The following is a 288,358-nucleotide window of genomic DNA, read 5'->3' as shown; positions in this document are numbered from 1 at the left end:
GCTGCCGGGCCCAATCCTCAGCTCCTTCCCTCAGAGCACAGCCGTGGGATCCACCGCGTCGGCTGCCGTGGGGAGCTCTCTCAGCGCTGGCAGTGTGCCCATCGCTTCTGGGGGCTCCCTGGCTCTGGGGGGCTTTGGGTGGTCCGGTCTGGGCCGTGGGCTCTGCGGGCCCCTGGCACGGGGCAATCTCTTATGCTGAAGCCCGTGGATTGCCTGCCCATGGTCAAGCATCAGGAGCCTCGAGGAAAGCCCTGGAGCCAGCCCTGAGAGCGCGGCCATGCTCTGCCGAGGAGCCGAGCGCGCACGCCTCTGCCTGGAGGAAGGGCCCGGCGCTGGCCTTCCGTCTCTTCCCAAGGGAGCCTCTCTCTTTCCCCCTCTTGCTCTGCTTTACCTTGCGCTCCCCATGAAATACGTCCTCTTTCCTTCTGCAGCAACAGGTCTAGGTGATACGTGGTTGCCAGAGCCTTGAAGAGGAATCGGAAAGGAAGCATCCCTGGCGTGGGGACTTTCCTTCAGATGGCAGCACTTCTCTGAGCTTTGCTCAGCCTCCAAACTGCATTGCTTAAGCTCTCGTCTTTTCCATTTTCCTTTGATTGTCTCATTAAAGGCATTGGGCACCAGCTTTGCCAGAGAGTCGTCTTTCATTCTCCCCTCTTCTCCAATACCAACCACCTGAGTATCCAAAAGCATCAGCACGGGGAACATGCTGATACACAAAATATCAGCCTGGGGAACAAACAAGAGGAGCTAGAGACGCGAGCACGCCTGCAGGGCTATAATTTATTGGCATCACAGAGACGTGGTGGGATGGCTTCTGTGAGTGGTGTGTTGGAATGGAAGGATACAGGCTCTTCAGGAAGGACAGGGAGGGGAGACGAGAAGGGGTTGTCCCCCGCTATGCCAATGACCAGCTGGATTGCATGGAGCTCCACCTGGGGAGGGATGAGGAGCCGACCAAGAGCTTATGGGTGATGTTATAGTGGGGGTCTGCTCCAGGCCATCCATTCGGGCAGACCAAGGCCCTCTGTAGACACGTTCACTAGCCCTGGTCCTCATGGGGAACTTCACCCAGCCCGATATCTGTTGGGGGGACAACACAGCAGGGCATAAGCAATCCAGGAGATTCCTGGAATGCCTTGATGATATTTTCCTTCTCCAAGTGATGGAGGAGCCAACAAGGAGAGGTGCCATGCTGGACCTTGTTCTCACCAACAAGGAGGGGCTGGTGGGGAGGGAATGTGAAGCTCAAGGGCAGCCTTGGCTGCAGTGGCCGTGAGGTGGTGGTGGTGGAGATCCTTAGGGCAGCGAGGAGGGTGCACAGTGAGCTCGCTACCCCGGGCTTTGTGAGAGCAGACTTTGGCCTGTTCAGGGATCTGCCTGGTAGAGCACTGTGGGATAAAGCCCCGGAGGGAAGAAGGGCCCCAGAAAGCTGGGTAATATTCAAGGATCACCTCCTCCAAGCTCAGGAGCGATGCATCCCAACAAAGAGGAAGTTGAGCAAAAACATCGGGAGGCCTACATGGATGAACAAGGAGCTCCTGGACAATCTCAAACAGAAAAAGGAAGCCTACAGAGGGTGGCAGCAAGGACAGGTAGCCTGGGAGGAAAACATAGAAATCGTCCGAGCAGCCAGGGATCAGGTTAGGAAAGCTAAAGGCCAGACAGAGTTCAACCTGGCCAGCCAGGGACATCCAGGGCAACAAGAAAGGCTTCTATAGGAATGTCGGTGACAAAAGGAAGACTAGGGAAAATGTGGTCCCTCTCCGGAAGGAAACAGGAGACCTGGTCACCCAGGATATGGGCAAGGCTGAGGTAATCAGTGACTTTCTTGCCTTCACTTGCCAGTGCCCTAGCCAAACTGCCCAAGTCGCAGAAGGCAAGGGCAGGCGCTGGGAGAGTGAGGAACCACCCGCTGTAAGGAGAAGACTGGGTTTGAGTCCACGTGAGAACCTGAAGGTGCACAAGTCCATGGGACCTCATGAGATACATCCGCGGGTCCTGAGGCAACTAGTGGACGAAGTTGCCAAGCCACTATCCATCATGTTTGAGCAGTCGTGGCAGTCCAGTGAAGTTCCTGCTGACTGGAAAAGGGGAAACATAACCCCCATTTTTAAAAAGGGGAAAAAAGGAAGACGCGGGGAACTACAGGCCCGTCAGTCTCACCTCTGTGGCCGGCAAGATCATGGGGCAGATCCCCCTGGAAACCGTGCTAAGGCAAATGGAATTGAGGAGGTGATCGGTGACAGGCAACGTGGCTTCACTAAGGGCAAATCGTGCCTGACAAATGTGGTGGCCTTCTACAACGGTAGAAGACTGGTGCTGTTTAACGTCTTTGTTGGCAACATGGACAGTGGGTTTGAGTGCACCCTCGGTAATGCTGCTGATGACACCAAGCTGTGTGGTGCAGTGAAGGGATGCCAACCAGAGGGGCCTTGACAGGCTTGAGAGCTGGGCCCGCCTGAACCTCGTGGAAGTCATCAAGGCCACATACAAGGTCCTGCACATGGCAATCCTAAGCACAAATACAGGCTGGGCGGAGAATGGATTGAGAGCAGCCCTGAGGAGCACTTGGGGGTGTTGGTTGTTGTTGAGAAGCTCAACATGAGGCAGCATGCCCCACAAGATGGGGAGGGCTGTTTTATCAGGGAGTGTAGCGATAGGACGAGGGGTAATGGTTTTAAACTTTTCAGTTTAAATCTACCCTCTTTTCAGAGGGTAGATTCAGATTAGACTTTAGGAAGAAACTCTTTACTGTGAGGGTGGTGTGACTCTAGGACAGGTTGCCCAAAGAAGTTGTGGATGGCCCATCCCGGGAGATGTTCAAGGCCAGGTTGGACGGGGCTTTGAGCAACCTGGTCTTGTGGGACATGTCCCTGTCCATGGCAGAGGGGTTGTAACGAGATGATCTTTAAGGTCCCTTCCAAGCCAAACCATTCTATGATTCTACGAAAGGTATCCGGAGCTCAGCCCAGCTGTTGAGAGAGTGGACCAGTCCCAAAAGGCAAAAGCCGGAGGCTGGCTCCTTCTCTCCGCTGCCAAGCAGTACACAAAGGTGTAGGCGTCAGGAGCAGGAGCAGGAGCTGGAGCTGGAGCTGGAGCCGGAACAGGAGAAGCAGCATCAGGAGGTGGAGAAGCAGCATCACTCAGGAGCAGTGGGAGCAGTGGCAGGAGCCACAGTCACATGCTGACAAGGTGGCCGAGTGGTGAAGGCGATGGACTGCTAATCCATTGTGCTCTGCACGCATGGGTTCGAATCCCATCCTTGTCGACCAGCTCCAACAATGTTGCTTTCAGTTGCCAGCATCTGGATGTGTGCCCTCAAAGTAGCCTTTATTTTGGGATGGAACTTGCAAGTGTTTGAAGTGGCTCAGGACGCACCTTGACTGCTTCTGTCTCCACACAGGCAAGAGGAACCAGAAGGGAGGGATCAGGCCAATCAGCCTCTCCTCAGTCCCTGGGAAGATGATGGAGCAAAACCTCCTGGAAGCAGTTTCCCAACACGGGTAGCGAGGAAGGTGGGCTGGGCTGGCTTGGGAGTAGTAAGCATGGATTGACAGAGGAGAAGTCATGCTTCACCAAGCTGGTAGCCTCCTACAGTGAGGTGACTAGCTTGGTGAAGAAGGGAAGAGCAGTGGATGTTGTCTACCTTGACTTCAGTAAGGCTCAAGCAGCCACAGGAACAAAAAGCAAAATACGTGTAAACCACTTTCTGCCACAGAACATTTCAAGTAACGTCTTTTTTTATGGGAGACATCGCCCTTCTCAGTTCATAGAGTCTCAGAATCGTTGGAGTTGGAAGGGACCTCTTGAGATCCTGTAGTCCAAGCCAATGGCTCCAGCAGGCTCAACAAGGGGTTTCTGGCCTTGAAATGGAATTTCGTGTTTCCATTTCGTGAAATGGAATTTGTGCCCATTGCCTCTTGCGCTGCCAGTTGGTACAACAGAGAAGAGTCGTGCTCCCTCTTCATTCCCTTCCACCAGGTATGGGAAAAATCCCAGCTATCACAGCCTCCCCTCATATTTCAGACACACCAAGCCCTTAACTAGTTTTGTGACAAAGCGGGGATCTGCAGGGAAGACCTGTGTGGAGGCAGGAGTAGCCAGCAGCCAGCCATGCCACAAAGGGATGTGCTGTCCCGGGTGGTCAGGAGCGACTTGGCAGGGGTCAGAGGGACAGGGACGATCCAGCGGGGTGGCTGGAGCCTCTTCGTGCCCACACGATCTCCCTGCTCTTACACACACTTGCACTTCTACTTCTCTGGCCACCCGCCTCCCTCTACCAGTCCCTGGACAGTTCCTTGGGATATCTCTTCCTTGGGATATGCTCTCCCCTGGGCGTGCTCCACTCGCTGCATCATCTGGCTTGATACTCGACAGCAATTATACACACTCGCTTTCTCACACTCCACAAGCTGGCACATTGTTTCCACTCGCCCTGGTCTGTCCAGGTGCCGGCACCCCAGACAAACAGTCCCTATGACCTCTGGTCCCACTCCAGTGACTGTCACCAAGGAGACAGGAACCACGTCGACCTGTGGTGTGACTCCAGTTGCTGCCCCATAGACTTCCATACACACACGTGCACGCAGAATAGGGAGCCCCTCCCCAGGGCAAATAGTTCAGAACAGAACTTAAGACAAAGACCAGACAGGATGCACTGATCAGAAGCAGGCCATGGCCAGGCAAGCATCCTGAACAGCAACCAGTTCTTGAGGGACAAACACGTTATGACATCTCCCTCTAGTTTTCTCATGTTTTTTCCTGCCAGTACCACCCCGAGCCTTCCCTTCCCCCACCTCTAGTTCCTCCCCCAAAACATCCCATGCTGAGTCTCGTGCTGTCCCGTGATGCTCTTCCCCTGCACTCATCACAGCAGTTTACCAGATCAGCCATGAAGGTATTATACAAAACAGGCCCCAATACTGGGCCGTGGGGAACACAGCTGGTGTTCTGGTGGTGGTGGTGGTGGTGGACCGGCCACCAACTGGATGTAAGTCCATTCACCACAACCCTTTGAGCCCAGCCGTCCGGCCAGGTCTTTTACCCAGTGAAGAGTAGACCCGTCCAAGCCATGAGCAGCCAGTTTCTCCAGGAGAATGCTGTGGGAAACAGCGCCAAAGGCTGCACTGGAAAACTGTGATGAGCCCTCCCTGCCCAAGCTTTCTCTTCACAACAAAAACACCGAAGTCCCTCCGCCTTTCCTTACAGGGCAGGTTCTCCAGCCCCTTGATCATCTCTGTGGCCCTCTTTTGGACCTCCTCCAGTCTGCCTGCGTCTTTCTCAAATTGTGGGGGCCAGAACCGGACATAGTTCTCCACATGTGGCCTGACAAGCGCTGAGTGGAATGGGGTGATCATTTCTCTACCTCTGGTAGTAATGGACCTTCAGATGCAGACCAGGATCTGATTTGCCTTTGCTCCTGCAGCGGTGCAACGCTGACGTACGTTCAGGCTGTTGTCCACCAGGACCCCCAGGTACCTTTCAGCAAGGCAGCTCCTCAGCCACATACAACCTAGCCTGTACCAGGCCCTTTGGTTATGTCTTTGTTAAACTTCATACAGCTCTCGTGCTGTCCTGTGATGCTCTTCCCCTGCCCTCATCACAGTTTTCCAGGGCTGAAAAGCCACTACAAAGAGGACAGAAGTTCTTCACAAAGAACCGTGTGGAGAGAACAAAGAGCAACCGGGAGAGGATTTACCTTTACGTAGGAAAGACATTTTTTAGAGTGAGAACGATCATGCGCTGCGTCAGTCTCCCCAGGGATATGGTAGAGTCCCTATGGCTAGAGGTGTCCAAGATGCAATTGGGCACGGTGCTAGGTAATCTCGTCTAGGCTCCCTTGCCCACGGAACACTGGACCAAATGCTCTTTTGCGGTCCCTTCCAATAGGGGTGATTCTATGATTCTATGAATATTCAGGAGGAACCTCTAGTTCTACCGAGGGAGGAACTCTTTTGGATACTCAGGTGGTTGGTATTGGAGAAGAGGGGAGAATGAAAGACGACTCTCTGGCAAAGCTGGTGCCCAATGCCTTTAATGAGACAATCAAAGGAAAATGGAAAAGACGAGAGCTTAAGCAATGCAGTTTGGAGGCTGAGCAAAGCTCAGAGAAGTGCTGCCATCTGAAGGAAAGTCCCCACGCCAGGGATGCTTCCTTTCCGATTCCTCTTCAAGGCTCTGGCAACCACGTATCACCTAGACCTATCGCTGCAGAAGGAAAGAGGACGTATTTCATGGGGAGCGCAAGGTAAAGCAGAGCAAGAGGGGGAAAGAGAGAGGCTCCCTTGGGAAGAGACGGAAGGCCAGCGCCGGGCCCTTCCTCCAGGCAGAGGCGTGCGCGCTCGGCTCCTCGGCAGAGCATGGCCGCGCTCTCAGGGCTGGCTCCAGGGCTTTCCTCGAGGCTCCTGATGCTTGACCATGGGCAGGCAGTCCACGGGCTTCAGCATAAGAGATTGCCCCGTGCCAGGGGCCCGCAGAGCCCACGGCCCAGACCGGACCACCCAAAGCCCCCCAGAGCCAGGGAGCCCCCAGAAGCGATGGGCACACTGCCAGCGCTGAGAGAGCTCCCCACGGCAGCCGACGCGGTGGATCCCACGGCTGTGCTCTGAGGGAAGGAGCTGAGGATTGGGCCTGGCAGCGTCACCACGACTGGCGAGGGCTGGATCGCAACGCTGGAGTCAGCGCACCGGGTGACGCAGGGCTCGTTGCAGCTGTTGGCAAGCGGGGTGGGGCCGCAGGCAGCTGGCAGACATGGGCCGTAGCACGACATGTCTCACGGAGGGAGGCGACCCTGCAAGAGCAAGAGCGGGCAGAGGGCATTAGCTGTCGGGCCCCTTCAGAGCCCGGCTCGGCTTCTCCTACGACGGGCAGCGGCTGGGAGTTCAGTGGAGAGAGACTGGAGTTGGGGCACGAGTCAAGAAAGCCGTGTTCAGCTGGAGGGCCCGCAATGGTGCCCTCCTCTGATTTTGGCCAAACTCCACAATGCACACCCTCCTCTCCACCACCTGAGCCTCCCTGCTGCCTGGTCACACCCTGCTGTATCTGAAGACATCTTCTCTCACCCACCTGGGATGTGACAGGCACAGGGACCTGGGCTAACCTGGCCAGAGCTACTTGCAATAGCCCCACAAAATGCAAGGGTCCCACTCGGTAAACGTTGTCAAAGGCAGAAGCAATGGCACGGCCCAAGAGTTGATGGACCTGCAGTGTCTGCAGAGAGGGGGTTTCTGGGCATTTTGGTGGGCCTGCGGTGCTGTATTGGTTTGTAATTGCAGGGTGACCCAAGAGGGTGCGTCCAAACGCAGGGAAGCTGCCCCTGTCCAAGTCAACATCTTTTGCAGCCTATACCTCAGCTGGCCTTGCCACTCCCAGGCATGGAGGCCCCATGGAGGCGCTCTGCTGCCTCCGGTTGCTGCATTACCAATGCCCTGTTTCACATCCTAGACCGTTCCATGAGGACAAGGGAGGCACAATATATGCAGCCCTCTCCACAAAAACTGTCCTGCCAACCAAGGAGACAAGAGGCAAAATGAACTGAGACTTACCAACTCCGCAGAGCAGAGGAAGGCACAAGGAGAGGATAGAAGAGCTGGGAGTTGGGCACACTTTTAAACGGCGGCCCAGAGCCCCAGGGGAGCTGAAAAATGACACAAACATGAAGCGTGTTGAGAAACAGCAATCTTGGCTCCTCAAAGCCCTGACGGTAGATGAAAGACCTTCTTTGATGATGCCTCCTTTGCCTGAAATGCTTGGCTCCCTTTTCATCCTGGGTAGCACTGAAGGGATTTTATTGATAGCAATTACGTTTCTTCCCCAGACCAATGCTCGTTTGAGGTCTCATTCCAGTTGCTGGTGAAGCCTCCCAGCAGATTCAGGCCACGAGTAGGTGTTGTGCGCATTCTGCCGCTCCTGGGGAAGGTGGCCGCCGCTTACCTAGGACTTTGCCTGTGGGGCACGCGTGAAGGCCACTCAGAAGGGTCTCTCTTTGACGGGCTGAGGCCGACCCTGAGCAACAGCAGTGCCTGCAGGCTATGGAGCTGCGCAGAGACCAGCCCAGCCAAGCCTCTGCAGAATGGCTGTTCCACTGAGGGACAGAGAATGGAGGAGACTCAGATCCCCAGGGTGATTGGAAGGTGATGGTCAAACAAGGTCCTCCTGCTGTCTGGGGAGAAACCCTGTTGTGTTCAGGGATGGGGACACGGAGGCCATCGCTGGAGTGGATCAGGCTGCTCGGTGGCCGATCTCTGCTCCCCTTGCGCCTCAGTGATGCACACGCTTTCCAGGCATGCAAAACGAGCCCAGCAGTTCAGCTGTTGCCTTCAGTCGGGGAAGGCCAGAGCGTTTTCTTTGGGAACTGCGCAGCCCTTGCCTTGCCTGCCAGGACTTTGCTCGTTACTCTGCCAAGGAGAATCAATGGCTCAGCGTGGCCCTGCAGAGCGATGAAGGAGCCTGCTGACTCATGCCTGAAAGAGAGCCATGACCAAGTGGACCAGTTTGCTTTGGCGCAGTCTTCCCAAACAACACTCGTCTTTGCATCGTTGCCGGGGGCTCGTTCAGGTCACTGACCCAGAGGGTCTGGCTTCTTTTCCCTGGCTCAGGGACGAATTGGCACATTCAGGGCCCTTTAATTACAAGGTGTCACCAGCAGACCACCTTGGAGTCACCTGTGAGTCACCAGAAAGTGCTGAGGCACTATGAGAGACCTCATTGACACCGCGGTGCGAATCATCCATGCACTGGCATCAGGGGCTCTGGGGGAAATGGCTTCAGATGTGCAGAGGACCCTAGGCACAACTTCATGTCCGCATTCCTGCAGAAATGCAGCTTTATGTACAGCGTTGTCATGGCTGTTAGCATCTTGCCCAACCACTTAGTGACTCCTTGAAATCCTGTCATGCTCCTTGGTGAAACAGCAGCCAAAGGAGGACAGCAGGGACGTGCCCTGACGTTCCCACTCCCAGACGTTTCTGGAGCACAGACCAAATTGAGGAAGGTTGCCACCTCTATGTGCGCAGGTCCTGGGGAGCCTGCTTTTTTGATGGACTGGTGTGACAGACCACCGGACGTAGGCGGCAGCAACTGGTGCTGCCCTATGAGACACAGAGGAGACTGCCGGTCTGGAAAGGTTTGGGGGCAGCTCAAAGGCCAGCCGCCTGTGACCAGCACTGAGAACCGCCACTGACTGCCCAGGCTGCTTGGGAAGATGGGCCCCACTTTCACCCGGGTGGCCGTGCTGTTTGCGGGGAAGGGTCTTGGAAGGGGGATGTTGTCTTCTCCTGCAAGGGATCGATGGCTCTGCCTCTACTTCTGCCATCGTTTCCAGCAGGGCCATGCTCTGGGGCTGTTGTGCCATCCTGCCGGGAAGGTCGACCCAGTGCCACGGCTCACAGCAGAAACATGCTCGCTCCGTACAGGCAGAAACAGGTCCCAGGCATCAGTATGGTGCCAGGTGGGAGGCAGCCACCCATGCCTCTTTTCCAGGTGGAACTGGAAGTGCACTCACCGACAAAGCAGCCAGTGATGCTCCCTCCTGAAAGGCTCTGAGGCTCTGTGAGGAACCTGCGAGGCCCTCGACCCTCAGCATGTCCTCAACTGAAGGGCAGGGAAGTGGCTGCCTCTGTCTTCCAACCCCCAAAGCCCCGAGATGTGGCCCTTTGAGACGTGGCCCAGCTCCGCAGAAGAGGCACGGGTTGCCCACAGCAATGTCTGCGCGGGAAGCTGCCAGCAGGAACCAGCCTCAAAGGGGAACTCCCCAAATGGGACGACCTGCCCTATGGCTGCCCTGTTCCCAGCCTGTGCTCTATGAGGGATGAGCGCTCTAACTACTCATGTGCACCAGCAAATGCCAAAGGCCACCGTGGGTAAGGAGAGAGGTTGAGTACAGCCTTGCTGCTCCTCCCTCTCTGCTCTCCCTTCTGGCAACTGAGGGGTGGTGCAAAGAGGAGCAGACGCCAGGACAGACACCCTGCTCCTCACGTAGCCTCCTTTGCCACCAGACAGGAGCAAGACACAGCCCCTCACAGCTCTGCTACAGCAGGCAGTGAGTAGCGTGGCTGGGTTGCTCTCCTCCTTGGCCTGCCATCCTGCCCCGCTGATGGATGTGGGAAGGCTGTGGAGGCATTCCTCTGGTGCACGAGGAGCCAGGCATTTGCTGTGCCTGAGCAAAGCTGAGGCAGGCCACATGCATCCGCCTGCCTCAGCAGGCGTGTGGTAACACCAGAGGGCAGGAAGGCTCTGCTTTGAACTGTAGCCACAAGAGGACATGTCCTTCCCAGGGCTGGCAAGGCAACCAAAAGGGAAAAGCTCCCTCAGCCAAATGCCTACGAGTTTACTCGTCCGCCACTTTGACCTTGCACCCTTGGGGCTGACTACCCGCCTTAAGAATGAGAATTGAAAGATTTCCATAGAACAAGACCCTTTTTTTTTCCCCCTTCCCCTTTTTACCTTTGTTTTGGGGCCACCTCGGAGCTACCTGGCACCTCTAGGAATGGTCCCGGTGCCCCCATCCCTTGACACCGAGGCGCTTCTCTCCATCTCACAGAGAGTCCTTCTTTGGCCTTTGCCTTCCAACCAGCTCCGGGGATCCGAGTCCCTTCCTTTTTGGTGTCCCTTGGCTGGACAGGCATCCAGCCGGGGCTGGGCTGATTACTGAGCCCTTCCACGGCCCTGCGGGGCCTTGTGTTTCTCAGGGTCAGCCTCAGCCATTCAGCAGGAGACCTGCTTGAGTGGCCTTCATCAGGAGTGCTCCGCAGATGCAGGGCTGACTGAGAGTGGTAGTCACGTTCCGCACCAAGGATGGGCACAACCCACACACAGGGCCTGAAGCCCGAAGCTACTGAAACCTTTTCCTGGGAACTGGCATGGCACCGCAGATGACTGTTGCTTTGAGGAGCCAGCACGTGAGGCATCACTGTGCTCTCAACCCAGTAGGGAAATGCAAGCCAGACCTCTCGGATGAGAGAGACAAGTTCTTCGTCTGTTGGCTGTGCTTTGCAAGCCTCAAATTGCTGTTTGTTAACGCGCTTCACAAAGAAGGCGTGTTCCAGGCCTCCTGAGGCGCTGGATCAGCATATAAAAAGCCCGTGCCACTCCAGGCCCTTCCATCCACAGCTCTTCCCTTGCTCTGCACGGTGAACTTGGTAAGTCTGAACTCCACTCCTCTTCCTGCCGGTAGGATTGCTGTCAGGGGGACCGCTTGCCTTCTGATACGTGGTTCAGGCTTGAAAATACACTGGGCTCCCCTCTTCTGGGAGGTGAGTTGGTGAGAGAAGAGGGAAGGCTTTTTTCCTTTCCGAGAGGGACTCAGTTGGGCTCTTCTATAGCAGTGGCTCTGCTGAAGTCTGAGGCTGGACCACCCGTACCAACTAACTGGTTCAACAGGTGCTTCGTCCGACTTCCATGGTGCAACGCCCTGCCTTGGTCACTCCTGGCACATAAAGAAAATTTGCAGGGAGATCTGGCCCTAACCAGGCGCTGCCCGTTGTAGGAGAAGCTGAGCCGGGCTCTGAAGGGGCCCGACAGCTAATGCCCTCTGCCCGCTCTTGCTCTTGCAGGGTCGCCTCCCTCCGTGAGACATGTCGTGCTACGGCCCATGTCTGCCAGCTGCCTGCGGCCCCACCCCGCTTGCCAACAGCTGCAACGAGCCCTGCGTCACCCGGTGCGCTGACTCCAGCGTTGCGATCCAGCCCTCGCCAGTCGTGGTGACGCTGCCGGGCCCAATCCTCAGCTCCTTCCCTCAGAGCACAGCCGTGGGATCCACCGCGTCGGCTGCCGTGGGGAGCTCTCTCAGCGCTGGCAGTGTGCCCATCGCTTCTGGGGGCTCCCTGGCTCTGGGGGGCTTTGGGTGGTCCGGTCTGGGCCGTGGGCTCTGCGGGCCCCTGGCACGGGGCAATCTCTTATGCTGAAGCCCGTGGACTGCCTGCCCATGGTCAAGCACCAGGAGCCTCGAGGAAAGCCCTGGAGCCAGCCCTGAGAGCGCGGCCATGCTCTGCCGAGGAGCCGAGCGCGCACGCCTCTGCCTGGAGGAAGGGCCCGGCGCTGGCCTTCCGTCTCTTCCCAAGGGAGCCTCTCTCTTTCCCCCTCTTGCTCTGCTTTACCTTGCGCTCCCCATGAAATACGTCCTCTTTCCTTCTGCAGCGATAGGTCTAGGTGATACGTGGTTGCCAGAGCCTTGAAGAGGAATCGGAAAGGAAGCATCCCTGGCGTGGGGACTTTCCTTCAGATGGCAGCACTTCTCTGAGCTTTGCTCAGCCTCCAAACTGCATTGCTTAAGCTCTCGTCTTTTCCATTTTCCTTTGATTGTCTCATTAAAGGCATTGGGCACCAGCTTTGCCAGAGAGTCGTCTTTCATTCTCCCCTCTTCTCCAATACCAACCACCTGAGTATCCAAAAGAGTTCCTCCCTCGGTAGAACTAGAGGTTCCTCCTGAATATTCATAGAATCATAGAATCACCCCTATTGGAAGGGACCGCAAAAGAGCATTTGGTCCAGTGTTCCGTGGGCAAGGGAGCCTAGACGAGATTACCTAGCACCGTGCCCAATTGCATCTTGGACACCTCTAGCCATAGGGACTCTACCATATCCCTGGGGAGACTGACGCAGCGCATGATCGTTCTCACTCTAAAAAATGTCTTTCCTACGTAAAGGTAAATCCTCTCCCGGTTGCTCTTTGTTCTCTCCACACGGTTCTTTGTGAAGAACTTCTGTCCTCTTTGTAGTGGCTTTTCAGTCCTGGAAAACTGTGATGAGGGCAGGGGAAGAGCATCACAGGACAGCACGAGAGCTGTATGAAGTTTAACAAAGACATAACCAAAGGGCCTGGTACAGGCTAGGTTGTATGTGGCTGAGGAGCTGCCTTGCTGAAAGGTACCTGGGGGTCCTGGTGGACAACAGCCTGAACGTACGTCAGCGTTGCACCGCTGCAGGAGCAAAGGCAAATCAGATCCTGGTCTGCATCTGAAGGTCCATTACTACCAGAGGTAGAGAAATGATCACCCCATTCCACTCAGCGCTTGTCAGGCCACATGTGGAGAACTGTGTCCGGTTCTGGCCCCCACAATTTGAGAAAGACGCAGGCAGACTGGAGGAGGTCCAAAAGAGGGCCACAGAGATGATCAAGGGGCTGGAGAACCTGCCCTGTAAGGAAAGGCGGAGGGACTTCGGTGTTTTTGTTGTGAAGAGAAAGCTTGGGCAGGGAGGGCTCATCACAGTTTTCCAGTGCAGCCTTTGGCGCTGTTTCCCACAGCATTCTCCTGGAGAAACTGGCTGCTCATGGCTTGGACGGGTCTACTCTTCACTGGGTAAAAGACCTGGCCGGACGGCTGGGCTCAAAGGGTTGTGGTGAATGGACTTACATCCAGTTGGTGGCCGGTCCACCACCACCACCACCACCAGAACACCAGCTGTGTTCCCCACGGCCCAGTATTGGGGCCTGTTTTGTATAATACCTTCATGGCTGATCTGGTAAACTGCTGTGATGAGTGCAGGGGAAGAGCATCACAGGACAGCACGAGACTCAGCATGGGATGTTTTGGGGGAGGAACTAGAGGTGGGGGAAGGGAAGGCTCGGGGTGGTACTGGCAGGAAAAAACATGAGAAAACTAGAGGGAGATGTCATAACGTGTTTGTCCCTCAAGAACTGGTTGCTGTTCAGGATGCTTGCCTGGCCATGGCCTGCTTCTGATCAGTGCATCCTGTCTGGTCTTTGTCTTAAGTTCTGTTCTGAACTATTTGCCCTGGGGAGGGGCTCCCTATTCTGCGTGCACGTGTGTGTATGGAAGTCTATGGGGCAGCAACTGGAGTCACACCACAGGTCGACGTGGTTCCTGTCTCCTTGGTGACAGTCACTGGAGTGGGACCAGAGGTCATAGGGACTGTTTGTCTGGGGTGCCGGCACCTGGACAGACCAGGGCGAGTGGAAACAATGTGCCAGCTTGTGGAGTGTGAGAAAGCGAGTGTGTATAATTGCTGTCGAGTATCAAGCCAGATGATGCAGCGAGTGGAGCACGCCCAGGGGAGAGCATATCCCAAGGAAGAGATATCCCAAGGAACTGTCCAGGGACTGGTAGAGGGAGGCGGGTGGCCAGAGAAGTAGAAGTGCAAGTGTGTGTAAGAGCAGGGAGATCGTGTGGGCACGAAGAGGCTCCAGCCACCCCGCTGGATCGTCCCTGTCCCTCTGACCCCTGCCAAGTCGCTCCTGACCACCCGGGACAGCACATCCCTTTGTGGCATGGCTGGCTGCTGGCTACTCCTGCCTCCACACAGGTCTTCCCTGCAGATCCCCGCTTTGTCACAAAACTAGTTAAGGGCTTGGTGTGTCTGAAATATGAGGGGAGGCTGTGATAGCTGGGATTTTTCCCATACCTGGTGGAAGGGAATGAAGAGGGAGCACGACTCTTCTCTGTTGTACCAACTGGCAGCGCAAGAGGCAATGGGCACAAATTCCATTTCACGAAATGGAAACACGAAATTCCATTTCAAGGCCAGAAACCCCTTGTTGAGCCTGCTGGAGCCATTGGCTTGGACTACAGGATCTCAAGAGGTCCCTTCCAACTCCAACGATTCTGAGACTCTATGAACTGAGAAGGGCGATGTCTCCCATAAAAAAAGACGTTACTTGAAATGTTCTGTGGCAGAAAGTGGTTTACACGTATTTTGCTTTTTGTTCCTGTGGCTGCTTGAGCCTTACTGAAGTCAAGGTAGACAACATCCACTGCTCTTCCCTTCTTCACCAAGCTAGTCACCTCACTGTAGGAGGCTACCAGCTTGGTGAAGCATGACTTCTCCTCTGTCAATCCATGCTTACTACTCCCAAGCCAGCCCAGCCCACCTTCCTCGCTACCCGTGTTGGGAAACTGCTTCCAGGAGGTTTTGCTCCATCATCTTCCCAGGGACTGAGGAGAGGCTGATTGGCCTGATCCCTCCCTTCTGGTTCCTCTTGCCTGTGTGGAGACAGAAGCAGTCAAGGTGCGTCCTGAGCCACTTCAAACACTTGCAAGTTCCATCCCAAAATAAAGGCTACTTTGAGGGCACACATCCAGATGCTGGCAACTGAAAGCAACATTGTTGGAGCTGGTCGACAAGGATGGGATTCGAACCCATGCGTGCAGAGCACAATGGATTAGCAGTCCATCGCCTTCACCACTCGGCCACCTTGTCAGCATGTGACTGTGGCTCCTGCCACTGCTCCCACTGCTCCTGAGTGATGCTGCTTCTCCACCTCCTGATGCTGCTTCTCCTGTTCCGGCTCCAGCTCCAGCTCCAGCTCCTGCTCCTGCTCCTGACGCCTACACCTTTGTGTACTGCTTGGCAGCGGAGAGAAGGAGCCAGCCTCCGGCTTTTGCCTTTTGGGACTGGTCCACTCTCTCAACAGCTGGGCTGAGCTCCGGATACCTTTCGTAGAATCATAGAATGGTTTGGCTTGGAAGGGACCTTAAAGATCATCTCGTTACAACCCCTCTGCCATGGACAGGGACATGTCCCACAAGACCAGGTTGCTCAAAGCCCCGTCCAACCTGGCCTTGAACATCTCCCGGGATGGGCCATCCACAACTTCTTTGGGCAACCTGTCCTAGAGTCACACCACCCTCACAGTAAAGAGTTTCTTCCTAAAGTCTAATCTGAATCTACCCTCTGAAAAGAGGGTAGATTTAAACTGAAAAGTTTAAAACCATTACCCCTCGTCCTATCGCTACACTCCCTGATAAAACAGCCCTCCCCATCTTGTGGGGCATGCTGCCTCATGTTGAGCTTCTCAACAACAACCAACACCCCCAAGTGCTCCTCAGGGCTGCTCTCAATCCATTCTCCGCCCAGCCTGTATTTGTGCTTAGGATTGCCATGTGCAGGACCTTGTATGTGGCCTTGATGACTTCCACGAGGTTCAGGCGGGCCCAGCTCTCAAGCCTGTCAAGGCCCCTCTGGTTGGCATCCCTTCACTGCACCACACAGCTTGGTGTCATCAGCAGCATTACCGAGGGTGCACTCAAACCCACTGTCCATGTTGCCAACAAAGACGTTAAACAGCACCAGTCTTCTACCGTTGTAGAAGGCCACCACATTTGTCAGGCACGATTTGCCCTTAGTGAAGCCACGTTGCCTGTCACCGATCACCTCCTCAATTCCATTTGCCTTAGCACGGTTTCCAGGGGGATCTGCCCCATGATCTTGCCGGCCACAGAGGTGAGACTGACGGGCCTGTAGTTCCCCGCGTCTTCCTTTTTTCCCCTTTTTAAAAATGGGGGTTATGTTTCCCCTTTTCCAGTCAGCAGGAACTTCACTGGACTGCCACGACTGCTCAAACATGATGGATAGTGGCTTGGCAACTTCGTCCACTAGTTGCCTCAGGACCCGCGGATGTATCTCATGAGGTCCCATGGACTTGTGCACCTTCAGGTTCTCACGTGGACTCAAACCCAGTCTTCTCCTTACAGCGGGTGGTTCCTCACTCTCCCAGCGCCTGCCCTTGCCTTCTGCGACTTGGGCAGTTTGGCTAGGGCACTGGCAAGTGAAGGCAAGAAAGTCACTGATTACCTCAGCCTTGCCCATATCCTGGGTGACCAGGTCTCCTGTTTCCTTCCGGAGAGGGCCCACATTTTCCCTAGTCTTCCTTTTGTCACCGACATTCCTATAGAAGCCTTTCTTGTTGCCCTGGATGTCCCTGGCTGGCCAGGTTGAACTCTGTCTGGCCTTTAGCTTTCCTAACCTGATCCCTGGCTGCTCGGACGATTTCTGTGTTTTCCTCCCAGGCTACCTGTCCTTGCTGCCACCCTCTGTAGGCTTCCTTTTTCTGTTTGAGATTGTCCAGGAGCTCCTTGTTCATCCATGTAGGCCTCCCGATGTTTTTGCTCAACTTCCTCTTTGTTGGGATGCATCGCTCCTGAGCTTGGAGGAGGTGATCCTTGAATATTACCCAGCTTTCTGGGGCCCTTCTTCCCTCCGGGGCTTTATCCCACAGTACTCTACCAGGCAGATCCCTGAACAGGCCAAAGTCTGCTCTCACAAAGCCCGGGGTAGCGAGCTCACTGTGCACCCTCCTCGCTGCCCTAAGGATCTCCACCACCACCACCTCACGGCCACTGCAGCCAAGGCTGCCCTTGAGCTTCACATTCCCTCCCCACCAGCCCCTCCTTGTTGGTGAGAACAAGGTCCAGCATGGCACCTCTCCTTGTTGGCTCCTCCATCACTTGGAGAAGGAAAATATCATCAAGGCATTCCAGGAATCTCCTGGATTGCTTATGCCCTGCTGTGTTGTCCCCCCAACAGATATCGGGCTGGGTGAAGTTCCCCATGAGGACCAGGGCTAGTGAACGTGTCTACAGAGGGCCTTGGTCTGCCCGAATGGATGGCCTGGAGCAGACCCCCACTATAACATCACCCATAAGCTCTTGGTCGGCTCCTCATCCCTCCCCAGGTGGAGCTCCATGCAATCCAGCTGGTCATTGGCATAGCGGGGGACAACCCCTTCTCGTCTCCCCTCCCTGTCCTTCCTGAAGAGCCTGTATCCTTCCATTCCAACACACCACTCACAGAAGCCATCCCACCACGTCTCTGTGATGCCAATAAATTATAGCCCTGCAGGCGTGCTCGCGTCTCTAGCTCCTCTTGTTTGTTCCCCAGGCTGATATTTTGTGTATCAGCATGTTCCCCGTGCTGATGCTTTTGGATACTCAGGTGGTTGGTATTGGAGAAGAGGGGAGAATGAAAGACGACTCTCTGGCAAAGCTGGTGCCCAATGCCTTTAATGAGACAATCAAAGGAAAATGGAAAAGACGAGAGCTTAAGCAATGCAGTTTGGAGGCTGAGCAAAGCTCAGAGAAGTGCTGCCATCTGAAGGAAAGTCCCCACGCCAGGGATGCTTCCTTTCCGATTCCTCTTCAAGGCTCTGGCAACCACGTATCACCTAGACCTGTTGCTGCAGAAGGAAAGAGGACGTATTTCATGGGGAGCGCAAGGTAAAGCAGAGCAAGAGGGGGAAAGAGAGAGGCTCCCTTGGGAAGAGACGGAAGGCCAGCGCCGGGCCCTTCCTCCAGGCAGAGGCGTGCGCGCTCGGCTCCTCGGCAGAGCATGGCCGCGCTCTCAGGGCTGGCTCCAGGGCTTTCCTCGAGGCTCCTGGTGCTTGACCATGGGCAGGCAGTCCACGGGCTTCAGCATAAGAGATTGCCCCGTGCCAGGGGCCCGCAGAGCCCACGGCCCAGACCGGACCACCCAAAGCCCCCCAGAGCCAGGGAGCCCCCAGAAGCGATGGGCACACTGCCAGCGCTGAGAGAGCTCCCCACGGCAGCCGACGCGGTGGATCCCACGGCTGTGCTCTGAGGGAAGGAGCTGAGGATTGGGCCCGGCAGCGTCACCACGACTGGCGAGGGCTGGATCGCCAGATGACTCTCTGGCAAAGCTGATGCCCAATGCCTTTAATGAGACAGTTAATGGAAAATGGAAAAGACGAGAACTTGCCATCTTTTAATAAACCATATGATGGTAAAAAAATAACACTAGCACTAACTTCCAATATCATGTATAGTGGATAAGGCTCATGTATACTGGTTCCTACACTTATTTGATACAATGTGGAGCTGAATTGAACAGCCCCTTGATACAGCATTGAAAGCACAGTGTGACACATGTCCAATCTGAAGCATAGTAGCAAGGACTACTTCCTGATCTTCTAACCAAGACAGAAAAGGTTTATAAAAGACATGGAAGAGAAAGGAAGAGGAGGTCAAGATGATCTTTTTTCATAGAGTTTGGCGAAAAAGAAAAAAAAATGGAGAGGTGCAGAGCACTGAAAACCTGAAAGAATGGAGACTTGGTTATACCATAGAAAAACACTATACTGCTAATCTACAGGTTTTCCATAGGTGCTGGCAGGTTATGAGAGAGACTAGAATTTGAAAGCCATGAAAAAATTTTCAAGTCTCCTGCTGATAATAGTAGACAAAAAATACAATCTGACTGGTTATGACAAACTCTGCAGAGTGAGAAATTCTATTTCCTTAAATCCATGAGAGGGACTCTGTGAGCAAAAAATCCTTCATGGACACCAGGCCTTATAACCAGCCAAAGTCTGTGCAGGGAACCATGACAGTGACTGAGACAATTCCAGGGCAAGGATGCTGTCTGGTCATATTAGAGTGTGAGAAACATAGTGTCTTGCTCTAGTGTGCAGATTTCTGCAGATAGGATATAAGACTCCTTGTGCTCAGCTGCAACTAGGCAGAGGAATGAAGGTTAAAGTACAATGATTATTTTCAAGGAGCGTAAAACATAATTGATATGCAACTGTTATAAATGGGATAATTGTTGGGTAATTTTGAGGTGCAGAGTCTTGGTAGTGCACTCACTAATCATATCAGTAACACCTTATCAAGCTGAGATTGCCTAGGTAACCATCTCAGAACCACATAATTTGGATATGGATGTGACAGAACTGGGACCAATGAGCAAATTATGGATTGTTTCTTTGGAAGGAGTTTGGGAAGAGAAAGGGAGATAGAATGGCTACAGAAAGGTCTATTCAGAAGTAGAAAAAAAATGGAGAATAGCGTATGAAATCAGGTAAAGAGAAAAGATGAGACCTTCCAACAGCAGGAGTGCAGAAGTCTATGAATAGTAATGAAGCAGCCTGCAGATCCAAGACCACCAGGAAACCAGAGGGAAACCCATTGGTCAAACCGATAGAGTCTCCCTCAGGAGAAAGGAGGATAGATTGACCATATGCTTGTACGTCGCTATTACTGAGGTGAACCCCAACTTCCCTTCTAGTTTTTTATCAGGATGGTTACCTCTAAGAGTACGTAGGAGGAAACATACCTGTATACTGTGGCACACCACTGCTGTGGATGTGTGAGAAGAGAACACAAAATAAATAATTGCATGGACTGAGGAGTGTTTTTGACCTTTAGCAGGCAGCGTGTTTGACCTGAACTAGATGTTCTGTTGACACTGTGTTTCTGGTTCATAGATTTCTGGTTCTTGCTTTGTGGTCCCAGGACTTTCCAAAGACCAGTTTTTTTAATCTGGAATTGTTAAGATTAACTTTTTTTTTACATTGAGAGTGGAAACTCTGCTTCTCCCTGGACCAAACACTGTGTTAACTGCTTTTTCAGGCTAGAATTCCTGTGCTTTCCAAGGCTTGAAAATATTCAGAGTAGTATTACGAATATATGATGGGCTAATCATGCAAGTCAACAACAGGTCTATGAATAGTGGGGACCATTCACAGATGCTTGTGACATAGGTATAAACACAGGAACTCTAGCAAATGCCAAAAGTATCTTTAAGTAGAAACTGTACTGTCGGTATGCTCAGTGATATCAAAGCTACCAAAAGAAAATACAAGGAGAATCAATAAAATAAGAATGGAATGAAAAAGTAATAATGTCTGAGGAAAAAAAAGAAAAAGGTAAAATCCATCTAACTGAAAATAATGCAGTCATAGTAAATTCCCTACAATTTGACATGGCTGAGACAAATGGTGAAACACAGGACTCGCCACAGCCTATGTGTTCCTTTATCAGGAGCATAAGAAGTACAGAATTAAAACACTTCACCTGGCTACTGCTAGTATTAAAAATTTCTCTGAGTTTGAGTGCTAGAGACACATACCCTCTCAAAGTATGTGAAAATCCATATCCCTTTCCACTTCTACTCAAAGGGAGAATTGTTTTCCTAGATGTTAGGCAGCCGCTGGTTAAAATAAAGAGCTATGCTGTGGATGAGAATATGCCCATGCTTAGGGACTTCACAACCCACAGAAATGATAGCTGTAAAGCTAGAATCATCTTTTGGGGGCAGACATGGATTTGAAATCTTGGTTACTTCTTCCTGCCCCTATCATTGTTTCTCCGTTAAACTCTGTTAAACCCTTGTTTCCTCCGAGAAACAAAGAAAACTGAACAAAGCCACAAACTAAACACCCACCCACCCAATGCTATGTCCAGCACTTCTGAACGATGTGAAATGTAAGTAACGTAGATGTATGTAAATGCATGTTCATGCTCTCAAACAGCATTTCTGTGAATTAAGCCCTAGATCTCTGTCAAGTTTCAGGTTAGGACACACACTGTTCAGCTCTGGTGTCATCTGGGACAGGTCCTGGAGCTCAGCTCTGGACACAAGGGTTGGGAATGTAGAGACTTTCAGAGCTAGCTGAGGGAGAGCGAGGGCCTCACTTTTGCTCAAGTTTCCCTGTAGATGACTTACCATTTTTATGGGATCTAACCTCTGAAACAATTTATATTTTTTCTTGTTTCTCTGGTGTTTACAATGGTGCTCTGCAGGTGGCAGTGGATAATACACTCCTCTGGTACTTAATCTGACTGAGAGACTTGTGTGTTTGGAAAAATTTGGGTGTTTTGGTTATTGCAGTCACTGTATGTCTGTACTTTCCTGGACGACTCAAGCAGTCTTCTTTTACAATTGTTCTTTGTTAATAATAGACATATTAGCATTTTATCTTTACAATCTTGCATATTGTTCCTTGTGTGGTTCTTTCAATTGACTTTTTCCTATTCTTGCTCTTACATTACTTGTACCATTGCTCTAGCTTATTTGGGAACAAAGCAAACAAATCACTTGGAACTCCTATAAATCCTCTCTCTTTAGTGTGTGCTTTTTTTTTTCATGTTTCACCTTCACAGAAAAATGTTTCTGGAACCCTGAATAAATTGAATGAACAACATTTCCTGTTCCATAAAAGGAAGAAACCAACTTAATTCCTGATAGGGAAATGCATATCTGTTTATTTAAAGCTGATGCTTTGAAAGTAAGCAAAGATAGATGGGGCTTTAGGGGTGATGGAAAATCAGATTTCTTCTTTGCTTCTGCAGGTGGCTTGGCATGACTTCCCAGCTCATTTGACTTCATGTTTTTACATTCTCATGTGGAAACTGATGTAAATTTCAGGACACCTTGTCCATTTTGTATTGGCAAACAAGATTTTTTCCGTATCTGTCATTGACTATGAAATCTTTTTAGCTAGAAGTGCACACACAGTGTTTCAAACATTGGCACATTATACAATTCCGTGGTCTGGAAATCTTAAATCATGGTTCTTTGGCAGGCAACTTCAACTTTCACAGGGAGCAATATGCATCTTGATTCCCAGTGTCATTAGCTTCTAGAGCAAGTTAGATTTACAAACTATGTCTAAGAGCCTCCTCCCACTCCCTCTTGAATAACCTTCTGTCCTTTCCCGCTCATTGAAAGCTAACACTGTCCTGGTACCTGCAGACCTAACCATGAAATCTTTGTTCCTTGTTACAACACTCCAGTATCAATGACTTTCTATCATTTGTAGACTTACCATTCTCTCATTGGAGATTAAAATTAGAACGTAGAATTTAGATTACCAGGACGAACAGTACCAGATTCAACAACCTGAATCTGGTTGTCAAAACTTAAAATTTTAAGACTGTGATACAATTTATGGAAACAGCAAAACAGGAGTGATTTGTCGTGAACCATTATTTTCCCTAGGACCCCAAAGGGCAATGCATAACTGTGATTGTTAGGTTAACAGATAATGTCTCTCTGCAGGCAATCTAAAAGTTAGATCACCTACCTAAAGTTGGTCCTGAAAGTGCTGGGAAAAAGGCACATCTGCCTTGCAGATACCAAAAGTGGAAAGCACCCTGCGGCACCTGAAAGCGCAGTACGCCAAGCTGGTCTGTGTTCCAGCACTCAGCTGCCCACAGCAGCTCTGTGTGATGCACTGGCTCCCAAGCCAACTTGCGCAAAGACCTTTTCCTGACACATACATACATCATTTGTATTGCTGAACAGTGATTATTTCAAGCAGCAACTTCTTTATGGTACGTTTTGCTTGTTTACGAATACCTATTGTTGTCATGGAGTTTGTACGATTTTTTTTACGTGTGAAGTTAATTGAAGGCCAATGACAAGAAATTGAGACAGTCCAATGAATAACTGCAACCCCAGGCAAGACAGAAAGATAGATGTTTCTTTGTACTGTTGAATTGATACTGTACTAGGAACTTTTACATGACTGTCCAGACTGTTGGACTAGATAGGTCAGGCATGCAAATCACAGTGTAGATGCTATATTTACTTTTAGAGTATCTCTGTCACATGGCTATACATAGCCATTCCCATTCACGGCAAGCAGCATCAACAACTGCAATGCTCTATGGATTTGCTAAAGGACTTTATTTAAACCTGTAATACAAAAATTTACAAAAATACAAACGAATGCTTTAACTGTGCCTGGAATCTTCAAAGCCATAGTAAGTGATTATATTTTCTCTGTCTTTTAGAACAGAAAACACTTCCATTATGTGTTTTATCTGAAATTAAGATTAGAAGTTTTATATCTCTTTTTCTATGTTTTGCTTTAAGAAAATATTTGTACCAAAATTCTAGTATGTTTTTGCCAACATTGAGTAATTTTGAATAAAAGGAATCCAGATTTGGTTAGACCATGCAATGATGAGGAAAACAGACAAAAACCCAATTATTACCCTATTAATTAAATAATAATAATGTTTAGCCATTGACTGGAAAACAAGCTTCCCACAGCTTCAAGCCTTGGCATGCTGATTACAGCATTTTCTATACATGAAAACACTGCTTTTTTAGATATGAATAATCTGAAAAATAATGCATATTATGATTACTGTTACTCTCGTGGTCTTTTGTTTCCTGCAGAGATGGGCATTCTTGCTGTACTTGCTCTACCATTGCTTCTCTTAGGGATCAGTGGAATTATGTATATTTACCAGTCAGTCAGGTGGCTATTGTCCAAGTCGGCTGTGCAAAACAAGGTGGTGGTGATCACGGATGCCATCTCTGGACTGGGCAAAGGTGTGTTGACTCATTTCTTCTCAGTGTCAGAGAATAGAAACAGCCAGAGAACCACCCTCTAAGTGATAAAATGTGCATACATTACCTTGTATATATTCATATCTGGCTGGATGTTTTAAAAAATCCTATGGTTTTTATATGTATATTTTTAGTCTTATCCACAGGAACTGCTGGAAAAAGTTTAGGAACTGCAGAGCTTTGTATGTATTTAATTCAACAGAATAAGAGTTTTTGTAAGCACGTTAAGGGTGCTATTTTTAGCATGTTGCTACTATGAGATCTTATTACATAGGCTGTCACTGCAGGGTAGCAGCAAATCAGTATAAACAGGTGTCACCTTACTCTCTACATGTTCCTTTTCAGCCCTTAAAGACTTCAACATTTCTTACTCTCTTTAAACAACAGTTCTCACCCCTCTCTCCCTGTTCATATCTCTGCCCCCTCTATCACCCATGTTGCTCCTCTTCACTTAACATCTTCCAGTACCTCCAATGGCCTGGCTATCTGTAAAGGTAGGTTCAGTGGGTGGAAGGAAAGAGTATGTGGTAATTTATCTGTTTACATAAGCTGATTGCCTTGGCCAGCCAGTTAGTATATACTTCTTCTTAGGTCATATTTGCTACCTACATGGTGATGCTGAATTAAAGGTATTGGGTCATATATTGCTCATGTACAGTTGTGCTCGGCATTACTTGAGAGGCAGTAGACGCAAGTGCCTCATAAGGCAAACATAGCTTGAGGCTACATTTTGGTGTTTTCAGTGAAGACTTGCTGTCTGTCAGAAACCTTGCAATGCCAAGGGGATTGCTCTTGCAGAATTATTTCTTAGCAGAACAGAGCAGAGACCTGCAACAAAAATACACACTACGCTGGCAAGGAATGCTCTTTATCAGAGCCTGTTAGGACAAAGTATGAAATAACTCTGACCTTTCCCTGACACACTTCAGTTTCAGTTGAAGATAATGTTAGCATGCATTTTCTGTAATTGATTATATTTTAGTGTTTTTGTTTGGAGGGGTATGATTTAGAGCTCTCCAGCTGAGATTAGGTGTCTCAAAGAATCATAGAATGCCTGGAGGTTTCTAGACAAAAGTCTTGTTTGGAGCAGGAACATCACCAGTGCTAGATCTGGTTGGGTGTGGCTTCAAGCCAAATCTTGGAAACCTCCAGGAATAAAGGACATTTATTGAACATTTTGAACATTTCTCAAAATTTCTCCAGGTATCTTACTCCAGCACTCCATGACCCTGGGGAAGATATTCTTAAGTTCAGTTTCCTTATTAACTTTTTTTTTATTATTATTTTTCTCTTTTTCTTTTTTTTTTTTATGACTAGCTTCTGCCTGTCTCTTGAAGCTACAAAAGCAGTTGCATCCCGTGCCATCACACACAGCACCTTTTTCACACAGATGGAAAAGGAAGTAACTCAAAGCAATTTTATTTTATTACCTTAAATATGTCTACTGCCAGTATCCCACAGGGTGATACCCAGAAGTTATTTGCATGAATGATTCCAAATAGTGCAGAATTTACTGTGCAGACCACTCATGCATATGCAAAGGCCATTCACTTTAAAATACCAGCTGTCTGGACAGCTGCTGCATATTTGAGCTCTTAGGCAGCAGCCAAATTCCTTTTCCCACATGCCAGAATTTCCAGACTGAAGACGACATTCATCCAAGTTAAAAAAGAGAAACAAAAACTATGATGATTGAAGATATTTGCAATGGTTTATGTCTGTTATTTAAACCTGATTCCTGTTTCTTCTCAGTGCTATAACTCAGAAAAGTCCAGGATAGTTCTGGAGGAGGAGATCATTGGTTTCCCTTATTCCCTTTTACTGCTGTTAACACATTATTCCTTTTATTGCTGTTCACACATTTTATTCACAAGGTTGCCCCAACTCTTATGTTTATAGGAAAAATACTGGTGTAATTGTCCTAGAATTGGCAAATAAACTTTTGAGCTCTAAATCAAAAAATCTTTCTATGCTAGAAAAAAGAAAATGAAAGTTATTCATAAAATTACTGTTGCAAATAATGAAAAAGATTACATAAATGAAACTCTCCAGCTGCACACACTTACAAACATAGACATTAACATGGGCATTTAAGCAATTTAAGACGGGCATATAAGCATAACTGGATTTGCTTGTGGGTATTGAAGAAAATGCTTTTTGGAGGACAGACAGCTATAGCACTAGGGTTGTACTGTTGCCCATTCAACAAATGCTGTAGGAGCTAGGACAAATTAAACAGTCTGGAAAGGCGTAAGACTAATTGTAAGAGCATATTCCTGTTCTTCCCATGCTGAATATGTAACTGTCATACAGATTTGATTTAGGGACTAAATATGAGGGCTCCAAGGCTGAGAGCCTTTTGGAAGACCTAATCAGGAAAAAAAAACCAAACCAAAACCATGAGGGGAAAAATAACTTTTGATTTCCAGTCCTATCAGCACACATAACCCACTGTCAACTAATTGTCTGGCTGCACAATGGGCACATCATCAGTCATGTCCTCAGGCCAATCTGCCTGAGGAATTATCTATTCCAAGGAAGAAAAGGCAGGCAATTGTGTACTTTTTCTGGTGAGGATAAAAATCTCGACAGATTCCTGGACTAAGAGCTACAGTTTCAGTTCAGCTGAGCTAGAACATGTGCCCTGTAGCAGCATATAACAGCCAGAGAGATATAACTGACAATAAAATCCATGTTTTTGAATACATTTCTTTGGCTAAACTGACAGGACAGTGAGGAATATATTCTCCCTCAACACCACCTTGAGAAGTAAATAGACCAGATACATGCTGTCAAGATGCTCCAGCCTGGTATTTCATAATCTGTATTCAGTTGATCACATGCTCCCATGAAGACCTAAGAGTTGGCTGCAGTCTCTTAGCCAGTCCTGAGATGGGATGATTGGTAACACTGACTGGCAGTTCCTCTTGTTGTGTGAGTTGCCACTTTCAGAAAAGCACAATCGTAGTTCACTTGCATAAGGGAGAAGAATCCTCCCCAGAGACCTAGCTTAAACTGGGGTGAACCCCTAGCTCGTATTATCCCTGAATATATGGAGAAAAAGCAGTACCAGCCCAGGATACCTAGAAAATTCTCAGTGACCTTCTCAGGAAGGCTTCAGGGAATGTAGCTGAACAAGAAGTAGTTCAAGCTGGTCCCTGATGCCTCTGCTGACTACACGGAAGGTCTAATAGTCAGGAGATAAAGGTCTTGGGATAGATTGAATAGGGAGGGAAAGGTCTGTAGAAGAAAGACCTCTCTCATTGGTGCTCCATCTGTGGGCCAGTGGGTGATAAGTGTCTTTATATTGCTGTTTCTCAAAGTTGTAGACAAGTTCCTTGTTGCCAAGAGTTTCATGAAGGTAGCAGAGAGACCCAATTTTACTATTTACTGGAGTTGGTTGGTGCATTATACCATTACATTCAATTTTAATTTATTACTCACATATATATTATTGCCGTTTAGTGCTTTCTCTTTATCTCCTCATATATTTATTCTTTCAAAATTAATGAATTTTAAAGCATAAGTTCAACATCATTAGTAAAACCAGCATCCAATTTCAAACAAAATAAACAAAATAAAATTATTATTATTGTTATTATTTCTTTTGAATGTATTTCTCTCCTAGAATGTTCTCGGGTGTTTCACACAGGAGGCGCAAGGCTTGTGCTGTGTGGCAGGACATGGGAAAAGTTGGAAGCCTTGTATGATGCTTTAATTAGTGTGGCAGACCCCAGTACGGTAAGTGTTTACTCACTGTGCTTTGAAAATTCACATCTTGAGGTAACTTCTTCAGGTACACAAAAGGTTTTGAAATCCAGTATAACAGGATACATGAAACACGATTCACTGTTAATGGTGATTTTGGTCACCCAGGTAACACACCCAACACAGTCCAGAGAGAGAGAGAGAGAGAAACACCTCTGAAGGTCTTCAGAGCATGATGCAAAAAGTGTAAGTCAGAAATCCTGCTCTCTTGAGCTAATTCAAGGTGATTACTGTAAAGCAACTGAGTGGTCTCGCATTTTGAACAGATCACCTAACTAGAAATACTTGGCAGAGTAATTTGCCTGTTAGTTTGGATGAAAGGGATCCAATGTGTTCCATTTAATCACAGGAACTATCACCCACTTTTCACATAATTGGAGTGTTCAGCCAGTGGGAGATGGGTGTAAAGACTGAATTTTGAGTTTCTCCACTACTCTGGGAGACGTCCCACCTAGAAGGGCATGGGAGCAGATGAATAAGAACGCCCTTTCCTCTCTACTGGGTCACCATGCAAATAGACATTCAAGGCTGCCCCTTATGCCAGTTCTTTGAAAGATGTTTCTTTGATGCTTATGGGAACACTTTCCTTCTGTGACCAACAGATAGCTGACTCATTTCAGGGCACAGGTGTTCCTCAAGGCATCTCACAAATTCTACAGCCATTGCTCACTGGACCAACAAATATTTGCATTCGACCCTTTTTATTTGCAGAGAGCTTCATTCAGATGCATAAATAACCATAAAATTACTGTATTCATGTTAGTCTGTCCAGGCTGAACTAGGAAAAAAATAGTAAGTATGACTAAGAGATCTGCAATACATTGTTGCAATAATATTGTAAGAAAAGGTACTCAGAGTTCATTCCTCTGTCCTGAGCTGATAAATTCTATAATTTTGCAGAAATCATACAAATGTAAACACTATTTGGATAACCTATAGCTGAACAAACCATTCCTACCTTCCAACTGCCCCTCATCTATATGTAAATTATCTGTATATACTATATCCTAGACTCTGTGGTCAGCAAAGTTCTTCAGAGGGCTGCTTACAGGAAGACCGTAAGGTAGGAGTGACCTTTTTGTCTATTGTCTGTCTCCACTGATTACAAGAGAGACAGAACTCAATAGGGTAGAGCTAGTCCAGCTTACCTTTCCTATGGTTCATCTGAGTTTCAGAATCTATAAATATCCATTGCTGAACTACCTTCTTTCTAGAATGGGTTAAAAGAACAAATCAAAGTTTTTGTGAGATGATAAAAGTACTTCCTTTGGATACCAAGGTAAATTAATTTACAAGACAAGCAAATAGAAATACATTTTTATGTAACACGTATCCTTGAAATAAGCCTTTTTTTATTAGACATATGCACCAAAGCTCATACTTCTGGATATCTCAAACATAAACTGCATTCAAGACGTAGCTAAGGAAATCCTGAATTGCTATGGCTGCGTGGATATACTGATCAACAATGCAAGTATGAAAGTGAAAGGAGCAGTGCAGAGCATTTCATTGGAACTTGATAAAAAGATAATGGAAGCCAACTATTTTGGACCTATAACACTAACCAAAGGTATTTTAATTTTTTTTCCTGTTTTGATGTTGCCACTTAAAGCTTGAGATCCAAGTCATTATCATTACAGTTTCATTTGCACTTATTTTTGCCTTCTTCACTATAATCAAAAACAATTCCTTGAAAATCAGTGGACTGAAATTGAGGTGAAGAAGATCAAAATCAGAGTGCCTAGGTTTGGAAACAGATTGGTCAAGAAATATATAAACAGGTATTTGGAAGACCAGCATTTTTTTTAACATCTGCTTATCGTATTTTGCATATGGTGACTCCTTTATTTACGTGCCTTTGTTACACAGACAACCCTTGCAAGGGTACAGACAGGCTGACAATTAAATGTGATAATACTGCACCCAAATCTACATGTAGAATCCAAGCGAAATCTAGCAATTTCCAGCTACTGGATTTTATGTTACTTTTGATTGCAGTACTGTTGCAACCTTCATTGTGCTATCTACACTTCAGCTGTCACTTCTTTTCACTGTATACATTGAGCTCTTTTACTTATGTGGCTCGTTCTTCTATTTCTTTTTTTTCAGCCATTCTTCCCAACATGATCTCAAGAAGAACTGGCCAAATAGTTCTAATTAATAGTATCCAAGGAAAAATAGGAATCCCATTTCGTGCAGCTTGTAAGTTACACAGAGCAAAAATGTACATTCTAATGCATAAATTTCGAGTATTCTGTGGCACTGATAATAGGTTATTAAAAGTGCTAATTTGCATCCTAATTCAGTAAACTATTAATGCAGTATTTGGCTGAAAGATTTTAAGAAGTGGAACTCAAGAAGAAATAATTAAAATATTATCTATGAAGTATAACTACTGGCTAAGTCACTTGAGGACAAGAGGATATCAAATGTGATTACAATTTTTTTTTTATGATCTTAGGAGACATTCAGGAAACACCAAACTTGTACGTCTAACATCTGTACTGTAGTATTACTAGAAAGCATAGTGAAGAATGAAGTAGCTTATAAATGTAAGACACTAGTAGATACTAGCTACTGCCTTTTAAAGGGGGACTCATGCACTTAATGGATTTATGTGTGGGAGTTCAAAAGGAGGTTTTATAACTGTATTCTGCTTGGATTTCCAGAAAATTTTCAAGAAGGTCTTTCATCTAAAGCTTCTAATGAAACTTATCTATCCTGAATTATAATGAAATGTCTTTGCATTAATAAAATGCAAAGTTAGTGGACAGAAAATATTAGATAAATGTAAATAGACATTTTTAATTGTGACAGGAGGTCAGAGTGGATGAAGGGCTCTGAATTAAAAGGTCTGCGAGACCTCAGGACTGTGATTTATAGTTCTATGAAAGCAAAATACAGTTACAGAAACTGTAAGGAAAGCGGTAGAGTAAAAAGGAATTAAATCATAGAATGGTTTGGGTTGGAAGCGACCTTAAAGATCATCTAGTTCCAACCCCCTGCCCTGGGCAGGGACACCTCCAACTAGACCAGGCTGCTCAAAGTCCCATCCAGCCTGGCCTTGAACACTTGCAGGGATGGGGCATCCACAAATACCCTGGGCAACCTCTTCCAGTGCCCCACCACCTTCATAGTGAAAAATTTATTCCTGTTATGTAATCTAAATCTACCCTCTTCCAGTTTGAAGACATTACTCCTCATCTTATCATTACACTCCCTGATCCAGAGTTCCTCCCCACCTTTCCTGTAGGCCCCCTTCAGGTACTGGAAGGGGCTATAATGTCTCCCTAGAGCCTTCTCTTCTCCAGGTTGAACAACCCCAACTCTCTCAGCCTGTCCTCATAGCAGAGGGGCTCCAGCCCTCTCAGCATCTTCGTGGCCCTCCTCTGGGCTTGCTCCAACAGGTCCATGTTCTTGTGCTGAGGACTCCAGAGCTGGGCACAGTACTGCAGCTGGGGTCTTACCAGAGCAGAGTAGAGGGGCAGAATCACCTCCCTTGACCTGCTGGCCACGCTTCTTTTGATGCAGACCAGGATGTGGTTGGCTTTCTGGGCTGCAAGCGCGCATTGCTGGCTCATGTTGAGCTTCTCGTCCAGCAGCACCCCCAAGTCCTCCTCAGGGCTGCTCTCAAGCCATTCTCCGCCCAACCTGTATTTGTGCCTGGGATTGCCACGACCCAGGTGCAGGCCCTTGCACTTGGCCTGGTTGAACTTCATGAGGTTCTCATGGGTCCACCTCTCCAGCCTGTCCAGGTCCCTCTGGATGGCATCCCTTCCCTTCAGCGTGTCGACCGTGCCACGCAGCTTGGTGTCATCATATTTGACAAGATGGATGAGTGCTTTGCAGGTCTGCTGCACTTAAAACATAGTTCTGGGTTTGGGTCAAGTTTCACATACTGTCATCCTTGTTTAATACCATTCTCAATAATAAAACACTAAGAGCAGTTAAAAAATTCTTAATGTTCAGTTACTTTAAAAGTAGCATTAATATTAAAAGCATCCTGGATTGCTGTTGCAGGGCAAAGGCCTAATTAGTTTACAAACCACTAGTACGCCTGCATTCCAGAAATGAACGTCTATTTCACCGTATCTTATTGATGTGTTACAAACTGCAGCAACAGATTTTGTGGATACTCATCTCAGGGACATCCACCAAAGACATTTTTAACTGTAGAGATGATAGATGTATTATTCCTTAACCCAGGATTTAATATTTCTGATTGCGAAATGCAGATGCGTGGTCTGTGACGTGTATAAGGAGACCAACTGCATATCTCATGCATAATTGTCCTGTACAAATAATTTTCTTCTGTTTGTTTTAAATATGTCATATGATAATTTCACTGGGTGAAATAATTCACTGCTCTTTTGCCTGTTCCATGCTCAGTTTTCCATAAAACATTCATGTTTTCCATAAGAAAAGCATTCATGTTTTATGGAGCTCTATCATACATCTATATCCATACATTCATATACTCAAACATACATATGTGGTGTTTTTTTTCTTTCAGATGCTGCTTCTAAGCATGCTGCTGTAGGCTTTTTTGATTGTCTTAGAGCTGAAATGGAAGAATTTGATATTTCTGTCAGCACTGTGAATCCAACTTTCATCTGTTCATACCATCGTCAACCAGCACCTGGCAACTGGGAGGCATCTATTTGGAAATGTAAGGTCTGATGTATCAAGAGAGATGGTAGATGAGGCCCATATAGCAGTATGGAGGCTTTTCCCAGTGAGAAGAAAGGACCATAGGGAGAAGAATGGAAATGAGAGAAAGGATGAACAGCTTAAGGGAGGAAAGGAAAAGATAGACTGGAGAGATCAGACGAGCATGGTGAAAAGAGAAGAAACATGGAAAAAGACACCATTATGTGAGAAAATAAATACAGCAGGGGATAGGGAATGCAGGTAAAACAGATCATGAAAGATCCCAAGGGAGAAGTTCCACTGCACTCAAGTTGCTCCTTCTCTTAGGGACTGTGAGGATTTTACTTCAAAACTGTAAAAAGATCCTAGGGACATACTGATGAAGAGAAGGGAAAGGATAAGGGATTGAAAGTGTGCAGGAATTTAACTAATTTGATTGATGCAGTAGCTGTGTATCTTTTCACCACCTTTCTCTCAGATGTGTCTGGCTGGCTGTCTGGCTGTCTGTTTGTAGCTCTCACTCCTCTCTGATTTACAGTCTTTTTCAGAAAGGTGGCATATGGTGTGCACCCAGTGGAGGTGGCAGAGGAAGTCTTGCGCACAGTGAGCAGTAAGAAGCAAGAGGTACTTATGGCCAACCCTATACCCAGAGCAGCAGTTTATATTCGCACCTTCTTCCCAGAGCTGTTTTTTGCCATTGTTGCCTCAGGGATCAGGGAAAAGCTGAAGACAGAAGAGGAAAATTGAATTTGTTTGGTTCTTTTCCCTGCTTTTGACCTGAAAAAAAGGTTATGTTTCAAATGTCAATGATTTATGCTTCTCAGTATGGGTAGAATAAAGCAGGACGCTTTGATAAACATGAATCAGCCAATGTCACACTTAGTGATTTGCTACCATTGACACACATTTGTCTGTGGGTGGGACTTCTGCTCTTTTGGATTTCTCTGCTTGCTGCAGAGCGGTTGGACTGGATGACCTTTCAAGGTCTCTTCCAACCCAACGCATTCTATGATTCTATGATTTACTGAATATGACAAGATGTCATTATTTGTGTTACAACAATATGGAAAAAACCTCTACCAGGAACTCTATCACTGTTACAAGAGAGTGATTCCCAATCTAAATAGGTAGATTAAAGTTTGGGGACCTGCAGCAACTTATCAGAATAGCCTGTCTGTGCTAGGACTGATGGGAATTTATAGGAACAAAGGGATGGGGAAGAAGGGAGATGTGAGAAACAGAGGACTAAATATGGGATTAGAGGCTGGATCAGAGTGTTCCTCAGAAGTGCTTTTTGGAATTACTTGTAGGATATCATAGAATCATAAAATGATTTAGGTTGGAAGGGATCTTGAAGATCATTTAGTTCCGCCCCCCCTGCCCTGGGCAGGGACACCTCCAACTAGACCAGGCTGCTCAAAGTCCCATCCAGCCTGGCCTTGAACACTTGCAGGGATGGGGCATCCACAAGTACCCTGGGCAACCTCTTCCAGTGCCTCACCACCTTCATAGTGAAAAAACTATGGCATGGGCCCACCTCTCAAGCCTGTCCAGATCCATATGCAAATGGTGAGACCAAATAATGGCTTATCTAGTTCAGTATCTCATCCGCAACAGGACCCTGGTGTACACGCTTAAAAGGTGGCTTATAAGAATGAGACAATAATACAGAGAGACTCCTTGTATTATAGTCTTCCAGGTTCTGGTAATATGCTACACAGTTTGAAACAGAATCTCTCTCTGCGTTCTTCTTAAACTATCAATTTTTCACACAAATTTTGCAAATTTTTATTTGAAACATTCCATCCCTGGGGAAAGGAACTAATCATGTATAAAGAAAGACTTCCTTACGCTTAAACCTCCTTTCAGATAGTATTCTCTCTTATGTTTTACTTCTTTTACTGTGAGAGACAAAAAATAATAGTACTCAATTCATTCACTCACAGTCATCCCTGCCCATCACACTTTCCATGCAGTTATCTGTTTTCCAAGTTGGAGAACCCTGATATCTGTTCACTCCCTCTTTGTGAGAAGTCCGGATTATTCTTCTTGTTCTTTATATCTTTTCTTGATTTACTTATTTTTTTATATTTTTTTTGTACAATGGACAGGCCACAGCTGCATGCAGCACTCAAGATAGATAAACAATCTGGATTCACAGACAGCCATATAGATGCTTCCTGGGTTTTTCACTTTTCTTCTTTTGTGTGTCTTATGCAAATTACTGGGTTTGAGATATTTTTCTGACCGCTACTGAGCATTGAGTTCCCTTTTCCTCTCTACTACATGTGGTAACTAATCATCATGTCCATCACGACTGTGGCCATTACTCATGTCAATTGTTTAAATTCCATATATTCCCCAAATTCTCTCACTCCTAGTCATTCTAGGATTCTTTTCCCTATCATGTTTTCCCAGTTCATGCTGAGGACTTACCCCCTTTTTGTCTCATCCAGTGAGTTGAACCAGAATATAAAAAAACTAATGCAAGGGTGTCCTGATCTTCAGTTTTACATCTAAGAGCTTAAATCCTGTCTCCCAAGCCCTTCCCTGGCCTTTCTTGTGACATCAGTACTCATAGAGATGATGACCACCTGCTTTTTTGCAGACACCATCAAAATGCCTTGTTTGCAGGATACCTACAAAGGACATACCTACTCACAAAGTGTGCAACCAAACTCCTCTTGCTGCTACAAGTCCCATTGCTTATACAACTGTCAACACCAGCTGCACTTATTTACCTCTTTCTATCAGTAAGAATCACCAAATATGAAAAGAATTCTCAGTGCAAAGAAAAACATGGTTATCAACTTGCATGGGCATTAACCTTTTCCAACTCCATTGGTTTGGCTTCAAGAAACATGCATGCATCTACCTCACTCAGGGAAGTAGTTCTCAACTAGTGAGAAGTAGCCAGTTCCTGCAGTACCTTCTGGATCTCCACCTATTTTCTGTTGTAGCTTTGGGCTTTTATTGCTATTTGAATGGCTATACCTTAACTGCAAAGTCAAACATCCACTTTGTTCAAAATCTTCTTGCGCCTCATCAGAACTCCCTCAAACAAATGGGCTTTCGCAGTGTTCTCAGCTGTACTTTTGTCTGTACCTCAGCAACAGACCATTCCTTTGCAGCTCCACAAAAACAAGATGAGGAATAACTGGGTAATTTAATCAGAAAAAGACCAGAGAAGCATAGGAAGTCACAGCTAAACATCAATCAACATTGTCTTGCTTTGTTGTAAAAACAAGTGGATTGCATGCTCAAATAAGCTGAATAATCCTTCTGCTCCATTTTGCACTTTCTAGATATCAGGAGAAATTCTTCATTGGTTTTGAACATATTACTTTTAAAATGTGGAACAGTTTAAGAAACCACAGTGAAAAGCAGTGAGAGTGACAAAGGTAAAATAGCACCTGCAGTCTCTCAAGAAATTTTTAAAGAATGGATGTATTTTAATCTAGAAGAAAGTTATACTTAAACAATTTTCAAATACCTAAAATGTACTGCCAAGAGGATAGAACTAAACTGTTCTCCATTTCTGCTGTAGTAGGACAATGTGCTAAAAATACTGCAAAGGGGATTTACAGGGAAAGAATTTTCTGTTAAGAATAGTTAAGTACAAAGGATAAATTGCCACAGAAATTTTAGAATGCCTGTCTTTGGAAGCTTTAGAGAAGAGATTTATAAACATCTGTAAAAAAGCAATGTAGCTTTAGTTTATCCTGCCCAAAAGAAAAGAAGGATTAGGTGACCTTTTAAATGGGTCACACTTTTCTATAATTCTGTGTTTTTTTCTCATATTGAGAATGAGGTTTCTCCACTGGTATTTCTGAAGTAATATCTTTCCTCCAGGGAAATCTATTATTTAATCTGAAGTTTTCTCTTTCATTTGTCCATCTTTGCCTCACTGTCTAAATACCTGTAGATATATGTTGCATATAAAAAATATTATGATAATAAGAAATAATACGAGATGAGTTCATTAAGAGATTTTTTCTGTGAGCCTCACTCAGCCACATTTTAATCTATGTAGATTCCTTAATAATGCTAACTTTTATAAATGAGGACAAAACTAGGCCTGCAGATTTAGTTGTAGAAGTCAAAGGAGAAAGATATTAATCTACAGCTCCTTTAATTTTTTTAAGCTTCTCACATGTCTAAAGGGCACATATTTTTCTTTTGATGTGAGCTGCATTTTTTGTGCTGAAATCAACTATTTCTTGGTGTTGGCCAAGAAAATTGACATTGCTGGACGCAAGGGTCCTTGAAGTAAGGAAGAATTTAAAAAAATGCTACGACTGGGAAGTCTGAGAAGTGAGGACACTCTTGTCTAATTTTAGACATGTCTCCTAGATATAGCTTACCCAAAGCTAACCTTCCAGATCCCCTTCTTAAGCAGTGGAAAGAAACAGGTGCCTATAACTTGTGATTTATCTGACTAGTTTAGGATAACATGAATTGTATCCTAGAAGAGCTCATTTCTCTCATTTCACTGGACTCCAGGCAACCAGCACAACTGTAGACCTGTATATCTGTGCCACAGGCATCTGAAGTTTACTGAGATGGCACATTCATCAAGATAGATTGGGTCAAATGAACTGGAATAAAAATGACACATTATTTGATGAGGTTTTTGTTGTTTTTTTTTTTTCCCCCCGGCTTTCAAATAATGTGGTTCCAGGACTTACCCCAGAATTATTGATGTCTACAAACTGGGAGTTAAAAATTAAAATAAGGGACAGAATATGAAATCATGGGTTGCAAATGGTGAGAAGTTTTGCACTTCATCAGCTGAATTTGTTTATTAGACATCCAGCAGAAGACATAATTTCTTGAATGGTTAGAGCTTGTTAGAAAAGCAGACCACTTGAGATTTAAGAATTGATCAGGATGGGAGCCCTATTGCACAATTATTTAAAAGCTCTTGTCTGCTACACCACTTTATACAAGTGCAAACAAGTGTGAGAAACAATCCTGAGGAAAGGGCATATGGTAGAGACTACCAGTCTGCATTTATAAACTGCAGGCTAAGAAAAAAACTGAGGCACTTGAATTAGATCTTTTCAAAATCTTGTAGGCGCCAACCAAGTATGTTCCCGGATGAGGTGGAAATTCATCAGTGACACCCGTGAACAACATGAGATAGGCAAAAATCTATTGCAAAGAGACTACAGTTACTATAAAGGAAGCAAAGCAGAAAGTCAGATGGAATCAGAAATATTTTTTTTATCAGTGAAGATGTTAGAAACATCTCTGTCACAAAGAAATATGTGAAACAAGTAGAAGGAATCAAGATTTTGTGTTCTGGTCAAGGGACTGAGACTACTTCTACCAGAGTGGACACCAAACTCTCCAGCAACTGCTTTTTTCAACTGCAGAACTGAGGGTGGCAGTGTCAGAATACTGTGTATGCTATAATGAATAAAGACATATACTTTTCTAAAGATGAAAGGGGAAATCTTTTTGCTATCTACAGCTACCTTGCGGGGTGGTGTAGAGAAGATGGAGCCAGACTCTTCTTATGAGTGCGCAGTGGAAGAAAAAAAGGTAATGGACGCAAATCAGAACACATGAAATTTTGATTGGATATTAAGAACTCTTCCCCCCCCCCCAACAATTACAGTAATCAAGCATTGGGACAGGTTGCCAATGAGGTCAGGAAATCTCACTTCTTGAATATGATCAAAATCCAACTCCTTAAGGCTCCAAGCAACTTCATCTAATTGGTCTGGCTTTGAGAGGGGAGGTTAGACCAGAAATCTCCAGAGGCACATTCTAACTTAAATTATTCTATAATTCTGTGTGAGACTATAGGTATATGTTAGTCTTACATTTGGTCTCCAGCCAAGATAATTTAGATATTCCCCCAGACAGAGAATGTGATTTTGTCAGTTTTCCCATTGGTTGGAAAAATTTGGATAAATACAAAATGCTGAAAATGTTGAAAATTAATGAAACCGCAGACAAGTTAGGCAGACTAAAACATATAATCAAACAAACCCTGCTGAAGATACCAGATGACTTTGGGTATAAATACCTGACTGACATCCTTTGGCGAGTCCCACAGTGCTCTGTGCAATAAGGTGTCTGCTGGAAGGACACAGTCTACCCCAGTCACTATTCAAAGATGCCACTTTACATTTGTTTGGTTTTTTGTTTGTTTGTAAATTGTTCATGAGTGTTTAGAAGCTGGGAATAGGCTAAATGCTAAATTAGTAAGAAGAATACTATGTTAATTGCTCTTTCTAAAGTTCATATGAATGAAGTGATGGTGCACAACGACCATAAATTAATCAATTATAAAGCTAGTGGACTGCATATAACATCTTATCTTCACAGGACATGCAAAGCATGAAGAAATTCTGATGCTAATTTTAAATTGTACACAGTCAGATGCTGTTATAGGACAGGATTGAACAGCTGATTGTAGGAAAATATAGGATGACGAGAAGGAATTTCTGCTACTAGGTAGACCATCAAAACTTGAACTTTGAAAATAAAGGCTCATTTAGTCTTTGAAGTATACAGAAAGAAACAAACAGTACTAAAAAGAACAGAAAAAAAATATTTCAAAATATGAGATTCAATTTTCAGGAGGCAGCACGGGAAGGATTGTAGGATAACTCAAGTGGGAAGGTACCTCAGGAGGTCCATTCTCCTATCAGCTATGAGGTAAGACCAGGTTGTTCAGGTCTTTACCTAGTCAGGTCTTGAAAACCTCCAAGCAGGAAGACTGTACAGCCTCTTCTGGGCAGCCTGTTTCACTGCTTGACAGTCCTCGTGATGGGAAAGTTTCTCATATCCAGTACAAGCCTTTCTTATCTGAACCTGTGCCCAGTGCCTCTTATTTTCCTGCCATCCACACGTGAAAAGTCTGGCTTCATGTAATAAATAAAGTTCTTGTAGAAACTGGAAGACTGCTAGACATTGTAGATATCGAGGGTCTTTAGGTCCCTCTGAAGTCTCCTCTGCAGGCAGAAAAAGCCTCAACCTTTTCTAATATCACATGTGCTCCAGCCCCCTCTCTATCTTAGTGGCTGTCTGCTGAAGTTAATCCACTTTGTTCCTCTGTTTCCTGTGTTGTGGAGCCCAAAACCGGACACAGTATGTGTCATCTAATGCGTGCTAAGCAGCGAGGAATAATCACGTCCCTGGATCTACTGGGTATGTTCTGTTAATACAGCCTAAGATGCTGTTGGCTTTCTTTCAGTCAGACACATTTTCAGCTTGCTGTGGTCTGAGTTCAAGAAGATCCCCAAGTCCTTCTCCACAGAGTTAATATTCAGCAATCACAGCAGCCCAATTGTGCAACCACATCTCTTATTCCAATGATATTGCAGATCATCGACTGCATGCTGAGATCTAGTTCCTCACACTTTTTTCCTAGGCTGTCTGTTTGTGTACAGACACTTTATGTGGGTTTTTCTTGACCTTGTTTTATCATTCCTGAGGTCTCATTTTTTCCTGTCACCTTGCTCCTTTTGCTTTGCATCACTGTTGACTTCTACCTCACGACAAAAATGTCACTCCTCCATTATTCTTAGTTTAAAGTATTTCTTGACAGGTTGGCCACGAAGGTGCTTTTGTCCAGCTTTGCCAAGTAGACCCTGTTTCTTCCCAGCAGTTCCTGATCCTCTGAGAGAGACCTATGGTTGTCCAAGCCCTGTGACCACGACCAGCTGTGCACAGTTGACCCACAGGATCCATGCCCTACTCCCAAGCCTTGTTCTTGCAGGATTAATGAGAACACCACCTGGGCCCTCATGAACACACCTTCCCCCCGCCCCCCAGAGTCATACAGTCACTCTTGACATACTCCGAGTCTTCTGGATAGTATCCTTGGTGTGTACATTGACAATCAACATGGAATCACAGTCTGAGGGCTGGACAGGCTTCAGCAGTCTCCCTGAAACACCTCAGATCTAAGCCCACAACAAACATCAAACCTTCCTGGATAGCAAGTCAGGTCACCAGATAGTGGCATCCAGACCCTGCAGGACATAGCCTCCCACTACTGTCACTTGCTGTGCTCCCCTGATTCTGCTCATGCTTCAGGCTCAGCTGGCTCTGAACGCTCCCCAGCCAGAGCTTGCTGGCTCTTGCCTGCTGCCAGAGACCAAAAATATTCTGCAGTGTTGGATCTGGCAGTGGAGAAAGAGTTGTCCTCCTCTTGCTGGAAGCCACAACATCCAATGTTCCTGGACCTGTGAGTCTCCAGTGAGCACAGTCTCTGGCTGCTCTTCTTTCTGTGCATTACAGGGGTTCAGGCTCTCATCTTTGCAGTGCCTCTGTGAAGATCTTGTCAATCTCTTTTTCGTCATCCCTTGTGCTATGCAGCCTTCTCACCTCCTACCACAGCTCCTAAACTCCAATAGAGCTTCTCAGTCACAACACACCTTCTACAGGTAAGGATGCTGCCTTCACCTGCTCCCGCTTCAGCAAGTGGGCCCAGGCACTACCTGTAGCCCCAGACCCAGAGAGTTGTATCCTTCCTTGGGAGCCCAGCATGGGCCAAGACCTCTGCTGTGCCTGTGACAGCTGCTCCAGGTGGTGGCAGGGCCAATGCCCACTGACATGTCACCACCAATGCTAAGTGCTCACACACCACCTTCAGCAGAGTTTCTGCTGCTTTGCTCTGGGCCCTAGGCTTGCAGGCCAGTGCTCATATAGCTCTCTCTCTAGCACTCGTTGCGCAAGTGCTTGAAAGTCCCTGACTGGCAGTCAGCTTTTCCCACCTGCAACCTGGATCTGAGGAGCCTTGAACTTGCTCCAAGAAGAACTAGAAGCAGAGCCCAGAACTGTTGCACAAATTGCAAGTACCAACGGCCAGCAACAGTCCAAGTAGCGTCTGAGGCCCCTGCCTGCATTCTGACCACAAACTGCCTGTCCTGAGCTAATGGAACTCCCAAGGACTAGTTACCTAGCAGGTGGAGGCTGGGCACAGGTGCCTGCCACCCCTTGGTGGGCTTTCCACCACTCACCACCTCTTTTCTGAGGAGATCAGCTTATATGTTGCTTTGCTATCTCACCTTATTGTCTCTCAGTTTCCCTCTCTTGCCACTAATGGCCCATGGTTTCCTTCTGAGTGTATTGTTTTCAGTTGTGCTACTCTATTATCAGCTCCACCTTATCACTAGTCATAAACTGATCTACTATGGATCCTGCTGGCATAACAAGTTCAGCCTATATTTATGTTAGGATTGTTTTGCTTGAAAAAAAGTGTTGTGATTTTTCTAAAGTCCAGAGCTGCTCGGTATACTGTGTAAGGCCTCTGCCACCCAGCGTTCACAAGTATGTTTCCTAGTGGGCTCATTAGCGGGAGGAGTCATAAAACAATGAAGAAAAACTGGTGTCCAACAGAGTCGGCACACATGGCTCAGTTCCATGGGGAAGTTCCACGTTGATCCTCAGAGTGGAGCAGCTGCATATTCCTGATCTATGAAGATCATAATGATTTCTGCTTTCCAATCTTTAACATTATTGTAGATTATTCTTCCTGTATAACAATCACAAATTAAATTTTGATTCTTTATGACACTGCTGTCAGAATGATACATACAGAATTTCATAGGTGAGTTGTGTGCTGTCTATAACCATGTAGACGTGATTCCAGATTTCTGTTTGCCTTCCTAGCCATTTTTAAATGAGCAGTATTTACATTGAAAGTCTCTTCCCTCTATTAGCCTTTCTTTCACAGGAAATCTTACCACTATGCATATGGTGAAACTCTTGAATAATAACCTGTAGTACACACATTTTCTTGGAGAGATTATACCTTTACTAGCAAACAAATCATTCAAGCCACGCACCATGTATGGGATGCCTTATTTGCTGCTCTGCTCTTTTTGGGTTTTGGTTTTGGGATGGGATTTTTTAGTCTTCTCAATAAAGAATTAGGGTGGAAATCCATAATGATCTGAAATTCTAACAAACTCACATGCTTTATATTAGCATTACAGACTGCTTAAAAATCAGAGCAGTGGAGGGCCTGTGTCACTGTCTTTTTCTGAACTGAGACACCCAGATCTACTTTTCCAATACTAAGACCTCCTTGAAACATCCATGGAAATATCATTTCTTTATTAAGAAAATTAAGTAATGCTACACAAATATACATTTTTATTAATTAATACTGCTTCATTTTGATCTATCATTATGATTTACAGGATGCTTTGAGATACAGTTCAGATTTACAGAACTGAAATAGTAGCCAGGTGACACAAGCCTTTTATTGGGTGTACAGGATCCTCTGTACAGTTGTGAAAAGAGTTCACATACACATTGCAAGCTTTCTCTGGAGCTGTATGAGCAGGAAACTTGTATTTAATCTTTAAACTCCTTTCCAGCATTTTTCTTTTGTGCTTGAATTCCAAAATAGTTTTTGTATATTTGTTAACAGTGGTGACAGATGCAGCCATACAGCAAGCGAAGGAGGCCCATGCGAGGCTATAAACAAAAAGGTTTATCAGAAATTAGAAGAACATTCTCATATCCAAGTCCTTCAATTTTATTTTTGAAAATACTACATACATGTAATCGCATTGGTGTATATTAGGGAAATAGGAGCATGGTGGGGGAGGAAGAAAGATTTTTGGTTAATGACCATCCACATACCTGACTTACGTAGTTGACCTCTACATATTGGTTATAACATTCACATTTAAAATTCCTGTTTAATGAAACCCTACCTCCAATTCCTCTGTTTATGCTACTACTTAAAGCTTAATATCAGAAAGAGAAACTATAAAAAAATGAAGATGCATAAAAAATAAAAGTTGCAGTTATTGAGACTACAGGTCTCACAGGTGACACTGAGAAAAATGTATGCCAGCTATCTAAAAAGGGTTAAAAATAAAAGAGAAGGCACAATTAAATAGCTGACTAAAGCAGGCTTAGAGCACTGAAATGCATTCCTGAGAAAATACAGGTCATGACTAAACAGAGAGAAAAGAATATGAACCCTGAAACGTTAAAAGTATAAACATAAGAAGACAGAACTAAAAAATTATGTTGAGGTACAATTTACTAAAAATGTGTGACTCTTCCAGACTACTGAGTGGGCAATGTAAAAGTAGCATGTAAAAATATGGCCACAGTGGAATGAATTGGCATTCACAGTGGAGACCTTACTCATCAGAGCCTTTCTTAATGTGGCAAAGTCATGATTATCTAACAAAACATGTACTTTGGTGGAGAAATCAGTTTAAGAATCTCCTGCTTATCTCTCCACTCCCTCAGAGCTGTTTGTTCCCGCGTCTTTGCTGTACTTCAACAAACTCATTTAGGTTTTTAAATAACTCCTTTTTGGTTTGGTTTTTGTTTAGCAATATTTTTAGCCAGGATTGGTTTCCAGGGTGATCAGACAACGAGATGTGTTGACAGAATTTGAGGGTATTCTTGATATATTGAGAACTTCCTAGAAGCAGGAAGAAGAGGAGTAGCTTAAGCTATCTTTGCTCCCAAAGTCAGTCAAACTACACCCTGACTAACTCTCAAATGTGGGGAGATGCAGAAGAGCTCTTATAACAAAGAGATAGCAAGAATAGGGGAAAATCACCAGAAGCAGACAGATTTACCTCCCCATGTGAATGGAGCAAGAATGGGACAGCAGGCCTACCTATGGTGGTATATAACCTATGGATTAAGCCAACCAAGGTAGAGAAGTGGTGTCAGGTCTGCAGTAGTCCTGACTCACATAGTAGGCATTTTTGGCTGAATAACTGAAGCACAGTAGCATTAGTAGATGAATTGGTAGCATTAGTAGATGAATTGATAGAACTGATATTATGAAGCACAGCTTTTGCTGAGGATGCTTTTTCTAATCCATCTGTTGAAGCCTGTTTGACGGACTCAATAATGTAAGAGAAAGAAACTGATTTCAAGAAAGTTTCTATAAAGGCCTCTTAGCAAAGACTGAAAGAAATTAATCTCTTTTGAGCAGATTCTCTTGTGGACCAATAACGTCTTAAAAGAGAAAAAACAAAGGACAGAAATAAATGTTTTCCTTTGACAGTACAAGAAGGATGTCAGTGTGATTCTTCAAAGTTTTTGACAGAAATTTTGCTTTTCCATAAAAAATTTGGAAAAAATGAGGAGTCACCCACCTGAGTAGAGAGAACTGATGAAGGAAGTGAGCAAAGTCGTGTCACCGAGAGAGCCAGAGAGTAAAGGGCAGTTAGACTGCCATGGAAATTCAGCTTCAAGAAGGAGACCATTAAATTTGAATTCTGCCCAGAGACAAAAGACAAGAGGGAAATCAAAGAGGTCAACTCAACAGGGAAGCAAACTAAAGCCATCAGTCATTCATCTGCCTAAGGGAAATGCCAATAGAAGCTCGGCTGGAATATGGGTTTTCCTTTTACTGCATGGAGTATCCCATATGAGGTGTGTTATGGGAATTTAGTACAGGGCACGTCTTTAGAGAGAAAGTGCTGTCTCTTGATGTGAAGATGCTTCAATCTGAGAAACACAGGGAGAGTGAGAGAATGACCAATGACAGAAATATCTTTCAACCTCCAGGAAAGCTGCTGAAGATGAGAAAAGAGAAATATGGAGGGATTTATTGAAGAGATGTTCAGGGATACCACAGAGTGAGTCTACCCATCATTAGCAATTACAGCACTGCAAAGGAAGAAGAAAGGTGTTCACGCTTCCTGGGCTGGGTGGAAAAAAACCCTATTCACAGCAGCTGGATGTGAGGAAGTAGGGGAACTTTGGTAGGTAGAAGATGCGTGATAGAGGCTCAGAAGTTCTTGCAGGAATAGCTGCTCTACTAGGTCTGGTGATTGTGATGAAAAGCCACTGCTGTGAGTCCAATTCTTTGTTTTCTTTGGCTACTAAGGAGATGATTGTAAGTTCCAATGAAAAAGTAACAAAGTCTTTGCCTGTGCCTCTGCCTGCCCATGCCCCTTTCATGGTCTTGGTGACACTGTTGGCCACAATTGGGTGCTGAGGTAATTAGAAAGGGAGTGTCAGTTATAATCATTAATGCCCCTTTTTTTGGCATCTGTTCTCTTTCCTCTTGTAAAAGACAAATAGCTTCAGCATCCTTCCTCTCTTACAACCAGATGAGATTCTCACATGCATTCAATGAGAGCAGCTAAGGGAGGCTAAAGATGAGGGCTCATACAACAGGAAGGGAGGTGCAAATGTAGGCTATCAGAAGTGAGACAACTTTATTATTATATATGAAAGGAGATGAGAGGAAAGGAACCAACAGAGACAGCTGGGAGGAGCGAGTGAGGCACCTGTATGTATGGCTTGCTTTATTTTTAGATTACTATCAAACAGGGTGATGTAGGTGCCATTTATGCTGAGAAAAGGAAAGAAGGAAGTGAATCTTGATAGAAAGATAGAGCATGCAATTGATTAGAAAAAAGGCACCACACGCACCATTCTCCTCAATGTCTTCCTGTATGCAGGTACTGATGGCTTGGAAAGTCTTATGTTGGTAGAAGCATTTCTTTGGGCATTCAGTGGTCCAGGCTGCACTGAGTCATTAAAGGACAGCCATGAAATCCTCAGTTCCTGAGTGCATGCCACATGATGAAAGTCCAGGTGCTCAGGAGGAGGCTGGCTGTAGTGACAGCAGTGATGACATCAGTGTTGAACATGACCATGGTGGCAATAGTGGCATCAATGGAATTGTGCCAGTAACAGCAACAGTGACAGTGATTTGAGTGTTTTTCTTCTCCTCCCAGTGGGATGGAAAGGAAGGAACAGGGTCCTCAATACCAGTCTGTAGTTTTCTGTTTCCACTCCCATAAGAAGGGGGAAGTAACAAAGGAAACAAACTCTTCCTCTTTCCACTGTTCACTGTTCTGACTGATATTAGAGTAAAACAGGGCTAATCCCATTCATGAAAGAAATGGAGAGGCCTCCCAGAAAAGAGACCAGAGCCCCAAACCAGGAAAACCAAATTAATACTGTAAGAACAAAAACATGAATGAACAGAAGCAGCGAGAGTCAAAGAAGCAAAAAGTATTTAAGTCTGAAGGGAGGAAAGAAGGCACTATTTGAGGATGCTGCACAGCTCCTATGATACCTGTTGAGGGTATCCAAGCAGCCCTTGGACAGTAGCAACTAAGTAGTAACCTGGGTATTGCCCGGGGTGTTGTCTGGGTACTTGGTATTGGGCCTTCTCAGACCAGTTCTTTTTGACAGAAGGGGGAACACCCTTTCCACTTTGAGCAAGTAGGTGACATGTCGGTGCTGGGACACCTCATCTGCTGGACAAACAGGATAAAATACATAATTTGTCGTGATCTGGCTAATCTCCAGTTTGGAAGTACTGACCCGGCCCACTGTTCAGTGCTCCAAAAGCACTGGACAAACATCTCCACGTATACACATGTAACAATAGCTTCAAACTGTTGCTGCCTGGGAAATAGACCCCTGAAAAGATGCAGATTTCTGGAAGGAGCAATGTACGGTGATGTTCAAATGAGATCTGTTATTAGGAAGGTGAAAAGTAACAGCACAAAAGATAAAAGAAACCCTTATTTCACCGCAAAAATCCCTAGTGAGTCTTCATGATAAAGACTGTGTGCAGCTATAAGCTCTGGTTCAATAATGGTACAATAAAAGTAGAAAGAGCAACAAGAATGAGTGACAATGAGCTGTGATCTTGGCTGTCCGAGCACGTATGGAGGAAACAATCAGTCTGAGCTCTGCTCTACTGACTCAAAATATTGACTTTTGATTTAACTTAATACGGTTGTTCCTATTCGTTTTCTCATTCACAGTTGGGGAAATAGCAATTTCCAGCACTTAAACATTCAAATGCTTGTATTGATCAGAATTGATGGATTTTCAAAAAATCATCTGAACAGCACTTTTAATGAATTTGCAGATCTCCTTAGAGGATATGTTGCAACTATATACAGGGCAAAAATAATGTGTTTTTACCTAAGTCTGTTTTCAAAAATTTGAACCATCTTTTATGAAATTCCAGATACAACAATATGAAACATATCTCTGATAAGGAAAAATTTGACCTAAATGGCTAAAGCTGTCAGAGATTTAAACAACTTACACAAGGCAGTTATCCCGGAAGAGGAGGGTACTAAATCTGTGTCTGATGTGTGTGGAGAAGAACCTCTGCTTGGTGCAGAGCAGTTGGAGGTCTCTGTACTGTCTAAAGGATGGCAGATGCAAAACTCACAAGCTTATACATCCTATGCTAAGAAAACTGAATTTGGAGAAAAACAGCTGGTTACTAAACTGCATCCCCAGGAGGGAAATAACGTAGACCTATTCCTGATAAATTAGGTATACATTAATTGAACATAAGGTGAAGTGACGGAAATGTAATAGAGGAAGCAAATATAAACAAATAGGTACCAATAGGACCAGCCATAATCCCATGTGTGAGGTCTCCAGTCTTCAGGACCAAGATTTACAGTCATTTGAAATACAGTTGTGTACATCATGTGAGCAACCATGCCCAGAAGACCTAAAAAATATAATAAGAACATTAGAAAATGTAAATTGAGGACATTCTTTGTCAACTTTTTGCATTTATCCCTTGAGCTCCTGAAGATTATTTTATGAACTATCTGAATCATATAAATCACACTAAAATACTAGACTTCATAATCTGAGTGTATTTATGTGTTGTGTATTTGCCAATGCAATGACTAAAACAGTTCCTTGACACCTACTCTGTATGCTAGAGGAATCTAAGGGAACAACGGGACATGCAGCCCATAGATTTTAAAAGGCAACAAGTTGGCTGGCTCTCATCCTCTGAAAACTTCTTAGTAATTCAACCCTAAGCAGGGATCAGACATTACAACAAAGTACCGCGCAGTTGCATTGCACAGGACATGTTTCCCACTGTTACCTTTTCCCAATATTACCTATTGGAAAGATTTTTCGAAGGCATGCCCTTTCCCAATGCCTTAAATGCAGACAGATTCATCAGTGTTATGTAGGTGAATGAAAATGTGAATAAACACTTAATGGTCATTAAAAAGCAGATTAAAAATCCAGATTTTGAAGAAGGATTATATTAAATAATCTAATTTTCAGAAGTGCTACTAGGCTGCTGCCTAATCCTAAGAGTACCTGTTTTCCCTAGGCATTTTGTCTTCCAGTAGTGAACTTCCCTGTGAACATCTTTTTTTTTTTGTTTCCAGCTTCATTTACAAATCCACAAATGACCTTTCAGTATCAACTGATATCCCAACTGTCTAAAACACATCAGCTTCTCAGAATAGATGGTCCACCACCAAACTTACAAGACCCAATTTGTCAGGTGTTCCTGAAGTAGGTCTGTTTCATGAATTCTTACAAAACTAGCTAGCTAGCACACAGTATCTCTCAATCTAGGACATGTCCTCAGGGTTAACAATGACCTGGCTTCAGTAATCACTGGGAAATGGACTTCCCTGAAATACTGGTATTGCCTGAACCATCATCAACAGGCTATTAGGAGAGCCCTCCTATGTAGCACAGAGCCAAGAGGCTTCATGCTGTGAAACACAGCCTTTGGTAGTTAGCTGGCACCCTGGCAGCACATTCCTTAATAAACTGTTTGGAGAAAATTGTTTGACTATGCATGTGGCTATTAGAGAATGGAGGCCAATTGTCCATCTCTCATGGTATGTCGTAGCCATTTTTGAATCCTCTAGTCTGGGTGCCTAGAAATGCATAAAACTGGAGTGTGAATTTGAGCTCCTGTGCTGGAGCTCTCCTCTTTGCTCTTGTACAAGGATTAAATTCTGAGTCAGGCTCAACATTTTGGCAGTAGCATCGGGGCAGTTTGGTGCCTGAGAAATGGTGAAAATGTTGCTAATATAGATATAAAAGGCAAGCGTAATCATATATGGGTGTTTGCCAATGTTCATTTTCATTAAAGCCCACTGAGAGCAACAGGATAGTGGTATCAAGAAGGTGTATTTTGTAGCAGTGTGGTTAACTAGCAATGAACATGTATTTAAGAGGAAACACAAATTGAGTAATAATGTCTGTAGAGTCAAGAGATGCATTATATATTATAACACGTTATAAACCTACATAGCTATAGTCAGAAAACTTCATACTGTGATTCTTTTAAGTCACCATGTTCTGCACAAATTAGAACATACATTTTAGGATTTTATTAGGTCTGAGCTAAAGACTGAGGGAACTGAGAAATAAAACACTAGCTTTAATGTGGTGGGGTTTTTTTTTCCAGAGGTTAAATACCGTAACTGGTTTTTTTAATTGTGTGTTTTCAATATAGCTAGAATTATGCAGCTACTGTTTCCAGTAGCTGAATTTTGATTTGCATTTGTCTGCTAGAATTGAGAGCATGTTTGTACGAGAAATTGCAGCTTCATTACAGATTAGGGCAACTAGATTTAGTTTATATCTATAAAGGATTTAGACATAAGTTTAACAGCTAAGAGAGATACTCTTCGACTTTTTAGTATTTCAAGAAATTTTACTAGCAGCAGTAAACAGAATGTCCAGGAAAAGTTTGTTGCTTGCAGTGTAAGCCTCTGTAATACTGCACATGCCAAAATAAAAAAGAATATTAATAAAAGTGAATATTTATGATTACTGGGAGAGGGAAAAGTTGCTAAGAGTGGGCAAAACTGTCTAAAGAGTTGAATAAAGGTCCGTACTCTTTCTTTGGAAATAGGCATGACAGTGGATCATGAAGTTTGGTAAGGTACAGGACAAATGTGGCTTTTTTTTGAGCAATCAGTAGAACTGGTGGTAATAGAGATTTTTAACTAGTTGGACACCTTTTAGTGTCCATTCAGAAGAAAGGAGATATTCCAGAAGGTTCTCAGAGCTCATAGGTAGAAAAGTTTGGGGACTGCTCTCTGGACTACAGGGAGCTGAGATACCAGCCTTCAAATGTGTGAAAGCTAACTGGAAAGAGGAAGGAATCATCTGCTCTCTGTTGCAGATGGTTATCATAAAAGAAATCCTGTACAAAATTGCAGCAGATGGGACTTTAGATTAGACATTAAGAGAATCTTTAGAATGGTATGCATTGGATTACATCTCCTAAGATGGTGGGAAGCATTGATTATTTTCTTGGTGGTGGTTACCTTTTGGGCTTGGGGATCTTTTTTAAAGTGGGGCTAGACAAATATCTGTCAGGAAAGGCTTAGGAGAGATGGGCTTAATTCAGAGTGGAGTGATGGGTCCCTAGAAGTTTTAGACTTCCACAAAACTAAGCAAAACTAGAGTGTTTCAGCAGTCACCATCTGGAATATAAAATGTGTTTGTTAAAGTCCTTGGAGGTTTGTCCCAGTGTCCATATTTAGCATTGCCCTCTAGGAAAAACTGGGCTAGAGAAAGACTAGAACACCAAGAGTGATGAGAAGTCTTAGAAATACATGTGAAGTTATATGACATGTTTCTCCATCATTTATTTTGGATAAGATGAAGGAGAGACATGATAGCTGTCTTCACTATGCAAAGGCTTCTGCAGAAAGGAAGAAAATTATTTCTTCCCCATTATCACATTCAGACATTTAATACCCTTGATTTATTTATCAAACAAAAATGAAATTGACAAATAAAATAAATGTGTGATTATGTTTAAGAGGAAAAAGTGCAATAAAAAATCTTTAATTCATAAGGAAAGGCACAACAATCACAAATGCATGAACACTAAATCAAGAAACATTAGGATTAGGATCAAAGCCCAAAATTTTGACAAAGATAGACAATCTTGAGATTAATTCTTTGCCATCTGCCAGGTGTTTGACATGCAATTAGATGCTATTCTAAAAGATATACTTTCACCAAGTATAAATCACTTCGGACTAGAAACAATCCCTACCATATGAAGCACAGTGGCATGTGTTCCATAAGAAATTATTATAAATAAACAGTATGATTGCTTCTGGCTCTAAAATTAGTAACTCTATGAAACATTGTTCATGTTATCCACAATTGCTGGTTTTACTGCAACATTCCTCAGTAACAATTCTATAATATAGACAGAATCACGGAGTACTTCAGGCTATAAGACAGCTTCAGAAGTCTCTGGTCCAGCCTCCTCCTGCTCAACACACAGTCAACACTGAATTCAGAAAAGATTCCTCAGATTGGACTAGGGGCCCTCTGAAATTTCTTCCAAACTGAATTTGCCCAGGATCCTATGATTAAATAGCCCTGGATTAAGAAGTAATGTGCAGAAAATTAAAGACAATTTTAACAACGATCCTCTACTAACAATTATTGCATTTTATTCCCTCTTAAAAGTGCTATTCTAATTTCTCTATTACTAATTTTATTCTTAACATGTTGTAAATAAAAAAAAAATCAAGTTATTTGGAAGAGCATGTTACTTTTTTATCTTTGACAACCAACCTGACAATGAAATTAAAAATTATAAAATGAAAATAATGAAGTTAAAATAGTAAAAACTATAAATATAAGATATAAAAAATAATCCTACTAAGATTGATTTAAATATTAATTATATATTAATTATATATATAATATTAATTGAAAATAATATTTAAATTATATATTAATTGTATATATAATATTAATTGAAAATAATATTTCTCATAAAATTTTGCTGCATCTTGTATTTTCACTGTCTCCATAGGTATTGTAATGGTTTTGAAACTTGGACACTGTTATTAATTTTCAGGTGGAAGTCTATCAATGTTGCATTTTCTGGATGCAATAAATCAAGACCCTTAACTGTACCTGCTAATACGGTGACTACTGCAGAAAAGGCGTTGATCTTTAGCCCATCAATGACAGAACTGTAGTAGCACATTTCTACTGACATAAGAATGGCTCCAGTCAGAAGCAAAATGATGTACAGAAGCTCTGCTACAATAGATAGCCATAAAACCCCTGGAAAAGCAAATCAACAACACTGGTATTATAAGCAGTCAGTCCTTTAAGATCATCAAGTCCAACCATTAACCTACCCCAACAAAAACCACTTCTAAACCATGTCCCTAAGTACCACATCTACCCTTTTTTTAAACACCTCCAGGGATGGTGAATCCACCACCTCCCTGGGCAGCCTATTCCAATGTTTAATAACCCTTTCAGTGAAAAAATGTTTCCTAATATCCAATCTAAACCTCCCCTGACATAGCTTGAACCCGTTTCCTCTTGTCCTATCACTTGTCACCAGGGAGAAGAGGTCAGCCCCCATCTCTCTACAACCTCCTTTCAGGTAGTTGTAGAGGGTGATGAGGTCTCCCCTCAGCCTCCTCTCCTCCAGGCTAAACAACCCCAGCTCCCTCAGTCGTTCCTCATAAGGTTTGTCCTCCAGACCCCTCACCAGCTTTGTAGCCCCTCTCTGGACACGCTCCAATACCTCAATGTCCTTCTTGTCGTGAGGGGCCCAAAACCGAACGCAGTGCTTGAGGTGGGGCCTCAGCAGTGCCCAGTACAGGGGGATGATCACTTCCCTAGTCCGGCTCACCACACTATTCCTGACACAGGCCAGGATGCTGTTGGCCTTCTTGGCCACCTGGGCACACTGCTGGCTCATATTCAGCCGGCTGTCCACCAACACCCCCAGGTCCTTTTCTGCCGGGCAGCTTTCGAGCCACTCTGCCCCAATCCTGTAGCGCTGCATGGGGTTGTTGTGACCCAAGTGGAGGACCCAGCACTTGGCCTTGTTGAACCTCATACAGTTGGCCTCAGCCCATCAGTCCAGCCTGTCCAGATCCCTCTGCAGAGCCAACCTACCCTCAAGCAGATCAACACGCCCGCCTAGTTTAGTGTCATCTGCGAACTTACTGAGGGTGTATTCGATCCCTTCAACCAGATCATTGATAAAGATATTAAAGAGAACCGGCCCCAGCACCGAGCCCTGGGCGACACCACTTGTGACCGGACACCAGCTGGATTTAACTCCATTTACCACCACTCTCTGGGCACGGCCGTCCAGCCAGATTTTTACCCAGCGAAGAGTACACCTGTCCAGGCCATGAGCAGCCAGTTTCTCCAGGAGAATGCTGTGGGAAACAGTGTCAAAAGCTTTGCAAATCCCTGTATATGATCCCAAATTTGGGAGGGGTGAGCCTGATGTGTCCTGAGTTTTGTGCATACGGGAGTCATACGCACATGCAGAACATAAACTCGCTCTTCTGTGTGGGGCAGGAGTCAGTTTCTCCACAGGATTTCATTACCCAGGGACAGCTGCTCAGTGTGGTTACCACTTACCTAGGTGCTCACCAAGGTGTCTTGATCTGACCCTGCAACCTCCTGTGGCATTTGCCGATGCTGTTCACAGAGTTAGTTTCACTATGTCCACCAGTGGTTTCAAGTGTGAGGAGCTCTCAGGGCAGGGCCCATAATCCACCCCTCCCTTCTGAGGTCTGTGTCTGTGTGACTAGGAACCACATCTCATTTTTTTCTTATACCATAAAAATCTTGAATTATTTGTGCACAGTGACAAACTGCAATAGAGGGACTCAGATACTGAGTCTTTCTTCTTCCCCAAGGAGCTGAAATTGCGTATCCAGGAAAGTACTCCAGTCTCAGTATCATGGACAGGCAATTTCAAAACTCTGGGGAAGAAGGAAGACTTTTTTTTCTGGATCAGCCACTTGCAAAGTGATTGGTCTAACCACATCGGTGATGGGGTTTATATTGGATGGGTGGACTCTTAACAGCATCTGCAGACATATTTTATAGGAACACGAACCGTTCTTCGAAAGAAAGAGGGCGACTCTGCTTTTAGGACAATGGAAATGACTCCTTACAGCTCTGTGTAAGGTACAGGGAGGGGATTCAGACCACAATCCAGATTGGTTTGATTTACAACACGTCTCTTCTGAGTCTTCTCAGCATACTGCCTGACCTTGTTCACACATTGCCTGTCCCTCTGCCCTCTCCGGGCCACATGGTACAAGCCACAAAACTCCTGATGGTGAATAAGGAGGTATGAGGAGAGAGGGGACACAAACTTACAAACCTTGACTTTCAGTACCCATATTCAAAGTAATTCAAAAAAACATTTGCATTCAAAAGGACAGTTTTCAAAAGACATAGATTCATATTTTAAGTCATGTGGGCTTCATTTTGAAGTTGAAAAACTAAATAAAGGACCAAAACCTGTGTGGGATTAAAGTATTATTTTTTATATCGAAATACAGAATATTTATATTGGCTAATGCGATCAGGAAAGCTTTATTCACATTAAAAAAAAATGCATATCTACCTCGATCAGCAGCTGGAGTCAAACTGATGAAGCTTCTACATTTCTCACCTACAAAAAAAAAAACAATTCAACATAATTTTGTATTCTGTAATGATATGAAGAAAAAGATTAATAAAAAGCAGGAAATGCAAAATCTGTCATAAAAGCACAAACTGAAATGATCAGGAGAAACTGTTTCTGATGTATGTTTGTACAAAGTCCCTGGTACACCGACCTACTACTGCGACTTAGCTAGAGAATCCTTCCAGACTTTTTCAAGGCAGAGTCAGAGTCTGGGAGCCTTAGAGAAAGGCTATGAATTGAGCTGTGAAAGACAGAATGGGAAAACGATCAATTCCTTTGGAAGACTGGCAGCCTGCATACCATCTGCCCTGTGAAGGAAGACCTGCTCTCCTTACAGCAACAAGGCTGCTGCTCACACAAATTTCCTCTAAGCTTGATTTCAATTTCTTTCTGTAAGCTTTGATTTTCAAACCCTTATGACCTCCTGACCCCCACACAGATGCTGTGAACAAAGCTCTTGGAATTAATTCTGCTCTGCTCCGAAAATACATGGGGAGTTTTTCAGCTACTAACTGCACTGAGTTGGAAAACAGGAACCGCCATAGCAGATGCACAAATCAAACAGCCCCGGTATCCACAGCAATCACCACCTGAAAGACATCTTTTGGAGATATGTTTTGCTCCAGTCTTCGACACTAACCCCTAAAAATGGCATAACTTACAAGACCTTCTGGTAGAACTGGACTTTCAGGACAGGTGACTGCAAAAATATTTGCATTTTATAGCACAGATGACAGATGATTTGACTTCTCTGAAGTTTTGTTCTAGTTTTCATTTGTAAACTGATCAGGACAATAAGGGGAAAAACTTAGTGTTGATCTGGATTTACAATAAATGCCCTATTTCTTGAACCAGCTAAGCAACTCCCTTCTACAAAGATCCAGAATTAACTAGAAGCCTTCTTTAATGGCAAACTAATTTAATTCTACTGACACTTACGTACACAGAGTGAAACTCAATTAAATGCCACCACTTGTGACTAGTAAGTGTCCAAATTATGTTTTAGCAGGGTGCAAGTACTCCTGCTTTGATCTATGAAAAGTGAGATCACAGTAAGACGGTAGAAATATCTGTGCTTAAGAGGAAATCCATGAAATAACTTAGATCTCACAGATTTAACTGCTCAAATGATTTTTAAAATAATAAAAAAAATCATACTATGCTTTTATGTTCCCATAGGGGACCATAAGCAATCATTTAAGGCAAGTATGTTCATTTTTGCCTAAAGGCCTAAAAACATCAGAAAAATAAAGCACTTTCCTGTTAAAGTAAATTAACCTGCTGCTCTGGATAGAAGAAATAGAAGAATAAAACAAAAATCTTCATCTATACTACAACCTGTCCCTCTGAAGTTCTTTACAGAATTTATTAAGAGTTTTTTAGGAATCGATTAGGTAGTACCCTCTAAGAGTCTCTTCTGAGAGAAAAGCAACTTTTTAAAGATACTTTTTCCTTTAAAATGCATGCACAATGTTGCAGCAGAGAGGAAGGTGACACCAAATAAGCAGGAAGAACTCTGATTACTTTCTGAAGTAAATTTACATGGTGTTACTCACCTTCTTCATTTATAATTTCTTCACAGGAATACCAAATCCCAGCATGAAACTTTCGGTCAACGAACTTGTCATCTCCTGTCTCCCAAATGTATTGCACAGCATTGCTGTTGTTGGCATCAGGGCTATTAAAGCGGATGCAGTGATCCCCTTTGCTCTGTCCTGTACAGAAAGGTTTGGCAACTTTTCTTGTCCCTTCACACCAGTAACTGCTACTGAATGCTGTAATAGAGAAGGCTAAAGAGAGAAAACTGAGAGAAAACGCTGCTGAGGCTCTCTGCCGTCTGTCTGCAGCTGGGACCGAATCTGGCATCCTCCAGGACTACACTAGCAATTATTCCAGAAAAATCTTTTACAAAGCTATGTATGCATCTGCCTGGTGAAACGCCTGCCTGTATTTACCATCTCATTCTTCATTCCTCTCAGAAAATTGTACCAGCTTAGTAGTTAAGACAGACAGCAGAGATATGGGCATGACCAGCAATCATGTGGCCGGAGAGATTAAGGAGAGATATAGGACAGTGTTGTTTGGCAGTAGCGTCTTTTGCAAGAAATATGAGGAGGTGGGACAATAAATTATAGTTTGCACCATGAATCACAGGAACAAAGATACACAGAACACAGAAGCATTGGAAGTACCCCAGTATGCAATGAGAAAAGTTTTATTTATGCAAAAACATTTGCATATTTACCTTGATCAGCAGGTGGAGTCAGAGCGATCGGATGTCTTCATTTCTCAGCTAAGAAATAAATAAATTCTGGCAGTTCCAAATGATCCTGTTACACTGAACGCTGATTAAATCGAATATAGTTGTGAATCTTACTATAAAGAAATTCTTAAGGAGATAAAACCAGTTGCTAAATTAGAGTATTTCACAGGATTACAGCACTTCCCAAGACCACTGGGAAGGTGACTGCATCTGTTCAAAGCTCCACCAGTGACAAATGAAAATCTTGTTACAAGACTTTGCTATTGATGGGCATCTGGGCATTGTCCAGTCTGCCTCCATGAACACATAACAGAAATCTTGCCCAAGTTAGGTGCAATAGTAGAGAAAAAGCTGAATTATCCTCAATTTGTCTATCCATCTGTTCTCTCTGTGAAATAACATTTTTTTCCTTCATCTAAGAAACATTTCTCAGCTTGACATGTTATATATGTTGCTTTTTCTGCCTGTTTGATAATGCAAATAAGTGATGCAAAGAACCAGAAGGAGCAAGAGTGTTAGCAAATGATTGTTTAATTTTACAACTTTGAGGTCAAAACACATGCCCTAAGGGAGTGTGATACTGCAGGACAGACACTGAAGTCACATATGTATCTTTTAATGAAAATTGTTCTGATTTTTAAGACAATTCTCTACCCAGAAGATGTCAGGGTTGGAGAAGCATGGGGCTAGACAAGTCACAGCATGAAAATCAACAGGGTAAATGCCTGCTTTAGACTGTTATGAAGATCTCAACTTGAAAAGGTGGCCAGCAGCAGAGTGAAAGACCAAGCAGGTGTCTGGACTAAGAAGGCAGAGCAAAGCTCACAACCCGAAAAGCAGACTGTAGATTGAGCAAGATTTCTTTTTTCCTACAGCTTTGTGTTGCTGTAGTTTCAGAAGGATGTAGCACTCGCGAACTCCACTTGAAGCCTCTATGCATTGACGCTCCTTCTGGACAGTATTATTAACTGCCCAGCAAGTCTGAGAAAAGGATCAGCAGGAGGGAAGAAGGGAGAGAAGCCCTTTTAAGGATTAAACACTTGTCTGTGTTCCTATTCCCTGGAATATTGTGCATATGGCTGTATTCAAATGTATTTTGAGTCCTGTGAAACCACTGATTCAAGGCAGTTGAGTTCACCTGGGAATAACAGTGACACCTCTTCAATATGTACAAACTTTAAAGCTTTATGCCCATTATAAAATTCAACCAGCATAAATGTTATAGCACAGAAAAAGCTCTGTCAGTTGATATCTTCTGGTTGACAACTGCGGTCTGAGATTTTTTCATTGAGACAGCTTTCTGCTTATGCCCTATCAATGACGGTACCACAAATTTTTAAATCAATTTGCCATGTAAGAATGCTCTATATAACAGGAGAAATGTATTGCATGAGCATTTATTGGTTAGATCTGTCATATTGTGAAAAAAGAAAGAAAATAAAAGAGGAGCAAATAGATTATCTGGACCTTCCTTCAAACAAAGTGTTATATTCAGTGATATTTGCTGGAATAAAGTTGAGAGTGAATGAGGGTGGGCAGCTGTGGTTAGTGTTCAGCTAGCCTGATCTACATTGTTCTAGTAAAAACTCTGAACGGCAACTCAGAAATTCAAACTTCAGCCCTGCATTCTGTCTTTATCAGCTAGTGCCACAATTTATTAGTGTAATTACAATATGGGGATACTTTAATGTGAGTCTCCTGCACTGACCAAGTCCTGGGTAGCGTTAACTGTAGCGAGGGACCACAGAGCTTGTTCAAGTATAAACTAACAACTTGTAGAAGTCAAAAACTGAAAACGGAGACTCAGCTGCTGGGTTCTAGCTGTCAGTGGTGAAGATGAGAGGACTTGCATGCAACTAAGCAGTAGTGAGGATGTACTGCAGGAGACACTGTGGATCTGTTCATGTAGGGTCTAGGGTTTATTGAGCACTAGAACATTTCATATGGCAATCTCAAACCAGATCCAATGCCAGAGCACTAACCAGGTTCCCTGGTTTTACCCTGCTATAGAGCTGTTCTTACTCATATGACCATTAGAAAATGTGTTTTTATCCCTTGTAGCAATACACAGACAAGCAGCTGCTACAGGGACTTTGAAGTGTTTCTCTCTCTAGAGTTGCCCTTAGGTGTGACAGAGAGGATTCTGTACACTGACACATCCACCCAGGAGGCACAGTAGTGCAGAGCTGCTGGTGCCCTTACTGCCAGGCCTCTAGAGTGGACTGGATGCATTTCCACCCTGAAATACTTATCCCCAGAGCACTTCCATACCCCATGTCCAAGTACTCTTTTTTGCCACCTCCAGAATAATGTAAAGAGGAGACATGGGTATACATCATGCCCTTCCACCTGGCAATTGGAGTAGATGATCTGAAAGGTCCCTTCCAACCTCGGCAATTCTACGATTCTAGGAAAATTGCAAACAATTTTTTCAAAATTAAAGCTGAAATTCATTGGCATTCTCTTCAGCCTCACAGCTGAAGCTGTGAAAAAATAATGAATGTCACAAGAATTGTAATGAAACGTTATCTGCTGGTAACATCATTTTTTGTACATTCAGATTCTCTGCAATCCTGCACTGACTGTGTGTATTTGACAAAACATGACCAGAAAGCATAAAACCAGCTATTAATGAGCTGCTTCCTAACAGCCGGATACATTCAGCAAGCTTGCTACACAAAGTTTTTCTGTGTTCTAGGGCACTTTTAATGGTTTCATGAGGTGTGTATAAATATATATATGTATTTATGGAGCTGGACTGCATTCTTGCAAAACCACTGGCAAAAGTCCCATGGAGTTTCAAGGGAACACGATCAGGCCTTTAATGTTTTAATAGTTTTCTGACTTCTTATTGGCTAAACGACAAGATACAGTAAGCAGACTTTCTGTGAAGTTTGAAGTAAATTCTCTCTGCCTTTAATCAGAAAAAACAAAACATAGTTGGAGTCTAGGAAGCCTAGACGCTTTAGTAGACTTTCTCTCTTATTTGCAAGAAGATTCATGAAACAGTTGCGCTCATAAAAGAAGATATTTTTACTTTTTTTTCCTCAGCACAGGGTGATATAACTGATCTATAGTGGAGCGAAATAGCAGCATATTGGGGACAAATTTATTAGAATGGGCATGGTGACACTTTTTGGTCTCCATTCCAGCATGGGACTCTGGTCCAGAATATCTCCCGCACCTGCCAGCTCTGTCATGATACTGTTTCTAGTGAAACAGGTAAGCTAATTCAATAATTAATAATGGACAGTATAAAAGTGGATTCCTATCACATAACATTTTAACCTTCACAAACAGCATGTTTGTTTCAAAAATGGTTCTGATATTATAATTTATATATATTAAAAATTAGTCATGAGAAATGTTCACTGAGAAGCTGTAGAGTTTTGTAGTAGAACTCACTGGCTAGGGTCACTTAATGTGAATAAATTGTGAGTGAATAAATTGTGTTTACATCCATTTATACAATCTCTTTTCATACCAATATTGATCAGTATTGAATAATATTATTTTTTTTATTTTCCTACCAGATATCAATACTATTGGGAATCATGTTTATTTTCTAATGGTTTTCCCCTGTTCTAAAAACAGCTTTGCTTTGTTGCCAGCATTATCTTTTAGCCGTTGACTTGTATGAGGGGTGAACATTGAATCTCACATTTCTGAAATCTGGTATTATTGGTTTCATTCTGTACCTCAGCTTCTTACAGGAGGCTAGTAAATTTTTATGTGATTACTACTTTTACTTCTTGTAGAGATCTACTAAACTATTCACTTATTTTTTTAAAATCTATAAAGAAATATGAAATCTTACTTCTTGGTCTATATTGTCTTATAATTTGGAAGAGTTTGATTGTGTAATTCATTTCAAGGAAATGTTCGTTTATGTTTCTAATCATCATTATTAATTATTAATATCAACCTTGATTTTGATGAATTTAAAAAAATACTAAGATATAGTAAATTTCAATTCATCTGAATAAAATTCACATATAGATTTCATTTCACTTACATATAATTTATTCATTTACATATACATTATACATATTCATTTACATATACATTATTGCATACACATTTATTTACATTTCAATTCACATATAGATTTCATTTCATTTCTATGAAATAAGTGTACATGAGAATAAGTGTAATTGACAGGCTTACTTTAAACTGAAAGTAATAAGGTATTTCTATCCAGTCATCCTTCATTAGCTGGGTTACTAAGGAAGTGGGTTTGCATGTGTATGTGCCGTAGAGACCATAACTGTGTTACTAGCTTTTTTATGAAGAAAAAGTTACCAGGAGACACATGCTCAGTTGGGTTTTTTTTAATTGAAAATATTCCTAATGCTTTTGTATAATTCAAATCTACAGATTCTCTCACATAAAAGAACTGAAAGAACTCCCAGGTTTGTGAGACACCTTAAATCTATAGGACACCTTAACCAAAGCACTGGTTCCGTCAATGCTAACAGACAATCTCCTGTTACTTCCATGAGATCAAAACTTTACAGGACTCTAAATCACAGTGAACTACTTTGTCATAGTGATTCCTGTAACTTGTTTAAAGAAATATGTGTTATATTTCTTTTTATTTTATTTAACAAGAAAAAATTTAAAGAAAAAACAATCATAAATCATTATATCCATATTTCATAGCAAACACCTATATGAAAAATATCAATCAGAATAAACCAGGATCATGACTGAAAGAATAAGTAAATCCTTAATTATTATTTCTAGTTTGTACCTAAATTGACTTTTTTTTCTGTCCATAATAGCATAGTATGAATAAACAGAAATAATTCATTTCATCGCTAGCTTAGAATAAGAAATAAAAAGGGTTAAATCCTGATTATACTGCCATCAGTTATGAAAAAAATAAATTTAAATGGGTCCATTCAGAGCCTTGAAGGTTTATTATTATAATCCACTTCCTAAGCAAGAGCTTTAGGCAGTGTTTTCTGCTGCATCCAATGTATTTTTAAACAGTGGTGTCATCTTGGAGCAGTTTGGGGGCGCTGAGCAAACCAAATTAATTGAAAAATTGTTCCAGGGAAGTCTGATTAAATTTCAGTACGGGTGAACTTTGGTGCAAGCAGGGTGCCAGGCTCGCAGACTGAGGTGGTTCATTTGCCACCAGTGAAACTTCACATAGCTTGAAGTGAAGAAATGTCCAGTGTAGGGCAAAAGGTCGTGGATTTTCTGACCTTTTGTCTTACATGTTGGAGTTCAATTTCTTCTGAGTCCCAAGTCCTGTTTAAATGCAACTGAAACATAAAACTGATATCAAGTGCCATGATGAGCTGCATGTTGCCACTCTTTGAGATCACAGTAAATTTACAGGAAAGCTTGTACTTCTACCACTGAGCATGTGTTGTATACAAATTTTGCTAGCACTCAGTAGTCCAAAGGAACCTCACTGGGATCTGCAATCACAGACCCATGTCAGATGCAGAGACCAACTTGGCAGCTCTTTTCAGAACACGCCCGCAGGACTGGGCTTTCTCCCAGACGTGGTAAAAGGAGGAAAAGCCCTCGTGATCTCAGCAGTGATTGCTGTGCCCCTCATATTGGCCCAGACCACAGACCCTCCTCTTTCTGAGAGAACCTGCGCCCCTCTCTGAAGAATAATAAGCAATGTTGATGTAACATACAGAATAAGCAATATTGATGTAAGATACAGAGGCAAACTGATTTTTTCATTGAATCCTTTCCACTTAGTTAAACAGACACACACCACCAAGGTGTCCCCAATTCATTAATTTCCCCTTCCCTCTTAAGGCTAGTGCCTTATTCCCAGCCCACAGTTTGCCTTCTCACTGGACAGTGAATAGCTCTCTAGTGCACTCAATGCGGAAGAGCCTTAACAGGATGTCCCACTGCCGAAAACACTGAAGTCTTCTGTCTGGGGTACCTGCATCAATCCCTTTCAAACCAAGAAGTGAAAGAAAGTGGATTTTCCTCATGCTAAGGCACTGAAAGTATTCTTCTGCCTTTCTCCATACATATGTCATAGATTTTCCCCAGAGAAAGTGGAGACCACTGCACACTGAATAGTCAAGTAAAACAGCAAGCCTGCTTTTTTTAGCTTCTTTTGGTAGTCCCTAAGTAGCTTATGATCAATTCACAAGTTGCTGCCATTCAAGTCATCATGGTTTGCTGTTGAATATCTATTTAACATTTCATTGATAAGATAAATCTATAGGGATTTCCTAGACTTTTAGTTTGATCATTAAGGCCACTCCAGCACTTTTCTTACGGCTTGCAAATTTGTCGTCATCTCTTTTGAGGGGTGACCATCGGAGTTAGTCATACTATCCAGGCAGAGTTGCACCAAGGACAAATAATACACATTAATACTGTCTTTTACTCCTTTTCAACATCTGCCCTTGTATGTACAACTCAAGAAAAGTCAAAAATCTCCTGTACTGCAACATTGTCTTAAGGTGGCTCTTTATTTCTACAACTAAATATCAGTTCTCAAAAAGTGAGACATGCATTCTCCAGCTGTGGCTTCTAGGAGTAAAATGTTGCTTTAGGTCTCTCACAGTACATGCTCTGCAGAGGGGTTCATGGTTCTTTTCCCCAGGAGACTGCTGGAGTGCATTGAGGATAATGTCTTAAGCCAGGTAATAGACAGACCTACCAGAAGGGATGTGACATTGGACCTGCTGGTCACCAATGCAAGTGAGCTAATCAGTGACATTGATATTGGAGGCAGCCTGGGCTGCAGTGATCATGCACTGGTGGGATTTGCAGTCCTGAGGGATATGGGTCAGGCAAGGAGTAAAGTCAGGACGCTGAATTTCAGGAAAGCAAACTTCCAGCTCTTCAAGGAGTTAATAGGATCCCCAGGGAAACTGCCCTCAGGGACAAGGGAGCAGAACAAAGCTGGTAGATTTTTAAGGACGCTTTCCATAAAGTGCAAAAGCTCTCAATCCCCAAGTGTAAGAAATCAGGAAAGGAAGGCAAGAGACCTGCATGGCTGAGTCGAGACCTGCTGTCCAAACTAAAAAGCAAGATGGAAATGCACAGGCAGTGGAAGCAGGGACTGGTATCCTGGGAAGGGTATAAGGATGTTGCCTGGTTGTGTAGGGATGGGGTCAGGAAGGCCAAGGCACAGCTGGAGCCGAACTTAGTGAGGGATGCAAAGACTAATAAGAAGGGCTTCTACAGGTATGTCAGCCAGAAAAGGAAGTTCAAAGAAAGCACACCCCCCCTAACGAGCAAGTCTGGCAAACTGGTAACAACAAAGAGAAGACTGAGGCACTCCACAGCTTTTTTGCCTCCGTCTTCACTGGTAATCTCAATTTCCCACACCTCTCGTGTGGATGGACTGCAAGGCAGGGACTTGGGGAGCAAAGTCCCTCCCACTATAATAGAAGACAAGGTCCGTGACCACCTGAGGAATCACAATATACAGAAGCCTGTGGGACCTGATGAGATGCACCCCAGAGTCCTGAGGGAATTGGCTGATGTAGTTGCCAAGCCACTCTCCATGATATTTGAACAGTCACGGCAGTCAGGTGAAGTCCCCAGTGATTGGAAACAGGGAAACATCGCACCCATTTTTAAAAAGGGTAGAAAGGAGGACCCTGGGAACTACCGCCCTGTCAGCCTCACCTCTGTGCCTGGGAAGATCAGGAAGCAGATCCTCCTAGAAGCTATGCTAAGGCACATGGAGGACAGGGGGGTGATTCGAGACAGCCAGCATGGCTTCACTAAAAGCAAGTCCTGCCTCACCAACCTAGTGGCTTTCTATAATGCAGTGACTATATCAGTGCACAAGGGGAGAGCTACAGATGTCATCTGTCTAGACTTCTGTAAGGCCTTTGACAGGGTCCTCCACAACATCCTTCTCTCTAAGTTGGAGAGATATGGATTTGATGGGTGGACTGTTCAGTGGATGAGGAATTGGTTGAATGGTCACATCCAGAGGGTAAATGGCTCAACATCCAGATGGGGACCAGTTACAAGTGGTGTCCCTCAGGGGTCTGTATTGGGACCAGGATTATGAATGACATGTAGAAGTTAAATAATAGAGAGAGGGATTGAGGACACCTTAAGCAAGTTTGCAGATGACACCAAGCTGAGTGGTGCCATTGACATACCTGAGAGTGCCATCCAGAGGGACCTGGACATGCTTGAGAAGTGGGCCCATATGAATCTCAGGAGGTTCAACAAGGCCAAGTGCAGGGTCCTGCACCAGGGTCGGGGAAGCTCTCGGTATCAATACAGGCTAGGGGATGAAGGGATGGAGAGCAGCCCTGAGGAGAAGGACCTGGGGGTACTGATGGATGAAAAGCTGGACATGAGCTGGCAATGTGCGCTCGCAGCCAGCCTGTGAGCTGTATTCAAAGAATCCTGGGCGGCATCAAAAGAAGAGTGGCCAGCAGGTCAAGGGAGGTGATTCTGCCCCTCTACTCTGCTCTGGTGAGACCCCAGATGCAGTACTGCATCGGGTTCTGGGGCCTCCAACATACGAAGGATGTGGACCTGTTGGACTGGGTCCATGGGAGGCCACAAAAATTATCAGAGGGATTGGGCACCTCTGCTATGAGGACAGGCTGAGAGTTGGGGTTGTCAGCCTGGAGAAGACAAGGCTTTGGGAAGACCTTATATCAGCCTTCCAGTACCTAAAGGGGCTACAGGAAAGGTGCGGAGGGACTCTTTATCAGGGAGTGTAGCAACAGGATGAGGGGCAATGGTTTTAAACTGAAAGAGGGTAAATTTAGATTAGAAATTAGGAAGAAAATCTTTACTGTGAGTGTGGTGAGACACTGTGACAGATTGCCCAGCGAGGTGGTATGTGTCCCATCCCTGGAGACATTCAAGGTCAGGTTAAACGAGGTTCTGAGCAACTTGATCTAGTCAAAGATGTCTCTGCTCATTGAGGGGGGGCTGAGCTAGATGATCTTTAAAGGTCCCTTCCAACCCAAACCGTCCTGTGATTCTATGATTGTATCTAAATGTCCTTTATTAACTGGTCATTGTCTGCTCCCCTGTTAATTTCCAATGTTCTCCACTTTTTTTGATTAATAATTTATTTTATATATTCTTTTAACTATAATTCAAATTAACTTTTGAGGTCAGATGACAGCTCTTAATTTTTTTGTCAGGTGCAGCTCATATAGACTTGATTTGTTTTTTTCACCAGAAAATCTTATAGCAGAAAATCAAGCATCGCACGGATATTTACACCAATAGTGACCTTGTATCGACTCTGCCTGCAGCTTTGCAGAAACAGGCAATTACATAAGGAAGTGATGTGAAACTGTAATTTATGCCTAAACTGATCCTCATTCTTGTTGAGTGAGCTTCTTCATGACTGTATATCAGCCTCGTCTTCAGGAATGGAACCAAACACACAGCCAGGTAGCTGCTGTGAGGCATCCTTTCTATTTCCTTGGCTGTTTAATGCATTTGTTTATTAAAAACTGAAGTGTTATCTCTTAAATCAAGCAGTCTTTTTTACAAATGCGTCATCTCCATGTCTTAGCCTCTTTAAATAAGGTTCACTGACCCGGGAGTGTCTGAAGACTCTCCCCTGTCTCCCATCATTTTGAGGCCTACATGAGGGAAATGTCAAGATGTTTTTTATTTTGGAAACATGCATTCCTTTCTCATGACTGCTGTAAATATTCTCTCCTTATCTTGCAAGCCCATCAGAAGAAGAATAATGATAGTCTTTTGCTCCCTGGAATTTAAAGTAGAGTGTCTGGAAATTAGTTGAGAGACTAAAAGCAGACTATCAGGCAGGCAACATTTTACACAGCAAAAATTAATGATCTTATATAACAGTAGTCTCCATTGTTCTTGTTTTGAAAGTAAATAAATTTGATTTTCTTTATTTTTCCAACAAACATAGTGTCAATGAAAAAGATACAGGTGAAGTTCATAGCCATACATGGTCCTGGTTATTTAACTCTCTTGACACAACACCAAGCACAGACAAGCTCAGGGTGACCACACGTGTGAAAGGCAGTTTCCAAAAAGGGTCTAGTCCAGACAGAAGGGAATTTAGTTTCCCTGGAGAGATGAAATCATTCTTTGGTATAAGGATTGTTGCTTTTTAGAAAAATTTATATTTAGCCTTCTCTCCAAAATTTGGTCTTTACATTTTCAACCAGTAGTGAATTTTTCATTTTTGGTGACAATGTTTTTTGACCACTTGCCTGCCTCTCAAAGCCCTGGTTTCAGGAGACCAGCTGGCATATTACACAGTGACTGCTTAGGCTGATGTTCTTTTCATAGAATCACAGAATCATAGCATGGTTCGGGTTAGAAGAAACCTTAAAGATCATCTAGTTCCAACCCCCCTGCCATGGGCAGGGACATCTCCCACTAGACCAGGTTGCTCAAAGCCTCACCCAGCCTGGCCTTGAACACCTCCAGGGATGGGGCATCGACAACTTCCTTGGGCAACCTGGCCAGCAGCTCACCACCCTCACAGCAAAGAATTTCTTCCTAATGTCTAATCTAAATCTACCCTCTTTCAGTTTAAAACCATTGCCCCTCATCCTATCGCTACACTCCCTGATAAAGAGTCCCTCCCCACCTTTCCTATAGCCCCCTTCAGGTACAGGAACACTGCTATAAGGTCTCCACGGAGCCTTCTCCAGGCTGAACAACTCCAACTCTCTCAGCCTGTTCTCACAGCAGAGGTACTTCAGCCCGCGGATCATCTTTGTGGCCTCCTCTGGACCCGTTCCAACAGGTCCATGTCTGTCTTGTGCTGAGGACTCCAGAGCTGCACGCAGTACTGCATCTGGGGTCTTACCAGAGCAGAGTAAAGGGGCAGAATCACCTCCCTTGACCTGCTGGCCACGCTTCTTTTGATGCAGACCAGGATGTGGTTGGCTTTCTGGGCTGCAAGCGCACATTGCTGGCTCATGTTGAGCTTCTCGTCCAGCAGCACCCCCAAGTCCTCCTCAGGGCTGCTCTCATGCCATTCTCCGCCCAACCTGTATTTGTGCCTGGGATTGCCACGACCCAGGTGCAGGCCCTTGCACTTGGCCTGGCTGAACTTCATGAAATTCTCATGGGCCCACCTCTCCAGCCTGTCCAGGTCCCTCTGGATGGCATCCCTTCCCTTCAGCGTGTTGACTGCTCCACACAGCTTCATGTCGTCGGCAAAGTTGCTGAGGGTGCACTCAATCCCACTGTCCATGTCTCCAATAAAGATGTTAAACAGCACTGGTCCCAGTACCAATCCTTGAGGGACGCCACTCGTCATGGGTTTCCTTGGACATTGAGCCATTGACCACAACCCTTTGAGTGTGGATATCCAGCCAGTTCCTGTCTCCTTCCTGAGAGGGCCCACATCTTCCCTAGTTTTGCCTTTACCCCTGACATACTTATAGAAGTTTTCCTTGTTATCCTTGATGTCTCTAGACAGATTTAATTCTACCTGGGCTTCAGCTTGCCTAATCTGGTTCCTTACCACTTGGACAGTTTCTCTGTATTCCACCCAGTCAACCCGTCCTTGATTTCACCCTCTGTAGGCCTCCTTTTTGCTTCTGAGCTTGTCCAGGAGCTCTTTGTTAATCCATGCAGGCCTCCTGGAATTTTTGCCTGACTTTTTCTTTCTTGGGATGCACTGCTCCTGAGCTTGGAGGAGGTGATCCTTGAATACTAACCAGCTCTCTTGGGCCCCTCTTCCCTCCAGTACTTTTTCCCACGTTACCCTGCCTAGCAGGTCCCTCAAGAGGCCAAAGTCTGCTCTCTTGAAGTCCAGGGTAGTGAGCTTGCTGCATGCTCTCCTCACTGCCCGAAGGATCTTGAATCCTACCATTTCATGATAATTCTTGAATTCTACCATTTCATCCATTTTCCCTGGATAAATAATCACAGAATGGTAGGGGTTGGAAGGGATCTCTGGAGATCACCTAATCCAACCCCCCTGCCAGAGCAGGGTCACCTAGAGCAGATGATCACACTGATACTGAACTGCTTTACTCCTAATTGAACATTTCTTCAACAGCCCAAATCTAACACTTCACCAAGCAATTTTGCATTTAACTCTTCTATTTTTAGCCATTCCTTTCCTAAACAGTAATTACCAACTAAGGCCCTCTTAAAGGCCTCTCTAGTCAGAGTGTTGTGCGATAAAGATGTCTCAGAAAGGTGGATATTTACAGAGAGGAAGTTAAAATATGAGAGTCCCCTCAGGACAATTGCAGCCCTTACATTGATAAGGCGTATGCCACAGATGTCCACCATATCCTAAGCACATCAGTCACTATATATAAAACCATTATTAAAATCTGTCTATAGCTGGGAATTTATTTATTTATTTATTTTTAACAGCAAAGCAGATTTTATATTAGGAGTAATTTTACCAGTGGAGATAAATTTAATTCTCTCTTCTGTGCTAGTAACTGTTGATCTACATCCCTGATCTCACCCTTTCGTCTAGGTCTCTTTCCTTTCTGCTTATCTGCTTCCTAGTGCCAAGGGAGGGACTCAAGGTCAGCAGGTCCAAGCAGGGCTCCTAAACCTCTTCTCTCATTCCCTTTTCCAACACCACTGACAACTCCCTCAACCTCTGTGTTTCTTCTGTGTGTTTCTGCGGACGCAGTGCCATCCATGTCTCATATAGCAATCCTCCCCCATACAACCTGACAGAATCTGTCCATCACAGCAAGTGCCTGTTTAGACACCGACACATTTTTTTTTGCTTCATTTGCATTTTCAGCCTACCTTCACCTGGAAAAGAAAAGAGTGGGTGATAAATTTGGTAGGACCCTGTGGGCTGAGGGTGGATTGTTCTTGCTTTTAGGAGCAGCTAAATGTGTTTGTGGACAGAAGCTTCCAGAACACAGCACAGGGTGAGCAGGCAAAGAGAAAGAGTCAGAGCAAGGGGCCAGGACCTGCAGCATAGGACCAGCCAAGAGGAGCAGGCAGCTCTTGCAACCATGAGATGGTTGATTTACAGACACCAGAGGGGACTCTGCAGAATTTGCTGTCATTAATCTGACTAAATTCAGAGCCGAGACTGTCTTCAAGGCTATGCTAATAAATGGGAGATTGTTCTTGAAGTGCTTTTATTTCTATTGTCTCTAAACAGATCACATCAATGCAATTGTTCCAGATCATATTCTCTCCAGAAATCTAACTTTTCAGAATTTAAAGAAATTCTTGATCTCCTCTGGGGTTGTCTGTATAACAGGAAGGCCCAGGCAAAACCAGCTTTGAAAATATCTTAAAAAAAAAAAAAAAGGAATAAAAAAGAAAATAAATGTACCTACAAAAGCTCAGGACATAAAAATCCATTTGTGTGAGATGTTTTATATGGAGAAAATTTTGGCATGGATAAAAATAATGCTCCATTTCACCACGTGAGAAATCTTGAGGGCAAAGATTCTTCTCCCATATGGGCACAAGAGGACAGCAAAACTTTGCCCTCTCCAGGCAAAAAGGACAATATAGTTGGTGCAGAAGGGCAAGTACAACTAAGATTTACAATTGTGTTTTCTCCACAAAAATGAGGGAAAGAAAGATGTCTATGGCACGGTTGCAGCTGTTGGAGAAAGAAGTGGTCTTTGAACTACTGGGCGGGAGTACAGAATGAACTGGAGAAAAGGCGTTAGTAGATAAATAGTATTGTTTATTCGTTACCCTTTTATTCGATTTTTCACTGTACTACTCAGACAGGTGTGTTTGATTATCTTTAAAAACACTCTAAAAATAAACATCCCTCAAAATTATCCATCAGATTCCTAAACTGATCTAGCAGAAACTTAAATACATGAGAAGTATTAGCTAACCTTGGCATAAATTGACTATAAAAAAGCCTGGAATGACTGTAAAATTTCTGAAGATAAGCACCCTTTTTCTACAGTGGAGGAATGAAATTGCAGTGGTTTTGGTGCACCCTCACAGGTCCTAGTGATTAAATATCTGCGTTGATTTTTTAAAAGGGACTTCACACAAGTTGAATAGATTTCTGTGGTAATATAGCACCATGGCAATACATTTCTTGCTCAGGCAAAGACAGCAACTGGAAAAATTTCACTAACAGTTTCCTGGAGAAGGAAGGGATCTGTCTTCACCTGCATGCTTACCTACCATTCCTCTATTCTGTCCTCTCCTCTCCTATTAAATTTCCTATAATGGAAAGAAACTTGCCACTAAAAGACCATAAGGTTCTAACCGATTTTCCTCATTTTCAGTATTTTCACTCACAGGCCAAAGGTTCTCTGCTGAAAAAAACCACTACTGGATGGAACAAATATAAACAGGAATGCTTGAAAATGCTGCAGGAATCAACTATAGATACTGGTAAGGAAACAAACAGCACAATAAATCAACGTGTTAAGTAGCATTGATGAATATGCAACTATTCCTTTACCTGCTTTGCAGAAGTGTGTGCCTGTTTGTAAGTTCTAAATGTAGAACAATCATCTTTTACAAGACATGCAAACACACAATCACAAAGTTAATGGCTCTCTCTGTCCTGAAACATGTTAGGTTCCTATATATAAAATTAGATCATATACAGAAATGAACCATTGAACAGCTGGTGCTGAGCTACTACTATGGTGCAGCACTGAGAGCCTGGTCAAGAGGTAGCTGCTACCCATTATTGGTAAGTACCAGTTTTCACTTCCCTTTTCAGCCTGAAGGAAGTCAAACACAAATTCCTGGAAATCGAGCTAACCTCAGGAGAACAGACCACCCAGGGAAAACAAGATATCTCCCATTTCTATACTTTAGAAACTGAGCCATGGCAGACAAGAACCCAAAACACACGAGGCAAGACAGAGTCTGGTTTTTGCCTAGTCAGGGCAGCTGGGGAGCTGCTCTCTTCTCACACGACTGCTTACACATTTTGTGATACAGTCGTTAGGTTAAAAAGCTAAGACACAGAGACCAGGTTGCCCCAGGTTCACCTGGCTTAAGGAACCTTATTTATTCTCCATGGCTGTTGGATTCTTGGCTGAAGAAAGCACAGCTTTAGAGGACACTGTCTTCTCCTGAAAAGTGTCAGGGGGAGGAACTGTGTCCACACCTCCTACCTCTGGTTAAGTGCTGTAAGTTTTATGCTGTTTGGCAAAAGGGGAGCTTATAATCTGTGATGGTTTCATTCTTAAAAGTATGAACTCTGCTCAGCTAGAGGTCTGTCTTCAGGAAAGGATGACAAAGGCGGCTTGGTTTGAATAGTTGGGGAAGTTCAAGAAGTAGCTGGGAGAGAGGTGATTGCAGTCACCAAGGAAAGAATAAGAGTGAAACTGTGCTATATATTTTGTACTCACTGGCTATAGGTATGTCTCCGGTCCCGTGTGCAAGTGGTGCACTCATGGTCATCTTGCTTGGTTGCTATGAGCTCTGACTCACTTTGCCAGTGGCAGAAAGCTGCATTTATGACTTTGTAGTGTGTAATTTTGTTGGCCAGAACATGTGGTCTGATTAATACATGTATTTTTCATTATTCAAAATGCATTTAGAAGTTGGAAATCAATCCAAAGCACTGGTCTGGGAATTTAGAACAGCGGGGGGGGGGGAGGGGGCGGGGGGATAAAAAGAGGTTTTCAAGTCTAAATTATATAATATGTTATGTTTTAATGTTCTTTAAATTTTTCCCAAAATATTGAAATCTCTAACTTTCACAGGCCTTTGAAAAGCAAAAAGGAAGATATCCCCTGTGAGTCAAGGAAACTTTTTAGTTATCACACTCAATACCAGGCTTTCTCTTCTTTCAACTGAATTAGGCATTGCTGAAAATGGGCAGTTCTTCTTGGGCATGGCAACATGCTAAAGGAATGAATCCTCATGCTCTCCAGCCTTCACCACTGACCTGCTCCAGACACAGCTGCAGCTCCTGGCAGCTGCAACAGCATGAGCTATTTGCCTTAGCTTATGCTGTGCAGCTGTTAACAGATGGGGAAACAAAGCAAGATCCCATTCTCGTTTCTAACTCCCATCTCCATGAAGAACTTGCTTCAGCTTTCATAGTATACCTGGGGCAGGAACTGCCCACTCATTCTCCTGAGCTTTTGGGTGTGCTTAAAAGCAAAAAATAAACATACCAGCTATGCAAAGGTGGCCAAATACCCATTGAGGACTACCAGAGCCTTGCTATGGCATGCAGAGATGCAGTCAGGAGCTAAGGTTCATCTAGAACTGAAATTGTCCAAAGATGTCAAGATCAATAACATATGTGAGCAGATGCACAGAGAAGACATAGGCTCACTGCTAAACAGGGAAGGGAAACTGGCCACTAATAAAGGAGGACTCAGGAAACTACAGGCCCATTAGTCTTACTTCAATTGCTTGGAATGTAATGTAATGAGTCCTCCTAGAAACTGTTACTAACAGAATGAAGCAGGTGATTGGGAAAAGCCAGCACAGATTTACCAAAAGCAAATCATGCCTGAATAACCTGATCACCTTCTACAACAAGGTAATATCTGCTGTTGACATGGGGAGAGTAGTGGACGTTGTTTCCCTGGACTGCAGCAAAGCATTTGACACTGCTTCCCACAGCCACTTTCTGGACAAGGTAGCAAGGTACAGATTGGATGGAGGGTTGCAAGATGCGTAGCAAACTGACTAACAGGCCACACTCAAACAGTGATGGAAAATGGTTTTGACTCAGACTGGCAGCCTGCCACAAGTGGGGTCGCCCACGCTGTTCGACATCTTCGCAAATGATCTGGGCACAATGGCATTGAAAGCACCCTCACCAAGTTTGCCGCTAAGGCCAAATTGGGTGGTGAGGTGGACATGTCAGAAGGCAGAGCCATCTTACAGAGACACCTGAACAGGCTGGAAGAATGGGCTAGCAAGAACTGTATGAAGTTTAACCAAGACATAAACAAAGATCTCAGAACAGGTTAGGGTGTCCACTGGGGGCCCTGGTGGACAACAAGCTGAACATACATCAGCAGTGCACTGCAGCCTCAGCAAAAGCAAATCAGATCCTGGGCTACATCCCGGACTCAGCTTCCCTTCCCTTCCCTTCCCTTCCCTTCCCTTCCCTTCCCTTCCCTTCCCTTCCCTTCCCTTCCCTTCCCTTCCCTTCCCTTCCCTTCCCTTCCCTTCCCTTCCCTTCCCTTCCCTTCCCTTCCCTTCCCCTGCCATAAATTACAAACTATGTGACTACACTCAGAGAGGCAAGAAGACAGAGTGATGAAGATTGGAGAGGTATCAAAAGTTTTTCTGGGGAGGAAGGGAAGTAAAGCACAGATCAGCCCAGCCAGTACACCTGCAGGATAAAGTAAAGCTGATAAGAAAGGGAAATAGTAGTGAGAAACGAGAGATCAATGACCTGTGGTGAAAACCTGATGTGCAAAAACCCTTGGCACAATGGAAAAGCAGAGGGTATTATGGTGGGAAGGCAGAGAATGGTGGCTTTTGGTGGCAATTAGAATTAAGCCAGATGACCCAGGAGGCCAAAAGCAGTGAAACATGTCAAGATATTAGAGGGCAGTTTGTAGCAGGAGATACGGAGAATTACAGAGACTCAGAACTGCAGTTTTCATGAAATGGAGAAAAAACCTGTTTTCCTCCTGGCCACCTACCCAATCCACACTTGAACAAACATTGATAAGATATTGGGGAAAGGAACAATAAAAATCCATCTATGAGTGTTAACAACTCCACGAGTCATAAGGCAGAAGTGGCCACAGATGTTCAGCCTCAAAGGTACAAGGGAATTACTAAGAATGCACATACTGTGCACTGTATTTTAGCAAAAGCACCCCAAATAGATGCCAATGAGATAGAATGCTGCTGTCTTTGCTGCTTCTTGTACTCTTCTTCCCACGCAAGTTTCTCAAAATATTTCTAAGTATCATGGTGTCCTGGTTCCGGTGGGGACAGGGCTAATTCTCCCCAGGCTCCGGCAGGGACACAGGTATTCCATCCCAGGTGAGCCGTGCCCAGGCTGTAGCCAGGAGCTGCCGGGGGAGTGGGCGGGAAGTCACCGCTGGGAGCGGGCTGGGGGTCCCTGTCCCATTGGTGAGTGGTGGTTCCGTAACTGTGTTTGTACATTCCCCTATCCGTGTTATTGCTGTAGTTTTCCTGTTCCCTTTTGCTCTTCTGTTAAACTGCCCTTGTCTCAACCCACGAGTTTTGCCTTTTTCTTCTGATTGTCCCCCAGGGGCTGGGGACTGAGAGAGTGTTCGTGTCGTTCTTTCTTGCTGACTGAGAATAAACCATGACATACGGAAAACAAAGCAGGATATATTTTTTTGGCTTTGAATGGGCAAAAGCATTAAAGTTAAGAGAGGAGGTTTTCAGCTTATCCTAGAAGACAGAAACTAACCAAAAGACTAGTGCAGCCAATGTTGCATTTTATTTTATCTTACTGTAACCTGATGGTGCCATTTAACTTCTGCATTATTTTGTCTTAACCTTAAGTCCTGAGAGTGATGTGATACCTGTGAAGCTTAAAACTGAGTTAGTCTGAGATATTACCGTCTCCCTGATCTCTCTTGCCCAAAGACTAAGAGGAGTTACTATCCAAGAAGCTGGCAGTGATCTGAGCTGAGAACCGGTGTCACAGGGGTCATGAGAGGTGGAATATCTTCCCTTTACTGGCAAAAAGTCTGTGGCATGTACCAAAAACAGTGAGTGAGAGCACAGCTGCAACCTGTCTGCTACATTTGGACATCAGAGGTCTCAGGATGATTTTGAGAAATACTCTTATCTCATAATGAAGTATGTAAAACCTGCTGCTCTTGTGTAGATCTAAGGAAGAAGGGTAGCAGCCACAGTGAACGCAGAAGGTTTATCTGCTACATCTTGTAAATACACTGGAGTAGCTCGCAAGTTACCTAGACAGCATACGATGATTTTCATTATTGTCCATGGTCTGAACAACTTTGTGTAAAATGTTTATTTGCTTCTCTCCCCAGGAATACATTGTAACGGGACATTTGATCAATTTGTTTGCTGGCCTTACTCACCCCCAGGAAACGTCTCTGTTCCTTGTCCTTCGTATTTGCCGTGGATGGAAAACGGTAATGTGAAAGTGGTCACTTCAAGTTTATGCTGTGAATCCAGCTAAAGGACAGATGGTGCCGGTCTCTCTTGTCCCAGCGTACTCTGAAGTGTCAGGGCTTTCTTGTCTCACCTCATTTCACCTCTTTTCTGATTTGTGGAACAAAATTGTTGTTGATGTTTAATTATTTACTCTTTTTCTCCATGTGTGCTTGTTACAGCTCCATACCGTCTGCTACAAAGCAACATTTCCAAGATCATGTAACCTTTATTGGCAGTAGCAGACTGGGGGTTCAGCTTCTGAGGTTCATGTCTGGGGTCCCCACCGGCGCCAGACGTGAAGCTCTGTCCCAGAAAACTGGAATAGCCAAACAAAGCAGCAGTCCAAGCCGTCAGCCCTCCAGTAGGTCATACCGCTGTACCAGCAAGTGGCGTGGTGAAAAAACAAGCTTTCTGAGAAGCCTTTTCTCAGAGGGATTGGAGCAGGGAGGCTCTCAGGAAGGGAAAAAGAATGACATCTGCAGGAGCGAAACTGTCCGAAAGCAAACAACATTCCCTTTCTCCTAAACAAACGAAAGGACATTCCTATCACTGCGGCTTGGCATTTCTGAGTCCTGCTACACAACCTTTCTTAGCTGCATGTGGCTCTCTTAGCTACATTTCTAATAATACTTAGAAGGACCAATTGTGCCCGAGTCCTTTAGTTTATGGGAGAATAGTATGGGCTGCTTATCCTAGCTTTCTATAGCCCACCTCAAACATGGTTTGTTCTGTAGCATCATCATTTGTGCTTTTTTGTGCTGCTAAATGTACAGAGACATGGCTGCTATCTAGTCTCACAAATAACTGCTTCTGCCAACCCTTTAGAACAAATTCAGCTCTTCATCATAAACATAAAAGCATCTTCCTTCCCTGCATGCAATGGAAATTCTTTTTTTTTTCTCTTTTTCTGACTAAATTTCTATAAAAGCAGGATGTAAGACATTGTAACAGGTTATGAAGCTTCTAATTGTGTCAGCAGTAGGGAACACCGTGGGCCTGCTGTGTTGCAGGATCGTCTGGCATTCTCATCCATGCCACAGCACCTTAGGAGAGGAGTCAGTAGAGGCAGCCCAACTGTCTGTTTGTCCTAGAGAGTTTGCAGGACTGGGCTTAGGGTTGCTTGTGGTCCCCATTTCCATGGCTGGTCCCATTTCCAAGGCACAAGTGTCTCTGTTCTGGGACACCAATGGACTGGGACCAGAAATGCTTGGACGCTTGGGGTAAATTTATTGTGTTTTGTCATCATTGCCAAGCCTGAGCACTGAAAAATTAGGGTAGTCTAGAATCCTGATCACATTTCATAGATGCGCTCTGATTTTCTTTTTCAGTGTCCAGTCTCCACACAGAGTTCTTGCTCTATCACAGCAAACTGTGTTCCCAAAGCAGTTCTCTCAGTTCCAGTTATTCTGAGCAAAACAAGATACTCTGTTTGTTGCTGCAACCCTTAAACACTTTCTAATTCAAACACAAATGAAAAAGCTCAGGTCTGATTAGAAATAAATGGAAGGCAGCTGTTGAGGACAACACCAAACAAACATCAGCCAGAGTCCCCATGTCATTCTTCTGATGTTATGAGCGAATTCTTAATTAGTATAAACTAGGACAATGCAGTGAAAGCCAAGAAAGCTTCACCGGTTCACAGCACCTGCTGATCGGACCTCAAAGCACATAAATAAGACACCAGACACAGCTGTTTCAGAGAAAGATCATTCCAGAATCAAACCATACTCTTCCTCCTACAACTTTGACTACACCACCTGGGCAATGTGGTACCAATACTTGATGGAACCTTTGAGCCTAATGAGGAAAAAGTAATAAAGTGAGATGTAGGCTTTTCTTTTGGATGTAGTAACTATGTATTTTTTGTAAATACCAGGTACATTCTGGGAGTTTATTTCTGCTAGATTACATTCCTACTTAGTCCTATGTAAATACAAAAAATATATTATCAAAGACAAAAGTGGTTTTTATTTCTTTTTTTGAGTGAGGGTGAAGTAGTGTCTATTGCTGTGGTGTAAGGGAGAAATCTTTAAAACGTGTATGAAAAACGAAATCTTTATTTTGACCTTTCAGACTAAACCTCTGTTTACTTTCAGGAAGTGTAGGGTATGTATACAGAGTCTGCTTGGATGACGGGACTTGGCAAACAAAGGAAAACTCCACAGACATTTGGCGTGATAGTTCAGAATGTTCTGAGAAAAATCATTTCAAAAAAAAAGTAAGTATGTTCTATATTACGATTTAATACTTTAATCTTCTTGAGCCCTTCTTAAGTAACCGATAAAACATTTCCAGTGAACACCAGCAAAAGATGTTCAGATTTTACTTAGATTACCAAATGGAAACCTGTTATTTTATTTAGAAGAAGCAGAAGAAAGATTAAGGAGGGGAATTCCTGCTTTAGATGCCACAAATTAGTTTCTGTTCAGAGTCCAGTGTTCACGTGTTGAATTTCTCCGAACGAAATTGAAAAAGACTGCAACTTGACCAGCAAATAACTTAAATTCAAAGCACCCCATCATCTGCCCCAAATCGCTGCGGTCTACCAAGGCCAGGCAACTTCATTCCCTGACGCTTCCTGTGCCTTTTAGCATTTAATGAGCCGTTAACCGGCCCTTTCAAATTTAATTAGTTACAGACTGAAGGATTCATCACAATGCAAACGCCATCTGCCCGGGTCTGACACAGCAGGCAGCCGGGGTGCTGGGTTTGTCAGCGGCGGGGAACGGCTCTCCCGAGCCGCACGAAGAGCGAACTACACGCTCCCGCCTCGGCAGCGCTCGGCCCTTTCTACCGGGGGGGAACTGGAGACAACCGCTGCTCAGCGCCGGGCCGCGGGGCTGGGAATGGCGCTCTCGCAGCTGGGTGCGGTCCCCGCCCGGCAGCCGCGGGTGGCCCCGGCCCGGGGCGGTGCGGGCGAGGACGGCCCGAGGGGGGCTCCGGGCGCGCTGCCGGCTCGGCTGGGCACGGGCTTGCGAGGACCGCGGCGGAGTTTGAGGTAACGGCAAAGTGTGTGGCTTATCGGGTTTCAGCTTCTTGTAACTTCTGTTGTCATGGAGTTCAGCTCTGCCGATGTCAAAATGAAGTCTCTTAGGTAAGCAGTACTACCGTCGATTATTTTTTTCCTTTTTAGTACTTTGTTGGGTGAGCACTCTTTATTGGGTAACATTATTGATTCCTTTATTCAACGCTATTAGTTCAGGATCCCCATGTGCTATTAAGTTTTTACTAAACTCTTTATATAGTGAGTACATGAACTTCCAAACTTACAGTTTATTTATACAAGTGTGATAAATATTCATAAGTACTGAGAGTTTTCCATGGTTTGTTGACCATTCTGGATCGCAAAGTTGTGGGTGGGAGACACATTAATTCATCTTGTGTGACAGCAGGCAATGTCTCTGAAAGCTTTAACCAGCTTTCTTACCACCACAAATGTGGTTTTGTACCTGTTTGTTGTATTTAGTGGAAAACACCAAGATGTTAGAAATAACCCAGAGCCAGTATCTGCATACACCGGAGGAATCAGCTTGATTTCATTTGCTATGGTGTTGCAAAATTGTCACAGCCAAGATGATAACTCATGCTTTTTATTATGTTCATGCCTGTTTGAATGTTTTCATGGGGCAGAGTGACTAATGGCTGTGCTATGGGATCCTCATACACACACGCTGCTCTACCTGGGCACTTTCACCCTCTCCAAGAGTTTCTACTACCAGGGACAGCCCACTCGTACTGTCCAGATAGTACTCATTAGCATAAAATGATTAGAGACCCTCCTGGCTGGAAGACAGGGCTAAAATCCCTGGTGCTGAGAAGTAAGACAATTCACAAAGAAAATGGCAAAATCACTGAGGAAAAGACACAGGTTCCAATAAAATCTTTGCAGGGCAAAAATGGATTATGAAAGTACCTCTAAGTCATATACCCTGTATCTCTATGTCCCCTCTGCAGAGAAGCTTTTACTGAGCTAGAAAAGCAATATGAAGAGATGAGAGGTAGACGTAAGCAGCTAAATGGAAAAACTTAGCAAGACAAAATGTTAAATGAAGCAAAGTGGAAAGAAAGTGTGGGTGCCCCTCTTCCTCCTCTGAGGTCTTATTCGTCATTTGAAGACATTCTAGACAGCTCTAATTTTAGGTTTTTTTCTTTGAACTCATGGCAGAAGTCAGTCTATTCCAATGACTAGACAGAGCTGACTCTCAAAATTGTACAGATACAACTGGTCTGTAACTGTGTCCCCAGGCCACGCACACGGTAATGGCACTTGTGTGTACGGGTTGAGTGCAATGATCTCTGCAGTTATTAAACGACCAGGATCCATTTGGTGCATATAATCATGGCAACGATTGGCTGTAAGTCAGACTACAAACGGTGTTTGTGTAGGAGCAATCTGGAACGAGATCGGGAGTGCCTTCAAATTTAAAAAGAAACTAAGGCTGTCTGCACAAGTCTCTGTCACGCAGTGATTTCATGAGGCGATGGAGGGAGCGGGCACCAGGAACCTCCGCTGGTTATGTTGCAATGCAAAGAAGTTGGCCTCAGAAGTTTCTGAGCTGCATTCGTGCTCTGCCTGCATGTGTAACACACTTTTCTTCTTTGTTCCTAGGAAGAAGAACATAAATTACTTACCACGTTACAGTTGTTGTACACTATAGGATATTATTTTTCTCTCATCTCACTTGTATTAGCTCTCCTTATACTTTCTTTCCTCAGGTTAGTACAACTTTACATGTGTTTAAAAGTACAGACCCCAGTACGCACACTCTTCTTTTCATGTAATTTAATTTATTGCTTAGCTTCTGAGGTGAATAACTTGTATTTTCCTAATAAGCATTATAAAGGCAATTCCCAAGCAAGATCCACTGATAGCAACAATGTGAATACAACAGTATTTTTTTCATTTCTGCAAATTAAATATATTCCAGAGGATTCATACATATATTTTTTTTCTCCCACAGAAAACTTCACTGCACAAGAAACTACATCCATATGAATTTATTTGCATCTTTTATCCTGCGTGCCACAGCAGTTCTTATAAAAGATACTGTATACTACAATATTTACTCCAAAAGACCGAATGATGAAACTGGATGGATATTATACCTCAGTCCTGAGGTAACTTGTTAGTTCCTTGCTAACAGTAAATGTGAGCTGCTAGTGGCTATAATAGTTACAGTTTTGGAAGTTTGCCATATAGCAGACAGTTTTGAGGTGTTAGTTGAGCTTTGAATGCTGAAATTTTGCTGACAAAGCTTGGGTTAATCAAGAAAAAAAATCTGTTTTGATAAATTTTAATAGATTGGTTTTAATGAAGCCTTGTATTAAAAAAACAAATTAGTCAATAGTTATATTTAGAAGCATCTAACTAAGCAAAACAACTTAAACCTGTATTTTTTTGGAAGAAAACTACATATTTATTTGGCACTTCTATAACACTATATTTATTCACTCTTGATATGCATAGGACAATGCAATGCACACAAATCTTGCTTTTAACACAATGTTATCAAACATTTGTTAATGTTTGATAACACAATGTTAAGCGGTTATTTGCTGTGAAAGAAGATGAAAAGAGAAAAAATATAGTTTAAAGGCTTTTCTATATTAAGAATATGTGCTAATTTTCTTACACTTGTTTAGATAATGGAATAACAACATCTCTCATTTGCAACCACTGTGGAGAAATTACACTTGTATGATGCTGTATGAATATAGTTTGCCCGTATCAACAAGCAAAATTACCTGCAAGATGTTAACAGTGACTATTATTTTAATAGCTCATTGGTAAAAATTCTGAATAAGCAGATCATGACAAAGAACACATATCCCAGCCTACACTGTCATTGTCTCTTCCTACTTGGTACCTCCTCTCAAACTCCGACAATGTAGGAGCCTTTAAATCGTCTCACTCCCCTGCAGCCTCTCCCAAGCAGCAAGGAGAATCTTGTGAGATATGTGACCGAATCGCAGTTGTATCACAACCACGTGCTAGTTTTAAAACGGCTGCTAAAGTAACAAGAGAAAATCAGGATTTGTCAGAGCTTTTATATATTAACAATGATTCCCGGTCTCTCATTTCTACAGATTGTAACAATTTGCAGGACTGCCCAGTTTTTCATGCATTACTTTGTTGGGGCAAATTATTTTTGGCTATTAGTAGAAGGAATTTATCTCCATACATTATTGATAACTGTTGTACTCTCTGAAAGACGACTGCTACAGACGTATATTGTGATAGGATGGGGTAAGTACATAACAATTTCCAGGTTTTTGATTCTGTGCTATTTATTGAGTCAGTGGTGGACACTTTGTAATTAAGAAAGAAAAAATCTGAACTCTCTTTTATTTTTTTGTTTTGAAGTCAACAATTCTCAATAAGGTATACCAGCAGTGATACCGTTCATTGCAGTTCAGGTTGATCTGCAGGTACAGGAAGTGAGTGAATTGTTTCATAAGAGAACTGTAGCCTAGTAGACAGAACAAGATGAAATTTTACTATATTTGTCGGTATTTTCCATCATCACTGAATATTATGATACTATCAGCAACTTCATTTTCTTCCTTTGTAATAGAGTATCTACATAGCAAAGATTAACATTAACAATTTTCTTTTATATGTTCACCTTAAGTTCTAAAGTGTACTTTAAGTTAGAGGACAATCTTTGGAATAGAATAGAGTAGAATAGAATAGCCTAGCCTAGCCTAGGTTGGAAGGGACCTTTCAGATCATCTACTCCAAGCATCAGCCTAACACTGACAAAAACCATCACTAAACCATATCGCTAACCACTACGTATACCTGTCTTTTAAATACCCCCAGGGATGACGATTCCACCACTTCCCTGGGCAGCCTGTTACAATACTTAATAACACTTTCAGTGTAAAAAATTTTCCTAATATCCATCTAAACCTCCCCTGGTGCAACTTGAGGCCGTTTCCTCTTGTCCTATCGCCTGTTCCTTGGGAGAAAAACACCAACTCCCACCTACCCCCTCCTTTCAGGGAGCTGCAGAGAACCAGAAGGTTTCCCCTCAGCCCCCTTTTCTCCAGGCTGAACACCCCCAGCTCCCTCAGCTGCTCCTCACAGGACTTGTGCTCCAGACCCCTCAGCAGCTCCATTGCCCTTCTCTGGACACCCTCCAGCACCTCAATGTCTTTTTTGTGGTGACGGGCCCAAAACTGGACACAGCCCGCGAGGTGGGACCTCACCAGTGCTCGGTACCGGGGGATGGTCACTTCCCTAGTCCTACTCACCACGCTGTTCCTGGTACAGGTCAGGATGCTGTTGGCCTTCTTGGCCACCTGGGCATACTGCTGGCTCACATGCAGCTGGCAGTCGACCAACACCCCCAGGTCTTTTTCTGCTGGGCAGCTCTCCAGACACTCCTCCCCAGGCTTGTAACGCTGCATGGGGTTGTTGTGACCCAAGTGCAGGATGTGGCACTTGCCCTTGTTGAACCTCATAGCATTGGCCTTGGCCCATCGATGCAGCCTGTCCAGAACCTCTGCAAAGCCTTTCTACCCTCAAGCAAGTTGACACTCCCACTTAACTTGGTGCCATCTGCAAACTTATTGTGGGTGCACTCAGTCCCCTCGTCCAGACCATTGATAAAGATATTAAAGAGAACTGGCCCCAGTACTTAAGTCCTGGGGAACACCACTCATGACCGGCCACCATCCATTCACCACCACTCTCTGGGCCCAGCTCTCCAGCTAGTTTTTAACCCAGTGAAGAGCACTCCTGTCCAAGCCATGCGCAGCCAGTTTCTCCATGAGAATGCTGTGGGAAGCCATATCAAAGGCTTTACCTTTCCCTCATCCGCCAAGCAGGTCACTTTGTCATAGAAGGAGATCAGGTTTGTCAAGCAGGACCTGCCTTTCATGAACTCATGCTGACTGGGCCTGATCACCAGTTGTCCTTCATGTGACGCATAACGGCACTCAGGATGATCTCTTCCATGACCCTTCCAGGCACTGAGGTCAGACTGACAGGTCTGTAGTTCCTCAGATCATCCTTCCGGCCCTTCTTGTGGATGAGCATCACATTTGCTAGACGTCGGTCAACTGGGACCTCCCCAGGTGGGGATGTCTTGGATGGAAAGTGTCTTGCTGAGCACTTCTGCCAGCTCCCTCAGCACCCTCGGGTGGATCCCATCAGGCCCATAGACTTGTGTATGTCTAGGTGATGGAACAGGTCCCTCACCATCTCCCTTTGGATTACGGGTGCTTCATTCTGCTCCCCACCCCTATCTACTATCTCAGGGGTCTAGTACTCGGGGAATAATCGATACTACTACTAAAGACTGAGGCAAAGAAGGCATTAAGTACCTCGGCCTTCTCCTGATCCTTTGTCACCATTTTACCGCCTTCATCTGATAAAGGATGGAGGTTATTCTTAGTCCTCCTTTTATTTCTAATGTATTTATAGAAAGGTTTTTTATTGTTCTTAGCATCCAAAGCTGAGTGAGGTTCTAGTTGGGCTTTGGCCCTCCTAATTTTCTCCCTGCACAGCCTTACAACATCTTTGTGGTCTTCCTGAGTGGTCTGCCCCTTCTTTCAAAGGCCATCAACTCTCCTTTTTTCCTTCAGTTGTAACCATATCTGGTTAGGTATCGTGTACATACTGAAATGGATCGAGCTCTCCCCTGGGGTGGATGAAGAGAGAGTTGAGAGCTTGTGGGTAAGGATTAAGGGTCAGGCTAATACGAGAGACACTGTTGTGGGTATTTACTACAGGCCACCTGATCAGGATGGGGAAGATGAGGAGGTCTTCTACAGAGAGCTGAAAGTATCCTTGCAATCACAGGCCTTGGTTCTCATGGGGGACTTCAATCACCCCGATATCTGCTGGGAAGGCTACACAGCCAGGCATGTACAGTCACAGAATCACAGAATGGTGGGGGTTGGAAGGGACCTCTGGAGATCATCTAGTCCAACCCCCCTGCCAGAACAGGGTCACCCAGAGCAGGTGGCACAGGAACGTGCCCAGGTGGGTTTGGAATGTCTCCAGAGATGGAGACTCCACCACCTCTCTGGGCAGCCTGTTCCAGTGCTCTGCCACTCACAAAGGAAAGAAGTTCCTTTTTATGTTTAGGTGCAACTTCCTATGCTCAAGTTTGTGCCCGTTACCCCTTGTCCTGTCCCCAGGCACCACTGAAAAGAGCCTGGCCCCATCTTCCTGACACTCATCCTTTCAGTATTTATAAGTGTTGATAAGATCCCCCCTCAGTTGTCTTTTTTCCAGACTGAAGAGACCCAAGTCCTTTAGCCTTTCTTCATAAGTGAGGTGTTCCAATCTCCTCATCATCTTTGTAGCCCTTTGCTGTCCCCTCTCCAGCAGTTCCCTGTCCTTTTTGAACCGGGGAGCCCGGAACTGGACACAGTACTCCAGATGCGGCCTCAACAAGTCCAGGAGGTTCCTCCAGCGTGTTGATGACAGCTTTTTGACTCAGGAGCCAATAAGAAGTGTACTACTGGACCTAGTACTGACAAACAAAGAGGGACTGGTGGAGGTTGTTAAGGTTGGGGGCAGCCTTGGCTGTAGTGATCATGAGAAGATAGAGTTCAGGATCATGGGTAGTATGCACAAAACAACAAGTAGGATTGCAACCTTGGACTTCAGGAGGGCTAACTTTGACCTCTTCAAGAAACTGCTTGGAGAAATCCCATGGGCTAGGGCTCTGGAAGGCAGGGGGGCTCAAGAGAGATGGTTGGTATTCAAATACCACTTTCTCCAAGCTCAGGATCGGTGTGTCCCTAAGAGCAAGAAATCAGACAAGGGAAGCAGGCGACCTGCATGGTTGAGCAGGGAGCTTCTGAAAAAGCTCAAGTGGAACAAGGAAGTTTACAGCACGTGGAAGAAGGGACTGACCACTTAGGAAGATTGCAAGAATGCCATCAGAGTATGCAGGGATGAAACAAGGAAAGCCAAGGCCTCCTTGGAATTAAGCCTGGCAAGGGAAGTTAAGGTCAACAGGAAGGGTTTCGTCAAGTATATTGGAGGCAAAAGGAAAACTAGAGAAAATGTGGGCCCGCTGTTGAATGAGACAGGTGCCATGGTGACAGAGGATGCAGGAAAGGCAGAGTTACTGAATGCCTTCTTTGCTTCAGTTTTTACTGCTCAGGCCGACCCTCAGGAGTCCCAGACTTTGGAGGTAACAGAGAAAGTCTGGACGAAGGAAGACTTCCCTTTGGTTGAGGAGGGTCAAGTTAGAGTTCAGTTAAGTAAACTGGATATCCACAAGTCCATGAGTCCTGATGGGATGCACCCACGAGTGCTGAGGGAGCTGCAGATGTCATTGCTGAGTCACTCTCCATCATCTTTGAAAGGTCCTGGGGAACAGGCGAGGTGCCTGGGGACTGGAGGAAAGCCAGTGGCACTCCAGTCTTCAAAAAGGTCAAGAAGGAAGACCCAGTAAACTACAGGCCAGTCAGCCTCACTTCCATCCCTGGAAAGATGATGGAACAGCTCGTTCTGGGCGTCATCTCAAAGCATATGGAGGAAAAGAAAGCTATCAGAAGTACTCAACATGGATTCACCAAGGGGAAATCATGTCTGACTAATCTGATAGCTGCCTACAATGGCATGACTGGATGGGTAGATGAGGGGAGGGCAGTGGATGTTGTCTACCTTGACTTCAGCAAGGCTTTTCACATGGCCTCCCGCAGCATCCTCATAGGGAAGCTTAGGAATTGTGGGTTAGATGAACAGACAGTGGAGTGGATTGAAAACTGGTTGAAAGATAGAGCTCAGAGGGTCGTGATTAGGGCCACAGAGTCTAGTTGGAGGTCAGTGATGAGTGGTGTTCCCCAGGGGTCAGTACTGGGTCTAGTCCTGTTCAGTATATTCATTGATGACCTGGATGAAGGAGTGCACCCTCCGCAAGTTCACCGATGACACAAAGCTGGGGGGGGTGGCTGACACGCCAGAAGGCTTTGCCGCCATACAGTGAGATCTGGACAGGCTGGAGAGTTGGGTGGAGAGGAACCTTATGAAATTCAACAAGGGCAAGTGTAGGGTGCTGCACCTGGGGAGGAATAACCCCCTGCACCAGGACAGGTTGGGGGTGACCTGCTGGAGAGCAGCTCAGTTGAAAGAGACCTGGGAGTCCTGGTGGACAACAGGATGCCCATGAGCCAGCAATGTGCCCTTGTGGCCAAGAAGACCAATGGCATCCTGGGGTGCATCAAGAAGAGTGTGGCCAGCAGGTGGAGGGAGGTCATCCTCCCCCTCTACTCTGCCCTGGGGAGGCCGCACCTGGAGTACTGTGTCCAGTTCTGGGCTCCCCGGTTCAAGGAGGACAGGGAACTGCTGGAGAGGGTGCAGCAGAGAGCTACCAAGATGATTAGGGGACTGGAACACCTCTCTTATTAGGAAAGCCTGAGTGACTTGGGTCTTTTTAGTCTGTAAAAAAGAAGACTGAGGGTGGGTCTTATCAATGTTTATAAATACTTAAAGGGTGGGTGTCAGGAGGATGGGGCCAGTCTTTTTTCAGTGGGGCCCAGTGACAAGAGGCAACATGCACAAACTTGAACACAGGAAATTCCATCTCAACATGAGAAGGAACAACTTTCCTGTGAGGGTGGCAGAGTCCTGGCACAGGCTGCTCAGAGAGGTGGTGGATTCTCCATCTCTGGAGACATTCCAAACCCACCTGGACGCGTTTCTGTGCCACCTGCTCTGGGTGACCCTGTTCTGGCAGGGGGGTTGGACTAGATGATCTCCAGAGGTCCCTTCCAACCCCCACCATTCTGTGATTGTGTGATCTCTCTGTTCATCTAGGCTGGTCTTTTTCCCTGATGCTGGTTTTCTGGCACGTGGGGATGGCCTGCTCCTGCACCTCTAAGACTTCCTTCTTGAAAAATGTCCAGCCTTCCTGGACTCCTTCTCCCTTCAGGACTGCTTCCGAAGGGACTCTCTCAAGCAGATTCCTGAGAAACTAAAGTCTGCCCTCTGGAAATCCAAGGTGGCAGTTCTGCTGACCCCCCTCCTTGCTTTTCTAAGAATGGAAAACTCTATCATTTTGTGATGACTATGCCCAGGACAGCCTCCAACCATCACATTCACCACAAGTCCTTCTCTCTTCACAAACAACAGGTCCAGCAGGCCTCCTTCCCTAGTTGTCTCCCTCACCAGCTGTGTCAGGAAGTTATCCTCAACACATTCCAGGAACCACCTAGACCATTCCCTCTGAGCTGTATTGTATTCCCAGCAGATATCTGGTGGGTTGAAGTCTCCCACGAGAGGAGACAAGGGTTAGCGATCTTGAGACTTCTCACATCTGCTTGTAGACTATTTCATCTACCTCTACATTCTGGTTGGGCCATCTGAAACAGACTCCCACCATACCTGCCTTGTTGGCCCTCCCCCTGATTCTTACACATAAACACTTGACCCTATTGTCACCATCATTAAGTTCTTGACATTCATAAGACTCCCTAACATACGGAGCCACCCCACCTCCTCTCCTTCCTTGCCTGTCCCTTCTGAAGAGTTTGTAGCCATCTAATGCAACACTCCAGTCATGCCAGTCATTCCACCACGTTTCCATGATGGCAACTGCATCACAGTTTTCCTGCTGCACAGTGGCTTCTAGGTCCTCCTGTATGTTGCCCGTGCTGCGTGCATTAGCTTCAGTTGGGCTAATGGTCCTGCCACCTTTTTGCTGGAGAAGCCTTAACTCCTACCTGTCCATTCTCAGGCTCAGCCATAGTTTCTGACCCATCAATGACCCTCACGTCTCCGCTGCTGCATGAATCTCCATCCCTTGCCTTCACTGAGTCTGCAGACCAAGCAACCTCATTAGCATCCTGTCCCACAGACATTGGCACACCACCCCCAGGTCTACCTCTAAAGAGCCTGGTTTCATCCCCTTCCCCCTTCAAATATAGTTTAAAGCCCATTTGATGAGCCCTGCCAGCTCCTGTGCCAAGATCCTTTTCCCGGTGAGAGACAGGCATACTCCATCCATCTCTGAAACACTGCATGATTCAGGTCTTATATTTCAGGCATTTTTCAAGGAATAAAGACAATGTAAAGTTAGTTACAAGCATTTGAACAACTTTGTGTAAATTATGTCATGTAATCTGACAATTACATTTCTTGCTTACTCAAAGAGCACAATTCTGTATCTTGCCTGCACAAAGGAGAAAATCAAGGTTTCCCGATTCCCAATGATCATCTAAAATCTACCTGTACAACTTTCAGGCCTTTGAAGGCTTTAAATGAAGACAAAAAATGTACTCTTAGACAATGTGTAAGTTTGTTGCAAGATTTATTGATTCAAATCTGGTGGCCTGAGCTAAGGAGGAGGATAGAATGGGTGGCCATAAGAATGGTTTTACAAGCTGGTTCACTATCACCACGTCTATGTCTGGTGAACTGTATTGTCAGATGCAAAATTGTGTATCCAGGACTGTGGGACTATAGTGTATAGCCCATTTAAAAAAAAAGGAGCAGTGAGTTTTAGAAGGATTTTATTATGGTGGATGATGATATAGTTGTAAATAAATTATTCCGTATTTTCTGTGCTGTACTGCTTGCTAATATCTACCAAAGATAAACATTTTAAAGAGGTGTTTAAACTCAAAAATAAATAACTGAAGCAAATGGCAGTTAAAACTGAAATTATAATTATTATAGTTGGAATGCTGCAACATTTACACGTTTAAAGGAAATTTTTTATTATTGTTATCAAGGCTATGATAAACTCCCTGTCAGTTTTACAGTAATTCATGTCATTCAGTTTTAGTTATCTAAAAGTAGTCCTAGGCTCTCTCTGTACCAATCACTGGGAACGAAAACAGTTCACTTTAATTCTCTTTGACATCTACCTTACCTCTTGAATTGTGAAATGGGAATTGAATAGCATGTAAAAAAATAGTCTACTGGAAAAATTCCTAGAATTACCTGAATATCAGACAGGGCCATTTTTCATGCTCTTTTAATAAGACTGTATTAATTTATAAACAAAGAACGATTGCTGTAGAAAAATGCCAACACTTAAAGCAAGATCCAAAACAGGACTTCAGCATCTAAAATGCCACACAAGGGGAAACCTGGGCAAAAAAGTTTCAAAGGCATGATGTAAAACCCTGTTGAAGTACACAACATAATTTAGGGCAAAACTATCTGGTCTGAGAGAATAAAGATCCACTGAAGAACCCAGAAAACTTAACTCTCTTTTATAGAAATGGCTTGTGTTTACGACTACTGACAAGATTAAAAGATATCTGACTTTTGTCTCTTATAGCGTTTGAACCAGGTTTTGAATTTGTATGAGCTAGTGTTGTAGGCATTGTTCTGAAGATGTGAGTACAGCAGATTGCTTCACTTTGTGCATTGTGTAATCTTGTTATCAGAGATCAATAAAAATGTACTCAGACCCAGTAATTTTAGCAGTGGTACATTTAATTTTGGAGGATTAGATCAGTTAGTTACAAGTGAATGTAAAGCTCATAGTTCACGTTGTGCCAATTTTTTTCCTTTTGTTAAGAATAAGAACAGCTATTTTCTTTTCTTCTTGTTTTACAGTTTCAAATCCAAAATAAGATTTTATTTAGCTTCCTGTAACAATAGAAGAATTCCATAGGAGGTTCCAAGGTAGATGTGAAATTCCACATATGAAATCTTTTTTCACCAAATCCACTCACACATTTAAGCTGAGAAGAACACGTACATATATGCCAGTATATTACAGCTCAGATTTGGTGACCTAAATCTAGGTACATATTGCAACATCTCTATGGAGGATGATGTTTTGTCAGGACAAATACTAAACAGGAACTGTTTCAAATTCAAATATTGCATTTTGGTACTTGGATAGAAATTCACTGGTTAGAATTGTCTCAGGTCTTGTCCCAAAACAAGTCTAGTTTCTCAGGGTAAAGGATTTTGTTAAAAAAAGGAGATAAAATACATTCCTATACCCTTCTCTGCACAGTCAGTGGTGTGTTGCAAGTATTTTGGACCAGCTTCCTTATGTTTACAGGGAAATAAAGCAGTTAATATTAAGAAAATTAAAGCTTTACTGATTATCTAGCTATGAAGTCAAGCTCCATGTGATTAAAACAGAATTCCTAATTTTGTCATCCTCATGCCACCTCCCAACTTCTGTCGTTCATCTGATCCCCCAGTATGATTTATGCTGTGTTCACAGAGTGCTGAGTGCTGTTTTCGTATCAGACTTCCTGTGGGCTCTTAGAATCAGGTAGTGCTTAAATCTTTAGTTCAGTCTACCTCATGGAGGAGGCGATTCATTTTATCAAACGAGGTTAAATTTAGATAACTTGTATCGAGACTCTCTCTAGAACCAAAGGAAGAAGACAAGTAACTTTGAAGAGTGAGATATTACAATGTTCAAGAGAAGTGGGATATTACATTAATCCTTTCATGCATCTCTAGATATAGTCATATTGGAACTTTCTTATTTCCTACAGCATCCATTTCTCTGGCCTTACTTGTATTCATCCACTATGGTGCTGTGAAGATCACTTTTCAAGCTTGCCATTTTGAACATGCTGTCTCATTTTTGGCATCCCTCCTTTTCCTCTTTTACTTCTTCCTTATCAGACATTAGCTAATTTCCTTCATTTCCACACTCATTTCTGTTTTCCTCATCTACTAAAAGTTTCTGTCAAAGCATAACACCACATTTAATTGTTCATTGCCAAGCCTCTGGACTTTCTCCTCTGCTGCCCCTGACACTTTAGAGGGTCCTTCTCACCATCCATGCCTTGATTTCTCTGTTCCCTCTCACTTTCCTCTTTAAAGATCCTTTGTGCTGCATTAGCATATGGGCTGCTGACACATCAAGACCACTGTCTTTCACACTGGTTAGTGTTGTCTCACTGCTTCCTCACTCTTCCCACCTCTCTAAATCCATTTGTTGCTTTGATCAGCAGCTCACCGTAGCAGGGTCTAATCATCTTATTCCTTGTTCAAACAGGGTAAGTTAATTAAGAAATTTGCTCACTTCTGTAAGAGTATAAATAACAATGATCATCTCCTTGTTGGTTCCACTCCATTGCTCTCATACCTGTATCACGTTACTGATTTCCTAAAGACTTTTTCCCACTAATTAGCTTAATTTCTTATTTATATTTATTAGAATTACTACTAAGATGGGACATCTGGAACCTATTGTAGACATGTGTAGTGCTGCTGCTGCTGAGCCAGCAGGGGCACACCATGCTTACACTTACTGAGACACACTTCCTCAGCTACTGCCCAGGAATTGCACTGGATGACATCACCTCATCCTCCCAGCTACCATCTTTGCCCACAGGACAACCTCATACTCCCCTGGACATGTACCTCCCTTCCCAAGTGGTCCATACCCTGGTTGTTCTCTCAGACCCACTTGTTGCACCAATGCCACCCCCCACCCAAGTGAGACCCTTTCTATGTCTTTCCTCATTTTACCCACTCAGAAGTCTATTATCCCTGAGAGAATTTTGCTTTTGGCTCTTTCTCTGCATTGCCACACTCCAGGTCTCCCCATGACCTTAGCTAGTGTACCAGAATCCCGAATAGATCCTGTTCTGGCCCCTGTGACCCACATTTCCTTTTTTTTCTACCACATCCACCAGAAAACCTCCTGTGCGTTATTGGGCTGAGAATCCAGTCGAACACCTGCCTTTTGTATCTCATGTGCCTTGTGCTTGTGATTGAAGCTTGCACCTGCACATTTGTAGACTGATGGAATGATGTAGTAATCCTTTGTATCAGTTTTTTTTTCTGTCTGCGGTCTATGATCAGCAGGAGGAGGGGCAACAATAGGGGAATGGGGACTATGGATTATCTTTAAGGGGTCTGGGAAAAGTAAGCCAGGAAAAAAAGCCTTTGTCAGTTGTTTTAATTAACTAACTAGACAGAGTTCCATGCTTCCACTGAAAATTCTTTAAGGTTCAACAAATAAAAATGTTAACAATTGGGGCCTTAGGTCATCTGTGAGGCCCCAAGTGCCAATTATTTTGAATTCTCAGGTTCAGGAATCTAGAAAATTTGGACAGGTCATCAGTGTATGGGTGGGTGTGTATATATGTATGTATCAATTTGAAAATGCAAGATTCAACTGTACAATGAAATTTAATTTTGTATTTGAACTACAAATGGAGAAAGCTGGGATCAGGCTGATTTTTGTACAATTCTAAATAGAAGAGTGAAAAGCATATGCCTTTATACCATGCACTACTGTAACGTATCTGTGTTTTGTACAAACCATTCTGCAAGCTTGGCTGTCATTGACTCCTTTTTTTTTTTCAGTTGTTCCTATCCTCTTTGTGGGCCCTTGGGGAATAAGCCGATCAAAACTGGAGAACACAGGGTAGGTTACTAAATAAAATGTGCCATAGAATACAGGTTTTCTGTTTGCTTAATTTTTCTGGAAGCCCTTGACAGTAATTGACACAAGTATTGACTATGGGATTATATTAAGATTATACAGCACTTATTAATACTTGTTACATTTTCTAGGTTCATTTTAGTGCTTTTTAGTAAAACTATTTCTAGAAATTCTCAGATGCATAAATCAAGAAGTAGAACGAACATTCATTGTTCCTGAAATAAAAGCTATTGCATCCAATGTTCGTCCACTTACAGGAAGCAAATTGTCAGCAGAAACATCTTCACGGAGAGCATCTTGTTAGTAAGCAAAGGAGACCAGTGCTTTCCTTGGAGACAATCTACACCTTGAGTTTAATTAGTATTCACTGCCTTTTTTTAAAAAAAATATTATGGAAGATAATGACAAAAACTGATATTCACTAAAAGCTGATATTAAATGAATGTGTTCAGTATTCAGTGAATGAATCAATAAGAGTAACTTGCACTAGTAAGCATCAGTTTTCCAGTCTTCTGGTCTTTGATGATTGCATAGACTTTGTTGTTTATGTATGGTTTCTATTGTTCCCCTTTTTTATTCATGGTTCCTAGAGAGTTTTGTTTGGAACACCAATATAGTTACTAAGCAACAACTGCTTGAGCAGCCCTGTGGAAAAGGACTTGGGGGTACTGACGGGTGAAAAGCTGGACATGAGCCAACAATGTGCACTCACAGCCCAGGCAGCCAATCGCATCCTGGGCTGCATCAGAAGAACCATGGCCAGCAGATCCAGAGAGGGGATTCTGCCCCTCAACTCTGCTCTGGTGAGACCCCACCTGGAGTACTGTGTCCAGCTCTGGAGCCCTCAGCACAAGAAGGACATGGACCTGTTGGAGAGGGGACAAAGGAGGCCACGAAGATAACCAGAGGGCTGGAGCCCCTCTGCAGTGAGGACAGGCTGAGAGAGTTGGGGGTGTTCAGCCTGGAGAAGAGAAGGCTCCGAGGAAACCTTAAAGCCCCTTCCAGTCTCTGAAGGGGGCCTACAGGAAAGCTGGGGAAGGGCTGTTTGCAAGGACATGTAGTGATAGGACGAGGGGCAATGGTTTAAAGTAGAGCAACGCGGGTTTAGATCAGACATTAGGAAGAAGTTCTTTACACTGAGGGTGATGAGACACTAGCCAGGTTGCCCAGAGAGGTGGTGGAGGCCCCATCCCTGGAGACATTCAAGGCCAGGCTGGATGAGGCTCTGAGCAACCTGATCTAGTTGAAGATGTCCCTGCTGACTGCAGGGGTGTTGGACTAGATGGCCTTTAAAGGGCCCTTCCAACCCAACACATTCTATGATTCTATGATCAGGAGCAAAATCACAATTATAGTCTTATAGGATTAGGTGTTATATAGACTGTAAATGACAAGCCAGGATTCTACAGGCTAATTTCAGGCTAATTAACACGAAGGAACATGTACATAGGAAAAATTAGAAAGTCAGAGCAGGAGAAAAGGAGACAGCTTCAAGGAAACAGTATCCATACTTTTTAGCAGGTCAAGAACCATGATAGAAATTCATAATTTTACCATTTCCAGTTTCAGATAGATAAATCTGAGTAGGATGAGTTCATTATGAAGGTTTGGTGCCATGTACAGTTGTTGTGTGGATCCAAAGACTGAGTTTGCCAGATAGTTCTGAAGTTTGCGGTCTAGGAAAACATCTCTCAACATTCTGATGGAAAGATCTTCCGAATAAATACAATTACAGCTGTTGGTGAGACTCTTCCTAGTTTTATTTCATTTCTCCTGAGTGCCACCTTTCAGATGAACTTTGTCAGCTTCCTTGTGAAATACATCCATTATGTAAGCTTTCTGGTTTTCTTTTTCTATGAAAATAATGTAATTATACTTTAAATTATTCTTCAGGTGCTGGGGAACAAATGAACACATGGGAATTTGGTGGATCATCCGAGGACCAATGTTGTTTTCCATTGCAGTAAGAATTATTTCATCTGTTCATAATGTCAAGCAGAACTGTGATTTTCTTTTGTGACCCTTTCTCCAAGTGTAATCCAATTTTTGGATTAGAAAAGATGAGACAGAAAAAATTATACATGAAGTTTTTTACTGTGGGTGGATGGGCTTAACATCCTTTTTGTCCATCTACAAACAACAGGGATTTCAGTGTCAGCCTCTCAACACACTGCTGTTTATCTGTGCCATGAATTCTGCACAGCTCCATCTATATCAAAGGTGGAGCCCTTTGCTTCTTACATTTTTTACTTCTTATATTTTTACTCTTATTTTCTCAATGATCAGATTACTTAGGAGAGTGCTACCATGTAGTGAGCACCACTAGAAAACTCCAAATTCTCTATAGAGATCTTTTGATAACAAGGATGCAGAGAAGTAGCAGCAGAAGTACTGAGGGTCATGGGGAGAAAGGATTCACCTCATGAAACAAAATGAATCATAGACTGACTTATGAATTTTTTTCTTAAATAAATGCAAAAAAGCATACACCTGAAATGCAGTGATAATGAGGAGATGGAAATAACATGATCAAAACAACTCATGAGGACATGATTACACAGAATTTTGGTAGGTGGAACTATGGTGTGTGTCCATAATACTTTATATTCTCACGCAGTCAGCAAGGAATAAGAGGATTAGTGGAATAAGTGATTTGATTAGCTAGACAGATGGCAAAGGTTGTAGAGAAGAGACGTACCTTAGTCATGTAAATGTGCATGGGGAGTAAAAGAAGGATTGCTCAAACTGTAATATTAAGGAATTGGTGCATTCAATGCATTAATTGGAAAGGAGGGCACTGGTTTCTGTCCCACTGGAGAAAAGATATAGAAATGAAAACTTCAGAGAAGAAACAATGGACTTTGTTTTGCTGCTGCTGAGTTGGAGACAACTGTGTGAAAGAGAAAGTGGGCATTGTTGGGACTGAGCTGTAAAATGCAGAAACATGCTCAGTAGCCATCAAACCCAGTAAATAATTAGAAGGACAATGGAAAATTATAAAAAAAAAAAAAATTGCTGTGGAGAGGAGTCAGAAAAGAAAGCAAAAAGGCGTGAGAGGAGGCAAAAGCCAAAAGTGACTGAAACTGTCCCAAAACTGAGGGGAAGGCAAAGATGGATGAAGTCCAGATCTGAGGAAATCTGAACTAATTTCTTCCTGGACGTGTATAATTATGAAAGAAGACTCAATCACTGGTTTACTTTTTGAGGGCCTGAGCAGAAAATACACAGCTAGTGGAATACGACCAGCAGAAACAAATAATAGTATTTCTGTTACATCAAAGAGATCAAGTGTTTTGCTTTTGTTGCAAGAACATTAAGTTCACTGATGTTAATATGCTCAACCCAGAGCACGTCCCCTGAATAATAGGAAATTAAACAGACTTAAGAGGCAGGAATGCATTCCAAAGTAACTTGAAGACTAGCACCTGGATGGAGACAATCAGTAATTTAAAAATACCTTTTAATTAAGCTATTTCTGCACAATGTCCTTTTAGCCAGTGACACATTAGGGCATAATCTTCGCTGATGTAAATCAGTGCAAAGAACTGAGGATGTGAACCGCTGTTTTTAGCAAGAGAAGTAATGTCAAGATTGCATGTTACATCCAGAACACAGCATGTTGGAGGAAGTGATTATTCCTCTCTATTCAGCACTTGTGAGAGTCCATCTGGAATACTATATCCATTTTAAGACATTAACATACTGGAGACAGTCCAACAGAGGCCATCAAGGCTATTGGGGCCTGGAGCTCATGATGTACAAGAAGAGGATGAGAGAACTGGGTTTCTTCAGAATTAAGAAGAGAAGGCTAAGAGAGGATCCAGTTGCTGTCTTCAGTAGCAGTAACAATGGGGGCATATGAGGCCAGGAGGGTGCACCAAAAGGATGGTAGAAAATAGACAAGAGCCATAACATACAAAGTTCTGACTAGATACAAAGAAATTTCTGAAGATAGCTTTCTAACCTTAATTCAGATATTAATTCACAGAAAAATCAAGGTGGACATAAAGTGACAGAAGGGATATGAGGTCACCTTAGATTTACATGTAAATAGATAAATACACATGTATGTTATTCCTCTGACATAATTTTTAATCCCTGATTTTTTACATTACATTTTGGGATCTTCTGCCTTGGTGCTATTTCCCAGATTCAGATAGCCCCAGCAGTTTAATTTATTCTGAGCATGTAGCCTCTGATCATTACGATAAGCTTTCTGAATAAATGCCACTAGGACATCCTGTTGCTGTTAGGTTGCAGGACATTCTGTCTGTGATTGTTCCTCAGAATCACACTGAGTGACCCTTACTTGGAAATTGCATCTAAGGCAAACAGGAAATACAGAATCCGGTTTGCCAGTGTACATGATGGTGGCCAGCAGCGGAGCTGAACGTGGGCAGATTCCTTCTGTGGCTAGGTCAGTGTCAAGGTCACTTCGTCACTGATACCATGGGAGCGGCAGGGAAGGAGTTGATGAGAACTGAAATGGAAAGGTTAAGCAAAACAGATGATATCAGATTGCAGGAGAATGGAACATCGAATGTGACTAGAAATGGGAAATCAGAAGTAGCAAAGAGTGGTGAAGAGGAATTACGAGGATGCTCAGCAAGATAAATTGGATAGAGGGACAGACACAGTATGGATGCAAGAGAAATACATAGTTGGCAGAAATGAAGGGGTTAGAAACCCAGAGATGGGTAATGTAATAACCAGACAGGATCTTCTTGATATCCTGTTCTTGGATATAATTCAACAAACTTATCTAAAATCCCCTGGCAAAATGTGTGTCACCACTACCTAATGATGGTTGTGCATGGATTACAACAGCCAAGTACTGCAGCTGGACCCTGTCCTCATAGGGCATAAGTTGGTGTAGAGGCCAAAAGCTGAGGAGGTACAACCCCAGGCACCAGTATATGCTGTGGTCTACCCAGGTGGAAGGAGGCTTTGTAGAAAAGGACCTGGGGATCCAGGTGGACACCGACTTGACTATGAGCCAACCATGTGCCTTATGGGGCAAAGAAGGCAAATGGTATCCTGAGCTGCCTCAGGCAAAGCATTGCCAGCACGGCAAGGGAGGTGATCCTTCCCTTCTGCTCAGCACTCAGCTCTAGGCCACACCTGGAGTGCAGTGTCCAGTTCTGGGCTCCCCAGTACAAGAGACATACTGAGGAGAGACCAGCAAAGGGACACAAGGATGACTAAGGGACTGAGCACCTCTCCCATGAGGAAAGGCTGAGAGAGCTGGGAGTGTTCAGCCTGGAGAAGAGAAGGCTTAGGGGGATCTCATCAATGTATGTAAATACCTGAAGGAAAGGTGCGAAGAGGACAGAGCCAGGCTCATTTCAGTAGTGCTCAGAGACAGGACCAGAGGCAATGGGCACAAAATGAAACAAGAGGTTTCCTCTGAATATCATGAAATGCTTTTTAACTGTAAGGGTGACAAAGAAGTGGCACAGGTTGCTGGAGAGGTTATGGAATATCCATCCTTGGAGGTATACACAAGCCACCTGGACTTCCCTGGGAAACCTGCTCTAGGTGGTCCTGCTTGAGCAGGACAGTTGGACAAGGTGACTTCCAGAGGTCCTTGCCAACTGTAACTATTCTATGATTTTGTGATTTTGTCTCCATGTTCTAGTGAAAATTCTGTCTTTTCTATGAAACATGGAGAGTAAAAATATTTCTATCTTATGGCAGTCATTTTCAATGAAGTTTCAGTGTTTTCTTTGAAAAGCAGAAGTTCATAATGGAAAATCATTTTTAGAATAAACCAGATTTTCCAGGCAAAAGTAAGTTTGGATGGAAAATGCTCGCAAGCTCTACGTTTGAAGAACCTTAGAGCGTTCACTATGATGAGTTCTTTGTATTTGTGAAAAGAAAACATTACAGTGAAAGGAGAAGTCAAATTCTAAAACTTAGCAAAGATCAGAAGTGGAGTTATCCATCTAAAGGTAACTCACCCCCTCTTGTACATGTGCACATCTATCTCTCCCTAACTTGTCTAAAGAGCCGGCAAGATGAACTCTTGCTACTTAATAAAACAGGATAACGCAGTCTGCAAGACATGCTCTTCGGTAACAGAGATATGTGAATGACAAGAGGATGCTTCATGAGGAAAAAGAATGATCCTGAGCTTATGGTAGTTCAATGCTGCCTCAGGGAACTGCTTTCTAACTCTGTCTCTGTCCCGAAGTTCATACATAATGCCAGGCAAAACTGGCTACTAACTTCTGGTTTTTGCTTTTGAATGTCCAGACAGACGATGGGGTAAGGGTTGAACACTTCCAGTTGCAGCTAAAGTAACAAGTGTGAGACTCTCAGTAACATGATGTTGATGCTAATTGCTCTGCAAAACCAAACCAAAGCACCTTTAACTGGTGAGATCTTGCACTTTGGATCTCCATCTATCTTATCTATTTATGCTTTTGTTGTCTTTTTTTTTTTTTTTAAAGGGTATATTATCCACTTATCACCCTGCAATGTTTTAAAGTTACATCTGTGCGTATCTGGGGAGAACAGCATGAAAAGTGGCCAATTCTTTACACCGTACAAGAACTAGGGCTCCAGCAATAATACCTACGCATCAAAAGAAGACAAGAAAAGTAGTCCTGAATAATTGTCCATTCCCAAAATAAGGAAGTTCTGTGTTAAAATTAAAATGTAATTTTGTACTGAAAGATCGTGTATCATAACTTTTATGTAAATCAGACTGAATAAGGCAGTGCTAAGTTTCTCAACTTTGCAATCTTAATAACTTTTTTTGCATAGGGCTTTTGGTTTGTGCAAGTGAAATAGTTAACGCCTCATAGGTGTTTGAAGGTGTCATTTGAAAAGAAATATTTGCAGATTGGTCTTGGCCAAGTCAGTACAATTTAATTAAGAAAGGAGTGAATTACTCATAAAAGAATGCCCAGGGCTTCCTTCTCTGGCTGTCTAGAGCCTCTTTGAAGAATTGCAGTCACTGATGTTTTTTACCACATCCTGCTTACCTGTCATGGTTTGGTGAAGAGTTGTGTGACCTAAAGGTGTATAAACTCTGTTAACTGCCTCATTTGAAGACAGTTGATACCAGCAGAGTCTGTCACTGCTGCTCTGTGCTCTCTGCTGGACCTGTGGAAATAACCTGCTTCTGCTCCGACCTGATCACAAGTGCATTCTGGTTATTTGATAACAGGTTTTACAAGTGTTTAATATCAATTTTATCTTTCTTTAATAGCTATATGAGTAGTGTCGTAGCATTTATTGTAAGTAACCCATATGCATTTTCTTTCAAGGTTAACTTTGGCATCTTCTTAAAAATTCTCAGGATGCTGATTTCCAAACTAAAAGCTCAGCAAATGACCTTTCATGACTACAAATACAGGTATGTAACAAATAATAATGAAGTCCTAGCCCTTTTTTTTCTCACATCATCAGAAGGTTGCCAGTTTGCCCTTGTAGATCATACATTTACCTACCGCCACCAGGTGTAACAGGTATTCAGAGTATGATATAGGGAAGCCATCTGGGGAAACACGATCCACAAACATTTTCTTATCTGCGAGGTAAAGGCAGGTCAGCACCTGTGTGCTGAGTGTTACAGGCATTTTTTCAAGGACTTTGCAATGCGATAAGATCTCTGCTCTCGGGTGTCCTCGCTGTACACCTGTGGCCTCTACTGCTGTGGCACATTTTTTCCCTGGAGTGTGACAAAAGGTCCTCAAAAGAAAAGGAGGTGTAGAAGATTTATGGGACATCCCTAAGTGACATTAGCATTTCTGATCTACCATTTTTCTCAGATGCAGACACTGTTGACTCAGGAATGTCCCTGGTCTTCTTGCAAACCCAAATGAGAACATTATTCTTAGCCTAAACTCTTGCAGGCCCTCGTTTGGGCTCTCTTGGCCAGAGTCTCAATGTTACAACCTGTCTTACATAGACACCTGAAGTTCACTTATACACAAACATCTTCCTACTTTGTGAGAATAGCAAGGTCAGGCTGCTCTGCAAGGAGATAAGGGTACAGTGAAAACTGCACTTAAATCAGTGGAAACCTGAGGATTTGTTAACTGCTTTCCACATCCCAGTTATTTCCAGTTCTTGGTATCTTTAAACAAAGCATTATGAATCCCTGTCTGCTACTACAGTGCTGCTTTACTAAGATTAATTATTTTATTGTCTATGAGGACTGGGCAGGGGGAGGGGGAATGGAAACTCCACTACTAACTTCCCATTAAATTCCAGTAGTAGATCACTGTCAAGAAGTATATTTCCATTTTCCTTCAACATTCAAGGTCCAAAAGACCTTAGCTATATTCTCCAGATTGCTACATGAAGATTTTTGAGGATAGTCACAGACAGCAGTGCCTGTATTTAACATTGCCTGATGTTTTGCTTTGTATTTTCTTTTCTACTGCTTATAGTTTTGCTAAACTTTCAAAGATTCAAGCCATTCCTCACATTGCAAGCCTTCCTCAGAACTCGCTTTCTTTTGAGATCTCTTCTTTCATCTATGCAAACACGCTTCCAGACTTGTTAAAGAAGATTCTTTCCCATAACCACTATGCTGGTGCATTTTTTTAAAAGTATGCGACTTCTCATAGTACTGCAGAAACTTTCAATGCAGCTCGATGCAGTTTTCAACAGTGATAGGAAGGTCTAAGAACCCTGTTAACAGATAACTCATATTTAGCTATGTCAATATTTTTCTGTTACCTCGCAGCATAAGTTTGATGATAGTGGCCTTCCTGTTCAGTTTCTTGTTACTAACTTTTCACCTTAAACCCAAAGCCAGGATTGCCTCCTCTACACACTTTTCTGATGGTGTGCTTCAAAATTCATATCTAGGAATTTGTCCTCAAGCTCACAAAATTACTAATACTGTTACAGAGTCAGAATATTGAGTGACTATTTCTGGAATCGTTTCTTTGTAGCTGAATTTTTTGGTTTTGTTCCAAGGATGTTGAAAAAATACTATAATTAAACATTTTCTTTTTAAGGTTGGCAAGGTCTACACTTGTGCTGATTCCGTTGTTGGGGATCCATGAATTTGTATTTACCTTCATCACTGATGAACAGGTGGAAGGACTTTCCAGACATATAAGACTTTTCATCCAGCTGACAATGAGCTCATTTCATGTAAGTACTGTTTTGAAAGTACTGTTTTTAGGGGTCATAGATCCACGTATATATGTTGCTTACCAATACATGCCACAGATATACAGTATTCTTATTTAATATTATGCTCCAACCTATCATGTCTCTAAATACTCTATTGTAGTGACAAGATAAAAAATTCACAAGCTGCATATTCAAAATATGTAGTCCCAAAGACCCGAAAAGGAGTCTGGCATCTTCAGAAACAGTGTGTCCTGTGTTCTCTGGTAATGGGTAACAGTTCATCACATATCCCTGTTCTGAAAACAGGATTAAAGTGGTCTATTTAAAATATGTGTTTCATGTAATTCCTAAAAAACATTGGATAGCTTTTTTTAACAAGATTTTCAGGTGATCTGTTGACTTTGCAGTCACACTGAGGAGCTCGTTGATACCATTTACATTAAATAACATTTTTTTACACACATAGATTAAAATAGATTTAAAAAGGTAAGAGTAAATTAAAGTAAGCAGAGAAGCAAGGAGCAGAACATCTTAGCACTTGCCTTACTCATCCTTTACTTCTACTCATAGCCTCGTGAGACACAGCAGTAGTCGACATTAACCTTACTTGGTTGAAGAGAAGGTGCAGATATGCCTCTGCCCATAGGGTGGTAACTGGGTGACTAAGCCAGGGCTTGGCTGTGCCTGTGGTGAGGCACTGGGTATTTCTCATACTTCCAGGTTACTGAGCAAGATATGGGTTATATCACAACAGCCATCTTCTCCTCCTTTGAAGAAAAACGCATCGACCCGGTGCCTATAGATGGATCCTTAACAGAGGTGCCTAAGTCCATTCAAGGAATAATGGAAGCAATTGCATTTTCTGCATTGTCATTTTTTTCTTGGTTGCTTTGCATCCCAGCTTCCACTTACTGGGCTATTGTGAGTCCCAGTCTAGGTGTCCAGTGCCCCATCCTCCACCCCATTCAGTATATAAAGGAGCTTAGCACTTATGAGAAAAATTGCATTTATGTAGGCCTGAGTTTCAACATTGGATCACAGCATTTAACTCCCTACTTAATATAGTTTCCTAACCCTTAAATGCTTGTATTTGCCATGTTCCTACTGGTTGAAGGACTTTTGGTATTTTCTCCCAGAAATAAAAAGCTCACCTCTACATTTTCCTCCCATTGTTCCCAAGATTTTTATCTGGCAAGGTCAACACCTGTAAACCTGTGTCTCATATCTGCTCCTGTATCTCCATAGGAAGGTGTTTTTCCTCCTGGTAATCATTTCAGCTTAACCAACAGGAGAACTCTTCCCATTTTGCTTACAAATAACTATAAAAGGAGACTACAAGTCCTTATGGGATGCCATTCATAAATTCTAACTAAGATTTTAAGAGAGTCTCTTTTTAATGGAGTTGCCATATACCCAGTTAAATCCAGGTAAATCAAGCAGCAATTTAACTTTCCTGAGCAGAGAAAGAACTTGCTGTCTTCTGAAATAACTAGGCAGTTCAAGAAGTATGAACAATTCTTCAGGTGAAGGAATAACAAATGAGGTTCATTCCTGCAACACTCCATTTGAAATGTCTGTTTATCAAACTTTTCAACCCCAAAAAATCATAACAGTGAGAATGTCTGTCCTCCTCCTTGGAGGCTCCATTTCCCTGAAGGATGTGTTCATTCAACGTATCTGCAAAGTGACACTATGCCCTCCTGTATGTAGACTCCCAAAAAGTACTGTACTCATGAACAAATTTCTAGAGCTAAGAAAAAAATCTGTCAGAGCACTTATGTGGGTGGAACAGATAGACGGACTAGTGTCTGCAGGCGGAGAAGAAGTTGCTCACCTATACAGTCATCAGGGTATTTTAGAGATGTTTATGCACTCGTCTGCCCTTCAATCACCCTGTCTTAGTTGTGTATAAGTACGCAGAATCTTGAGGTAGCGAAGGAGTGAGAGTGCAGCTCTGTCAGTATCTTGGCTGTAAGCATGAAGGTGTGAAGGAGCCACACTCCGTTACAATGGTCAATCCTAAATACTCCAAATCCACAGCAAGCTGTTACTGAAGCTCAGTGGTGGTTCTCAGATAGCCACTTATGCACAAGAATAAATACGTTTCTCTGTAACTTTCCAGTTTACAAAGGCTAGGAACTCCATGTGCCAGTCATTCTGCAGGCACAACGCACTGCTGTCTGCTTCAATCTGTGTTCTGCAGAGTTGATGAAAACAGAGTTTTCCAGGTAGTAGTCCTGTTAAACTACCTACTTAGCAAAGCTGTCCTTTACCCCTATCTTCCTGCCTTGACCTTCTTGGTGAGACAGGACAGCAGTTTCCAGATTCTTTTCCTTAATGAGGTACGCAGCAATATCTCTGACTGCAAGTCCTCGCTACTCACTACTCAGACAGACTTCTGCCCTCTTCGACAGTCTGAGACATGAAGTCATCAAAGCATTGTTGCACTTTTCCCACAATTTATGGTGATTCTTGTTTTTAACCTCTATGTATGCATCAGTGCTTTGACCCTGTTATTGAGGCTCTAATGACAATTTCCACTACAGCTTGAGGGGAGACGTGTCCAGGCGGGCAGAAGGGAGCTCATGGAGAGCCACCACCTTAAGGGGGCCTGCTGACATGGTGTATGTGGTCCTCCGTTAGACATATCCTTACTTGGAGAGGTTGCAGTGACTAGATGTTATTTTAAGAAACACAGAATCATTTTAAGTGAAAATTTTATTTACTGGCTTGTACACAGAAATCTGATATAGAAGATAGCTTATTTGTGCCTGCTGGAAAACACAAACTTTGTTCCTTTTAGAGAAACGTGCACACGCTTGGCTACATGGCACGCTTTAGAAGAAAAACTTCTTTTCAAAATACCCAAAGATCTTAGCCAATGTTTATTGCAGATTCTTTTTTTTTTTTTAGCTACAGCATTATTTGTGAAGGGATTAGCAAAAGAGCACATAAACTGTACACAATTACATTTGTTTAGTCTGTAAATCTTCTCAGTAGTTTTAAAAAGCAGTTAAATTGTTTTGCTAAAGAAAACCAATTACCTCTGGGATCACATCTGGAGGTTTTAACTCAAACATTTTCAAGAAGCACAAAATTAAATTCTAAATATGAGTTCTGCTGTAGATATGATGGTTCTTTGCTTTAGAAAGTGGAGCAATCTAAACATGTTGGCTCATTGGTGCATGTGAACTGTTAGCCACTGGAAAAAATACTGGTTTCTGGTGGATAAAACCCAGTTATTTAATGAGTAATTTATCATGTTGCCTTTGTCCGTAGAACTGAAGAACAATTGTGAGGCTTAGACATGCATCTATCATTTCCTATTGGTTATTATGATAACGAACATTTCTCCTGAATTTCTGATTTTTCTTTCTCCGTCACACAATTTTAAAAATGTGTGCCTTAGAAGTCATGGCATATGGGAAAGATTTCTAAGTATGAAGTGCCAGGTATTGCCAAAAAAAAAATTAATACGAGGAAGCATTAAAGAAATCAGGATATAAAATGAACATCAAACATGAATAATCAACTGAATTTTCCACCTTCTGGTATGATTTTACAGTGCTTCTGCCTGTTACTGCACGTTCTGGTCTTGCAGCAGCAATGAACTAAATTCACATAGGGATTTACAAACTTACATTCAACGCAGAGGCACCACTAGTATTCACAAAGTTCTCTCCTGATCTGGTGAGTTCCTACATCTCTGGCAGTGGGTATCATCAGGCTTAGCAACCACAGGACTTAACAGCACCGTGTAGTTTAGGTCCTATTTCTGCTTGTGGTGCCTGTGAGGCCAAATTTAGAGCTCAAACTGAGAACACAAAAAACCCCACCCAGTGGAGACATTTTCATGGACTTTCTATCCAAAAAAGAGAACTATCTCCAGTTGCAGAAGCAGTTCTGCATAAAAAGCTCCTTTTTAAGGTATTAAATTTGTATTTATCCTTCAGAACCTCTCTCCATGACTTCCGAGTCTTCTGTAACTACTATTCTAAAATTCATCCCCATAGTAAAATATCATCTATTATAAACTCTAATGACCACAACATTTTATTATCTTTTTTTGCATATTTCTTTGGAATAATTCAGATGCAGAGGATTATTTAAAAGTTATATTAATAAATGACACATCAAAATTACTTATATTTTGCTACTGTAACCCAGGTGAAGCATGAAATAAAGTAGACATAAAATACATGGAAAAAGCAATTATGGTTGCTATTTCTCCTGCCCCGGTTTCCACTCCTGTGGCAGATAAACTGTTCTTTTTCATACTTACTGCACATATGCTTAAGGAATTAATGGCTCCAAACCTTTCAGGATTGATGGAAAATTAACAGTAGGCTCAACATGCTATTGGTTAATGCTAGATATGCTAAAAAATATTGAAGCTGCTGTGCATGTGAATATTTTTTTTAAGATTTTGTCTGAGAAAATCAGAAATATTTCTGGAAAAGTATGAGTGTGAAAACAATTGAATGATGTCAGCTGTATTATATATGGTTATCACACCTTTTACTTGTGATATGAACATTGCCTTGGTACTGATAGTCAACTGCATTTATTCTCTTCATCAGAACTTGTGTCATAGATGTGTTTAGACACACCAAGAGAAGTGCATTTCCTGAAGCAATGGTAATAAATCTGCATATCTGTGCCAGACTGATAGTCTGAGATGCATGCGTATAAGTTGTTTTGATCTGAGATAAAATACAGACAGAGAGGAGGAAAATGGAAAGAGTCATTTTGGGGTTAGTTTAAAACAACTTTTATCTCTAGGATTTAATTTATTTTTTTAAAATATAGAATCATAGAATCATAGAATTGCTGAGGTTGGAAGGGACCTTTAAGATCATCAAGTCCAACCTTTAACCTACCCTGACAAAAGCCACTTCTAAACCATGTCCCTAAGTGCCCCATCTACCCTTTTTTTAAACACCTCCAGGGATGGTGAATCCACCACCTCCCTGGGCAGCCTATTCCAATGTTTAATAACCCTTTCAGTGAAAAAATGTTTCCTAATATCCAATCTAAACTTCCCCTGACATAACTTGAACCTGTTTCCTCTTGTCCTATCACTTGTCACCAGGGAGAAGAGGTCAGCCCCCATCTCTCTACAACCTCCTTTCAGGTAGTTGTAGAGGGTGATGAGGTCTCCCCTCAGCCTCCACTTCTCCAGGCAAATGTTTATTTGAGTCAATTTCAAAGGAAAAATGGCAATTCAAAATAGCTGTAACAATACAGATGAGCCTTAAACTAGCACTAATCCCTTGATATATCATTAATTTTTAAAAAGGACCCAAATGAGATCGCTTTCAGTAATCTCGTTGACAAATTCAAACAAGAACATGGACAATATCAGTGCATTTTTTGTTTTACCATGTTTAGAAATAGCAGCAGTCACAGTATGACAACAGTAGTTTGAAAAAAAAAAAAGTGGCAGCAGAATGAAGGTAACATGGAAGATCAAACTGGGTTGTATAGCCTCTGTTCTTCAGCGTCTGCATCAAACTTGCCCTACATTTGCTAAGGCACCGTATGAGAACAAGTTAATGGGTACTTCAATAATAAGTACATACAGGCAATGAGTTTCCTTTTTGAAAATTAAGAAGCATTGTTTACCCTTATGGCTTTAACGCCGATGTCATCTTTAAACTGAAACTTCAGGTTTTTCCTGTTCACTCTAACTTTTTCCACTTACTGTCTTTCTCTTACAGGGTTTTTTCGTAGCGGTTTTATATTGCTTTGCTAATGGAGAGGTAAGAGACAATGCTATGAGAAAAGTTTTAGTTGATTAGTTAAGTATATTAATGACACCAAGAAGGATAAACACACTAACTAGTTCTGCTTATTTGAGAGCATGGGTGCATTCTTTGGAACTGGTGTAATTGTTTTGTACAAAGAGAACAGCAAGACCTCTCGCAGGTTTGGGATTCAAATGCAAGATATCTCCACTGAAGCCTGAGTGGCTGTAGCACTGTGGAGGTACAGATACCCTGGGGTCTCTGAAATACCAGCAGACATTTATGGTCAGCCACCTAAACCCCACTTTAATCAGCTGGAATCACAGCCTTCATGTTGACCAGGCTGAACCCTCTCTTATTTTACCCCAAAGTCCATGTGAAGTGACTAAATCTGGAGTGCTTTAATATCTTACATAGCAACGTGTTGAAAAAATAATTTCATACATGCACTGCTCAGGACATCCCTAAACTCAATGTGAGGGGATTCCTTGTCTGGAAGTTGTATCCTGCTAGGCCTCACGGGACAGCTGGGGGTTCAACCTGCTCCATGCCTGGATTTAGGCAGATCAGTGATGGCTCTTATGCAAGGAGGTGACAGCAGAGAAAGCTAACCTCCTGCCAATGCAGGGTGAAGCCTGAATTCAGACCAGATTGCTTGGGTTTTTTGTCTAGCTGAGCTTTGAATCCCCACCAAGGACAGAGGTTCCACCACCTCTCTGGTCCTTTGTTCCAGTGCTTCACTGTACTCAGGAGGAAACAGCTTTTCCATATATCCTGTTAGAACTTCCCTTATTTATTTCAATTTATGATCACTGTCTCTTGTGTCCCTACCAAGCACTTCTGTAGAGTGCCTGACTCCATCTCCTCTACGATCACCTCATAGGCAGTATTTAGGCCTTCAGCATGAACGAGCCCCATTCATGTAGCCTCTCCTCATACGGCAAGTGCTCCAGCCCTGATCTCTGCTGATAAATTCAAGCTCATCAGCATAATTCTTGTACTGGTGGCCCAAAATTAAATGCAGTATTCAGAGGCAGTCTAACAGTTACTGAGTAAAGGAGAACAATCACTTCCCTTGATCTACTGGCTTTGCTCCTGACCATACAACCCAGTGCCTCCATCACCATCACAGCTGCATGCTGTCTTTGCCTCGTCAGGCTGACTTGCTATAAGCTACCTCAGAAAATAATGCTATGTAGGCTGTGGAATTAATCTCACTTAATTTTAAATGTTTTCTAAGTTGAGCCTCACTGTCTGTACTACCCTCATATTTGGTCTGGGTGCACACCTCCACTGCTTGCAATAAACAGGCATGTACCCGGTGTCAGTAGCACTTAAGAGCATGTCACAGCCAGCCGGCGTGGGACACACTACACTGACACAGGTACATGAATTTGGACACCTTCTTAAAGGCACTAGTGAGACAAATGAGATGGGCTCTATACAAAACATATGTTAGGAACGTATATTCCTAGTATTTAACAAGGAAACCTGGACCAGTTTTGGAACTACTTAAATAAAAACGAGAGCTGGCCCTTGTCTGCAATGCAGGAGTACTTGTCTAACATTTATGAAGGGCACAGAACTGCTAGCATATCTCTCAAAAGAGCAGTTAGAAATTGCTCTTTTGGCCTTCTACCTCCTGGTCCAGCTGAGCTCTCAGGCCAAAGGTCCTACAGGTTAGAGTGAGGGCACGTCCCGCTCCTCTGCGCAGGCCTGGAGCCCTCCCTCCGTCCACAGCACCGGTGCAGGTGGTGTAGGCAGCGGGACACTCAGTGCTGAGGATTTAAGGCAGGCTGCCAGATAAAAAGCTTTAACAAAACAAACCAGATAGCCAAGCACAACACTACAGCAAGCTGCGTGGTCCTTATTTCCACAGCCCTTGGTCTCTCCTCCTCACTTCATCGGACTGTAAACATGAAAGTCACTTGAGCTCTCCCCCACACACGCGTTAGGATCACGGTGTACTCAGGGCCCAGGAAAAACTTTCCTGAATTAGACTGAAGAGAGTGGACTTGTAAGATTGACTTAGCAAACAAGTCTGGTTCTACCCTACAAGGAACTTGCCAGGTGCAAGTAGTACCCCAAGGGGTCAGGAAGCTCAGCACTTCCACAGTCCCTCTCATTTTACACCTAGCCTTTGGGTTCATGGACTGCAGGGTGGTCACAGGGCACCACCGTGGACAAACTGCTTTCTTCTTACCCCAGGTGAAAGCAGAGCTCCAGAAGCAGTGGTCCCGCTTCCTGCTGGCAGATCCCTTCGGCTGTAAACTCTGCTTTCTTGGGGAAAACATAAAATACCTCAGGAAATGTTCACAGAAACAAAAAAAACAGCACCTTGGCAACAAACACCACTTGTGCCTGGAGGCAAGAGAGCCCTGGGGCATGCAGTTCCAGCAGGTGCTAGTGAAACAGAGGACACATCTCAGCCCAGAGCCAGGCTGTGCTCTCCCACCTCGTCCACGGGCAAGCATGTCAGACAGCAGTGAAGGGGAAGTCACCACGGGAGAGACAACTGAGGAAGTCCTTGAAGAAAGCGAGATTTAGAAAGCTGTTCACTAGGACAACACCTTCCAACTACCACAGTATTTTGAAAGATCTTCTTGCACCTTAGAATCATAGAATCATAGAATTGCCCAGGTTGGAAGGGAACTTTCAGATCATCTACTCCAACCACCAACCTAACTCTGACAAAAACCATCACTAAACCATATCTCTAAGCACTGTGTCTACTCAGCTTTTAAATACCTCCAGGGATGGAGCCTCAACCCCTTCCCTGGGCAGCCTGTTCCAATGCTTAATAACCTTTCAGTGTAAAAATTGTTCCTAATATCCATCTAAACCTCCCCTGGTGCAACTTGAGGCCTGTTTTCTCTTGTCCTATCGCCTGTTCCTTGGGAGAAAAACACCAACTCCCACCTACCCCCTCCTTTCAGGGAGCTGCAGAGAGCCAGAAGGTCTCCCCTCAGCCCCCTTTTCTCCAGGCTGAACACCCCCAGCTCCCTCAGCCGCTCCTCACAAGACTTGTGCCCCAGACCCCTCAGCAGCTCCGTTGCCCTTCTCTGGACATGCTCCAGCCCCTCAGTGTCTTTTTTGTGGTGCCGGGCCCAAAACTGGACAAAGCCCTCGAGGTGGGGCCTCACCAGTGCCCAGTACCGGGGAATGGTCACTTCCCTAGTCCTACTCACCACACTGTTCCTGACACAGGCCAGGATGCTGTTGGCCTTCTTGGCCACCTGGGCACACTGCTGGCTCACATGCAGCTGGCAGTCGACCAACACCCCCAGGTCCTTTTCTGCTGGGTAGCTCTCCAGACACTCCTCCCCAGGCTTGTAACGCTGCATGGGGTTGTTGTGACCCAAGTGCAGGATGTGGCACTTGCCCTTGTTGAACCTCATAGCATTGGCCTTGGCCCATCGATGCAGCCTGTCCAGAACCTCTGCAAAGCCTTTCTACCCTCAAGCAGGTCGACACTCCCACTTAACTTGGTGCCATCTGCAAACTTATTGTGGGTGCACTCAATCCCCTCGTCCAGATCATTGATAAAGATATTAAAGAGAACTGGACCCAGTACCGAGCCCTGGGGAACACCACTCGTGACCAGCCACCAACTGGATTGAACTCCATTCACCACCACTCTCTGGGCCCAGCCCTCCAGCCAGATTTTAAGCCAGCGAAGAGTACTCCTGTCCAAGCCATGAGCAGCCAGTTTCTCCATGAGAATGCTGTCAGAAACCATATCAAAGACCTTAATAAAATCCAGATAAACAACATCCACAGCCTTTCCCTCATCCACCAAGTGAGGCGCTTGCGGGTCACCTTCAGACTGTACGGATCTCTGGGATGTACAATGCAAGGAGGAAGCACTTAATACCGCAATTGTTCCATGTTTTTTAACCTGAGAAAAATGTTAATCGGGTTGCTGCTAACCTGTATGGCTGGCGTAGAAGAGGTTTACTGGATTGAAAAATGCTTTTGAGTTGAGCAGTCTGGAAGATAACTGATGCTGAAAGAGATGTACACAGGTAAGCAAGATTTATTCTGGAAATGGGTAGACTCCGTACATACACAATGTGTCCCAGCAGCTTCATCCATGCTTGACTGCCATTCTACTCACATAATAGAGATGTTTGTTTTCTTTTCCATAGGTGTGTTTCATAAATAGAGATATGTGTGTAGAAGACTTCTCTCCACAGACTGAAATCATCCCGCATCTCAAAAAAAGTTTCAGGCCAAACCAGACACATCTTGTTTAAGCAAAATTAAAGGATTTATATATATTTAAAAAGAATAAATGCTTGGGAAGAAACAAAGTTTTACTTGCACTTTTGAGCATCTTCTCTTAAAGTTTAGTGATGGAAACTTCATTATGAAATGAAAGACCAAAATGTTTTCTTTTGAAAGTGCCCAAATGAAATCTTTTGATACAATTTTTGTTTGCTCATTTATGTTTTCACTGTTTTTTTGACACAAGCCACACATTTTGATGCATCTGCAAGTTTGCCCTACCTGTGGCCCAAATGACAAAGTAGATCAGTGCTGCTTCTACCTTCCTCCCAGGGGACCGAAGTAGATAACGACATGGGATTGTGACAGCACCAGAAGAATCTTGTGAAATACTTCTTCCAGCATTTAGCAAGAACCATGCTGAAATTTTAATTGTCACATAGGGCTCACCCAGCAACCTATGAAATCCAATTAAGATTGTTAATATTCTATGAGCCAGTTTCCAAACTTGCAAATGTGAGCCAATTGGCATACTGAAAGGAAAAAAAAACCAACAGAAGTATTAGCGGGCAATGTTTATCTACAGTATAAACATATACCCCAGGCACACACATGTGTAACTGTCATGCCTGCAGCTAGTTACATAGCACTTGTTATGAGTTTTTCCTGTACATTACTGGCAAGCACTCTATTTTAACCTAAATGTCTTCAAATGTAATAAAACATACCCTGGGCAGCTGGCTCTAGGTGGCCTTGCCTTCGCAGGTCCCTTCCAACCTCAACCACATTTCAGTGAAAACACTGTATGTCAGATAAATAATTTTCAGGGCTGCTCATGGGCATCTTCTCTCCACCAGGCGCCAACAATGTGCCTGCCCTTCTGGCCTTCCCTGCTTCTACATCTCCCCATGGAGTGGCTTTGTCCTTAGACTGCTGGTGGCAGCTTTACAACTGCAAATGCCACTTTTTTTAAGAGAGGTTGCCTGTAGCTTCAATGTGTTGCTTGAGCAGACTAAGTTTATGCAGCTTATATAACTTAACAATGCTTTTAAAAATTATTTTTCAGTCTACAAATGTTTAGACATGTAAACTTTACCAGTTATATATACTGTTTTCTTGCAAAGAACATACAAGTTCATTGACTAGCACTAGGTCAAGAACACATTTGAGCTATCACATTTCTGGTGTTTTTCAAAAAGTCTTTCTTTTACAGTTCTATCAGTGTTAAGAAGTTAACCTATTTAATCAATACAAGGTTGTATATTTCAGTAAAATATTAATACAATGCAAATTTTTAATCTGTTTTAAAATATATCTGCAGTTTTACAAAGCTTTTTACCAGAACATGCACTCTGCTTATGTAGCATTTTATTGCGGTGGATTTCTCAATCACCTATTACAAACACCAGACACTACATGTATATTGACCAAGTCTTCTCCAATTTAAAAAAGACTAATTTCTTCTAGAGCTATTAAAAAGCCTGAAGTGGTTTAGAATGCATTTTACTTGGGTGCTAAAAATGTGAAAATTGTAAGGTTTTGCTGTTTCTCCGTAAAATAGTTTACTTTTTAATTGCATTTTAAAGTATTTCAAATGCTCAAGAAACCAGTTTTCTGTGCTTTCAACAGCAGTCACTGCTATGTGCTTTTCCCCTCTCTGTTATGCGTATGGTCTTTTTGCCTCTTTCGGTTTATAAAAACTTTTTTTTATATAATTTCTTTTTATATGAGCAGACCCTGGAGGCCTGATAAAAATAATCGCCACATGGATTCCTTCAGAAAGCATGTTTGTAAGTAGATAAATGAGCAAGTTTCATCATAAAAATATAACATTATTTATTACATTACTGAAGTACAGTTGTTAATTCTGGATGGCCACACATACGATGTATCTTTACGGAAATATTACAAGCTCCTCAGTTCTAAATAAAATATTAAGCAGTCTAGAAGACAGCAGCAGACTCAACGATTCAAACATATTAGTGGAGTCAGTGACAATGGATGCAAAAAGAGTCAGCGAAAACAGCTGACTTTCCTCCTAGGAAGGTGAAGGTCTGCAGCCAGGTGTCCTCCCGGGATTTGCCCTCCACCCCCTGTGGAGCCCCAGGCTGGAAGGAGGGATGCTGCAGCCGGACAAGCTGATAAGAAAAGCTGCAGCAGTTCCCTGGGAGGTGAGACAGAGGCCAGATGACACATGCACAGACTGGAGAGACAGAAACACCTTGGAGAAAACGGGCAAGAAATATGATCTTGCTCTGATGAAACACGAGGTGGAGGAGACAGATTGACCCATTTTGGTGTTTGTGTGTAAGTGATATTTTATGTAAATTACTTACCCAATTTGCACATAGATTAATTATCAGACAACAAAAACCTAGTTTTTGGTTTTATGCTTGTGTAGACCTAATAATAGGATTTTTCTCTTTATCAATCAATTGCTCACCTTTATTCCCCAGATTTCCGCTGCCTTTCCCGTATAAGAAAGACTGGTGTGAGCTAAAGGCTTCTTCCCTCTCGATAAGAGAGCCCGTCCTCCTGTGGTCCCAGCGAGTTTGTTCTCTGCTGAGTCAGTCCATTAAGCAAGACAAGGTGGGATGTTCACGCTCAGGACGTTAGAGACAACACATGCTAAAACCTGACTCCCACAGGTTTAAAGTTGTCTTTGCTAAGGATTTTGCTTTCCATCAAAACTGGTATGACAAAAAATTGAATTTCGAGCCCAAAACAGATTGTGGTGTTTAATAGTTTTCCTGTTAGATCTAGTGTGATAACTGATCTGATGTGTACAGATAAAGTTTACGCAATCTTAATAATCTGCTGTGAGACATGCTCTAAATTTTTATGTTTTACATAAAACACAACCTTCCAGACACAATGCCTCCTTCTATGGCCAGAGATGTCAACTATATGCTAATTATAAATGTACTTACATTCTTTGTTTAAATATATTGCCTCTACATACCAAAGTCTGTGTCTCAAAGGCTCAAGTAGTAAAGTACAAACACTCCAGTCTGGAGAGCTCTCTGTCAGTTGTATCTTGCAATCAATAATACTAGTTTGTATTTTTTAAAATACAGAATAAACCTGGTAGATTAAGAGAGGTCGTGTTTGACATGCTCACTTCCCAAGGCACCAAATAGAAGAGAAGTAAGGCGAAGAGTCCCACATGTGCCACCTCACTGAATCCTATGAAAAAGACACGTTACAGAAGGTTGGATGCCTGGGAGACACTCCAGCGCTAATGTTCTATTTTATTCCAGTGCAAACATGAATTAATATAACAACCACTTTTTTTTTAAAAGAGAGAAAAGACAATTTTAATAGTACAGATAAACAAAGTATCCTGTGACAACCTGTTCTTAAACTACAGTCATCTTCCCTCTAGGGTGTTGAGATTGGGATGGGAGGAGGTCTATTTTAGCTACTGGCCAAAGTATACCATAGTAATGGCATCCCTACAGGAGATGGAAAGATGCTGCTGTGCGTCTGGGTCTATTTGGATGGCCCGTACACCTATGGCTCATACCAGAACTGGAGGAAGGGAAGTCCTACCAGCAGGCATGTACCTTTTTCAGCAGTCTTGATCTTTGTGACTGCTTAGTCTTTGGTGAAAACTGAAGACAACCTGGAGTGTGTGGGACAGCAGAGGACGAGAAATGCCAAACCATGACCTCCTCAAGAAGCTGAAGGCCATAACTTTCTGGGCATAATCCCCTCACCCCCGGCCAGTGTCAGCTTCTTCACTTGCATGGTAGAGCAAACCGCTTCCACTTGACTACATCTGTGTTTTGCAACGTGTTGTCTCTTGGTCCACACCTCTGATATCCCTCTAGTTCCAGCATCTGATGTTGCTGGCAGTCCCCATTGCAACAGTCAAAGCTTTTCTACTAGCACTTCCACAACAGACTGATGACGGAACCTGCATTTAGGGACTTGCGGTGTCACCATCTGTGGGTCTTGCATAGCACTTCTCACTTTCCTAGCCACTCTTGCATTCCCATCTGCCATTGCTATATTGGCTTATGATTTGGCCAGGGTACCAGGTTGTTAAGTAGGCTGCAATACATGCCTCAACTTTGTAGGAACTATCCTTCCTTTCAGGACACAGCTTCTTCCTTTCATTTGCTTCAGAAATTTTCTTACTTTTTTCCATCAATCTCAGCTTCCAATAGAGGAACTCTGTGATCTGTAAAACACTTCCTGACATTACTGCTTTTTTTTTTTTTTAAATCAAGACTATTTTACTGACATCATCTATTTCAGCTTTCATAGCAACCACAATTCTGGATTTTTAATTATTTCATAGAATGTGTTGGGTCAGAAGGGACCTCTGAAGGCCATCTAGTCCAACCCCCCCTGCAGTCAGCAGGGACATCTTCAACTAGATCAGGTTGCTCAGAGCCTCATCCAGCCTGGCCTTGAATGCCTCCAGGGATGGGGCCTCCACCACCTCTCTGGGCAACCTGGGCCACTGTCTCACCACCCTCAGTGCAAAGAACTTCTGCCTAATGTCTCATCTACACCTGCCCTGCTCTACTTTAAACCATTGCCCCTCGTCCTATCACTCCATGTCCTTGCAAACAGCCCCTCCCCAGCTGTCCTGTAGGCCCCCTTCAGGTACTGGAAGGCCGCTATAAGGTCTCCCTGGAGCCTTCTCTTCTCCAGGCTCAACAACCCCAGCTCTCTCAGCCTGTCTTCATAGTCCTCTGGCCCCGCTCCAACAGGTCCCTGTCCTTCTTGTGCTGAGGGCTCCAGAGCTGGACACAGAGCTTTTCAGCCTGCCAATTCAAGTCTCACAAGCCATCTGCTGTGCTAAATGTCATGTTGTGTTTAGGTATCTTTGCAATGATTCCTGGAGCCGCACAGAACTACAGTGAGAAGCAGCTGCTTGTAAACTATGTCATTGCAATTAGCTCCGGGAAATTAAATTGGAGCTGCCACAGAACCAGGCCTCGAAGTTTCCTTGTGCATCATCTTCATCACTTTGTAATGATTATTTTGTCCCATCACAGCCAAATTCTCACTGTTCTCCCTGTTTGCTGTTCAGTTTGTTTCTCTGCCTTCTCTGGAGTCAGCTCTGATTTTAAGCCCAGCAGCATGTCTGCAGACATTGCCAAACAGCAGTCCTGGGCTGCTCACCCTCTCTGGGGCTGACTGAGAGTCCTGTCTACCCACGATGCCATGTCTGTCTACCCAGATGCCAAAATCTTGTTTGATTTTACCATGTTCCACATGGGTCCTTTCCTCACAGTGCCATAGTCTCCCTGCCTGGAGGGCCGTATGATTGCCAGAAAAATGGCACAATTTGCAGGAAACTGGGGCCTGTTTGAATGTGGAGAGCAGACTCTACGTGACGTGTACCCCTAACCCCAGAAACCATGTGGTCCACATCAACAGCAGAGATGATGAGGCTGACCAAGTGCTCCTGGCTCCCTCTCTGCCTCTGTGTTTAAGGGCTGGTGTTTAAGTCTGGCTCTGTGTAATGCTTTGGGAATAGCAGTCTGCCCTACTGCAGAGCCCTCTCTTCAGGCAGACAGTGAAGCTTAGCAAAGAGTGTGCTAAACGCCACGGAGAAGAACTAAGGAAAGCAACTAAAAAAATTACACTAGAGCTAATTCTTCAGCTTTTTTCTGCCTCCTTTGTCTTACACCACCATCTCTGTCAGGCAGATAGTGTTTAGGGGTGAGAGGAGGCAAATGACATTTCCACTTAAAGCGGTCGGTATGTGGTTTAAGCACACTCACATTTTAATTTCATGGGCACAATGAGCAGAGGACTGGGACTCGGGATGTCTAAATTTTACACAAGATAACGTCTACCTCGCTGGGTAGCTTTGCAAAAGTCATGACAGCTCCATGTACTTCAGTTTCTACTTTGTGAAACTAAGGTGACAGTAATGACTGCTTCTTCAAAGCAACGGAGTAATGGGGTCATCACTATTATTTATTACTTAGAACCAAAATGTTGAAGATTCAGACAATAAATATAAAAGTCCAAAGATGGGCTAAAATATAATTATTTTTTTTTTCTCTAAATTGTTCTTTCCAGACCAATCCCCTCCTTTAGGTGGTTTGATGCATTTGTGTTAGCATTCTTCCAGTAGCATCCTTAAAGTCAGGAAAGGGGAGGGGGGTTGGTAATGGCTCAGGGTTACAGCTATGCAGAGCGGTAAGGCAGCAGGAAAGACACAGCATAAGTCTTCTTATTTGTACCTTATAAGGAATAAATAATGCACCTAAAGCCTTAAGCTTTGACGCTTTGGGGAGGCAGACAAAATCTGAGAGGTGTTTCTGCAGATCTATTGGCACCTGCTTGCTCTGAACGCTGCAAAGCAGGACCCTTAGCTCTGATCCCCAGGACAGCTGAATAGGATGGGAAGGAGCACCAAGGAGTTTGTGTGGCCTAAATGATTTTCCCCTTTTCAGACATTTGAGTATCACTGAACTCAAAATTCCACAACCGAAAAAAATCAGAGAGTAACCGCCTTAATTCTCTTCTTAGTCAACATATTAAGTTGCTTTGTAGTTGTTTTGAAAATCAGTCAGAGGTGTTGCTTCCAGCCTCCCCCTCTCTACAGTCCAAGGGCAAACTTGTGCACTGGAAGGGCACTCTATGCTTTGAAGCCCAGCTGGGTGAAGCCACCTTCTATACCATGCTGCAAGTTAAGAACTGCTCAGGCACATCCTGTGCCTCGTGCCAGAATTCCGTTGGCTGGCTCCAGGTCAGTGTTTGGAAGCAGTGCATGAACCTGCAGAGGCGTGCAGACTCTTGAAAGACTCTTCAGGAGAGCACTAGGTGTATCGAGGATGGAATCCACCTGAGGGTACTGAGGAAGCTGGCAGAAGTGCTCACCAAGCCACTTTCCATCATTCCTCAGCAGTCCTGGCTAACCAGGGAGGTCCCAGTTGACTGGAGGTTAGCAAATGTGATGCCCATCTACAAGAATGGCTGAAGGGAGAATCCAGGCAACTACAAGCCTGTCAGTCTGACCTCAGTGCCTGGGAAGGTTATGGAGCAGATCATCTTGAGTGCCATCACATGGCACATACAGGACAACCAGGTGATCAGGCCCAGTCAGCATGGGTTTATGAAAGGCAGGTCCTGCTCGACAAACCTGATCTCCTTCTATGAGAAAGTGACCTGCTTGGCGGATGACGGAAAGGCTGTGGATGTTGTTTACCTGGATTTTATTAAGGTCTTTGATATGGTTTCTGACAGCATTCTCATGGAGAAACTGGCTGCTCATGGCTTGGACAGGAGTACTCTTCGCTGGCTTAAAATCTGGCTGGAGGGCTGGGCCCAGAGAGTGGTGGTGAATGGAGTTCAATCCAGTTGGTGGCTGGTCACGAGTGGTGTTCCCCAGGGCTCAGTATTGTGGCCAGTTCTCTTTAGTATCTTTATCAATGATCTGGACAAGGGGATTGAGTGCACCCACAGTAAGTTTGCAGATGACACCAAGTTGGGTGGAGTGTTGTTCTGCTTGAGGGTAGGATGGCTGTACAGAGGGATCTGGCCCAAGGACAACAGTATGAGGTTTAAAAAGGCCAAGTGCCAGGTCCTGCACTTGCATCACAACAACCCCATGCAGTGCTACAGGCTTGGGGAAGACTGGCTGGAGGGCTGCCCGGCAGAAAAGGACTTGGGAGTATTGGCTGAATATGAGCCAGCAGTGTGCCCAGGTGGTCAAGAAGGCCAAGAAAGCATCCTGGCTTTTATCAGACATAGTGTGGCCAGCAGCACTAGGGCAGTGATCGTCCACGCCTCGAATAGTGAGTTCAGTTTTGGGCCCCTCACTGCAAGGAAGATGGTCCTGGAAGGTCCTGGACTGCCTCAAAAGAGCGGCAATGAAGCTGGTAAGGGGTCTGAAGGACAAGTCTTAGGAGGAGCAGCTGAGCAAACTGTTCACCCTGGAGAAAAAGATGTTGAGGGGAGACCTTATTGCTCTCTACAACTACCTGAAATGAGGTGGCTGTCAGTCTCTTCTCCCAAGTAATAGATGATAAGACAAGAGGAAATGGCCTCAAGTTGTGCCAGGGGAGGTTTAGATTGGATATTAGTAAAAACTTCTTCATTGAAACAGTTATCAAACATTGGAACAGGCTGCCCAGGGAAGTGGGTGAATCACAATCCCTGGAGGTGTATTTAAAAGATGTGTAGACATGGAGTTTAGGGACATAGTTTAGTGTTGGACTTGGGAGTGTTAGGTTTACGGTTGGACTCCAAGATCTTCAGGGTCCAACCTAAATGATACTGTGACTCTAAAGAGATGCATGGCCATACATCAGTCATCCCAACTCCCCACACACTTAGGCAGAAAGAAGACCTTGTCTCTGAGTTGAAAGGGAAACATCCTCCAGCCAATACTCCAGTCTGAGGTCTGGAGGGGCCTAGAGACCCCAGTCAGGAGGGGCCTGAACGCCAAGGACCTTAGGATGTACCACAGCACAGTGACCCCCTCAGTACTGAGGCCGCCTTTGTAAACTTTGGGAGGCTCCTTCTTGTCGCCTTTTGCAGTACAGGGAGCCTTGCAACCTGAAACAGAATCTCTTGATTGCCCTCCTGGTGCAATGAGGTGCATGGGGCAAGCAGTGAGAAGCTCAGACGTAGTCCACTGCCCTTGCAAACCACAGAGCAACCTACTGAGCTGTACAAATACAGGAAGGATAGATGAAAGTCTTGGGTGAACGGGATAAGGAATGAGAAGTGTGCAAGGACAGTGTAGTGAGTAGTTGTGTGGGTCTAGAAGGGAAAGCTACATCATTGAGACTTTTCTGTATTAATGTGATGGTGAATTATGCAAGAGGTTGCCTAATAACAGACCAACAGAGGAAAGAGATAGGGAATGAGCCATCAATGAAATGCAGTATTGAGACAGTCTGAGCAAAAGAAATAGTAGAAAGAGGGAGATAAGGGGGAAGAGGACCCTGTGAAGGCTGACAGAGGAAAACAGAGATACAACAGATGAGAGAGACTAAATGTAAGGCAATGATCAGAGAGAGTAAAGTGCCACAAGAGACCAGGACCAGTTGTGATCAAGAAACAGGCAGTCAGCAGCTTCCAGATAGTAAAGTAGCAAAAAAAGCAAAGATGAGATCCAGGTAAGATCCATGGGAGAGGCAGAGGTCTGGGAGTGAGCAGGATTCTGGTATTCACAACCAGATTCTGATATTGGTAATTGTCATGTTTTAGTTTATGGCTGGAAGAAAGAGGCTGGAGCTCTGAAGTCTTCTAGGAACAAGAACGGATGTCGCAGGATAACAAAGTAGATGTAGTGTTTAGAGAGAAAGAGTGCAGGGTGGAGAGGGAGACAGCAGCTGAAGGAACTCAGGAAATAACTGTCATGAATTGCATCAGCGAGTCAGGTGGGAGAAGAGGTGGCTGGATGAGGAGATGCCATTGGATGACATACAAAGTGATGTACAGTGGGAGAGAAAGCAGGAAGAAATAGGGAGGTCAAAAGGAGAATTGTTTACTGGTGACAGAGTTGTGGGAAGTGAAGGGGTTGACTCTGAAAGGAGACAATGAGATAGAATGGTTGAGGCAGGAACTGAGGGGCCTGAAGAAAGGGTAAAGAAATGATTGCCTGTGGCCACAGGTAGCTCAGAGGGTAAGGTGGAGCGGTGTCTTTGCTGGGTGAGAAACAGGTAGGTGTGATGGTTAAAAAAAGTACAGAGCAAAACCAGCAGAGGCAGTATCTGTGCAAGGAGAGCATTTACTCTGACAAGAGCATCATTGTGCTGGAGCCATTGCCTAGAGTCAACACTTCAGTGGTTACTTCTCTGACAGCTTCACACATGGATGGTAGCAAGGATTTAGTATCTTACTTCAGTGTTGTAACCATCTCACTTTTACTACTAGCTTGTGCCAAAACTGCTTCTCTAGGCCTTCTTTCCGGTACCAAGTCAGTATGGTACTGGGAAGGTTATGTTTGTTTTCTTTTAAGATTTTCGAAGATACAGATCTTTCTCTGGATTTCAATGTTATTGTGTGAGCTAACAGCATCTATAAGCGTCACAGAAAAAAATTATATGCAACAAGTTCAAAAGATTGTTTTCTTATAGTTGTTGGCTAAAGTTCCTATTAACTCAGAGACAAGGTGTTGCAAAGTCCAGGAACTGTCAGGAGAAAAAGCAACATAAATAAAAAAGTGCTATGGTTTATTAGGAAAGAAATAGCCACTCAGCATTATATTATCCTCAGTGAGCCTACATCTTCAATACCTTGTGTAGTTCTGATTGTCCCACCTGGAGAAGACAGAGCAGAGCTAGGTCAGGCACATAGCAGGAGGATTTTGGGATCAGAACTGCTCATCCCGAACCACAAATGATTGGGGCAGGAGGGAAGGAACATGATAGTGAGCTGTCAGACCATGAGCTGACTACAGAAGGCAGGTAACTGCCTCTTCTTCCGCAAGAACTAAGACAACAAATTAACCTGGAGAGGTACAGACCAGTAGGAAGCAGAAGGAGACGCTTCATGTCTTCATCACTGTGCTGTGCAGCTGTTTTCTGCATGCTATGGGAAGTTTAGATGAGTTCCAAAATCAGCTCATGAGAGAAAAAAAATCTGTGAAGGGCTGTTTAAATACAACACTGACACTGTTGGGGAAGACAGTCCCTGAGCAGGGATCACCAGGGGCTCAAAGTGTAATCTAGGGACCAATCACAACGTATTTCATTACAAAGCTTTCTTCTCCCACCCTCCCCAAGCAACTGGTACTCACTGGTCACTGTAAGGATACTGGACTATATCGACCTTGGACCTAACCCAAATTTTTATTTTTCATAGACTTGGGAGGAAAGAGACGAACTTGTTTTAGCAGCAGAGAAGACTGAGGAAAAGCACCGAGCAATAAAGGACAAAAAAGGCACTGACTACACATCTTCCTTCAACATATGTAACACCACAGCAACCAGGCAGCTAATGACACTCTTAAGCATACAACTGTAACACATTTGCGGGCATTTTAATCATAACGTGAGCCAACATGAAAGATTCCTGAGAATTGTGAGCAGTGCTAAGAGGGTTTCCTGACTTGACTCCCACTTTCCACTTTAACCACACCACCATCCAGCAACCTTTGTCCCTTTTAAATAGACTTGCCAGAAAGTGAAAGGGCAGAGAGAAGAGCTCCCGAAGCCTGGATCTGTGAGCAGAGAGCGACGTTGGAGAAGTCGGATTAAAGACATCTAAGCACCTGATGATAGAAAAAGAGAGTCTTGGTCTCTTTGAGCAAACAAGCAGAGAAAAATGACACAGTCTTAATACATTTGCTAAGTCTACAAAAAAAAAAAATTCATAGCGCTGTAAATAAAAAGGCTATAATTTATGCTGCAGCTCCAGGAGACTGTTTGATTTTCTACTTTATAAAACAGGAAGTCAAAATAAAATTGGAACTAGATGTTCTCATCTTCTACTTTCAGGGACTTATGAAAAAAACAGTGCAAACAGAGCATGCAGCATTAACCAGCGAGGCTGGACTGTTTGTCCCCACAATAAATACTTCACCAGTGCATGTTTGTAATTTTTTTTCATTTGTATAAGGACTGAGACAGCAATTTATACAAGCAAAATTCTTTGAGTAAGAAATGTGACATTAGTATTTCTGTGGTTTGAGTCAAGATAGAAGATCCTGACCAGACCCTGTCACCCACCTGGCACGTGGAGGTGCTGGGTGCTTTGGTGCTTCCAAGATTGTAGTCCTCCGCGATACGAAGGTTCAGCATCACTTCTTTCTAGATTCAAGTTATGTCCTCCTCCTTGAGCAAGGCATCTTGTGCTGTACCACCAGCGTTCTGCCCTAGAAGGATGCTTTAAGCGCAATTCTTTTCCATGAAATCCTATCTAAATTTTCAGATTAGGATTAAGCAGTAATGCTTGAGGTAAGGTGTGCAATGTGGATACAGATCTGGTGGCGTCCTCTGCTGACTGTACATCAAGGTCATATAAAAAGAAAATGATGTAGTTATAAATGTGTCACATGGGACATCACAGGACATGGCCTGTTATTTCCTCTTCCCTTGCACTGTTCCAAATTGGGATACATCAAGGGACTGTAGACTGACACTGAGCAAGAATGAGTCAATTATGGCAATAAAGCCAGATTTTAAAATGCAAGCGGCTTTCATGTTTGAGGCCTGGGTGATGGATTTCCATGCTGTTGGGTCTGTGCCTGCACATGGTCCATCGCCAGTCCTAGTAACACACCTTGCAATCTTCAAGCGACACGGCTGCAAGTCTATGAAGACATGCCTTTCTGAAGCCCTCCAAGGCAAAAAGGGAGACACACTGACATCTGGTGTTGAAGACTGAAACATGCACTCCAAAAACTGCATTGTAAGATGCAGAAATGGTTTTGAACTGCAGGACGGTGAAAGCGCACTGGCAAATAATCCTCAGGTTTCTGGTCAGGCAGCAAGTCGCTTAAAAAGAAATATATGTTGAAAAGCTATGCCTAACGTAACATCATCTCCTGTATTTAAAATATAGACACCTAGAAGCAGTTCAGGAGAATTTGTAGATTCATTTTCAGTGCTATTTTTAGCAATCTTTTTAGTGTGATAAATAGATTTAATTACGCTACTAATTAGATTGCTTGTTTTTCTGTTTGTCTCAATGACTGGTCTTTTAACTACGCTTTTGTCATGCTCTTAGTGTGTTTCTTGTCTGTAACCAGAACAGAGCTGGAGCCTCTCAGTCTGAACTCTTCGGATCTCCAGTGTAAACGAAATGAGCTCAGGTCAGGTATAAATGCACGTGCTCTTAACGAGACCGATGAGTTCACCCATGGCGCAAAAGCAGAGGACTGCAGGGGCTTGCTGGGGCGCGTCCTGTTTTAACCACAAACTTGAGCAAATCTGAGCCTATGATGACCTTTGACACATTCTTGAAACTCACATTTTTTGCTGCTTTGTGTTCCGTCTCCAGTGGTGGAAATCCGCAGAGAGCTGGGGAAGAGCGCGCAGACGGCACACGCCTGGTGCTCCTTCCCTCAAACTCCTGCCATTGCCCAGACAGCTGCGGGACCTTCTGCCACCAGAAGCTGAATCTCAAGCTCCAGCAGTGCTTGGAGTAAAACCTTTCTCCCAACAGCCTAAATCTGTTTCAGAGTTAAGCAAACTTCTGACATCCTCGGCACAAGAATCTGCAGCTTGACTGTGCAGCCCGAGAGGAATTACCACCTTTTGCTCATTTTTTGGGTGAATATAAATGCTTTTACCAGGAAGGATTTGTGAAGAAAACAGCTTTCCTGGCTTGTTTCAACTTCAGGTGAGAGACAGGGCCCACAACTCACAACTGCAGGGTACCAAAAAAAAGAGAGAAATACAGGCAGGTACACTTGAAAACTAATACAGGGTGGGAAGAGATGTAGAAGGCTGTTGAGAGGAAGGCTTCATGCCCCTGACTTTAACGGAGTTAGGAGTGGTCATTAAAAATGAGCCTTTGGCTTCTTGGACATAAGCCCCTGTGCAAAACCCTAAACAGTGAACGTGGAACGAGGTGTTCATTTGCAAAACACAAGACTGATATGAGGTTTTTGCTTACAAATAAGAAACCGTTAATTAACTGTTCCTTGGATGCTGTTAAGTTTTACTAACCTACTGATTACTGGGTTTTTATCAGACTTGAGTTAGGAAAGAGGCAGAGCTCATGAAGGACTGGAAGGCACTTCCTTCAAAGGAGGAAACAATTGCTGGGCACTGCAATGAAAGACAGAGTCCGGACAAGCACCACAGGGCAATGCTTTCTGTCTGCTAGGTAGAGCAGGCTACTGTCGATAAAGGGCTAACTCTGCTTTTATCATAGCAGGAGCAGTGTTGGGATTCCAGACACTCCCAAGACTTTCTTGTTTGGGACCCGTGGGACAGTATGAGAAAAACATATGAGCAAACACATGAGCATATGAGAAAAACTTGCAGAAATGCCATTTTTTAAAGTAGATTACACAAACATTTAGTCTTATGTGACAAAGTATGGGGTTTTGTGTGAAAAGGCTCAGCTCTAAATGGTTCTAACAAGTTGCAAGGCTTTCGGGCTTGTGGGTTGTATTAAACATCCACCTTACAATGTACGCTGGTTGCAGGAAGTCCCTGCCTGACACAAAACCAAACCAAACCAAACCAAACCAAGATTTTCCTCAAATCCATTGATGGTGCTTTTATTGCATAGGTCACTGCAGAGTACACGATCTTATGGCTGAAATAGGTACGCCTGAAATAGGTACACCTGAAATGCTGTGTTTTCCCGCAAGTTGCATGACAGTCCAAAATCAATAATCGAAATATAGTATGCGGTATCAAAAGGTAACACTTAGCTTCCACAGCATTAGACAAATGCAAAGTGGTATCTGCAGCCAACAAAGCAGATGCCTAGCCCTGAAATACTAAAGTGAGGGCATAAAACCCTCATTCAGCCATCACTGACTCATTAGGTGCCAATATAATTTGAGTGGGATGCCACTGTGGCAGAAGTCTCCCGGCACAAGAGCCAGAGTGAGTGAGGATTTGGCCCAGGCTGGGCGGGTGACGTGTGACAGCCCAGGCTGCATTCACTGCAGTTCTCAGCATCGCCACAAACACCACCTATGCTGGTTAAAGCATTCTCCTTTGAGTCGCAGGGGCCAGCTCATGTTTTCCCCAGGCTTCTGTTGGGTCTTCTTCCTGTTGACGGGGCCGTTGGTTCGGAATCTGCCCGTTAAGGGGCCTGGGAAGGGGCAATATGCATCCTACCTGCGGCACGTGCCCAGGAAGAGCAACACAGGCAAGATGGTGCTCTGCGTGTGCCCCAACCCCGCTTCGCTGCTGCAACTCATCCGAAGCATTTCCAGAGCTGCGCCTCTCCCAGCTCTGAATGGTCTGAAAGACTATTTCTAAGGGGTGTCAGCAGTCACCGGTGCCCTTCTCAGAAAAGCCCAGCTTTTCAAAACAGCCAAGGAACTCGCATCGCCTCCCGCCCACCTCCACAGCAGGCAGGGCTGCACCCTGCCAGGGCTTTCCAGTAGGTTCAGCACTGAAAAGCCAAGCAGGAATGCATCACAGCAATCCAGCTCTTTACTTTTGAAAATGCTGCTCAAAACCGCCCTCAAATGATTCGTGTGAATCCACCCCAACGTGTCCCACCCCCCCTCCTCAAGTGGAAGGAATTTTAAGTTTGTTCTTCTTCTTGGGGATTTAGCATTTGCAACGCTCCTCAGGAGGCTGCAGCGCCTCTCCCCTGAAGCTGGAGCTGCATCCGCAGCGCACGTCAGGGAAGGGGAAGAACACGTGGGGCCCAGGGCATGTCGCGGCAGGGCCGCAGCACCATTTGCAGTGCACGAGAGCCTGCCTCTCAAAGAGCGTCTCTCTTCAGCCACTGAATCGCTTTCAAATTCTGCCTTCAACAAGAGTTGAGTGATTCCACCCCGGAAGGCTGGGGGGACCCGGCACAAATGCAGTGCGGATGCTGTGAGGAACAACATCCAGAGCAAAATGGGATCTGATGATGTGCACACAGCCTCTGACTTCCACTTACTTGCGATAACATAGAAGTTAGGATACTCCTAACATACTGTCCAGTTCACCATAGAGAAAACTTGCTTTTATCTGGTGATTTCAGCATCATATTGCTGACCAGGGAAACAGCAGAAGATGCAGACTGTACTGACATAATTTTATTTATAATTAACAGGAACTCCTGAAATAACAGCTTGAGGCACAAAGCATGTCATGTCTACTTCTTAGTCCCAAAAGCAGTCTGAAACCAAATCTCCTCACTGATACCCTTGAAGCTTCCATTCCACTTCTGAGGAATAGGAGAGGGTCAAAGGCTTAACTGCACAGTGGAAGCCAAGCTGAGTTTCTAATTATTTTGGCTGCAGAAGTCTAGCACAGGTGTTCCTGTGCAAGATGGAGTAAAACCTCCTGCCCTTCACATCTAAACGTGGCAGATTGTGATGTGCCACCCTGCTGCTTCTACCGTCCACTCCAGTCCATTCACCATTATGTTTTTCTGAGTACTGGCAACTCCCCTTCTTGGGTTTCAAAGTTGTATCAAAGTCCTCTACAGCTGAAAATGCTTCTTCTGGCAAGTTGCAGTTAAATGTAGCATAGCACGTGGAGAATTATTCCAAGCCCAGGAGGAGAGGCTGGAGAGCCGCCCGGCAGAAAAGGACCTGGGGGTGTTGGTCGACTGCCAGCTGCATGTGAGCCAGCAGTGTGCCCAGGTGGCCAAGAAGGCCAACAGCATCCTGGCCTGTGTCAGGAACAGTGTGGCCAGCAGGACTGGGGCAGTGACCGTCCCCCTGTACTGGGCACTGGTGAGGCCCCACCTCGAGGGCTTTGTCCAGTTTTGGGCCCGGCACCACAAAAAAGACACTGAGGGGCTGGAGCGTGTCCAGAGAAGGGCAACGGAGCTGCTGAGGGGTCTGGAGCACAAATCCTGTGAGGAGCGGCTGAGGGAGCTGGGGGTGTTCAGCCTGGAGAAAAGGGGGCTGAGGGGAGACCTTCTGGCTCTCTGCAGCTCCCTGAAAGGAGGGGGTAGCCAGGGGGGTCGGTCTCTTCTCCCAGGGAACAGGCGATAGGACAAGAGAAAACGGCCTCAAGTTGCACCAGGGGAGGTTTAGATGGATATTAGGAACAATTTTTACACTGAAAGGGTTATTAAGCATTGGAACAGGCTGCCCAGGGAAGAGGTTGAGGCTCCATCCCTGGAGGTATTTAAAAGCTGAGTAGACACAGTGCTTAGAGATATGGTTTAGTGATGGTTTTTGTCAGAGTTAGGTTGGTGGTTGGAGTAGATGATCTGAAAGGTCCCTCCAACCTGGGCAATTCTATGATTCTATGATTTTCACCAAGCTGGTCTATACCATGCACCAACATCTGACACAGCATTCTGAGATTTTTTAACAGAGTTAGGCTACTTTGGGCAAGGTGCAAAGACTCTGCTGTGAAAACCAAGCTTCCACCAGGATCTTTTTCAGTGCCTTACCTTTCTTCTCCTTTTCTGAGAAGAGCATGCACACCTCTGCAACTACTTACCACATCAGTGTACAAACATACCATGGAGCTGGGGGATGCCATTGTGCAGGTGGCTGGAGAAACTAATTTTTACATGAGTTCAAAACTGGAAAAATTCTTAGAAGGAAGCTCTGCTGAGATTTATGAGATGTGTGGATGATGTTGTTACCTCAAAGGTCCATGAGTCACAAATTGCTGGGAAGGTGGGTTTGTGTTCTGCAGAACTGCAACATCTGCTTGCTCTGAGCTCTGCTTCCATAGCAGTATCCCGTGCCGGTCACTTTTGAAGACAGTTGTTGGATTAGACAGGATTGTAGCAAGGCTGATTTTGACTTTGTCAGAAAACCTGCCAGCGTGCATGTTAACTCAAAGATTCAAAGTAGAACAATTTATTAACAACAACATTTTACAACAGTGTTTTCTCTTCAACTAAGCTTCAAGATGCACATGGAACTTGCAGGTAGGGGACTGACTGGGCATAGAAGACTTCCAGATCATTTAAAGCATGCCCACGGCAGCTGCTTCCAGACTGATCACCGTCAGCTTACCTGATTGTTTAAGGAACAAACCCACTTAACTACAGGTGTTTCTTAAATCGATTTCCTACTAAACATGAAACTTTAGGGACTGTACTCATCTGAATACGATGCAAAGATCTGAAAAGGACAAGTACCAGTAGATCACACCCGAGTAACTTGATTGCAAATTCAAGCTACGTTAAGCTGGTGTCAATTAAGCAGTACATGCGCATATGGCACTCCGAGTGTTCTTTGATGATATTACATTCAAAAGGCATGTGGCTTTGGTAGAAGAAAAAAGCAACTTGGTAAAGACAATTCCATGCTCAATGTGTGTCTCTACAGTTTATTTTACAGGAGATGAGATGAGCACTGTGGTGCATATAAATTTGCAGAACAATATAGGAAAATACAGTTTAACCATATGAAATTGTTTTACAGTAAGACAGAAGAATTATGTATAGGAAATGCCTTCAACACTAAAGGACAAGATCCACAGCTGACATAAAGTAGCTTCCACCGAACTCTGCCAGTTTACCCAAGCTGAAGATCTGCCCCCTCAATCTTTTCTGCATTCAACTTCTTAAGATCAGTGAGTCCTTCATGTATCCTTATGGAACAAAAGCCACCCTATAATTTGCACAATGATCTGAGATTTACAAGTTACCCAGACAGAGGCTGAATGATACGTAAGCTATTTACGGGGTCTATTCAGCCAAAATTTATGGAAAGTTATAAAATATTGGCTAAACATCTTTAAAAATAAGTCATTAGTACTGACAAAAGTCGACTTTCCTAGAAATTTAGAAGTATTTAGCAAAAGTTACACAAAAAAGACCAAATAAGCAACTTTATTTTAGTAGAAAACTCTGCTTTAGTGTATGACTGGTGATCTGGCTCGCCTTTGAATCCCTGCTGTTAGAATGTCTGCAAAACTGTTTAGTGGATTTTTCACACTGTCTTGGGCTGCCAAAAGAAAGGAAACCATCTAAGGAGGAGAAGAAAATATTTGTCCAACACTAGTACCTGCTTTTTTCATAGTGGATAGAGGCTGCTGTTCCTAAAGAGCATTTTTGACCTGCTGAAGTGAGGGAGTGGTAAATGGACATCCAAAGTCCTTAGGCTATTCTGAAAATCGCAGCCACCACATCAAAAAACTCCAGGGGAATAAGGGATTTTGGGTCAAGCGTTCCCAAATTCAAATGACTAAGATTGTCACGTCATGCAGATGTGAGATCCCCAAAATCACTATTCAGCTTTAGACTTCCAGTACCAGAAAATTACTTCTCAGCAACTGCTTTAAAAAAGAGTCAAGATTGGTTTTTTTATTTTACACAATAAAGGCCTGCTTAGGCCCCAAATGCCACTTACGAAACTATTTTTATGCAGAATTCCCTGCTTATTCTACTGAGACGCCTATACCCAAGGACGCGTCAGAAGATTAGGTTAGCAACGCTCCTTCAGTGCAGTTGCTCTTCAGTCTAGTATTTCCTACTCCATTTCAGTATTGAGAATTTAGGATGGCTGTGCTGGACAGTAAATGCTCAACGAGACAAAGGCAGGTCTACTGGGAACGTGGATGCTCTAAAAGAGTGCACGGTGCGGAGCAAGGAAGGAGGGTTGAAAATCCCGCACAGATCTGTGTGCGCTGCCTGCTCCTGAGCTCTGGAAATTTGTAGGGTGAATCTGTGTGTTTCACACGCTTGTAGCAGATACCATTTAAAGAGGCACTTCAAGGGGAACTACTAGCAGAATTTTAGTAGGGTTGTGATACAAGCCATTTCAGTTACTCGTTACATCAGTAGCCCTGAAAGACTGCTTATATTCAAAATTATGGTCTTGTCCGCTCACTGAATGTGCATACAGCAGCTGAAAAGCTTTCGTTCTGAATATCCACTGAGTTTATCTCTTACAATGCACCTGAAATAGTTCAACTTAATGTAAGTTGAGGGAATTAAATTTGAGTGTTTCAAATTAATGTATTTTTAATGTAATTATTATGCGGTTAACCTAAGACTTATTTTTTATTGGTCTATGAAAGATTTTGTCCAGGTACAATTCTTAGAATCAGATGCATCATTAGGCACAAAAGGTTTTTGCCTTGAGGAATGCGTGGGATAAGAAATTTAAGTCAAATTGTGCTATGTGTTGGTCCCTTCAGAAAAAATGCCCAGGAAGAAAAAATAAACTGTGACTAGCACAAAAAGGAGACATTGCACTTCCAAACCCCGTGGCTGATAAGAAAAATCCAAAACAAAATCCAAAATAACCCCTCCAAAAAGCTTTCATTTACCACTCTCAGAAAATATCCAAAAGCATGAAGTTTGGTCAGCACATTAAAGCAACAGAGATGCTCTATGAAAATTCAAAATTAAAGAAATGATCATGCAATCTGGTATATCTCAGTAATGGAAGGTCGGCTACAGTAACAATGAAGAGGGAAAACAGGAATTGAAAGATGCACATTTATATGAATAAGACCTATTATAGGACAAAATAATGAATATTCTTTATACAATAGTGCTTTTCAAGAAAAGACAGGAAAGACTTCATCATCATTATGCAACAGAAAGACCGTGTGCTCCGAGCTCCTGGAGGACACCTGCACGCCAGGCTTGACGCGTCTCTGCCTGACTTACAGTCCAGTGCTAGGGCGCAGGACACCACAGCGCTGCCCAAGGCCAACAACCGTTCTGCAGTCACCACTGTGGCACTGACACATAGTGGCATAACCGGGTGTTAGCTGGAGAGCCCTGTTTCAAGCAGTAGATACAAGGGAACGTTTCATCACTGATTTTCATGTGCTAAGCAGAATTCAGAGAGTGATGCGCCTGTCAGGGTCTGAGGGAGACCAGCGCCTCACATCCAGAAGCTCAAATGCCACTGGGCAGCTAAATATTTTCCTGCCCTATGTGTCTGTTCTTAATTTGAATCTGCCTGTGACTGCCCAGCTGGTTAAGTTAAATGTAACCAGCAGGCTCCTCTGGTAAAGTGTCAGACACCTCTGCTGTGCAAGGAAGGACACCCGCCAGCCGCTCCCTACCGCTGTATGAGTACGGGAGGAATGCCCACACAACAAGAACCATTCACAGCAACGCTTCGTTAACCTCTGGGACTTCGTTCTCCTATTTCAACACATGATGGGTAGCAAAAAGCCTACAGACTTTCCAGAAAGGTCTATGATCAGGAAAGGTCACTGTTTTGAAAACCGCCTTTTTGACTCTGTCTTTTGAAGACCCAGTTCTCACAAAGCGGAAAGGTAAGGGTGACCAGGACGGCCTCCAGGACACCAGACTCTGACTGCCACCTCTGGGCACAGACGCAGCCGGCTGCACCAGTGCAAAGGAGCACACTAGCTACCATGAAATAGCAAATATGTTTTCAATTCAGAAGGAAACAATCCATCAATGGATCACACCAAGAAGTCACATCTGCTCATTCCAGGGGGACCTTCAAGGTGCTGGTCTGGATTTCTTAAGGTGCTTGATAGTGAAGGAACCACCTGGGTAAGCAGTGCTCTTTTTGTCCCCGTGTGTGACTGAAGAAAGAGATGGGCAGAGCTGCTTTTTCTCTTAGTTTTGTATTTGGGTTTTTACACCTGCATCAGCAGGTGAGCTGTAGGCCCACACTCCAGAGCTGCGCTCCTACCACAGCCTGACACAGGGTCACTCCTGAGAACTGCACGTATAGCAGCTAGGGCTTATACAATTAGTACTTGAGGTTCTCATTTCTTAATGTTTACCTTATACATACACTCAATGACTAAGGAAAAAAGAGGCTTGTGCATTTCTATTTGTTAGCCTGATTTTCAAAGTCTCTTATCACCTACATGCTCCCTGCTGTGTTCCAAGAAATCTCTGAATGCCAAGCACTTCCAAAGAGCAGGTGAAGAGCGTGCATTTCTACATAGTCTAACTTGCAGCAAATATTTAAATAATGACATTGAAAACAGGGACAAATTTAAAGAGGTTCTCAGAAGGTCTGAGAAATTATGACGGCTATTGAGCATGTAAAAGTTTTCTGTGAAAGCTCTACAGAAAATTCCTGTTAGAAAAAAAACCCAAAAAGAGATGATCTGAGTGTAGTTCACTGTCACAGGACAGCTACACACGCTGACATTGCAGCATGGGGCAAAAAGCAGCAAAATTCTGCAACATGAAACTGCGCAGATGCAGAATCGGATGAAGAGAACGAGAGCACGAATTTGCATGCCGCCTGTTACGCATAAAAGGAAGAATGATTTCAGTGTTTACTAGGGGAGCACAGCTACCCCAGAGCAGCTCAGGCAGGGCTGCAGAGGCGGAAAAGTACTCCAGAAACATACCAGGTATTTCCATATGACTTTCACTGTTGTTATGATATTTTAACGTTAAAAAAAAAATTAAAGCTATCTCTAAAGATTTCAGTGTCATCACATAATGAAATAATGTTCCTATAAGGGAACAGGTGAAGTCCTTCAAAAGATGTCAACACACAGAAGTGATGAACAAACATGAGTTACAGATGTGAGTGAACCTGAAGCAGACTGGATATTGGAGAACTAGGCCTTTTGGGATGTTCCTCCATGAAAGCAACTGGAATCTTGCCAGCGATGGGAGAAAGTGCTCTTGGCCTACATGGTAAAGGAATCACCGCTTTCAGCTCATTAACTCCAACAGGAACCAGCCAACAGCACTGGATCCACAATGAGTTCTGTCAGAAGGTGAAAGAATACCTTAGAGGAAGATTTCCAGCAAGGACTCTATTGAATAAACTGTGCCAGAAGATGGCTTTGAAGACATTGGCGGGTTGGTGTGGATGATGAATAAAATGTTCTTATTCTGTACGGCAGCTGAGGTTACAGCTGGTAAGCGCTTCACCAGCTCTGGCACTGGAGTCAGGACACCCAATGGATTTAAAGCCGTAGGATTCACTAAGCCCTTGAGCTCAGACAAGGGCCAAAAGGCTCTGGCTGAAGCAGAGATTGCCAGAGAGGCAGAGGCTTGACAGCACGAGACAAGTATGTGACAGCATTGCTTAAACAAAGAGGGAGCTCTGTGGGAGTGGCAGGACTCCTGAAACACAGGCTGCTTCAAGAAAGACACGGGCAAGAGGAGCTACCAGAGAGAACTAGAGGCAAATTCCCACAAATTGTACATCTTCAGAGGAAAGCAAACACTACTAATCAAAAGCTCACCTTACGCTCTGTGACCACAGAGCCGTACGAAGATGTAAGACGGCCCTGTCACTCAGCAAAAAAAAAAAGACTAAAATAGTAAAAGCTTGCATGAAGTGTTTCGTCGCCCACCAGCCAGACGAAACGATGACCCTTGAGCTCAGTACCTATGGAGGCAAGGGACTTTGCTATTCCTGTTAATGAGTTCCATTGCAGCAGCATCATGCTTTTCACACGCTAGCTACTTTAACATAACATGAAGCTTGATCTTGCTCCAGAGAAGAAGTTGTTCAGGATGAGCTACTGCATGAGGAAAGACTGGGTTCAACTGCGTTTTTGCAACTCAATGGAAGATGAACAGAGCAATGCTGGAACTCCTGAATTTACCTTGTTAGGAACAAACACGAGGGCAGGTGTCTGTGCTTCCCTTCAAACATGCCACTACCTTCTTTGATGATGCTGTCTGTTCAGAAGCACTTGGGCTTCAGCACTGCCCGACTTGGAAGGCTCCACCCTGTCCAGGATCCATCAGCCAGAGAGTGAATGAGCCAGGTAGCACCAATCCCACCGTCTGCAGTGTCGTATCACAGGAGAATATCACCTTTTGCAGGAAATAAGCTGGAAACTGTCTAAAGCAACAGCAAAACTTCCCTGACACTTCCACTGATTACAGATGAAACTCCTGTTGCAGAGGAAGCATCTCGCCCATTGCAGAGCAGCACCGTGCGAGAGTTTGCTGGGCCTGGTAAAGATCAACAGCCAGGTACAGCTCTCCTCAGGTTATGGAAGTGAAAAAGAGATACAGACTCCATCAAGAGAATTATCATTCTGTGCAGCTCACACATTCCTGCAATATTTCAGATGGACCAAAAACTAGAAGTAGGAAAACTGTCTGTAAGTAAAACAAAAGGGTAAAAAAAATTACCAGAAAATATAACCAAGAACTGAGAGCGGCTTAAATACACCTTAGTAGAGAAACAAAAATACATTTCAGTCCTCGAAGAAACCTGTGCTAATGGACAGTATTTCCAGTCTAAAATAGATAAAATAACAAACATCTTTAAAGAAAGAGGAAAAATAAAGTGTAATTGATAACGGATTACTTCAGATATTTATTACGGAGAATACGGTATAAAGTGCACAAGTAGCTTCATTTTGCAATCAAATGTGGTGAGTTGTGGTCAAGATTGCTCGTTTTAGTTTATACACAGCTTAGAATACAGGGTTGACCTGAGATGCAGCTCTGAAGCACCCCAGTTATTTTTGGCCACTGAAGTTTTGAAAGCTCACCCTGCACCTGTGGTTAAAAAAAAAAAAAAAAAAAAAAAAAAAGAAGAGAAAAAGTGCCTGTCCTCCAAAGTGCATGGTAGAGATAGGAAAAGTATATATTGGTATGCCAAAAAAAATTAATAGGCTAGAGAGTGAACCAATAGGAAGACTGAAAGAGAGAGATCACCACGAAACCTCCCCGCTTGAGCAGCAGGACTCTGGGGAAGCGTACGTATTCTGAGCTCAAGGACTACAGGATGCTTAGGAAAATCATGTTTCATTTGTGTTGCAATAGCCTTTGCAGGAACTTAGGAGAGACTCACGTAACGGTGTGCTGGCTGCTTCCAACACCAAGGATAAAAGAGCAGCTGCAAATGCAGAAGTGTGTAATGGAAGTGCAGTACAGGAGGTGTCACACCAGGAACAGGGATCCTGAGCACGCAGCCATCACGGCATTGCATCTGCCAACATGCAAAGGTTTATAAAGGTTAATGACATGGCAGAGAAGTGGGTTGTGGAGGCATTTGCAAGACAGGAACACATCTACGCTGGTAAAGAGTTGGTTGAGGAAAGGGAACGATAGGAAAATGCTACGGAATTCAGGTTGAAATAGCAAACCAGAAAAATAATCACTGCAACAATATTAAAAATGTGTTGCAGATGAGACTTCACTGTGTCTCAGTTTGTTTCTGTAAAGGGGAATATTGATTCTAAGTGATCTAATCACAGCAGTTTGAGGCTAGTGAACAAACCCCTGGAACAGCAGTAGAACAAAAGAAGGATGCAATTTTGGTGCTGGGGAAAAAAGGAGGGTAACAATAAGATAAAGTGGAACATAACTGTGGATCAAATGAAATAGCATGGTTTGGGAAACTGTAGATGACAACCCAGTGAACACCGAGTAAAGGCCACAGTGGTGAGAATCAGGGTTTCTGCTGGATCTAAAGCAAAAATCTTAAGAATCTTGGCATTGTATGAAATGCTGAAAAATATATTATCAGCAATGCTGAATAATCCATCAGAAATAACAGCAGGAGAATCAATACCTTTTCACAACCAGTCTACAAACTACATAACACTATGTGCCAAAAGTAGGGTTGAATTTTTGGTTGTTTGCAGTAAGGGTAACAAAGGAAAAACCGAGGGTTGAGAATCTGATAGTGCAGAAGTGCTGAGCAGCTGCATTTACTTTTAATGCAATTTAGTATCACAGATTCGTGGCACCTTTGAAAATCAGGCTCTAAAAAGATAGAATTTACAATTTATCTGGACAAACTTGGTAATTGAAGATACCTAAAGGCTGTGATATTCACCTGAAGGAACCAAAGAAAGGGCAATTTTAACCTGGATCCCAAATAAAATGTTAGAGGACTGTCTTTAAGGCGATTCTGTGAGAAAACACCTTGCATAATCAGGAAAGGTTTTGAACATCTCATTTATTCCTTGGTATATAACCTCTTTCTGTCATTGAGGGCATTCAGACAGCAAATGAGGTAGGTATAGCACAACAAAGTCTTTCCTGATAAATAACGGTGATGGCAGCGCTTTCAACCTCATTGATTGGTCCAGAACAGAAATCATGATGATAACGGGTTTATGTGTCCCTGAGAGGGAGTATAAAACAGGAAGAACAGGAGTCTTCTCCACAGATTTTGGGAGAAGGGCCATCACTTCACTGCCGTGGTGGGAAATGGTGTTATATGAAATAAATCTATTTGCACAACATTGCTGCGAGACATGCGGGTTTAGAGATGGGGGAGCCAGAAAAGTTAATCAACTTGCCTATGGCCATGAAAGCAGTCAGTGACAGACCTGGGATTCATGATCAGGACTTCCCTGCCTCCTGCGTCATGTTCAAACATTTATCTACTCGCTGGCCAGAGGCGCACTGCACAGTTGTTCTAACATACTGTATAAAGATAGTCATGCAAGGGATGTAGCACAAGGTCACTGAAGAACAGAACTCTCTCTCTTCACCAGAAAGCAAATTTCTTCTGGAAGCTGCGTGCAATTGGGAACCTCTGCTGGGAAGCACACATCTGGTTTCTTCACCCTGGAATGTCTGCTTAAGGCTTAGCACAATGAGGACCATTTTAATGACTAAATGTAACAGAGATAGCCCACACAGGCATAAATTACAAGGTGTCTGGTAGTGGAACAACCTTTTCCCTATGCGCTTCTGACCCTTAAAAAACAAACATTAGCCTGGTTACTTCAGTGGACTCATCACATACAACTACAGAACAGTCTATATTTCCATGTCCACAGGTCGGATATCTCCAGTTTTGTGTTCTTTTACCCACAGTTCCCTGTCTTTGGCAGGATCCACTTTCCGAAGCAACTGATCCACGAGCTCTACTGTCTAAAACAAACAAAACAAGAATCAAAATGTCAAGGGTGCATTTCAAGCAGAGACGGTCGTTGCTCTCAAGCGTAGAGCAGCTACGCGCATGCCTGTGTTGCATTTGCAGACGAGTGAGAACTGCACGTACGCAAGTCTCGGTGGGCAACAGCCAGATCTGAATGTGAGCCTTGTAGCAGGAAGCAGAGGAGCGGCAGAGACAACTTCCTAGGCCAGGCATTGGCCACTCAGTCTCTGACTCCTGTCCTGCAATCTGTACCCTACGCCAAATACAACCATGTACTGAGAGGTTGGCAGATATTCCCTGTATTTTAATATTTGAAAATTAGCCAGTTTTTTGATAAGCACATAATATATACTCCCTCCCCCAACAGTGAAACCATTTACCATCTTCCTTGCAAGAACAGATGACCTCAAGGAGTAGTGCATGATGCTGGGAGAGCTAATAATGGCTCACGCTGACTAAATGTAATTAAATTCATTGTGTCTCCCCCAGCAAAAAGCTGCGATCCAGCAGCATGAAATGTGACCAGGATCAGAGGGTCTTGGAGGAGCAGGACTGTAGGGTGGCAGACAGTACTGCTGCAAGCTAACAAACTGACTGCCTAGACTTTTCACATCTCCTTTTGACACAGGTCACTCAGGTCAGGATAGGGACCGTTCTGCTCAGCTGAAGTGCAATAAGGACCAAAGGGACCGAACATAAAGCAGACTTACACTTTGGTTGAACATGTCTGTCTCATGCCGCAGCTGTGTATATTGGCAAAGATGCTGCCGAATCATCTCCACCCTTTCAACTTCTAGTCTCTCAAGCTCCTGGACACGAAGGAAAACAAGTCCATATTTTTCTTGGAAGCTGAGCTTGAAGGCCCAGAGAAAGGATGACACACAAAAGGTTGCCAGTCAGTGCAGTTACAGATACTACCCCAGGGTCACGCTTTGGAGCTGAACTCTGTGGTTGCACATCCCTCTGATTTGCAGAGAATCTGAGACAGTAAGCAACAGAAGTCACTTCAGCCTGAGCCTAACGATAGGAAAGAAGGTTGAAACCTTTCCAAAACTGAGACAACCAAGGCAGAGACAGGAGCTACTGTCTTCAGGGACACTGCAGGCAAGAGGGAATCTCTTTCCAAAGCTTTGCAATCTTTCTTGCTAGCTCCAGAAGTTACAGCTATTCCTTGGGGAAATAGGAGACTGCGCTGGGGTGTATGGCGCAGAGGGCCTGACTGCCCTCGGTCTAACCAGACACCTCTAAGAGCATTTTTATCTGTTCACCAGATGATGAGCTGGGCCAAGTTTCCACCTCGCACACCTGGCAGTTAGCAGACCCCAGCAACGCTTTAGTCGAAAAGGCAGGTGATTTCTAACTCTCCTGACTTTCTCTGCCTCCCTCATCTCCTGGATTCTGATATTATACCCTAAAATCTACATTTGGTCCGTCCGTGTCTATCTGAGCAGTAGTAATGGAAGCAGCATACTATGGAAGTCTGCTTTTAAAAACAAATACTGTGATGGAGTTTGCTGTTCCACTAGAAAGCTCTGTATTCACAGAGACATCAATGGGGACAAATCTTAAAAAACCTGCTTGCAGAAGGCATTTCTGGTGTCCACTTACGGGGCATCACGGTGGAGTGCAACCTGCACATATACAAGTAGGCACGCTGCTACGCTGCCTTCCCTGTGCCACCTGCAATTTGTTAAACGTCTTTTGTGAAACAGATCCTTCATTAGAGCACAAAAGTCTCAGGTGGCAGACCATCTGCCTGGGGAGGAAGAAGGGCAAAGGAGCTTATGGTGTGGGCAGGACCGAAACAGACTGAGCTCCAATCACTGCTGCCGATTGATGTACTGCCCTTTCGGAGAAAAGGGCCAACTTTGAACTCAGGTTCCCTTCCTTAGGGCACAGATGCGCAGGACCAGAAGGCAGAATCCAGTGTGCTAGTGCTGGTAATCACGTCATACACAGAATGTGCACTGTATCTACACCAGAAACTTCAGGGAAGATGGCATACAAGGGAACACAAATCTTCGCACCTTGACTCTCTCAACTTTGTAGTGCATGTGAACTAATCTGTACCTGAACTGATCAGACGCAGACCGCTTTTCAATTTAGATTTTACATTCATGTATACCAAGGCTTGCCTTCAAATGCTTCTCAGCCTGAGTTTCACAACCGACAAACCTGCCGTGTGGGTTTGCAGGTTATGACTTCCCCCTTGAGCTATCGACTAGAGCACTTCTGAGTTGTACTTCTCCAGGAGCAAATATGCAGCTAACATATACCTGGCCATATCTGGACACAGTGTCACCGACGGTCAGTGGCACTTGCATCAGTGAGAAACCACCAGTGAAGGTGAGAGGAAAATCAGATCCCTTATGTACAGGAACAGCCAGCTTTTTCTCTCTTGTTCTGCTTTTGGGCAGACATCTGCCTCCTGGTTTTCCACTCACCCATCTGCCTTTATTTATTTACTGCAGTTTAAATATTGCAATATTGCACTGACACACTTCCAAATGCTGAGCAATTTATACCCTGCTTCTTATTAGGAGGAGTTTAAAGTTCTGTGTTTGTCCAATGAGAAAAAAGATATGCAAAAGACATTTTTATTTCCCACTTTTGAAAGCAATTGGCTGTTGTCCATAAGGGCGCTAAGGAATGACATGAGGGAGGAGGCCTAAAATCACAGTACAGGTATTTCAAGGAATACAGCACATCAAAGCTCTCTTTTGGCATCTTGGTGACTAATCCCAAAGGTATACACCCTTAGGTGAATACTGTGAGCTGTGTTATCTTCAGAGAAACAGAACAATAGGCAATTAAAGTATGCCTCTTCTGAGTTGGCAATTTTTGTGAAAAAATTGTAAAATCACAGAATATAAAAATTCATTAATGTATAAATGGACTCCGTGATTTATCACACTTTTTTCCATGTCTTCCGTGTGTATTCCTTCATCCTTCCTGGGGACAGTTCCAGCCTTCTGGCCCCTAAGCAGCCCTGAACTGGTGTAATGCTTTCTGCAACAGAACAATTATTTCTTCCTTCCCCTAATGATACGCCATTTTCTTAGAACTGAGAACTGGAAATACAATGTGAGATTTATCACCCAATTTTCCCCCATGTTTTGCACTGTAATTAGCTATGAATGATGAATGTTGGACGCTAGTACAATTCTGCAATGTTATACACGTGAGATGCTGCATAGAGTTACATACCAGAGTGGTAGTCACCATTTCCTCAAACCACTTGGACTGGGCTTGATTGTAAAGATCCACGCAGCGCATCAGGTCATCTCCTGAAAAAGTCAAGATAGCAACGCGTTAGTCCTCTCCAGCCAGCGTCATGAAGCTTAAAAGGAAACAGCAGTTCAGGTTTTGTAGAGCAGGTCCGGAGGGTTTGAAGGTCAGTCCAGGGGGAGCTGAAGGCAGTTCTGTTAAGTGGTGTTTGTGAGGTGCAACAAAATTTTAACAAAATGCCTGCACTCCATGTGTGGTAAAAGATAGGTGATTGGGGTGAGAAAGGATGAGGGGGAAAGAAGATTTTAAAAGGAAAATATGAACATTAAGCAGTATTTTACAAAATGCCCAGAACTATGAAAGCAAGTTACTTCAGTTAAAAAAATAAATGGTCATAGACAGAAAGCTGAAAAACATCTGAAAAATGAAAAACATCTGAAAAACATCAGAAAAATCTGAAAAACAAAATAATTACAATGGGAAATCTATACTAACGAGCTACAGGGTAGCACTCTGTAGGTGAGACTGCGTTCAAGAGGAGCCTGTTTAAAACGGGCACGAAGCGCCAGGCTTAAGCTGTCTGAGATCGAGGGATGCTTCTGTGCAACCTCAACCCAGCTGCACACTCATGCATTCTCCAGCCTCTGAAGATGCACGATTCCAGTCGAGCTCTGGCTTCCTCCTGTGTTCAGGGCACCGCGATTATTTCAGTTTTTCCCTTGTTGCAGGACTCTGCTCTGACAGAGAGGAAAAAGTGGTTGGAATGTCTCAGAGATTACTGCTTTCTGGCTAATAAATTCTCTTTCTTCTTTAAATGAGGCTAATGGTTTGATGCCTAGGTCCAGGGCTCAAATCGATCCTGTTCTGTTAGGTGCAAAAAGGTCTAAAGACATAAACCGAGGACAAAGAACAGGACTCCATAGACCAAACAAAGTGTCAAAGAAGTAAATGCAACTGGAAGCTTCTCATGGACTTAAAACCTGGGGTGGCAACCAAAGTGTACGAAGAAAAAAGCATTCAGGGCTGAAAGCTCAGCAATAAGCTTATCTACCCAGACAGGGGATGTCTAGTCTGACATGACAAGGCTGAACTAACGGCTCTGACACTCCACGAAACTCCTCAGGAACTATCTGGCTTGGGGTTATCCTCCACCCACCTGAGTGAATCTGAGCCACTGAACGGCCAGCAACATGAAAGCCACGAAACACAGAACAGTCCACGGGAGCACAAAGCAACGCCACGTGTCAGTAACCCGGGGGATCACAGAAGGGCCCTGGTCTAGAGCTCTCGTGTCCTACCGTCCACCTGCAGCTGGCCTCATTTCAGAGCCAGATCACTACATACTGCCGCTGCGCACGTGGCAAGCACCCCAGCTGGGCTGCAGGCGAGCACTACCGGCGGGGATGGGGCAGGTCCTGCCCTGCCAGGCACCGTAACAGCGGCACAAAGCGGGGCAGAGCGACAGGGAGACTCACACCAGACTCTGGGTTACTCTGATCTGATCTTCAGCTCTCCCTCACTTTTCAATAAATACCCGTTGCAAACCATTCCTGAGGACCCAAGAGAACACAGAGAGGCTGTGAATTTGCAGACTGATAAAGAGCATCTCTTGTGGAGCCTCCTGTTACTAACACGTAGCTTTTGTTTCTCCTCAAATGGTTGTCTATACACATGGTCACACTGCAAACGACTCTCCTCAGTCTCCTCAAAACCCAGACAGGCTATGCTGAAGTTTTATAAGACTCAGAACTATGAAGGACCACTCTGCCAAGGAATGGACCCATGAAGAGATGAAATATGGAAGCCCTAGTTAAACCATATTTTCAGCAAAGGATCAGCTTTGCAGATCTCAAGAAAGACAGTTCCTGATGGATCCTGTAGAAGTGGTTTGAGCCTCTGTAAAACATGCATAAGTCATACCAAGTAGCTGCATCCTCAGTACAGTTTAGCACACACTACCATATCCTCATTTTAATTACTGAGTAGCAGTGGAAAAATGACAAAAAGTTCACTTTCAAGGAAAAAGACAGTAACAGGAAGCATAACAGGCACCCACATATTTGTAGGTGACTGTGATTTAGGAAAGAACCAAGATAGGAACTATGATGTAAGGAGGAAACATCTTCAGCTTTGAATCTGACTTTGAAAGTTTCACAAACATTCAGTTATTTCATCACGCTTTCACAAAACAAAAGGACAATTCACCCTCCTTTTACTGTTCTCACCCCAGTTACCAAAATTACCATTTTGTGACATCTGAGTTGGAAAACTGGGCTCGTTTCTTCAGGGGATTTCATACCAAACAGATTTGTAGCACGGTTCACTTTGTAGCAATATTAGAAAAACCAATAAACACGTGGGTGGACGGGCAGTTGCACCCCATCTGGTTCCTCTTGTCCTGCGCTCGCCTCCCGCCACTGATGGACACAGGTACTCACCCGCCTGAGTGGACTTCCGTCTCGCCTTTTTAATTTCCTCTTCTGTCTTGTTGCTGAGCTTCACCTCTAGCTGCTGGGTTTTCATTTCCAGATCCTTCTGTCTCTCAGTCAAGGCTTTCCGGGCCTTGGAGTAATTAAAGAAGAGTCACATGTTTTAGAGGAAAAGAGCTGCCAGCTGCTTTCAGCCATCTATGACTCCTTCATACAAGTATCTGTAAGTAAGAAGTCAGGGACTCTGCATAAAACTGGGATTCAAGTTCTTAGGACACCATGTGGTATTCAAAGAAGTGTTCCACCACCATAGAGAAGTAGTCACCAACAAATCACAAAAGCATCTGAACTCTTCATAGGTTCTTAGAAAGGCACAGCACAAAAGGCATCACCAGACTTTCATATTTCTTAGTAACTTTCTCACTACTTCTGGAAGAAAGGGGAGATGGAGCCTCTTCCAAATGTCTTAATCAGCATCACCAAGATACCTCTTCTATTTGCGTTTCTTAGGATCTCAACTGTTGAAAGAATTTCAAGTATCTTACAGAATTTATTTTTAAGTACCTTCTGGATTCAATAAACACCTATCAGAAACTCTAGCAATAGGAACTTTTAAACTTACTTCAGAAAAACTAATTCAGGTTCATGATAACAGCAGTTCATACTGTAGAAATCAAGAACCTGAGACCTCATTAAAACTGATTATTAATTTTACTTCAACGTTCTTCAGGCTTTTAAAACATGATTTATCAGCATCATTACTGAGCTTCTACAGGCAAATTACTAAAATGTCTTAACAAATAAACGTTGTTACCATATACGCATGCTGCAACCTCATTTGCTGAGGTTGCCTAAACACATAAAATAAAAATAACTTGTCTCGCAGACTTGTTATAAAATAGGTCACATTTGTTCTTTATCCAGTTACAGTGTTAAAAACTGAATTTGGATGATTACATTTTGTTAGCACCTTGCAGTTTTCTACAGTCACACCAGCCTGCAAGTTACAATGCTCTTGAGGCATTACCTGAATTTTTTCAGTTTGCAGTTTTTAAGACCCTGTGCTTGGTTCGGCAGGTCGCAAGAGGGAGCTGCAAGAAAGCAATCTGGTGGGAAGCTGTGCGCTTCACCAGGCACACTGCAGACATGGCTTTTCCTTTTCTTTAGTCCTTGTTCTCAAGGCTATTCTAACTCGTTCTTTCCAATACCCCTACTGAGGACTGTGTGTCTGTGCAGATATGACTGTGAAGAACTCACCCTTTTGAAGAAAAACGCCTTCCCTGAGTATATATAGTCTAATAACCTTGTGTATCCTGCAACAATTCTGTCCCTGGGCAAACCTTCTCATGTGCACTCTGATCCTTAATGAAAGCCCAAAAAATCTGGGTTGACTAAACATGGCATGTTCCTTTCCGACTTACACCCAAGAGCAAACCGCATGAGGATACCATTTGGCATCAGCGTCGTGGCAGCCGAGGCATGGGCAACCCGTTTCCTGATAGCTGCTGACAAGAGAGCACTTTTTGTGGGTGTAACTCTCCCTAAAGCACAACTTCAGCCACCTACTGGATATTCAAGTTAAAACAGTCCCTGATACTAGTGTGCTGCTGCTGTTTGGATTTTTTCAGGTGAAGATGTTTGCCGTGAGGTGCAGAAAACAGGAATTGGGAGAGGGTTTGTGACTGGCCGTGCCGAGTTTGAGCTGCCTTCCTTAGCCATCTGCTTTTGGCCACTGCCCGAGAGGATACTGAGCCTCTGGCCTGACCCTGCTGCTATTCTAAGGCAAGGTTTTTTAAATTTTGAGGGCAATGCATTTGACTTCCAGATACACGCAAGCAAGGAGTATTTTCATCAAATGCATTAGAAATATGTTGTCCCAAGTTGGGAAGGGGAGCACAAAACAAAAAGCCAGTTCAGCAGTAATGTGTTAGCCCTGCCTGCAGCCCCCAGTTTCCCAAATCTCAGCAAACCACATCAGGGGCCTGGCAAAGTGTAACTAACAGCAGAAAGCACTCAGCAGAAATCTTTGTGGTTCTTTGCGGCAGAACAGAAACTTTTCAGAGGGCAGCCGCTTTTCTGTCCAAACCAGCACTCTCTCATAAACACTCCAGTTTGTCCTCTGCTCCCACCTTTTCAACAGCTGCATAGCGGCTGGCCAGATGCTTCCGTAAGTCTGCAATATGGTGGTCACACTTCTTCATGTCTTTCTTAAAGTTCTCTCTGAAGTTAAGGAGGGGCTTCTCTACCTCGCTCTGAAGCTGGTAATGAAACAAAGGAAGAAATGGCAATAATGAGAAGCTGGGCAGTAATTCCTAGCTCTTCTGCTAAGCAGAGCTCAGGACAGAGAGGAAACAATAAATATACTGCAGTCAAAGGCAATGTCATACAGCAACACCACTCTTCCTGAAGAGAACTCCGAGTGAAGCTACTGTAAACCTCAGCTCTTCACAGGACAGCTCTATTAAGGCAATATTCACTGAAGGGAGCAAAAGGACAGAAATCTTGTCGTCCTTTTTCCCGTTAAATCGTATCTCTCCTCTTACACGTAAGATCCAATGGCAGGCAATGGCCAGAGCTCTTCTTGAGGTGCTCTAATTCTGGCCTAACTGATGCAACTTGCTTAAAAAGAAGTACACAAACTAAAGCCACTAACCCTGACTGCAGTAAGGTGAGTCAGCAGACCGTGGTGACAAGTCTGCACTTCTTGTATAGTGAAGAGGCCCAGTAAGGGCACAATTTATTTATTTCTGACAAGTATGAGGGAGCCTAAAGAGAAGCCTGAGTATTTAGATAAAAATCTTTAAGAAGGGGCAAGAAACCACTGAAATTAACTCAGTAGAGATCCATCAAGATTGCACACGCGATTTCTCTCTCACAAGCAGGACCTGACAGTTGGTAATACACAACCCTGGTAGAGTTTGTACCATATTGCTCTTTGGCCCTCTGACAGACAGTTTTGGTATCTAGGGAATGTGCTCTGAAGGCATAGATATGTCACCTCCCCAGAAGCAACCAAATACTTCTTTTCTGTTGTCCCTCCTGTGAGGATGCTGGAAGCCGTCAATGCAGGTGAGTTGGGTCCATAATCATCTAACATGGCTCACAGTGGAGCAGTATCAGAGAGTCCCTGAAAGCAAGTATTTTCGGTTTTCCTCCAGTGCTATTTTAATGGAGAAGGAAACTTCATCCAAGCTCAGTACAATCTTTAAATGGAGAGAGGCTACAAAGACAGTCAAGGCCCTACAGCACACATCCAAGAGAGGTTAAACAAACCCAAGGCAGAGCTTGTTTAGGCAAATGAAGACTGGCACCATGATGATCCAATATGGCCTACAGCTATCTGACGATCAGGTACAAAGGTAACAAAGCCAAATTCTTCTTTGTAGGGCCAGGCAATGTCACAACAGATAACTGAGCTTTGGGAGGTTCGGCTTGAATGTAATAAAAAAAATAAATAAATTAAAAAAAAAAATCACCAGAATGGTAGCTGGGCACTGGAACAGGTTGACCAGAGAGGTCATGAAATCTCTGTCCTTAGAGATATTCAAGGCTCCGCTAGACAAAGATGTAGCTGACTTGATCCACTGGGGGTGATAGTCCTACTCTGACTGGGGGGTTTGGACTAGAAAATTATGGACAACATTTTTATGATAGTCTCATCAGGATGGCCCCAGGCAAGCTAATAAAGACCTGTTCACAATTCTGTGGTTGCGCATGGTTACACAAGCTCTCTCAAGAACCGAGGTACAAACCGATACCTGTGCCAGGAGCATTGTCAATGCTCAACGAAACAAGAACTGGAACAGAAAGAAGTTCAGGATGGCTTCAGTGAACTCCAGAGGCAATATATTACAATTGATAGAGATGTCTGTGTCCTATTGAGTCTGAAGTAGCTAAATAACCTACGTGCCCCTCAGACTGCTCTATTAATAAATGGATTAACCTGGGTAAACTACTCAACATGAGTCAATCATCCTCAGTGGAAGAAGTGGCAACCTGACACACATGACATAAGCAGACTTTGCTGTGAAAACCCTTATAAAAATCCCCAGAGCCAGGGACACACTGAACAGGAGGCCATTCACTGGTAGTTCCACTTGCCTAATAGAAAGCAAAGGTATTTGTTTATTTCACATGCTTTATAACAGGATGGGAAATTCTGAGATCCTCATAAAGATGGGAAACGCATCACCAGGAGGCTCAAAATGCAAACAAGGCAACTGCCTTCTCCAGTTTTGTGTTCGGGGAATCAAAGAGGTGGACTTCTCAGTGAAGGCAGTCATACTTTCTCAGCATCATTATCCTGCTTGAACTTCTGTCTTGCCGTATGGTACCAGAGGTACCATAAGCTATCAAAATAGAATCACATGTGAATGTCCCAGGCTTTTAAATGTTGCACTATAGCAGGCCATATTTATTCTTTTTTCTTTTTTTCTTTTTTTCCTAGAAGATCTTGCTAAAAGACTTTCAAATACATGCAACAGATGAAAAAAACTAAACTACTTTCCCAAGATAAAGAGATTTTAAACAGCAGTGTATACAGACAACTCTGATACCCATCACTGAATGGGTGAGATGTGACAAGGGACTTGAGATCTCAAGAAGTTTACTCAAATAACTTATGAGGTATAGGACAGAGACCCTGTATCTCTGCACCAGTATGGTAGAGACTTTGGCAGAAAGACAGAGGCATAGGGTTAATCATAGTATAAGATGATGGAGAAACTACACAGCTGAGTTATCAGAAACCACGCTTCAGAAATTCCTCTGATTTCACAAGTACTTATTTTTTGCTTGGCTCCATCAGCACCCTTTCCAGAATGGCTCGTAACACATCATCATATCCACGCTAGCCCACCACGACTTCAACTAGTGTAACACCTGTGTACCTTCTCTTCCAGCAGAATTCACCTCCTGGAGCTCAGTGAGGGACAATCAGATCGCTGGAGAAGAGGTTCAGTGCCATGGTGGCCTTCTTGAAGGATTCCTCGTGTGCATGTATCTACAGCTGCCATGCCAGTCTGTACAGGCATTAGTAGTGTAACTATTTATGTTCCAAGTGCCGCAAGAGTGCTGTCACCTTCTCTGATCTGTTCATGACCCCCAGTGTAACAGTGCCGTGATGGACTGTCACGGAAGTTGTTCAATGTCTTCATGGCTGGTATTTATGTCTGAATACTCTTGGTGTGCTCTGCACTGCACTGACTGCTTGTGCCGCTACTGACCAGTTTCATTTGACTATCAACGAGACATATAATCACCGCTTCTAAGAATAACTTCCCTGAAAGTAATAGCAATAATCGATATATTTAAAAACACATTCTGTTAATAAAAGAAAGCTGGAACTAGGAACTCCCAAAGCAGGTATGGAACAGTGGGGAGAGTTCAGAGAATGTTACAGGAGTTTCTGTGCAGGGTTTAAGGAAAAGCAAAATAATGAAAGAGCCCCTATATATCACCTGCCTACACGCACACACCGCTCCAGGGCACATTTCTTCATCTTGGAAAACAATACAGGAGGACAACAGGGAGCAAAAACTATTTTACTAATTACAGCTCTGAAATAGAAGTTTGAAGCAGAGCAGTGGGTTACCACGGCAGCGGCTGGTTGCCTGAGTAACCTCTGCATAATCGCTTACAAACAGTGCGGAGCTATAATTTTCCTCCAGAACATGGCTGTTGTGCTGAGATATTTGCCACTGTGTTGAACTTGATCACCCACAGAGGTTAAAATAATGTTAACAGGATGCAAGAGTATGTCACATGTGGTGGAAAAAAACCAGATAAATACCATAATTTGTACAAGAAATCTCCTTGGGAATCACTAGAGATAACATCAAGAAATAAGATGAAGTTCCCAGTCCACTTTTCAAAAAGGCTAATGATACAAAGAAGTCAGAGCCTTGGTTCTCTTCCTTCCAGACAGATACAGCAGATACTTGTTGAGAAGCCAAATATTATTTTTTATTTCTTCCTCTACAGAAGTAATCTGTACAAGCTCTAGGTAAATTTACTTGAACAGGCTGGAACTTAGAGTCCTAGGTGAATAACCTCTAGAATCAGTTTTCCTTCCTTTTTATGAAAAGTTCAGGCTAGATGTGTTTTAACTTTCTTATCGGGTAGATTAAATAAACTATGATTTTGGCAGGAAGAATGGACAGGGTTTCAATACCTCTCAATACGAAAGAGATATCGAGGTGCTGGAGCGAGCACAGAGGAGGGCAACGAAGCTGGTGAAGGGCCTAGAGAATAAATCTGATGAAGAGCGATTGAAGGAGCGGGGACTGTTTAGTCTGAGGAAGAGGAGACTGAGGGGAGACCTCATCACTTTCTATAACTACTTGAAAGGACATTGTAGAGAGGTTGGTGCTGGTCTCTTCTCACAGGTAATTAGCGATAGAACAAGTGGGAACGGCTTCAAGCTGCAACAGGGTAGGTTTAGGCTGGACATTAGGAAAAAATTCTTCCCAGAAAGAGTGGTCAGACACTGGAATAGGCTGCCCAGGGAGGTGGTGGAGTCACCATCCCTGAATGTGTTTAATTGACGTTCAGATGTGGTGTTGGGGGATATGGTGTAAGGGAGAACTTTGTAGAGTGGAGATGATGGTCGGACTCGATGATCCCAAGGGTCTTTTCCAACCTCAATGATTCTACGATTCTGTGATTCTAATAAGTTTGTTCACCAGCTTATTAATTCTTCTAAATTCGTACCATATGCAAGTGTACTTTCTCCACTAACAAGCACTGAAGGGAGATTCACGTCAATTACAGGGCAAAAATCTTTGCAGAAGGAAGAACTATTTACCTTAGAAGAAAATTTGAGATGAACCTCTGCTTCGTCAGCTAGACTCTTCTTTAGCTGAGCCCAAGCCTCTCCCAACGTGCTGAAAGAATACAGAGCGACAACGATCAATGCCCAGTCTTCTGCACATCCTCCCAGCGGGATATGTCAATCAGATATGATACAGTGCTTTTTACCACATCTTGCTCAGAAAAATCACGGAACAGTGATAGCAGAAATCCGAGAAGATAACCGATCTCTGTAACCAAGGCAGAATTATATTGGCACTATACGCAGCAGATCTTTGAAAACACTGTTCACAACAACCTCTAGTTATAGAGATGCCACAGTATCCATAAGCAAGATACTTCAGTCCCATAACAATTTTTCTCTTCTAATCCTTAAAATAAATCTTCATCAATGCAGTCTTCCATTGCCTCTTCTACTTTACACTGTACTTTTGGCGAATGGATTATTCTACTTCTCCTCAGAGAAGCTTTTCAGTATTTGAAAATTACTCCATCCTCAAAACTACACCGTCTCCCAGCAGAGGTCTTCCAGTTGCTAAACTGGTAACAGATTATTTCATATCAGACACTCTTTCTTCCACATATCTCAGTGTGGTTGCTTTTTTAGACAACAGCGTGAAGTTGTTGATGAATAAGCTTGTGATTCACTACAGGCAGATCCTCTCCCACAAACTGTTATGTAACTGTATCTTTCACGTCCTGTGAAAGTATAAAACCTGATACTTTGTCCTCATTGAAATGCATCTTAGTTTTTTTCAGTAATTTCTCTACTTTTAACAAAATAATTCTGACCCGCAGTCTTTTTCTTCAAATTGTATGTACCATCCCTCCTAGCTTTGTCTCATCTCTGATGACAGCAAACCCGTTATTTATTCTATCACAGGTCACCAGCACATTGAAAAAAATCTGGACTCGGGACAAACGAACCTTATGGGATCTCACCCCATAGCTACTTTCTGCACTTTATTTTTTTGTAAGAAGTGGGCATGATTTCTTATGTAGTTTTGCACCTCAGGCTTTATTTAGGCCACATTTCTCTTGCTTGTTGCAAGAACCTCCCATTGCAAAAAGCTGTATTAAATGAAGAGCTACGATGCTGACTTCTGTTATTCCATCCCTGGAGGAATTTAGGTTGGTTTGACATTGTGTGTTCTGTATGCATCCACAATAACTGCTCATCACTTTAGTTCTCCGCTAAGCGCTTCTAGAAAGCTTGATGGTTTATTCTACCACTTTGCAGAGGTTAAATAAAACTGAGTGATCTACAATTTTCTGGCTCCTTCTCTCCCCCACCACCTTTTCAAATAGTTCTATTTGCCCCTTCCTGATAGCCTGAAAAATTACCTGTCATCTGCAATTTCAAAATAACGACCTGGAATCTCTGATGTTGCTCCAATGAGTTGAGTTGTCAAGTATGGTGTTCATCACAGCTAAACGACCTGAGACCTAAATGTTCCCAACTCTTCTCCTTCCCTAGACCCTGAGGTCCCCTCCCACTGTCCAGTTCTCACTGGCACTAAATATTTTATCTAATCTATTTACATAAAGAAGGCATTTCAGCCTGCTAAGCATATTCTGCATCTCTTACCCAGCTACAATGACTTAAATGACCGTGTGTTTTATCACCTTCTGTGTACGTGCAGCAGCACTGTACTCACAGCAACTTGGACAGAACCATTCCGATACCACAAATCAGTCCCATCTCGACACCCTTGTGTCCCACTCGCATAACATGATCGTGGGTCCTCTTAACCACCAGCAGAGGGCAGAGGACCCTGGAGGGGACAGCCGATACTTTGCGTCAATTCCACAGACTGATGGACAGCAAAGCTGGAAAATGCTCTTTGGAGTATGAAACCAGCAGTGGTAACTGGTGTGTTCACAGAGCAGCTCACGGGGTGCCCTGACTCACACCTTCTCAGGAACAAGAGGAAGACCATAGCAAATGCTTACTTTGACTTTGATAGGCTGCAGTCCTACTTTTGGCTGCACCAAATCCTCCTGTTGGCTGTTCTTCCTCCCTCACTTTTTTAAACGGAATTTTTCCCTTTCCTGGGCCTCACCAATTCCCAGGATCCTCTCACTATCCTCTTCCTGGCCCTATCCAGTTTGGCTACCACAGCACCAGGATGAGAAATTCCAGCAGGACCTCCTTCCTTTCCCTCACTTTGGCACCCTTCCAGGCAGAGCACCACCGGCAGTGTTCCTAGCTCCCTTCACTCTGCTCCGTGTCCCTTTCAGTTCCCTACTTCAACATTTTTTATGCTTCTTTCCTCATTCCTTCTCATTTCCTCTACTCTCCCCTAGTTTCCTCCACCTTCATTTTTCCAGGCATTCCCCCGTTCGCCTACCGGTGGTAGAAGAAAGTGGGAGGAGGATGTGGAAGAAAGTGGTTTTAGCTTTGCTAGCAGCAAAGCTTTCCAGGGGAAAGAAGAACAGAAATCATCATTGATGCAGGTGCTTACAGAGCTGCAATTTCTGTCCTTGCCTGCTGAAAGCTGAGCAAACACCTTGTGGAGCTTCACTACCAGTAGAAACACACTGTGTCGGAACTAGGGTGAGGACAGTCATTTCCAACCTCGGCTTCCAGTGCTTAGAGGGTTTCTGTCTTTGCATTACTACTGATTAATTGCAATCCAGTCTGAAGTGCATTGCCTAATACCTTCCTAACTTCCAAAGTGTGAACATGTTGCATATAAGGGACAACCTGTTGCTTTTCTTGGAGGGCCAGGCCCATGATGAGAAGACATCCTCCCTCTATCTGTGCTGCTCCAATTCTACTGGCCTGATCTTCTGGATCTACTTTCAGCAGTATATGTTCCATATATTCTTCCATATTCAAAGTAATTTAGTATTTATACATGCTAATCCCTAAAGGAACTAGCGCTGGCTGGAACAAGGACAGCATAAACACACTATTGGAAATAACACACATATTTTATACACATATTCCTAAAAATTTACCATGAAGGTCTTCAAAAGAAAAATACTCCAAAGCAATTCTATCTTCCCTAACACACCATTGGGGTGCTTCCCTAACACTCTCAGGGTGCTAAGCTAAATAAACCTCTACTCAACGGGAGAGCTCAGGAAAAATACCTGTACCTGTATGGGAGGAATGCCTTTTATGTTAAAATGCCTTCTGAAAATGCACAGAGACACACTTACCCTTCTTCCTGAGCAGCCAACGAATTCTGAGACAGTTTGGACAGGTTCTTAGCATATTCTTCCTCAATCTTTATCCTACACTCACACACAAACACATAGGGAAAATAAAAAGACAGTGATAAATAAGCTTTAAGGCAGAATCCCACACACATAATTTAAAGAAATTCTCTGCATTTTAACAGATCTTGCCACAGGAATTTTCCTTTCAGTCTCCAGGGCTTGGCAGCACCAGTTTCAGGATCCATCGCTCCCCTCCATATGCTAAAAATGCAGCGGCAAGAGCAGGGATATATGCAGGACAGCATGTGCGATAAAATTAGAAGAAAAAGCTACAGTTCTGGAGAGCAAATAACAAGGACAAAGTGTTTCTACTGTGCAGCATGGACTGTCTGCAAAACTGGGCTCACTTGAGAAGCAAGTGTTTCAGTCTGCTGCTAAACATGAGGCCGCACATCCTTGAAGCAAAGATGAAGGAATGCAGCGATACACGCGAAACCCAAATGAGGTTTGGGGTGCCGGACCTTTCCTAGTGACACTGAATGCTTCCTGCTCCCCGTTACAGGTGACAAAGCTGGTGAAGATATGGCAGGGGCTTCTGTCCCTGACACATGGTGGTGCAGCCCCTGCCCTTCGCCCACCCCACCGACTGCCCTGTCCGCCTCTCTGTTCACTCAACAGCACCATGCCAGGAACAGGATCTGAGCTTGCCAGTGGTGGGGGTGCAGCAGAGGGAAGCTGTTGGCACACAACCACTACGGGAATCGCTGCAGGGAGAAGAACAAGGGCAGCTGCAGAGCAAGGGGACAAGGGTAAATACTGATTGCGCAGCGGGGAGGGAAGGAGCAACTGTTGGTTCAGAGGTGACGTGCATCATGCCTGCAACCCACTTCTGTCTCCCCTGAGTTCTCCTAGCAAAACACTTGCAAAGTATTCATGATCCCAACTAGGGCAAACGACTGGCTATTCGCTAGTTTTCAAACCAGCTTGCTCAATAGAGCTTCTCTGGGAGAGAGATGAGTGGCACCTAGGTGGAGCAACTCCTGATTCTGTGCTAACTATGTACAAGCAGGGGAAAATACTGGTTTCAAATCCATTTCCTTCCAGTGAGAAGACAGAAAGTAGGATATTTTTGGCACACCTACCTGCCGTAGCTAGTTGAGCAAGCGCTGTTAAGCATGGCACATTTGAGACAAAAGGGGTCCCTTGAGCCTTGCTAAGAGCAGTCGGATGTTCTGGGCTACTGAAAATACGATCTGGATGTCACTGTGGGATGCAGCTGGCTGAGGCCCAAGGTGATACCCAGCTTGCTACGGCACAGTACCTCGCCGGCGTAGGGGTCCTCTTCTTCCCCCTCCCAGGAGAACAAAACCAGCCAGCTCCCCACGCCTGCTGCAGCAAGACGACCAAATACAGCCGTCGGGCACCAAAGGCTACACTATGGTTAGGACCTCACTATGAAAAGGGCTTTATCCAGGCACGTTTCACCTGACCCACTTTAAACACCTACTTTAGGATGAGGCTAATCTTGTCTCCGAAGTGACAATTTCTGTGGACTGGAAAGGGAGCATATATCAACTATAATAAAGATGCAAATGTCTAAACATAGCTTATATAAATACCTAAGTGTCCAGCCCAGAGCCAGGGCTCACTGCTTTTGCCTCAGTTACCAGGAGTTCCCAACCAAAGCTCTAGTCTACGTCCTTCACAATGCAACTTTCTTCCTGCTGGATTTTGGCTTAAGGATGCCTTTGAGTGATTTACTTGGGGATGCTAGATGTGCAAAGGTGCTAGCTGGTCTGCTGACTGTTCTAAGCTGCCCATACAGACAGACCCTCACAGAATCCATGTCTTGGTCCTTCATCTCACAAGCAGAGATAACCCTCTTCCATCACAAAGGCTGGCTGCGAAAATAATGAATTTAAAACCCCGTGAAGTTCTTCCTTCATACTGCTGTACCTGGGCAAGCATTGAACACAACAAGACAAAAGGAAGCCACATAATTTTCACAATCACAAATAAGACACACTATGTCTGCTGCCATCAGCGCCTGTCCTAAGCGTGGCACCCTACATACAAAGCCATTGGGAGTGCTCCTCACCGGTCCCAGCCTTGTCCCAGGCTCTGGGATTTCAAATGTCGCTTGTACTGCAGGTGGACTGCACTACTAATAGGGCAGACCGGCTGGCAAGGAGGACTAACAATAAAAAATAACAATAAAAAGGTGAATTGTTCATTGCTTAAGAGCCCCATTTACAAGACATAAATTGTTCCACCCCAGTCTGGCGTCCTGTTGCCATCTGTGGCCAAAACACCTTGAACACTTCAAAAGAGGCTAAAAACCAAGATGAAGATATACCTCAAAAAGGGAAAAAAATATGCCTCGTGGCCTTGGCCGATATAAACACCCTGCAAACTCTGGATTGTGGTGACTATGAAACATCAATGCACCAGTACACAGTACTCCTGAGCCTCGTGAGCCTACCTCCAAAAATCCACACGACTGTTTCGCAATTACTCCAGCTTCACACCAAAACCCCTAAGTTTCTTGCTTCCACTAACTTCTTTGAAAACTTTCAGAATTTCACTCCCTGTGTAGTCAGAAGCATTACAGATTATAAGTGCATTTTGACCCATACTGTCTTGACATTATTAGTTCTTGTTGCTCTTTGGATGCTTATTTTCTGCTCTCTTATGCCCTTTTTTTGAAATAAAGTACTTTGTGTGCCCACACTCAAATAGTTTCAGTCACACCATGTTACAATGGATAAAAAAAACTAGAGAGCCACAAAGGGAGGCAAAGATGATCTGATGTGACTACCATGCATGAAGAAACTAAATAGATTAAGACAACGTGGGGAACAGAGAAAAGGTGATAGAAGATATCTGACAGAGATCTACACAACCGTCACTGCGTAATCACAGTGACTATCAGTCATTTTACACTGTTTCTCCAGATTAGGAGGCAACAATGAAATTATCAAACAACAGAAGCATAATTATTTTTCCTGTAGTTCATAAATTGCAGAAGTCTTCTACAGATTGTTGCGATGCTCAAAAATGTAAAAAGGCTCAAAAGGATTAGACAAAAAGTAGAAGATGTTTACAAGTACCTGCCAAACGTGGCAGACCTAAGGCAAACTCTGGCCCTGGAAATCCCCAGACTTCTGATTATTGGAAGCTGGGAGGGCAGAGACCCTCACGCTCTTTTCCTCTTACACACCCAGTACTGCCATGGTCAGATTAAAGTCAACGGGCTAGACAGACCTCCATCAGACTCACTACAGCCATCCTCCTGCTTGCATTTCTTTTCATAATCTGCTATTTACTTTAAATTGTCTAAGCATAGCCCAGCTCAATTAAAAATGAGTGGCCGATAGCCTAAGACAGTGTTCCTTTGCTAATAAAAACACTACTTATACTCCAAGAGACTGATACTATTCAGGGCATCTGCAGATTTTCTTGGCCATTTTGCAGTACTTACTTGAATGCCAATGCTAAACCATATTTTCATTTTTGATTTAAAGTAATTCTTTCTGTCTTTCACACCCACACCCCTGATCGTTCAGTTCAGACCTTTTCCTCCCTTTCTTGAGGTCTGTCTTATTGAAATTCAAAGTCTGTATTATAACCCTACCTTTGTCAACAAGAACTGAATAAACACATAATTGGTCAAAGTATTTAAAAGTAACTCCTCTAAAAGCATCGACTTGATAAACTAAGTTTCAGTTAGCATTGCCTCTCATTGGTTATTTGATCAAGAAATCTCGTTAGGGCGTCTGAGCCCAGCTTCCTATTTAAAGCTATTTTTATTAGCTGCCCAAACCTCACCTCCAGAACACTGGTTGTACAGATGGAGAGAATTTTTCTGGACATGAAAGCCCCTAGTTAAATATGGTCTCATATTCCTTGAGCCACCTGATGGTCATCGTGAAAATCTTATCAGTGCTTTTTCCCTCTTAGCTGGGAATGTAAAGGTTCCCCTGATGGCCTGAGCTTTGTTTCCATGAGTAACCTCCCGAGATCAACACCGTCCCCTTCCTTTTCCACACAGAGCAATCCTGAATAGTTTGTTCCAAACAGAAGAAAAATATATTCACCTTTTTATAACTCCCATCTAGATCCTCTTTACATTCAATTCCACACCTTCTTTGTTACAGCACACGGTGATTTTTTTCTGTCTTTGCTTCTATAACATGCCTACTTCTTCCGCTACTGACGACACAAACATGTCTCTTCCCAGTGTCAGAGCAGCTCTCTCCTCGCCCTCTCTCATTTCATGCCAGCTTTCCCTCTTGAATGGTCCTTTCTTTGTCAAAAGAACTGTCAAATTTCATTATATATTACTTTCTTTGGAGCAGCTTTCCTCCTCTTTTCCCTGGCCAAGGCTATCACAATTCTGCTTGCCTTCTCCTCATCTTCTATCGTAGCAAGTTTATTTCTCAACTGTGTTTTTTCTTTGGCAGCTGGTCCTTTCTTCTACCTGGATCCTCTGGTGACATGTCACATTTTTCATGGATCACAGAGGCAACTGTCTCTTGGGCTGTCTTACATCGAAGGCATTAGGCTTCGATGGATGCTAGGATGCCGGGATGCTAGGCACACGGGGATGCTAGGCACTCTGAACCTCCTGTATCAGACCATCTTTATTGCCTGTGTTGCACTTTGCATTTCTCCACTGCTGCCACATCCCGAACACAAAAAAAAAAAAAAAAAAAAGATGAGAGGGAGAAAGAAAACAAACCACAAATGAAATCAACTATCTGCAAGTTCTGCCCAATCGAGCTGCCCCCCAAATGCCAACACAGGTGCCTGTTTGTTGCCCTGTTTATTGCTTCCACCACTACTGATTTACATCACCACAGCCATGCTGTGTCCGCCGCAGGAAGGCAGTAACAATTCAGAAGCAAGCACACCGACATAGACGCAGTAACAGAGAAGAGCAGCTCCTTCAACTGGTGCAATTGCGTCCAGGAGAGAACATCCATCGGTGTGCTCTGCCCTCCTCCTGGGAGCAAACACTGCTTGCTCCCTATGGGCTGTTCTCAAGTTTTGAGAGACATTCTCAAGATGATCTACACTGGCTTGGACACACGACAAGCGATTTCAAATAACAGTGACACTACTTCTGAGTAATGATGTCACGTCATCTCCTGTACGTGGTTGAACTATCTCTATCAACTGCTTGTTTGGTGCTCAGTGCACTTCCCATGTCAGCAGAGCAACAGACCATTAATAGCATTCTGGCATTTTCTGGTAGCTTATCTGCCAGAGGTAGATACCTGCCTTTATGATGTGGGGCTCACTCTAAATATCTGCATGTGTAGTTTAGCTCCCTAATCAGCTTAAGTCCCATGTGATGTCTTTTTACATCTTCCTCTAGGAAACGGTGCACATGCTCCATGTGAACAAACTGCTTCTCTATTTTTCAGACAAAATATTTCCATTCTAAGTATCATCTCTGCTCTGTTTTTTCCACGTCCATGTTTTCTTCTTGAATCTGCAGCTTAAAACCTTCTTGGTTCCCTCTATCTAAACAGACAGCTTGTGTGCAGTCCAACTGAGACCGGCACAGCAGGAGAGACGAGTGAGAGCTGGAGAAGACTGGAGAGCGTGGATGGGCATTAAAGAAATATTAAATGTTCTTTAAGAATTGGTAGCATTTCTTTTACGCAGTTTAACCTACGTCATTAATGTACCAAAGGAATATCTAAATTATGAAAAAAAATATATTTCCATAAATAGTTAATTTGATAGCAAAGTGCTAATTACCTTTCTCGAACAAACTCTGCCATTTCTTTCTGCATTTGTTTCCCTTTCAGTTGCTTTTGAAGAAGAATTTCAAATCCCGACACTGTATTGTTCCCTTGCGAATCCTTCTTGTCAGCCTGAAAGGAAAAAGGAAGTTCAACAAAAAGAGATGGGGATCAAAACCACAGACACACCGTTTCCAGCGGCAGTTGCCCAAAGAGTTCGAGCAACAGGCAGCAGTGGTGTCTGAAGAGCCCTCTGAGAACAGCTTGTCGTCACAGCGCCTTCTCAGAGGAATCGTCCAACACTTTCTCTTTCCCCCTCCTCTTATTCCCTTTTTTAATTAAAAAAAGAAGTTTTACAGTTATTTTTAGCTAGCATAAGACTGCCAAAGCCATGGCCTTTCATACCTGATAACAGCCCTGGGCTGGCTTCGGCAAGCGTGAGCCCTGCTGGCTCACCCTGCAGAGAGAAGAGGGGATCCTGGAGCCAGCAGGGAACTGCTGGGGGAGAGGGGAGGACACTGCTGCTCCTCCCAGGGCTTACACAGCCCTAAACGACTTTAATAGACTGTCAAGTGCAACCCTGATCTGCACTCAGAAAAATACAGCCAGTTTGCACAGATCTGCTGTAAAGCAGGGTAAAACAACGACGTGTTCTATAGGTTACCACCATACGTCCCATCTTTCACCATTTGTTCCCCACACAACCCTTTCCACCCTTTGCTCCACTGACTTCAGGGTTGCTACAAGGACTAACACAGTCTTCTCTCTGCTCTTTTCTCTCTCCTCTCTCTGCTTTTTTTCCTACCCTCTTCCAACAAACAGGCCCAGAGAACACTTCCCTGATGACTACAGGTTTTGTTCCAGTACCCTGGGTGCTGCACATTCACACAGAGAAAAAGGGCACATTAATCAAAGTGTGAGGCTTGCAGGACACTATGCCGGGCACCAGGCAGCGGAGACAACAGGAGTGAAGTTGATCGAAGAAGGAGGGTGGACCACAAGGCCGAACAAGAGGAAAGTCCTGGGAGCAGAGCTACAGGAGGATAAAAGTCTGCAGAAGAAAAGTAACTTTAAGTGGAATTTCACTAAGAGCAAGATGTGACCAAACCCAAGGAGCCAAGCGCTGGCCAAGCCTAAATGAAAAGAACCAAGTAGGGCAGTGATTTCTGTAAGACACATGCAAAAAATAAGCCCATACGCTATCAACAATGTATTGCTTATTGGGATCAGAAGACTGGAAGAAACTAAGGAACTTTGATGGTTTGGTAACGTGACCATTTACAAGCATGTCAGTGTATTTTAGCAAGTTACTGCCATTAGTCCTCACACCAACGCTAAGCACACACACGGGGAAGTGCTGCTGTGCCTCCAAGAGCTAGACTTTTTCATAAGTGAAACACTTTTTAAAATGGAAACGTTTCAATAACTGAAAACACATGTAAAATTCATAAAATCTTCATTGTTGATGTAATATTCCCCCCACCCCTCAATAAACAGTTTTCCAGTGGAAGATTTTTTCTGTTGTCTCCATGCTTGAAGGACTACTGTATCATTTTAATCTGATTCAGGATCCTGAAGGTGGAGCTAGGCACGAGAGGGCACACACAGAAAGACAACCACCGGAGACTTTCTGTGCTGAAGAGTACGTAAAACTACTCAATTTAAGAGCTACTAATGGGCCTGTCCTTCACAAACCTCATCCTTTAAAAAAGTCATTTATCATCTGGCCTCCAGAATGGGAGTGAGTTTTACAGTTTAGCACAAAGTTTGTTAACAATCTGCTTGTTTTCAATGCGATATCCCCAGCTTCCCTGTGCATCCCTAGCTGTCATGCTCTGGAAAACACTGAAATAATATTCCCTGCCAGCCACCTCACTATCCCCCGTCCTGTTGCAGAGTCCTTTTGGCTGAGGTATTTTCAGATGTGTAGTTTGTCCTACATCCTCCCCATTTCTTGACCAAAACCATCTCCTGAGAGATGGACCTCGCCTTTCTGGACACTCTTCTGATAACCGCCCACATCTCAGATGGGTTAGATGGTTTCCACCTGATCTTCACTGGCCTCCTCAGCCTCCCTGGTGCTGCCCTAATGCACTGCATTTCAGCCCACATTCTCCTTTAACTTGTACCAAAAATCAAGCTGTTTGTTCCACTTTTTCAGAAGCTCAGGAGCTGCAATATGGCATGTGGCTGGCTGCCTACTTACCCAGAAATAATCACAGTAGCTCCACTCTGAAGGTTTCAGCAACTGCTGCTCTGGCATTACGTCAGGATGGGGGAAAGTCACACAATTTATCTGTAAAAAAAGGCAAAAGAGAGTTAGAAGGTAATGAAATGTAGCTGCTGATGAGAAATATGCAAATGAAAGGTCATATATACACGCTTCCAATCAGAAAATCCACAGTGAATGCATGTCACTGAAGAAAAATTGGTTGTTGCATGGAAAGAGCAGCTAAGATTCCCAGAGAGGAACTCCGAGCAAGCAGGAGTGTCGGCTCAGAGGAAAATAAACTACCCATTTCACATGAGGAAAACCTGCTTGATTTGGAAAGTGCCATACAGGGAGTTCTCCTAGATCCCTAACAAACTGTGGTAAAAATCCTGACATGAAACACCCTCAGCGGGCCCTGAGCACAAGAAATAGCGTCAGCAGCAGAGAGCACTGAAGTCACTATCAGCGTACCTCATCTGAATATCTTGGCTATGGTAGTCTGCTAGAGAATTACAAAAAAGGTGTTATTTTTTCAGTGCACAGCCCTTCCATCTATCCCAGAGACCCTTTCCGATGAAAGTGACGATCACTGCAAAAAGGAACGGGGTCTCTCTAAAGCCTTCAACGCACAAACCCCACAATAATTTGTGAGACAGGACCCATCACAGAGTCAAACAATTATTAAACAAAGGCATTAAACACATTAAACAAAAGCATAAAAAAGTACAAGTGCTCATTAAATTATTGCAGTAGAAAATGTAGCCCAATAAAGGCACAGTGGAAACGAAACCCATGACAGCTACTGCAGAACATGCTGCAGAATAACACTGGACGCAGTTGAAGCCCTTCAGGGGAAGCGTCAGCCAGAGTCAGAGCTCACTCCTAGTACGTGATGCTCAACTAAAATTTCTCCTAGGCAGGCACACTAAAAGTAGTCCCTCTTATTGCACCTGCAGGTTCACTGGACACTAGGGGTACTTGTGTATTCATCAAGGAACCAACAGAAACTGGGGATGGGAGACTCACAAATTTAACTCTATGGGTTTGGGGAATTTTTTGGATCGGTTAACACTCACAGGAAATCCAAAACCAAAGCTGGGGGCAGGGTTAGCACAGCTACATGGGCAGAGCTAAAGGTAGAGCTTGCACACAGTAAATCTGCCTTTGGGCTATTCAGGAAGGACATGACCACCTGAGGAACCTGAACATACACAAGTCTATGGGACCTGACAAGATGCATCCCAAAGTCCTGAGGGAATTGGCTGATGTAGTTGCCAAGCCACTCTCCATGAACAGTCACGGCAGTCAGGTGAAGTCCCCAGTGATTGGAAACAGGGAAACATCACACCCATTTTTAAAAAGGGTAGAAAGGAGGACCCTGGGAACTACCGCCCTGTCAGCCTCACCTCTGTGCCTGGGAAGATCATGGAGCAGAGCCTCCTAGAAGCTATGCTAAGGCACATGGAGGACAGGGAGGTGATTCGAGACAGCCAGCATGGCTTCACTAAAAGCAAGTCCTGCCTGACCAACCTAGTGGCTTTCTACAACAGAGTGACCATATCAGTGCACAAGGGGAGAGCAATGGATATCATCTATCTGGACTTCTGCAAGGCCTTCGACACAGTCCCCCACAACGTCCTTCTCTCTAAGTTGGAGAGATACGGATTTGATGGGTGGACTGTTCGGTGGATAAGGAACTGGCTGGATGGTCACATCCAGAAGGTGGTGGTCAATGGCTCCATGTCCAGATGGAGAGGGGTCAAAGTGGTGTCCCTCAGGGATCCGTACTGGCACCGGTGCTGTTCAACATCTTCATCAATGAAGACAGTGGGATTAAGTGCACCCTCAGCAAATTTGCAGATGACACCAAGCTGAGTGGTTTGGTTGATGTGTCAGAGGGACGGGATGTCATCCAGAGGGACCTGAATGAGCTAGAGAGATGAGCCCATGCAAATCTCATGAAGTTCAACAAGGCCAAGTGCAAGATCCTGCTCTTAGTTCGGGACAATCCTCATTATCAATACAGGCTGGGGGATGATGTGATAGGAACAGCCCTGTGGAAAAGGACTTGGGGGTCCTGGTGGGTGAAAAGCTGCACATGAGCCAACAATGTGCACTCGCAGCCCAGGAGGCCATTCGCACCCTGGGCTGCATCAGAAGAACCGTGGCCAGCAGATCCAGAGAGGTGATTCTCCCCCTCAACTCTGCTCTGGTGAGACCCCACCTGGAGTACTGTGTCCAGCTCTGGAGCCCTCAGCACAAGAAGGACATGGACCTGTTGGAGCGAGTCCAGAGGACTATGAAGACAGGCTGAGAGAGCTGGGGTTGTTGAGCCTGGAGAAGAGAAGGCTCCAGGGAGACCTTATAGCGGCCTTCCAGTACCTGAAGGGGGCCTACAGGACAGCTGGGGAGGGGCTGTTTGCAAGGGCATGGAGTGATAGGACGAGGGGCAATGGTTTAAACTAGAGCAGGGCAGGTTTAGATCAGACATCAGGAAGAAGTTCTTTCCACTGAGGGTGGGGAGACACTGGCCCAGGTTGCCCAGAGAGGTGGTGGAGGCCCCACCCCTGGAGACATTCAAGGCCAGGCTGGATGAGGCTCTGAGCAACCTGATCCAGTTGAAGATGTCCCTGCTGACTGCAGGGGGTTGGACTAGATGGCCTTTAGAGGTCCCTTCCAATCCAACACATTCTATGATTCTATGGCAACATGCTGCAAAGTGCTGACACAGCGTAAACCCACCATGCCAGAGCAATGCAGACAAAGCCTTTAGCTGATACAGTGCTGCTCCTGCAAACCCCCATTGGCTCTGCTGCTGTCTGCCTATGCTGAAGTTTCACTGGCAAGTAACTGCATGTAACGCAGGAGCTTTCTCCACCCTCCTTCTCCACAAAATCACTATTTCCAGAGCTTGCCAAGTCCGTTTCAAAGCAGGACACCTATGGTGTCTCTGGCTGTCACCTCATCTAGATCCTGAACCACGTGTCTTTCATTCCAGCTTCCTTCCAGCACCCATCAGGCTTTGATCTGATCTGCAGGAGGTTGGAGACCAGGGCTCTCACTTCACCATCACTTTACAGGCAGCACTCACGCACCAGTGAGCCTGCATCTCCAGCCACACACAGCCTCCACTGGCCACACAGTCCCAGCAACAGGCAACAGGAGCTGCTGAAAACACTTCCCAGGTCCTTCACGCTCCCCGTCAGAAGTGACATGCACCAGGGGTTATCAGCTCAGTTCAGAACGAGACGGGTGTGCGACAGAGGTGCCAGAGCTCACCCCTGCCCGGCCACCCCACTCCCCCGCGGTGTCAGGGAACACACCAGGGGACAGGCCGGTGTAGTCACACTCGGTTGGGCTGGCCTGTGCTTCAGCCATGGGACCCTGTGTTACCCCAGGCTGACCTCTGTCACCACCACAAAGCTGCTCCATGAGGGACGTTTCACTGAGGGGCACCTTCTGTCTCTGCTGAAGTTTTCCTCTCCTGCCTCCTCCCTGTCAGCTCAGGACCTGCCTGCAAACCCATCGTGCCCTTTTTTTTTGGTTAGGTAGGCTGGGCTACGTTCATTCAGGGACGTCCAGCTCGAAAAGGCTGTGAGCAGACCCCGTCCCTGGGAAGGGCCGAGGCACAGGAGCGGAGCCGGCAGCTCTCCTCGGGGCGCAGCTGGGGTGAGGAGCTGCCCACAGGCATGGCTGGGCCCCGGCGCGAGGGGCTCGAAACCCTGTTGGGAGACGTCAGCTTCTCCCACCAAGCTTCACAACTGATCAGCCCAATTGTCTTACAAATACTGGCTGGAAACTTTAAGCCAAACTGCTACTTTCAGACAGCATCCAAGAAGCACCCACCTGGGCCAGTGCCGGACCGGCACACAGGGGCTGATGGAGAAAAGGCTCCACTTCCCTTCACTGACCACCAAATCCTGCGCCACTGCTGGCCATGGGCTGCGCTGGTACCTGAGCATGCCTCTACGCTGTCGCGGCTGCACATTGTTTCTCAAATAACACAATATATTGTAGTTTCACCTTAAAAAAAAATGAGATGGCCTGAGAAGCCGCGCACAATTGCTCTGCCATGCACCATAGCGGGCCAGCTCCTTCCTGTGAGTGAGCAAGGCTGCAGCTCATCCTCCCAGAGCAGGGGAGACGGGGGAAACAAAGTATTGTCAGCAATGGCAATCTCATAGGTAACCATGTGAAGGGGTGCAGTGTCACAGGTTTAAACAGCTTCTGGCTTTGAGGATTTCTGACTTTCATGCTGCACTTCACACTCACTGAATAAAAATTTGGGTGACAGCCACGGGTCACTTGGATGCCAGACCTTCCGGCCTCTCCAGCCTCTAGAGCATTTCCAGCCCCCCCAGCAATTCCAACCTCTCCAGCATCTCCAGCCTCTGAAGCCCCTCCAGCCCCTCCCGCCTGCATGAAACGCTGCCCTTTGCCCAGCTACTGTGTGTGCTTACCCCACACACCTCAGGGGTATCCAGGACAAGGTGCTGCCTCTTGAGAGCAGACTGCCAAGCTACAGGAACTCAGGATTTAGCCCAAGTTAAAAATAGTTAGCAGCAGAAGGCAAAAAAGGTAAAGAGACTGCATGGGGGTTTTAGGGACGCTGGAAATGATTCACATCTCCACATCAGAAGCATCAACACTGCAGTGGTAAAAGGAGAAGCTATTCTAGTTCCCACCTGTCCTCTTACTGGTGGTCTTGCAGAGAATGGCTAGGAGGTCCCCTGGGGGAACACACTGCTGAGTGGGGTTTTGTGTTGCGCAAGATGACTTAATTCAACTGAGAAAGGACCAAATTCTTCCCATGAAGACAGTAGTATTTTCAAGGCAGATTTTCATTGTTGCGCTGGGTAATGAGAAGCTGGGGAAAGGCACCTCCTGAACGTATTTTGCAGCCTTCACGAGAAGGCTGGGCATCATCACACTGCAGATGCGGAGGTGACATGCAGCATGGAGCACGTACAGTGGCACACGAGTTGTTCCCTGCAGCTTAAAAATCTGCAAACCGAAACTGCAAAGGAAATTCATATTGCCTGCTAAAAGCAGCACTTGTTTCACAAAAACTAAATCTGTGTTGGTGAGAAGCTGCTTACAAACTTTAAGAATCTCTGTTACATCACTGATGTCCCAAAGAAACAAAAACAGTCCCTGGAAATGCCCAGGCTCGGACTGGGCATTTGGACTGCAATGGACTGAACCACATCCACGCACGCAGCAGGAAGACGAGCAGTGAGTACACACGTCAACAGGTGATGAGAGTATCAAGGACTGTCATCACACTCAAAGCTTTATGAATAAATATAACATTCTTCACTTCTCAGAAGCTTATACTTAATTGTCTAGAAACGATGCTGAATCGTCTGGAAAAAGCCATGAGGCCATTTGGTTTTAAAAGGAAACTGGTGTCAGAATTTAAAAAAAAAAAAAATCAAATTAAGAAGCTTTTGCAAACCAAAAAAAAAAAAAAAACCCAACCCAAAATCAAGGGATTATTTGTGTGGTAAACAGAACTTAAGAGAACAACTTACAGTTTTCTACACACAGTCCCGGAGCGGGCATGAAAATTTTCAAGACTCTAGTAATATTACTAAAAATTATATACAACTACGTAGGAAATCCTGTGACTCTTTCTTTCCTTTTATCATCACAGACTTCTTATACTTAAACAAGAGCTTTTGGATCTGTATTTCTGATCAGTTCTGAAACCTCTCAGGGTTTCCCAGCAGGGAGGGGAACACCAGGCTGGCACTGAGCAGGACTCGGCTGCACGCCAGCACTGGGGTGACCACATCTCGCTCCTCCCACAATCCTCCCTCTGAAATGTTCCTTTTCTTGTTTCTAAAATCAGAGATAGCTGAAAAAAAAAAAGCACTTTTCTTCACCAACTTAGTCCCACTGATGAGATTTTTGACTCATACTAAAGAGAGCCAAAGCATCTTGTGATGATGTCCTGATGCTTAACAGCACTAAACAGCTTTATCAGCAACACCCTCTCCCCACGAGAGGGACCACTAATTGCATCCCTGACAGGACCACTAATCGCATCCCTGACAGCCGTGGTCAGGCTACGTGCAAGGTCCAGATTCGAACAACAGGATAGACCATTGCAGTGCTAATCTCTTTCAACAACGCTGACTAGCCAACACGGCCTGAACAAAAGCCTGCAGAAGCTGACTATTACAGCTGTAATTGCCAGTAAGAAACAAAACAAATTAAACCACATATCTCAGCTACTGATGGAGTCACAGAACTTTAAGAGAAAACAAGGCATTATGATCTGCATTACATTTGCACCGGCTCCACTGGGACAGCTGAGATGATAATCGGCCTCATCATGATATTAAGTCCTCATCCAGCCTCTTCACTAATAAAAATAATGGCTGTTGTCAGCTTGCAACAAAGCAAAATTAATGACAAGACACCAGCAAGGCGTACTCCAAGTATAAGCTAGCAAACATGCCAAAGGACAGCAGCCTGTCCTTCCAGCTGCCACTGGACACGAGTGGCACCATAAAACCTGTGTGAGGGAGCCACTGGATCGCCGAGGCTAGGAGAAGGTACGCAGCCAGAGAAGACATGCCATGAAAAACATGATGACAACAAAGCTCAGGGCAGGGAGAAGAAAACCAGACAAGCAACACAAATTGATGCATTTCTCTTGACAAGCCTGCTATGTACCAAACTCAATATATAGTTTAAAATACTTTTGCCTGTATACTGATCATGAGCAAAAGCAATTATACTCTTAGCAGCTAAATATCCCAGCTCGTATTTCACCTGACTACACCAGCAGTGATGGCACAACGAGCTGTTTACGTTGTAGGTGACTCTTGATAATGCCTGAGATGCAGAAGGGTGACAGAAGAAGAAAAGTCAGAGGGAGGCAGGTGAGCGCACAGGATCTGCACAAGAGCGAAGTGCACAGCAGCGAGAAACTTCGTCAGGTTGGCCATGCACATTCACCTCATAGATTTCAAAGTCCTCTGGAGGCTTTGAAGTTGTTACCAGCAGTCACCAGTAAATGAGACATTGCCAAGCAACACGAATAAAACAAGAATAATTTCATCAAGGTTTAGATAATCAACTGCATGTTTATTATATAAGACACTATATAAATAAAGGAGCAGACAGTGGGTGAGCTTACTGTGCCGTGCTAAAGTGACTAAAGCGGGGCAACGTTCTTGCTCATTACTTCAATTTAAAAATGCAGATCATTTTTCCTGATTTCTGCATATTCACGGCATCTTAAACACAGCACAGCTGTGACAGATTGCCTAACTTCAGCATCTGCTTTACAATTTCAGCTGAGACCCAAAACGTACAATGGCCAACTCCACTAGATGTAACGAGTTCACCTTCCAAATGGGACCATTTCCACAAAACAGCCAAATGCAAAAGCTGGAGAGATCTCAGAAGAGCTTAGGCACAGAAAAAGGCTTGGGAAGTTTTAACTCCACCCAGACAGGAAAGCCCAAGAACGCCTAGACTGTGTCTAGGTAGCTTCAGCATCGTGAGTTTGCATGTGGTGTCAGTGCTGGCAGGGTGACGCTGAGCTACAGTACAACAGAAGGGGAGAACAGACAACCGAAGTCCTGACCAGTAACAAATTCAATCGATACACTTCCTATTTCAAAGAAAAGATTCTGCCAAAAGCGTTTAGAAGCCGTCTTTATTTGGCCTATCCGTAGAAAGGTCCAGAGATGATCTGGCCAGTGCCTGTCAAAGCAGGTGATTTCTGACAGTTTCTGCCATGCAGTCAGCCCCAGGGCAGAAGGGACTGCGGTGCTGAATGTGCAGCCCCATACCGTGTTCATCACATTGCGTCAGACGCAGAGCACAGCAGCAGCAAATACCACGTTACTGCATGTAGGCTGCCCCTCTTCCCATCTGCAGCACACGTTCATTTCTGTGTCCAACATACGCGATACAAATGCCAGCATTTTCCAAGTCATACCGAATCTTGACAAGGCAATGGAGCATTCTTCAGAAAGCCACACTCAGAAACACCTTATCATCAGATAGCTTTCTTGCTCTTCAAGTGAGACACAGCTCTGTCACATCTGAGTCAATATCCCCCTGTACCTTCTCCGTTTAACTCTCCCTCGGCTATGGTAAAGGACCTTCAGCTTCCCCAGAAACTCACAGCCAGACAGATAGTTCTTCGGAAACCAGACGGCAAACCATCCAGCCTAGAACTAGCGAGTGCACCTTGAAACCCACTGCAAAATCAGTGCAGACCACAGACCTGCACCAGTGCTTCCTAAGTGAGCATCAATAATTTGTGCAAGCAGCAGTTTCATAACAGCCTCTGATATAACCCAGCAGGGGTTTCCCTTCCAAAGAAAACAGATAACACAGTGTTGGTAACGTTCATTCACCAAAGAAAAAACACCATAGTCGTCTTCTTGTTGGGTGCACAGAGATGAGCAATAGCACAGCTCCCACGTACCTTCAGGATTTCCAGAAGCCACGCTCCCAAATGGCTATTTGGGTGCAGAGGGGGCAGATGCATTCCTAGGAAGACCGGAATGAACTCCCACCCCTCCGCTGCAAGCAGTGAAACAGAGAGCTAGGCTGCAGCCATGGGTCAGGCTGGACATCACCTGATGTCCACAGTTTGCGTATCACAGGTTGTCAGTCTAGGGGGAGGTCTGCGGGGCTAAGAGCCCCAAAGTTAATCACAAAATCCCGCTCTGCAAGAAGAGGTTCTTCCTGAGAACCTGCTACAGACCAAGACAAATCATCTGACAGCAAGCTGAGGATGTGCCCTGCAGCTCTGTTAACCAGAATATCCCAATGTCAGCTTCAGTGGCGCTGAACAAATATAACCTCCTAGGAGACAGGGGGGAAAATTGCATTGCTTTACAGTTTACACTCCGTATAAGAATGTTGTTTTTCACAATGCTTCCTTGATGCAGGCAATGGCTTGGAGCAAACAGCTGTTAAAATTAGCTTGTTTTTGTCTGTCTGATGCATTGTACTTGAAAGCCTCGGACTTCTGCTGGAGAAATGTGCACACAGCGATCCTGACATAACACACAACATTTTCTTGCTTTGCAGATGCTACCAGATGGCACATGGGCCAGCAAACATGACAGTGAAAACTACCCTTGGTGAACAGCCAGTGAGGTGTTCAGAAACACAAGCACTGTCACTTTCATGCTGTGCCCTGCAACCCAGGGCAACCTACCCCGGGACCATGCCTTGTCCCTCCGGAGATGATATTCAGCCCATGGTTTGCTCCTTCCCCTCAACCTGGGTGGGCAGGGGGCTGCATGAGGTGGCTTGGACACATTTCCAGCCCCAGCAACATGGCCCTGGAAGTTCTGCAGCTGGATTCCCCAGGGCATTTGCAAATCTGCCCAAAACAGCAGATTTATACTTACTTCATGACATACTACTCTCTCAATACACTAATTAACAGTAACAATACATTTTTCATTCGTAATGACTGATTTTGATAACCAAGTAAACTGCTAAAGATATTTAATTTGTTTTTTTCCCAGAAAACTATCTACATGGCAATGACTGACCTGTGTTGCAGTCAGAGACACCTGTATCCTCACCCCTGTCAGCAGAAACCCATGGAATTGTGCCCACCGATGGATAAATCAACAGGCTGTGTGTGATAATGTATAATAACCTCCTCCTCGTAGTAACAGTTAATGATATATAACATTAAATTATTCCTTTTGTTCTTGTGGATTTTATACTCTGCCAATGGTTGCAGCTGTAAGCATGTTTATTGCCTCTCCTTTATCACTGCAATTCATTTATCTGCCCATTTATCTTCTTTATTATTTCCTCTTAAATAAACCTTTCTATTCCCAGCCACTTTCATTAATCTATTTTGATTTCCTTCCTGGTTTTAAACATCTGTCCTGCACTGAGGAGTCCAGAAGTGCAAACTGTGTTAGAGATGAGGTCACCAGGCATACAAAAGATATTAATGTCTGTGAACACAACACTGAGAACATCTTAATTGAGTCAGCTATACTTAATTACTAATATTAAAAGCAAATGTAAGATTAACTTCATACCGAAACCTAAAATCTCTGCTTACACTTCCCAGCAGAAATCTGCACTTGGATACTCTGGCACAGAAAAATACCTTCTGACACCTCTTTGAGAAGAAAATACAGATCCTGCCCGGGGGGCAGTGACCCAGCTCCACAGCCCGAGTGCCCCTCGCCGCGCAGGGCTCCTCCGAGCCCAGGGGCTGGGGGCCGACACCGGGCCAGGAAGTTCTTCCCGAACAGCGCGTCCACAGCCCGCGCCTCCGGACCTCGGCCCGCACCGTCTGCTCATCCCGCAGCCGCCAGGATCAAAGGGAAAACGATACTGGAATTCTGCCCAGGACGGAGATCCCAAAGCCTCCCCGGGCCCCTGACTTACTCGTGTTTAAGCACCGACACGGCTCGTGGTGGAGGCTCTGCCCGCCCGCCGCCCCCAGCCCCGCTCGCCCCAGCACCGAGCCGCCGCCGCCGCCCCGGCAGGCAACCCCCGCCCGACCCCGCCGGACTCACCGTCAGGCTGCTCTCCTTGCTCTGCCGCCGCGGCGGCGCCGCCGGGGACCCCGGGCTCTGTGGAGACAAACGGGGGGCATCGTCACGGCCGCCCTCGGAGCCCAGCATGGCGGGCGCAGGCCGCGCGGGCGGGCGCTAGGCGGACCCCATGGCCCGGCAGCGCGGCTCGGCCCGGTTCGGCTCGGCTCAGCGCAGCTCAGGTCGGCTCGGCTAGCCTTGGCTCGGCTCGGCTCGGCTCGGCTAGCCTTGGTTCGGCTCGGCTCGGCTCGGCGCGGCGCGGCTCAGCTGAGCGCAGCCCGGCTCGGCTCAGCACGGCTCGGCCCGGCTGGGCTGGGCTCAGCGCGGCTCGGGGGGAGCTGGAGGCGGCGTCGCCGTCCCGGCACAGCCGCCCCGCCTCGCGGCCGCCCGCCCGTGCGGCCAATGGCGGGCCGGGCCGGGCCGGGCGGCGGAGCCCACTCTCAGCCGGGCGAAGCACCGCCGGCCCCACCGCTTGCCGGCCGAGCCCTCGGGGTGGCGCCGGGCCGGCGCTCCGCCTCTCGCCTCCGCCGCGTCGGGCTGGAGCGGGCGGCGGGTACCGAGCCGCGGGGCTGCCGGCTGGGGGGCGGCGGGAGCTGATCCGCAGCCGGCGATCGGCGGCTCGGCCGTGCCGTGGCCTCCTGCCCGTGTGCCCCGTCCCGGGCCCCGCGGGGACGAGCGGGGCCGGGCGAGGGTCGCACCGCGCCGGGCCAGGCCAGCAGCGCTCCCCGGGGCTGCGTCCCGAGCTCAAGCCGCCCGGGCAGCGCCGGCCCCGCAGCCGGAGCCGTGCGGCTCCCCGGGGCCGCCGGTGGCCCGCGGGCCGGGCTGGGCCGCTGGTCCCCAGGCGGCGGCTGTGACAGCCCGAACGGGCGGCCGCGGCTGCTCTCTAGGAAGCCGTACGGGAGGCCTGGCCCCGCGCCCGGCACGGCACAGCTCCCTCTTGTTCTCTGCTGAGGCTTTTTCCCCCTCGACCTGTTTCCAAGAAATGCGGCTGAACTCGCCTGAGGGATCCTGCCAGCGTTTGTTTGCAGGATTGCTGCTACCCGGGTCTAAGGAAGCGTCCCACAGAACGCCTGGGAGCTGGCAAGGGGGCCGTCAAGGGAAAGCAGCTGGGGATGGCCCGAGACAGGCAAGTAGGAGAGGGGCAGGCCCAAGTACACGGGAGTTTTGGGTGTAGAGAACAGCTTCTTGGAACCAACAGTTTATGGTCAGATATTTTCCTTACTAAGGACGCTTCTGCAAAAGCAGCCACAGCTCCCGGGAAAAGCAGGCTCCCAAGCGGGTGTGGACACCAGCAGCTCTTAGAATTAATGGCACCAGCAGCCAGTTATAGATTCAAAACTACTTATAGGTTCAAAGTAGGAATGAAGCCATGATTTCAATTTGGAAAAACGTGTAATAAAGGAGCAATGGAAAGAAAGCATCACGGGAGGCTGTTGAAGTGTATGAGAAAAGTCATGAAAGGGATTTTTGTCAGTCAGGTTGAGTCAGCTGAGCAAACCAGTGCATGGCAATGGACTCCCCATGTATGTCAGATCTGCATTTGACCCAAAAGGTGGCTACAAACTTGAGTCAGACTCTGCACCGTAAATGTGGCAAATGTTGCTACAAAGGAAGTTCTGGGGGAGTCAGTTAATCTGACTTGTGTACCGAGCCAACTGCAAAAACATCAGATCGACAAATGAATTTTTTCTGCACAAGGATTAACATAGCTTTTTTTAAAGGAAGTCACAGCCTGCCAGTTTATTCAGGTTCTCTGAGGGAGACGTGTGGACAGGGGTGTCAGGTAATGCACTACATCAGTTTCTAAAATGCTTTTGACCCAAGCTAGGTCTGCCTCTACCTCCAGCCTGTGCAAACTGCTCAGAGAAGAGGCAACACGGGCAGTGCAGTGGAAGATGTTTGATGTGGAAGGAGCAGGGAGTCCAAAGTGCTGGACCGTATCGTGGGAGATGCCTTGAATCCACTGGTGGGGAAGCAAAACCAGAAACGCTGACGTTTCACGGGAGGAGCTGGAAGAGGGCCCTGTGCTGCGTCTGCAGACCTGCGCGGAAGGCTCTCCCAGGGACGTGAAGGGGTGCAAGAAAAAGTGCAGGGATAATTATTGGAAATTTGGACAAACAGGCAGGGGAGACTGGCTGTCCACGGGTCAGCGTCTTGAATGCTAGCCCAGGGTGATGAGATGGGTGAGGCACAGGCTATGTAAGGCACAGAGGAGGGCCTGTAAAAGGACATGCAGGAATGGATGAAGTAATTGAGAAAAAAGCTTCGGACAAATTCTTTGTGAATACTGTCTTTGGGAGGGAAAGCTGTAGCCGCAAGAAAATACAGTGAGATACAGACATGGCCAGATGTGCAAGTCTAGAGAGAGGACTGTGCTGGAGACAGGCCCAGGCTTCAGGCTGGAGTGGCAGGAAAATTAGTAGGGTTGTTAATAATGACTGAAGTGGCCTGGTGGATTTTTCAGAATGGAGCGATAGGACAAAAAAATCCAAAGCATCTTGGCATTTTGTACTGTTTTACCAGTCAGACACAAAGACTTAACTATTCTAGATGCAACAAATCTATCTGATCTGCCAGTTTCTAAAAGAAAATGTCTCTTGACCTCCTGCTCTGGGGGAATTCCTAAACTGCTTAAGTTTATTCTTGGATACCACTGTTTGGCTTTTTCCCCAAAACTTACCTGGGGGTCCCCACTGGCTTTTCGGAGGCTCATATGACCAGAGTCAAGCTGGTGTACCGGGGTCCCAGAGATGTGGTAGCCATTCACTGTGAGAACAGATGGAGAGTTAGCAGGCTTGCTGCTGGTAGCAAATGAATAATTGCACATTTTTAAAACTAATCACATATATACAGATATAAATCACAGTGCCTTTTTTGAGACACTAGTGTTCACTCCCTCCAGCCTAAGAAACTGTGGATGCTTCTCCCCACCCCAACAGGCTGGTGATGGGATGTGTTAGCTCCAACCCAGAAAGACCCAAGAACTGGACCCTGCAGAAACTCAGCCCATGGGCCCGCTCCGGCCTCAGGATCCTGCAGCAGGCAACTATCGGGAGGTATGACAGGAGTTACTGAGCTGGAAAGAGCCAAGAAAAAGAGACCCCCAAACTCAAAACAGTTCCTGTAGTGGTCTGGTAAAATGATGTGTTTGAAGAAGTCGGCTATGGGGTATTGGGTTTGCGTGGCAAGGTTTTGGTAGCGGGGGTGGGGAGGGGGCTACAGGGGTGGCTTCTGTGAGAAGCTGCTGGAAGCTTCCCCCATGTCTGACAGAGCCAAGATGGACCCAGCGCTGGCCAAGGCTGAGCCCATCAGCAATGGTGGTAGCGCCTCTGTGATAACATATTTAAGAAGGGGGGAAAAAAAACCTGCGCGACACCAGCAGCAGCTGGAGAGGAGTGATAATATGTGAGAGAAACAACTCTGCAGACACCAAGGTCAGTGAAGAAGGAGGGGAAGGTGGTGCTCCAGGCACCGGAGCAGAGATTCCCCAGCAGACCATGGTGAAGACCATGGTGAGGCAGGCTGTGCCTCTGCAGCCCGTGGAGGTCCATGGTGGAGCACATATCCACCAGCAGCCCATGGAGGACACCATGCCAGGGCAGAGGGATGCCCAAAGGAGGCTGTGACCCTGAGGAGACCCCACGCTGGAGCAGGCTCCTGGCAGGACCTGTGGACCCGTGGAGGGAGGAGCCCATGCCGGAGCAGATTTGCTGGCAGGACTTGTGACCCCATGGGGGACCCACATTGGAGCAGTCTGTTCCTGAAGGACTGCATACTGTGGGAGGGCCCCATGCTGGAGCAGGGGAAGAGTGTGAGGAGTCTTCCCCCTGAGGAGGAAGGAGTGGCAGAGACAACATGCGATGAGCTGACTACAACCTCCATTGCTGCCCCCTGCGCTGCTGAGGGTGGGGAGGTAGAGAAAATCGGGAGTGAAGTTGATCCCCAGAAGAAAGGAGGGGTGGGGGAAAGATGTTTTAAGATTTGGTTTCTCTTTCTCATACCCTACTCCGATTTGATTGGTAATAAATTAAATTAATTTTCCCAATTTGAGTCTGTTTTGCCCATGACAGTAATTGCTGAGTGATGTCCTTGTCCTTATCTTGGCTCATGAGCCTTTCATCGTATTTTTCTCCCCCTGTCCAGCTGAGGAGGGGAAGTGATAGAGCGGCTTCGAGGGTACCTGGCATCCAGCCGGGGTCAACCTGCCACTTACGTAAAAAGCAATGGTTTAATGGAGATGGGCTTGTCATGTCAAGAAAGCAAACCTTGTAAGATATTTACGGTCCATGTATACAGCGGTAGGTTGCTTTATCTTTGGAATATACTGAGCAGAGAATAATGCTCAAAGTAGGGTTAAAACAAGATACACAACTACATTACAAATTCTTTGGTCACAACAAAATGTACTACCTTCAAGCATACTTCCCACTCAGCTCTGCTGATAAAGAAGGGCATCAGTTCAAAAATATTGTAGGAAAAATATCCTCTAGACTGCATTATTTACAGTCAGCTGGCAGCAATGGCCTTTACATGTAGCACTTTTTATTCTAGAGCAATTTTTGCTTTGCGTTGTCTTCCTGCAGTACCTGAAACTTTTCAGTACAGTTATGCTGTTATACTCTGCTACTTGACTCCCTGCAACTTCAAGTCAGGACACAGGTGATGTGGTCGACCCCATAGCTACCATAGGCTAAAATGCTTCATTGTGCACACGTGCTCTGTGTGGAAGAGCTAGAGCCAGCCCACTCCCCTCTGCAGCCTTTTGCTTCCCTACCCCGGCAGAAAGCAGGACTGGGAAAGGCAGCCTGTCCTCCCCTCCCAGAGCCGGCAGCCCCACTGGCTCCCTGGGCCACTGTCTGCCTCCACGCTCTGAGGAAGGAGCCATCTCAGCTCTGAGCAGATGTTTCAGACAACTGGCCAGAAGGTGCATCAGTAGGCAAACAGACAAGAAGTGTTCAAGGCCAGGTTTGACGGGGCTTTGAGCAACCTGGTCTAGTGGCAAGGTGTCCATGGCAGGAGGGTTGTAACGAGATGAGCTTTAAGGTCCCTTCCAACTAACCATTCTATGATTCTGTGATTCTATGAAGATATATCAGAAGGGAAAGCCCCGCCATGTTTACTCTGCTACACTCACATGACTGTGTACATTAAGTATACATCCCACGTAATCACAGCATTTTCCTTTGCTCTGCTGAGTGGTAGAGAAGCAGATTCACCCAATGCAGCGGTCCAGCACAGCACCAAACAGTACCTGTAGAACTCTTCTGTGACACAGGGCTCTTGGGAGTCCCAGGCACACTGCTTGGCCGCTCCCAGGTCGTTTCTGTTGAAGGGAAACATCAATGTAAGGGTGATGGAGGCCTTGCACACACGCCAGGGAATAACATCTATTACACACGTACAAATGGGTCTGACCCTCAGTGTTCTCTGAACCAGGTTCTCATCACTGCCTACCTCCTCCCATCTCTTTCTGCTGTCGCTCCCCAGCCCTGGCTCCCTTGGCAGCCAGCTAGGATGGTGGAAACAGAGCAGACTGGGAGCTACACCACTGGTTCTTCCAGTGCAGGTCTGCCCCAGGGCCACGCTCGGTAAGGAAGCAGACACATAGCTGTAGCACAGATCACTGCCTGTAAGCTGCTGCCACCATCCGCACAGCCTTTCCTGGTGTAGCTAAACCAAGCCCATCCCGGGGTCCTCCCTGCAGCCCACCGCAGGCACCGAGACCACCCGGCCGCAGCACAGCCAGCCATGGCCCTCACCCTGGGAACAAGCACCAAGCGGTGGCACTGCCTTCGCCCCTGCTCTCTGCATGAAAGGCAGCTGTGAATGACTCAGAGATGTGGCTTTAGTGACATATACACAGACCATAGCATTCTTTTCCCCCCAAAAAAGCTATTTCCCTGGCAAATTTCCTTTTTTTCCACTCGGGTCCTTTAGCAGCTGGGATATGCAAATGTATGTCACACCGGTCTTGATACTCAGAAGACTGCTGCTGCTTTTCCCCTTTCAGTTTTCTCTGTAGTTTAACCATTCTGCTAATTTCCTCAGCAAATGGAAAATTAATTTTGACTACATGCTAAATACAGAAGATTTAGTTGCAAAACTTTGTAAAAGTCGCAAACAGCAGACAGAGTTAGAACAGCAACTTCTGCAGAAGTCTAGCTAGAAAACCCAAGCTACCATTCCTTTTGAATTAAGATATTGGTACCAAACAAAATAAATAATACCGCCTGCTTGGCAATATCAAATAAGAAAATAAGCCAATTAGTGTAATCAAGTCAAAGGACCGCTTTGGCCACTCCATTTGGAACTGTCATTCCTGAAATCCCAACCAACAGCCATTGAACCCTGCCAAAGCCTGAAATCCTACATCTCTCAGGATTCTGGAGGAAGGTGGTCAAGCGGTGATGGAGCAGGAGAGGCTGAGTGCGCCCTTGGGCGTATCAGTTTGGGGTCGGCAGTCAGCACTTCCACCAGGGCACAAAGGGCCTCCTACCCCAGGCGAGAAACCGGCAGGGTGAACCCGGGAAGGCCTGTTGGGCAGAGGAGGGCGTGCTGGTTTATCTGTCTTTGCATATACAGCCACGCACGTATCCACACATAGAGATGTCCTCAAGGGTTGCGTTAGGTTCCTTATTTCAGGAAAGGCCTCAGGATGACGATCCCAAATGGGGGAAGGTGCCATCCCCCACACCTGTGATGCCCAAATCCTTGAGACATGGGCCCCGCTTCCCCCTCGCTCCCCGTCTCCCCGAGCCACTGCACGCTTCTGCTTGCAAAGAAAAATGCTTTGAGGTTGTTTTTTTTTCCTTGCAAGTGCAAAACCTGGTGGACTAGAAGCTTTGATGAATCATGGGGAAATATTTAAATTTTACCCAGCTTTTTGTGAATTCAATAGTAAGTTAATAAATTCTGTGCTAGGTCAGTGAGGAAGAACTGGAATGTGTTTTAACTAAACAGAAGGCAAATCAAATGCTAAGAGTTGTCTTTTATGAGTCAGCTTGTCTTGGCTTTACATACACAAGTGCACGGTTAACTAAAGACAAATTCTGATTCGCATTTATTGTAATGCAAAGGTAAACAACCGAATATGCTACCCATGTTTCTTTTTTTTTTTCCTAATGCAAATTGTTGATTAATGAATAATGTAAGTGAGTTGAGTTGAAGACAAGTGTTTTCAAGGATGGCTTTTGGAGATCTGTGTGTGGGGGTTGTGATGTCCACCCCTATTATGCCCAAGCGCAATCAGCATGTCAAGACGTTTTTGTCAGAACTGACTTTGACATTAGCAGTAAAAAGTGTTAACTTCATATTTGGCTTTTGTTTTTATTTTTTTTAATGCAAGCTTTTCTGTTTACAATTTTTTTGTATTTTTGAGTCCGTACAGAGGAAAGTACCTAAAAACCTAACAAGTATATTTGAAATGTAATTAATTGGTTAAAATTACCAGCTGCTTCTTGTAACCGGTCTCTACTTCGTGTGCTAGCTGCTGTGGAGCTGGTGGGAAGTGCCCAGTTCTTCCCCTCTGCCATACAGAAGGCCCAGATTCATAACTTGAGGGCAGAAATGTTATATGTGAAAGAGCAGTGCCCAGTGGTTGACAAATTTTCTAAAATAAAGTGAATGTGGAGTTATGCACATTGAAAAAAAAATAAAAAAAAATATAAAAATGCATAAAATAGAAATAGCATCTCTTATCGTGTAGGAAATGAAAAGAACAAGAATGTTTTTTACCACATTTATTTTGAGTGCTAGGAGAAAAGAAAATCCACTTTCGTGCACCGAGGAACAGAGGGAATATTCCGGCAGCCCAAGAAGGGAGAAGAGCTCACCTCCACCAGGACTGCACTGCCGTAATGCCATCTACTGGAAGCAACTAAATTTACCAAGATAATACTGCAACATTACAAATTTCTCTGCAGCTTCATCATGATTAGACGTGAATGGGGGGCAGGGGTGATTTTTTTCCCACAACTACACAGAAAAGTTTTGGTGAGAGATAACACTCTGTTTGATACAGTCAAACAGACTTGGAATACCAAATGCAGCCTTCGATCCTGGTGCCTGGAAAATCTGAAGACTATTTGTAACCCTGTAAAACAATGATCACTGCTATTAGGAATAGACACAATATCTGACAAGATTTTATATCACACCCAATTTTCCAGAGAGGATGTTGAAGTCAAGCTAAAACCTCTCACTGTGAGAGTGCAATTTAGCACTGGCAGACCAACACCAACAAGTTCTGTCCTCCCTTATCGGCCACATGTTAATTATTCTACTTAGCCAATGAGGGGGAGGAATAATCAATAGTTTCCTAGTCACCCTCTGGACTGTGAAGGAGGTCTGTGAAGAGGAAGATGTCCTGCAGCCCCGGGAGGTATCTGGAAATTAGTTACTGAACAGCAAGGCAGTAGAAAGCCACTTGTTCAAACTGAAATGACGTAGTGAGAGGAAAAACAGTTACAAGACCTAAGCTACACGTGCCAACAGAGCTAAAGAGGGTTTTCAGAGATGTGGTTAAGCATTTCCTCCCAAAGGAAAGCAGAAACCTGTGGTGTTTGGGGAAAGAAAGTTCACTTCGCATCTGTTTGGCAGAATGAGAAATGACATGATGCATCAGGCCTTCGGAGAACCACACACTCTGGGGCATCATGTTAGTCAAGAAACACAACTTCTGAGGAGGTCCCGATGCAGATGATTTTTGTGATCAAAGTGTAGTAGCTGAAGAAGGAATTTTGTGCCTCTTCTCCATGAATCCAGTAGCCATGTGAGGTCAAAGCAGCTACTTTCCAGTCTGAACATACAACATCAGAAAACATCAGGGCTTTAAGGTCTAGCATAATCCCTCCTGAGTGTGCTCGTGTTGCTTTCAGGAATGGATTTAATACCTCTGCATGGTGTCATTTGTAGTGCTGTTTTAGGAGCTAAATGCTCCATAGTTTCATCAGCCAAACTACGAGAATGGGGCAGAGCAAGTCAGAGGACCTCTGGGTCTGGTTACTGTGCAGAAACTTTCCCTGGTCTTTAGGATCTGTATCAGCTACAACATGTCACCCAACTACTGGTGCTGTCTCATGTCTTTATAAATAGACTTGGAGTTTGTTTTGGTTTTAACGGCAGTAAAGCTGTAACACTGAGCAGCTCCAAACCCAGCTTCTGCCCTGAATAACGTGAAGCTGTGCGGGCTGCACAGGTCACTTGGACGTGGATGAAGACCAGCAACAGAACATGTCCCTCCTCAGTGCCACAGGAAGAAACCCTGCAAACTTCTCCCAAATTGTTCCTGAAAACATGCATAATTAGAAGTGATATTTACAGTAGGGTAGAACAGGCCCCAGGGTCTTACCCCATCTTTTTTGGATTCACTTTGCTCTTGCCAATGGCATGTAGGAATCGCCCGTATGTGCAGACAGTTTGCAAACCTCCTAGCCTTCCTTTGCTGCTCCACTGCATCTCCATAGGCTTTCAGCAAGGTTTGCGGCCTGTCCATGGCTCCCCAAAGTGCAAAGTTGGACCTGTGAGTCGAAGAGAGTGCAAACAGTCCTGCTTTGGAAACAGGTTTCCTTCAACAGTGCAATAGCACACTCCCCAGTCCGAACCTCCATGCTGCTGGAAGCCACCGTGCTCCAGCTGGCTCTGCTGGAAGCAAATCTCACCTCACCCGTCAGTGCTCTCGCATCTTATCTCCCCTTTCGGACTAAGATCTTCCCCACATTTGTGATGAATCAGAAAGGGTTTCACGGCACTTCATTTCTTGATGCTGTGTGTGGGAGAAAACAGCCCAAAGGAAAGTCCAGGGGAGCATGTGGGTTTGTGCATGTAAGGAGGGGAAATCACTTGCAATGCCCTGAGACTGCAGTAAACCATTCAGAAGTCTGGAAGCAGGAGTGGGTGAATGAGAGTACTCTGTTTTCCTCCTATTCCGTAGAGGACGTGTAGCACAAGGAGATTTTGTTTCATTGGAATGAGGAGGTCCCACCACTGCGTCAGTTCACAGAACTGACTCCAGGCCAGGCAGAACTGTCCTGGCTCTCCCCTCCTCACCTCCTGCAGGCTACCATCTGAGGACTCTCCTGATTCAGCACAGCAGCTCTTTTGTCTTTGTGCTCCAATGTTTTGGTCCGGTGAGGCCTGCAGTACCGAACCCTGTATGGGTCACCTACAGCAACATCAGCTCAAAAGGCCCAACCAACCAGCCCGTGAGTGAGCCTCTGAAGTGCAACATGGTCCTCTACACAGTGTTCTTACGTTGCATTGAGAGGTGACACTTCTTTGTGGGCCTCCCAGGGCCCTGGCTTTTACGTCGATCCTCATACCCAATGAAAAGAGACAAGAAAAGCAGGCAGCAGGGACAGATGCAAATCTCCACGCTCCTGCACGAAACAGGAGATCCAATCTCACAAGTGCTGAAAGCAGAGTGTCATGTAGTGCATGAACTAGTGCAGCAGTGCATGCAGTGTCAGAACTGAAACCCAGCTCCATCCCACAGGCAGCTCAATAAAGAAGAGACTGAGGCTGCCACACAGCTTTTATCCTTGGCCCCGAGACAGCACCATGGAGACAGGCACCATCCACGAGCTCTTGAAATCTTCTGTCCATATGCTGAGGGTAGAGATGCCCTGTCACTACCTCAACAGCATGAGAAAAGCTGCTGACAACAGTCCTTACTTGGTCTTTCAGAATGAGCACTGTACCATGCCCCTCCTTTTGCAAAGACCATGCAACAAAAGCGAGCCCTTCATTGCAGGCTTAGTAGTGATAATAATGCTATTTCCAGCACTTTCTGAGACATACTTAGTTTTTCTAGGTTTTAGGCCATTTTACCAGGGCAGGTTTCTATACCACCCTTAAGCTAGGACATTCTGCATCGGGGGAAATTGTCACTAAAAAATTTTATCTGTATGAGAAAATGCATGTAATAAAAATGCTTGACATCTCTTAGGTGTCTCCACAGATGACTTACTATTTCAGCTGCAGTTCATAAGTTTAGTTGGAGTAGGTGTTGACCGTAGCTGGTGAGATATGAAAGAAAAACCTCAACCCACAGGCTAAATCCTTCCATGCTCCTTAACTGGCTCAGAGAGATGGAAAAATATTAGGCAGAGGAAGTACTAGAGTAGGTTGTGGTTACATTCCTTCCGTCCACCGATCTCTCGTGTCAGGTCTAGAAAGTACTTCAGAAGAGGCAAAAACTGTCTGCAAGTGGTGGACTTCCTCACTGCTTTCCAGCATCGCAGTACAGGTTGTCTTCAAGGAGTGAGCCCCTCTAGCGCATCTGGCTTTGTTGAGCCCCAGGCTGACACATGCACCCTAGCTCTCAGGGACGCAACAAGGTGTGCTGGCCAGGAGCTCCATGAACATGCCAGCCTAGCCCAACTACTGTGTCACCTCTCTCAAAGAAATGGCATGCTTTCAGCTGTTTGAGGTTGCTTTCTAACCAAGCAAAGACAAAATAAGTCTTGTTTATTCTCTGAAAATAGAGAGTTCAAGATTTGGTAAACGTTGGAGTTAAAGTTACAAAAAGACCATCTGTTATTGGTGGTCTTAGTGACACCCTTGGACAGATAAATTTCCTCTGGAGAACTGACCACTCTGTATTCACACAGTTCCCTTCCCCACTCACAACAGCCTCAGTGAAAATGTCAATATCACTGTGTGATCACAGGGTAGAAAATTCTCCTAGTTAGCCTGTTGTCATCCTCCAATTACCCAGTGAAATGCAGCATTATTAAAATTGCTTTCATATTCTTGATTAAGGTCTAGCTTATGATGGTGCAGTAGGGAGGTTTCCTTTGCGTCTGGTGCTTCTTAATTTAATCCTTTTTATGTGCTTACAATGCTTAAAAATTGTGTGTCTTGGGAAAGAATTGTTGAGCTTGCAACACCTAAGAGTGCTCTCAGCTTTGGCACTGCACAGAAGCTATGAGACACAAACGTAGTGAATGGTATGTTTTAGGATGGAGAACCTCAAAACACACAGAAGCACCTTTGAGTTTCCGTAGGTATTCTCAGACCCATTAGGACACCTAATGACAAAGGTATCACATACAAGACAACCACGGTTCCCATCTCTTCTCTGCCCGTATTGTGCCAGGCAGTGATCATGGCAACAAGGCACAAAGAGGATGAAGACTGGTGGAGTTTCCAGCTGTGGATTCCAATGGAGCTTAGACATGTCAGCACTTAACCACTCAGACCGGAATGTTTTAGCAGATACTGGTCTGGTGCCCTGGGAAATTCACTTGCAAGACAAAGACAGCACCATGCTGGATGGAAAGAACGCAGCTGCTCGCTAGCCATAGGATGTTTAAGGTCCCTAAACGCTAGGTTTGCAAGGCAAATGTGTGTGTTCATGGCACTGAGTTTTCAGCTATTGTTTGGGCACTGCCTAGAAAAGAACAATCTGTTGTTTCTGCTGTTCCTGGGGTCAGTAGGCAGGCTGCAGGTCGCAGTGGTTGCACAGCTGGATCAGAGACTTGCTTGGAGTTAAGAACTTCGGTGGAAAAATGGTGAAGGGTAAATGAAGATAAGCAGGGAAGGGTACCCAGAAGAACAGAAACAGAAAAGCTGGCTGGTGGTACCAGAAGGATACCAAGTAATATGTATTTTTTCAGGCAGATCAAGAAAATTTTCTTAAAACTCTGAAGTGCTGGACTTGAGATTCGTTTCAAGGAAACAATCGCTTGCAGCTACACATTTGAGGACTGCCTGAAAGTCTATGCCCCAGAACTTGCTGTTGCAGGTGGCATTTTACTAATGATGTTTGTGACTGTGAGAATATATGGACTTTAATTACGATCAAGATAATGTGAAAGCAGAATTCCTGCTTTCCAGGAGACAGAAAGCTGTTTAGTAAATGGGAAGGACATAACACCACAGACAAGAAAAGCCTGGAAATAAGGACACAGCATGTAAGACTGACCTCAGATGAGAATGCAAGATGGCAGTAAGCCACACGCACACTTGTGTCATAAGTATGTAAGTCAACTTCAATGTGACAGACAAGGTAGCTGGAGTGCTATTGTTTGACTAATGCAAGAGGTATTACAGCTGCAGCACATCAGATAATTTCTTCAGCATAATCAAATATTTTCCTGCTGAATCTACCACCCACGCGCAGTTGTAAACCACTCCCAAAGACACTGAGCAATATAGTTAACCACATAGTAGCTGTGCATTCTGGGCACGTGGCACTTCTGAACTCAGCATGGCAGTGCGATCCTGAGGCTCCCCTTTCAGAAAACACACCGAGCCCACCTCTGCCGGGCTGCCTGGAAACTTTTCCGTGTTCTCTCACAGTCCAGGTTACGTGCAGTATCACCTGCTCCACTGGCACTATTCAGTCAATGGTTTACAACAGTCTCACACGTGTAAAGAGGATTAATGGGATGTCAAAGCAGAGGAGATTGCTCACCGCAGTTTTCTTAAAGATGGTTTGTGCATGCCCAAAAGATTTTTTTAAGAGGCTATGTGAAGAACACAATTCTTCACACCTTTCAGAGACTGGATAGCATCTCCCCCCATCCACCCTGACTGCTTCTCACCTTCTCTGCCCCTTCATTTACCCATCCCACCCTATGTCTTTATGGTCTTCCCCATCACTTGTACCCGGACTCATGTCTCCTCTCATTTCCAATCACAACACGGAACTACAATTATTATTGATAAGAAAACATCGTACTTGTGAATTACTTCAGAAATGTACATTTGTTTCAGATGATGCCAGTGCAGTCCTGGGAAAGGGGAGAGGCTCAGCCCTAGTAAGCTGCATGAAGTTGCCAGCAGTCCTGACACCACCTGAACCGAATATGAAGCATTGTAAAGAACTGCAGGCAGGGGAGAGATATTTTCCTTCCTCTGGGCTCTGAAAATACCAGCTAGAAGCCTGCTGCCACCCCCCCAAGACAGCAGCAAGAACACAAACATAGTTATTTCACAGGCACTGTCAGGTAGGAGATATCCGGGGCAGAAACGCTTTCACCTTACCTGCACCTGCCTCCAAAAGACCCACAGGTTGTCCAGGTGTGCTCGGGGTTGAAATATCAGCACTCTGTGTGTTTGCCCTCTCTCCCAGACAGGGTTTCTTCCTATTCACAGCCTTTCCAACAGCTCATATACATGAAAGGTTTTGAAAGCTTCACACACAGTGATTTTGCAACGCAGACCAGCCTGGGGACATTTATTTCTTGAAATTCCAGCAGAACAACAGAGCTTCTCGCTGACTTGCTGCAATGGTACCTGTCTTGGGAAGGGAACGTACTGGGACACCCCTGTACACTGCCAGATCCCGGCAATCTCAGCTGAATGGTGATGGACACAGGCCCTGAGGGGCCAACAGAGTCTACAGCACTTCACATAAACACTTACTGGATTTTCTTTAGTAAGACCACACACACAACAACCCCTCACCTGAGTCACAGACAGAGGTGGAGGAGTGTGCATAACGCACTGTGGTATTTATCAATCAGGGTCTTGAGCCAGCTCCCTTGAAATATGAAGGCCACAAGGTAAGTGGCAGTTTCTGGAGGCCTTATTTCATGTTTCTTCAAACACGTCGACACCAGAGCTGACCTGTGAGCCCAAGGAGAGTGCAGATGGACAGTTAGCCTCGAGGGATGGAGCCCGCCACTGTTTGCGCAGTTCTGGTGAGGCAGAAATAACAAAAAGCCTGTTTTCACATTTCTTCTGAAGCAAATAAGGGAATTCGATTGGCAGCCAGGTGGGTTCAGAAGCAGCATGGGAGCCGTGCACAAGAGCGTTTTACACTCTCTCCAGTCCTCCTACACTTTATTCTCCCCCTGCCTGCAAAGAGGACCCCTAAACCCATCCATCTTGGGATGTACAGACCCCCCTGCTCCCATCAGCTGCCATCACCCCCCACTGCCAACACCCTCCCCTAGCCCCAGGAAGCAGAAGCAGCCATCCCTACAAACCCCTCTGAGCCACGGGGAAGGATCAGGCCAGAGCGGGTGGGTTGCACACCATGCTCTCCCCATCCAGAGTCACAAGCGCCATTGCTACAGCCCAGACGTCCCCTGCGGAGCAGCAGGAGCTTCAGGAGACAGGGACAAGAAACTCGGGCTGCTTACACATTTCAAACAGCTGATTCCTCTTCCTTGGCACACGCAGTGGGTGTGCGACAGCACGGACTGAGCACGTGTCTTAGGGGGCTTGTGGTAGCACAAGGGGCTGTGGGTAGTCATGCTGAGACTGGAGAAACTGGGGAAGCACAGGCATGGAGATAGCCAAACACTGGCTAGGAAGAGATCTTAATGTCTAAACCTTGATGAGTAAAAAATCCAAGGCAGTGTAGTATTGTTCAAGGGCACAGGGACAGACAGATGAGGAACAGCCACTACTGCAGGTCTGGGAAGGACCTGCTCACCCTCACAGTTACTTCTCAGAGTAATCACTGGTCTCCCATTCATTGTTCCAACAGCAGAAAAGCATTTCCCCTCCATATGCTGAATCAAACCTATGAGTAATGCACACATAAATGCAGGGTTTTTTTCAACTCAGACCTGGTAGTTTCTAGCACGTAGAAGAGCTTTCTGTGGGGCTTACAGCTCTGTAACGCTGAGCTGCAGCTCTGGCCAGCTCTAAGCCATATGCTGTGGCTACCCTGAATGAGGCCAAGTGTGCTACGTGGACGGTGTTCGCCTCCCTGAGACATCCCTGAAGCTGTGCTTGCAGAGCCTGCCTTTCCTTTCCACTGCCTTCCTGCCAGCCCTGCTGTGGGCTCCTGTGTTCTCAGTACTTGTGCAATGAAGGTACCTAAAGACATATTTCTTTCCTCAGCCATTGCTATGTCAACAGGTCATATTTCTGATAATTCTGATATTTCTTAAGCCTATCAAGGCTGCCCCTGGAGAAATATTTCTGCCTTGGTCTGATTTGCAGAGCTGTTGGCCTGCCCTTCCAGCTCCTGCTATTCAAGCAACCCCCAGGAAGACGGCAGCTGTTCAGACACTGAATCTCGCCAAAGTGCTGTCCCTCTGAAGTGTGAGTATGCATGCAAACGTGTGGTTGTGTGCATGTGTGAACACGCCTGGGTATTTGCGATAGTTGTAGGAACTAAGTGTAGAAATGGGGGTGCGGCATTTTACAGGTGTCCTATGCATCCTCGGGACTGCCAGGGAAGAAAGCCAGGGCGGATATTTTGGGTGTGAGGGGAGGTGTGCTCACCACATGACCCGAGAGGAAGAGACTGTTTCCCTGTGCAGCCCTCCCTGTGCCTGCTGACACCACCACGGCTGCATTCTGCTACAGGAGGAGTAAGGGGCAGCATTCCCATGCAAGGAAACGGAGGACAGTGCTAAAGTTCCCTTCAGTTCCAGGCTGTAAGCTAAGGTCCCTGCTTAGATTCACTACAGCCACCTTTACCTGCCTCTGGAGTCAGTATTGTCACCAAAGCTCTCCTTATAGGCAATGAAGAGAGACTGGCACTTACAGGGTGTATCTCACGTTAGCTATTTTAGACACATCAGGAGGACAATTGAAAGGTAAAGGCAATTATTTCTTTTCATGGATAAGTGGTGAGACTGGAAGATCCCGTTCAAATGGAGTTGTCCACCCTGCGGATGGTACCTTGTCAGACAAATGAAACTCTGCCCTGCTGAGATAGCCATAGGGATGGTGAAACCTACCTAAGGGCAGAGGAGTGAGCATCCTAGAGGCCAGTCAGTGCTGCGGACACTCATGGGACCAGCCTGACAGCCACGCACTCCTTTGCACACACTGCTTTGCAGTTTATAATCCTTGCTTGCTGGTGTCCCGATTCTAAACAGAGAGCACGAACATGCACTTAAACCTCCAAATCCCAGGAGAGGTATCCTGACTGTCCTTCCAGACAGCACAGGACTCCTTGCAGAGTTAACGATGCAAAATAAGGACGGTGACTTCTACAGAGAAGGGTCTTCCAGGCATTTTAGAATGGCTTGCCATCTCTCTCCTCTTTTGTATGTTTTGACATGAAACGCTTGGACGTTGCACAAGATAGATGCCAGGCATCCTGACTGCAATGTAACTGATGCAGACTCAACCATCCTACAGCAGGCCACACTGTGAAAACCACTTTTAGGTGTATTGAAATCCTCTTGGGCTTCATTCTGCAGACCTTTTGCAGGTCAGAAGCCTTTAAAATGGTTTCAGGATTGAGTCCAACCAGTTTCAGAGAATGATAAATGATGATGAATGATGTGTTTATCCGGTTGGGCCATCAAGTGGAGATAGACAGGAATGCGCTGTCTTTGTTGGCTGTCTCATTGACCTGTGCAAATCTGTTTGTTCCATACAGAGTCACCCCAATTCTTTCATTACAGGTTTTTTTTTCTAGCATCTTTCTTCCACATAAGAACACTGTCTCATAAATTCTGTTTCTTTCCAGCTAAGCACCCATCTCCTTGTGTTTTCCAGGTAATGAAAATTAGATCACAGAACAACACACATGGTGGAAACAGTATTATGGTCAGATAAGATGTACGGATAGCACAGGCAGATAATCAAAATGTGGAAGGACACTAACTAACCACTGGAAACAGCTGACAAAAATATTAGTGCCTCAGCAAGGGGAAGATTCTGTTGTATTTTGAAGGCTCAGAAGAATCAAGAGGTTACTTGCCCCTAAAATCCTACTTCCCCTCCCCAGGAATGGGAATGCGTACTTGAGTTCCTGTCTCTGAACAGCTCAAGCACTGAGAGCAAAAAAACTATTTAATCCAAAAAAAGTCTTTTGCACCACGTGAGGAAGGAAGCATATGGTGAAGCAGAGATAGTGCAGTGCCAGGCATGTTCAGAAAGGCAATTTGTTGGATGGACCGGTCACTCACACCTCCTGTTTTCAGGAGGAGGGAGCAGAACCACACAAAGGGTTCAGCTGGGGAGCAGCACACAGCCCCACCACACCAAAACTTGTGTAGCTTTTGCTTACCGACTTCCTTCAAAGGCCATGTACCCTCCCAGCTCCCAGCCACGCACCCATCCCAGCAAACGGACGGCGCGGTGCAGAGCCCACCCACCAGCTGCTGCCACCCCGCATACTGCTGGCTAATCCTGCCTTTCCCTGGGAGCAGGAGGGCAGGACTGCCCAGGGAGGAGCAGGATCTGTCCTAAAGCACAGTGGCAATATTCGGCACAGGTCCACGTAGGTACACAAGAAACGAAGCGCAGCAAATGTTCCTCTGAACTCATATTAAGAGTCTTTGACTTAGACAACTAGAAAAAGCAAACCAGCGGTTGAGTACAACTGCCTAGACAGATGTGATGTATGTAAAAATTGGGGAAGCACAAAGATACCAAACAAAGAACAACTCCCATGTGAGTCCCAGGTATTTGTCATGCTCTACATTGACAAATGTTTTTCATATAGGTTAGGCTTTACAGACTGAAAAAACAGGCCTGACAGGGATTTCAGGAAGTCATTTTGTCCCCGCTGTGCCCCAAAGCAAGGCCAACATGATTTTTCACAGTTTTGCGTAACCTGCTATTAGAGACCTCCAGTGATACAGGTTCCCAGGCAACTCCCTACTCCCACACTTTACTATCTCAGAGAGGTAGGACGAGTTAGTTGCCCTTGTTGCGACTGAAGTGTGTTACTGTGTCTTCTAGTGACGACAGGCGTTGCAGTCTTCACCGCAACAGCACGTTATGCATTGGAAGCCTATCCCCATCCACGCCTTTGCTTTCTTAGGGCAGACAGCCCCAATCTCTTAACATTTGCCCACGGGCCATGTTTCCCATATCTCCCATCACTCTTGCTACTCTCTTCTGAGCTTTATCCAACTGGCTTACATCTTTCCTGAAGTGTAGAGCCCAAACAAAATAAAATATTCCAGCTGAGGCTTTATAATTTCCCTGTGCAGTCGGAGGCTTACTTCATGCCTCACAGACAACATTCCTATTTATACAACGGAAAATGCTGGCTGGTTTTGTACTAGCACAACACTGCTGTCTCACACTCAGTTTTAGATCCTCCAGAGCCCCTATGTCTTTGTCTATAAACTGCTCCAAGTCTTTGTCACTTAATTATTTCTGATGGAATCTACAATCTTAAGTGCATCTTTACAGAGCAGCATCCTACTCTACTACAGCGTGTCTCCTCAGTTGCAGGACGACTGTGAATTCTGAGTCTGTTCTGTGCACCACACCATGTTCTCTCACAGCTTCAGTTAAAGTCAATGTTTGACTAAGTACTCTTAATGTCAACATGCTATTCATTCCTGGAAATACTGACTAGAACGAAGCCTTGGGCAGATCCCTGCAGGATTTCCTTCGGTGCAAACTTCCCTTTGACAAGGGACCATTGATTACCATGCTCTGAGTATGATCCACCAAGCAGTTTTGCACCATCTTACTGTAATTTAACTGTGGTCCCCTTTCCCCTTAGTTTGCTTTCCCTCTAGCCAGCTTTCAGACTGCCTTTGCTGCTTCTGAGACCTGCCTCCCTGTGAACAAGCTGCCTCTCCCGCATGCGGGGTCTCTGCCCACAGACCTGCCCTGCCTGGAGGCTGTAGAAATGTTTAGCCACAATACTACCACATGAGAGGGCGCATACCTCCTCCCACCACCACTTGTCGAGGATGAAAGTGCTAAAGCTGCCATGAACCTGCCAAGAAAGCCTGCTCTTGCCAGCACCCATCTTCAGAAAGGCCCCAGAGTGGGGCGGGGGATGCTCTGCAGGGCTCTTACCAGACCCAGCGCTCAGCCACAGCCCTGAGCTCAGTGAATACCCCCATGCCGCTCTGCGATATGCCTCCCACTGACTGACAGGGCAACTGGTTGGGCACCAGGGCAGCTGCAGTGCTGCAAGAGAAGGACACGCCACACAGAGGATGTCCAGATACAACATTTAAAAGAACAGACAGTGAACCCAATGCCGGGAGCTTCCACATGTGCTTAACATATGGCTGAGATAAGTGACTGTCTTCTACCTCATGCATGAGAGACATATGGTGGAAGGGACAACCAAAGGGAGGACGCATGACAGCAAAGCTTAAGGGATGTGTTACACGTACATAAAGAAAGCAAGAGCACGGATTTGTGAGCTTCGTCTGCAGGAGACCTTGCAGAGCGCTGTTAACTGAAAACGCAGCGCTACGCTCGCTACCTAACATCAGCCCTGAGGCAAAAACCACAGTGTTGCGCTCCAGCTCCTGCAGCGGGGTGCTGTCGGGGGCCGGGCAGGCCCGGGGTGCCTACAGCACAGGCAAGGCAGAGCTCGAAGGAACTGCACGCAGGGCTCCGGCTGGGGAGCCTGTGTCCGTGTCATGGAGAGGAGCCCGCTCACTTTCTGGCTACGTTTTCCCCCAGATCACTACCTATGAGAGAACCCTACCCACTCTACCATCATCCACTACCATCTCCCACTCTGTCCGCTGAACAGCTCTGTGCTGATTCTACTTATTATTCGCTCCTCCTTTCAAATTTCCGCATGCTATCTGCGGATAGCCTCTTGCCTCCACTTCAGCTCCACTGCCTGGCTCAGCCTCAGTGGGAGAAGCAAAGAACAAATAATACAGAAAAGGGATATTCTAAGTTATTTAAAATGAGAGAAAAAAAAACAAAACAAACCACATAAAAAACAGTCTCCACAGCAGCCAGAGAGACCTGCTGTAAGCTAGAAGAATAACCAGTCATATTTATTCTCTCTGAAGCCGTTCGTTCTCTCAGCAAGCAGAGTTCAGACCGTGGTTGGGATATAGAAATCCCTTCTTGGATTCAAAAAATTTAAGGAAGAAAAAAAAAAGGCTACATAGAGCACAAGCCACTGTAACAAAGCTGAAGTGGTACAGTCCCTTTAGAGAATTTGGTGCTTCAGCACCCTTGACTTGGCACCGTGATTCTGATCCATGTCCAGATTCTGCACCTGGAAACGGAAGGAAACTCCACAGATCATTTCAGAGGAGTGTGGGAGGGAACCTACCTTTGGTTAATGACAGATAGCAACCACAGAGCCTTTCATGTTTCTTCCTGTTGAATAGGAAGCTTTGTAGATCCTGATAACAGGAGACATGAGACATACACAGCAACACCCCTAAACTAAGTCAGAAGCTCCTTCCATTTCTGGACTGAAAACTGAAGTCCTCTATGACAGAAGGCTCCAAACGGAGGAGAAGAAAACCTCAGTTTTCAGTGTAGCCCACTGTAACAAGGTCCCTGGAAACCCTTACAGTCCAAGTATACGTCATGGTGTTTTGCTGCATGTCGGAGGGTCCACCCCTCTGGTGCCAGCTCTCCCCCTACTCCATGCAGCAGAAGGCCCTGGGAAGGCTGAGCAGATGGTGAGCTGGCTGAGGTCCCCCAACTGAAACATCCACCATAACCTTCAGTGAACAGTGCCTTGCCATCATCTAAGTTGCCTTAAACTCACCTTCCAGTGCAGCTATGTTAATGTACAATCCTAATAAAATACTTTATTCACAACATCTAGTTTTAGCAAAGCAGGTACGGATGCTTGTGAAAGACAGGAGTGAAGAAAAAAAAAAGAAGAAAAGCAAAATTAAGCCACTTTTAGACTAAAAATAACCAGAAAATTCTTTCTTGTTCCCTTATCACTCTGAAGTGCTGTCTTCTCCTGGTAGGGAGCTACAAAGAGCTTTCTTCTCCAAGCATACCTTATGCCTTGTTGAGCCTGTTAATGAGAGCCCTCCATGAGAAGGTGTGCAGCACAAGGTACACTCATTCCACAGCTCTGGGAAGCTCCTTGGCTCGGGGAAGGCCCCTTCCCAAGCCCTTTGAAGGGGGTTCAGGCAGATTTAATCTTTCACTCTGAGTCTCACAGCACTTACTCCATGTCCAGGAGACAGTTCGGCCATTCGTATTCATTAAAATAAGGACTGCATCACTCCCTCGGCGATGCAAATATTTCTCCCTCAGATGGGTGGGACCTCCTCTGACTGGTTAACACTTTGTTGCCTCGAGAAGTTCCCTTTTCTTCCCTCTAGTGACTCACTGGTGTTTAACTATGAAATGTATCTTACACAGCATCTTGTATTTTGTAATAGTCTGTACATTAACAAGTATACTTGTGGCACCCATCCGTATGGGATTAATACACACAGAACATTGCTGACATTTGGCTAAAACCAGACATAACAGAAGCTGGGTGGGTAATCTCTAACATCTTTCTTTCTCTCCTAGGCAGACTCAGCATCCGGATTCTTCTGGGCTGCACAGAGGGATCCCAGAGCTGTTACTTCCCATGCTATGCTATATTCTAAGAGCCCATATTTCATCAGCCCCACTGAAGCTGGACCTCTGTCCTGCAAGGGGAAGTTACCAATACAGTTTGTCAGGATGTGCAGTGTCCTAGCAAGAGAAGGGCTCATGGCCGAGGCGCTACAGCCATCAGCACCCAAAGGTGTACTCCCTGACCCCTCAGAGATTCCTGATGCATGTGTGGGGCATGAGAAAAATCATCATTTCAGATATGTGGGGCAGGAGAAAAATCATCATCTCAGATGTAGAATTGGAGGGGAAAGACCATGGGCAAGCAATGTGCACAGGGTCTGCCGTACTTCCTGGTGGGTTAGCAATGTCCCTTCTCTTTCAGCTGAGACCAGATGTACATTTTAGCAATGGCTGTCACCCCCACAGCGGTTTTACAGCAAGTCAACGTGCAACAGCCACTTTGTGAGTCACTGTGTGAAACACCCAGACTTCCCCGTGGTAGAAAAAAAAAAAAAAAAAAAAACAAATGAGAGAATTTGTGAAGAGTGTGGAGGAGGTCTTGAAACACTTTCCGATCATCCGCCTCAGTAAAGAGATGACTGGTCCCTTGTAGACTTGAGAAATGGTTATGACCTTACAAACCAAGAGTTTTGCATCAATTCCTGTTGGTGGTCAATGGTGAGCAGAAGACCGTTGACTACATGGATCAGACTGAAGGCCAACTAGCTAGCTTCCACTGACCTCTGAGTTACCGTGTCTGTGCACTCAACAGTGGTATCACTCTCAAACATTCCAGCATACTTTCATCATCTGGGGATAGCTATGATAAAGAGAGAGCAACCTAGGAGTACATCTACACAAGTAAGACCTTGATGGAAAAAAACCCTAGCTCCTGCTGCTGAAACAATGGTCCTACGAGGCAAAGCAGGAAGGAGGCCCATGAAACCCTGTGACAGAGATGTATGCTGTCACCGTGTCCCCATGACAAACACTGCCAGTGTTTATCTTGATACTCCCAGCAGCAGCTGCAATAACGACAGGACAAATAAGCCGTTCAGACAAGTCAGCAGGTGCAGTCAGAGAGCTGCCTGGTCTGTGAGACTTGCAATAAACATTACCCATGCCAATGCAACTCTGCCATAGGAAAGATATTTACAGCATATTGTCTTTGATTTATTGTATGGCTCAAAGCCAAAGAACACTTCCTCAGAGTCAAGGTGTAATCCCACTGTTAGATAGCAAGCCTTGCATGCCAAATGGTGACTGCATGCCTCAGCAGGTCCAACTTTGCAGCACAGCCAAGGAAGAAAGTGCGTATCCAACGTGAGACTGGACAATCTGCCTATGGATAGTCCTGCACAAGGTCAGAGCCAATTAGTCAGACACAAAACAGTGTCCAGACAGCTGCTCATGCCAGAGCTGGATGTGGCCTCATCATACACTTCAACAGAAAGGCTTGGAGGTTGCATTCAGCTTCTGCTTTGTCTGAGGCGTAGATGACACCATAGGTGACACTTCTTTGCCACATAATCCACTTTGAGGAAAGACAGGCACTTGGGATGAGAATCTGATATAGTGCAATATAGCCCAGCTAGAGCGAAAATACTCTCAAGCAGTATCACCAAACTGATAAACTAGCAAAAAGCAGTATATACACAGCTAGACTTTCAGGTGGCAGCATATTGTAACCAAGCAGGCTGCGAGAAACTGAGCACCAGCTAAGCTGGAGGACCGGAGGAGCCAGAGTGCCCTGTAGATGCTGCAGGAGAATCCTGTTGTCTCACAAAACGCTACAGCCCTCATGGAACGTGCAGAGGCCTCAGAAATGCATGATTCTTGAGTCTAGCCCAAGAAACAAGAGCAAGCCTAACTTCTCATCTAAACAGAGCTTGAATAACTGCTCCCTAAAGCAAGGGCCAGAACACAGAAATCCCACTACTAACCTCTCTTTATTAGTCTCAGAACCATATTTTTTGTGCATAGAAATCCACTACAGTACCTGAAAGCACAACCACAGGTGGTTTGGGCATTGTCCTGAGAAGGTCTAGTTGGAAGTGACCTCTGGAAGTCTCCAGCCCAGCTACTCACTCTGAGCAGGATCACTGCTTTTATCATAAAAAAGCCAGGATCTGCCTCTTACTGGTTTTATCTGACCTCAAGCCAGTGCACGTGAGTGAGGGTCCATCACCATGATGGCTCAAGGCTGAGCTTAATCACCTCCTTACCCACCTGTGAACTGCGGTGAGGACAGAGTATCTAACTCCTACCGACCTCCCCAGCCATGCAGGGGATGCTGCCCATGAGCCAGAGCAGACTACGCTTGAAAATGACAGCAGTGTTTAAAGGTAATGTGCCTTTGGAGGGTCCTATGAGATGTCAGTGCATAAACCTCAGGTAAATAACGACTTGGCCAAGTTCTAGGCCAATGGCTTGTGAAGTAAAACACATCAGTCCCTGAACGGACTGTGAGGTGCGCTGTGACAGCCTGCGGCTCTCCTCGCACTCACAGTGACCCAGAAAGAGGAATGCCAGTGGTCATTCCTGACGGCTTTGACTCCATTGTGAACAATGTGAAATTCTGCTGTCCCCGCCTCCCTTGTCATTCTGTCATTCTTTCTGCTAAAGAAATGTGATTTTGCTGGTCACAAGTCCCTGTTTTGCAACACTCTTGTGAGCTCGTGACAAGAGAAGCAGGTAGGTAGAGAGTGCTAGTTAAGCTGGAAGTGGTACAAGTTTGACAGGTTTTGAGCAGCTGTTAAGATAGTGAGTTAAGGCTGCTTCTCTACTGGTACAACACTGAATAAAACACACAAATATAAAATGAAAATTCCGTCTTTGATGGAACACATTACATGTGTTTTTCTTCCCTTGTCTCCATGAGCAAGCTGACTCTTACTTGAGCAATTTTTCAACAAACTCTTTCTGGTTTTCCCTAATGGTGCTTTAGTGATACCTCACATTCTATCAACTACTTTACATAGATGTACATATATAGACATAAACATCTCCAGCTAAAGGGAAAGGAAATAAGGAATGTGGTAAAAATTATATCCTTATCAGTGTTTTATATTCTAAAACATTTACGGCAGGAGCGTTCCTACTTCACATTCTCTGTCTTCTATAAAAGCTTCAGATGTCTTCTAATGGTCAGAATTAAGATGACAGAGGATTAGAAGATTAAATCTTCTCATAATTATTTTCTTTCATATGGTGGCGGGGTCATATTAATTCCTTTGACTCTGGGCCTATCTTGTCATCAAAATCAACTTGAGAGACAGTTTTCTGCAACAGATCTGTACTGCCAGGGTGACACATTTACTGTGGTCCCCATCTCCACTTACCATTCGTGAAGGTGTTCACATAGTACCTTCGGCCCTGGGGAGACATATAGCTCTGCCAGCCGGGGGGAAGATGGCCATTCAAGCTGTCTTCTCCCGTCTGAGGAGTTGCCTTTCTGGGTTTCTGCTGAGAAAAAGAAAAAAAAAAAAACAGAACATGAAGCAACCTTCCCTTGGCGCACTGGCTACACAGAACATCCTTTGGGAGAGAAATGAAGCCCTTCTGTATTTGATATCCCATGAGCACTTGGACCTGTCTAAGAAAATGACTCTCGTTAAGCAGTAAAATGCAAAGCATAAGATAATCGAGTGTCTGAGAAAGAAAGGTATCCATCTGGCAGTCATTTACTTTCATGTGGGTATACTGGTGGGTCGAAGCACTGGTCCTGGATGTGCTGCCCCAATTTAATTTACAGGGGCACCATCACCTTCAGATATTTTCAAGAAGAAACACTGCAGAGCCATGTTGCCTATAGGAGCAGTGTGGTGAAGTGAATTTATCAGTATGCTCATTATATACTAATAATGCATGTAATTAGCAATGCATACATTACTGATCTAGATGTAATCTGAATCCGTATCATCCAGATACAGGATCATTAGGATCCAGATTACTAGGAGTGATCAGATCATTAGGAACAGCAGCAGATGAGCATCATGCTGTCACCTGCTCTTCCAGAACACAGGGTTCAAGTGCCACCTCAGCTGTATATCTCTTCACCAAACCAGTTGCCAGCCTCAGTGCAGGTTCAGGGTGCAAGGAAAAGACAGATATGAAGCTGAAGTGCAAGTAATTGTCCGCACTACATGGCATCACCTGGACTATTTCCCTCTTCAAAGTAGCTCTGGTGGTTCCTTGGTAGCTTGGGATTTAGAGCAGCTGCCTGATGTGAGACTGGCAGAGGGCTTCATTCCAAAGGAGGCATAGAATCGTAGAATAAAGAATCATAGAATCTTCATGGTTGGAAAGGACCTTTGAGATCATCGAGTCCAAGCATACGCACACAAAAAAAAAAAAAACAAAAAAAAATAACCCACACCACACAAAGAAAAACCCCAACAACATACAATCTCTGCCACTAGAGCATGCCCTGAAGTGCCAAATCCACACGTTTCTTAAACACCTCTAGGGATGGTGACTCAAACCCCTCCCTGGGCAGGCTGTTCCAGTGCCTGACCACTCTTTCAGTAAAGTAATTCTTCCTAATATTTAACCTAAACCTCCCCTGCCACAACTTCAGCCCATTTCCTCTGGTCCTGTCATTATTCACCTGGCAGAAGAGGCCAACGCCCACCTCTCTCCAACCTCCTTTCAGGGAGTTGCAGAGGGCAATGAGGTCTCCCCTCAGCTTCCTCTTCTCCAAGCTAAACGTACCCAACTCCCTCAGCCTCTCCTCAGATGCCCTGGTCTCCAGACCCCTCACCAGCCTGGTATGAACCCTGTCTGGTCCCTTCAACCAGGAACACTGAATAAGGCAAAGGTAGAGAGATACAATGCATGGCCAAAGATTGCCCCTTGCAGCCCTACAAGGCTGCAGCCATGAACCCAACAGCTTCCTCCTGTCTCACATCTGGAGAGCTTCACTTTGCCTTTCCACAGTTCCCCAAGGCAAACCAGGCATGAATGTTTTGTTTGTTTGTTTGTTTGCTTTGCCTTCAAAGGAAGAAATACAAAAGAACAAGGAAAAATCTGTGAAATGGAATTATTTATCCCATGGAAGCTAATCTATATCCAGGAAATGCCTTCCAACACGGTGGGGGCCGGATCTGAAGTGACTGCACTGGGTTCACAAGCAGCCACCGCCAGGCGACAGGCAGGGTTTCAGCATGTGGCTGCATACAGCGTTCAAACACTGACAGACATGTGAACTGTACCATCAGAAAGAAACCTGTGATGTGTCCTTCTCCTGCACATTCAGTCTCTGAGTGAAATTCCAACTCTGTTCCAACCCAGAATAAAAGGGACGTTTAATGATTTTGGAGCCAGAAGTTTATTTTTGTGTTTCTTTTCAGTTTCAGAAAACTCTGATTACAATCACTCCCAAGAGACACTGAACTCAAGAATGATCTTGCGTTCATGCCTCATCGAGCGTACTTGCACAGACAGGTCATGGGCTGCAAGGCAGCCATATAGACCCAAGGCCAGTGTGAGATGAACACTGTCTCACCGCTGCAGCACAGAGGTAGCCTATGCTGGTTCAGGTTTTAGCTCCTCTCCTTGAGGAGAAATACAGGCTGGGAAACTCAGCTGGCCCAGCGTGAATTGAACAAGTGAGCTCGGGAGCTACAAAGGGATTCTACCGGGTGTATGACCCAAATCTCATGCTCTGCGTGCCTATGGCTGGCAGGGTGGTATACAGAATTAATCAGTAGGATCTCTGCCATCTATTCAGTCCCACTCACCCTGCTGTACATGTGAGAATCAGAGAATCATAGGGTTGGAAGAGACCTCTGGAGATCACCCAGTCCAACCCCCTGCCAGAGCAGGGTCACCCACAGCAGGTGGCACAGGAACGCCTCCAGGCGGGTTTGGAATGTCTCCAGAGACGGAGACTCCACCACCTCTCGGGCCAGCCTGTGCCAGGGCTCTGCCACCCTCACAGCAAAGAAGTTCCTCCTCATGTTGAGATGGAACTTCCTATGCAGAAGCTTTCACGGTTTATGTTACTACTTTATGTATTTATTTTTTTGCTGATCTCTGCTTAGGATGAAAGTGAAAACTACTCTTACACTTTAGCCTGCCCAAAGGCACATGTTCTAACTTATTTTTTGTGTTATTCTATTGCCTAGAAATGCACTAAAGGAAATTTGTGTCTCAGTGAAGCTAGCACAACCATGCCTGTTCTGTGAACACAGGGGTGGGACCCCTCCACACATGTCATTGAAACACCTCCCTGTTCCACCTAGCTTTCTGTGAAAGCTCTAAATCCTACTAATGAAAACATTAAACCTCATGAATATGACAGAAAAATTAAGCTAGCCCAGTTTTACCTCTGTGTTATCTGAGGAGTTCTCCAACGTGATATGGATGTTTATGGAAGTGCCTTGTTTCGCTATGCAAAGCCACTTCTAACACGGCTCCAGGAACCACATACTTATTTCCAGCTCTTTACAGCCACATACTGGCACCACCAGAAATTTGCTCACTCAGCCCTGACACCTGCAATATGGCCCCAATATCCAACATCACCCTTTTTGTTTGGTTTTACTCTCAGTCAAGACTGAAAATAACTCACTGCAGCCTTCCCAGGCGTGACGTCCTGGAAGCATCGCATTGCTTGTGCAGTGATGCAGGTGATGCAGGCCAGAGGACTGGTGTATGGCGCACACACGTACTTTCATCACATGGACCTTATAGACAAAAGCTGTTCTGTGCACGCTTACTTTTGGTGCTGTTCAGCTCCTGTGACCTGCCATGCAGGGGAGCTTTTCCATCTCACATTTCTCTCAGACACCTCTCTCTACAGTTTCACCTCACGTAATGAAATATTGTGAAGAAAAAAGAACCCTTGGAAACAGTATGTCTGACCAGTGCAGTCACCCCATTGATTGCAATAACAGCTAAGAAAAAGGCTGGTTGATTCCTGTCTCCAGGACTATCTCCTGAGGGACTGTCCTGGCACTTTACCCGTACACAGTCCCTGTCCCGTACATAGATAGAGAAAGCCAGGGCTAAAAGGCACTCAGAGGTTTGGGACCAAGTAACATATACAGAGAAGGTCAGATCAGAAGGGAAAGCATGATTGCCCCAAGCTGTTTTTTGAACCGCAAAACCAGTCTCTCTCCCAACTTATTGCAAGGGATAGCACGGAGTGCTGGGACACATCCTGGGACAGCTCCTGGACTCTCTCCATCACAGGGTTAATGGTGCCCCATTATTCTTTGCACAAGCACACTGAACAAAACATAAATTCCGCAGTGAATGTACCAGCTCATGAAGTATTTGGCAGCAGGTTGGGTCTCTTAGATTCACTGCACACACCTCTGGCCTTGCAGATAACAAAGTTACACCAGACGATCTCTGCTGTGCGTGATCACCCCATAAAGAGAAATTTGGGATAATTCAACCCTGGGTTCTGTCCCAGAATCTAGAAGGTACAGAATTTCACACATTTTTACTGCACGCTCACCATTTCTGTGCTTAACACCTTCTTTCCCTTCTGGAACTGAAGTCCTATCCATTCCCACTACTCCTCTTTCTTAATACGGTCCTAGAGTGTTCCCATGTACCAAGCAGACCAAGACTAGCCTCAGATCACTTTGGGGGCTCATGGTATTACTTCATTTCACATGGTCAGCATCAATGCTCTGCAAGGACAGATACCGCTGGTTTGCTTAAGGGAAGCTCTGCAACTGCCCCAACACCCTTTGAGTCACGTTTTGAGTGTCGCTTCACATCTCCCTGATGGACTGCAGGAAAAGCAGATAAGTTGCCATGGTTGTACTCTTCAACAAGTGACAGATGTGGACAATATAGAGCAGACACTAGCAAAAGTTGCATGGAAATGGTACAAAGACCAAAGTTAAGCCGATGTTTTAGCTATAGTCCTTGCCAAAATGCGTATCACTTCAAAAGAAAGCACGCAAGCATTATGTTTTGCAGTTACTAATTCTATTTTTGAGGTACTAATATTTCTACCTTTGCTTCTGCTCTTGCAATAGAGAGTGTTGTGAACACAACAGTCGCTATGAATGACGGTCAAGAGGACTGAATATAAGGAAAACACCAGCACTGCCAAATGCTGACGTTCTTGTAAACAATTGGGCAATGGTTTGCTTGGATGTGTGTGGATGTTGTGGTTTAACCCCACCTGGCAGATAGGACCACACAGCCACTCGCTCTCTCCCCTCTGGTGGGACGGGAAGAGAATGGGAAGGGTAAAAGTGAGGAAAAAGTCGTGGGTTGAAATAAAGGCAGTTTAATAGGTAGAGCAAAAGCTGTGCACAAGCAAAGCAAAACAAGGAATTCATTCACTGGTTCCCATGGGCAGGCAGGTGTTCAGCAATCTCCAGGAAAACAGGGCTCCATCACACGTAACAGCTACTTGGGATGACAAATGCCATCACTCTGAACATTCCCTCCTTCCTTCTTCTTCCCCACAGCTTTATATATGGAGAGTGATGTCATATGGTATGGAATAGCCCTTTGGTCCGTTGGGCTCAGCTGTCCCGGCCACGTCTCCTCCCAGGTCCTTGTGCCCCCCCAGCCTACTTGCTGGCGGGGTGGTGTCAGGAGCAGAAAAGGCCTCGAGGCTTAGCAATAAACAAAAACATTAGCGTGCTATCACACTGTTCCCATCCTAAATCCAAAACATAGCACTATGCCAGCTGCCAGCAAGGAAGTCAACTCCATCCCAGCTGAAACCATGAGAGTGGAGTACGGATGTGTAGATCTCTTCCTTTTGCTTTGGAGATGAATGTGATCTTCAACAGCAGTTCGCTACTAGGTAGGAGTTTGCAGTCCCTTGGGGACTGCAGAGGAAGATGCTCTGGATGCTGGGAACACTTCTGTGTTAGAGCCCCTAACTAGTCCCAGTGCAATCCCCTCCCACACACGCTTGAACTCCCACTCCTATAGCAGCTCTGTTCCAAACTGATACTCTATGGGGGAAAGAGGAACTGAAAAAGGCATAGGGGAGGAATCGAAGAAGAAATGAAACTTGGCTTCATCCTCTACTCCTCACCACCCTACAGTCATTGAAGCAAAGATACCAGGAGGCTCTGGGATAGATGGCGTGGGGCAGAGCGTATGGGGCTGGGCTCTATAATGAATCACAGATTAAGTACCTCATAATTTTGGCACACTCGGCAGCGCATCCTTTCAAAGTGCGCCCCAAACCCAGCCCTTACCAGGGCACACCCTGTGCCCAGCCACAGGGCACAAGAAAAGTGAGGCAAGTCTGCTTGGACACCTCTTCCTTAGACAGCTTGGCAAGACTGTGCTATTACTTTGATCTCTTGTTCCTGTTTTTAGGCGTATTGCCAGGATAGTTTATGAGAACAGTAAATCACAACAGAGGACTGTCTACATGGCGAGGAGGTTTCTATATCAGCAGAGAGTACTACAAAACAGCAAAAACAGAACAGCAGACAGTGACTGAAAGTTGAAACTAGACAGGCTCAGACTGAAAAGAATCTGCCAGTCATGAGGATAAATATCGACTGGAACGGCTTACCAGGGGGCTGTGCACTTCTGGTAGTTCCTCCATCAGACTAAGTGCCTCTTTCTAGAAGATGTGCTCTATTCCAATCAGAGAAAAAGATGGGACCCTGCAGCCTCTGGCCTGGCGGTGCAGAAGCTCAGGCCGGGTGGGCTTCTGCCTTCCAAATCTTGCAAGTCTGGCAGTGCCTTTGAGCTGGGAGAAACACTCACGCCACTCCCCTCACTGTCACTTCTGGGAGCGTCACCAGCCACTGCATGGTGGTGGACAGGCAGATCTGGACCCGAAAAGGATGTCTGCAACACATGGCTGAGGAAACAGGAAACCTGAACAATGTGAGCAGAGCAGAGAACGCATGACCCCAGTGAAATCTGCCTGCATCTGTGTTTGCTGCCTGGAAAAGGGACCAAAGTATCTCTCAAAACATTCAAAACCAAGAACACAATCACTTCCCTCCTACAAGATTTCCGAGGATGAGAAGTCCGTATAGCAAGGGTACATGCAGGAGTAGACAAGAGCCAGCAACCCAACAGGTCTCATTCTCTGTGACAAGTGATGGTTTTCATTTGCCGTCTGCTGAAACACGGGGACAAGATTCCCCTGACATCTGCACAGCAGAAAGGAATCAGAAATGAGCAGCAAATGCAAACGGCATCTCAACGCAGAGGGGGCACCGGAGCTCTTCAGCACCAAACCATGTGCCAGAGAGCTTGCAAAGGCGAGAATATGAAATCATCCTGGTCCGGACCACCTGGCAATGCGATCCCCTCCCAGTGGCGGAAAAAAAGAAAGCCAAGAGGGGTTTTACGCAGCAAAGTGAGGCAACAGAGAGTGAAGGACCCACACACATCAGTCCTTTCCATGCTGACCAACCCCCTGAGACAAGTTCGGCCTTGCTCAATAGAGGAAAATCACTTCCCATTTTCAAACTGCAGGAAATCCCCACTCCCCTTCAAAGAGGGATCCTAGGGAGGAAACATCTGTGCATTTGAAAGCCTGAGCTCCCTGAAGATGTGTTAGCTTGCATTGCACTCCAGCAGAGTGCAGCCCAGGGGCTCTCCCGAACGCACAACCCAAGGTAAAGCAAAACAATCTCCAAATCACAAATGGAGGCCCTGAGCAACCTGATCTAACTCTGAACAGGAGGTTGGACCAGAGACCTCCAAAAGCCCCTTCCAATTTAAATTCTCCTATGATTTTATGATCCTGTTTCAACAAAGCATCCAGCCTTGGAGTAAATGAAGAGGATGCCTCTAGCCGTGGGAAACGTTTGAATTAAATTTAGTGTCATTACCTGCTGTTGCCATTTGCGCAAAGTCGCACTGCACTTCTGCTGAGATCCAACAGCACGAAGAAAGGCTACAGAGTCCAGCTGAGCAGCTCCTTTGCGGTGTTCTGCCCAGTGCTGGAGGATCACTGGGGACAGAAAATTGGACAGAACATGCAGGGGAAACTCCCTGCACGACGCAATGCAAGGACACAGCAGGGAAAAACTGCCACAACATGAACCTGCGCCAGAACAGCCCACTGTCCTGTGGGGAAAACCTTGCCCTCTACCGACGTTAGGTTCCTGTCTAACTGCAGTTTTCATACATACCTAACGGCAGAGGTGTGTGTGAACGCAAAGGGTGCGAAGCAGAAATAAGGCAGACATGGTGTGGTCAGAGCGGCCTGCGTCTGAACGCAGCTGATGCTGCAAATAGGATTTGCTAGCGACAGAAGTCCACAGAAGACCCTTGGCAGCAGAGATACCTACAGCAACACTTGTGTCCGTCCCAAGTTTGTCATGAAGATCTCGGCACTGAGAAGTGTCCTGCAGACCCTCCCCAGGCTGGGCACGGGCATGTGCACCAACGTGTGCCCTGGGGGTGCCCAGGGCAGCTCTGAACTCCCCAGCATCGCCCACAGCCTCTCTCTCTCTCGTACTTTGAGTCATTCTGTATTTTGTTCATTTTTATGCAATCTCTCTTGCTCAACATTTGGTTTCCATGGAGTCACATACACTGTGTGAAACAGATTTATATTTAGAAAGTGGAACGGGTCATATGATCTGTCCCAGTTGTCATGGCAACCAGTACAGCTCCCCTTTGCCTGAATCTGACGGCACATGGCTGCTGGGGACAAGTCGCCCTCCCCAGGTGGCCCTGCGGGCACCACCTCGGCAGCAGAAACACAGCAAGACACTGCCGATGCCCCTCCAGCCTCCACGGCCATGGCATTCCTCTGCTTCAGGCACCGTGCCTCCTCTCTGGCCACCTTCTGTAACACCAACCCTCTTCCTTGAAGAGAAACGGGCCCTTTGCCTCTGCCAGGCATTGGGGCGTCTCAGAGCGCTGCCAGGCTGGAGCCGTGGGCTGAGGTATGCCCAGCACATACCCCACACGCCAGTCTGGCAGGTCAGCTCTCATTTTTCCCAGTCTTAGAAATCTCCCTGCCCTAATAAGTCTCCTCTGTGTCACACCAAAGTCTTCTTCACCTCTTCTTCCTCCTAAATAACTTCAGCATCTCTATGCTGTTTCCTTGGATGCCATCTCTACTATCTTCCTACCATCCCACCACAGCTGGGACCAGGTGGACCAGGTGGCCACTGTGCGTGGGTCTCTGCTCTGGGTCCAACTCACCTGTAGCTCCGCACACCTCTGTTTCCCATTTCAGCTCTGAAATGCAGCGTGCGTGCCTCCCCCCAAGCTCTGCCTTTCCTTCCTGCTGAGGGCCTGCTCTCCCAGCCAGATCCACAGCTGCCAAAATCCTCCCTCCTCTCCCACCCTGGTCCCTGGCTGCGGTGCAGGCATGTGCCCAGGACTTTGCTTTAAGGTAATATCCATGAATAGCACTGTGTTTGCAGAGAGTTAGCCTTCTGGGACTCGTATACTTTTCTCTGCCAGTACCCTAAACTAGGGAAAAACAAACTGTTCCTGAAGGATACATGACCCAGGGAGACAGACTGGGTGATGTTTTCTGACTCAGTGCTGTGCGAAATACCCAAACAGGTGGAAGAGAAATATTCTGATCTGTGAATCCCACCTAGACCCCTTCAAAACAGGGGCTGGCAAGGCAGAGGTGAAAAATGCGAGTAACTCCAGTACAACCCAGTCCTCCCCTGTCCTTCTCAACGTGTGCCTGGTGCACAAAGCCACCGAAGGGACTAGACTGGGAGAAGCCACAGCTGAGCCTGTCCCCTCTGCTGGGTCTCATGGGACCAATGGCACCAGGTCTGGTCCAGCTCCTGCCACAGACAATGCTCACGTGCCAGCAAAGGTGGGAGTGCTTGGGAGGCTCCCCGGGGAGCTGCTTGGCAATGGCTATGGACCTTTTTGGCTGAGGAGAGGGAAGCTAGGCAGGTGTAAGTAGTGGGAAGGCTAAGAAAGATGGGGTGAGGGGGAGATTCAGTGTGGGTAAAGAGCACGGGAGCGGGGCTCTGATCTGGGGAGGGTGGTTGGGAAGAAAGAGAATAAAAAGCCTGTGACGGCTCCCAGTTTGGGGAGCAGCAGGTGTGGCAGGAGGGGAGCGCAGTCTGCAGAGGAGGACAGCCCGGCTGCTGACTTTCTCACTGCTCGCTCTGCCTGAGCTCTGGGCACGCTCCCAGGAGAGTTCATCACTTTCCTGTGCTCCCTTTTTCAGTACGCTCGGAGCCCGTATGCGTGACACCCTGTGACAGTATTTCGCACTACCTGACAAGGGCGTAGAGTCCTGGCACTGAATTAGCGACCAAGAAAGGGGAAGCCAAGTATCACCCTCACAGCAGGAGCCAAAGACCCTGAACAGCCAGATGGGAGTGGTGTCTGCTCTGAATAAGAAAGCCAGTCTAGAACATGGTGACCATGGCTACACGCACACGTGTTTCCCTGCAAGTATAATGCAGGTATACCCACAGGGAGCTCAAGAATCACACCATAGGAGAATACGTGGTTGTTTTTCCTGTCTGTGCTAATGGACAAAAAGTCATTTAATGGACAAATCTATCCCATTCCATGTGAGCAGCTCCTCCCGGCTAGTGTTATCTAGTCAAGCTTTGCGTGGAAAGGTGATGGACAGAGTGAGACTAGCTGGAAAAGCAGCTGTGGGCAGCCACATCGGGCCACAGCTGGCACTGCTGGGTGGAGCTTCTCCAGCGTGGCCTGGGGAGGACAAACGCGCACCTGGTGAAGAGGGGGGTCAACTGCGCAGATTGCTGCGATGAAGGGCTCAGCTCCACACACAATGGAGCACAGAGGAACAGTAACAGCAACAAAGAGGGACAATGATGGGTGGGGAAGCGATAACCTAATCCCACAAACAGCACCCTGCCTGGAGCCTCCCCTGTGCATGAGAGCAATCAGCCCCATTGTCTGAGGTGAAAACCATCACGATGAGTCAAAGGAAAGGCTCTCTAGATCATTTTACAGACTGATACTGCCTCTAGGGGTGTGGGACTCATTATGGGATGCAGGCAAAGGGCATTTTGGGATTATACAAGACAAGAGATGAGCAGGGGAAGAAACAAAGGTGGGGGAAGGGAGGGAACTAGTGTGGCAAAACACAGGGGTAAGGGGCTGAAAGCAGCTAGTCACGTGTAAATGGGCAGCTGGTCATCACATTTGTCTGTCCACGCCCTGTCTCTGATCACTGCAGTCCATCCTGTCTTCTTATTAAAATCCATTTCTGACTCTTTTCCTGGGCGAGGGCCTCTCCATTCAGTATGCATGTGCACACATGGAGATTTAATTAGCGCCAGCAACAGGAGCAGGAACCACAAGTCATAGGGACCCATGTGTCTGCAGTGCCAGCAACTGGAGATGCTGGAGTACTGGTGTATCATGTGGGTGCATATCAAGCTGGACTAGCCAGATATCGAAACAGCCATAAATCTTGGCCAGATACCGGAGAGACCAGAGGGTCGTTGAGCTGCTACCAGAGGGACCAGGAGACCCCCAACTACCGTAGGGACCTTAAGTTCTGGTTGTTGGCTGAGACCCATTTGCTTATGCGTGTGTGTCTGGTGAAAGTCTCCATGGCTCAGCTGCCAGGCAGACACGGTATATATGTCCAGTTACTGGAAGGATCTTCAGTACGTGTCTGTGCATGTGCTGGTGTGCGCAAGGAGGTCTGCAAACCAGCGGCTGGAAGGGGGCTGCGGTCTCAGGGGCTGCATGACCAGGTGCCGGCAGGAGACTGGGATCCAGGGCCAGCTCCTGGAAAGACTGTCTCAGGCCAGTTACTGGAGGGCTCCACATTGTATATATGCATACCCCACTAACAGACCTTTATCCTTTTTCAGCCAAAAAGTTGCCATTTGTGAGAGTGCCGAGTGTTTCTGTCTGTGTTGATCTGTGCGACTAGCCATGTGTACACGTATAGAAGAACCATGCATGTGAGTTTGTGTTGTAAGCCTACTGGGAATACATGCTTAGCCTCACTGCTGCCTGGACCTGGGGATATGGAGCTGTGGCAGCCTCACCTGATTCAGCAGCCCCTAACACGGTGCACATGCACTTCCCAGCCCTTGGTATTCATCTTTCCAGGTGCTGGGATGGAGGACAGTTAGCAGGGGTGGAATAATCCCAGTCCAAAACAAAGCTAAGCAACGATGAAGAGAGATACCTCACGTGCCTGTACCCTGTTTATACCTCTGGGGGAATGGGGGAGCATTGCAGCGTTATCTCTGTGTTCGTGCTTTTGTGCAGAAGCTTAGCTCTGCAGCACCAGTTTAAGAAAAACCTTGACACACTATGTCTGCCTAAACTCTAAAGAGTTTACTGAAAAGAGGCAGATCTCAGCATCAACATGTGGCCTTGGAGACCCTCATGGGAAGTCAGCATATGTGCCACACAGAAGTTAAAAGGCAAGTGCAAGAACGCCAGGAAGGACCGGGCTGGTACCCTCTCACCCATTCCCAAGCACGTCTGCGTCCAACTGCCTCCCTCAAACATGGAGCAATCCCTCACAGCAGTCCGTTTTCCTATAGCAGTGAGGGAGTCTCTCTGAAACGTCTGTAGTCCTTTTCTTCTTCCCCAAGAGAAATAAAGAAGTTGGCACCCTCCTATTCCTCTTGTTTTCCTTTCAGCACCATCCTTTCTTGCTGTTCAGAGTTAACATTTGCCATCTCCACATACGGGCTGGAGAGGTCTGGGAATGGTTCACGAGCCAGCCTGGGTCAACAACAAGCAGCTCACTGAGTCCTCTGACCTGATACCTTTCTGCTATTAGGAAATGAAGCCATGGTTTCTTCCTACCATGATGTCTCAAAATAACAGGATGTGGTGAGCTGGGACAAAGCTGATTTCTCAAGAGATCCAGAGCTGACAGTAGCACTATTTCATGTTTCTACACCCAAGCTCTGCACGCAGCCACATACACTCGGCTCACTAGGACTAGGAAAGTGATTGCACCTCTGTACACTGGTGAGGCCCCACCCCGAGTACTGCGTTTAGTTTCACGACAAGAAAGACACTGAGGGGCTGGAGCGTGTCCAGAGAAGGGCAACGGAGCTGGTGAGGGATCTGGAGCACAAGTCCTGTGAGGAGCTGCTGAGGGAGCTGGGGGTGTTCAGCCTGGAGAAGAGGAGGCTGCGGGGAGACCTTCTGGCTCTCTGCAGCTCCCTGAAAGGAGGGGGTAGCCAGGGGGGGTCGGGCTCTTCTCCCAGGAAATGGCCTCAAGTTGAGCCAGGGGAGGTTTAGGATGGATATTAGGAAAAATTTTCACACTGAAAGGGTTATTAAGCATTGGAACAGGCTGCCCAGGGAAGTGGGTGAATCACAATCCCTGGGAGGTGTATTTAAAAGATGCGTAGACATGGAGCTTAGGGACATGGTTTAGTGGTAACTTGGCAGTGCTAGGTTAATGCTCGGACTTGATGATCTTAAACGACTCTTCCAACCAAAACAATTCTATGATTCTATGATAAGACAAAGTTTGACATGAGCTACTTGATTCACAGCCCCATTCCCTCAATAGGAATTGAGACCCAGAGCTCTGCCACAGACTGCCATGAGCTGGCTCGCCTGGATCCTAAGACTTCCGCGGGCAAGAGTTACCACCTCTACCATGGCTTGGTAGAGTGGGAATGGCCAGGAGAAGGTAAAAGCCTGGGGATGAGGCCGCGCCAGCACTCCGAGAGCTCTGGGCTGGATGTGCCCTGTGCCAGGGCAGCCCAGGAGGAGGCAGGAGCTCTCCTCCCCTTGCCCAGTGCAGAGGGATGTGCCGTTCTGTCTCTGACATCAGCATCTGGTACAAGGCAAAGCACCCAGGGCCAAGCGCTCTGAAGGGCGTTGTTGTCCTGGGCAGCCGGAGACAACAGGGCTATTGTTGAGCAAACCTTGTACTGTAGGAGTCACCCCCATATGCCCAGAGAGTCACAAGGCCAGGTCAGGCCAGCTGCAGCATTACTGATTGTCTCCAGTTTGAAATGACACGCTGTGGGGACAGAGCCCCCTCTGAGTGACTGCAGAGCGTGGCACACCAGCAAGATGGTCAAAGGCCCAAGAGCCAGCCAGGGAGCTGGGGGTACGCTGCCTGCGCTGGAAAGATGGTTGGAAGCAGTTAAAAAAAGAAACTTCCCACAGCTACCTAAATTTGCCCCTCTCCCTCAGCTGCTCCCTGGACAAGGGTGCAGAGAAATCACCCACAGCAGGCTTGAGGTCAGGCAAAGAGCTGGGCAGCAGGGCTGTCTTCTGTGCTTCTAGGGCCCTGCGAGTGCAGCTGGTTTTGGAGAAATGAAACATCTGGGAATAATGCCAAATGTTTCTATATGGGGCCTCCAGCCCATACGCTGCAGGGAAGCTCAGCCTGGCTAAGCGCTCTCTGCTCTACATGCCGACACAACACACTCTTACCGGCCCGGGACCGAGCCCCAAGCTTACCCACACTCCTTGTGCGTGGAAACATGTCTCCCCTCTCCGGCCGGGGCCAAGAAGCACTGATGGTTTTGTGGGATTCGGTGCAGTGTCAGGGTTGGGTATTTCACGAGATGTTGCCGCGAGCTGCAAAATGCATGCATGAAGAACTGGAAGGGAGCCCTAAACCACTCCGGTCCTTGTGGGGACATCCCATACCCCCTCTCCTGCCATGGCCATCCCCAAACAATGCCACAGGGTTTTATCTGAAGACAAATGGGAAGAAGTAACTGCTTAAACAGGAAAAACCTTGAACAGGAACCTAGCAGAAATAAGAAGAGGTGGTAAAGAAAGCTGTGCCTTGCCCGCTGTGTGGCTCTTCCAGGTCCGCTCTTGATCCCATGCACCACACTTTGCATCGCCCTCCTGGTCCCTCCAACACAACCCTCCAGGGGTGCGGGCAGCGGGCTCTGGCCCCGCTGGGCTCCTGCGGGCTGCCCGGCTGCTTGCTGACCCCTCTGCCAGCCCTGCCGCCCCTCTGCCTCCAGTGTGCTCCTTGGCTCCCAGGGATTACACGCATCCTCTCTTCCAGCAGCGTGGCCTGACCCGCAGCACAGCAGCCCGGTGAAAAAACCCAGCGCCGGCCATGGCAGCAACACGGTGAACGAACGGCCCCCAACAGCAAAATACTCCCGCTGCGAGTTAGATTGCAGGCGTCCAGCCTTTCACCCGGACACAACACGAACGTGGTGCCGTCACAGGAGCTATTAGCAACAGACTCACTTGCTTTTGTGGTTTACACGGAACTGGGACACTTCTCCACTCCAGCAACGTACAAGGTGCAAAAAGAAGAAGTTATGAGTAAAAATAAAATAATGAAAAATATACAAATTGCAGTGAAAGAAGTTTTTTCTCTCAAGGGTACAATGTACCTATGCAACATACCTTCATAAACTTAGGCCACTTACCGGGGGCTGTGCCAGGGCATGCCTTTACTTGCTTCATTTCTCACACATCACTATGTTTTTTTTAACAAGCGTGATCCCACTGCTGTGTTCTGAAGTTTCCCAGACACAATAAAATCACTTCATAACAACTAATAATTAGTGTCTGTTCTGTTAGGAAGGAAGGGATTCTCCCTTAAATTAGACTCTCTCCCACATGCACACACAAGCACGAACAGCAAAGCTAAGGCATAGCAACCTCTGCTGCAGTCATCTGCCAAAAAAGGCTATTTACGAAAACATTTTGGAGCAAGTGAGTAACATATTTCTAAGTTAGAAAAGCAAGTAAAAGCATCATAGAAGAGTTTCTGGTCAGACCTCCAGAGCTGGTGTATTCTCCTTCTCAAAAAATATTAATGAAAGGATATTCTGAGATTGCCCAAAGAATAATCTGGGTTAGTTGTCTGTATTTATCTTTAATTACTTTTTAAAAGACTATAAATATTCTCTCTCTTTTAGGAAGAACGTTGGGACCGGGTCCCTGAGAACCTTGTGTTAATGATCTGCATTTCTAAAAACATATTTTTATTATCTACATAATCTCAAAATCTATGCAATTAAAATAAAATTGGAATAGTTAATTCAGACTCTGTTCCTGGCCCCAGGCCTTAAGCAAAGCTATTAATGTTCTGGCATATTACAGCTACATTTTCCTGCACTTTAAAGTGAAATTTGCTTCTCCCTGTTGCTGTGGTAGGTCAGGATCCCCAAATAAAGCTCCTAGCTACTTTTGCAGGCAGCTTGGATGGGGACTTTTTATTTCTGACCACCCTCAGTTCTTCTCGAATGGTGCTTCCCTGCAGAGGGAATCTGTTATGCAGCCCCGATCTGATATTCCCTGGATTAAATGGCTCTCCACAACCAAACTTTGGGAACCTCAGATGCAGAGAAAACAATGAAATGGCCAAGATACAAAGTGCTGCCAGATGCACATTCCTGCGCCCTCCCTCATAATCTCTCTCAGGCGTGGGGAATGTAACTGTTGTTGCCTGTAGCTCTGCAGTAAAGCACACTCAGACAGACACATGATACTTAGCTTTTTATTTTTGCTGCTGCTGTAATTCTTAATAAACGAGCAAACGAAAAAAAAAAGCTAGGGAAGAAGGCCGTCCCCACCTCTCGCCAAGGCCGAGCGAGGCTGCTGGAGCACCCGGCTGGAGATGCATCTTGCCCTGGGCTCCTGCCCACAGGGGCGGCCGGAGGGACGCGCCGTCAGCACCCGGTGCAGCGTGGGTGGGTGCTGGTGTGGGAGTGGGGGTGGCGTGATGGCAAGCTGGAGGCCACGTGCCCATCCCTGCCAGGGGGACAAAGTGGCACAGGGAGGATGGGGGACTTTGAGGCTCCGTGGTGCAGTGCAGAATACCCGCTCCTCCCTTGCCACCGGGACACACGTCTCAGCCGGGCTCAGTGGGCGCATCCTGCCCGGAGAGCCCTGCTGACACCCCTGCTCATGGCATTTGCAGCATTTTCCCAGAGGCGCCTTCTCTAAAAATGTCGAGTGTGGGACTGCCGTTGTACCCCAGCAAAGGACTGAGATGTCACTAAAGCAGAATCCTCCTTCTCTGCAAGGCTCAACAACTCTGGAGGCTGCTCGGGCAGGATGTGCCGAGCACAACCACGAGCATCTCTGCCTGGCTGCCTTGACCCCCACCCACAGGAAGGTCTGGACGAGCATGGCAGAGTTGCCTGCTGGCACCAGAGTATGCTATATAATTTACAAGCTTCTTCCCATTACAGGAATGGAAAAAAGTGCAAATGCCACATAGAGGTAATGCAGCACCGCCAGCTGCTTCTGAAGATGACCCTTGGTGGGCAGAGCAGCAGCAGACCTCCACGCTGCGCGAGCGCCCCGTGCTCCCCTCTCCCCGCTGCATCTCCTGCTGCTCCCAGGAAGGACCGAGCTGGTTCACATCGATCCTGGCAGCACCAAGAGTACTCTGTAGCTGCTGTCCCCCCCTCTGGCACTCCGGCGCAGAGGCTTCGCTCCTTCTTCTGGCCTTTCCGATTTGGAGGAGGACACCCGTGTGTCTCACCCACATGCCACCTACCCAGGACTGTAAAGTGAGCCACCATTTCAATGGTCCAGGCAGTCCTTGGTAAGGTGGATGCCTCTTATCTCTGATAGATATACCACTGCTGACATGAAAAGGTCTGCCCATGTTTACTTTCTAATTAGCGGCTTACCTTTGAGCATTTGGAAAACCTCAGTTTCTTGTCCTCAGAGCTACTGCTCCTGGCCTTCTGTACGCTAAAGGAAGCTCCGGTCTCATTTGCCCAGTCTAGCTCTTTTTAATGAAACTCCACTATACAAGCATTTCATCAGAGAAGAAGAATATCCAGGTCGCCACATTTGTGCAGTGAAATTCATGTAGTCCTGGGATGGCCCATATACAAGAATAACATGTAAGCCAGCACACTGCCAACAGCGGGAAGGGCTGCAGAGAAAAGGGATGACAAAGACAGACCTCAAGAAAAGTGCCAGGAAACAGCGCAGCTGAGCAGGTTCGGGACAGGGAGACTCCTCGGTCAGAGGTGATCAGCTGCAGCTGGGACAAACACATGCAGCAAAGTGGAGCAGGCAGAAACACAGGAAATATCAAGACAAGATTCAGCTTGGAAAAAATGCAAGTACAAGAAAACAGCCCAAAAAACAGCTAGTGGGAGGGAAATCCCTGGAAACAGTTACTGATGAATTTTAATTTGCCCCACCCGGTGACTGAGCATCCTCAGAAGAACACGGCGAGTGTCACTGGGTCGCGTCCCCCTGCTTTCTTTGCCCTGTCCCTCCTCTGTCCCACGAACACTGGTTTAGAGGAAAAGAATAAACTGCCCATTTAAAAACTGCCACTTTTTCCTTCTAGACCCTCCATTCTCTTCGGACTTTGCCAGACTTCAAGCCGCCCGTCAGGTGTCTATGAGGATACATTTTTGCTTCACATTAGATTTGTTTATGCAGCAAAAAGGATGGAGGAAGTTCTTAGAAAAAAGGCCAATGTTAAAGCATGGTTATGCCAACAGTCAACCGGTACTTGGGTGATACGCGTAGGAAATCTAGGAGTTTTGCTAGGAGGTGGTGGTTGTTCCTGGCAGGACTTGCATGGGCCCTGGGGACAGCAGGGCAGGTTATAGCCTGCAATGTTGACACATCCCCGGAGCTCATGACACGTCTCAAGCCCAACTGTTCTGTTGGTGAACTGCTAGTCAGTGACATGCACCACTGATGGAATACATGACGACATTATTACCCTTTGACATAGGATGAGACACAGAAGTAGAGAATTCAGCACTGAACTCAGCCTCAACTGTCACTATTTCTGTGCAATTCACAACTTTTGCTGTTCCAAGAGAAGTAAACTTCAGCCTGAGCATGCTACCTACAGAAAGCACAGAAATTGCCTACTACTACAACAACAAAGCTTAAATGTAATTTCGGCTTTGAGTTACCACAGCTATGCAAAGGCTGTATGACTTAATTGACATTATAGATAAAGCTCATCACAGAGCTGAGAACTCAATGCACTCATTTGGAGGAAGGCTGCCCCCCTAATCCCTGGGACTATCCTGCAATGAGGATGTATTTCCAACACGCTCCAGACACTGTGACCAGCTGTGCTCAAGACTCATCACCAAACCACACGGTCTCTCAAAGCAGATACAGAAAAATCTACCTGCTCGGTTGTTCTACATCCAGCAAGTTAATCTTGTTTATGAAATTCAGCATTTCAGTATACATCTTCCCCTTATGTCCACTGGATGTAATTACCTCTTACTGCTGAAGTGATTTTTAAAACTATAACAAGAAAACACCAGAAGTCATTGGGACTGGGAATCCTTTGTGCCTGGTGCTATGCGTGTAAGGAAAGGAACCTTTTAGATTGCTTTTGAGTGAAAAATAAGCTGCCAGTTATTCTTATGACAAGTACAGAAGTGTAGGCACAAAAGTAGATAAAATCAGCAAAAAAGCATTATCAGTAACAGGAAATGTTCTATAAATGTAGCAGTATTAAGAGGAAGACCAAGTAAGGGAACCAGTTGTGGCTCTGCAGAGGAGAGCTACTCATGGATGATCACATTCAGTATTTTCAACAAAAAGAAGTCATCTGTTAATAAAAAAGTCACCCATGATCAATTGGCTATCACCGTTAATACTAGCAAAAAAGGGTTACGATCTCAGCCTGGAATAGGGAAGGAGTAAGTTGGAGAACACTGACATTGACTAATTCATCCTAAGACTTTTAAAGAATTGGCTCATAAATCTCAGATCCATTGCTAGTCATCTCTGAGAATTCACAGAGAAATGGGGGAGGAAGAGTTCTGTCAACACAGAAAAGGCAAAACATAGTGCCCAGCTTGGAGAAATAGGAAAAGAAGGGAACGGAGTTGTGGAACAGCCAGTTTAGCTCCAGTTCCTAGAGAAATAATTGACTGAATTACTTAACAAATTTTAAGGATGCTGGGTGGACAACAAGCATATAATTAAAAGCCTACAGCATTTTGTCATGGAGAGATTTGTTGAACCAATCCGATCACCTGCATGTGACTGAACACTACCCCCAAGGTGGAAGTGGGGCCATAGGGATGTCATGTCAGCAGTGGTACACTTTACTAGAGACAAACATTTCACTGGGAAGGCAAACGAGAGCAGCCTGAGAGACATGGACCTGGCAAGACATCAGCTGGAGCCATGTGTCGAGTTTTGAGTTTCACTCTTTAAGACATGAACAAACTGGGCTAGTTCAAAATGGGGTAAAAAACAGAGAGCTAGAAAATATGACCTGAAAGGAAAGAGGAAAAGTTGCTTAATATAGAGCAGGAATGAGTGAGAAGGGAGTGTCTCAGATACATCATCAATCTGCTGAAAAGAGAAAAGGGATGATTTATTTTCACACTCATCATAGGTGGGTGTCGTGGTTTAGCCTCAGACGGCAACAAAGAACCACGTGCCGCTCGCTTGCGCCTTCCTAATACAGGAAGAATCGTAAGAAAAGGCAAGACTCCTGGGTTGAGACAAAGGCAGTTTAACAGAACAGCAAAGGGAACAGGCAAACAACAACACGGATAGGGGAATATACAAACATGATTATGGAACCGCTGCTCCCCGCCGCCCTGACGCCGGACCCTGGACGCCCCAGCCCGCTTTTAAGCAGCAACTTCCTGCCCCCTCCCCCGGCAGCTCAGGGTGGGCGTGGCTCACATGGCATGGAATACCAGGGAAAATTAACCCTATCCCCACCAGAACCAGGACAGTGGGATAAAAATGGATTTAAATTGCAGGAAGGAAGGTTCATGATGGAGGTGATATTGAAGCCGTGGCGTAGCTCAGACGTCCTTAAGAAAAGACCAGATAACTGTTTATAAGAAATGATGTAGGTATTACTGAGCATTTCTTGGAGTAGAGTAGTGAGTCTACAACTATAGTATGACATACACGTATGCACCCCGGGCAGTTGTTTTCCAAGATCACACTATGCTGACATTCCCTGAGGTGGCCTGGAATAGATGGACTTGATCTGAAAATGGAAATATTATTTAAAGTACGACATCATGTATTAAAAAGAAAACAAAAACTAATATAAGAAAATGCTACTTAGAAAAGGTCAACACTTGGAGCTGAAAGTTGAGAAGAACTGGGGTGGGGACTATGTAATCTTTGTGATTAATAATTTTATCACAAGTCATTTTCTTCCACAGGTCTCTGATGCTTGAGTTACGTGATTACTGAGAAACTGCCTAACTGCACCTCATTTCCATCCTCTGGGGGCAAATTTATTATGAGCGTAATGGACTCAGCTGTAAAGGCAACAATTTAGACTGACAGCAATTGGGAATAAGGCCCTGGAGACCACCGTGACATGGGTTTTACCTCTCCTTGATCCTGATATGTAAGAAGAACTACGATATTTAAGAAGAATTAACGACCGCCAGCCAAACCAGTAATATCTCCCTGCAGACACCCAAACCAGGCCATTTTCAAAGGGGTGTGGAAGGCCTAGGTTCAGTTTTATTTGTCGATTACGTCTCAGATCAGTCTTGTTCCCCTTGAACTCAGGCAATTCTCCATCCATCAGCCAAATGCAAGAGGACTTTTCCAACCCATTCCGAATCATGAAGTCAGACAAGCTTCTGGGCTGATCCAGCAGGCCTTTAAAAATGTCAGTAAAAAAGGACTGCACTTGAATGCAGAGACACGAGGTCATTGTTTTTGAAAAGACCTGGTAAAAATCATACAGAGGTCGATCGGATCGCAGATCCAAGCCTGTGCTTTACTATTCAAAGGATTCTGCGGTTCAGTGACCTTGGGTCCGCACTAAGTACACTGGGCAGAGCAGTCTCTGCCAGAGCCCCAAGGCACTGCAGCACACACATGCCAGGGGTTTCCAAAACTCGGAGCCGCTGGCTTCCTCTCCAGCCCAGCACCCCAGCGAAGGTGCCGTCCTGCGCTCACGTGCCCCTGCTCTGCTTAGCGCCGGGCACGGCCTCTGGTATCACATCCAGTTCCCTGGACATCACCACCTCCGAGGCACACAGAAATGATTCCTGGGCTATAAGCCCTCTCCACACGAACCGCTGCAAACTTTTGTACGTGAACCACAGCAGTATTTGCAGTTGAGGTATTTTGAAGCCTAAGACCGCAAAAAACCTCAACCTAGGCAAAGCAAGAACATTCTAATGAGTCTGCCAACTATTTTTAAGATTTTTAAGACCATTGGATTTTTAATTCATGTGTTTTGGTGAAAAGGTAGAATTCTCTTTTGAATCTAGACTTGATCTATCTAGAATAAATCTAGACTTTAAATCTAGACTTAAAAGTCTAAACTAGACTTTTCAATGTCTCCAGAGACGGAGGCTCCACCAGGCAGAGAGGTGGTGCACGTGGACACGTTCCCATGCAACCTGCTCTGGGTGACCCTGCTCTGGCAGGTGGGTTGGACTAGAGGATCTCCAGAGGTCCCTTCCAGCCCCTGTCATTCTGTGATTCTGTGATGTAAAACTAAAGGGTTAGAAATTTCTTGTTAACAAGCTGCTATCCTGTGGAGAATAGAAAAAACAGAGAAGAACTAGAGCACAACTTTTGATACAGCTAATCCAGCAGTCATGGAAACACCCTCTTCAAAATATCCAAAAAACAAGCTCCTAAGACGTAACCTCTGTCAGGAACTTGCCCTGCTCAGGGTACCTCACTGTCTGTACCAGTTCCCTCCTGAAGCTTCCCGCAAAGTCCACAGGCCAACCTCTCCTTGACATCTCTGGGGCTGCACCCGGCTGCCTCAATACTTGTGTTGGGCTCAGAGAGACACAGGCAGGAAAAGAAAGCATTTAGTTCTATGAAAGTTGTTTTAATTCAAACCCAAGAGCCACTTTCTGGATTGTAAGTTCCTGTTCTCCTGCAACAGCCTCGTTTATGGAGGAGCCCTAACACAGCCTTGCATTGGCAGGCACATCCCACCTCCTCCTGGACACCAAACACCAACCTTGGCCTCACACCTAGGAAAGAAGCAGGATGACGCAGAACAGATGCTGAATTAAAACTACAGATTGATACAACACCCCCGGGCTCCCGCTCTCTGAGTTAGTCGTAGGAAGAACAGTTTGGCAAGACACGAAAACTACATTTCAGTGCAGCTCCTCAGGGAGACTGCCATACAGCCTGTTTTGAGGGCAGGGACATCAATATGCAGAGCTGGTCAATGCTCCTACCTCCATTCAGTGCTGTAGACTTCACCTGAGCGAGCACAGGTGCCCACAGCCGAGCCAGTCGGGCTGGTCTGGTCACCGGGGAGAAACAGGGCACCCAGCTCCTTCAGTCTGGACATCTGAAAAGGCATCATCAAAGTCTGCCCTCAGGAGTCCCTCTTCCTCAGTTGGCCACAAAGGAATCCAAGTGACTGTTTTGTCTCTCTAAAGACGAACTTGTTCTTCGCTGTCTGCATGTTGGACTGAGAAGTTTCTGCTCCAGGACTGTCTGCCTGGCCACATTGGACCATCACAGCAGAAACAATCCTTGAAGCTTATGAGAAAGCTGCTGTTGACTACCCACACTTGCTCTTCCGCCCACTAAGTGCCCATGGGCAGCCTCCCCAGGGGCAGGAGGATGGGGCACAGCCTGCGAGCCAGCGCGCTCCCCGAGGAATGGCGAATTACACACGTGACTCCACGCAGAGTAAGAGGGAACCGGGGCCCACGTCTCCCACTTGCTGCGCTCGAGCTGCTGCCCAGCTCAGGAGGTTGGTGGTAAACAGCCTCCTCCCCCCGCAGCTTTTAGCAAGCTAGTGGACATCGACGGCACACAGCCCCGTGTCAGGCACTGTGGCTGCCAGGAGGAGCCCTCATTCACACCACCCCCAGGGCTTGGCCTTTCCCAGCTTTGGGTAGCTCCTGACAAGCGTCAACCAACACTCAGTCCCCTTTGGAGAAACCAGCGTCTCTGGCATCATCTGTACAAAAGGGCTGGATGCCTCAGATGTGGAGATAACCTGCTCGAGCACCTCACCTACCAAGGGGAGGTCTGGCCCTGGTGCCATCTGTAACATCTTGCGATCTGTGTGCTCCAACTGCTTCACCCCAAACCACCCCAGCCCCAGAGAGGCAAAGGACGTGTTCAACTGCTGCAACCACAGGGTAAAATACTGGGGGAGGTGCTGAGGTGTCTCCCAGCAGGGTCCTGCTCCCATCCCCACTCTTCGTGTTCACTTTGATGGCGCTCCGTGGCCCCGTGAGCTCACCCAGCAGAGGAGCCACCCCGGAAAAGCAGCGAGTCGCCTGCTGCTGAGAGCTGGACGGGTTCGTGGTGGGAGGTTCAACAGGGGCACCCTGAGACCGCTGGCGAATGCAGATGGAGTTGAAGAGGCAGAGGAGGATTGAAGGGGAGGCCAGACCAGGCCAGCTCTCCACCCTCGCCATAGGTCTTCACCTGTCATAGCCTAATCGTCCTTCGCATTGGCATTAATATTGTGCCTGTTGCTGAACTGAAACAGCAAAAGCTTATGGACAACCTGTGACGAGCGGTGTCTGTGCGCCTGTGACATCTGTTCGGGTGTCGCCTTCCTGTGCAGCCCCCACAGACAAGTGTCTGTCTCCCACCTTCACTCCAGAGGGTGTCAGCAGTGCAGGGCTCTGGGCTGTCCATCCCAAATTCCTGTAATTGACTGGATTAAGGGAGAAAAGTTGGTCTGATTACAGAAGGAATTCCCTGGTGAATCCTGCACAGCTGCAGGATCTCCCCATAAAACAAAACCTGCTTTATTTGAGGGAAATCTGGGAGGTTATCCTTGTTCTGGCCGGACTCTAGTAGTTGTCTTGCAACTACTACTAAACGTATTCAATCTATGTCTAATTAATCGCACCCTACTACACCACAGAAACACACTCAATATTATTGTTCTTCAGAATAATATTGTTTAAAAATACAGAGAACTGCAGCTTTGCTTGTTGCAGCTCGTGGTTGCTGCTCCTCAGAGAGAGAATCTCTGGAGCTGAAAGCCATTTTCTCAGCATGCTCTAAGCGAAAATAATGAATGTGACACTTCATGATCTCCACTGAAAGAGAAAAGTCTTTAGACAGGAAACAGGGCTGAGATCAAAATTAGTGTTACAGGAACAGCTTTCAGATGCGGCTTGCTCTTTTCTAGGGTGATATATTTAACTCCTTCAGCTGAAGAAATTGCCTTCCTACTGCTGGAGCTGAAGCCTAGCAGACAGAGGAGAAAATGAGTCAACACTGACGAGAAGGGGGGGATTACATATTTATAAACAAACTTCTCACCTTAAGAATAAAATGTGGAAGTTGTCAAGGAAGACAACATCATAAATAAAGGGAAAAGCTTACAACAGAGGAAAAATCGTGTCCTACATTGTAATGATCAGCGATTCAGTTCTACTCGGAAATATTCTGATAAGGCAACTGAGGCAGTAACATGTTACATGACAGAGAAAGACAATTACTGCTCCCCACAGAGCAGAATAAGGCATTTTATGTGTACAAGCTCTATCAGAGTCCAAGCTGTAACCTTATTTGTTAAAATAAAACTAACTCTTGTTAAGGATTTTAGCTGCAACGCGTTTCAAGCTGTAAGAAGCTGGAGGACATCTGCCCCTCAAGCTGCATGCCACCTGAACGAAGAGACAATGGCAAACCATGACCTAAAAACATCTGCTGTATGCCCTACCTGGCAGAAGCACCCATGACAGCTGTCTGTTGCATTCAAGCCAAATAGTCCTGACAATGCCGGTGCTGCGTCTCCCCACAGGGTCACGGGTGTGCACCTCGGCCAGGCACCGCCGCGAGGTCCCGGGAGCTGCACGGGTAAAATCAGCGATGCAAGACCCCACAAGGCCTCCACCACACAGAGCGAGGCAAAGGTTATTGGCCAGCACCATTGTTATTTTCAAAAAAGGACTAATGACTGGGACTGATTTTGATTCTCCCATACGCGGTGTGTGTCAGAGAGGGTGAAGGTGCACGGGGGTTAAAGCATGAAGCCTCTGAGATGAGAAAAAGGCAGCAGGAGACTGCAGGAGGCTCTTGCTTGGGGGTGAGGAGGAAACATCCCATCCCAGCACAGGGAGGGAAAGGCCTGAGCACAGCAATTCAAATCAACCTCCCCCAAACCCTTCCCTCCTGTGGCGGGGGGAAAGGGGCTTTCAAGCTCTTTTCCCTCTAACCACAGGCAAGCGCTGGATCCCCCAGCACTGAGAGCAGAAGCGGACTCCGTACCATGGAAATGAATGCAGGGATTCGTTCGCTGCAGCGGCTGACACGGGCTGGGAACAGCTGGGCATTCGGAGCTGCTCCTCAGCGATGCCGTACCCCGATCCCCGCAGTGGCACCTGAGCCGAGGGGCAGCCGTGGCCCAGAAGGCAGGAGGAGGAGGAGGGAGGAGGCGGCTCAGCCCTATGGCTCTAACAGCCCTATGGCTCTAACAGCCCTGCAGCCGCCAGGGACACACACACAGAGCACTGGTCAGGCATTCCTGCATGCGTATTCCTGATCCTGGAGACACAAAAGGGACGCTTCTGGAGATTCACATCTTGCCCAGCAAAAAGCCGGGCTTCGCTCCCTGTGTCACACAAGTCACTGTCTTCAGCTGTAAGCGCAGGGTTCGAGATGTGCACAAGACATGGTGCTCGGGACCCATCCGGACCCTCTGAACAAGCCCATCCACTGCCAACTCAGGGGAAAGGGTATGACCACCCGCTGCAGAGGCTCTGAGCCTAACACAAAGTCTGCTGAGGTCAACTGAGACAGAAGACTGGTGAAGCAGAAGAACCTTTCTGTCCTGGTCTGAGGTAAAATAGAACCAACTTTCTGTTCAGTAATTTTATTTCTTAGCTAGGCCTCTTCTAACTCTCTGAAATTAACAGCATGTTGTGTCTGAAACGGTTCGTTCAGAGTGAGAAGACAGTTTGTGCCACGGAATGGTGTGCACAGAGGCTCTTATTGCTGTAACAACCAAGGTCAGCTAATTTTGTTATTTGCCCCGTTAGAGGGTCAGAAGCGGAAAAGCGCAGAGGGGTCCCACCTGCGGGGAGGAGCGGACAGGACAGGTGACCCAAAATTGACCAACAGGGGTATTCTATCCCGTCTGCCCTATACTCAGTATAAAAGCTGGGGGATCAAAGGCTCTGCCTCTTCCTTCAATGGCCGATGTCTGATGAGGACCCTGTCTGTTCATCTGCCCTTGATCCCGATCCGTGTGTTCCGGACTCCAGCTGTGGAACCCGGTTCCCACCCATTGCTAAGCCCAGTCTGGGACTTCCCCAGTGCCCACCAGTGATGTCAGCCTGGGAGCTTGATATGGTTTTGTATATACTGTATCTATTTCATTATTTTCCTTTTTATCTTATTCTTAATATTTTATTAAAGTAGTTTAGTTTCTTCTAAACTTGTAAATCTCTCTTTATCTCTCCCCCTCCTCCCCCTGCATGAGAGGCTGGGGGGGAGCATCTGTCGCCAGCAATTGGCCAATTTGGCCAAAAACACGACACCTTCCCAAGAAGAGCTCCCTGCCACAGAGGCTGTGGCGGTGGCCAGCTGCTGCCTGGGCCCTCCTGGCTGTCCGTGCAACCCACTGCAGGCACACCGGTAGCCCGCTGGCCCAAGGCGCTGAGCGGCAGCGGCTTCCCCTGTGACACCCATGCAAATGATATAACCAGGCGATCTGTGCGTCTGAAATGATCTGTGCTTGGTTACAAGCGAGCAGCCTTCCAGCCCAGAAGATGTGGGTGGAGCAGAAGGGAGCCCAGGGAACGCTGTGCCATTGGGTCACAGTCACAGGGGAGGTGGCAGTCCCCATACACCCCAGATCAGACTGGAGTGGTCCTCCCTTGGACACACAGAAGGTGTAGTGCATGGGTGCAAGCCTATAAGGTTGTGATATAAAGAAGTTGCTGGGCATCACTGGGTGGAGCTCTGTGATCAAGCTCTCCAGCCTACTCGAGGAAAAAATGCAGCCAGAGTTGTAGCGTTTGCTTTCTTTGCTTCACCACGAGGGCAGCAGCCCTCAGCTTCTTTCCTCTTTCATCTGCTTCTTGGGGCTGGTGTTCTTTACCTGTTGGTTCCCTGCCCATGGGGCTCCAACGTGGCCGGAGGACCTTCCGTCCTGCTCCTGTAGAGAGTCCCACTTCTGAGATGTAGCAGGTCCCACCTCAAAGCTGACAAGATGCCAGAGCAGGGGATCATTAGCCAGAGATATGTTGGAACATACCCTGTTCTCTCCTACAGTGACCAGGTGGGCAGAATCTGCCCGTCGCACACTGGCCAACACGGAGCACTGGCCGCAGGGACTGCGATATGCTACGAACAGTGGTTGCCACCAACTCTCCTCCCCACCACTTCCAGCACAGCCAGCAAGGTGCATGTCAGAACTTGCTGTGGTCCCGTCCCTGAGCTGAATTAGAGCCCATGATCATGTCTCTGGCCAGCACTGCGGGAAAGCTTTGTCCTTCACCAACGATCCATACTCAGCCTTGGTAAATTGTGGTGGCCAAGAGTGGAGGAGGGAGCAGGAGTGAGGGAGCCCAGCAAACCCTGCAGCAATGCCGCTGAGATAGGAGCTGGGCCCAGGAGCTCACTGACTTAGTTTAATTTCAAATTGTTTTGCAAAAGGCACCCATAGATAATTTAAACATGATTTCTTTTTGGAAATAGCTGAAGTTCTATTCTTCATCCCGTAACAGACTGAGGTTTAATTCCAGTCTTCACTTGGTGCCAGCTATCACTGTGATAATCAGCAGCTCACGGCACAATGAGACGAGTCCTAGGCTCTCCTCTAAATCTTGCTATTGAGAGTGACTACTTGGCTTTGGGTAATGAATCAGTCCTATTATACAGCAGCTGGCACAGGAGAAGCAAATCTGCTGCTCAGGCAGCTCATTACACGGGCAGGGCTGGAACTGCTCAGCCATGTGCTGCACACACAGCCCTCAGCAGGATTTTTAAACTGAATTCTGCAGACAGTACACACATTTCTCCGGGACTGCAAAATACACTGTGTTCATCGTTCCAGTTTCTGTCTGTTCCTTTCTGAGTTAAGCATTTGCCCACCCCTTGGAAATATAACTCCTCTTCTGTGCAGTTTCTGCACAGCACTTTGCCCTGTCAGTATCAAATTTGGACCGTGTTAATTCTTCATTCACCTTGCAAACTCCTGTCACTCCAAATCTCCGTTTTTCTCCTCCAAACTCCTCCATAGTAATTATTCCTTCTCCCTCACTACCTAAAACTTGCCAGCTCTTGATGCCGCCCCTCCTACAACGAAGCCCCATTGACACGGCTCTTGTCGTGCACCGTTGTAGGTCTGGCGTTGTGGCTCATGGCCCAAGGAGGAGCACTGGGCACACACCAACTGAAGGGGTTTTGTTTCGGAATTATGAATAAAGTGATAAATAAGTGAATTAGAAAGGATCAGGAAGACAAAGCTGATCTAGCCAGCCAATTTAAAAGAACATTCTGAAAGTGCTTATAGATTACCAGAGGGGAAAAAAGCAGAATGACAGAATACAGTCAATAGCAACGTTATAGCCATGATGGCATGAGTTAGGTGCTCTCGGGAGTGCTGTTATCTTCTTTACACCAACTATCACAAGCCCTGTGTGTGAAAACATAAACTTTCTGTGAAGACTTTCAGAAGAAAAGCAGCAGTCAAGGAGTGAGAAAACTACTGTGCAAAATAAAACGTTGATGAGACAGAGAGCAAGAAGCAGTAACAAAGAGTTCGTCTTCCTCAGGTCAAAAGTCAACCACAAAGGCCTGATGATGCCGCTCGCTCCTCAAGCAAATTCAAGAAAAGGAGACTGAGAAGTGTGTTGCAAATATGTGCTGTTATACATATTCTTTTTAACATGAGGCAAAAGCCTGAAGAGCTTCAGTAAGTCTTCAATGAACAGGTAACATCACAGCAAACAAATTACACTAGTGATAAATGCAAAATATTACATACACAGGTAATAATTGGAATCCTACATGTATCTTTCATGCCCCAAACAATGTCCACCAGCTCAAAGATCCTTGTATCTTCCCTCTGTCTTCCACAAAAGCTGGTCCTTTGGCAATCCAGGGAACTCTGAGGAGACGGGAGATGCTTTATTTTAACCCTTTCCATGATCCCTGTTCAACTGCTGCATTTTTCCTCCACAATCTCAGGGAGGCTTGACCATGTCGCTGACTGAGTGGGTGTGAGAAGGCTGACAGAGGCCACGAGCAACGCCGAAATGCCAGAAAACACATTGCAGGTTCAGGAAAAGATTGGGTTTAACTCTGAGCTAACAGCTCTGCCTCTGAAAGTTAAGGAAGATTTTACAGGGGTTTCAAGTGAAAGATAGGGGCAAATATGATAAGATAAAACGAGTGGTTTGGGACTTAGGTTGTGATGTGCTTCTGCTCCCTCCTCACTCTCACGCCTCCCTCCCTTTTACCAGTTCCCGGACTCGCTGAGTGTCAGAGGGCATTTCAAAGACTGAGATTCAGTGCTAATGGGACAACCTGACAATTCCAGGCTGCATATCCAGCCCAGAGTGAGCTCCTGCTTCCTCTCGGTGAGGTGTTAGAGCGTGCTGCATTGCCCCAGCTCTGGCAGCTCCCCCAGCTCTGGAGCCGGCCTGCCTTTGGCTGGGCAGACCCTCTGCCACTGTCCCCTCGGCCGCTGCCTCCCCTGCTCCGGAGCACTGCATGGAAAACTCACCCACACACCTTCCTTACGGACCTTGCCCTGATCCATCCTACGATACAAACATCCCAGGCCTTTACAAGACTTTTGATTTTGAATTATCTTTTACTGAGATTTTTTCACTCCATGGAAAACCAGCTGACAGGGCAGAAGAGAGAGGCACCGAACCGGGGGCACGCAAAGTGCAGACAAAACAGCTAATGTTGAAGTTATTCCATTCCTAGTAGACCCCGGAGACTGCAGTAGCAGAGGTGCAGAGGGCTGGGAAAGCCCTGGGAGATCTGTGCAGTAAACAAACTTGGTGCTCAGACGAGCACTGGAAGACCACGGTGCTTTTGCTGCCAGCATCACAGTGGGAATATCTGCGGCTCAAGAACAGTCTGCACAGTCTGCTCTCGCCAACGATCAATGTAGGAAGACGTGCCAGACAGATCTCAAATAATGTCAAAGAAAGGCTTTTGACCTTTGGGTCTGCACCCATCGAGGAGTTCAAAGATCAGTGACCACAGTCACCTAAATTCAGCCAGCCTAAATTCACTCCAAAGTAGCCCACACCAACAACTGATTATGGGGGGGCTGCTCACAAATGCTGCAAAAGTTGTTTGCTGAAAGACAGTGGCCTGTTCCACTGCTGCATATGTTCCTCTACAAAATGCAGAGTGTTCGCTCCTAAGAAACCCATGGCATCGCCCTTCTGGAACTGGCCAGCAAAAAAGCAAACCACAAATGTGGCTAATACAGAAGCTATTTTGACAGCATAATGTGGAAAAATGGATTACTAGTACAAGCAAAAAGCTTTCTCTTCTATGCCATACAGCTCTAAAAGTGCTTTCCAGGATGGTCACCACAGTGTGTACAGAGAAGGTGCCCTGGCAGGCAGAGTACTAATAGCAGCTGTGCAGCCCACGGAGTATAGCCTGCTCTCCCCCTCAACTGGAACAAGTTTTACCAGCCAAAAGTGCACTTTTGCTGGTATGGCAGGTATGTGAGGGGCTCTTGCTGGCCCGGCCCTCTCCCCTGCCTAATCCCCATGTGCGTAGGCTCAGCCTGCACCGCAGACAGCGTGCAGAGCTGTAGAGCTGATAGCCCAGGTCTGCCACATACCAACCCTTTACATGACGTCCCCTTCATAGGTAATGTTTTACACAGTGGAGCGACACGAAAAATTCCAACTACACTAAAGCATACTTATATTTTTCAAGACAAACACTTGATGAAGCACCCTGTTCTCAAAAAACAGTGGCTGAACAAACTATTGGCCTTGATTTTACACTGTTCTGCGCTCTAAGTGGATCATACCAATAAAAGGGAGCGTGAAATGTAATTAAATACGGCCAACGACACTTTAAACTGATGTAAATTGATGACAGCGTGCAAAGCACAGAGTGGGGGCCATCAAGTCCATTATGCTTCTTTCGGCTTTGCCCAGGTCCTCCGTCCCTGTCTGCAAACGCAGAGCTGTGCTCCGTTACTGGAAATGTGCACGGCGGGGAGCAGCCACCGCAACGCAGCCCAAGCGTTTGGAAGGCTTCCAGCAAATCTGCCATGTGTGCACAGTAAATGAGGCACATCCTGAAAGCGCTGGATTCTGAAAAAGCTGCAGAGAGCAAGTGCTCCCTGGGAGCGTCAGAAATCAAAGACAGAAATATCAGCGCCTTCTGTGAAATATTCCAAGACACAAGTTAGCAGTGCTGCCTGCCTGCCGCACTCCGCAGGCTGGCTCCCCATGCTCTGCCGATGGCACAGACACGAGAACACACGCGACATGAGGAACATCACTCTGGCTGCCTTGAGTTGCAGCGTGTCCACGGTGAAAACAACTGCAGCAGTCGCAAATATTTCCAAAGACAGATACTATCTGCAATGCTGCAGCACCACATTCTTGCTCTGGTTATTGTGAGACCTCTCCAAAACAGAAGAATGTCCTTTCTTTGGGACTGCACTTGATGTCAGTAGTCAGTGAAGGAATGAAAACAAGTCCTGAGCACATACTCAGACATTTGAGGCTCTAGTAATGCAGAACCAGGGCTCATTACTGATAATAAAGTGTTGCATGGGGCATGAGCAACCATGGAAGGTAAGAAACCACAGAGAATAAAACAAAGGTTTAATCTGGTTATTTAAGTGACCGGTTAATTCTGTGTGGTCATTTATTATCACACAGGTAAAAGTGAAATAAGTAGAGAAAAACAAATCTGCCAGAATCTTCTGGTCCTGGTTTCAGGGATAAATTTTCCATTTTGGACACCAAAATAAAGACAATTTTTAGAAAATACCAATTATCTGGGACCTTTTCATTATTCCTACTGTGTCTTTTTAACTACACTCAGTATAAAGTACCGTGTAATACATTCAGCACATGTTTGTGCCGAATCCCTCAGAAACCTTGATTGAAAAGTGATCTTCTGGCAGCACAACACTCAAGGCATCGAAGGTGCATTTTGCTCCCAACTTGGGCAGTGAGTCTAAAGTACCCCACGCCTCTCTCTGCAGAAATCACTGCTGTGTTTGTGTACAGGACGCGTGCACCATTCAGAGCACGGAATGAGCACAGAATGAGCACAGAATTCTTTAGGGAACTGAGTGATCTTCAAGCGAGTCTCAAAATGATCCACATTTTTCATTGTCGCCGTATATCCACCCTTAACGGGCAGGTACACAGCAACTCATTTAATCTTTAACATCTACAAGGCAGACATCTGCAGCGAGACCATTTTTAGACTCTGTAACCCATGGGAAGAAAGAGGTTCTTCCAGATTAAGCCCCCCATGACATGTTTTCATCTTTTAGCTAAAGACAAAGAAAAACATCTTCAAAAATTCCGTCCTGTGCAACTTCTGCAAGGCCACCGATCTGATTGCTCTCACCTGCTAGAGGTGCAGCATCCATGAACCCAGCATCTGCAACACTCCAACTAGTGCAGGGGACAGAAGAGCTCACAAAAAAAATGCCACACCCATCAGTAAGACTTTTTCAATAACTTTGGATATTTATGCTGCTCTTCAGTTTTTAAATTCTATCTGTAAATTCAACAGCGCAAGACATTTACCGATAGACAGCAACACAGGACAGACTTGTGAGGGAGGGATTGTGAACTGGAGCATCACATCTCCTTCACCTTCTCATGGGGCTTTAAAATCCCTCAGAAATCTTGATCGAAAAGTGATCTTCTGGCAGCAAAACACAATTTCCTCACCCTTTTAATATGAGAAAATATTTATTTCATTTTGTTCACATTTTCCAGACATGTCAATGGTCAGATGACCAGAAGTTTCAAGTATGAAAAAATAAAGTTACAGAAAGTCACAGATATAAAAAAATAACACTTTGAAACTAAAATGCAAAGCCGTACTACTCCTATCTCACAAATGCCCCTTTGGACAAAAGTCTGTGGCTGAATCTCGCAAAGCAGACCAGCCTCAGCGTCTGCGAGCAATGAATTTTGAAAACCCTGCCCTTCCCCGAGACAACACCCACCGCAGCCTTGCAAACCTCCCCCTTTGCCTTTCTTGGTCATCCCCACAGGATCATCCTTCTGTGCCTGGAGGAGATGCTGTCTCCCGTTTGGCCGCGGTTGCTGCTCCCCCCCAGCACCATCTCCCAGTGGCAGCAGAAGAGCCAGAAAGCTCACGGAGGTGCCACAGGCATCCCTGGGCAGGGCCGGCAGAAGACGGGGGTACCAGTTCCAGCCTGGCACTTCCCCAGGCAAGTAGTTTAACTGCTAAGCTTGTGGCATTGGAAGGTAAACACCGTACAGGTTTCCCGAGCACAACGGCACGCTCACTCCCTTGCCGCTTAAAAACCACAGAGGGTTCATCACCCACAGCCTTGTCACACTGGATTAAAGACCACATTCCTCTCCCATCACGCAAGACTACGTATTGGAGCATTACTTGTTCCACGGAGTATCCTTAGAAAACAGCAGTGGTAACAGCTGCGTTTGTACCTGAGATCATCACACATCCCTTCGGTCCTTCACGCTCTCTGCGACTTTTTATGTTGAGGTGATTTTTGAGTGGTGAGGTAGAGGAACGAGAGAGTGTGAGAGAACAAAGTCCAAGGATGTAGAAGAACCTGCTAAGAAAGCAAAGCACCATCACTGCACGCAGGAGGCACCGACGGCGCGTACAAAGAGCCCAGGCCTCAGGTACTCACAGCCAGCCAGGTGCTTCCCATACACAACCTTGTTCTTCGCTGTACTGTCATCAGGAAAAGCTCTGTTGCAATAAGTACCAACATCTCCTCTCTTCCAAGTGTACTGTACACATTATAGAGCTCCCACGACAGCAGAGAGCAGCTCCCGCAGCAGCTTGTGCCAGCCCTCGCTGTGGCTGCACACAGCACAGCCATCACGTCATAGCCCTGGCTACAGTAATGCCCATTTCTAGGACGGGCTGGATATTTTCTGACAAAATGTTGTGGGGTTTTCCTTGGTCAAAATACACTCCATCACTAACATGAAGAAAGAGAAATATAAACCTGTTTTGGTTTTTTTTCCCCTCTAAAAATAGGGTTTCATCACAATAGTGTTTCACATAGATGTTCGGAAGTTGAATTTTGTCATGAAATGGAATTCTCCTCGCTAATCGGCTGACAGGTTCTAGTTTCTCCTTAAGCACACTGTCTCCTTGGATCGTATCAGCTTACAACAAGGTACGGCTTGGCACAGAAGTCCTCTACGCATTCTCTGCTATTACCAAATAAATTAGAGGCATTATAATTTCTATGAATTCCTTCCATCCTTCTTCTCTCTGCCTACCTGGGCACAAGGAATGAAGCAGTTCGTGCCATGCTGTGCTTCCTGCAGCTGAACGTGGCACAACCTCCAGGCTCAACTGTTTGCACGTTGCTGTGTTCGTGTGGCAGATGTCACAGGCTGGGTCAGGTGAGATGAGTTACCCCCGAATATTATGCAGCAGTGGCAGTAATGTATAATACTGCCTGATGCCTGCACATGCACCACACACCAGGGAAAAGCGCACGGTTCTTTCCTTCCAAAGTGCCTCACGGTTCCAGTAAATCAAGCTGTGAAAATGCAGACAGGATCAGTGTCAGCTCTCAGTCCTACTCAGTCCAGGTCGCTCAGTCAGATTCCAGAGCCACCTCCATCCATGCTGGAAGCACACACTATGCTTCATGCAGAGACTTACATCTGTGGGATGACTGAAGCTATAAAAAGTGCTGACAATTTTCAGCAAATTTGCATATGTTGCTACGCTGCTGCTTATATAAGAGATTTCTAGCTAACCACAAATACAAAAAGCAATGCCCAAAATAGATTTTAAAACAAACCGCTTGCAAATGTGACTGAATGACACATCTCCCCACCCCTCTGAAAATCACTTCCCTCGAAAAGGCAGATGCAACAGCCAGCATTTCCCCAGAGGGTCCCGTGCAAAGCACCTCCTGGAGTACATACCCCAGAGGTCTAACACCACCTCACCCTCTTGACATCTATGCTGTCCTGCACCAGTAAAGCTTGTGACAAACTGGGACACACCTGAGACTTGTCCTAGGTTGCTCTCAGGTCTGGAGCTGCACAGCTCTCCCTCCACACCACGTATCATCATCCCAAGCGTCTCTGACGCAGGTGGGGTGAGGAGGCAGTCAGCCTCTGGGTAGGAAACATTTTATTACCTTCAGCTGCTAACAAATCCCTCACTGCATCACACACCCCATTCCACCTGCTCTATGCCCATGTTCACCGTGGCAGCGCTGGCTTGAAGGACTGTGCATCACCCGTATCTACGCAGATTCTTCTTCGCGCCAGGCTGGGAAGGAGAACTGCTTAACCTGAGACTGCAACAGTCTGGTACAGGTGCATGGCTCTGCTCAAATGGTCAAAATGTCAGGCAAAAAGATAAAAGTGCTCACGAGGGAGGAAATGGTCAGAACGTGCAGCTGCTAGTCCCTGACTTTCAGGTCTCATGGCTGACATAGCTATAAATCACCAAAGGAGGGATGCAGGTTGAAGCTGATGGTGCATCTACTCAATGGGATATGGATCACAAGCAAGAAGACCCCTCCTTCCCCAAGCCCTTGACTTTGCAGAAGTGTGTTGCTTGCTCACAGGTCAAGCTCAGTCGAAGCAAAAGCATATGAATTTGGCAGCACTCCTTTGGATTCCTCTGGTGTCAATGGATTCTTACGTTGAGGAAGTATTGGTGGGGGTCTGTTTCTCCATTAACCTATTATCTCCAACAGCACAACAGTATAAGAAACAGGACTTGGCTTCCCAGCACAAGGAAGACAAGGACATACTGGAGAGAGTCCAGCAATGGGCCACAACGATGATTAAGGGATCGGAGCATCTGTCATACAAGGAAAGGCTGAAAGAACTGGGACTGTTTAGCATCAAGACAAGACGGCTCGAGAGGGATGTTATCAATGTGTATAAAAACCTATGGGAGGGACAGTAATAAAGGCAGAGACAGACTGTTCTCAGTGATACCCAGTGAAAGGATGAGATGCAACGGGCACATATTAAAACACAGGAAATCCCTTTTAAACATAACGAAGAACTGTGAGGGTAGCAAACACTGGAACAGATTGCCCAGGGAGACTGTGGAGTCTCCATCCTTGTGCATATCCAAAACCTGACCAGACGTGGCGAGGGAAGCTGGACTAGCTGATCTCCAGAGGTCCCTTCCAACTCAGCGATTCTGTGAACAAGACTGCAGCAGCCTCCCCGACTTGCTGCCAACGAGCCGGGCCTCGGGGAACCCATCTGGAGCCCCATCATGGAGCTAATACCCTCCCTTGTTCACTTCGCTCTCTGCTTTTGATAGTCTTTAGCTTTATGGTATCCCTTTTGCTCTATGACAACTGCTCACAGAAACATCCTATTTCTGGCTTATCCCTATCACGCACTCCTCCAGTCCTGCTCCAGCTCTCATTCTTTCCATCGCTGCCATGCGCAGGAACCTCCAGCCACCATTGTTTTCTTCTAACCCACCACTGTGGGCTTGCAGGAATCAATGGGTGCCAAACATCTTTACCTCCCCCTGTCTCTTTTGCCCCACGTTTACTCCAGCTTTGGTCCTTTCCTTCATCTTCAGTGATGAATGAACTGAAAACACATTTTTGCTAGCAAGAGAGCTCTGGAGGCAAAGGCAGCAATCCCTCAGGAGTTTGTTTCCCACAAGCCACCTTCATGGCTTTCTCAGAGATGTCCAACTCCAAGCTTGCCACTAAAACCAGTCCTGCTTAACCACCAGCCATGGATACCTCTTTTCCTTTGCAAGAGCCAAGAGCTACCATTCAGCATGCGTGCATGCGAGGAGGAAGAGCCTGCCCAATCCTCAGACCCTGGAAAAGCCAACTAGCGCCATGTGGCAGCATGCCAATGATTGGGGCTGGCAGCTCCGCAGCCCGGCTGCCTGTGAAGAGGTGCAGGTGCTTCTGGTACAGCGTGGTTCCTCCCAAGTCGGAGATAGCATCAGGAACAGTCATTCCTCCTCTTTCATCCAGCAGGAACCAGTATGCTGCAGACGGACTCAAGGGTGGCAGAGACTCCCCTCTCAGCTGCTGTCCTTCATACCTTTCTCGCCTGCCTCTTTCAGCTCAGGACCAAAACTCAGTGCAGACTTTAGAGCAGTGCTGTCAGAGGAGACATCAGTGTTGGTAAATGTGAAGTCATACAAATGAGAAAATCCAGCCTGCCTGTCTCTACACAGTGGCAGGCTTGAAGTTACAGAGGCTTCAGAAGAAGGCCATCTCCTTTTGGTAGCACCCAGCCCCCTGACAGACTCTGCTGTGAAGACAAAGGGTGTGTGCCATGCAGGGCAAACTGTGCCAGCCCAGGCACGCCTTGGGCAATGCCGCGAGCCACATTCATCCACTGCTGTGGCAGAAAATGCAGCCAGCTGTCCTTTGAGTCTCTGAGGGCTCCAGAGAGAGGAGCACAGGTACCTGCTGTGTACCGGGCATGGGGAAGTGCGGGCAGGGCACAGGGCAGGAATAAATAACATCCTCTTTCACCAACAGCGTGTGGTTAAGCTCAGCTCAGAACATAACGCTGAACCTTAGCAAAAGCTGCAGGGTCAGGGCCACTCAAAGCCAACGTAAGTGCCAGCTGGTACTGGAAGGAGAAGCGTGTTCATGGCCCCATCTGGCTATGCATTGTCATCATCTCCCTGACTCCAGCTCCGATGTCAATGTGGTTGGATGGGGGCTTGGATCAGAGAGCAGAGAAGGAGAGTATTTCTATCGTGGTGTCTCAGTTAGATCCGGTCCCTGAGCAAACTAGCTGTATACCTGCACGCAAGGGAAGGTCTACCAGCACAGAGCCACGAGAGAGATGCACACGGATCTGTCTTCTTCTCACACATCTGCTCTACTGTAACGTCTACCAAGTACCTGTGGTCCCATAAATTTGGTTAATTATCTCTCATTTGACACATTGATTAAATCTAGCTCATAGTCCTTATTAGGCACCACCTCTGGAGAAAAGGGAAACATGCCGGAGTGAACACCTCTTGGCGCGTGCCATCTTTCTTACCTTCTTTCCAAAGGCTTGCTCAAGAGAAAGGAGGCTGGGCTCTGTAGACAATTGGTCTGCAGCAAAGTTTTCCGTGGTACACGAGCCAAGGGTCAGAAGGGCACATCTGGGGGGCTGCAGGCACTGATCTGAGCACAACTTGCTCAGACGTAAGTAGGAAGAGAGGTGTTTCCAAGACGGAGAGAGGGAGATGATATGAAAGCAAAGTTATTGTGTACGCAGAAGTGATTTCCCACTGCCTTTGCTGAGCAGAGTTTGTCTCATCTCATGATACATTTTGCCTCAAACAATTCCTAAATTCCTGGTTAGATGTGTAAATGTTTAGCAATTTGTGAAACCACAAACATTCACATATCTCAGTAAATGATCTTGTAGGTGGCAAAACTCACAAACAAAAGGACTCACACATTTTTAAACTAACAAAAATTCCCAAGTGCTTCAGTGGCACAGAAAAGTCCCTGGCCTCACTCTTGTAGCACTGAGTGGGGAAATTTTGTTTCTACGTTCCTGTCTTTCCAGGTAAGAACGAGAAACAGAAACTCAGTGGAAACATCACAGATTTTTAAATTCATTTGGACTAGAGAAACCAAAAGGCAATGCCAGATCTATAAGCAAAATGTCCTTTTGGGCAGAAATTTTTGCTCACAGAACATTGCTCTGCATGCATCTGGTAAGCCCGATCTGCTGCGGTCTGTGCCTCCTGCCACTCTGGGTTCCCCAGAGGGTCTGCATGGAAAACCTGGGGCAGGTAGTGCCTGCCTTGCATGTAAGCAAAGCAGGCTGTCTGCTTCCCCTTAGAAACCTGGAGGACAAGCAGAGGCTGACCCAAGCAACATTGTGCTGCTAACCACTTCAGCCCAGTCACCGCAGGGACACGGCTTCAGGAGACCACTTCCATACCCACATCCGAGGTTAAGTTCCAAATGACAACAGGGCATTGTCAGTGAGAGGAGGACTGACGCACTCACGGCAAGTTCTTGCTTTGGTGCATGAGACATTTCAGATCTCACTTTCAGAAATGCAGAGATTGTGAAGGCACTCTTTGTGGACATATATTTTACACTCGCATCGTGTCTTGTTTGCACAGGAAAGTAATAAACAAGTTCAGACACAAGCAGTCCTGAGGTGGGAATACAATCGTAGCCCCAGCTGTCAGGGCCCTGAAAACAACTGAAGCTAACAGAGCTTCTCAGCATCCTGATAGAATGTCCATGACCTTTGAGTCTGGGCAAACTGACTCTACCTCTGCTGGGGCTCCCTGGGGCAGTGCCACACATACGGCAGCAAGGTATCTCCAGCCATTTGGGGAACTGTTGCAACAGAAGGGACATGTCTGAATTACCTCTTCCACAACATAAAGCCAAGAGATGTTCGGTGAAAGGAAATGAGATGGAGAGGGAAGGCGAGAAGGAAGGGGAGGGGGGGAGGGAAAGAGATGGGGAGAGGGAAGGGAGGGAGAGGAACTTGCCCAGCATCTGGCGCCATGACGCATGACTGACAGGAGCTGTATCACCTCAGACACTGACTTCTGCTGCTGTTCAGCAATTGGGAAAGCGCGAGTGCCCAGAGGAGCTCGCAGCTCGCCACGCAGCCCCAACTCCGCTACTCCGTGGCTACAGCGGGGCCGGGCAGGCTCCTCCGAGCGCCGCGTCCTCTTACCAGCACCGGACACTCCAGCCCCGGCGTGGCCGCGGCGATGCCGAGCCGAGTCGCCGGCAGCAACGCCGGTGTGCAGCCCCGCGTCCCCCCCGCACTGCCGGCAACCTCTGCCCGCAGCGCCGGCGGCTGGAACAGCCCCGGGCCGTGCCCGGCGACCGACCGCGGGACGCCCCGGGACGGTTCCTTCCCCCGACCCGGCCCGGCCCGGCCGCCGGCCGGCTCCCCCCGCCCCCTCCCCGCCTCCCCCTCCGCCCGATGCGGCCCCAGCCCTGGCCCCGGCCCCGCTCCTACCTCCAGGAGCTGCACGTAGCTGGCCGGGAACCAGCCGCGCAGCCCGTCCTCCTTCTGCCCTTCCCACCAGCCGCCGTCCGGCACCTGCAGCACCGTGATCAGCTCCCCCGCGGCGAAGCGCAGCCCCTGCCGGTGCCGCTCCCCGGAGAAGGGGTACAGCGTCTGGCAGCGCGACCCCGACATCCTGCCGGGGGACGCGGCCGCGCTCTGCCCGCAGCCGCCCGACCTCGGCCGCCGCTCCGCGCCCGCCCGGGGCGCCGCTGCCCGCCCCGCGGCGCGCCGGGCTGCGGGAGGGCCCGGCCGGCCGCCCCCGCCCCGCCCCGCCCCGCCCCGCTCCGCTCCGCCCCCGGGGGCGCGGCGGGCGGCGAGCGCGGGCGGCGGCAGCGGCGGGAGCGGAGCAGCCCCGGCACGGGGCAGCGCCGGGCGGGGCGGGGGGGGGGAAAGGGGGTGCGGGCGGCGAGCGGGAGGAGAGGCCGCCCCGGTGCGCAGCCCGCTCCGCGTGTGACTCTGGTGTCGGCGGGACAGCGGGCGTGAGAGGGAGACACCGTGTGCGAGTGTGACCGGAGAGACATCGCGTGTGTGTTCGCGAGAGACCCGCGTGTGCGTGTGTCCGTGTCTCTGTGTGCGTGACAGACACAGTGTGTGCCACCTGTGTGCTGCTCGACACCCGTGTGTGTGTGTGTGTGTGTGTGACGCGCCCGCCTTTGTGCACGCAGGTGTGTGCGAGCGTGTGTGTCTCTGCCCAGGTATGCACACCTGGCTCACGGCACACTCGTACTACACACCTGCCTGCACACCAGTGAGCACTGGTGTGGCGGTGTGTGTGTGAAGCCCAGGCATACAGGTATGCGCAACTGCTGCCGTGGCTGCCTGGCCCGCTCTGTGTGTATGTGTGTGTGTTTATGGGTGCGGGTGCGAGGATGTGCTGCTCACTTCTCTTTGTGTGAGATTCATATCAGCATGCATGTGGAGGGGGTGAGGCAAAAGGAGCTGGCTCTGCCTGATAAGCCCCACGGCCGTATCCCCGCCTGCCACCCAGCATCCTTGTGTGGGCAGTCAGTGGCGAGGGGACAGCAGAGCACAAACCTGCAGCAGTGTTCAGACATCGGTGAGATGAGTGGGTCCTTCTCCCTGCTCACTGGTGGGAGGCAGACATGCCCAGTTGACACATCCAGGCCTCCTCTGATGCTCCCTCTGTTGATTGTCTCCCAGGCACTGTGTGTTCTTGGGTGGGCAGGGAACCACATGGCTACTTCCAGTGCATTTGTGTGACCCTGCAATATGTGCAAGTGTGTGAGCACTGAACTTGTTGTGCATGTGTCTGAGGACCTGGTTGGTCCACAGGAGAGGCTTGCTGCAGTGCAGGGGTGCAGGACTGACCCCAGAACACACACACACGTGTAAGACTGTGCTTGTCTATGTGTGTACACATCATACATTTCAACATGTGTGACACAGTCCACTGTGAATGTGGCAAAAGCTCAGATTGTGTGCAACTCAGGAAACTTGAGATGTGTGGTTTGAGTCATCCCAGTGTGTGTATGTCTCAACAGCAGTAGGCACACACGGCATTTCTCTGTGAGATCCTCCACTCAGGGAGGTCTGAGACATAGTGTGCACCTATATAAGCCACAGCGTATTCATCCATGCTGCTCCGGAGAGCGTGAAACCTGTGTCAGTGTGTGATTCCCCCTGTGTGCGTTACAAGCCTATCTCCATATTCTGGTATGTCACTAACTCCCATGGGCTTATGATTCTGCTTGCACAAGTCAGTCTGCATGCAAGGGTCCACCATGTGTCCCATTCTGCTCTATGAGCGTGCCTGGGCATGCAGGGGTTCACGTGAGTGCAACCTGTGTGTTAGCTCCTTGCCCAGCTTACGTGTGTACATGACATGCTGCAGCGCGTATGAGTCAGGCGTTCCAGCCCTCGGTGGCCCTCTGTGTGCACGCACAGCCAGGGGCTGGTGCAGCTCACTTCAGGGAGCAGGTGCTGGTGTGAGTCCTGCAGTTCAAGGCATGTGCATCAACTTCTGTTCCAGTGGAAAGGGCGCAGGTGCTTCTGTGAGTCACTCCAAGGTTTGCACCATTCGTGGTGTTTGGCTGTGGGCTCAGTCCTTTTCACAGACCCCATCTGACCACTAACTCCTGTATGACCTGGCTTGTTTCTAAGATTCAGATTCCTCTCTCTTCCACCTTTTTTTCACGGAGGAAGAGCCTCCCATTCCTCCTTTTGATTTGCTCTTGCTTTGCAATCCATAGTGAGGACCAAGTTCAGAACTGCCACCTCCTCTGCCCATAATATACCATCCTGTGTGTGCCTCCTGGCCCGGGGCTGCACAGGCTTTTTATTTATGTGACACTTTATTAGAGTATTTTTCTGTGTCTCTTTTCCTGGTGTTTTGCAAATTTGCAATACTTTTTTCTTTAATGTGACTGATCGGGCAGCCTGACTGTAGCCTTTCTCCTGAACATTTCAGAAGGCAACTTCCCAGTAGCTGTCCTTCATTTAGATGGGCAAAGCAGCAATCTGAGCTGAGCTCTGAGCTGAGCTCTTCAGTGTTTTTCCTTATCATTCTTTCAACAACTTTTGGGCTACTCTCCACAGTTCTATTTTTGATTCTCTGAATTTGTGGTAAATTGCTCAAAATCATCCCCTTTTGATAAGCATTTAGGCTGATAACTATTGAACTATGAACCATTATGTGTTATTATCACACCAGCTGTGCCTTGTTTGGCAAAAAGCAACAGACCTGATGTCATGGCACACATCCAGGTACATCTATCAGCAGTACTCTCTAACAATGTCGTTTATAGATGGCAACAGCTGAAACAGAACCAAAATACCCCATATTTTTTTTTCAGCATATACAAACCCAACTTTCATGTGCAACAATGAATTTCAGTCTAAATTTTACTCTTCTTATGTTTAATGTTGCAAGAATACTTAAATATTTTTTCTTTGGTTTATTCTCTGATATTTTTTTCCTCTGCTATTTTTATACTTCCAACTTGTTCTGCTCCCTCTTTATCTCCCTTTCTGATATTTTTGCAGGTTTCTGTCCTTCTTTGCATGAACTTTCTTGATGAGAAAGCCTCTAGCAGGGTTTTACGCCTAGGGTTGTCCACTTCCTGAAGCCATTACAAACTTCGGCATTTCAGCAGGCAAGCCCAAATGTAAACACTAACTTCATTCTTATTTTCTTTCTAAACCTGTTACTACAACTTCACTTTGGCTTGTGTACAAACGTCCAGTCTGTAAACAGAAGGGCTCTGTTCCCATCAGAGGATCCCTGTCAGTCACTGGAGGTACCTATCTCTTGAACAGGTCCCGTCAGCAACGCTCATTTCATTGTGCAGATAATTGCATGGTTAGTTTCTCCTGGGATACGTCTGGGCCTTCTCCTCACCCTGTAAAATGGCTTTGCTTCTTGTGCAGAGAGCAGTTCTTACCAAAGGCTTAGACCTGTGTTTGCTTCTGCGTCATGTGTTGTTTTCATTGTGAAGGATGTTAAAGGGTGACATGTTTACTCTCTATGAAGAAAGTTATTTCTGAGCATAGAAAGCTTTTTTATCTGGCATAAGATATCAGAGCCAGAGTCACTAGATGGAAGATACAGAAGCCATCCCAGAAACGTGCAGATTTGCAGCTTCAAGGGTTCCAGGCATCGGAATGAATTGGTCAGCTTTCAGTCACAGCCTTGGTTTCTATCATCTGTTCCAGCTCAGCGAAAACATCTTGGCTGGATGCAGGTGTTCTCTGGCCAGCACTCAGCAGGTCTGACTGATCAAAACAATCCCTCTGGCTCTAAGATCTCTCCAAATTTATTTCCTGACCCATCACAATTGTCATATTCACTCTGTCATAAAATCAGTGTCACACGAACACATTCCGTGTTAGGGTGAGACAAATCTCACCTTGAAAAGACCTTTTTCTCCCTGTCTGCTACTGAAGAGTCGAGGGTGAAGACCTCAGTCTTAGACATCGAACTTTTTAACAAACCTTAGTGTCACTGAAATGCTATCTGTGAATGAGAAAGAGCCAACTTCATATAATGCTGCAGAGAGCCTCAGTTATAGTTATCCAGTCAGAGAGAATTTATTCCATGATTTTACAGATTGTTACCTGGAGCTTAAAATGACACCACTAAAACAAGCCCTATACAGATGGGCAGGTTCCCTGAAGAGGGACCTAAGAACATCTTGGGAGTAACAGAAGAAAGTTCACATCTGACAGCTGTAGGAGCAGCATGGTCAATGTTTTGTTTGTTAAAAGCAACATCCGACAATCTGTCTAGCCCATGGAAAGGAGCTAAATTACTCCTGCTGTCTTTAATGAAAAGATCCTGCAGAGCTCAAAATGAGAAAGGGTTGACATGGGAGAGTTTTTTAGCTGTGCTGGAGTGGAGATTCACATGAGTAATTGGTTTGCCATACCTGTCTGCAAGACACAGCAACATCAGGAGGTCTCCTGAGGCCAAGAACCAGGAGAGAAAGAGACAAGAAAGAAACCACGTGTAGTACTGGATCTTTAAATGACCTTTGAAGTATAAATGACTAGCAGAAATTAGGTCTGTGGTTAGAGAGGAAATGTTCTAAGCCTGTACACAAAAGATACTTCCAGTTGTTAAAATGCTTAAAAGCTATAGCTATAGCTTTGATGGAAGGGACCATTCTCTATACTTTCAACAGCCAAGATATAAGAACTGATACAGGAGCTCAGAACAAACATCTAGGCTACTGTCCTCTTTCTGACAGCAACTCAATGAGAATGCATAGGGTGGAGTGAAAGAGCAGGACAACGCATAGCAGTGCTTCCTTTGAATACTCTCCCATCGTCCACCAAACTGCAGTTTAGGGATTTCCTAAGCCAGATACTCTTGAGTATCACACTTGGAAATTTAGGCATCCAGGACCTCAAATGTTCCAAGGAGAGGACTCAGAGTTATGAGTCATGTTCATATGACCAAAAATGTGATTCAAACACAATTAAAAAAATGCACTTAATGATACGGAATGGTTTTGCCTTTGATTTCTGCCTTTACCAGTGTTTCTTGTGGCTCTGCTGACCTTGGAACTGCCCTTGTACAAGGTCAATTCTGAAAAGAAGATCAGCCGTGCAGTGCCCTGACTGGCAGTGGCCATTGTAAAACTTAGTGACGTTCCAGGGCAGGTTTAGTCATCTTTGTCGTAACAGTGCCCAGAGCTGTATCTACTATTTTAGAGTCAGACATAAACAAACGTAGTCTCTGTCTATAAATGGACATTGATATTACGTGAACAAACAGTTTGTGGTGATTCACCTGAGACTAAACTGGATTTGCCTGCCAGGATAATTCACCTGGAGAGCTGATTGCTTCCATTCACCTCCTTTCTTGGAAGCAGGCTGAGAATAACAAACTGTTCCGATAACATCAGCCTACTTCCAGTCAACATATTTCCTATTGAGAGGGAAGGCAGGTCCCACCCTGTTACATGACAGGCACATATTTGGTCATATAAATGTGACTCATAATTCTGACTCTTCCCCTTAGAGTTAGGTGTCAACAGCAGCCAGTTGTCACAAAACCCTTGCTTGAAACTGTGATGCCATGCCTTCTCTCCAGCAGTTCAGTGTTCGTCTCTCTCTTCCTGGAGCTCTGGAAAGCAGAAGTCACAACAATGTGCTCCAATCATCTGGATACAGAATTTCAGGAGAGACCTCCCCTCAGTCCATCTTGCTGCTGTTGCTCTTGGTGCAAACTAAATATGCAGTGCATATCCAGGGCATTTCATGGTGGTCAGGATGCTCACAAAGAAGAGGACAGTCCTGACTCTAGACCAACTCAATGATTCCTAAGCATTTGTATCCATTAGAGCAGAGACTGTAGCATTGTCCTCTCTTCTTCCAGCTCTATAAACACTAGGTCACGCGGTTTTATTTATTGAATGTTTAACCATTTCATGCTAAATGGAAAAGCCATTCAAAGGAAGAAAGGCATTATCTATAAATCAAATAGTATCAGTAACAAGTAGCAAGAGTGTCCAGTGCAGGCACTCTATTTTGGAAGCTGTCCCTTGCCTGTTTCATCTGAGGCAGTGCTGGCCCAGAATCATAGGCACAAGCCACCCACAGTGGCCTTTATACTCTTACAGCTGCAGTAATGTCCAAATCTGAACCACTGAACTGAAAGTTACCTGCATGTGGCGATGTGGGCATGAACCTACAGGAACCAACTACATTAAGGTCTTAAGGGACTTGTCCGAGATCGCATGGAGAGGCATTGGAAAAGTAGGAAAAAATCCCAAGAGGACTCTGATGAAAGTACCTAAACCTTTCTTCAAACCTGCTTCTCTCCGGCTTAGTATCAGTCTTAGTTGTGTGATCTGGACTTGCCAGATCATTGACAACAGCTTGCTGGGTCCCAGAGCATGAGATCTTTTCTTTTGATCCCATGGAGAACTGGGCTTCTGGCCAGCTAAGAAGAGCAATCCAGCTAGGCAGTCCTCCAGCCAAACTCCCCCTGGATGTGCTAATTTGGACATTGATATCTCACTGACACTAAACTTCCCTCTTCAGCATGAATTGCTCATTACTTGAATTCCATCAGGGATTTCTGATGTCATGAAAAAGCAGAGATTCTGCCTGAACACACTGAGCAGGACCGACTGCTTTCTATGGATAAAGTTGTTGATCTGTGTATATGTGTGTGCCTGTATCTGCAGGACATAGATGCCTCAGTGTTTTACTCTCAATGGTGTCTCTGTTCTGCAACCATCTGTGTATAAAGCTGCTATTCTCTCGTGAACAATGACTCATACAGGAAAGTCTCTAAGAATTAGGAAAGAACTATGTTCATCCTGAGTAGTATTGAAGATGAGGATTCAATTCCATAAACTCTTGGAAACTCAGCATTAGTTTCCCCTTGACAGCTTTAATTTTTAAAATCTGCTGTTGCTGACACACATTTGCAACAACAGGTTGGCAGTAAAGTGTCTCTGCAAACAGGCGCTGCAAGTCCACTGCTTGCTTCTGACCAAGACCCAGCACAGCACTGCGCACTGTGGGCAACCTCTTCCTCACTCCATTTTCGAGTGAGGATCCACCTAGTGACTCTTCCACCCGCCACATTCTTCTCAGCCCCCACAGATGAGTCTCTGCAGCCCTTTCCCTTATATTTCCAGGCTACTCTGCATCTTTGCCAACTACAGTGGGTGAGTGGGAAAAAGTAGGGTCACTGTTCCTAGTGCCCTGCAAGCTACACCTGGACCTGGAGCTGCCCAAAAGACTGTACAGTTAGCCATAGGGACTATCCAGAGCAGTGAACCGTATTGGTATAAGACAAATCACAATGGAATGTTAAAATCAATGGATAAAATCAGAGTCACAGGATCACAGAACAGTTGAGGTGGGAAGGGAACCCTGGAGGTGATCTGGTCCAAACGCCTCTGCACAAGCAGGGTCACCTACAGCAGGTTGCCCAGGCCCATGTTCAGACAGCTTTCAAATATCCTCCAAAACCAAAGATTACAAATCTACGTTGTAAAAATATCATGGGGAAAAGAGGTTGTACTTTATCCCTGGAATCGTCACTTTGAGAACTCACAGGCTGAAGGAGGTGATTTGATGGCTCACTTGCATGGCACCTGAGACAGAGGCCTCATTCCCATGCTGTCCTTTCCCAATCACCACTCTTCCCTCTAGCTGCATGGTCCTGACCTTCCTGTGGCTGGTCCCAGTTTTGTGTTCCTCAGCCTTTTCAGTGAATTGATCAATTTCAAATGGCAGACTGCAACTCTGTTCCTTATGGATTAGTGAGTTCAACTGAATCAGTGAAAAATGTAGATTGTAAGGGATATTGGGGGTCTTTAGTCCAATCTCCTACTCAAAGAAGGGCTAACTTCAAGGCTAGATGAAGTTGCTTGGGGCCTTGTCCACATGTATCCTGGAAATCCCCGCGGATGGAGATTTCACAGCCTCTCTGGGCAGCCTGTCCCAGGGCTGCACCACACTCATGGTAAACAATGTGTTCCTTTTGTTGAAAAAGAATTTCCCTGGTTTGCAACACAGAATCACAGAATCACAGCATCTTCATGGTTGGAAAGGACCCTTAAGATTATTGAGTCCAACCAAACAATGTACAATCTCTGCCACTAGAGCATGCCCTGAAGTGCCACATCTAGATGTTTCTTAAACACCTCTGGGTGTTTAAGAAACACAAGACCATTGCCTCTTATCTCTTCACTGTACACTTGTAGGAAAAGCTTGGATGCATCTTAATTCGCACTTTTCAGCAGTGTTAGTCTGCAATTAGTTTCCCCGCTAGCTTTCTCTTCTCCAGGCTAAATGAACCTAATTCCTTCACATATCCTCATATGGCACGTGCTCCAACTGACTGATACCAGGGGCTTTTGCTGGATCCTCTCCAGCATGTCAACATCTCCGGTATAATGGGCGGGTCCACAAACTGAACACAGTATTGCAGATGCCACCTCATCAGTGCCAAGCAGAGGGGAATAACCACATCGCTCCAACCTGCTGGCTACTTACTGGCTCCTTACTAATGCAATCCCATGACTGGTTAGTGTTATTACTGCAGGGGAGCACTGCTGACACAGGTCCAACTTGTTTTCCACCATAATCCCGAGGTCTTTTCTGCAGGCTGCACCCTAGCAGTCAGTCCTCAGTCTGCACTGAAACATGGAGTTGTTTTGTCCCAAGCTGAAAACATAAAGAGGATTTATTATTTCATAGAATCAGAACAAACGTATGAGGTGAATTAGACCAAATTTATTGCATGATTAACAAGGGTCAAATGCTGAATCCTCTTGTGCTTAGTTTGTCTGCTAATACAAGTAAGGCATAACGGTGGCACACGGGAGTACAGTTTCATACCTGAGAAATCTCAGTTTTCTGCAAAAAGCTTTATAGAGGTGTACAAGGCCTGATGTTGGCCACAGACATAAGCAAAGGGGCTGTAACTCTCAGCACAACTTACCCTTTTCCTACAAAAAGGCCCTACAGACTTGAAAGACAATCCTGTAGGACACTGGAATGGATCCCACTTCCGTCTGTTCCCCCAGGACCTCAAAGGAGGAGCAGGCACCATGCCTAGAAGCAATGAGCTTTGTGTGTGCATGGTGTGTTTTTAAATCAGCATTTTAAACCTCCTTCTGACTTCACGGGTAGGCAAACTAGTAAGAGTAATTCTTAGTATACACTGAGGTATGACACAGCTCCTGCTCTCTTAATAAGCTTATTTGTTACTGTTCTAAAATAAAGAGTTTGTCCTTTTTTATTTCCTAAGCATATATCACGCTACCTCTAGTTCAACTAAACAAAAAATAGTACGTTTTTTGTTCTTAAAGAAATAAATAAAGTTTATTTTGAAAACCTAGCAGTTATCCTATTTCATTTTCCTTCCAGCTTTCTGGTTTCATTTTTTTTTTATCTATCCTCTCAGTCCTTCTCCTATTTTCCAGAAACCGTCTGCTTCTTTTCAGAATGCTAATACGCACCTGCATATCTTATAAATTTAGTGGCACGAATTAAGCACAGAGATACAGAAATACAAAAACCTCTGAGCTGGGAATAGTCTAGAGTTGCCCACTGGAGCTGCTCGGCACAGACCTGCATTGAAGTTCTTGCAGCCTCTGGAGGCTCAGCGTCTCTCTCTGTCTTCTCAGTCTCTCTCTGTGTGGAGATACGCAGTGAGCTTTGATCAGTGAGCAGTTTTTGAAGAGCATATGACATGGATGTTTGCTGTCATTTTCCCATTTATAGCTAAGTTAAAGGTGTGGCCTGTTTTGTTTCTCCATCAGCCTAAAGAGCAATTCAAGCTTTTGGCCTGAGTGTTGTTCAAACCGTCTGCCTGGACTGTGCACTCTGCCCCGGAACAGAGGTGGAAGTAGCACAGATTTGGACTGAGTCTTTAACTTTCACCTTGTCTCTTCTTCCTCCCTGCCAGAGCTGTCTTTGAGTGAGCAAGGTGACATGTTCTGTGGTCACAGAAGATGCTAATGTATGGCCTAAGCACCTCACAGGCTGCTTTACTGAAATACTCCTGCGGAGAGACAGGCGGTGACACAAGATCCTTCCTACTGCTGGCCAGCATGCCAGGAACAAGTCAGTGCTGGCTCATGGGTAACGCACATGTGTCTGGTCATTCCACTACCACTCCCTTCCTGGTCTACTGGGACAAGCAAAGGACTCAGAGGGCTCTATAGGTCTCATGACAAATACAAAGCATATCTAGAAGCTTCTGGGAGTGCAAAGAAATTATCAGACAAAGGATTTTCTTTCAGCTTTATAAATACATTTGCAGCCGCCATCATTCATGTTAAAGAAAAAATAGCCTTAAAAACCACCCCTGCAGAACAAAACTCCCATGCAGAGCTGTTTCTCATTCTTTCCATTTTTCTTCCTTTATGTACAAATAAGAGTACTGAGAACAGGTTTGTACATAACAAAGGGATAAACCCTGCTAATCTACTGATTTGTCTGCCATCATTGTGCTTATCGCAGCACTGTGTGTTGACTGGGGTAGCCGTGGTCCTAATGTGCACAGCTGTGCAACAAAAACCGTGTCCTGTCATGTTTGGGGGGGTTGGACACGGTGACAGTTCAAGTCACAGACTGCTGTGTCTGTGAAAAGGCTGTCCACATCCGCCGCTGACAACAGAAAACGCTGTGCTGAAGAACATGCAAGCCAGAGCCAACGATGGCAGGTAGCCAGAGAGCAGAGGAAAAGAAACAAGATGCTTTTGGCCAGCTCAGGAGGCAGTGATGGCAGGTCAGCGTTTGATGGGGCATTAGCAGGCTATGACTAACAGAGAGTTGTGACTGGCACAAAGGACCCTGGATAGGAACAGGAGGACAACCCATCGGGAGGCACAGGGGTTACAGCCAGCAGTGACAGGGTATAAAACACGGGAGAAGGAGGACAGAAGCCCAGAGGGAACACGAGGTACCAGAACAATTGGCGCAGATGAATACACAAGAGGAGAAAGGAATGACATGGAAGGAAGGAGCATCACGGGGAGGTGGGCAGCAGGCCACTGGTACTGAGTGTCAAAGGGAGGAGGCAGAACCTTGAGAGGGGTGACCAGCTGATGGCTGGTGATGGCACTGGTGCCTGCAGACAAAAATGAGGGAAGATGGTGGCCACAGCCACTGGCTGTCTCTTGGACGCGACCCTCTGGCTGAACACGACCCCCCGGCAAAGTCTGGCTCCTACCGACAGTGAACATCCAGCCATTTAAAAATGAAAAATCTGAAGCTGTTAATGTGCTCCAGCACATTTTTACTGTTTAGAAACAGGCCCTTTTAGAAACAGGCAAAGACCGACGCTGAGGAAGGCAGGCAGAGCCTCCCTTTGCAGAGGGCCCCTGCTCACCAGGGAGAGCCCCGGGACGCGAGGACTCCGGCCGGACCGCGGGCAACGGCCCACCCCCGCGTCCCGGGGAGAAGAGAGCCCACAGCCGGCAGAGACCGCGCAGGGGCAGGGCTGCCCGGCGGGCTGCCGGGACAGGCGGAGGGCTCGGCCCCGGCCGGGGGCGGCGGTCGAGGCCGTCCCCGCTCCGGCAGGAAGCCGCTGGCCCGCCCCGGGCGGCCCCGACCGCCGGCCCCGGCCTGAGGGGAGAGGGGGCCCTGCCCGCCGCGCAACGGCAGCGCCACCTGCCGGCGGGCCGCGCGCAGGCACGGCTCCCGTGGGCGGGGCCAGCCGGGACCCACCGCCTACCTGAGGGGCGACCCGGGGCGGGGGGACTGGCGGCGGCCACGGGGCTCCCGGCGCGGCGACAGGCTGAGCGAACGGGCCACCGTGCGCCGCGGCCCGCGGGGTTCAGCAGAATCAGCCCCCTCCCCACATGGAGCGGATCCCTCCCCAGGGGCGCTGCATGGAGCAGATTCCCCCCCACACACACACACACCCGCACGGAGCAGACACCCGCCTTTTCCCGCCTCCGCCGGCCCAGCATACCGCCGGCCGCAGGGCGCCGCACGCAGGGCCCCGCCCGTGCCCCCCGCGCGTGGCCGGGGCCAAGCTCGTGCGCGGCCCCGAGGGGACCCGCTCGCGTCCCACCGAGCTGCGGCGCGGACGGGTCGCGACGGCGGCGGAGCAGAGGCGTTCCGGCCACGGCTGTTGTTACAGCCTTGCGGAGAGATCTTCTCGGTATTTTTCCTACTTAACTGTTAGCTTCTCTCACGCAGGAAGGTTGAAGCCGTGGAGAACAGCTGAGGAGTGTGTTCCCATTGCCCCGGGAACCCTTTTCCCCTCCACAGGACATAACTTGGAGTTTGGGAACTGCTGCCATACCCGACACATCCCTTCACAGACGCGCACGGTCAATCTCGTGACAAATTGATTATCCTTACAGTCACCACAGCATCACCCAGGTTTATTTTTATTTCTCACAGCTTCTACTTAGGGTTGTCTAAAAGTTACCAGGTCAAGGATCAGTTACACGCACACCTAGTTCCTTGAAGCAAGTAATGACTATCTCTGTTGGATGCGCTGGAGTCTATATTGTAAGAGAGCCTGCTGCAGCTCTGATCAGGGACATCATTCCTCTGATTTCTAAATATATAAAAAAAAAAAGGATGATAACGTAGAGGTTATTGGAGCAATTGAATTATTTGTGGGGTTGCTACAGGTCTGTGGGTATTGCAAATGTTCTGCCATATTACTGGCAAAGAACCAGTATCTCCCAATTCTGCTGAAAGACCTGGATTCTTAGCATCAATCATATCTGGTCTGTCTGTTGGGAGGCACCAAAAGGACGTTCAAAACTCACTGGTTTTGAGTAAGTGCCAATTTCTGGCCTTCCTTTATGAGGCTGCTGCAGTGCCAGAGGGAGGAATGCAGCTGTGGCTGCAGATCTTTGTGGCACTTGCAGCGTAGGAAGGATCCTTCTCCGTAGCCCTCCAACTCACCTGTCGTCCAATGTCACGAGTTTTGGCTCGCAACTTGTTAACCTGGCATTCAGCAATATCAGCTCGTTCTTCAGCCTCTTCCAGCTCATGCTGGGTCTTGCGGCATCGTGAGAGGTTAGTGTTCGCCTGTTCTTCCTGAAAGTCATGCAGTGCCATCAGCGACATGGGCATGAACTGACATTGTGCTGTTACTGTTAACTGAACACCCTGTGGCTGCGCCACAGTAACGTCACCTATAGCTCATAGCTACATCCCTGCGCTGCCAGCACTCTGAGCACTTCTATCCCGTGCTGTCAACAACATGAGCGCTCTGCTGGGGACAGAACAATCCGTCCTGCTCAGCTCCAGCTGGCAAAATTGGCTAGCGTGGCTCCAAAAGTGCAACAACTCCAGGATAATTACAGCTGTGCCTGCTCTGTTGTGAGCCAGAAGTCTTTACAAGGTAAGGAATATTTAAAGCCAGTGGCCATAGCTGCCCTATCAAACTGGGTGTTCAATTATTTTAATGAACTTGAGAGCCCAGGCCTTTTGGAAATTCCACCCTGGGCCCACAAAGATTTAAAAAGAGTCCTGCACTCACGGCTTCCTCAGCCTGTTTCTTGTATGCTTTCACTTTTAACTGCAGCTTGTCCACCAGGTCCTGGAGCCGGAGAATATTTTTCTTATCCTCTTCAGACTGCAAGAAGTGAAAACCAAGTCAGCCTTGGATGATGGGCCGAGGTGATGTAAGAGGCCAGAGGATTTGAAGTACCTGGTATGTGAGCTCCTTCAGCCTTCGCTCATACTTGCGAGCGCCTTTCAGTGACTCTATTCCCCGTTTCTGCTCAGCATCAAGCTCGTTTTCTAACTCGTTGATCTGAAACACAGCATCATGGTGAAGACAGCAAGCTGCCAAGAAAGGCTGTTGATCCCGCTGTAGGATCCTGGGAACCGGGGCTCTGCAGACTAAGGCTGCAGAGCGCAGGGCACCTTCCTGCAGCTGCTTCTTGGGGCTAAACTAGCTAAAAACTGCTCACTGTGCTATACTAGTAGTGACACAGTGTGTGAATCCATAGGTATTTATAGAAGGAACTTACTGTGGATAGCCGGGGCACTTTATAAACACAATTAGGCTTAAATCGGTCAGAGAAGAGGAAATTGAAACAGGGACGGGAGGGTTCTGTCAATGTTCACCAGGTAAATAGGGAAAATCTGTTTAATTTGTAATCATTGAGTCCAGCTCACCCTCACGAATAGCCCCTAACAACTTCCCACAGCTCCCTGCCTTTTGTGCTTTGTATGTAGGTCAAACCTGGACAGCAATGTTTGCATTTCAGTGTGGATATTTCCTTTCAAATCCAAGAACACCTAACTCCCTGTCAGCTGTGCTGTGTTTTGGAACAGGAGCGGTTTGAGAGTGCAGTAAGTGGGTCAGGCAAATGGTCCATCTAGCTGAACGCTCTGCCTTTGGGAGTGGCAGCAGCATATACTATTTAGGGGCAGCAGGTGACATATCTGTGCCTGTTCCCTTAAGTACGTCTATAAACGTGCTGATTTCTGATCTTTTTAAACCTTGTACCAGCTGTCTCTACAACCTCCCGTGGCAGCAGGTTCCAGAATTTCACTGCCTGCTCTGTAAAGTAGTTCCTTTTATTTCTTTTAAACTGATCTCCAGATGAAGATGTCCTGATCTGCATCATGTGTTCTTACTTCTCATATTGTGCATTTTGATGAATAACCATTCAGAACACACCTTGGCTACTGCTGTCGTGATTCTATCATATGCCCCTCCACCATCTCCTCTCCAAATAAGAGTCCTAGCCTTTTTTGTCTCTCCTCATAAGGCTACACACTGGATGCCGTTCCCTGGCTGCTTCTCTAACTGTCAGGTCCTTCTTGAGTTGCAGTGACCAGAACTTGCACGTGGCAAGTGATGCCCTCTGTCTTGTTCTCAGTGCCCTTCCTAATGAAGCCCAATTTTTTTTCTCTTTTAGGTTTTTGCTTTTACTGAACATTGAACAAACAGTTTCTGAGGCCAGTCATGGATGAGATAGATTTCCTGGCTGATCTGTAATTGCCAGTTCCAAGTTCATCCCCAAGTAAGTATGCTTTAAATTATTTTTCCCTGGGTAAGTTACCGTATATGTCTACCCTGATGTTCATCTGCCACCATTTTTTCCCACTCATTTTTTATGAGGTCATTCTTAAGTTCCTCACCCACAATGCAATGTACGACTACTCAGTGTAATTCATCAACCCTGCTGGAGATACCTGGGGTTGTCCCTGTTGTAACCCTCCCAAGAGGTTCCAGCAACCAAGGGCCCACTCAGGAACTTAACCTTAGCCCACCCTCGTCTTTACCATACCCTCGCCTCTAGTTTCTGCAGTTGCTTCTTTCCACCCTTCAGTGCCAGCTGCTCAGCTTCATCCAGACGGAGCTGCAGGTCCTTCACCGTCTGTTCCAGATTCCTTTTCATCCTCTCCAGGTGGGCGCTGGTGTCCTGCTCCTTCTTCAGCTCTTCTGCCATCATGGCTGCCTGGTTGTAGTGCACAGTTATGTTACAAGTAGGCCTCCCCGTCCCTGGCAGTTTTGCGCTCTCACTGGGAGCAATGCCCAGCTTCACATTGGCGTACGGCTCTCAACGTTCTCAGTCAGTGCCCATGGCTGTGCTAAGGGTCTGTCATATAAAGAGGATCACCGTTTCTCAATATCTGTATTTCTAAAACTACTCTGCCTTGGAGAATGGGCAGGGTTGATGACAAGAAAAAAATAATTAGGGCATGGAAATGACTCAATACCGAAGTTTCATTTCTTAAGAATCAATGGAAATTAGGGGCATCTTGAAGTATCACCAGCTAGCCCTCTGCATCTCTGGGCCGCCAAATGAATTTGAATATCTGGCCATTCGGGCTGAAGAGTCAGACTCCTAAGCAGTTTTTGCCAATGAAATGACCCCCAATATCTCGAACCGCAATGAAAATCTTGTGCCTGCTGAGATCTTCAGAACCCTGGATGGATAGCTGTCACCAATGCAGAGGGGAATCTGCAGCACTGCCGCTGGTGGGCAACCAGAACCAGACACAGCTTTTCAGGCCCAGGTGCACCATGAAGTCATGGTATGACTGGTAGTCTGTAGCGTGACCATTTTCTGTTTCATTTTCATATACCTTTCCTAGATAGTCCTAAGATTTGTTTCTTCTGATGCTGTAACTGTAGTCTTGTTTAAATGAAACATTTCTATTCTCAATTTCTTACATGTCTAGCATTTGTATAGAAGCATGTATGACTTTAGTCTTAATTTCTGCTTTTCTGTGGTGTGTCTAAACAGGCCTTGGTTTGACTACTCTTTTCCTGTTACAGTTTTGCCACCATCTGTACTATCCTGTTTGTTACATTTATACTGGAAGCAAAAGTGAACGTGGGTATGGGGAGACAGGGATGAGTAGAAGACCTCGACTGAAGGTGTCTTCAATGGCAAGCAGTAGGGCAAAGGCTGTGTGAGGCCCATGTGGGAGGGATTGTGTGTCACCAGTATTTTCTGTTCCTATGTTGAAGAATTGGTTCTCCTCAACCTGATTGCTCCTTTCTAAAATGTAAAAGTGACTGCAGTAGTATGAAGTGGAAGAGAGGCAAGCAAGAGGACTTACATCTGTGATTGCTTTCTTTGCTTTCTCCTCTGCATTTCTGGCTTCCTGAATGCTGTCTTCAACTTCATTGTGTAAATGAGTAATGTCTACTTCCAGTCTCTTCTTGGTGTTGAGGAGGCTTGTGTTCTGTTGGGACAGACAGAAGACAGGTCATTCCCACCCTATTTCATGCCACTCCTACGTGCCCGTTGTAAAGGAGTTACCAAATACCTGCGAGTGGAGAAGCTGCACTCGCTCACTGGCATCTGTCAGCTCCTGCTCAGAAACTTTCCGGGCTCGCTCTGTCTGCTCCATAGCAGCTCGCATCTCCTCCATTTCTGTTGTCATCAGATTGTTCCTACGCTCTACGATAGCAAGCTGCTCCTTCAGGTCGTCGTTCTCTCTCAAAGCATCATCCAAATGGAGCTGGGAATCCTTTGGAGGTGAAAGCACAATGACACTCAGAAGCAAGCAGGGTGAGCAGCAAAGACCCATGGGACAGTAGCCCTCGTGGTCCCTACCTTGAGTTGCCCTTGCACAGCTTTGAGGTGCTTCTGTGTCTCCGCTACCTGACAGTTGGCATGGCTCAGCTGTATTTCCATGTCATTCAGGTCTCCCTCCATCTTCTTTTTCAGCCTCAAAGCATCATTTCGGCTTCTTATCTCAGCATCCAACGTGGTCTGCATAGACTCTAATACCCTCTGGTGATTCCTCTTCAGCTGTTGAATTTCTTCATCTTTCTCTGCACTCCTTCTGTCAACATCTGACTTCACCTGGTTCAGCTCCAGCTGAACACGTAAGATTTTTCCCTCTTCATGTTCTAAAGAGCCCTGTTGGGGTTGAAATAATATCATTTGTCTCTGTAGTGTCCGTTATTGGGAAATGCCCATGCAGAATTTTGATACTTTGCAGTCAGTAATGCAGATACATTAGCCTTACTGTACTAGGCCTTTAGAAAAGGCCTAGCTCTGAAAAAAACAATGGCTGTTCCCATACACAGGAGTCATTATACCTTAGCTGGATATTAATTAGTAATTTAGGAATAAGATTCCTTAGGAAAATGCCTCCAATATCACAAGGTCTGGGCACGGAGGGCTATGTTGACATTGCAGAGATAACAAGACATGTGAAAACATAAAATCGGACATCCAAGCCTAATGCTCAGAAGAAGGTTGCCTTCTCTTGCATCTCCATGCTGAATTCTCTTTAGGGGCTCTACACTTAGTCCCATCCCAGTGACTATGTGGGCATCTTCCCCTTCCATACAGCCTTTTCCCTCTGATACTCATACCATCTAGCTTCAGATGTCTAGGAGTTAAAAGCTGGAAGCTGGTCCTTTACAACCAGTGGACAGAAATAAGCACGTCCAGAAAATAAAACAGTCGATGTAGCCTTGTCATGTCTTTTAAGAACAGACCCTCCAGAGATGCCTCTTTCTCCTTTTTGATTCTAGAATGAGCCTATGGTGACTAATTCAGGATTAGACTGGTGACATTTTAGATGCGTAAATTAGAGCAGATGGATTTGCATGGCCACTCTAACTTTTGCTTCTACTGCCCACCCATCTAGTGAGATCTGAAGATTAGAGATGTGTCAGTTGTTTTTGATTTTTTTTTCTACCTAAGGGGAGTTACAGAGAAAACAAGGTGGGGCTCTTCTTGGTGGTGGACAGCAAAAAGACAAAAGGCAAGGGTCAAAAGTTGATACAGGGGAAATCCTGACTGCATATATGGATAAAAATGTTTTCCCATGAGAATGATGCCTTACTGGAAAAGGTTGTCCAGCAATACTATGAAATCTCCTTCCTTGGAAATTATAAAGAACAATTAGTCAAAGCTTCGAGCAACCTAGCGTAACTTTGAAGTCAACACTGATTTGAGCAGGAGGTTGGACTAAAAACCTTCCAGACATCCTTTCCAGTGAAAATGAATTCTGTGTCTCTGTGTTTGAGCTGCTTCTGTGTCTTAGCTAGGTATGCCATGGGCAGCTCCATGAAATGCTCTCAAAGGCATTTTGTGGAGAATCAAATACGGTCATATAGAAGTACCAAAAGCTTTTCCAAGAGACAGTCAGGGCAGAAACGGAAGAGAAGGCAGAACCCAGACAAGAGGGAACTGAAAGAGCTACAATCTGACATGGATTAGGAAAAAAGTAAGATTTAAAGTTATGACGAGATGAGGGATAGCCAAAGGAAGATGGAGAGACCATGGAATTGTGGGACCTGGTACGCAGCCTGTGTCAGGAAAGCACATCAGTGTACCAGTGGCAGCTCCAAGATTCAGCTGATCTGCAGCAACCTCTCCATGTTCATTAGAACCCGTGTCCTGTGAACTGACTCCTCTTTGAATGTATTACTGACTCCCACTCATTGAAAGCGGAGGAATTGAATAAATACCATCTTAATTCCTTTCAGCATTCAGCTTGTTTTGTACAGGAGGTGATACCAAGATTTTTAAGTATGGGTTAGACATGCTCTGAAAACATCCTTGATTAATTTGACTAGAAAAAAAAATTGTCAGAGTTTTGAAATACAAGTGACCTTTCTTTAGCCTTTCAGAGGAGCAAATTCAAACAGGTGGTGCAAAATGAGCTCAAATTTAGTCTGGGACTGAGTGTTTTCGTGCATGATAGCACAGCAAGGGATGTCACATTGGTATGGGAGAGGAGCTGGTCCTGTGCTATTTGGTCTGCTTGTGCTCTCGTACTGCACCTTTGTGACAGTGTTGGGACAAACATGAATGTATAATCTCCACATTTTCTCCATTCATGATATCTCTAAAAGCAAGCCTCCTTATTGAGGACACTTCCCTCTGCTTCTTCTAATGCTGCTTGAAGGTCACACTTTTCTTGCTCAATTTGCTTCTTTGCTTTCTCCAGTCCATGATTAGCTTTTCCACATTCAGCAATCTGTTCAGTCAGATCAGAAATTTCCTCTGCAACACAGAAAACACAGACTCAACTCATCTTAGGTAATGTTGTCAATGGACCTGCAATTGTTGTTTGGCAATGGAAGTGACGGAAGAGATAATAATGTAGCGTGATGCAGCAGTGAGGAGAAATAACAGGTCTTGTCTCCTGTGCAATCTTTATTTCTGATCACCTGCTATTTCTAGTTCAGTGTGCAATTTGAAGATGAGGGGGACCAACTGGATTGAGCTCAGAGAATGATGTCAACTTCCTCTGGATAATGAAATTACCTCTCCAGAGACAGTCCTGTTTGATTGCTCTCTTTATCCTCAGATACTCCCCAGGGATCATTCAGCTCACAAAAAGGAACCGAATTGTGTTTCCTTTATATAGTTATTCTGCTTATTAAATGCCAATCCATTGTGCCACAGCTGCATGGTCCTCCAATAGTCAAGAGACAGACAACAGCCCTCCAGACTTTTTCTAATGGCAGTGACTGAAGTAATTTGAAAAAAAAAAAAAGAGTATGTGGTTTCATCATTATTTCTGTCTATTCAGTCAATTTGGTCCCTACTCATGAGTGGAATTATGATGGTGGGAATGGAAGGGGAATACCATCAGTATGTAAGATGCTGTAATGAGCTGTAGTCCTGTGTTTACAGGTGACTTTGTGATCAGCTGAACAGGAAAGAAAGTTGCCTAGCCTGAGCTTTGTGGGAAAACCACAAGGAACAAAACCCTGGGAAGAGGCAGAGCTCTGGTAGCCCAGAAACAGGGAATCATCTTAGGACACATGGTGGATTCTGATGGAGCTGATGGTGGATCATGGTGGAGCTGCTAGAGATCTGAACTTACGCTGGAGGTTCTTATTCTCCCGTCTGACAGTCTCAGCCTGGTCAAGCATTTCTTCATAGGCATTCTTCATCCGGAAGATCTCTGTGCTAAGAGAACGAGACTCCTTCTGGGCAGCTTCCAGGTCAGCCTGACTCTCCTGGTACTTCTGCTTCCATTCAGCCAGGACCTGGAGTAACAGGAGCTATCTCAGAGCATAAGAATGACCCATTCTGTAACACTCCTGTCTCTGCATGTTTACAGGACAAGAACCCAAGAGGCATGGCCTGTTTTGCAGTCTTTTGCTTTGGACTGTTCTCTGCCTGTGACAATCAATTCACTGTGATACATATTATGGCTGTTTTGGTGGAAGCTACTTAAATTATCTTCTTCAGCCAGCACTACTGCATACTGCAAGCTCTCGGGCAGGACTTTTGTTTGACACCACTGGACACAATGTGGTTAGTCTGAATGAGGCTGTGTGAGCCTTTTTATTATTGCAGGAGCCAGTGGTCTTGCACTCAGCCCACCCAGAAAGATCACGTTCTACTGATTGTCTCCTGAGTTTGATACCACAGCCGTGCAGGGCATCTTTTTTAGTGCATTCACCCAATTCACTCACACAAGGCTGGGCCAAGGCACAGGACTGTCCAACATCACTTGGGCAAACAGTGTTGATTCTGTTCAGTGTTATTAAAGGCAGTGAAGACTGGAACTGTGGAAAGGAGTCTGAGGCTCCACCTAACCCAAATACAAGGCTGGCAGACTAGCACCAAGTGAAAGTCAGGGCTTGTTAGCTTGCATATGAATATTTGCTCAGTCTGCTTGATTAAAGACTAGATATGGATCCTCCCAATCTCCCTTGCAAAGACTTCATGCTTTTTAAAACTATCAGAAAGCTACTTTATTGTTTGCTGTGGTCATCTGGGGTTACTCACACTGTGACGTTATCATTACCATACGTCCCATTATGTGCTCCTTACCATAGCTTTGCTTTAGATAAAACGTAATTTATCTTACTGTGAGTGCAGAACGTCCATAATTTAAGATTTTGGCCTGGCCTATCAAATGTCTAACAATGTTCAGATCTGGAAGGCTCTTTGAATGAACCTTGTCAAAATTCTTCTGCTTTTTATCAAATGCTGCACAAGCTGCGTTCGACCTCTCCACGTCAATCATGAGGTCATCCACTTCCCCCTGCAGCCTCTGCTTTGTCTTCTCCAGTGAAGCACACTTTGAGTTGACAGCCTCAATCTGCTCCTCTGACTCCTGCAGGCGCTGAGCAAGCTTCTTTCTGCAGGATGAGACAATCAGCGCTGAGAGAAGGAAAATTCTGGTGTTCTCAGAGAACGGACAGGAAGGGAGTTTGGCATGGGAGAGATGGGCAGAGAGCGCAACACAGAAAGCTGTGATGGTGTGGGCTGAGAGCACCAGTAAGAGCCTGGGATGAGACAGCACGCTGGAGCGGTGCATAGGCTGGGAGAATACTTACCCGAGGGGTAGATTATACCAATATAGAGAGGAACCAGAAACACATTTCAGTATTGGCAAAGAATGTAATTTCTCAGCTACTATGAGTAACTCCGTAGTTAATGCACTGGAATTCTCCTTTCTGTAGACACTCCCAAGCCTCTACTCCTCCTCCTTTAAACGCTCTACTCCTAGCACATTACAAAGCATGCCGCTCTGCATATTCTCCCTACAAGCATGTTCTGGTTTCCTTCAGTTCCTTCTCACATTTATATTTAAATATCCTTCTACTTGCTCCAGACCATCCCTACACATACTTGGCCTCCTCCAGCTCCTCCGTGCGCTGAATGGCGTCCGTCTCGTATTTGGTTCTCCACTGGGCCACTTCACTGTTGGCCTTGGACAGGGCACGCTGCAGCTCCCCCTTGGCCTCCTGCTCCTCCTCATATTGTTCCCGCAGCAAGTCACAGTCGTGGCGAGCAGACTGCAAGGCGTGGGCCAGGGCGTTCTTGGCCTGGGTAGTTAAAAGTATACAAGTTGTCAACACATTGTGACTGGATTTTTTTAATTTATTTCAATAAAACCTCCACAACTCACTGCCCGTGTGCAACTGCTAGAGTAACAGAAGGAGCAAAGTGAGTAACGTTAGGGACTCTATGTTTCAGACTTGAAGTTGTTCAGCAAGATCAGGTGCTTGTCAGTCTCGTCTGGGATACTGCCTTTCCAACTCACCTACACCAAGTGCTTCAGGCAAAGGCACAGGAAATCCAGCAACAGTCAAGGTGGGAATTATCTCTCAAGAGGTTTCCCCACAAGCTTTTCAGGTAGAATTTGGTGTTTATCTGAAGTTGGAAGAAACTTTAAACTGTGTTGTCACATCTAACCCAGGGTACATCTGCACTCCTGATCTCTTTCTTTTTTTGGGCTGCTGCTGTGTTCTTTGCCTCAGGGATTTCTCGTAGCAGTAAGGTAAGCACAGAGAGCTATTTTCATTCACTTCGCTCAAGATTTTGAACTTCAGAAAGCATGATAAGAAGTGCTTAAACTGTCTTCCTTATTTAATGTCTAGTGTCTCTTCTGCATGTTATACTCCAAGGCAATGTTCAAAAGTTTTACTGTTGTTATGTCTTCACCTTTCTCTGAGGAGAAATCTCATTTATTTTTTCAGCTCATTGATTTATTTTACAATTTGTCGGTCCAAATTAAAACAAGTCAGTTACCTTATTTTCTTCCTCTAGTTGTCTCTTCAGCTCTTCAGTCTGCTGAGTGAAAGCGTGTTTGCCTCGAGTCAACTGAGAAATCAAGGACTCCTTCTCTTCCAGTTGCCGAGTAAGTTCACCTAATGACAAAGCATGTATTTTTTTAGACAGAGATATGAGACAAAACATACAAATGAGAAGAGCTAGCCATATGGAAAGAGATTACAAGATACAACGTGGTAAAATAAAGGGAGAGTAACAATTTCATTCCCAACAGTAGGGGAAAGCTATCAAAGATAAACGTTGTGCTGGCATCAAAGGAAAGGGGATGAACGGACCACAAACTCATTCATTTGATTGACAGTACCACTTTTGGTTTGGTTTTATGTTTCCTTGGATGGAATTTTCATGACTGCCACCAGGAGGAAATTCTACAGTCTGAGTTTTGTTCAGATCACCCAGTGATGAATATATTACAAAATACACAGGCGGTCAGACAGCATATTTAAGTACTTGGCACAGGACAAATACATTTCATCTAGGGACAAACCATTCTCAGTCTGTAGACGTGTTTTCTGCATGTTCAGATCATTAATTAGTCGCATATGTTCATCATCTTTGGTTCTGACTTCACTGAACTGGTCTTCGAGAGCTCGGCACATCTTTTCCAGATTGCTCTGTTAAGAGATAGAAAGCATATCCTTCAGCTCATCTAATTGTTCAGAAAATCAATGGTAGTCATGAGAAATTTGTCTTCGTGTGCAGCAACCAAGTCATATGAGGAGACGCTGGGGGAGCTGGGCATGTTTAGCTCGGAGGAGGCTGAGGGGAGACCTCATTGCCCTCTACAACTACCTGAAAGGAGGGTGTAGAGAGGTAGGTGTTGGCCTCTTCTCCCAGGTGAAATATGACAGGACCAGAGGAAATGGTCTGAAGCTGCGGCAGGGGAGGTTTAGATTAGAGATTAGGAAGAATGACTTTACTGAAAGAGTGGTCAGGCACTGGAACAGCCTGCCCAGGGAGGTAGTTGAGTCACCATCCCTAGAGGTGTTTAAGAAACGTGTGGATTTGGCACTTCAGGGCATGCTCTAGTGGCAGAGATTGTAGGTTGTTTGATTGTGGTGGGTTTTTTTGTTTGTTTGGGGTTTTTTTGGTGTGTGTATGGTTGGACTCGATGATCTCAAAGGTCCTTTCCAACCATGAAGATTCTATGATTCTATGATAACCTTGGCTTTGGAGACAGACTCCATGTTACTGGCCAAGTCATCAATCTCCATCTTCAGCTCACTCTTCTCCTTCTCCAGCTTCTGCTTCACTCGCTGCAGGTTGTCGATCTGCTCCCCAAGCTCAGCTGTGCTGTCTGCGTGCTTCTTCCGCAGGGCGGCAGCCGTGGCTTCATGCTGCAGCGTGGCCTCTTCGAGGTCACGACGCATCTTCTGAAACTCTGCCTCACGCTTCTTGTTCATCTCAATCTGAGCTGCGGTAGCTCCTCCTGCTTCTTCCAGGCGCTCGCTGATCTCCTCGAGCTCCCTTGAGAGGTCAACTCGCTGCTTTTCAGTCTTTGCACGGATTGCACGTTCAGCCTCAATTTCCTCCTCCAGTTCCTCTATTCGAGCCTGTGAAAGTTATTTGGTTAAATGAGGACTTCTGAATAGACAGATTTGAAATTATCATTAACGAATAAAGAGCAAACATTCACATCCATTCATATCAGCAGAGTGAAACACCACTAAAAATTTCACTGAATTGTGTCCTAGGATGTGCAATATTCAGTTTTGGAACAGTAGTGAATATAAAACCTGATATTTCATTTTATGTTACCGCTCATAATGATTTATTATGTTATGAAGGATCTACTAATTCATTTTTCTGAAGAAATAGGGGATGCGTCACCAGAAAATGTAAAGGAATGTGAGTTTATTAGAAATTTCTCAAAGGTCAGGCCAAAACAAAGCAGTGTCCTCTCTCCATCAGGAAGGAAGACGGAAGGAACCTTGAGATAAGCACCATGGAATAATAGCATTGAAGAGAAATGTCTTCTGGCTCTGCATTTAGAAGGTGATCTCTGTCCTGATCATGACAGATTATTTCACATTCTGTTGTTTTCTTAGAAAAGTCATACTCAGTGGCTTCACTACTGTTCTAACTCTGTATCTGATCCATTTTCAAAGTCTGCCACAAGCTTCACTTAAGAAATTTCTTACATAGTTATGTATGATTAGAGGCGAGAGCTGCTGTAAAAGTGCCCTGAGATGGGAACAGGTTAATAGTTTTATTCATGCATTCATTATTCGTGCATGCAATAGTTCCATTCATGTAGAACAGTCTAAGACTAAATATTAAGTAATTCTTAGGAAGTTGTGCTTGGCTACTAAAAATATCAATAACTCTTAGACTTTACCTGAAGCTCCTTAATTTTCTTCTGCAGCTGAGAACTTTGAGCTTGCTCATCTTCAATTTTACTTTGCAACTGGCTAATTTCAAAATCCTTTCTGTTAAAGAACAAGAATGCAAATTCAATACGGTTAAGATAAATCTGAATTTTAGAATTCAGAGCATAAAAAAGTCAGTGCAATACTTTTTTAGCCTGTCATCCATCTGTTGCTTATCATTTTCCAGATCCATGATGGAATCCTGAGACATTTTCAGATCCCCCTCCAGTTTTCTCTTTGCTCTCTCAAGGTCCATTCGCAGTTTCTTCTCTTGTTCCAGAGACCCTTCAAGCTAACACACATAAAACATACTTTGAAACTCGTAAATTATACTTTGAAAGTAACTATTCTTGATTTAAAAACCTAACTAAAGGTGGAAATTGATGAATAGAGAAAACAATCAGGTCCTGCATATAATTCTCATCTCCATCTCTGCTACACTCTCGATGCAAGATCAAAGCTGACATTACGATTTGGTTTCAGGTATTAAGCTGCCCGTGGCTTGTCAGTGCACAGTTGAAATGCAAGTTTTTGAAAAATACAGAAATTAAAATTTTCCAGTGGCTGCAGTTCCTAGCATATAGATTGCTAAATGTTGACAAATTCCCCGTGTTCATAAATTCCTGGAGTATATCCACACTGCACAGTAAGAGACCACAAATAACTCTGCAGCAAACTTCAAATTGCTACAGCTATACTGCTCCAGCTAATTGCTTAAAATGGGGCACAAAAGTCTGCAATGCTGAAAAATCCAATGATGAACATAGTTTAAACAGGCAGGGAAGGATGAAAGATGTACTGGATTACGGAATACCCTGTCAACTGGCAGTGATTTATGAGCTGCAATTACTAAAGCTGCCCTGGCTGCTTTAGATGTTGCTTATACTCCCAACTACAGATTTCTAGTCTCTTCTAATCTGTCAGAGCATCCACCCACAAAACCCAAAAACTTTTCCTTACGTCATCTACTTGCTGCTCCAGTTTGGTCTTGGTTTTGGTGAGTGTGCTGACTTTGTCTTCCTCGACTTGCAAGTCATCCAGCGTCTGCTGGTGGGCTTCCTGGAGGGTCTTTTTCTCCTTAGTGAGTTTAGAAATATTTTCATCCAGAGCTGCCATCTCTTCAGTAAGATTCTTAACCTGTTAGACAGCCAGCATCCATACTATGAGGGGGTGCCTTGAGAAATGACAGACTGAGAACACAGTGAGTGCACCCTTGCAAAATCTTGCATGGATGTAGTCAAAATGTGCTCCACAGAAGGTCTACATCTTTCATGACGAGGGTAGCAACAAGTGTCATGCCTGACAGTCAGACCTCTCTGGTCCTGCAATGGTAGGAATTCTTGCTGTAATTGTTTTTGATTACCAGCCCTATCCTGCTGAATTCTATACTGGAACATGTGCTAGGTCTTCACTTGCCTCTGCCAGCTTTTCCCACTGGGATTTACAAAAGGTCTCTGAGTTGTTCTTGCTCAAAAAAAATATTTCCTGTATGTGATATATTTGTTAGGCAAAGAGCTGTAAATTCTCAGCAAGTGAGGTTCTTTAAAAAGATATCAAGTGCCGAGCACAGCCAAGGATATGTTAATTTGTCCATAAAAGTCAATGAAACACAGTAACATGAAAAAGAACCTTATGCCCTTGGAACAGGTGATCACATATTTAGGGCAGGAAGTCTTAAGTGGTCTGCTGGACATGGCAGCTCTTCTAGTTTTATCTTGGAAACTTATTCCTTGTACTTCAGTAGAGCATTGCACACCAGCAACCTTATCTCAAACATGTCAGGTGCTGTGCATTAGCCTGTCTGATCCTTGCTTCCCATTTGTCTCATTCAGAGGGAAAAGCCTGACAGTAGGGATAGGGATAAGGATAAGGATATCCTTATCCTGGATGGATGGTTAAGGAACACCCACTCTGCTAAGTGCTTTAGCTGTATGGCCCGGAGATCTTATAAGACACTCCCTCATCCTAATACCCCGTACCAGCTAGATTTCCTCTAAGTGTTAGTATAGAAATGTCCAACATATCTGTAATTGCAAACCTAGAATTGTTTTCCTTGCAATTTGCAAACCTATTGCTTTCTGTGATGGCAGTGAAGGGAACCTCAGGGCTGTAATTACATCTCTGCTAGTACTGTCTCCACCGCAGGACTGAACACTGTCACCACAGATGTGGGCTTTTGAATTCTAACATACATATCTCAATTCTGTCTCTTCACATTGATTGTTGAGATGTATGCAAAGAGACCTGTGCTTTTACTGGGAGATAAATGAGTTAATGAGCACCTGATACAGACTCTCCTTGCTACACTGAGAGCATGAACCTTGGAAGTCAGGAAGAACTCTCATCGTATCGTCAAGTCAATGGAGGGAAAGGATGTCCATCCTAGCTGAGACCTGGGCTTTTAAATATGAGTGGATTATAAGAAAACATTTGACATCTGCAAAATCAGTTCTCCTCAATGCATGTGAGAAAGGACCAGCATAGCCATTCTGTGCTGAGCTACTCACAAACATACTAGTCCTCCATTATCCACAGGAGACACAAATATACTGGTTCCTTATGACTGCAAATAGCCAAATATGTAAATTCTCTATCAAGCACCATAGCAACCTCTTAACTCTTTTTGAACTGTCACAGAAGATATATTTTTCCTAAGGAGAAGTTATAATTTTAACAAAAAATTTTCTGTCACAAGTGATTAAGTGTCAGCACCTCTCTCCTATGCCTTGCCACATATCACTTCCATTCAGAGCATGTAGGAATGGCTGCAACTTTCCACAATACTGAAAACTAACTGTCTGGGAAAAATGTCTGGGGAAGAATAATTCACTAATTCCTCCATCACCTTATTCTCTGTTGCATGCTTCTCCTTTTCCACTTTGGCCAGAGTCAGTTCAAGATCATCGATATCTTTCTTCAGCTCAGAGCACTCATCTTCAAGTTTCCTCTTCTTTGCTGTCAGTTCAGCATTCATCTCCTCTTCATCCTCAATTCTTTCACTTAGTTCTTTAATTTTAGCTTCCAGCTGGATTTTACTTTTGATGAGTCCTTCACATCTCTCTTCAGCATCAGCTAGGTTTTCACTCTCCTGTCACAACATATTGAAGGCACGTTATGTTTATCATAAAAATGACAAAAGGCAACATATGTTGTTCAAGCACCATCTCCAGGAAACTGATTGCACAAGTCAGTGCAGAATTTCTTTTGTGAATCACAGTAATGTACACGATTTGATCATGAGGAAATTGTTCTGCTCAGTCATGGCTTAGGAAAGTGAACCATAATCCCATGGTAGAGACACTTCCTTTCAGCTGGTCAGATGGTTTGGCTACAATATCATGGAATAAACTCACAGGGTTTAGTTATAACAAGAAACCTGCAAGGAATCACTGAGATGAATAGGTGAGTAGCAAACTGAATTTTCATGGAAGCATGAGCTTAGATGTGGATTTGTAAAACATATAGAATTTCAATAGTCTTTCATAGAGTGCTGGATGATTCTATCTTTAATAAGCTCCTCCAACTCTAATGACACAGGTCAGACTGTCTCTCCCCAAACTTCCTCTCCCACTTCACTCACATGAGGCTGACCATATCATTCTCTAGCCTTTCTCTCAGCCAAGACAGGGTCAGGCTTGACCTAAATTTTAGCCTGCAACTTTTACTATAACTAACATTTTGAGACACATGATTAAGAAATAAAGTTTTGTCTAAATTAATGCTACTGTGATGTATTCTAGGCAGAATACCAGAAAAGATGTCTGTTGCCTCACAGAAGAGTTACGGCTAAAAGCCATCACTGCAGTAACAGAAGATGGTACGTTTAATTCTCTCTCAGATTCTGACTGAAACCCATAGCACAATGAACATCATGGGTAATGAGTGTGCATCTTCTAAGGCAAACTTGGAGAAGATGGTCCTTGAGGAATTTTTCAAGCAGGGTTGATAGAAACTCCGTCAGGAAAATGGGACTTAGCAAGAAGACAGAAAGGACTCTTCTAGTACTGAAAGAGCGAGAAACTGGGAGTCAAGAAAGAGTCAGACAACACACTTGAGAGCAATGTTCTTTTATGTTCTAAAGTCTGAAATCTGAGTGCTCTGAAAGGCATCCAAAGTTGGAAGTTAGTTAACCTAGTTAAACCTGCATTTCTTGGGTCTTTTGGCTTACCATCCACAAAGGGGTTAAAGCGAAGCCCCAGATGCTTGTAAACTAGGTTGGTTCTTGAGAACAGAGCATTATGTACCAAGAAGGGTACAAAGAAGCTCAGAAAACTGAGTGAGATTAAGTTGAAGTTCTGAAGAAGGATTCAGGTAATGAATCTGACCCTCAGCATGCACAGCTACAGCCCCGGTGCTTGAAACAATACAGGACTCCTGTCAGAACCCAACGGGTTGAAAAGCACTTGGCAAGTGACAGGTTCACTTGCACCAGACTGCCCTTGGCCACATAATATCTTGTCATCTTCTAATACCTGACAGTATTCCTGTCTTGTGCAATTTCAGTCTCTGCTCAGCAGCGTTCCAGAGAAAAGAACCAGCCTTTGTTCCACAGTTTCACTCCTGTCTCTGACAGAAAAGCACCCCTGCCCTGCCTCCATATTATAACTGTCAGCAGATGTGGAAACAGCCTGTATTTCATCCAGAACCAGGTACCATTGTTAGGAGTACATTGTGTATACTGTGGAAAATCTGATTCTTCCACTGGTGATTGCTTAATGGTGAAGTGGGTTTATATGGGAACCCAGTTAGAATTTCCTGTATTCATACTGGTGGTAATGTTTTATGTGTGGTTTGTAATCACTTTGCTTAGGTGTAAATGATAAGACCAGATACAAAGCAGTGCAGAATCTGTCCCTGTTACATACCTGTTTATGAAGGACAACGGAAAAGAGAAGGGAAAGATCAGCAGAGTAAGAGGAAGTGGGGTGAATCTGAAATTGGAGGTTACTCACAGATTGAACCTGGAGCTGCAAGTCATTTTTCTCTTGCAACAGGGTCACCATTTTCTCCTCCAGCTCCTTCCTCTTGGCCTCAGACTTTGCAAGCTCTTCCTTGGTTTTCTCAAACTCTTCCTTCATGTTGGCCATCTCCTTCTCAGATTCTGCACTCTTCAGCAAGGGCTTCATCTTGAAGTACAGCTTCATCCAGGGCCAGTGCTTGACGTTCATGAATGCACGAATGTTGTACTGGATGATATAAATGGATTCTCTGAAAACATATGGAAACACAGTTTATGAGGGTTGTGAGACTTGGGTTGCAACCAGACTCTGATTATTGGCCATGCGGCATCAGCATTTTCCTCAAGGAACTTTTGCATGAGACTTTTTTCCTCACCTCCCTTGCTTTAACAACAGAATAATTTATGGGCCCTTGATTGCAGAATGGCTGGTTCAGTAGAATGAACAAAAACTGTGTCTGGTTGTAAGAGGGAGAAATACTCCAAAACAGACAAACTTCTCTGGCATGTTGCCTGGGAATCTCTGAGACTTTCCTCAGTCTCAAAGAAAGTGCAAGTGCTCAGGTGAATACCAGAGTGAAAATGGACATCCTTGAAGTACTGCTGCTGAGATTACAAATCTGGGAGTTACTGTTAATTGTGGAAACAGCAGCTTGATGTTTTTTGGGTCACTCCAAATACCATATTAGAAATGATTAAGACAGAAATGGAAAACAAAAATGAAAAATTTTTATGGTATTGAACGCAAAAGAATGTTGTTGATGCCCAGAGTTCAAGGGGAGATTAGACAGCTCCTTGCAGAGAAATCCAGTAAGAGGTATTGAATTCTTAGAAACTATCCCTGGCTCCAGAAGACCCTGAGCTAAATATATACTACAGAGTATTAGAAATAAAAGCGGGTGGTTGGCAGATCATCCTGTACAATTATGTGATCTTTGCTCCCCCTAAAGCTTTCACTTGTCAACACCATTTGAGAAAGTTTGCTTGGCTGGCTCAGTGCTGCCACTCCTACATTCTAAATTTGCATGATTCATCCCATCTCAAAGGGAGAGAGCTGAAATAAGAAGGGTATCTGGGATGGTCAAAAGTATGGAGAACCTTCTCTGTACAAGCTAGAATTGTTCATCTTAGGTGATGGAGCCATGAAAGAAAATTAAAGAGGAGAGCAGAGTGTAATTATATGCCATCGCTTACAAAACTGATGTGATCCAGTGAAATTACCGGACAACATGTTCAAAACAGACAAACCTTAGCACTTGTTCAGTTGGCTATCTCTGTCACAGGGTTCTTTAAAGGCTGAAAATGGTTAAGTGCATTCTTGAAGAAAAGGTTTATGGTTAAACGCTATCATGGTCCAGCTGCATGCAGAAATACTCCAAAACAGACCAACTTCTCTGGCATGTTGCCTGGGAATCTCTGGGACTTTCCTCAGTCTAAAAGAAAGTTCAAGTGCTCAGGTGAATACTAGCAGTGAATACTAGTCTAAATAGCCATTGCCAGAATTTGTGAGGCCGTAACAAGGAAACTATTAGTTTGTGCTTGCTCTGTGTCCCCTAATCTTAGTAAGGGTCTTTCCCAAGGACAGTTTTGGCCTGAGACAGTACACTGCATTGCTGGACTTATGGTCTGCTAGTATTTTCTTATATTACCTTCTTTCATTCATCTTTTTAAATTCAGCTCTCATGAGGAACCCTCTGCACATAGCTTGTGTATGAGTGATGAGGCTCACAAGCTTCTCATCTCTCATCTCTTCTAGGAGTCCCAGGAGACCTGCCTTGAAGAACACCTAGAACATAAAAGAGGGTCAAATAGTTTGAGGCTTAGGCGAATACACAGCCATTGGCAGCTGATGCAGGGCAGTACAAGGCAGTTTTGGAAAAATGCATGCAGAGTAAAGTTTTAACAGCTAGAGAAATTTTGTGTCAGTATTCATATCCTCAGTGTTCCTGTGATCCATGACAAGTCACTCTATGTATAATCTAATAACATTATTGCAGTGTTATTTGATGTCTGCTCCAGAGTAGGTTGTGAAAGGTCTAGCTTATCAGTAGTTATTAAAACAAAGAGTTAACTTTCAACTCAGTACTATATCCTACTCTGTCTCTTCACTGTACTCTACCCTTCTATGTCAGGCTCAAGACTTTCTCTGCAAACTGACTTAGAGATGGCTTGAGAAGCATGCATGATGATGGCTGTTCAGTAATGTAGGTGTCCAGGTTTTTGTCTAGAGATAGTGCTGCCTTGGCTGTGCTGATCAGAGGATCAGTGTCCCACCTCATACTGCTTCGGATATGGAAGACAGACCTGTGTGTGCGCCTAAATCCCCTGAAAAGTCTGACTGTCCAAACTTGTCTGAGCCTGTCTAACATGCAATGATATAAATGACCTTTCTCACCTGGCAGGAGAAAGAGGCATCACTAGTTCTAGTTGCAGCCACACTGGGTCATTCTGGTAGTGTGATGTTCCCAGGGCATCACACATACCCTCACACATACCCCCAGAACCAGACAAGTTTTCTGTACCCCCTCTTGCTAGTGCTGTACTTCATTTCTAATCATCATGAAGGTTGATTTCATATGCAAGAAATACTTTCAACGAACAATATATTTTTTGTCATTATTTATACCCACTCTTCCACAAGGACTTTACCTTGGTGTGGCCAAATCTGTATTGGTTGTGGTCAATATCAATGGAGGAAAGAAGCTTTTCTGAAGCCTTTTTGCTGTCAATGAATTGGCCTTCTGGAATGGCTGAGGCATTAAGAATCTTATACCTGTGGTAAGACAAGTTGCAAGGACTGATTGCAAACAGGGTGAAGAAAATAGGATCCATCGTATATCATAAAATATATGGAAACTGAGCTATCTGAAAGGAGCTGAATATGCCATCTGAAATCCAGACAGTCTTGGCTGAACAGAACATGATGACAAGGGGCCATGTCTACCCTTCAGAGGAATTTTTTTGTTGTGTAACAACACAGTATGTTGTTACATATAAAATTAATGTGTATACTTAAGAATGTCTGCATGTCCAGGAATTAGGAAGGACATAGTGAGAACTTGTCAACCTCTTCTCATCTTGTTTCATTGATCATTCATTGATCATTCATTGATTTCATTGATGATTCATTGATTTCATTGATCATTCATTGATTGAGGAACACTACTCAAAATAAAGCTGAAGATGAATTAAAACTACTAACAAAAATCAGCTATATTCTAAAGGGAATACAGATCTTGCACTGCTCACAGTCCCTACAAGTTGTACCACTGAATCCTTGAGTTTGGACTAAAAATGGCATGGTGTTATTCTGTAAATGCTAACAGCAATCTGAGCATTTCACAAGGTAACTTAATGATTAAGGTAATCCTGTGTCATGGGCAAAACCACCTAATCTTTCTAAAGGGGTTTCTTCAGATACATCAATGAGGATGTGTAACTGTACATTGGAGCACTTCTTATTCTCAAGTCTATCTTGAAAGAAAATGTGTAAAATCAAGACAGTGATAATGGTGTACTGAATTTATTCTTTGTTTTAGACTTTGAGTGCAGTTCCTCCTGAGCTTCAGCACATTTCCTTGGAACTATAAAGCATTTTTTGGTTCTGGACCATGGCCGTTATGGATAGATTCCTTCACCTGTCACATCAAATTATTATTTGACAAGTGAGACCAGCTAATTCCTTACTGAATGTCAGGTTGCAGAGCATTTTCAGACCATTTCACACCAGTTCAGCATGAAAGATGCTACTGTTACATATAATTATAACAGCAGCCATTTCTGATTCAGCCCTTTATAGCAATGGAGCTCAAATGAACCAGTTTAATTGTCTCCATTTTAAAGATGAGGAAAACAAGGCACAGCACACAGGCCGGTGACAGACCACCAGCAAAGCCCTGGATTTTTGAATGCTTAGTCAGTACACTGTAAGGAGGCTGTGCTGATGTGTATTGTTTTTCTAGATATACTCTGGGATACAAAGAACAGTCTATAATGCTATTTAATTCATTACCCTACAAGCATTTTGCATCTCTTTGAATCATCGGGAATTGACTACAGTTTAGAAATGATACCTGGTTCTGATGAATCAAGAAATCTCTGGTCTGATCAGAGAGGGAAAAGACTGGAATGACCTAAGTTGGTATTAATGACTTAGTTCCCTCAAATGCCACTAATCTAGTCTGATTCAGAGGGTGTCTCTCCATGATGTCACCAGACTTGTCACCTTACTGGTAGGTTTACTTTTTTAACAGTCAGTAATAACTGAAGACCTACCGTTGCTTAAAGTCCGCATAAAGGATTCTGCTTGGAAACCCCTTCCTGCAAATTCGAATGCCTTCTAGAACTCCATTGCACCGCAGCTGATGCATCACCAAGTAATGATCCATTTCACCTTAAACAAAATACATTCATCATGACTCTCCTTTTCTTCCAAGGAATCTTCATATGTATTAGCATTCCAGAATAACTTCCCTTGATAAAATTCAACCAGTTCTTGATTAAAGATGCAGGAAGGGAAGACAGAACATGCCTTCAGTTCATACAAGTTGCAGAGAGCTGCTTCAGTGGGCTGAGCTTTACTAAGATTGTTAGGTCTGGCAGTGCTTGTGAATCTCCAATGGCCAAAAGGCATAAGGCCACATTACTCAAAAATGGCAGGAGAGTGCTTTAGGAGACCAGGGGGAAAATCTTCAACAGCATCAGCATCACCATTGGCTGTAAGTAGAGCAGCACAATGTACCAACTAGACAAGCGGCTCTTCACATTATGTAAGACTTTACCTTGGACCTGCCATGCAACTATTGACTATAATTAAACTTGATTAGATTTGATAGCTAGATGGATTCCAACACAGAAGAATAAGCAGGTTGCTTAAAGCTCTCAGTCTGCTGGTAGAGGACAGTTGATTAAAATTGGAAGAATTATCTTTCTCCTTCTAAAATATCTATTGGGTATAACAATCAACTGTATTATTAAGTCTTACTCCCAAGTATTATAAACAAAGTACAACTGGCAGAATAAAACCCTCTTGGAATCACTTTGTCATGCAGAAATTTCCATCAGCTGCTAGAGACATTAATTCACGCAGAATCGTCCGTACCCTTAACTTCATCTTTTCGGTGTAATCAATAAAGGCTTACCCAAAGGAATTGTTAGAAAAGTCAAGCACAAGAGCCTAAAAACAGCTAAAAATGAGAAAATGTTCAGTTTCTCTTCCGTCACTTCACCATCCTTAATTTCACTCACAGAGTACTACTTTTCTTTTTCTTAAACGGCAAAAGTCAAGATTCCCTCTGAGTCACCTCTGTCAAAACAACCAACTGAACATTAAAATGACAGCTGTATCTGGCAAAATCATTCATTCAAATATGCTTTTCTCTTTTAGTAGGTTTCTTTAATTCTCCCCTTACACCTTCTTGACTGTCAAGACCCCAGTGGGATTCCTCTTTCTTCACTTTAGGATATGAAGTGTGGACATTTCCATTTGGGCTTCATTTATAGTCAGTGGAGCAAAACAGTTTCTTCTAGGATGTGATTCATCTCATCCTAAGATAGATGCATAAAATGGCCCAGATGAGTCATACCTTAAAATGCCAGCTTCTCTCCACTGAATATAAAAGGAGTTTAGATGAATAGCTGAAATATGAATGTCATTGCTTAAATCCTGCTTGTGGTCTTCAGGGTTCACCAGAGAGACGTAAAAAAGAGAGGTAAGAAATGTTCTGAAATTGGTCTTTTGTTTCCTGAGCAGATTAAACAGATGCTAAGCTCCTGCTTCCTGGCACTCCTTCTGCATCCACTACATTCTACCGGTATCAACCTTATCATTCTACCAGTATCAGACCTCATAATGATTAGACTCCTAAAAACCATACAGGCAAGTCTTTCCTCAAGTAGTTTAATTTAATGGTCACATGAAAATACTCACAAAATTAACTGTTCTCAGAGACTAAACTCTTTGTGAGAGTTCAATATTTAATTAAATAAAGGAAAAAAACTAACTTTATATCAAAATGCTTTCAAACTGATAGCCGCACCCAGCAGCTTGTACATGGAATTCTACAAATGATATACAATTTCTTTGACAGTCCTCCAGCTCAGTGAATCAGATCCTAACACTGAATATTGAGAAATTGGTAAGCGGTCTTGGACTGAACCCAACAGTTCTGAATGACACAGTGGTACATAAAACTAAGATTTGTTAGGGATTTGTTAATGCTCTTGCCAACAACAGACAGTTTTATCAGCTGCAATCAATTCCATCTTTATCATCTTCAGCTCTGTACATACATAAAGCAAAGATGGGTAAGTGTTGTAGACCATATAATGCTCAAAATTTTACAGTCATGGTAAACGATACAAGGTTTACTTGGGCACTGTCCTGCAGGCCAACCCCCACAAGAACTTCACGTGCAATGGGAGCTGCTTTGGTGTGGAAGCTAAGCAAGCCAATTCCCATCAGTCTTATATGTCTTCAGAATATAATGATGGACTTACCAGGTGTCTTGGTCTCATTAGGAATCAGGCAACGCACAAAGTGAGGATGGGTACTTCTCAGATTAGTCATCAACTTGTTTAGATTTTCCTGTGATAGAACAAACCATGGTTTTGAGCTTTGAGCTACAAAACTTTTGCATTTTATTCAAATGTCAAGGGGTTATAGAATCACAGAATGGTTTGCATTGGAAGGGGCCTTTGAAGATGATCAAGTACAACACCTTTGCTATGGGCAGGGACATCTTTCACTAGATCTGGTTGCTCCGAGCTCTGTCTAACTTGACCTTGAACACTCCAATGATGGGGCCTGCACAACTTCTCTGTGCAACCTGTTCCAGTGTCTCACCACCCTCATAATAAAAATATTTCTTCCTTATGTCCAATCTAAACCCACCCTCTTTCAGTTTAAAACCATTGCCCCTTACCCTGTGTGGAATAATTACTAAATTGGCCAAGAATACAAAAGCACAGCATTGTTCACACATTAAGGAAAAGTATAAAATCAAGACCCTTCTGAGGTAGAAAACAGCCGGAGCTGGCATGCGAAGGATGCAACATCTGCAGTTCCCTGTACAAGGTTGCTTGCGAAGCTACACGAGGGATGGAACGAAATGTTATCGTTCCATGGCCTTGCCTTGTGATGAATAGCAGATATGGGAACGAGATGGTACCATGGAACTGATAAGCTGCCTACTCGTTACCCTGAGCCAACATTTTGTCAAATTTTGATGAAATGCTGTCCTTTGTGTGAACTTTGCTCATCATAATGTACCAAAACACACCTCCATCCCAGAGGCTACCTGCCTCCAAGGTGTGACCACTCATAATAAAAGTATTTATGACTAAAGTGACTCAAACTCCACTTGAAGATAAAAAATAGTATAAAAATAGCCCGAGAGAGAGGGGATATCAGGGAAGACACCATCGCGAACAAGTTGAGGAGAACTCCATCACTGACTTCCGGGACCAGCCGATGGGTCCCCCATAGGGACTCCTTTGGGTAAGACTTAGATTATACCGAGTGTTTCCTTGGGGAACTTAGAAATCTCTCTAGAGAATCTCTCTCCTACATTTATAGCCAGGCTGTATTGTTTATAACTTTGTCACATGTTTTGTATATTTAATAATATCTTTATTTGCACGTGCTTTGCAGGCAGTATATCACCAGCAATGTTAAGAACCTATATATCTGTTGTTTAAATAAACTGCACTGTTTAAGTAGCTGGTCGTTTTGGTTTCTCACTGAACGCGACCAAAAACTGGAGAGTGGCCGTGCTAGTTCATGAGCACGACTAGACTGAAGGTGCGGTCCACTATTAGTGTATCCAAATCGTAACAGTTTAATACATATTAAACGTGACTGGACTGATAGTGGTGAATTGGGCATCACTCAGAATTTAAACCCAGCTGCACCTGGCCTCCTGCCTCGGTGAGGAGTGTTAGAATGCCAGGGGGTTTATTTTCTGCCAAAACTGCTTTGCCCCTTTTCACGCAACACCCTGTCACTAAAGGCCCTGGTAAAAAAGTCTTTCTCTGTCTTTTTGATATGCCCCCTTTACATATTGAAAGGCTGCAATAAAGTGTCCCATTAGCCTTCTTTTTCCCAGGCTGAACAACCCCAACTCTCTCAGCTCTTCTTCATAGGAGAGGTGTTCAAGCCCTCAGATCATTTTTGTGGAAGCATGGCTCATTTAAAAGAAAATTCACATACCCTGAACACAGCAGACACCGTCTGGAAAGAGCCCCCCTTCTTCTTAGCACCTTTCTTGCCACCACCGCTGTCACCTTGGAAGAAGTGGGTGGGAGGTGAACAGTTAGAGTAAGCAGTATGTTTGGTAGGCCTCACCTTCCTTTATTTGGTCATGGGGCAATAAAATAATTATTTTTAAATTTTAAATACTGACCCACTGCTGCATGGGAGGTTTAGTGAATGGCTGCTAGCTGGCTGTTGATCAATATATGGTGTATTTGGTCTCAGATGCATGATTTAAGTTGTATCATAACGTATATGGCTCTGGTGGTATGGAACACTATGGTCTGACATAAGTTTCATAACAGCGTACTCTGTGCTACTAGTCACATTGCTTTTACTTACAGACGTAGCCCCATTTTTTATTTTTACTTATGTGAAAGGCCACAAGAATGTAGCTCAGCAGTGGACATTTGTTTATCAGTGCAGTGAAGTCTTCTTTTGAAAAATCTCCTAATCCAATGTTCCAGGTAAGGAATAGGGATCTATTCTGAGTTATGGCAGCCCCAAGGCAGGAAGCAAATTATAGTCTCAGGAGTACAAGTCCAGGCAGCTCAGTGCCTTTTAATATTTGCTGCACTGTTGAAGCCAATTAAATTGAAACTTAAATGGAGTCTTTGTGCTCCAAACTTTACACCTTATCCAAAAGTTATGCCCACAACCTTTTCTTCTCACCTTCCCTATGTTGATGGTACCTGCAAGGACCACAGCGGACTCATCCACAGTATTTCCTAGGCACTTGCACAAACACATGGCTTTGTCAGCCAAACTGAACTGCAAGAAAGTCCCCATGCAGTACTCTCTTGAGCATCAAACCCCGCTGTCCATATGCCAGATGGCTGAGGTGACTACTACTGTATACTGCCTCTTTTTTTTTGCTCAACATCCAGGCTGCCAGAATATGGTTTTTTTTTTGTAGAAATGTGGCCTTTTTTGTTAAGGCAGACCTATTGATGATCCAACTTGATGGTCTTCAGCCACCAAAAAGAGCAAGAGATTGGATTGTTCTCTGATGCCCTTAGAGGACTTCTAAGTTATATTCTCTCTCTCTCATTTTCCCTTGCAACACCAGGACTGCTCAGCTGGGTAAGAAGTAGTTCCATGGTCTCCTTTTAGTTCTTCCAGTTCACCTCAAGAAACAAAACTCTGTCCCCAAAGGCTATAAAGTGCTTGCACGAGCTGTCTAGAGGATGAATAAGCGTGCACATAATTCAGAACACAGCAAGTCAGGAAACATATGCCTCCTGTCACTTTGTTTTGAACTTGCTGAGTTTTACTTTGCTGCACCACATGAATGTGGTGTTTTCAGCAGTTCTGCATGTTTGTATCTTAGTTTCGGCATATCTGGGTGCACAAAAGAACATGGTCACATTAGGGGATGATAGAGAGTCGAGACTATACCACAGAGAGGACAAGCAGAAGTAGGCTGTAGTTGATTCTTGCCTTATAGATCATCACTGAAAAAGCACTTACTTGTTTCTGCACCAGCATAGTTAGAGAAAAGGAAGGACAGCAGCTTCAGGGATGATTTCTGGTACAGCCCCACAACAGTTTCATTCAAGGGATCCTTGTTCTTGTCAAGCCAGCCAGAGATATTGTAGTCCACTGTGCCAGCGTAGTGCACCAGGGAGAAGTGGGCCTCAGCCTTGCCTTTGACAGGCTTGGGCTTCTGGAAGTTGTTGGACTTGCCCAGGTGCTGGTCGTAGAGCTTGTTCTTGAAAGAGGTGTCAGTTGCCTTGGGGAACATGCACTCTTCTTCCAGGATGGAGAAGATGCCCATGGGCTGGGAGAAGTACGAATACATGAAGAAGGTAAGTGTCGGGGAGAGGAAAAGTAAATAAAATGTCACCTTGAATATGGTTTGTGGCTTGTTTCAGTGACTGTAATTTGTACTGCACAAACTCCTAATATGTTGAGAGTTACTATAATAATCAGGCAAACTATAATTAGCTTGTGTTGCTCAAGCTGCTACCCATGAACTACCCAACGTGACAGTACTGTTTACATGCATCTTTGAATGAAAGGCTAACCGTACACATTACAATCAACTGTTTCAATCATCTTTATCATGCATCGTTAGGAAGTAGGTTTCAGCATCCTGTTTGCAGGACTGATGCTGTTGTGTATGTCTGTTACAAGCAAGGTTGCAATTGTCAACGTGAACTTAACTCCTCAGGAACGTGCACAGGTAACTAATATTTAAGAAGTCCTGTTCTGTCTCCAGTGAATATGTATGATGGATCATATTTTCCTCACCTTCTATGGAGTGTAAATGGCAATAATCTGGCACTTTAGAACACCCATAGACTTTTAATTTGTCTCCAAATTGTATTTAAAATTGGAAGTATTTCAATACATAGATGTAGGCACATTCTCAATGACATCAGGGCTTTCATCTGAGCTACATTAGGTATCTTCTGACAGTGCAGATAAGCACATGTCCTCTGATTTCGCTGGAGACACTGATGTGACCTGCATTTCATTGGCCTAGAGAGAATTCTAGGAGATTCTTCTTTGTATGAACCTTTTTATAATTTAATTTAATTAGATGCGTACAACTGATTTCACCTAGGTAGCTGCCAGAGCTAGAATCAGGGATCCTCCAGAGCAGCAGCAACCACAGGAGGTGGATGTTGGGCAGGAATGCTGTGTTTTAAATGAAGATTTTGCCCTCTAGGTGTGGCTGCCGTGTGAGGGTTACCACTCATCTTGCCTAACTGTAGGTGTCCATAAAACAAAATCTACATCTGAGTTAGCTGTCCAGATTGCTCTTTTAAAATGGAAGCACTGTAAAGACATTTCACAGAATCACTAATAAAACATACTTTGTAAATGTATACTTCTTTCCTGTCGCTTCAAAAGACACTACAGTATTAGATCAGCATAGGTGTTCTGATTCCTCTGGCTCTACTACACTGTATTGCATATATATGGGACACAAAATCATAGAATCATAGAATCTTCATGGTTGGAAAGGACCTTTGAGACCATCGAGTCCAACCATACACACACCAAAAAAACCCAAACCCCTACAATCTCTGCCACTAAAGCACGCCCTGAAGTGCCAAATCCACACGTTTCTTAAACACCTCTAGGGATAGTGACTCAACCCCCTCCCTGGGCAGGCTGTTCCAGTGCCTGACCACTCTTTCAGTAAAGTAATTCTTCCTAATATCTAATCTAAACCTCCCCTGCCACAACTTCAGACCATTTCCTCTGGTCCTGTCATTATTCACCTGGGAGAAGAGCCCAACACCCACCTCTCTCCAACCTCCTTTCAGGGAGTTGTAGAGGGCAGTGAGGTCTCCCCTCAGCCTCCTCTTCTCCAAGTTAAACATGCCCAGCTCCCTCAGCCTCTCCTCATATGCCCTGGTCTCCAGACCCCTCACCAGCCTGGTATCTCTCCTCTGGACACGCTCCAGCACCTCAATGTCCCTCTTGTACAGAGGGGCCCAGAACTGAACACAGCACTCGAGGTGAGGCCTCACCAGTGCTGAGTACAGAGGCACCATCACTTCCCTACTCCTGCTGGCCACGCTATTCCAGCCACTCTTCCCCAAGCCTGTAGTGCTGCTTGGGGTTGTTGTGACCGAAATGAAGGACCCGGCACTTGGCCTTATTAAACCTCATACAGTTGGCCTTGGCCCATCGATCCAGCCTGTCCAGGTCCCTCTGTAGAGCTTTCCTACCCTCAAGCAGATCAGCACTCCCACCTAGCTTGGTGTCATCTGCAAACTTACTGAGGGTGTACTCAATCCTTTCATCCCCGGACACTGAACAGTTAGTGTGGATTTTGGTTGTTAAATATAGCAATATGCGACAGGGAGTAGCTGTGAATGGTAGCGCTGGCTGCAGATGCTGCTATGTGGTGGGAAGTGTGGGAGGTTAGCAAGAAAGGTGAGGCTTGTGTGTGCGAAGGCATAACCCACGGGCATGAATATCAAGCAGTGAACACTGAGTGAGTCACTGGGCACTAGGCATGAATGACAGTGTTGGGAGCAGATACCTGTATGGTCCCAAGGAGGAAGCTATTTGGGTATGTGCATACTGGATTTGCACATGGTGTGTAAGCTGTGCACCACCTCTGGACGTTGGTTTGTAACGTAGCAGTGAGGGGTTAATTCCCCTTCAGATCCCCAGTGCAGTTGCAGTGGGCAGCAACAGAGGGGCCAGAAGGACTTGTGTTGCTAGAACTAAGACTTAATTCTATCTATTAAGGCAAGGATTAAGACTTGAGGTTCACCTTACTGTTAAAGGCAGTCTTGTTAAAGACACAAAATGAACATTGTGTACTCCTTTTCTCTTCCACCCCAGCCATGTTCAGGAAATCATTGTTTGTGAAGAGGCAGCCATTCAAAAAGTTTCAATTTTATAAACTGTCTCTTCTTATGTGAGAGGGTCATTCAGCAGTAATGTGCCAATTTACTAAGAGTTACTGGCCTAAAATAAATGATCATGAAAGAAACGTGCTCTCCTAAAATGAAAAGATTTCCTTTACCTTCTCAATGAGCTCAATGCAGGCAGCCAGGTCCATCCCAAAGTCAATGAACTCCCATTCAATCCCTTCCTTCTTGTACTCCTCCTGCTCCAGCACGAACATGTGGTGATTGAAGAACTGTTGCAGTTTCTCGTTGGTGAAGTTGATGCACAGCTGCTCCAGGCTGTTGAACTGCAAATTTAAAATATAAAAAAATGCTAGTTAGTTTGGAAAAGTTATCGATGGGCAAGCATACCTACTGTAGCTCACATCAAAAATTTCAAAGCCAGCAATGTCCAGGACACCAATGAAATGCTGTCTGGGTTGCTTCGTATCCAGCTGTTGGTTGATTCGAGTAACCATCCACAGGAACATCTTCTCATAGACTGATTTAGCTAATGCACCTACTGAATTGTATACCTGTAAGAAACACAGCCGTGGAAGTAATGAAAGCTGAGTTACCTTCAAAGTTGAAAGAAATGTCTGAACAAAATGAAAGCTGATCAGCTGTCTAGGTACCTGTTGGACATTTTGTCCTTTAGTTACATATTCATTCCCAACTTTCACCCTGGGATAGCATAAAGCCTTGAGCAAATCGGCAGAATTCAGACCCATCAGGTAGCCAGCTTTGTCAGCCACTAGGATCAGAAACAGCAAATGAGTTCAAAAGAAACAAAGAACGGTTTCCTGGTGCTCTAGGATGTTTGTGCTACAGGGAGCGTACTTTTGGTGCTACTCAAATGCACCTGTCATCAAGGGAAGCTCCTCTCCAGGCCATGGAGAATGTTTTCCCCCCAACACAGACAATGCCTGAGCTGCAGCACACTCCTGTTGCATGCTTGAAGGGCTGCAGCAGTGCTTCATCTTTGTGTCTGTCTCTTTCCTTGCAGAGTATAAATTACATGATTGAGTTTGAAGAACTTGCAAAGAACTTAAAACATTTATTTTCTGGAAGGGAAAATCATTGTCAAAGTGTTGGGCACTTTATGGGATGGGGCTGCTAGGTTATCTCCTAGTGCGGTTCACAAACAAACTCTGCAGCCAACACTACCTTCTGTGCTGTCCGGCTCCGCCTGCTCCTCCCGCTGCTTCTGCTTGAATTTCATGTTCCCATAGTGCATGACAGCCCCTGTCAGCTTGTACATCCCCACCTTCTCATCAGGGCTGAAGCCCAGGATGTCCACAGCGCTCTGCAGAGGCAAACCGGGAAAGGTCAGAGAAGCACGAGGGCTGAAGCACAAGGTGCTGTTGACAGGCAGGTGTGCTGCAACAGGATGGTGGGGTGTCTCCCCCTGCCTCCCCGCCTCCCTGCCCACACCCAGCGTCTGGAGCTCTGGCTGGCCCTGTGCTTGATGGGGCTCCCGGCTGTCCCCGGCCCGATGGTGGGGTGCCCGCGGCCGCTCAGCTGCACTCACATCAGTCGCCAGCAGCTCCTCGCTGTCATCGATACTGGCAACAGTGACTTCTCCTTGGCTCACGTAGGGGAAGTCATAGGGGTTGGTGGAGATGAGGAGGAGATCTGCAGGTATACAGAGCACCTTTGGTGGCACTGGGGCAGGTCACAACAGAAAGAAAAACCGCTTGCAGAGCCAAGCCCAGGACTGCTGGCACTCACCAATGAGCTCCGGCTTCTTGTTTGACATTATCTGGTAAAAAATATGATAGCTCCTTTCACTGGCCAGCTGGAAAGTCACTCTGGATTTCTCCAGAAGATCTAACCAAAAGAAAGATGCCATTTGTCTCCTGGTAAACTTGAGATCATAAATGCAGAAAGTCTGCATGCATTGATTTGCTCCAACTCACAGGTTTCGATATCTGCAGAGGCCAGCTTGCCAGTTGTTCCGAAGTGAATCCGGATGAATTTTCCCTGTCAAGCAGCAAAGATCAACTATTGGTTATAGCGATCAATGAATGAGAGTGTATTATCTGTCTGCATTCCAACAAATCTGAAATGAACTCACAAAGCGTGAGGAGTTGTCATTCCTCACAGTCTTGGCATTGCCAAAGGCCTCCAGCAGCGGGTTGGCCTGGATGATCTGATCCTCCAGAGTTCCCTAGTTACAGGAGTAAAAGCTTCTAATCAAACTTTACTCATGGTTAACAACAAATATTGCAAAGGAGATATTACAAACAGATCATTTTTGCACTTCGTATGTGATTTAAAACTAAAATTTAGGAGAGTTTTTAAGCACTCATCAATTATTACTCATTAACATTGCCATTGGTTTCAAATGGGAGTGTGCTGAAAGGCAAATCTGTATTTTGTTTCCTTCTTGTACCTGCCATCATAATATTGGGTATCTTATACAGAGTCACTACAGTGGAGCTCAGGGAGTTTGAAATCTGTGTGAGAGGTGCTTCTACATTCCCATTCACAAAGGTCATGACAGCTAAGGAAAATGTGAAAATAATGGGATTTTTTCTGGAGGTTACTTGAGCCCAGGGTACACAGAGAGATGTACAGCCTTTAGTAGGAAGCAAGGGAGAACATAAAGTTTTGCAGTGGCATTCAAACAACCAGCAGCCTTTCAGAACGCAGAAATACATCTCCAGACATGCTTTGAAAAGAAGGGTGGTACATGGACAAAGCCTGAGACTCAAATAACAAACTTAAAAAGGCAGAGAACAGAAACTGTTTGAGCTTTTTGCTGCATGACTGCAGAAGGAACGATCAACAGGTAAAGTTTCAATATTGTATTTTATCACTGTTGTTAACTGCAAAAATATGGGAGGAACGAAGCTTCTGTGACATTATATCTCTCCTTTTCTGTGCACCATGGTCCAGGAAGCCAAGTCACGGTGTGCTCTTTTGGAATGACATAGCAAAGCTTTTCTCGAGGCTTCTAGCAAAGCTATGATTGATCCCTACGTACCGAGGGCATGCTTGCCAGGGATCGTTTCCAAGACAGAGATGGAAAGTAAAGAATGGGGAAAAAAATAATCAGTTTTTATCCACATGGAAGACTGTCGGCACAGCTCAAATTGCTGCATCTTTGTATGTACGTGGTGCTCGGTGCAGCCTTTAACATCTTGCAATGGAGAGGGAGCGCAATTCCCAACACTGTCTGCAGATGGCACAATGGGTTTAAATTAGCGTTTATTAGTCTACACTGAAGGTGGACCCTATAAAATTAAGGCAACACAGTAGCATATGAAGCTCTATTTTTTTTTTTAAAGGTAAAAAAAAAAATCCCAAATCCCTGGAGTAATGCCCTCTCACATGTATCTTTCAGATTTCTAAAGGAACTTCCTAGTTTAAGAGAAGAGAAGAAATGTGTGTGTCAATGCAGCTGACTATACCAACACCAAATCTCTCTTTAGTGCAGAGCTGTGACCAGGGAACTCACAAGGGAGCATCGTGCATGACGAACAACATGGAAGAAGACATGGCAATTCTTTACACAAGTTCATTGTGGAGTCCTGTCTACAGGCTTGGTGACAAAATGCTGGAGGCTGAGACAGTATTCCGGGGAAATGCGGTGACATGCTTCCCTTATTCATATACTCTTTCCTGGCACCTGATTTCAGCCTGCATCTGAGGTAAGATGCTAGACTAGACAGAACTATAACCTGAGTGTTTTATTTGATGTTCTTATGAAGAAGCACATACTACTGTTACAGAGATTGTGAATACTAAAAAACCAGAGTATTCTGTGAATAAACTCAGAAGAGGGCAGAACAGGTTGTTGCCCATCAGAGCTAGGTGATTTTCCTTATGTCTGACATGGTCAGTACATTTCTCAGCTGTCTCAGGGTTTTTCTGAGATCAGTCGCAGCATAGTGAGCAGCTGGTGAAAGCTGAGCCCAGCAGATTCTGAAGTGGTGCTGATGGAGAGTGCTTGTGATGAACTTGCCTTGGCCATAACAACCCATCAATCACAGACACCTGCCCCTGAGTGTGAAAAGTATATTCAGCCTTGGAATCTCCTTAGATTCTGCTGTGCCCTTGGGTACTCAAATAACACATCGACACGTGTCACCCGCTTTGATGCACATACCATCTCGCAGGCTGGTGCCAACACAGTTGTGCCACAAGGATGTTTGTTGCTCGCTCTGTGCTAGGGAATGAAGCCCACGCCTTGTGAATGCACAGTGGGCTCAGATTGCAGCAGCTGGGCTGCTTAGCAGAAAGAGGCATCAGAGCACGTGCTTTCTTCCCTGGAAGGATCCTTCCTGAGGTTGTTTCTAACTGTGGGGCAAGTGATCCCAGCTGTCCCAAATCTATCACTTTTCTTGTGCTGCCCCTCAGGGCTGTTACCTTACCACAAGCAAGAGAACGAGCCCGTGCAAACTACTACCTGATGCAATTGAAATGACTCTTAACTTCAGTGCAACTGTTCTGGAGTTCAGAGTTCCTGCACTTCCCCTGTCAATAGGAATGAAACAAGGAATAGGAATGGCACAACCATGTGCCAGTGGGAACTGACTGCCCTCTTTGCACTTGCAGCCGCTCAGGTGCTGTGGAAGTGGCCGGTCTCATGGAATACGAACAGACAGAAACATGGTCAGACAGCACAGAAAAAATGGCTGTCTTATGTTATCTTCTCCCTGACAAAGACTTCCCCTGTGTAAATGGACGTTGGAGAGAAACTGACTCTTGAGCCTTTCCTACATTAAGAAAATGTTTAAGTAGAAGTGTTCAGAGGGATGGAGGCTGGGTGGCAGGGGTGAACGAGCACAGGTGTGCTCGGATTGTGCAAACCGACTGTTTCCTCAATTGTGCTACACTTTCTGCCTTTTGATAGTCCTGCAACTCAAAAATATGCACTGATAGTTTCTGCTCTGCAGGCAGTCTCGGGCAAACACTAGAAGGGGGAGCCGATGACATACCTGCATTTTGCCGGGCTGTTGGTCTTTCTTCTTCTCACCAGTAACTGCAATTGTTGCAAAGTACTGGATGACACGCTTTGTATTCACAGTCTTCCCTGCACCGGATTCTCCACTGTTAAAATGAAAATATTAATTCTTACAGGAAACAGAAAACATTTTTACTTCTCTGCCAGCTTTGTCACACATACCAAAATATACTCACGTGATAAGGATTGACTGATTGTTACGATCTGAAAACAAAGCCACAGAAAGAGCTGATCAAATGAGATATGAAGGGCTTCTGTTCCTCAGACATAACTAACTGACTTCAAGGGAAAGAATTATACTATAAGTGTATTTATCACTTTGTAACCAGATAAGGTAAATTCTGCATTAGTCTGCATTTGGGTTATTTTGTGCACAGAGGGATGGAGCAGCCCAAAAATCTAACTCCAAGTGGTGGTTCTTCATAAGGTTTTCCATTTACTATTTGTTTTCTTTTATGTATAAATCTTGGCTTAAATATTGTTTAATCAGAATCAGATTCTCTGCTGTGTTCCTTCCTTACTGTTTCTTTAAATTCTTTATTAGGGGAGTGGGCACAAAGCCATACAGATAGCTACTGCCTTTCCTCATTTTCTGCCAGCACAAAGGTCATTAAGATGCCACAGGCTGCCTAATCTTCAGTTGTGCCATAGGACTATGGGACCTGTTGCCCCCAGGCACTAAGTAGAAGAGTGCTAAGATGCCTGAACTGGCAAGTTCCTTGACCAAGCAGCCAACCGTGCATATGTCAGGGTTTCCCGTTCTTGCCAAATGACTCACCAGTCAGCATGGACTGATAGGCATTGTCAGAGATGGAGAAGATGTGTGGAGGGGCCTCCTGGCGCTTCTTGCCTCGGTAGCCAGCCACCACCTCCGGGTTGTACACCGGCAGCCACTTGTAGGGGTTGACAGTGACGCAGAAGAGACCCGAGTAGGTCTGCGAGGAAGGGAGACGGCACGTTGGCTTCCACTTAGCCTGGCAGAGCGGTTCCTCCTAGCTACCCAAAGGCAGAGTGCTGCTGGTACTTACGTAGATCATCCAGGCTGCATAACGCTCTTTGAGGTTGTACAGCACAGCGGGTTCGTGGAGGTGGGTCATCATGGCCATGTCCTCGATTTTATCAAATTTGGGAGGATTCATGGGAAAGACCTCATCATCCTTTACAGTCACAGTCTGACAAAACCAGAAGGGAACAGGAGAATAAATCTAAGCCAAGGAACTGCCTGAACTAGGTGATCATTATTGAGTAACATTTGGTATCACTTACTGTATCATCATGTTTTTTAACTGTGACTTTTCCACCTTCTCTACTCTGTATGGTACCTTTCACATACATTTGCTTTTCATCCACTACGAAACAGGCTGCCTTAGCATCAAATGGGCGATTCTGGGCTTCAATTCTCTCCTTCTCAGACTTCCGTAAATAGGGAGCAGCTTCTCCAAAGATTGCCATCTCTGCATCTGAACTCATGGCTGGAGTTGCTCTGGAGAATTCAGAAAAGTTTCAGAGAGCCTGTGCATTTGTAATGTATATTTATCCATGGTCATATTTATATTTATCTGTGGTCATGCTCAATGGCTAAAAGCAAGAAGAGGACTAATCAACAACAGGCACTTAACTTCTGCCTCAATTTTAAGTATCCACTGCAGAAGTCCTAATAAAGAAAGTTTCTTTTGTACACAGAGGTGTATTGTCTTTGAAGAGATCCCCTTTAATGGGATGTCTGCGTGCCCAAGTGAGGGCAGAGAGAATGTCAAGTTAGAA

General features: G+C 45.4%; 6 protein-coding genes and 2 non-coding genes across 17 annotated transcripts; 4 read left to right on the top strand and 4 right to left on the bottom strand.

The window, feature by feature from the left end:
• The first annotated feature begins 3,186 nt into the window (after positions 1–3,186).
• On the top strand, positions 3,187–3,268 carry TRNAS-GCU (transfer RNA serine (anticodon GCU)). The gene has a single exon. It is a non-coding gene; the product is annotated as a tRNA-Ser (tRNA).
• Positions 3,269–15,074: 11,806 nt separating this feature from the next.
• On the bottom strand, positions 15,075–15,156 carry TRNAS-GCU (transfer RNA serine (anticodon GCU)). The gene has a single exon. It is a non-coding gene; the product is annotated as a tRNA-Ser (tRNA).
• Positions 15,157–23,107: 7,951 nt separating this feature from the next.
• Positions 23,108–33,099, top strand: DHRS7C (dehydrogenase/reductase 7C). 2 transcript variants are annotated; one of them, XM_063352143.1, is made up of 7 exons: positions 23,108–23,240; positions 23,662–23,817; positions 27,464–27,576; positions 28,963–29,173; positions 29,713–29,805; positions 32,117–32,272; positions 32,792–33,099. In XM_063352143.1, the coding sequence occupies exons 2-7, from the start codon at positions 23,664–23,666 to the stop codon at positions 32,998–33,000; spliced, it is 936 nt and encodes a 311-aa protein (XP_063208213.1). In that variant the 5' UTR covers positions 23,108–23,240; positions 23,662–23,663; the 3' UTR covers positions 33,001–33,099. The 2 variants fall into 2 exon arrangements, with proteins under 2 accessions (XP_063208213.1, XP_063208214.1); XM_063352144.1 differs by having other exon boundaries at positions 23,109–23,240; positions 23,707–23,817.
• Positions 33,100–42,443: 9,344 nt separating this feature from the next.
• Positions 42,444–56,332, bottom strand: LOC134523411 (germ cell-specific gene 1-like protein). The gene is made up of 5 exons (XM_063352343.1): positions 56,023–56,332; positions 54,404–54,451; positions 51,922–52,074; positions 47,596–47,707; positions 42,444–42,699 (listed from the first exon to the last, which is right to left on the bottom strand). Exons 1-5 carry the CDS (start codon positions 56,330–56,332, stop codon positions 42,444–42,446), a joined length of 879 nt encoding a protein of 292 aa, XP_063208413.1.
• Positions 56,333–78,580: 22,248 nt separating this feature from the next.
• GLP2R (glucagon like peptide 2 receptor) lies at positions 78,581–110,468 on the top strand. Of its 3 annotated transcripts, XM_063352132.1 has the most exons (10): positions 78,581–78,819; positions 80,335–80,441; positions 80,687–80,843; positions 81,813–81,972; positions 92,995–93,055; positions 94,967–95,036; positions 100,348–100,436; positions 102,052–102,190; positions 107,893–107,934; positions 110,128–110,468. In XM_063352132.1, exons 3-10 carry the CDS (start codon positions 80,718–80,720, stop codon positions 110,464–110,466), a joined length of 1,026 nt encoding a protein of 341 aa, XP_063208202.1. In that variant the 5' UTR covers positions 78,581–78,819; positions 80,335–80,441; positions 80,687–80,717; the 3' UTR covers positions 110,467–110,468. The 3 variants fall into 3 exon arrangements, with proteins under 3 accessions (XP_063208202.1, XP_063208201.1, XP_063208203.1); XM_063352131.1 differs by lacking the exon at positions 80,335–80,441; XM_063352133.1 differs by lacking the exon at positions 80,335–80,441 and having other exon boundaries at positions 105,738–110,248.
• Positions 78,841–238,983, bottom strand: GAS7 (growth arrest specific 7). 7 transcript variants are annotated; one of them, XM_063352123.1, is made up of 14 exons: positions 238,700–238,983; positions 198,113–198,236; positions 177,853–177,924; positions 175,282–175,367; positions 172,584–172,640; positions 162,046–162,135; positions 159,856–159,971; positions 154,087–154,161; positions 150,914–150,992; positions 146,238–146,366; positions 144,118–144,241; positions 141,659–141,738; positions 139,162–139,305; positions 129,991–138,444 (listed from the first exon to the last, which is right to left on the bottom strand). In XM_063352123.1, the coding sequence occupies exons 1-14, from the start codon at positions 238,880–238,882 to the stop codon at positions 138,331–138,333; spliced, it is 1,473 nt and encodes a 490-aa protein (XP_063208193.1). In that variant the 5' UTR covers positions 238,883–238,983; the 3' UTR covers positions 129,991–138,330. The 7 variants fall into 7 exon arrangements, with proteins under 7 accessions (XP_063208199.1, XP_063208193.1, XP_063208198.1 ...); XM_063352128.1 differs by having other exon boundaries at positions 129,991–138,440; XM_063352125.1 differs by having other exon boundaries at positions 139,162–139,260.
• On the top strand, positions 113,959–127,751 carry LOC134523321 (uncharacterized). Its single transcript, XM_063352134.1, has 2 exons — positions 113,959–114,453; positions 114,603–127,751. Exon 2 carries the CDS (start codon positions 119,156–119,158, stop codon positions 120,137–120,139), a length of 984 nt encoding a protein of 327 aa, XP_063208204.1. The 5' UTR covers positions 113,959–114,453; positions 114,603–119,155; the 3' UTR covers positions 120,140–127,751.
• Positions 238,984–251,506: 12,523 nt separating the features above from the next.
• LOC134523526 (myosin-13) lies at positions 251,507–288,064 on the bottom strand. Its single transcript, XM_063352492.1, has 39 exons — positions 287,861–288,064; positions 287,623–287,766; positions 287,373–287,529; positions 286,771–286,798; positions 286,569–286,680; positions 286,034–286,036; positions 283,700–283,792; positions 283,542–283,605; positions 283,354–283,452; positions 283,154–283,257; positions 282,790–282,928; positions 282,258–282,376; positions 282,009–282,158; positions 281,760–281,930; positions 278,735–279,044; positions 277,223–277,296; positions 275,512–275,599; positions 273,289–273,406; positions 271,663–271,786; positions 270,663–270,799; positions 269,009–269,264; positions 266,902–267,144; positions 265,017–265,193; positions 264,203–264,348; positions 264,026–264,116; positions 262,851–263,240; positions 262,175–262,301; positions 261,646–261,764; positions 260,743–260,939; positions 260,066–260,249; positions 258,980–259,145; positions 258,020–258,150; positions 255,739–256,047; positions 255,449–255,652; positions 255,239–255,364; positions 253,957–254,127; positions 252,363–252,467; positions 252,192–252,287; positions 251,507–251,746 (listed from the first exon to the last, which is right to left on the bottom strand). Exons 1-39 carry the CDS (start codon positions 288,062–288,064, stop codon positions 251,507–251,509), a joined length of 5,916 nt encoding a protein of 1,971 aa, XP_063208562.1.
• Positions 288,065–288,358: the final 294 nt, after the last annotated feature.

Source organism: Chroicocephalus ridibundus, chromosome 14 (genome assembly GCF_963924245.1).
Source record: "Chroicocephalus ridibundus chromosome 14, bChrRid1.1, whole genome shotgun sequence".
Lineage (NCBI taxonomy): Eukaryota > Metazoa > Chordata > Aves > Charadriiformes > Laridae > Chroicocephalus > Chroicocephalus ridibundus.
The sequence above is the reverse complement of the archived record's forward strand: the minus strand, read 5'-3'. Positions and strand labels throughout refer to the sequence as shown.

Coding starts and splice junctions, on each gene's coding strand:
- DHRS7C (XM_063352143.1), top strand. CDS start 23,664: ATGGGCATTCTTGCTGTACTTGCTCTACCATTGCTTCTCTTAGGGATC. Junction 27,577..28,962: donor GTGTGGCAGACCCCAGTACG/GTAAGTGTTTAC, acceptor TTTTTTTATTAG/ACATATGCACCAAAGCTCAT. Junction 29,806..32,116: donor AATCCCATTTCGTGCAGCTT/GTAAGTTACACA, acceptor TTTTTCTTTCAG/ATGCTGCTTCTAAGCATGCT.
- GAS7 (XM_063352123.1), bottom strand. CDS start 238,882: ATGTCGGGGTCGCGCTGCCAGACGCTGTACCCCTTCTCCGGGGAGCGG. Junction 177,925..198,112: donor TGTGAACACCTTCACGAATG/GTAAGTGGAGAT, acceptor TCCCTTCAACAG/AAACGACCTGGGAGCGGCCA. Junction 139,306..141,658: donor AAATGGTGACTACCACTCTG/GTATGTAACTCT, acceptor TGGGCCTTCAAG/CTCAGCTTCCAAGAAAAATA.
- LOC134523411 (XM_063352343.1), bottom strand. CDS start 56,332: ATGCCAGATTCGGTCCCAGCTGCAGACAGACGGCAGAGAGCCTCAGCA. Junction 52,075..54,403: donor GACTCCAGCTGCTGATCGAG/GTAGATATGCAT, acceptor TTGCTTTTCCAG/GGGTTTTATGGCTATCTATT. Junction 47,708..51,921: donor AGTAGTCACCGTATTAGCAG/GTACAGTTAAGG, acceptor TATATTTTTTAG/GTCTTCTGGGCATGGTTGCT.
- LOC134523526 (XM_063352492.1), bottom strand. CDS start 288,064: ATGAGTTCAGATGCAGAGATGGCAATCTTTGGAGAAGCTGCTCCCTAT. Junction 283,606..283,699: donor ATGACAACTCCTCACGCTTT/GTGAGTTCATTT, acceptor GCTGCTTGACAG/GGAAAATTCATCCGGATTCA. Junction 277,297..278,734: donor CTATGCTGGTGCAGAAACAA/GTAAGTGCTTTT, acceptor ACTTCTTCCAAG/GTGACAGCGGTGGTGGCAAG.
- GLP2R (XM_063352131.1), top strand. CDS start 78,779: ATGGAGTTCAGCTCTGCCGATGTCAAAATGAAGTCTCTTAG. Junction 80,844..81,812: donor TATTATACCTCAGTCCTGAG/GTAACTTGTTAG, acceptor TCATTTCTACAG/ATTGTAACAATTTGCAGGAC. Junction 102,191..107,892: donor TGACAATGAGCTCATTTCAT/GTAAGTACTGTT, acceptor TTTCTCTTACAG/GGTTTTTTCGTAGCGGTTTT.
- LOC134523321 (XM_063352134.1), top strand. CDS start 119,156: ATGGAGCAGATCATCTTGAGTGCCATCACATGGCACATACAGGACAAC.